The sequence below is a fragment of the Grampus griseus genome, assembly GCF_964374135.1.
Source record: "Grampus griseus genome assembly, chromosome: 3".
Taxonomy (NCBI): Eukaryota; Metazoa; Chordata; class Mammalia; order Artiodactyla; family Delphinidae; genus Grampus; species Grampus griseus.
This window is the reverse complement of record NC_139019.1, coordinates 169,693,353-169,951,286: the sequence shown is the minus strand read 5'-3', so window position 1 is coordinate 169,951,286 and position 257,934 is coordinate 169,693,353. Positions and strand designations below refer to the sequence as shown.

Here is a 257,934-nt window from a genome sequence, read left to right as displayed (position 1 = left end):
TAATCAAATTGACAAAAATTAAGGACAAAGAACAGTTATTAAAAGCAACAAGGGAAAAAGGACAAATAACATACGAGGGAACTCCTGTAAGGTTAACAGCTGATTTCTCAGCAGAAACTCTACAAGCCAGAAGGGAGTGGCATGACATATTTAAAGTGATGAAAGGGAATAACCTACAACCAAGATTACTCTATCCAGCAAGGATCTCATTCAGATTTGACAGAGAAATCAAAAGCTTTACAGACAAGCAAAAGCTAAGAGAATTCAGCACCACCAAACCAGCTCTACAACAAATGCTAAGAGAACTTCTCTTAAGTGGGAAACACAAGAGAAGAAAAGGACCTACCAAACAAACCCAAAATAATTAAGAAAATGGTAATAGGAACATACATATTGATAAGTACCTTAAATGTGAATAGATTAAATGCTCCAACCAAAAGACACAGATTGGCTGAACAGATACAAAAACAACACCCATATATATGCTGCCTATAAGAAACACACTTCAGAACTAGGGACACATACAGACTGAAAGTGAGGGGGCGGAAAAAGATATTCCATGCAAATGGAAATCAAAAGAAAGCTGGAGTAGCAATACTCATAGCAGATAATAGACTTTAAAATAAAGACTGTTACAAGAGACAAGGAGGGACACTACATAATGATCAAGGGATCAATCCAAGAAGAAGGTATAATAATTATAAACATATATGCAGCCAACATAGGAGCACCTCAATACATAAGGCAAATGCTAACATCTATAAAAGAGAAAATTGACAGTAACACAAAATTAGGGGGGGACATTAACACCTCACTTACACCAATAGACAAATCATCCAGACAGAAAATTAATAAGGAAACACAAGCTTTAAATGACACAACAGACCAGACAGATTTAATTGATATCATAGGACATTCCAACTGAAAACAGAAGATTACACTTTCTTCTCAAGTGCACATGGAATATTCTCCAGGATAGATCACATCTTGGGTCACAAATCACGCCTTGGTAAATTTAATAAAACTGAAGTCGTCATCAAGCATCTTTTCCAACAACAAAGCTATGAGATTAGAAATAAATTACAAGAAAAAAAACCGTAAAAAACACAAACACATGGAAGCTAAAACAATACGCTACTAAATAACCAAGAGATCACTGAAGAAATCAAAGAGGAAGTCAAAAAATAGGTAGAGACAAATGACAATGAAAAAACGATGATCCAAAACCTATGGGATGCAGCAAAAGCAATTCTAAGAAGGAAGTTTACAGCAATACAATCCTACCTCAAGGAACAAGAAAAATCTCAAATAAACAATCTAACCTTACACCTAAAGTAACTAGAGAAAGAACAAACAAAACGCAAAGTTAGTGGAAGGAAAGAAATCCTAAAGATAAGAACAGAAATAAATGAAATAGAAACAAAGAAAACAATAGCAAAGATCAATAAAACTAAAAGCTGGTTCTTTGAGAAGATAAACAAAATTGATAAACCTTTAGCCAGACTCATGAAGAAAAAGAGGGAGAGGATTCATATCAATAAAATTAGAAATGAAAAAGAAGTTACAACAGACACCACAGAAACACAAAGCATCATAACAGACTGCTACAAGCAAGTCTATGACAATAAAATGGATAGCCTGGAAGAAATGGACAAATTCTTAGAAAGAGGGGCTTCCCTAGTGGTGCAGTGGTTGAGAATCCGCCTGCCAATGCAGGGGACACGGGTTTGAGCCCTGGTCCGGGAAGATCCCACATGCCGCAGAGCAACTAAGCCCGTGCGCCACAACTACTGAGCCCGCATGCCGCAACTACTGAAGCCCGTGGGCCTAGAGCCTGTGCTCCACGAGAGAAGCCACCACAATGAGAAGCCCGCGCACCGCAATGAAGAGTAGCCCCCGCTTGCTGCAACTAGAGAAAGGCCACATGCAGCAAAGAAGCCCCAACACAGCCAAAAAAAAAAAAATTCTTAGAAAGATATAACCTTCCAAGACTGAACCAAGAAGAAATAGAAAATATGACAGACAAATCACAAGTAATGAAATTGAAACTGTGATTAAATATCTTCCAACAAACAAAAGTCCAGGACCAGATGGCTTCACAGGTGAATTCTATCAAACATTTAGAGAGGAGCTAACACCCATCGTTCTCAAACTCTTCCAAAAAACTGCAGAGGAAGGAACACTCCCAAATTCATTCTACAAGGCCGCCATCACCCTGATACCAAAACCAGACAGAGATACTACACAAAAAGAAAATTACAGACCAACATCACTGATGAATACACATGCAAAAATCCTCAAGAAAATACTAGCAAACAGAGTCCAACAACACATTAAAAGGATCATACATCATGATCAAGTGGGATTTATCCCAGGGATGCAAGTATTCTTCAATATATGCAAATCAATCAATGTGATACACTATATTAACAAATTGAAGAATAAAATCCATATGACCATCTCAATAGATGCAGAAAAAGCTTCTGACAGAATTCAACACCCACTTACGATAAAAACTCTCCAGACAATGGGCATAGAGGGAACCTACCTCAACATAATAAAGGCGATATACGACAAACCCACAGCAAACATCATCCTCAATGGTGAAAAACTGAAAGCATTTCCTCTAAGATCAGGAACAAGACAAGGTTGCCCACTCTCGCCACTATTATTCAACACAGTTTTGGAAGTCCTAGCCATGGCAATCAGAGAACCAAAAGGAATAAAAGGAATTCAAATTGGAAAAGAAGAAGTAAAAGTGTCACTGTTCACAGATCACATGATACTATACATAGAAAATCCTAAAGATGCCACCAGAAAACTACTAGAGCTAATCAGTGAATTTGGTAAAGTTGTAGGATACAAAATTAATGCACAGAAATCTCTTGCTTTCCTATACACTAACAATGAAAGATCGGAAAGAAAAATTAAGGAAACAATCCCATTCACTACTGCAAAAAAAGAAAAAATAACTAGAAATAAACCTACCTAAGAAGGTAAAAGACCTGTACTCAGAAAACTATAAAAAGAAATCAAAGATGACACAAACAGATGGAGAGATATACCATGTTCTTGGATTGGGAGAATCAGTACTGTGAAAATGACTATACTACTCAAAGCAATCTACAGATTCAATGCAATCCCTATCAAATTACCAATGGCATTTTTTACAGAACTAGAACAAAAAAATCTTAAGATTTGTATGGAGACACAAAAGACCCCAAATAGCCACAGCAAACTTGAAGGAGAAAAACAGAGCTGGAGGAATCAGACTTCCTGACTTCAGACTATACTACAAAGCTACAGTAATCCAAACAATACGGTATTGGCACCAAAACAGAAATACAGATCAATGGAACAGGATAGAAAGCCCAGAGATAAACCCATGCACATATGGTCACCTTATCTTTGATAAAGGAGGCAAGAATATACAATGGAGAAAAGACAGCCTCTTCAATAAGTGGTGCTGGCAAAACTGAACAGCTGCATGTAAAAGAATGAAATTAGAACACTCCCTAATGCCAAACTCAAAAATAAACTTAAAATGGAATTAGAGACCTAAATATAAGGCCAGACACTATAAAACTCTTAGAGGAAAACATAGACAGAACACTCTATGACATAAATCACAGCAAGATCCTTTTTGACCCACCTCCTAGAGAAATGGAAATAAAAATAAACAAATGGGACCTAATTAAACTTCAAAGCTTTTGCACAGTAAAGGAAATCATAAACAAGATGAAAAGACAACCCTCAGAATGGGAGAAAATATTTGCAAATGAAGCAACTGACAAAGGATTAATCTCCAAAATATACAAGCAGCTCATGCAGCTCAATATCAGAAAAACAAACCAACCAATCCAAAAATGGGCAAAAGACCTAAATAGACATTTCTCCAAAGAAGATATACAGATGGCCAACAAACACATGAAAGGATGCTCAACATCACTAATCATTAGAGAAATGCAAATCAAGACTACAATGAGGTATCACCTCACACTGGTTAGAATGGACATTATCAGAAAATCTACAAACAACAAATGCTGGGGAGAGTATAGAGAAAATGGAACCTTCTTGCACTGTTGGTGGGAATGTAAATTGATACAGCCATTATGGAGAACAGTATGGAGGTTCCTTAAAAAACTGAAAAAAGAATTACCATATGACCCAGCAATCCCACTACTGGGCATATACATGCACTCCAGTGTTCACTGCAGCACTATTTACAATAGCCAGGTCATGGAAGCAACCTAAATGCCCACTGACAGATGAATGAATACAGAAGATATGGTACATATATACAGTGGAATATTATTCAGCCATAAAAAGGAACGAAATTGAGTCATTTGTGGAGACGTGGATGGAACTAGAGACTGTCATACAGAGTGAGGTAAGTCAGAAAGAGAAAAGCAAATAGCGTATATTAACACATATATGTCGAATCTAGAAAAATGGTACAGATGAACCCGTTTGCAAGGCACAAATAGAGAAACAAATAGAGAACAAACGTATGGACACCAAGGGGGGAAGTGTTGGGCAGGGGGTGATGGTGAGATGAACTGGGAGACTGGGATTGAAATATATACACTGATTTGTATAAGATAGATAACTAATAAGAACCTGCTGTATAAAAAATAAAATTAAAAAAAATTAACAAATTGAACAAAAAAGAATGACTCACATTCTGGGGAGATTTTAAATTTTTTTTTAAATGAAATATCAGTTAGAGAGAAAAAAATCATTAAAAAAAGAAAACACACAAAGTGGCTGAATGGATACAAAACCAAGACCCATATATATGCTGCCCATAGGGACTCACTTCAGATCTAAAGATACACAGATTAAAAGTGAGGAAATGGAAAAAGGGATTCCAAACAAATGGAAACAGAAAGAAAGCTGGAATAGCAATACTTAGACAAAACAAACTTTAAAACAAAGATTGTAACAAGAGACAAAGAAGGACATTATTTCATGAAAAAAGTATCAATCCAACAAGAAGATATAACACTTGTAATTATATATGCACTCAACATAGGAGCACCTAAATATATGATGCAAATATTAACAAACATAAAGAATGAAACTGACAGTAACACAATAGCAGGGGACTTTAACACCCCACATACATCAATGGACAGATCATCCAGACAGAAAATCAGTACTGAAACACTGGCTTTAAACAACACATTAGGTCAGATGGACTTTAAATTACACACACACACACTAGAGTTTTTATATATAAAACATTCCATCCAAGAGCAGCAGAATACACATTCTTTTCAAGTATACATGGTACATCCTCCAGGATGCATCACATGCTAGACTACGAGTCTCAATACATTTAAGAAGAATGAAATTGTATCAAGCATCTTTCCCAACCACAACAGTATGAGAAATATATTCTTATATATATACATATAAGAAAAGAACAGCAAAAACCCCACAAAAATGTGGAGGGTAAACAACATGCCATTAAACAACTAATGGTTTATTGAAAAAATCAAAGAGGAAATAAAAAGATACCTGGAGATAAGTGAAAATAGAAACACAATGTTTCAAAAATCTATGGGATGCAGCAAAAGCAGTTCTAAGAGAGAAGTTCATGGTGACACATCCTACCTCAGGAAACAAGAAAAACCTCAAATAAACAATCTAACCTTACACCTAAAGAAACTAGAAAAAGAATAACAACCAAAATCCAAAGTTAGTAAAAGGAAAGATATAATAAAGATCAGGGCAGAAATAAATGAAATAGAAACTAAAGAAAAACAACAAAAAAGATCAATGAAATGAAGAGCTGCTTCTTTTAAAAGATAAACAAAATTGATAAACCTTTGGCCCACTCATCAAGAAAAAAAAAAGAGAGCCCAAATAAATAAAATCAAAAAAGAAAGAGGAAAAATTATAACCAAAACTACAGAAATACTAAGGATCATAAGAGATTACGCCAAACAATTACTCACTAATAAAAAAATGGATAAATTCCTAGATGTGCAATCTTTCAAGACTGAATCAGAAAGAAATATAAGAGGGACTTCCCTGGTAGTCCAGTGGCTAAGAGTCCTTGATCCCAGTGCAAGGGGCCTGGATTCAATCCCTGGTCAGGGAAATAGATCCCACATGCTGCAACTAAAGACCCTGCATGCCACAACTAAAAGATCCCACATGCTGCAACTAAAGATCCCACATGCCACAACAAAGATCCTGCATGATGCAACTAAGACCTGGGGCAGCCAAATAAATAAATATTTTTTAAAAAAAGAAAAGAAAAAGAAACATAAGACATGAGTGGACCAGTTACTAGTAATGAAATTGAATCAGTAATTTAAAAACAAAAAAAAACCTCCTGACAAACGAAAGTCCAGGACCAGATACCTTCACAGATGAATTCTACCAAACAATTAAAGAAGAGTTAATCCCTATCTTTTTCAAACTATACCAACAAATTGAAGAGGAATGCTTCCCAGATCGTTATATGAGGCCAGCATCACCCTAATACCAAAATCAGACAGATACTACACACAAAAAGAAAACTACATGCCCATATCACTAATGAACATAGACACAAAAATCCTCAACAAAACACTAGGAAACAAAAATCAACAATACGTTAAAAGGATCATTCACTATGATCAAGTGGGGTTTATCCCAAAGATGCAAGGATAGTTCCACATCTGCAAATCAGTCAACATGATAGAACTCATTAACAAATTGAAGATTAAAAATCATATGATCACCTCAGTAGATTCACAAAAAGCTTTTGACAAAATTCAACATCTGTGTATGATGAAAACTCTCAACAAAGTGGGTATAGAGGGAACATACCTCAACACAATAAAGGTATATATGACAAACCTAGAGCCAATATCATATTCAATGGTGAAAAGCTGAAAACATTTCCTTGAAGATCAGGAGCAAGACAAGGATGCCCACTCTCGCCACTTTTAATCAACACAGTATTGGAAGTCACAGCCCCAGCAATCAGACAATAAAAATAAATAAAAGGAATCCAAATTGGAAAGAAAGAAGTAAAACTGTCACTGTTTGCAGATGACATGATACTATACGAAAATATCCTAAAGATGCCACACACACAAAAAAAACTGTTAGGGGCTTCCCTGGTGGCACAGTGGTTGAGAATCTGCCTGCCAATGCAGGGGACACGGGTTCAAGCCCTGGTCCGGGAAGATCCCACATGCCACGGAGCAACTAAGCCCGGGCGCCACAACTACTGAGCCTGTGCTCTAGAGCTCGTGTGCTACAACTACTGAAGCCCATGTGCCTAGAGCCCATGCTCCACAAAAAGAGAAGCCACCGCATTGAGAAGCCCGCACACTTCAACGAAGAGTAACCCCCGCTCGCCACAACTAGAGAAAGCCCGCACGCAGCAATGAAGACCCAACACAGCCAAAACTAAATAACTAAATAAATAAACTGTTAGATTAAATGAATTCAGTAAAGTTGCAGGATATAAAATGAGTATACAGAAATCTGTTCAGTATCTAAACACTAACAACAAACTATCAAAAAGAGAAATTAAGAATAATTCCACTTACAACTGCATCAAAAAATAAAGTACCTGGGAATAAATCTGAGGAGGTAAAAGAACAGTACATAGAAAACTATAAAACACTGATGAAACTGAAGATGACACAAAGAAATGGAAAGTTTTATTGTTCTCATTGATTAGAAGAATAAATATTGTTAAAATGACCATACTACTGAAAGCAATCTACAGAGTCAAGGCAATCCCTACTAAAATACAAATGGCATTTCCCACAGAACTAGAATGAACACTTCCAAAATTTGTATGGGAACACAAAAAACCTCAAATAGCCAAAACAATTTTCAGAATGAAGAATGAAGCTGGAGGTATCATATTCTCTGATTTGAAACTATACAACAAAGCTACAGGAATGAAAACAGTATGGCAGTGGCACAAAAACAAACACATCAATGGAACAGAATAGAAAGCCCAGAAATTAACACACATTTATTTGGTCAATTAATATATGACAAAGACGGCAAGAATATACAACGGGGGCGGGGAGGAAGATAGCCTCTTTAATAAGTAGAAAACTGGACAGCTACATGCAAAAAAAACAAAAAAACAAAACCAGACTACTTTCTCACACCATACACAAAAGCAAACTCAAAATGGGTTAAAGTCTTAAATATAAGACCTGAAGTCATAAAGCTTCTAGAAGAAAACATAGACTTGATGCTCTTGGACATGTCTTAGCAATATTTTTTGGATATGTCTCCTCAGGCAAGGGAAACAAAAGCAAAAATAAACAAATGGGACTACATCAAACTAAAAAGCTTTTGCACAGTGAAGGAAACCACCAATAAAATGAAAAGGCAACCTACTGACTGGGAAAATGACATATCATTTGCAAATGATATGTCTAGTAAGGGATTGATATCTAAAACATATAAAGAACTCACACAACTCAGACAAAAACAAACAACTCAATTGAAAAATAAGCAGAGGACCTTAACAGCCATTTTTCCAAAGAAGACACACAGAAGGCCCAAAGGCACATGAAAAGGTGCTCAACATCACTAATCATCAGAGAAATGCTCATCAAAACCACAAGGAGATATCACCTCACAACTGTCAAATGGCTATTATCAAAAAGAAAACAAGTGGGGCTTCCCTGGTGGCACAGTGGTTGAGAGTCCACCTGCCGATGCAGGGGACACAGGTTCGTGCCCCGGTCCGGGAAGATCCCACATGCTGCGGAGTGGCTAGGCCCGTGGGCCATGGCTGCTGAGCCTGTGCGTCTGGAGCCTGTGCTCCGCAACGGGAGAGGCCACAACAGTGAGAGGCCTGCATACCGCAAAAAGAAAAAAAAAGAAAACAGGTAACAAGTGTTGGTGAAGATGTGGAGAAAAGGGAACCCTTGTGCACTATTGGTGGGCATGCAAATTCATGTAGCTGCTACGGAAAACAGTATGGAGTTTCCTCAAAAAATTAAAAATATACTCTATAGTACAGGGAACTCTACTCAATACTCTGTAATGGCCTCTACGGGAAAAGAACTTTTTTAAAAAGTGGACATATGTATATTTATAACTGATTCATTTTCTGTATACCTGAAACTAACACAACATTGCAAATCAACTATACTCCAATTAAAAAAATGTTTTTTAATTAAAAATAGAACTACCTCACAATCCAGCAGTTCCACTTCTGGGTATTTTTCCAAAGAAAACAAAAGCACAACTTGAAAAGATACAGGTACCTCTATATTCATTGAAGCATTATTTAGAATAGCCAAGATATGGAAGCCACCTAAGTGTCCACTGATAGATGAATGGATATGGATATATATATATATGTATATATACATATATATATATATATATAAAATGGAATATTACTCAGCCATATAAAATAAAGAAATCTTGCCATTTGTGACATAAACCATATGATTTCACTTATATGTGGAATCTAAAAAACAAAACAAATGCACAAAGATAACAAAACAGAGTCAGAGATGCACAGACAAATAGCAGTTGCCAGAGGGGAAGGGGTTGAGAGGATGACTGAAATAGTTGAGGAAGATTAAGAAGTAACAGCTTCCAGGCTTCCCTGGTGGCACAGTGGTTAAGAATCTGCCTGCCAATGCAGGGGACATGGGTTCGAGCCCTGGTCCGGGAAGATCCCACATGCCTCGGACCAACTAAGCCCATGCGCCACAACTACCGAGCCTGCACTCTAGAGCCCACGAGCCACAACTACTGAAGCCCGCGCACCTAGAGCCCATGCTCCGCAACAAGAGAAGCCACCACAATGAGAAGCTTGCGCACTGCAATGAAGAGTAGCCCCCGCTCGCCACAACTAGAGAAAGCCCGCACTACAACGAAGACACAATGCAGCTAAAAATAAATAAATAAATAAATTTAATTTAAAAAAGGTAACAACTTCCTTTATAAGTTATAAAATAATAAGTCACTGGGATAAAATGTACAGTGTAGGGAATATAATCAATAATATCTTTGCATGGTGACAGTTGGTAACTAGACTTACAGTGGTGATCATTTTGTAATGAACAGAAATAGTGAATCACTATTTTGTGCACTGGCACTAACATAGTTCTGTAGGTCAATTATACTTCAAGAAACAAAGAAACTCATAGAAAAAGAGATCAGATTTGTGGTTACCAGAGGCAAGGGGTTGGGGGAGTGGAAAGTGGATAAGGTGGTCAAAAGGTACAAACTTCCAGTTACAAGTTAAATAAGCACCAGGACGTAATGTACAACATGATTAATATAATTAACACTGCTGTATGTTATACATGAAAGCTAACAGAGTAAATCCTGAGAGTTCTTGTCACAAGGGAAAAAAAATTTTTTTCTTTTTAGAATTTTTTTAAAATTATTTATTTTTGGCTGTGTTGGGTCTTCGTTTCTGTGCGAGGGCTTTCTCTAGTAGCGGCGAGCGGGGTCCACTGTTCATCGCGGTGCACAGGCCTCTCACTATTGCGGCCTCTCTTGTTGCGGAGCACAGGCTCCAGACATGCAGGCTCAGTAGTTGTGGCTCACGGGCTCAGTTGCTCCACGGCATGTGGGATCTTCCCAGACCAGGGCTCGAACCCATGTCCCCTACATTGGCAGGCAGATTCTCAACCACTGCACCACCAGGGAAGCCCTCTTTTTAAAATTTTGATTGGAGTGTAGTTGATTTACACTGTTGTGTTAGTTTCAGGTGTACAGAAAAGTGAATCAGTTATACATAAACATATATCCACTCTTTATTTTTTAGATTCTTTTCCCATATAGGCCATTACTGAGGATTGAGTAGAGTTCCCTGTGCTATACAGTAGGCCCTTATTAGTTAATTTTATCTATAGTAGTGTGTATATGTCAATCCCAGTCTCCCAATTTATCCCTCCTTCCCCTTACCTCCTGGTAACCATAAGTTTGTTTTCTACATCTGTAACTCTGTTTTTTTTTTTAAATAAATTTATTTATTTTATTTATTTTTGGCTGCGTTGGGTCTTCGTTGCTGCGTGTGGGCTTCCTCTAGCTGTGGCGAGTGGGGGCTACTCTTCATTGTGGTGCACGGGCTTCTCACTGCGGTGGCTTCTCTTGTTGCGGAGCACAGGCTCTAGGCACGTGGGCTTCAGTAATTGTGGCATGTGGGCTCAGTAGTTGTGGCTCGTGGGCTCTAGAGCGCAGGCTGAGTAGTTGTGGCCCACAGGCTTAGTTGCTCCACGGCATATGGGATCTTCCTGGCCCAGGGCCCGAACCCATGTCCCCTGCATTGGCAGGTGGATTCTTAACCACTGTGCCAACCAGGGAAGTCCCTGGTCTCCTTTCAATACAACAGAGTGAAAATGGTGATCCCAAAGCTACCTTAATAATAGAGGCTTCCTGAATAGAAACATGGCCCCAGACTCCTCCATGTGCCAGCTTAAAGCAGAGCAGGTCAGCCAGGCTCATTTAGGAACCGTCACCACCTAGGTATTGTCTGTATCTGCCAAGGACAGTTCCTGGAGAAGAGTCCGCCCATTACCCTGCACCATCCATAAGCCTTACCATCATTGTTGAAACTCCTATCGCAGCTGCATCAAGTAAGAAAAAAGACAAAAAGAACCACTTTCAAAAGCCCAGAATCGAGAGCTGGCAGATACACGGAGTCAGCCAGGAGAACCTCCCTGAGGACGGGCTGGGTTGATGATGTGGTGAAGCCTCATAGAGGGAAAAGTAGTTTTTCCTTCTTCTGTGCTGGGGGAAAAAAAACAGTTTTCCCTACTGTGTGTTTCTTCCCTGTGTGTCTCTTTTCCTTCACAGAGAACACTTCACTTCAGACGCTTCTGGTCTCCAGTGTGTGGCGGTTTCTCCCCACACCAGGCAATTCTCTGTGACTCCAACTGGGTTTCCCATGCTTTCACTCAGTGCTGATACACTCTACCTGGAGAGATCCCACAGGTTAAGGGCTCAGTCCCTCAAGACTGACCCCAACCCCCAAACACACACACATTTCAGACGCCAGTCTCAAGACCAGGCTGTCACCTGTGCTTCTTCTGACCTACCAGCTATAGATCACAGGTTCCCACGACCCCTTCTCCTGGGGTTCCATTAATTTGCCAGAGTGGCTCACAAAACTCAGGGAAGCACTTACCCACGTTCACCAATTTAATAAAGGATGCAATAAAGGATACAGACGAACATCCTGATGAAGGGACAAGTAGGGTGAGGAATGTGGGAAGCGGCACAGAGCTTCCATGCCCTCTCTGGGCATCACCCTCCCCACACCTACCCCTGGTCACCAACCCAAAAGCTCTCTGAACTCCAAACAACTGGGATTTTGTGGGGGTTTCATCACAGAGGCAGGAATGGTCATTAAGTCCATTTTCAGCCCTCTCCCTTAAGCGAATGTGGGGCTGACAGTTCCAAGCTTCTTATTATGGCTTGTCTTTCCAGTGACCTGACCTCATCCAGGAGGCATCCATGAGCCCAGAGTCATCTCATTAGAACAAAAGGCACTTCTATGACCCAGGAGATTAGAGGGGTGTCAGGAGCCAGGGGCAGAGACCAACATATATCTTCTATAATCTCGTAAGTCTTTAAACACAACTGGCCCTAAATGTGATGATTTGCCCTCAGACTTGAAAGCAAGGAAAGAGCGTCCTTTCAAAAGGAAACGGGGGATTTTCCCTGGTGGTCCAGTGGTAAAGAATCCACCTTACAATGCAGGGGACACGGGTTCAATCTCTGGCCAGGGAACTAAGATCCCACGTGCCACGGGGCAACTAAGCCCACGCACCACGACTACTGAGCCTGCGCTCTAGAGCCCACGAGCCACAACTACTAAGCTCATGCGCCTCAACTAGAGCCCACGTGCCACAAACTACAGAGCCCATGTGCCCTAGAGCCTGTGCGTCACAACTAGAGAGGAGCCCGAGCACCACAACGAACAGCCCGAGAGCCACAACGAAAGATCCCGCATGCCGCAACTAAGACCTGACGCAGCCAAAAATAAATAAAATAAGTAAGTAAGTAATAAGTCTTTAAAAGAAAAAAGGAAACTGGGTTCAAAATACTTCATGAGGGACTTCCCTGGTGGCGCAGTGCTTAAGAATCCGCCTGCCAAAGCAGGAGACATGGGTTCGAGCCCTTGTCTGGGAAGATCCCACATGCTGCGGAGCAGCTAAGCCCGTGGGCCACAACTACTGAGCCTGCTCTCTAGAGCCCGCGAGTCACAACTGCTGAGCCCGTGTGCCACAACTCCTGAAGCCCGCGCACCTAGAGCCCATGCTCCGCAACAAGAGAAGCCACTGCAGTGGTCCGGGAAGATCCCACATGCCATGGAGCAACTAAGCGCATGTTCCACAACTACTGAGCCTACTCTCTAGAGCCCGTGAGCCACAACTACTGAAGCCCACGTGCCTAGAGCCCATGCTCCGCAACAAGTGAAGCCACTGCAGTGAGAAGCCCGTGCACCACAATGAAGAGTAGCCCCCGCTCGCCGCAACTAGAGAAAGACCGTGCGCAGCAACGAAGACCCAATGCAGCCATAAATAAATAAATAAATAAATAAATAAATAAATAAATAAATAAATAAATAAATAAATGTTGCAAGCTGACAGTTCATGAAAGATGTAGTTCTAGTACACTATTTTCACACACCTGCCTTAATAACAGGTGAACATGGGCTTCCCTGGTGGCGCAGTGGTTGAGAGTCCGCCTGCCGATGCAGGGGACGCGGGTTCATGCCCCGGTCCGGGAAGATCCCACATGCCACGGAGCGGCTAGGCCCATGAGCCATGGCCGCTGAGCCTGCGCGTCCGGAGCCTGTGCTCCGCAAGGGGAGAGGCCACAACAGTGAGAGGTCCGCGTACCACAAAAAACAAACAACAACAACAACAAAAACAAAACAAAAAAAACAGGTGAACAGGTCACTCTTCTATGTACTTTATGGAGCCTGTTGAGCTTTGAAAATGGTCAAATACGGGAAATAATAAATAATCAGTATTAAGTTAAATGATCTTTTTCTAGTGGATGTGATTTTTGCTTTTTAAGGAGTATGAAGTGCTTTTCAAACTCTCATCCCAATGCAGCAAAATACCAATGAACAATTCTTCCCCAGGAGGATCCAAGTTAATGGAACCTCATCGTCAATCAAGTCTTCATCTCGTCTATCTCCTTATCACTGAAGCATAAATTTCTTGAGAGCAACTGAAATACCAGTCTTGGAACTTTTTTACATAATCTTCTTTTCCTTCCTTCCTACTGTTCAACGGGGAACTGCTCCTCTTTACTAAACAGATATCTGTGTACACCACTGTGTTGCTCTGGGTCAAGATGTGCTTCATCACGAAAGCTTTCAGGGTGTGTGGAATGTGAGAATATAAAAAACAAATCTGCCCAATGCATTTGAGCAGAAGTGCTGGTTCTTATTTAAAGCCTGTCTCTTAACCTGCATATACCAGGATGGGAGCAAAAGATGACTTAATATGTCACATGTCATGTGCTGGAGACAATGAGGTTGGTGAATGCCTGTTTATCTTCTGTTCTGTGTTTTTATTTTTTTTTTTACTTTTAATTAATTAATTTATTTTGGCTGCACCGCGTGGTGTGTGGGATCTTAGTTCCCCGACCAGGGATTGAACCCGTGTCCCCAGCATTGGAAGCGCAGAGTGTTAACTGCTGGACCACCAAGGAAATCTGTGTTCTGTGTTTTTAGTTGTTTAATAACTGAGGTCTTCTAAATGGTTTGTCATAAAACCACATTTCAAGTTTTGTTTCTTTTCAGAGAATCTTTTCAAGTATTCAAATGTATTTATCACCCTGATCTCTCAATAATAATAGACACAGAAATCTCTCTAATGCTGACCTGTAGTACATGCTTGCTTTTAAAAAACTGTTAATAGGGGACACTAATAGAGTAAGTTTCACCAGGAAAAAAATATTGTAATAGAAGAAAACATTTACCTTTATTCATTGCTCAAATGTTTGTGTATGTCACACCCCAAAAGAATATGAAAATAATCACAGAATGAGATTTTTAGTAAGTTTCCAGTATATAAACTCATAAAAATAAATCTTGGTGTATTTTGAATCACTAGAAACAAGCAATTGAAAAGTAAAAATTTTCAGGACTTCCATGGCAGTCCAGTGGTTAAGACTCCATGCTTCCAATGCAGGGGGTGAGGGTTCGACCCCTGGTTGGGGAACTATGATCCCACATGTTGCACGGTACGGCCAAAAAAAAAAAAAAAAAGTAAAAAATTTAAATATTAGACCTTTAAAACTAATTGCTACAAAACTAATTTTCTTTAAGTCCTAAATTATGTCTAATAAAGGATATAAGCTGATTTGTGGATAAAGTCCAAAATGTTATCAAACGACCCCACAGTAAAATGAAATAAATGGAGAGATGGGCACATTCTCAGTAAGGGGACTTGATGTCACCATGACGTCAGCTTCTCCCAAACAGGTCAAGAGTTTAAGAAAATTCCACTGGATCTTCAATTCCATTGAAGGTTTGCTTCGGGTTTTGGTCTGGGGGTTGTTTCTGTTTTGTGTGAACTTAAGAAAAACTACTTTTAAAAACTGAAATGGAAGACAAACTTCTAAAACAGCCAAGACTTTCTACAGAACAAGGTGGTGGGATTTTCCCTAACAGACATTGAAACTTCTTAAGCTGCAGTGATTAGGACAGGATGGTGTTAACAGAGGGATGGACAAATACACCAATGGAAAAAAACCACAACACATTGAAAGAGACCCACATGTTTTCAGCATGTGGATCTACGCCAGAGCACTTGATGCTGGGCAGGGGCCAGATGATGACACTTTGATGGGGCAGTGACCACTGGATATCTACAGGGGAATAAGAAATCTTTTTCCTTATAAGTGCATATACAATAACCAATTCACTGTGGGCTTAACTATGAGAGACAAAAGTAGAACACATTGAGAAGTTACAGGTAAATGCATTATGACTCGACAATCGGGGGAGTTTTCTTATAGAGGAAAAATAGAGTAAGCTACAAAGGAAGATGGAGAATGGCAAGTCTATTAAAGTTAAGACGTGTCCATCAAATAGAATAGAGAGAACTGATGAACCACAATCTGAGAGAACATATTTGCCATACCGAGAAATGAAAAAGGTTGGATGTCCAGAGTATGTAAAGAAAGTATAATAAATCAGTAAATATACAAATGAATTACAGGTGAGAAAATGACTGAAAACTATTTCACCGAAGACGAACACCATTTATAAGAAGTGCTCAACCCCAATGGTTAACAGTAAAAACCAATATACAATCACAAGGAGATCCCACTTCGCATATTATGATGGACAAAATTAAGCTGGATACTCCTGAGCCAGGCTGGAACCTGGAAGCTTTGCTGCAGTGCCTGCAACTGGACAACCATCTCCTCCAGCAACAAGATGCAAAGAGACTATAAGGGACTAAAAAAACTGTACAGCAGGCTTGGGGCAAATTAGGAACAAGAAGATACAAAAAGACCAAATAATCCAACTGCCACTTCTGAGGAGTCCGGAGCAAAAGCAGGGTATTGCCCATGCACCTGGCACACAGCACCACCAAGGGGGTGGGCACACCACCCAAGCCACCCCTCCGGCACAGCTGCTGGACTAGAGCCCCCCCACCCAATATGAGAGATCGCAGCTCACCCCCACCCCGTCCTCAGAGAGTGAGCAAGGAAACCTGTTGCTTGTTTTCGCTCCCTCCTGCTGCCGCAGGAGCCCCAATAAAGCCTTGATTGGAATTTCTTGTCTGGCCTCTTATCAACTTCTGTTGATTCAAGTCCAAGAACCCTGGTCAGTAATACTCCAAGTGCTGGAAATGGCGTAGAATCAACACTAGACTCCAGCCCTCCATCCACACTTCCTAGTATTTTGAAAATATCCATAATCTACAGTCCTTCAATTTTCCTTCCACGTGTAAAAATTTATATTGCACTGGCATTTGGAGACAAAATCAAGGAGTATAAATAATAGCACGGCTGATAAATCAAAACTAACCATGAGACAACCCAATCCCCACAGAACTGGATGGAGGATACCACCTGGTGACTCCCTTCCTCTGAAACCAGCACATGTGAAACAGACTGGGGCCAAGAACCACGTAGAAGCATTCTGTGTGCCATTACTGGTGTGGTACGGGTTATATTCACTTATTGCAGATTCAGCAGAAGCAAAATCAAAACGCTGCTCGGTGATGAGGAACAGGTGTAAAGCTGCAAAGAATACCAAAAAGACCAGGATGATGGGCACCCTGGGGGCCGCTCACTGGGAAGTGCTACCAACTGACCAAGGGAATAAATATCTACACCTTCAAGTAATGGAACAAAAGTCTTCAGTACTCACACTGAGTCACATGACACAAGATTCCATCAAAGAAACAAAAGGGAAGAGCAGCCAAGTGTGAGCCGCTCAGATCAGCGGCCTGCTGCCCACGGTGCACAAGGAAACCCCAAGTCAGAAGGTCAAAGCCATCCGAGCTGGGGGGCTGGGATCCCCCTGCTGACACACAGCCTGGCTGGGCGCCCCCAGGGCAGGGGGAGGGACTGAGCGCCTGAGATCAGTGTGGAAATGCCCCCTCCTGAGGACCTCAATTCTCACCCAAGAGGAAACACTCAAGTTGAAGTTCTGACCCAGAGAAGCTCTCCAATTCATCAACCTTCTCAGCGGCAGTTGACCCCAAGGAGCCTTCCCTAAGTCTGACCTTCACAGACTCACTCAGGGTGCACACATCACACTCAATTCACCAACTCCTTGGATGAGGCCAAAAGCAAAGGTCAGGAAACAGCTGAGGACAACAAAACCTCGGCTGACAAACCACCCCCAGCCCTTCTGCAGGTGGATCCCCTACCCCATGCTCATGCCATAAACACCTCCTTCTGTGGTGGTTCTACAGTCTGGAGGCCACAGGTGTGGGGAGGGGTGGCAGCAAGGGCCCAGAGCACCTTCCTTCACCTCCCTCATAGGCTCAGCTTGTCCCCGCCCCAGGGGATGCATCCACATCAAGCACTGTGGGTCATTCACAGGAGACAAAGACCCCTGTCTCAGTGTGTAAATGAGAACCTGCAGGATCACTGCTCCCTCCTGCGTTCACGGATAATGTAGGAGAGGGAAATTCTGGGGCACTTTTATGATTTGAGGAACAGGATACTGCTCATCCCTTTCAGAAGACAGGCATCAGTTCACTAATATCCTCATGATGACGAGCTGTAACTCATCTAAAAAGAAGTGAGCAAGTCTCAGTAGCACTGGTCACATTTCACAGAATTTCCATTCATCTCTGTTGACCAGCTAATAACAGGAAGTAGACAAGAATCAGACAGTGTCAGAACTCTGCACCCTGCATGGAAGAGCCGCTATGATTCCTATGAATCTTTTTAATCAGTATGTCCACCCATTTCACATGAAGGGGTGGGACTGCCTGCATTTCCTGAAATTCTAATGGAAGAGAAAACATTTTCTGTACTGAGACACTTCTCCCCAGAGGCATCTCTGGTTAAGGCCCAAATACCCAGAATAATACAAGTCAGCAGGAAAGGGCAAAGACCTGAGACGCTTACTACCCTCACTAAGGAGAAGAAACCAGGCAGAAAGAATACGGAATTTTACACTTGCTGAAACCGGAAGCTGGATCAGGGGAAGCTATTAGTGCTGAGCTGGACCCAGAGGAGGCTGCTCACAGGTGTCAGGGGACAATGCTGAACCCTCCCTGAGCCCTGTGCTCCTGGAAACTTCGATGGAAGGTGAAAGGACCCCCCACCCTTTGTTCTTCTGGAAAATGGCAGGCTGCAAGAAACCACCCCCGTGCCCCACCTGACTCAGATAAGACTCACACGGAGGCCCCTTGTTTATCCAGGACAAGGCCAGACGCAGTCCCCTCAGAGCCCCATCTCCACCTCATCAGTGATTAGCAGAACTGTTCCCCCCACTGACCAAGCAGAACAAATGCTTGTTGGCCAAACTTTGGTTCAGCTCCTCTCCTTCTCCCTGACCTGGCCTCACCGCAGCCAGCTGACAGACCCCTAAGGACAGGCTGGCCTCAGGGATCTGCTATCCAAGCATCACACCTGGTCCCTCCTGGTGTTGTTTAAGCCTCTGTGTAAAAGAAACTCTTTGCCCAACTCTTGAGACGCTTGCAGATCTTGGGGTCAGATGTCCCCCTTCCTGCAAAGCCCCCTGTGCCTCATGCAGCAGACCCTTCTCCCCTGCAGGAAATCATTTGAATGAAAGTCTGCCTTTAGGAAATTTGGATTTTTATTTGACACTGGCTTGACCCAGTGTTCACAATTACCCATTTCTTACTCAAACACTACTTAGGCTCCTGTCTACCCACAGGCCCCTGACTTTGAGTCACCACTCCCTCCCCCCGGCCCCCACTGAGAAGCACTGAGCTGCAGAGCAAACCCTCCCCTCGGCCCCCCTCCCCGACCCCGGGCTGAGAATGCGCTGACCACAGGGACGCCCCATTCTGTCAAACAGCCTTGCTCTCACCCTCCTCACCCATAGCCCTTTTCTGTTTAGTCTGAGACCCTGTAACATTTGTGGTATCCGAGCCCTGTCCCTATTCCAAGTCTTTGGAATATTAAAAACAAGACCACAGCCCCAAACGGAATCGGTTATTCTAAGTCCCAAATCACCAAACAGAGACTTAATTACAGTTTCAGCCTCTCCCAGAAACGGAATCTGAAACCAGTCAGTCAGGAATTACCTGGTCAGCACAGTGAAGTGATCTGCCTGACAGACCCCTGCCCTCCGTAGAGTAACCTGGCCACAGACAATCCACTTTTCGCCACTTTCTTTGTCCCGCTCCCTCTGCCTACGGAAGACTTTCATTCCGTACAGCTCCTGGCAGCGCCCTTATAGATATGCTGGATGGGAGCTGCCAGATTCATGAATTGTTGCATACAGACGTAAGAGCTTCAAAATGTACTCAGTTGGATTCTGTTTTTTAACGGGAATAAAGTTTCTCCTTACCCAATAAGGGTTTGACTTTGTCAGGTCACGGCGCGTTCCCTCACCCCCGCCCCTGACCACTGCCCGGGTCACCTGGTCCTCCCTGGGACCCCCAAGGGACGCATACTCAGGTCGGGACTCCCCCGCCCCCCACGAGAGGACGGGAAAGACAGGACGCCGGGACCCCACCCCGCGGCCGAGGGGGAGACTCGGGTCGGAATCCAGGGGAGCGGGCGCGGAAGACCCGGGCCTGCCTCAGCTCCCAGGCGGTCCTAATCAGCCCCTTCCGTCTCTGGCCCCGGCCCGCGCACTCACCATCTCCGCCCAGGTCCTGGGTGTCCAGGGCGTCCTCCCGCGGCCCCGCAATCTGGGCCGGTGACAGCCACAGACACTGGACACCTGGGTCCGCGCCCCTCAGGTGCGCAGGCGCGCCGAGATGCGCCGAGAGCGACGCCTGCGCGGGCTGGGAGGGCTGGGAGGGCTGGGAGGGCTGGGAGGGCTGGGAGGGCTGGGAGGGCTGGGAGGGCTGGGAGGGCTGGGAGGGCTGGGAGGGCACCCACCCCCGACCCTGATTGGACGGAGCTCCGGGCTTCCGCCCTCTGATTGGACGGTGCTCCAAGCACTCCCCTCCCCGGGGCTTATGAGTGTACGCTACTCCGTGACCCGCCCCCGGCGCCTTTTAGAAAAGGACTCCAGAACCGGCCCCCGCAATCCTTGATTGGATTGTTCTCCGGGAACCGGCGCTCTGATTGGACGGTACTCCAGGCGCTCACCCTATTGAGGACTCTGAATGTATAGTGCGCGGACAAGCTTCCGGGTTCTGATTCGACAATTGTTCAGACCCTCCCCGTCCCTCCGCCCAGTTTCACGGGCTCCACCCTAGCGCTTCTGATTATTTCCCGGGCCCCGCCCCCGTCTCCCTTGATTGGACAGTGTTATAGTCCTTAAGGCCTCACTGATAAGCTGGGACGTTGGTCAGATCCCTAAGCCGGGCAGAAGTGCTGTTTTCGAGCGCGGGGTCGTGGGCTCCCAGCAGAACTTGTTCCCGGGCAGGCGGACCCGGACCGGGACGTCCTGACTCAGTTTCCCCGCGGAGAGACCCCTGTCCAGAGTCGGGACTGGACAAGATGGGCCGGGAGAGGCTGGTGACCTCCAGGGTCAATGGTCGACCCGGGATCAAAGGTCACCATGTGTCTGTGTCCTTTAAGAACAAAGAAACGTTCGCCTGTAAGGCAGGATCCGGCCGGGTTTGACGTGTGACCTTTGACACCTACCGCCCTCCTGACCCGCCCGCATATCTGGGCTTGACCAAGTTCTCTGTGTCCCATTTCTTACCCCACAGCATCAGGCTCCCTCCCCACAGGAGGGGGGTACCGTTGGGTCGCCCCCACGTCTGAGCAACCCTGAGGTTCAGAGCAAGTCCTTGGTCAGCTTCTCCAGAGAATAGGCCACCCAGGGAGCCCTGTCCAGTCCAGCCACACTGACCCGCAGTCCACGCACCGCCCTCACTCGCCCAATTTCCCTCCTCCCTTTCTCACATAGACGAGAAAAGCCCTTTTCTTTGTGGCTGGAGAGGCTGACACATCGCTGAGATCCGAGCCTCAGCCCTGTTGCAACAATCTTTGTGAATAAAATTTCTCTTTAAGTATAGATTAGTTTTTTATTAGACATACTTTTATTTTTTCGGCCGCACCATGGGGCATGTGGGATATTACTTTCCCTACCAGGGATCGAACCCGTGTCACCTGCAGTGGAAGCATGGAGCCCTAACCACTGGACCTCCAGAGAAATCCCATAAACATACTTTTAAAATGATGAATCCTGCAGCTTCCTGAGAGCTTGGTTCTAGGGCCATGTTGCCCAGGGTGATATGGCAGTGGGATATCCTTTCCCAGTGGATACCCATTTGGGTTGACATGCATCCAATTTTTGTGGCTCTATGGTAGAGCCATAGTGGCTGAGCCACTTGCAGAATTCAATGGCAATTGTGGGCCTGGGAGCTTGACTTGCAAATACCTTTCAAATCAAGGTGCACAGCTAGCAAGGGTGATGGCAGCCTCTCTGAATCTGCCATCATTGGACTTAACCGGCACAATTAAAGCCTCAGTTATGGGTGGCTGAATCTAGAAGCTCCCAACAGTCCAAGGTGTTGCCCAGAAGGATGATGAGATGGTTCTGCTGCAAATAGGTTTTAAATCATATGACCAGATTTGGGTGTATGTGGTTCATAAGGTATCAGGTTGTTTGCCAATTAAAATACATATGGTTGTATTTTGAGGTTGGAACTCCAGCACTAGCCTGCATGGACTTTAGTCAATAATAATGTATCAGTGATAAAATAAACAAGGTCCTACTGTCTAGCACAGGGAACTGTATTCAACATCCTGTGATGAACCGTAATGGAAAAGAATATGAAAAAGAATGTATATATATATAACTGAATCACTTTGTTGTACAGCAGAAATTAACACATTGTAAATCAACTATACTTCAATAAAATTAAAAACCTTAAAAAAAAAGATTGTGATATTCCAAACTCAACCTCCATAGCTTTTATAACAACCATTCAAATTAAAGAAAAGGTAGTTAAAGAAACAGTCCCTGCATCTCTCAGTATATTGATGGCAGTACTAATTTCTGAAATTCCTCCATGAGTGAGGTGTTGCTTCAGGCTTACTATCTTTTTTTTTTTTTTTTTTTTTTTTTTTGTGGTACGCGGGCCTCTCACTATTGTGGCCTCTCCCGTTGCGGGGCACAGGCTCCGGACGTGCAGGCTCAGCGGCCATGGCTCACGGGCCCAGCCGCTCCGCGGCATGTGGGATCCTCCCGGAACGGGGCGCGAACCCGTGTCCCCTGCATCGGCAGGCGGACTCTCAACCACTGCGCCACCAGGGAAGCCCCAGGCTTACTATCTTAAGGAACAGTTCTAGAAGCATCTCTTTGACCTTTCCCCAACAATATGCCTCAAGGAAACCAAAATGGTAATTTTAGTGGTTAGCAAGTGTATCTATTTCTACAATCCATCCTGAGCCTGAGGAACTAATCTATTTTCGTTATTTTTATAGGGCATTTTGTAGTTTATGATTTTGTAAGTTTCTGTGCACAGGCTTTGCACATTTTTCTTGGACTTCAACATTTTGCTTCTGATTTATAAGCGCTTTTAAAACTATCAATTAGGGTTTCTCTGGCGGCGCAGTGGTTAAGAGTCCGCCTGCCAATGCAGGGGACATGGGTTCAAGCCCTGGCCCAGGAGGATCCTACATTCCACGGAGCAACTAAGCCCGTGCACCACGACTATTGAGCCTGCGCTGTAGAGCCCACCAGCCACAACTGCTGAGGCCCTTGTGCCTAGAGCCCGTGGTCCGCAACAAAAGCCACCACAATGAGAGGCCCGTGCACTGCAAGAAGAGTGGCCCACGCTCGCCCCAAATGCAGAGCCCCCTGCCCAGCAACGAAGACCCAATGCAGCCAAAAAAAAAAAAAAATTATTAATGATATTGCATTTTTTGCTATGACAGCATTGAAAACATTTCCAAGTTATTATATCTTTCATCTTATCATTTATGACGTTTTTACTTTATTTTTTTCAAATCTTGTCATCATTCTATTTATAGTTTTTCTTTGGATGTCGTGACTTTCACTCCCTAAGTATACAGAAATACTTACTGATGTTTTCTTTTAGGTTTTGGGGGTTTTTTTTAGCTGCATTGGGTCTTCGTTGCGGCACGTGGGACCTTCCTTGTGGCATGCGGGATCTTTCATTGCAGCACCCAGACTCTTTGTTGAAGCATGGGCTTCTCTCTAGTTGTGGCGCATGGGCTCCAGAGCATGCAAGCTCAGTACTTGTGGCACACAAGCTCTCTAGTTGCAGCGCACGGGCTTTAGAGCACAAAGGCTTAGATGTCCTGCAGCATGTGGGATCTTAGTTCCCCAACCAGGGATAGAACCCGTGCCCCTGCAGAGGAAGCGTGGAGTCTTAACCACTGGACTGCCAGAGAAGTCCCTCTTTTTTTAAGTTTAAATCTTTATCTCATCTGGAATTTATGTGGATGTAAGTAGAAAGAGGGCTGAGATTGAATCATCTCTTGCAATAAATCATCATATACAGTATTTTATTATATCCTTGTGTCTGTTTATAGACTCTCAAGGGTGCATATGTTCATTCCAAGATTTCTCAACAATGGCACTACTGTTATTTTGAGTCAGATAATTCCTTGTTTCTGAGGGCCATTTCAATTATTTGTACTCATTTGTTATTTTAACTGGTGATCTGATCAGAAGTTCTTCCTCATTCTTCATTTACATTTGACTACCTACTCCTTGCACTATTTTCAGAAATTCTTTTATAATTATCTTATTATGAGGCATAAAGTACTTCTTGATGCAAATTTGGTTGGAAATTTCTCTAAATTTTATGGCTAGGTTTAGAGAGACCTGCATCTTTGAACTGAGGAGTCTTCAATCCAACAATGTTATTTATATATCCATGAAGGTGACACCTTTGTCACTTCATCAGGAAACATTTTAAATGTTCTTATATGGATCCAGCACATGGCATTAAGCCTATCCTGCAATATCTAATATATAGTTTCCCAGAAAATGCAATTTTAGTCCAATAATGTATTTTATTATGTAAATCATATATATTTAATCAGTAACTAGTAAACTGCCAATAGTTCTAACAGTTTTATAGTTGTTTCATCTTTAGTTTCTCAAGAAAGCAATGTTATCACCTCCAATCACAATATTTATTCCTATCCTTTATACAGCTCATTGTCTATTCTGACATGATCTTATTACAGATTAAAGCAATGATAAATAATTGAGGTGAAAATAGACATATTGTTTGATTGTTCCTTTCAGTCGGAAGTCCTACTGATATCAGTTCCTCTTTACTTCCGGCTCTCAAACACCTTCAGTGAGTCGCAGCCTGGCCCGGCAGTCATTGCCTAAAATCGATCAGAGAAAATTTAGTAATAATAATAATAATAATAATGGCAGTGTCTCTAGCAGCTAAGATTGTGAAATAAGGCCACAGACTTCTTTCCAATAGTGCTGAAATTACGTCGGGGAGACAGGCAATAAGCGCCAAATAAGCTCACAGAAAATGGGGAGTATAAATGCAAGAGAGACTCCTATTACAGCAATTAACAAAAGGAGAGATAATGCTTCCGGGGGGACTCCTCAAAAAGTCACGTGAGAGAGAGACCTTTACACTGAGACCAAGGAGTAGAACACGAGGTGTCCGACTGTGGGGAGAGAGAGGAGGGGATGTTTTCTTACAGGGAAAATGTCACTGATTTTTTAATTGATGGATTAGATCTGCAGAATGGAGAGAGGGTGGTGTTGGACCCCTGCAGACCTATGGCAACAGAAGTTGGAGGAGTAGGGGTGCCTCCGCACAGATTTTAAACAAAATAACGGAGGGAAGGGAATTCCCTGTCAGTCCAGTGGTTAGGACAGGGCGCTTCCACTGCAGGGGGCATGGGTTCCATCCCTGGTCCGGGAACTAATATCCTTCAAGCCGCGCGGCGAAACAAAGGAAAAATAATAGAGAAAATAACGGAGGGAAGAACAAAGAATATAAATGGGAACACTGACAAGAAAAATCCTGATCATACGCTAAAATGATAGAAATGAAATCTTATAGAAGCAAACCAGAATCAGATCTAAGTGCATTAAAAAAAAAATCAGATTTCGAGACCAAAGTGGAAAAAATACGGTTTCCCAGAAAACTCAGACACAATGATATCAATTTTCAGTATAGGTGCTGATATACTAGAGGTCGTGGTCCCTAAAGCCCCAAGTCCACCCCTGACCCTGGAAGTCACCAGTCTCCCGCGTCCTGTCCAGTCCCGCCTCCAGACACGGGGTGCTCCGCGTGGAAACTGGATCAGGACATCCAAGACCAGAAAGGAGGACGAAGAGGGGCCGTCGAGCTGCGGGCTGACGCCAAGTCCGACCTGCCCGGAGCGAGTTCTGCTCGGAGGCCACATCCCGGGAAGGCAGTTCCGCGTCCAGGGTAGAAGACCGGACAAAGACAGGGCAGAAGCTGAGAATCCACGTTTCCGCCCGGCTTTTCCACGTGATTCCTGCCCCCGTCCATCTCCCAGGCAGGGTCGGTGCAGACACTCAGATTGCCCAATCAGGAGCACCGAGGCCTGTAGCACTATCCTCAGAGGCTCCAAAAGTGGTGCCCGAAGCGCTGTGCAATCAGGCTGCGTGCCTCGGGAAAGTACCCAATCAGAGTCCCCACGGGGAGGGATTACCTGGAGAACCGTCCAATCAGAGTGCGGGGAATCCCAATTCTATCCAATCAGGGCGCAGGGCCCGGAACACTGTCCAATCAGGGCCGGGGGGCGGGCACGCTCCCAGCCCATGTAGGGGGTCGTTCTCGGCAGGCAGTGGTGCTGGTGCGCTGCTCCGCGCAGCCCGAGGTTAATCTTCCCCATCGCTCTCTCCTGCCCAGGTCGCGGGGCCGCGAGACCGCGGGAAGGACTTCCGGCAGAGTCCGGAGCGGGGCGGAGATGGTGAGTGCGCTGACCGGGTCGGAGACTGCGAGGGGCTGGTTCGAACCGGCAGGAACCAGCTGGAAGCTGACGCGGGCCGGGGTCTCCACGCCCCTCCCCCAGGGTCCCGGCCAGAGTCCCCGCCCTTGGTCGCGGGGTGGGGGGGTCCCCCTGTATCCCCTGCTTTTTCTTTAGTGACTCACCAAGCTTCCTAAACTATGAGGCTTTAAATGAGGGGATCTTTTAATTTCTCATTCGTTTATCGCAACCACAGGGGGGAGGGTATATAGCACTTATTAGACATTCAAGGTATTTTTCATTAAATGGATGGATTCTGGTGCCCATGGGATTGAGTTTCTCGCATGTAAAAACCTAGGATTAGTCAGCATTTCAAGTACAAAGAATGAGTTGCAATTACATTGAACCTGTAGATGAATTCGAGGGTGGATCTACACCTTTTACGGTATTGAACTTTGCGATCCACGGTCTTGGTATGTCTCTCCATTAATTTCCTTTAATAATGTTTTACTGTTTTCGTCATGTTTTACAAAACCTTTGTTAGACTTGTTCTGCATGTAATGTCGATGCTGATTTAAATGGTATCTTAAAAAAAATACTGTTCCTGGTACATAGAAGTAAACTCATTTTTGAGCATTTTTCTTAGTGTCTTTGTTAGGTGCAAGCATAGATTTTAATTATTGATCTGTAAAATCTTTGAATCTTTACTTACAAAATCTTACCTGCAAATAATTATACTTCAGCTTTTTTCTTGTCCTGTCATTTTACCTTTTTCTTTTCTTTTTAAATGATTCCCAGGACCTCCTGTCCAGTGTAGAATAAGGTACTCTGTGTGTCTTGTCTTCTTGACAAGAGAGCTGTTTTACTATTTCAGATTTTTCATTTAACATTGCAGTGTTTTTATGCACCATCTTCCCCAGGTAGCCATGTTCCTTCTAGTTCTGATGTATTAAATTTTTATGTCCATTAATGATAGTCATTGTTTTGGATTTGAGGACAACGAATTATGATTTTTCTGCATTTCTATTATATAGTAAAATGGATTAACTTTTGTATACTGAAAACTACAAAAAAATCTATTTAATTTTTATTGTAGTATTGTTGCTTTACAATGTTGTGTTAGTTCCTGCTGTCCAGCAAAATGAATCAGTTATACGTGTACATATATCCCCTCTTCTTTAGATTTCCTTCCCATTAACGTCACCACAGAGCACTGAGTAGAGTTCCTGGTTTTATAAAATGGATTAATTTTTAAACATTATTGCATTCCTAGAGTAAAATGTGCTTGGTTGTGGGACTTCCCTGGCGGTCCAGTGGTTAGGACTCCATGCTTCCACTGCAGGGGGCACGGGTTCGATCCCTGGTCTGGGAACTAGGATCCTACATGCCCCATGGCTCGGCAAAAAAAAAAAAAAAAAAGCTTGGTTGTGCTTGATTATGCACATTACTCATTATTTAGGGAACTAATTTTTAATAGAACTTTGCACCTGTGTTAATGATAGTTTATTTTTTTCGTTTGTACTATTCTGTTCATGGCATGTCTCTGAAAAAGGAATTGTTTTCTGCACACAGAATTATTGATCTCGTTAATATTTAATAAAACTAGCCTGTAAAACAATTTGGGATTTCTGTTTCCTTTTTGTGAATGTTTGAAAATACCCTTTTATTATCTTTAAATTACTTTCGACTACTGAGTAGTATGGAAGTACTCATATTTTAAAATTTTATTTTAGACCATTCCCTTCCTCTCGTGTTTAATCCCTAGAACATCCCTAATTATGCCTGCTTTTTCATTTGTAACTTTATTTGCCCATGCTTTGTTTTTCTTGAAAAAAACTGTCAGAGGTTGCAATCTGATCAGTTCTAAGAGATGTGGTTTGTACGGTTTTTTGTTTTGGACTCACCGCACAGCTTGTGGGATCCTGGTTCCCCAACCAGGAGTTGAACCCAGGCTCTTGGCAGTGAAACCACAGAGTCCTAACCACTGGACCACCAGGGAATTCCCAAGAGATGTGTTTTTAGCCTCCCTTTTATATAGTTCATTTTGCCCTTCACATTTCATTCTGTGCTTTCTTCTTTTATTCTGCTTCTCTTTTTCCAGATTCTTGAGTTCATTTTTAGCCCATTGGTACTGTTAGTTCTTTCTTTCTTTTTCTGGGAGTAGATGGTGCTTCTGCTCTTGGCTGGGGACACTTTGATTCTAGTCTCTCTCCAGTGGGACATGGTGAAGTTAACAAGCACTTGAAACCTTTCCAGAGATTTTGTGAAATCACAACATTCTGTTTCTAATCCCTATAGTTTAAAAACGCAGTGGCATTAAAAACAAACAAAAAACCAAGCCACGGTATCCATTTCCAATGTTACCCAGATGGTTATGTCACTGTTATGATTTCATTCTGCCCCAGTCCCTTTGCTCATGTTCCTAGTTCCAAATGCCTTCATTGTCCTGTATTTTACCTACAGCACTTACCCCTTCATCTAGATAATATTCAATTTACTTATTGTCTTCCACTGTGAGATTTTAAGATCCATGTGGTTCAGAATTTTTCTCAAGTGCTGTATCTCTATAACTGCATGTAGTAGGAATTATCACCTAAATAGATTTTCAGCAAATGAATGAGTCAGAGCTACAGCTGTATAGAGAAGCAACTCGCCTGAGACAGAGGGCTTTGCCAGTAGAAAGAGCCCAAGGATGTCTGATGTGAAGAGAATGTTCCAGTTTTCTAGTCTCCACTGTCCTCTCCAGGAGACAGGCAGAGTCTAGATCTGCACTGTCCACTAGAGCACCCCTGGCCACACATGGCTGTTGAGCTCTTGTACAGCTATCAAAATTGAGTTGGGTGCATGTGTGAGATCCATACCAGATTTCTAGCATTAAGTATGACAAAAATAACATAGGCTATCTCAGTAATTATGTTGGTTATGTACTGAAACGATCTGTATACTTGTATTTAGTGGGCAAAATGAAAATTATTAAAATTTCAATACAGGGACTTCTCTGGTGGTCCAGTGGTTAAGACTCCATGCTCCCAATGCAGGGGGCCCAGGTTCGATCCCTAGTTGGGGAACTAGATCCCACATGTCACAAGTGAAGATCCCGCATGCTGCAATGAAATCCCACGTACCACAACTAAGACCTAGCATAGCCAAATAAATAAATAGGTAAATAAATATTAAAAATTTCAATACAACATTTTTATAAGGTAGCAACAAGAAAATTCAAATTTGGATATGTTGTCTGTATTGTCTTCCTATTTAATGGCACTGCTGTAGATCAGGGGTTGGCAAACTACAGCCCACAGGCCAAACCCAGCCTGCCACCTACTTGCATAAATAAAGTTTTATTGGCACACCACCACATCCATTCTTTGACGTGTTGTCTCTGGCTACTTCTGTGTGACAAAGGCATACCTGAGCAGTTGTAACAGAGACCACATGGCTAGAAAAGCCTAACAATGTACTCTCTGACATTTGCAGACAAAGTCTGCTGATCTCTGCTCTAGGTCATTGTACACATTTTGAGGAATAATGGGCATAATCATCCTGTAACATGTATGTACAGAAATGCAGCTGCTAGACATTTAGGCTTTTAAAGCAGTCAGACCTACATACAAGGTTCTAATTGGGTAACATTGAGCATATTATTAATTGATTCTGTCCTTTTGAGTTTCCTCTGCTACATACTGATTGTAATGATATCTACTGTGAGATTTATTATGAGACATAAATGAACTCAGGTGTGCAAAATATTTCACACATCATGGTTGCTCAAATAGCACATTTTCTTATTAATGCTGTTGTGAGACTGTTACAGGTTTTGATGGCTTTTAAATGTCACCTGATACACAGTGGTGGAAGAGTTAGTTGAATTTTATCTGTGGATAAGTTTGTCTTGAGACAGTGCTACATACCAGAGTACCTTGGTAATTAGTAATTAGGGATGCCCAAAGCAGCTGACTTTACTTACCAGCCTCATGAGAGAGTGTTCCCATTCTGAAGCATTCTCATTCTGCTGCTGTTTATTGAACAGGTAAATTGTATCCCCTGCATTGGAGTGTGGCAGCCTATGTTCACACCTCTGTGTGTGGAAGCTGATGGAGTGATGCACTTCCTCAAAAGCCAGGCTATTGGGGGACCCTGCAAGCCATCAGATTCCATGCTCAGGGGTTGGGCAGTTATGCCTGTCTGCATCCACGGGGTGCAGAAATGACTGCTGTTTGTAGTGCCCCTAGGAGGCTGGTGTATAAGTCAGTGCCTCTGGCTTTTCAGTGGGAGCAGATGTCCTTTGGGAGGAAGATGCCACCTGATCCCTTTATACCTTTTATGATCTGGGCAGATTCACAGCCAAACCCTTCTGGACTTCAATTAATTCATTTCCACAGTGGGCTCAGAACTGCCTCTTCACAGGCAGGAAGGACCAGGGCACTCTTTTCTGGGGAAGGCAAGGCTGTTCTGGTGTCTTGTGACATCAGTGACATCAGTTGAGGAAGAGCCACCACCCATAATTTTGACATCACTCATAATTATCAGCACTCAGGCCCCTGAATGCAGGCACTGTCATGAGGTCTGAAGTCTTAGGCTTCCCTTCTCTTGGCTGGGCTCCAACTTGTCAATACACTGACTGCCTCCTGGAGAGCATGGAGAGAAAGGAAAAGGTGCTGTTTTATAAAAGAACAGGAGACAGATAAGTAAATATTAATGCTTCGCATAAAGGTGGACCTGCCAGTTTATGATGGATTGGAATTTTCCAAGGAACTATATCCATCTCAGGGCCTGGGTTGAAGGTTGGGCATAATCAGGCCTCTTGAGAATCAAATTGTTGGTGAGGGGACAAGCAAGAAATGCCCCTGGACCCTCACTGTGTTTTAATTCATTAAAACCTCATCCAGGCCTGACTTGGTTTCATATCACGCTTTGGCCTGTATTGGACCATGAAGAAGGAGATGAAATCATTTTCATTACAAGGAACTGATGTTTTTAAAGATAAAATAATTGTTTTATTTGTACAGTATTTCTTCCATATCTCCAATGTATTGTGGACTGTTCTGGATCCTTCAGATGGAGGGGAAGAGTGGAAGGAGCCAGAGTCAAACTAGAGAGATGGGTGTTAAATCTATGAGGCAGGCTGGCATCTCAGAGGAAGTCAGCGCTGAAGAGAGGGGAAGAGATGATGACAGAACCCTAGAGTTGATGGGAGACCACAGAACCATGGATGAACTTGCTGTGAATTGAGTCCTGGTTCCCCAATGCTGTCAGCCTCCCCCTTCCTTCTGCACACACAGGTGGAGAGTGGTACCTCGTTAAACCAGAATTTGTTGGATGTTTTAGGAGTCAGTGGTCTTTGAGGATGTAGCTGTGGACTTCACCCCAGAGGAGTGGGCTTTGTTGGATCCGGCTCAGAGGAACCTCTACAGAGATGTGATGCTGGAGACCTTCAGGAACCTGGCCTCAGTGGGTAAGGATGACATCATTCCTTTACTGACTCTGTAGAGGACAGGTATCCCCAAGCTATTGAGCTTGCTCTAGAACTTGGGCTGAACAGTGGGAATTTATTGCTAAGTAAGACAGACATGGTCACATTACTATGGAGCATATAGTCTAACAGCTTTCTCATGTATGTATGAAACCTACTACTTTCTCATTAAATGTTTTTAGCCTCTGTAAGGGTTATAACTGTTCCTTAAGAGGAGCAGCCCTTGTTGGGGAACATTACATTTGGAAATATTAATTAGAAAAAGAAATTACTTCTTTCTGTGGAAGTTGAATTTTGCAGATACGTTAGCTTCCCTTTTTTTGACTTTTCATCCATCCTCATGAATAGCCTTGCCCACATTGAAAGACCTTCCATATTTCCTCTTTGAAAGTTTATATTTGGGCATATGCATTTTGTCCAATTCCGTCCTATGTTGCTTCCTGACAATAGGGCATTTATGTCACCAGAAGTCTCAGTCTTCATGGAAGTATTTCCAGTAAATTGCCCACCATTTTGTCTTCTTGTCCTTATTATTGTCAAAGTCCTCAAGTAGCCAGAACTCCTCCAATTCTTTTTTTACTCAAAAATGCATTTTTCCTTATAAAATTTCTCTTGGGTTGCTCTTGGAAAGAAATGTACATGTTTCCTACTTATTTTCTTGCCTTAATCCCATGAGTTCATTCCAAAGAAAGTAAACTTGTTACTATTTTTCATATTATGGCACTCAAATTAAAATCAATGGGTTAAGTCCTCTACAGTGAATGTTTGGGGAAGTATGAAATGAACAGAATATAGTTAAGTTTCAGAAGAAATGATTCCTGGTTCTCCATTTTAGGAGAAAACTGGAAATGCCATAGCATTGAAGATAAGCACAAGAACCAGGGAACACATTTGAGGTGAGTGACACATACATTAGAGAAAGTAGGTCTCAGGAGAGAGTGCCATGATATTAATAAGTGTGTAGATATATGTCAGATCTTAAGTGTTCACAGAGAATTTTCACAAGACAGTTTTATAAACATGATACAGATGTTGGCTGATTGAGACGTAGTTCAGTTGTAAACAATTGTCAGGAAACAAAATCCCATATATAAAGAACAGTGAAAATGGTACCTCAGGTTGAGCCCCCTGTCAGAGCACTCAGCTTATATCACTTTGAAACAATTCTAACAGGGCAAGAAACATATACATTCACTGAAAATGGTAAAAGTGTAATCATATTAATCATTAAAAACCATAATGAATTGTTAACAAATCATTAGTAATATGATTCCTATTTTTAACAGATGGCATGTGGTGGAGATACCCTCAGAAAATAATGAAAGTAATCAATGTGGAGAAACCAACCAGATTTCCAATCTTATTGTACATAAGAGACTTTCTACTGGAGTAAAATCCTATGAATACAATAAGTTTGAAAAACCCATCATGGATTCTTCAACCCTCAAGAGTCCCATAGCATCATCTCAACATGGACAAAAACCCTATCAGTGTAAGGAATGTGGGAGAACTTTTATTTCTTACTCATCCTTTGGGGCACACATAAGAGCTCACACTGAAGAGAAACCCTACGCATGTAAAGAATGTGGAAAAGCCTTTATATATTTCTCCAAACTTAGAGTCCATATAAGAACTCACACTGGAGAGAAGCCTTATGAATGTGAAAAATGTGGGAAAACCTTCAGATCTCCCTCAAACCTTTGGACACATAGAGAAACTCATACTGTTGAGAAACCCTATGCTTGTAAAGAATGTGAGAAATCCTTCTCTTCTCCCTCTTCTCTTAGAAAACATGTGAAGGTTCACAGTGCAGAAAAAGCCTATGAATGTAAGGAATGTGGAAAAGCCTTCCTTCATTCTTTTTACCTGATCATACATGCAAGGATGCACACTGGAGAGAAAGCCTATAGATGTGTGGAATGTGGGAAAGCCTACAGCTGGCCCTCAGACCTTAGGATTCACATGAGGACACACTCTGGAGAAAAGCCTTATGAATGTAAACGGTGTGGAAAATCTTTCAGTTCTCCTTCATCCTTTAAGGGACATTTGCGAACTCACACTGGAGAGAAACCTTACGCGTGTAACAAATGTGGAAAAGCCTTCAGTAGTCCTTCATACTTTAGAACACATGTGCGAATTCACACTGGAGTAAAACCCTATGTGTGTAAGCAATGTGGGAAAGCTTTCAGTTGGTCATCATCTTTTCGAGGACATTTGAGAACTCACAGTAGAGAGAAACCGTATGAATGTAAGGAATGTGGTAAAGCCTTCAGTAGGCTTTCATCCTTACAAAGACGTGAGAATTCACACTGGGGAGAAACTCTGAATGTCAGCAGTGTGGGAAAGCCTTCTATACTCCCCTATCCTTAAAGAAAACACATGGAAACTCAGGAAGGAAGGAAACTCCATGCCAGTTCCAATGATGGAAGGCCTGCATGCAGTTTACATGTATTGTGCACCACAAACTGCATAGCATTGGAAAATATTTACAAAGGTCTTGGATATACTGTTGGCTTTATTAGTACCTTATTCTTAAAGTAGATCCCTATCACATTATTTCCAGTTCTTTATGAGGATAACAGCTAGGAGATAATAATTCTTTAAGTATTACTTTGCCAGGGCTGCCCTAACAGATTGCCACAAAGTTGGTGGCTTAAAGAAACAAATGTATCCTCTTTCAGTTCTGGGTACTAGAAATTGGAAATCAGGCGTTATTAGGGTTGGTTCCTCATGAGGGTTCTGAAGAAGAATCAGATCCACGTGCTCTACAAACTTCCAGTGGCTACAGCAATCCCTGGTGTTCTTGGCTTGTGGACGCCATCATTTATTTATTTATTTATTTTTTGGGCCACACTGTGAGACATGCAGGATCTTAGTTCCCTGACCAGGCATTGAAACTGCGCCCCCTGCAGTGGAAGCACAGAGTCCCAACCACTGGACTGCCAGGAAGTCCCAGTAGGCACAAGCATGCATCATTCCAATTTCTGTCTTAATTTTTTTTAATTAATTTAATTTTGGCTGCATTGGGTCTTCATTGCTGCGCACAGGCCTTCGCTAGTTGTGGCGAGCAGGGGCCACTCCTCGTTGAGGCGCACAGGCTTCTCACTGTGGTGGCCTCTCTTGTTGTGGAGCACGGGCTCTAAGTGCACGGGCTTCAGTAGTTGTAGCGCACGGGCTTAGCTGCTCTGCGGCATGTGGGATCTTCCCAGACCAGGGCTCGAACCCATGTCCCCTGCATTGGCAGGCGGATTCTTAACCACTGTGCCACCAGGGAGGTCCCTGACTGGGAATTTTAATATTTCTTGTTTAGAAGGCAAAAAAGAGGGCTTCCCTGGTGGCGTAGGGAAGAGAGGCCACAACAAGAGAGGCCGCGATAGTGAGAGGCCCGCGAACCGCGATGAAGAGTGGGCCCCGCTCGCCGCAACTAGAGAAAGCCTGCACGCAGCAACGAAGACCCAACACAGCCAATAAATTAATAAATTAATTTAAAATAAAAGAAGGCAAAACGAAGGGACTGGGGCTAAAATTAACTTGTAAGGAAACAAGTCAGTTTTGTTAGCTAGACTAGGAGAAAATTTCATCATTTTTGTGATTTGCATAATTCTTTTGATCCTGTGTGACGACATGATCACGGAGTGCTCTTGCTTGTGCCTTACTCTATAACATAACACCCAGTGGCCTTGTCTGATGACAGTGTTGTTTAAAATGGTTTCTGTTTAAGGGACCTGCCTGGTGGTCCAGTGGTTAAGATTCTGCACTTCCACTGCAGGAGGCGCAGTTTCGATCCCTGGTCAGGGAACTAGGATCCTGTTTGCCACCACGTGGCATGGCCAAGAAATTAAAAAAAAAAAAAAAAGGTTTCTGTTCAGCAGAACACCACAGCCTAGGAGTGAAGACCAGGCCAGGTAGATCCCTGTCTCAAGGGCTGATTCTTTTTTCTCACTATGTGAACATTTTAGTATGTTTACTATATATCTGCCACTGTTTTGTTTCCCATAAATTAGTTCAGTTAATGTAAGTTGAGGTAATCCTCCAAAACTATAATGTAGATACTCTAATCTCCTTTTGTGAGTTAACTGGGGCCTACAGATTACAAAGCTAGCAAGTGGTAAAGACAGGATCAGGATTCAAAACAAAACCTTCTAGCCCTGAGACCATGCTCTTCACTGCATGTTAGTCTTTGAACCTCCTTAATACACCAGCCATTCTAAGCTCAAAACAAAATTAGGCCCAATCATGGCACACATGGTAGACTCTCAATGCAGAAGCAGGAAACAAGTGCTTGCAGTTCTGATTTGGCATCAAAGATGGAAATATGTGTCTTGGAGGAAAATAATCCATGATAAGAGAGATAATAGGGAAAGCAGGAGGGTGTAGTCTGTATTTTTTTTCCTCTGAAAGGCAGGGGGGCATCAGTGAGTGAGGATGTGTTCATTAACTTATAATTTCATCATCTAGTGTCTTAAGTAAATACTACTAAAGGAAATGCTCAAGGGAAGTAGAATAATGAGTCTCCATAAAAATAAAATCCTTGTGGTTGCCAAGGGGGAGGGGGTGGGGAAGGGAAGGATGGGGAGTTTGGGATTAGCAGGTGCAAACTATTATATATAGGATGGATAAACAAGGTCCTACTGTATAGCACAGAGAATTATATTCAATATCCTGTGATAAACCACAATAGAAAATAATATGAAAAAGAATATATATATATATGACTGAATCACTTTGCTGTACAGCAGTAATACAATATTGTAAATCAAGTATACTTCAATAAAATTTGAAAAATAAAATTCTACTCATGGTTCAATTTGCAGTAATTAAAAGCTCTAGCTCATGTGACATGTACTTAGGAATTGGAAAGGGTTTCTGTCATCAGTGTCCCATCATTTATTTGGGCCACATAGTGTGGCTGTTTATAATCCTTTTGAAAGAACTGTAAATTGGATTATATATTTGGCATTATCATTTTGCTATTATAGTATAGTCCAATGAGTTTTGTATCCTGGAAATCAGAGTTGCCCCCTCGTTTGCAAAAGGAATATGGTCATTTGCACAGCTATACCCTAGCATGTGCCTTTTCCTATGAGCAGAATGATACCTATACAAGCTCTCGGAAATGCCCCGGTAGATGCAAGGAAAAGTGCGGTCAGTGACAGGATTTTTCCACATCATAAATCCATTTCAGCTCTCAAATTCCTTTCCCAAGCCCATTTCTATGTCTTTGCTGAGAGACCTCATTAAGGGATCCACACCTGTCTCCATTTGGGGAATATTTCCCCTAAGCAATGCCATGTGGCAGTGAGTGGGAACAGAAAACAAGGGCAACCAGGGCCCAGGACAGTTACTAACAAACTTTGGGCCAAGGGCAGAGGAACCAGCTCTTGATCATCTTCAGCTCTGCAGCAAGTACCAGGGTCACCACGCCTACCTCAGTCTCACCACCACCTCGACGCTGGACCCACAGATGCCGCATACGCAATCACAGCCCCTGTGTCGCAGTCGACCACCATGCGTCAGGAGCAATCGGGGCTGGGGCTCAGGGCTGCACATGCGCAGTCCACACCTAGAGCCACCTGGACTCTGGCTCCCTAGTCATTCGCAGGCTCCAGACTGGCTTTAAAGAGCCCTCCCCTTTGTCCTCCAAGTTCACTCACTTCCTGGGACACCACCCCAGGGAACCTGAGCCCCTTGAAAAATGCAGCTGGAAGAAAGACAGCCCACAGAGACTAGATTCCAGGCCCTCATTGCTTCCAGCACACAACGCGGCCTCCATGCCCCACCAGCTGCCCCCAGAGGCTGCTGGCCGTTCTGACCTTTGTCGACTGCCCAGGTTCAAGTGGATTATCCTTCCCGTGTTGGTAGCTGTGGCCTCTGGTTTTCCGGAAAAGCCCGAAAGGATGCCAGGCAGGGCCGAAGGTAGCAGAAATCTCTGCCTTCTACTCCGGCCTCACTGGACCTCACTTCCGCCTCCAGCCAATAACCAGGTACTGAGGCCAGGCGAGGGGTTGGGAGGTTTCCTGAGGCTTCAACCTCCCTTCCTTCCCCGACCATGGCTGCCACTGGGAAGGCAACTAGGTGCTAAGGAAACCACAGCAGATGCTGAGAGACTTAGTAGAGGATACGACAGCTAAAGAGGGATTGCACACCTTGGCAGCCCCAATACAGTTCCTCCCTGAAATCAAAGGGACAACCAAAACCCTCTGTATTGTCAGGTAGTGAGGGGCCTGTTCTTGGAAGAGACCTAAAGCAGAGTGGCTGGCTGGAGCATCCTTGACAAGGGATGTTGGCCATTGACTCTCAGGGCCTCAGGCTCTTATCATGTGGTGGTGCTGTCCCCTTGGCAGTTTCTTACGGTGAGTGCCTTCGAATGTTATGCACGGTGAGGGCTCATCATTGTGAGGTCCCCTCCCTCACCAGGTCGGCTGAAAGACCCTCCTTTGGGATTTGTTTTGAGTGCCAAGGGACATCACTCTGCCACATGGGAAGGGGGTGAGAACTGTATGGGTCTGTTATGAGCTTTGAACAAAACCCTCATTGTTTGTGTGTGAATATATAAGTATCTAAACCTGGTGATTCAACTAGCGTTTATTGATCACCTATGTACCAGGTCCTGTTCTACATGCTGGAGATGCAGCAATGAATAGACACACATACTCACACACACACACACAAAGTCATGGGGATGTAATGAACAGCAAGGTGACTATAGTTAATAATACTGTACTGTGTATTTAAAAGTTCCTAAGAGAGCAGATCTCAAAAACTTCAGTACACACACTGGGGGAAAACCCAGAGACAGAGAAACACTACAGTCATCCATGCAGTGAGATGCATAGACAATCGGCACTCCTGTCAGGACACAGGAACCACTACTCAAACATCTGAAACTTCCCAGACAAATGCATGTGGTGGCATGACAAAATCACACAAACTTTGTCACTGGGACATACACGTGGACACACTCAGACACAGACACATAAATTCAGACACACTGGCAAAGATGATGCCTCCAGAGAAACTAATACACTCCCAGAGATACACAGCCTACAGTGTCTGCGACTCCCCCACTCCCCAACAGCTCTCTTTACTTAGAACTAACCAACATCAGATACGTCATCTATTTCACTTGTTCTCTCTCCTCCTGGAACAGGAACTTCACACTTCCTGAACCTGCACAGTACAAAACGCCTCTCTCCCTAAGAACCACAAGAACCCAACCTGTGGAAGAAGTGTCAGGGGCCCAACGTGGCTTGGGTTATGATGTTCCAGCCCCCCACACTGCTGAGGATTCTACCAGCAACACACTCATCACTACCTTTACCCGTTGTCACTCTGCTTTCCAATTGGAAACTCAATGCGGGCAGCAATGGTGTCTGTCTTGTCGACTGGCAGCCATGTGTCCTGCACTGTGGTCCCCTCGGCAGCGCTCTCTGCTGGTCTCATGTGCCCGTAGACTCCACTCCGTCCACCCTGGGTGGCCCCAATGTCCTCCCGGAGACTCCGAGGATGGGCGCTTAGGGAGCATGGACCACACATCTCCAGGCCACAGAGGTAAGTCTTGCTGATGCGCAAGACGTGGTGACCCGACTTCCATCTTTCCCTGGGCGGCCTCTCAGTCGCCCCACCCACGAGCACCTGCGCACTTCTGCGAAGTCTGCGATCCCTAGTGTCCAGCGGTGTTTAAGAGGCAGTCGCATGCCGGGAGGAGTCTGGGGGCGGGGCTCTGGGCGTCTGCTTCTGAGATCTTCATTTCCCACAGGCCACAGCGGCTGAGACTACGCTCAGGGCAGGCGTTGGTAGAAGTGCGCATGCACCGCAGTGGGGCACGACCCAGAGGGGAGGTGCGGAGGAGGCGCGACTGGAAGTGATAAGTTTGAGCGGGATTGGTGCACCTGCAACCTAAATCCTCCGGTGGTGGATGATCGTGGGGCAGTGGGTGTATGCGCGTGGGCGCCAACGGGCGGGCCATGGCTGGATGTCCCTTTGACGTCCCTGGAGGTTTTGAGATTGGTGTGCGCCTTGGAGCTTGTGGGCACTGAGCTGATGCTCCTGAGGAAGCGGGGGTTGCTGTGGCCACAGGCCGTCTGTCGCTTTGTCGCAGGTTCTGCTACTGCTGTGTTTCCGTCATCTCCCAGACCCATGCGGCTGCCGCAACGTTCCACATGTGGGAGTGTAGAACCCTCATGACGTCTCCCAGCAAGAAGTCACAGGACCCGGCCTGATGCAATTTTAGAGCTGAATGGCCTCCAGACAGGCCCAGGAAAGGCATGACGCTGATGCCCAAAGATTAAGATGCCCCCAGGCAGGTCTCTTGGAGAGAACTGTAGGGGCACTTTTATGGTTCAGACCAGAGCATTCCCAGAGATCTCACTGGAGGAAGCTAGCATAAACTCGGAGAAAGATTCCAGGAGCCCTTTCACTTCTCTCCTGTTGTGTGAGGCTAAGGACAGACATGGTCCTTGCGGGTGTTTCCTAACTTTAGACCGAGTTCCAATAATCTGTTTGGCCCCAAGTCCTTCTCCCGGCCCCCTCCAGGTCCTTCAGCATTTATTGAGGATCCCAAGATGGAGGTGGGCTGGGTGTCAAGGTTCAGGAGTATTAAAATTCCCTTAGCAAACGAAGGCTTTGTTTTTCTATTATTTTTAATATACATGCAGTAAAATTCACTATTTTAAGTGAAGCGCCATGAGTTCTTATAAGTGCAGAGATAACACCAACAGTCAAAATGAACACGCCATCACCCTGAAAAGAACAGGTGCCCATTTGTTCTCAAATGCCCCATCCATAATCACTGACCTGTTTGTTTCCTATACTCTTGTCCTATCCACATCTCATAAAAGGAAAGCCTTCCTTTGTTAGGAGTCTTTTTGTAAAACTTGATGCCATTTTTCTAAAATTCAGAAATCACACTTGCCTTCCAGTGTTAAATGTCCAACACTTCCCAATAAAGATTAAGCAAAACTAAAACCTTCAAACGTGACATTCCATTTTTATGAGCTACATGAGTTTGGGCAACTCTGTGCTCCCCGTGCTTGTCATCATCTGAATGATAGGAGGGAAGGAGGTACAGATGATTGTCAAATCACATCAAACTATGGAGTGCTATGAAAACCTAAGTTAGCACAGAAAAAAAAATTAGAGATTAGACATCAACTGCTCTTTAATAAAAATAACTGACTGCTTCTGTTCTACCAATTAGTTTTAGACAACCTCAACTACTTATGCTTTCTACACTCACCAAGCACCAGCCCAAATCGGAAAATATATTCTTCCAAACAACCTCTGACTGGTACATCCCACTGTCTGTGCACTCATTCAAATTGCTTTAACTCAATACATCCATTTTCTTTGGTCAAACCAATGTGGTCCTTGTGGCTTTTGGCTAGAGACCATTGACAAAACCATTATTTAAGCTTTTATTATTAACAAAGAATAAGCAATCCATTTAATGACAGATGTTGAAGTATGTAACAATAAAAATGTTTATATGACAAAAACCACCTTAACTTGTATATGCCAGCTAATATTGTCTCAGACTGTATAATGCTTAAATTAACAATATTAGTTGATTTAAATCCATAATTGCAATGGAATACTTTAACATATTCTCAGTACATGAAAAATAATAACATTTGTATTACGGATTGAACTGTGTTCCCCCCAAAATTCATATGTTAAAAGTTCCAGTATCTCAGAATGTGACCTTATTTGAAAATATGGTTGTTGCAGATATAAGTAGTTAAGATGAGGTCATACTAGAATAGGATGGGCCCTAACCCAATATGTATGGTGTCCTTATAAAAAGAATGCCGCCATATGAAGAGACAGGCATGCACAAGTAGAATGCCATGTGATTTTTTTTTTGGGGGGGGGAGCTGCGTTGGGTCTTCGTTGCTGAACGTGGGCTTTCTCTAGTTGCAGCGAGCGGGGGCTACTCTTCGTTGCAGTGCGCAGGTTTCTCTTGTGAAGCACTGGCTCTAGGTGCATGGGCTCCAGCAGCTGTGGCATGTGGGCTCAGTAGTTGTGGCACACAGGCTTAGTTGCTCTGTAGCATGTGGGATCTTCCTGGACCAGGGCTCGTGTCCCCTGCATTGGTAGGTGGATTCTTAACCACTGTGCCACGAGGGAAGCCCCCATGAGAAGATTAGTTATGCTTGTTGCAAGCCAATGAGCTAACAGAAGCTAGGAGAGTGCTGGAACACATCCTTCCTTAGCACTTTCAGAGGAAGCATGGTCCTTCCAACATCTTAACTTTGGACTTCTGCTTCCAGAACTGTGAGACAAAAATTTCTGTTGCCCTAGCCACCCAGCTGTGTGGTGCTTTGTTACAGAAGCCCTAGGAAACTAATACAGTTTGTATACAAGTGATTTGGAAACACAGTAAACAAGATATTTCTAAGACATACCTACAGAAGATTTTTCTTGAAAATAAACACTGTTTTTAGTGACTTAGAATCAAACATAATAATTAAACCCATATCAAGGAACTGCATTCAGCTCTAACAGACATCTCCCCAAATTCACGAGGAGTATGTTTGTTCTCATGTAGGACTGAGTCAGCGCATTTAAAAATACAGTAGGACTTCCCTGGTGATGCAGTGGTTAAGACTCTGCACTTCCACTGCAGAGGGCACAGGTTTGATCCCTGGTCAGGGAAGTTCTGCGTGCCACATGATGCAGCCGGAAAAAAAAAAAAGAAAAAAGGAAAAAAATACAATACCTTAACAAAGTCCCACAGGTTGTTTTGTTTTCCTACAACATTGTAGCTTTTGTGGTAGAATCACGATCAGAGAGTCACTAAAAGTTTTGAGAACAAAGAGTCTGCTATACAAATTAGACCTTGTAAAATATGTTAACATCTAGAGAAGAGTGGAATCACAGCATCAGAGATCACTAAACATGAGTCTGAATTAGTGGTCTGCAGGACATGTTAGGGTTTGTAGGAAAATCCAAATTGTGAGTGCCTGACCACATGACTGAATCCCTGACACCAAGCTCTTGGAGGTATTTATGGAAGCCTATAACTCTGAGAAAAATAGAAATCAAGTACTTGGCATTTCTTTTGATGATACTCTTGATTGGTAAGGCCAACAATCAGGAAAACGGGCTGAAAGCTGGTTTCCAAGTAGCCCCTATGCATCTCTCTCTCATACTTTAATGTGGCTGCAAAAACTTAGTAATGGCTTTATTTCTGCCTTCCAAATCTCATGCCAATAGGCTACTGGTAAATTCGAACACAGAATCATAAAAGGAAGGGATTCTGGGAACTGTAGCTCCTAACATTACCCATGCTGACGTAACACAATCCAGAACTCTGTATCTCATGATCACATCACAAGCATCTCTTAAGTAAAAACCCACTGTTTAATTCGCTATCACAAGCAAGGACAAAGCGAAGGGCAAAAGCTGAAAGTAACAATTCACATGAGACTGTACACTTGGAAGAACTCTGCATAATTAAAAATTTCTGCCAAATATTTAGAAGAAAAACAGAATAAGATTCCACTGGCCTAAATAAACAAATATTCTCTCAATCCATGGTGGAAAACATATAATGGTTGATTATCCAGTATCTGCCACACTAAGCCAGTAGGAAAATACAAACAAATACCACACTGTCATTGTTCCAATAACCCCTTTAAGGACAATTTAAAGAACTAACATATTAAAACTACTTATATATTAAAAATACACTTCAAATCACCCATGAGTCCAACAAACTGTAAAGATGATTTATTTCCTAAAACATAAGAAAAAACACTTCCTGCAAAATTTATGTACTGTAGCCAAAAGAGTACTTCAACAGTTAATTTTCATCTAAATGTTTATTTGCAAAAGAACTGGAAATACACTCCCTATGGGTCCACTTTAGTGATGAAGGACTCATAAAGGCAATACCAGGTTTACAACTTTTGTAAGATTTCTCTCCTGATGTGAATTTTCTGAAGCACTGTGCATGAATTCATTTGCAGGAGGATTTCCCGAGTTTCATATGTAGTGTTTCTTAGTAGTATGTATCCTCACATGTCTTCTTAAGGATGAGGAACAACTGAAGGCCTTCCCACACTGCTTACATTCATATGGTTTCTCTCCAGTGTGCATTCTCATATGTATTGGTAAAGATGAGGGCCATTTGAAGACTTTACCACATTCCTTACATTTGTAAGGTTTCTCTGCAGTGTGCGTCCTCACGTGCTGTTGCAAAAGTTCAGGCCAGCTGAAGGCTTTCCCACATTGCTTGCATTCATAAAGCTTCTCAGCAGTGTGCCTTCTCATGTGTCTTTGTAACGAGATGTGGCAACTGAAAGCTTTCCCACAGAGCTTGCATTCATATGATTTGTCTCCAGGATGCATTCTCACATGCTCTTGATAGCAAGCGGACAAACTGAAGGCTTTCCCACATTGCTTACATTCGTAGGGTTTCTCTTTAGTGTGTGTTCTTGTATGTTTTCGCAAGGATATGGGCCAGTTGAAAGTTTTTCCACACTGCCTGCACTCGTAAGGTTTCTCTCCAGTGTGCACTCTCATGTGTCCTCGAAAGGATGAGGGGTGGCTGAAAGCCTTACCACACTGGTTACATTCATAGGGTTTTTCTCCACCATGTGTCCTTTCATGCCTTCGAAATGACTGGGGATAAATGAAGGCTTTTCCACATTGCTTGCATTCATAGGGCTTCTCTCCAGTGTGAATCCTTTCATGGCTTCGAAAGGATTGGAGATAAATGAAGGTTTTCCCACACTGTTTACATTCATAGGGCTTCTCCCCCGTGTGTGTTATCATGTGCCTTCGAAAAGCCGAGGAATAACTGAAGGCTTCCCCACATTCCTTACATTTATGTGGTGTCTCCCCAGTGTGTGATATCATGTGTCTTCGAAAAGTTGAGGAGTAACTGAAGGCTTCCCCACATTCCATACATTTATAGGGCTTCTCTCCAGTGTGTGTTATCATGTGTCTTCGAAAAGTTGAGGAATAACTGAAAGCTTTCCCACATTCCTCACATTTATATGGCTTCTCTCCAGTATGCGTTCTCACATGACTAGTAAGACTTGAAAAATCAATGAAGGCTTTCCCACATTGCTGACACTCATAGCTTTTCTCCGCAGTATGAATCCTTATATGCCGGTTGAGGGAAGAAGTACGAGGAAAAGTTTTTCCACATAATTTACACACATAGGGTCTCTCTCCACTGTGGGTCCTCACATGCGTCCTTAGGTGTGAACGACAACTGTAGGCCTGCCCACATTCCTGACATTGATACGGTTTGTGTCCAGTGCAAACAGCGATGTGACTCTTGAGGGATGAATGATGTGTGAAGACTTTTCCACGTGTACTGCATTCATACCTTTTTACTCCAGTAAGAGTTTTCTGGTACAGGTTAAGATTTGGAGTCTGGCTGAAGCCATCCCCACATTGATCATTACTTTCATGGAGTCTCTCCACCATGTGATTTCTGTTAAAAATGAGAAGCATGTTATCAATGGCTTGATTAATAATGATTTATTAGTAAGTACGAGAATTACATTTTCACCAATTTCAGTGGATGGATAGATTTTCTCCCCGACTTTTTTTTAAAAATAAATTTATTTTATTTATTTATTTTTGGCTGCATTGGGTCTTCATTGCTGTGCGAGGGCTTTTCTCTAGTTGAGGTGAGCAGGGGCTACTCTTCGACACGGTGCACAGGCTTCTCATTGCGGTGGCTTCTCTTGCTGCAGAGCACAGGCTCTAGGTGCACGGGCTTCAGTAGTTGTGGCACACAGGCTCAGTAGTTGTGGCTCACAGGCTCTAGAGTGCAGGCTCAGTAGTTGTGGCACACAGGCTTAGTTGCTCCACAGCATGTGGGACCTTCCCCAACCAGGGCTTGAACCCACGTCCCCTGCACTGGCAGGAAGATTCCCAACCACTGTGCTACAAGGGAAGCCCTATCTGACTACTTTTAAAGTGGAATGAACTCAATGCCACAGAAGGGGGCTCAACCACAACGATTACAAAAACAATGTTTCTTAAACATGGGCTCTTCTGTTGATTGTTTTCAGCTGTTTCTATCACTCAACATCAATGTCTCATTTAAGAAAAAAATCATCGTGAAAATCTCTATGAATAAACAAATTTGATCTAGGCTTACAAGTGTTTTGTTTGCTTTTTAAACTTTATGACATACTAAGATTCCCTCCTGAAATACTGCTTTCTCTCAAGAGTGCAACTCACCTCAGATGTCTCCCTTGATCTATGTGCTGATCTTCAAGGCTGAGTTCTTCCCAAATTTTTCCTAAGACGGAGGCCAAGGAATCATTTCCAGTGAACTTTGATATTTTATGCTCCTTGGATATTTTATTCCCATAAATATCCTGCTGAGAAACTGACCCATTGGCCTTAAATTGAGTCTCATCCTCTGAAAGCAAAAAGGTAACAAATCTTACAAGAAAGGAGGTACCTGTTAGCCAAAAAGGACACGGAGGAGTTTAGCTATGTCAAGACTTCATCAATAACAAGTATAAGGGGTCAAAATGGTAAGCACTTTAACAAACACAGTAAAATTCTCATATGGTTCAAAAACAGACCTCACTGGGCCCCTTAAGGCCCCATGAAATCTATATCCACCAATGATGCTAAGGGAGCTTTCTTTACAGAAAGAAGAACTCAGTTTAATACAGATTCTCAGTCTCATGGGGAGAAACTATTAGATTCTAAGTCTCTGATGGTTATGACCATGTCTGTCTTCTTAGTTAACATATTCCCTTTCCACGGTCCAATTCTTGGAACAGTGATGTGCCAGAAATGCTTGTCTCTAAATGACTAAGTGAAGGAATAATGTCATTCTTACCCACTGAGGCCAGGTTTCTGAAGTTTTCCAGCATCACATCTCTGTAGAGCTCCCTCTGAGCAGAATCCAGCAAAGCCCACTCCTCCAGATTGAAGTCCACGGCCACATCCTCAAAGACCACCGAGTTCTGAAACACCCAAGATATGTGCAGGTGCATGGGTGAGACTCACAGCATTGAACAACTGGACTCAAGTCACAGGAAGTTCAAATAAGATTCCATGGTCATCTAACATCTACTCTGTGAGCCAGTCATCACACCTGCTACTTTATGTCCACAATCATAGATTATCCTCATAGATAACAGCATAGATAACAGCACTAACAGTGCTGTTAGTTAACAGCACTAACACACTGAACTTATCTCTACACTTTTACTGTGACCATTCAAGGCTTATTCTTCTCCAACCAAAGGGTTTAGACCACATTGGAGAAACGAAAAAAAATGCTATACAAATGAAATAATATTTGCATTTTAAGACCCATCAATCCCTTGTGACACAAGTGACTTTAGCTCCTTCCTACTGTACAACATCCATAAGCACATGAAGCCCAAGGTCAACCTGGATGAGGTTTAAGGAATACAAACACAATGAAGGACTGGGAACTTTTCCTTCTCTTTCCACCACCAAATATGAGAGGCCCATGGGCCTGTGGGAACCCAACTTGCTGCAAGGGCCTGCTAGCCATATTGTCTTTTTTTTTTTTTTTAACATCTTTATTGGAGTATAATTGCTTTACAGTGGTGTGTTAGTTTCTGCTGTATAACAAAGTGAATCGGCTATATGTATACATATATCCCCATATCTCCTCCCTCTTGCGTCTCCCTCCCACCCTCCCTAACCCACCCCTCTAGGTGGTCACAAAGCACCGAGCTGATCTCCCTGTGCTATACGGCTGCTTCCCACTAGCTATCTATTTTACATTTAGTAGTGTATATATGTCCATGCTACTCTCTCACTTCGTCCCAGCTTACCATTCCCCCTCCCCGTGTACTCAAGTCCATTCTCTACATCCGCATCTTTATTCCTGTCCTGCTCCTAGGTTCTTCAGAGCCTTTTTTTTTTAGATTCCATATACATATATGTGTGTGTGTGTGTGTGTGTGTGTGTGTGTGTGTGTGTGTCAGCGTATGGTATTTGTTTTTCTCTTTCTGATTTACTTCACTCTGTATGACAGACTCTAGGTCCATCCAAGCCATACTGTCTTAAAGAACTCCAGGCCATCAGGACAGTCCAACTGGCTGAATGAAATATTTCTTTTGAAGAAGTATTTATTTTAACATTTTTGTGTAATAGTTATCACCAGCTCAGTTTCTACTCTTTTCCTCTGTGTATTTTCATGAAAATAGGAAGTCAGAACTGCATATGTTCCCTACACTCCTGAGCCAGTGCTGCTGCCCACCAGTTCTGAGTTCACACACACACACACATTACATGATGCCAAAACAGCTCTTCTACCAGACCCATAAAAGAGTACTCTTGCTGACCTTGAGGATAAGGTTAAGAGCCGTACTTTGCAAAGGACTTTAACATCAAAAACATCTGACAGTGGGCTTCACTAGTGGTGCAGTGGTTGAGAATCCACCTGCCAATGCAAGGGACACAGGTTCGAGCCCTGGTTTGGGAAGATCCCACGTGCCGCGGAGCAACTAAGCCCGTGCGCCACAACTACTGAGTCCGCGTGCCTAGAGCCCGTGCTCCACAACAAAAGAAGCCACCACAATGAGAAGCCCACGCACCACAACGAAGAGTAGCCCCCGGTCACCACAACTAAAGAAAAGCCCACGTGCAGCAACGAAGACCAAATACAGACAAAAAGAAATTAATTAATTAATTTAAAAAAGAAAACATCTGACAGCAAATTTAGCCTTGAGTATAAAATATATAGAGGATTCAGCAGTGCTTTCCTACAAAGGAAACATTCCCTTGCCTCAAATTCCAGGAGACAGTGATTCCACACAAACCATCCTAGAGGCTGCACTCTCAATTTCTCTCACGTCCGTGTCCCTCCCCTGGTGGGCACATGAGCGTGTCAGGCCAACCCCTAAGCACAGGGACCACTGAGCTGCATGCCTCCCTTAAGCCATGGTTTTTTAAAAAGTTCATCAACCCGCTGACATCCATGAGCATGGGAAAGAAAACACTCTCATATAATAATCCTGATGCCAGTATTTAGTACATATTCAACAGAGTAGCAGCATAACAGGAATATCTCTACTGTACAGGGAACAACAGGAGCTTCTGGAGCTTCTGGAGGTGAGATGCTCTCTGTACAGTTATCTGTAGTGTTTCCTCTACTTAGTGTGCAGGAAAGGAGTTGACATTGCAAACCTTAACTTTATCCTTGGCAGTGACTGCTAGCAAGGTTGGCCTTGGCCAGTGTGTGGGAAATTTAATTTCTGAAGGTTTCACATCACCCTAATTATTACTCCCTGTCTCTGACTGTGCAGACAACACTGTTAGTGCTGAGCACCTGCTTTTCGCCTGGGAGTCTGGGCTTTGGGTCCTTGTTGCGCAGAGGATGCTCACATGATCAGCTGTGAGCTGATAAAAACCCCCGGTGAACTGAGTCCCCAGTGAGCCTCCGGTAGATGGTATTTCACATGCTGTCACAACTCATCGCTGGGGCTATCAGGTGTGTTATGTGCGACTCCACTGGGAAAGGACTCTTAAAAGCCTGCACCTGGTTTCCTTCAGATTTCTCCTCATGCGCCTTTTCCCTTTGCTGATTCTGCTGTGCTCTTTTGTTGTAACAATTCATAGTCATGACTCCAACGATACGCTGTCACGTGAGTCCTACCTGCAGGACCTAGGGGCGGTTTTGGGGACACCAGACACATTAGAACTGGGATTTGCTAGAGCAACCCTGATTCACTAAAATACGGCAAAAGCACTGTCTGGGAAGTGGGAGAGTGAAGGAGGAGGGGATGGCAAACCTTTGCAGCAGGGTAGCTATGGAGTCATCCAGGGTATGAAAGGGCAGCTGTCTGGTGTGAGGCTAAAAGTTGACTGAGGTGTGGGAATTCCCTGGCTGTCCAGTGGTTAGGACTCGGCGCTTTCACTGCTGGGGCCTGGGTTCCATCCCTGGTCGGGGAACTAAGATCCCCCAAGCTGTGCCGGGGCAAAAAAAAAAAAAAAGTTGACTGAGGTAGAAATAAGCAATCCAACTCCAGGAGGTCTGGCTCACTGGATATACCAGCTGCCTGTGGCCATGGAGGCCAAGTGAGAAGAAAATCAAAGTTCAGCACAGGTGACACCTGTGATTTTTGCTCTCTCTTCCAGGCAGGAGGAGAAAGGGCTGGCAAGTTCCCAAAAGTGAGCTTTGGATAGGCAAAAAATATTAAAAGATTGTACTGCATCAGGAGAAAAAAAGTTAAATCAGTTCCTAGAGCTGAAACAAAATTTTAGACAAACCAAAGGGGAAGGGACAGCCAGCCTTTCTTCAGCCTAGCTGCTGGGCCTCCTGGTCCACCCACATGTGCCAGCCAGTATCTTCCCAGCTGTAACGCTATCCCTGTAAACGCTAAATACGTTTACAGAGATAGGCTGAAATCCTAACCCCTGATACCTATAAATGTGACCTTACTTGGAAACAGGGTCTTTGCAAATGTAATCAAACTAAGATGAGGTCATTAGGATGGGCCCTAATCCAATGACTGGTGTCCATAGGAGACAGGGAAAATGCCATGTGAAGACAGAGCCACACAGAGAAGGCAGCAGAGGAAGAAGATGGACGCAGAGACTGGAATCATGCTGCCACAACCAATGGAACGCCTGGGGATACAGAAGGTATAAGAGACAGGAAATGACCCCAGGACCCTAGAGAATTCTGAGGGAGCATGACCCTGCCAACACCTTCATTTCGGACTTCAGCCTCCAGAAATGTGAGAGAACACCCACATTGTGGTAATTTGTTATGGCAGCCCTCGGAAATGAACACAAGGTTTGACTGCAATGAGGGAAAAAAAAGGGGGGGGGGATTTTTTTTTTTAATATACTTAATATGGTTTTGTTTTGTGGCTACTGCACCTGCTTGGATGGTAAAAATGGATACTAATGGTATCTGCTTGTAATTTTATAAATGCTAGAGAGATCATCCCCATCAGTGCTAAGAAAAATGAGACACAGCTTCCTTGCTGTTTCCAACTGGTGCCTGGATTGGAATTGGAACCCTAAGTATCAGAAACAAGATTAGGTCTCCATAAATGATTTTTTACTATGACTTTTACCCACTGGAGGTTCAAAAAGAGGTAAACAGGGACTTCCCTGGTGGTGCAGTGGTTAAGAATCTGCCTGCCAATGCAGGGGATACGGGTTCAAGCCCTGATCCAGGAAGATCCCACATGCCATGGAGCAACTAAACCCATGTGCCACAACTACCGAGCCTGCACTCTAGAGCCCATGAGCCACAACTACTGAGCCCACACGCCTAGAGCCTGTGCTCTGCTACAAGAGAAGCCACCACAATGAGAAACCCGTGCACCGCAATGAAGAGTAGTCCCCACTCACTGCAACTAGAGAAAGCCCGCATGAAGCGACGAAGACCCAACACAGCCAAAAATTAATTAATTAATTAATTATTTTAAAAAAGAGGTAAACAAAATGAAAAAACAGGCAATCTTTAAGTAAAGATATACTTTTGGAATTTTAGGTAGAAGTTTTCAGTTTGCTAAAAAGCTCTTTTGAAAACCTATTTCGGATGACCTTCAGAGGCTGATTGCCCAGCAGGGGCTTAGCTGGGACTCTAAGGCAGACAAGACAAGAAGGGATTAGGACAGTCTCAATGCAGGGAGAAAGGTACCCAATCTTGTTGACTTTGCTTTATTCTTGCAGTCAGAAATCACAGCCATGAGCAGACTATACACCGAAGCCTGGGAGGCCTCCTAGTGAATCTCTGAACCTAGAGTGGTCATGGGGACTGCTACAAACTGAAGGTTTGTGTCCCCCCAAAATTCATGTCAAAACCTAATCCCCAATGTGATGGTGTTTGGAGGTGGGCCTTTTGGAGGTGGCCAGGAATGGGATTTGCCCTTATAAAAAGGACCCCAGAGAGCTCCTTGGACCCTTCTGCTGTGTGAGGACATAGTGAGAAGACGGCCACCTACAAACCAGGAAGCAGACTCTCACCAGACACCGAATCTTCTGGTGCCTTGATCTTGGACTTCCAGAACTGTGAGAAACAAAGGTCTGCTGTGTATAAGCCACCCAGCTTACAGGTGCCCCAGCTGACTAAGACAGGGACTCCCAACACACCTAGCTTGAAACCATCAAATATTTAACACTTTACAATATTAATTTTTTTCTTTTTTTTTTGTTTTTGTGAGATTTTCTTCGTTCTTTTTTAAAAAAATTTTTTGTTATATTACAATACTAATTTTTAAAATGTGCCATTGAGCACACATTATATGAGAAAGACAAATATATTTATAATAACTCTGTAAAGCAGACATGATTAAAACGAGTTCACAGCAGAGGAAATGCAGAACAGTGAATTAATAACATCATGCCAGCTTGGCACACTTGCCCTTCTTTCACACACACCTCACAGTTGTTTTGCTAGTGTGACTGTTACTTCCCACTGTGATGAGGAGATAAACTAGCTTCTGCCGGGCGCTGTGGAGAGCAGCCAACAGAAACATCCTATTCCATCCTTACATCTCACACTGTTTCTCCTGCCAAAGCCCCGTGCCCATGCAAAAACGCTTTGTTTGAAGACCTGACCTCTGGCTCTTTCATTTAGTAAAATTTGTTTAGGTTACAGTACTTGCAGGCACTAGGGCTACAGCACTAACAAAACAAAAATTCTGAACCACGTGGATCTTAAATTCTTTTGGAGGAAAGCAGTAAATAAGCAAATCAAACATAATTACTGAGGAAAATGTGGCAGAGCAAGGGGATTTGGAGGGGTACATATATATGGGGGGGGCAGAGATTTTCACGTGTGTGTATATACACGTTGATATCGATACACATATATATGAATGAATGGCTGCAGGGCAGAGTAAGGGAGAACAGTAAAATAACCATTTGAGATAAGACTGCAAACTGGCACCTAAAAATCTAAATAACAAATATATACATATATATACACACATAATTACATATAATTATATATATCTTCACGTAATTCAACATATTGGTCATATTTGGAGAATGGCAGAGGGGCCTGCCACTGGGGTTCATTTCAAGCCTTTTAAGAAAGCTTGTTCTACATTTAGGGCTGAGTTTCATTTAACAGAGGATTACTTTTTTTAAACATTTCTGTCAACTGTACATATGTCACATGCACTTTCCTGCACTGATGTTATATGATACAACAGAAAACTCTAAAATCAATTCACAGGATTTACCTGTAATCATCTTAGAGCTGCTGAAAGCCATTTTATAATATTCAACAGTCATACATAAAAAAACACTCTTACCAATGGGGAATAGATGGTAATGTGCATGACTGGATAAAGGAAAATGGACAAAGGAATATTCAAACGAGACCAAAGAACATATAAATGGTATGAAATTCACTGTTTTCTCCAAGACAATCAGGTACAAATGAAGTGTGGACAGATGACCTGACTCTCAGTCAACATTACATTAGCAATCCAATCTGGAAAATGCACAAATGTGCAATGCCAGGAGACACTTGTCTTAATGCCTAACTCAACAGCTGCACATGTATGACACCAACAGAACACAAAGATAATCGTACAATAAGATTCTGAACAATCCTGATCTCAGGATAAAAATTCAACATAAAAATAAATTTCATTACCTTTCTAATTAACAGCAACAGCAAGTTGGAAAGTTCACTTTAAAAAGATAACACATACATAAACAAATGGGACCTAATGAAACTTAAAAGCTTTGCACAGCAAAGGAACCCATAAACAAGATGAAAAGACAATCCTCAGAATGGGAGAAAATATTTGCAAACGAAGCAACGGACAAAGGATTAATCTCCAAAATATACAAACAGCTCATGCAGCTCAATATCAAAAAAACAAACATTGCAATCAAAAAATGGGCAGAAGACCTAAATAGACATTTCTCCAAAGAAGACATACAGATGGCCAACAAACACATGAAAAGATGCTCAACATCACTATCAGGGAAATGCAAATCAAAACTACAATGAGGTATCACCTCACACCGGCCAGAATGGCCATCATCAAAAAATCTACAAACAGGGTTTCCCTGGTGGCCCAGTGGTTAAGAATCCGCCTGCCAATGCAGGGGACACAGATTCAAACCCTGGTCTGGGAAGATCCCACATGCCGCAGAGCAACTAAGCCCATGTGCCACAACTACTGAGCCTGTGCTCTAGGGCCCGTGAGCCCCAACTACTGAGCCCACGCACCACAATGACTGAGCCCGCGAGCCCCAACTACTGAAGCCCATGCGCCTAGAGCCCGTGCTCTGCAACAAGAGAAGCAACCACAATGAGAAGCCCGCGCACTGCAACAAAGAGTAGCCCCCGCTCACCACAATTAGAGAAAGCCCACGCGCAGCAACTAAGACCCAATGCAGCCAAAAATAAATAAATTAATTTTTTAAAAAAATCTACAAACAGGACTTCCCTGGTGGCACAGTGGTTAAGAATCGCCTACCAATGCAGGGGACACAGATTCGAACCCTGGTCTGGGAAGATCCCACATGCCGTGAACCAACTAAGCCCATGCGCCACAACTACTGACCCTGCCCTCTAGAGCCTGCGAGCCACAACTATTGAGCCTGCAAGCCACAACTACTGAAGCTCACACACCTAGAGCCTGTGCTCTGCAACAAGAGAAGCCACTGCAATGAGAAGCCCATGCACCGCAACAAAGAGCAGCCCCCGCTCGCCGCAACTAGAGAAAGCCCACACACAGCAACGAAGACCCAATGCAGCCAAAAAACTTAATTAATTTTAAAAACACTTAACTTAAAAAAAAAGTCTACAAACAATAAATGTAGAGAAAAGGGAACCCTCATGCACTGTTGGTGGGAATAAATTGATACAGCCACTGTAAATTGATACAGCCACTATGCAGAACAGTATGGAGGTTCCTTAGAAAACTAAAAACAGAAGTACCAAATGACCCAGCAACCCCATTACTGGGCATACACCCAGAGAAAATCATAATTCAAAAACACACATGCATCCCAATGTTCATTGCAGCACTATTTATAATAGCCAGGACATGGAAGCAACCTAAATGTAGAACATGTGGTACATATATACAATGGAATATTACTCAGCCACAAAAAAGAATGAAATTGGGTCATTTGTAGAGATGTGGATGGACCTAGAGACTGTCATACAAAGTGAAGTTAAGTCAGAAAGAGAAAAACAAATATTGTATATTAACGCACATATATTTGGAATCTAGAAAAATGGTACAGATGATCTTATTTGCAAAGCAGAAGTAGAGACACAGACAAAGAGAACAAACGTATGGATACCAAGGGAGAGGTGGGGGGGGAAAATTGGGATAATGGGATTGACATATATACACTATTGATACTATGTATAAAATAGATAACTAGGGCTTCCCTGGTGGCGCAGTGGTTGAGAGTCCGCCTGCCGATGCAAGGGACACAGGTTTGTGCCCCGGTCCGGGAAGATCCCACATGCCACAGAGCGGCTAGGCCCGTGAGCCATGGCTGCTGAGCCTGTGTGTCCGGAGCCTGTGCTCCGCAACGGGAGAGGCCACAACAGTGAGAGGCCCACATACCGCAAAAAATAAATAAATAAATAACGATAACTAATGAGAACCTACTGTATAGCACAGGGGACTCTACTCAGTGTTCCGCTGTGACCTAAATGGGAAGGAAATCCAAAAAAGAGGGGATATATATATATGTATAGCTGATTCAGTCTGCTGTACAGTAGAAACTAACATAACATCGTAAAGCAACTATACTCCAATAAAAATTAATTTTAAAAAAGGTAAAAAAGATAACACATACAGCAGAAACTAACACATTGTTAATCAACTATACTCCAATAAAAATTATTACTCAAAAAAAAAAAAGATAACACATACCATGGTAAAAACCAAATTGAAGTAGTACAACATCAGTTTAATGAAGGCTATAAAAAGAACCTAACAAAAATTTTAAAACATGAAGGATAATAACAAAGCAAAATGAAATAAATGACAAGATGGCACATGTTCTTAAAAAGAAATCAGTGTTACCAAGATATCAACCCTCCCAAGACAGAGTCTTTATAAAATTCCATAAAATTGCCAAACCAGATGTTTTTTAGGATTTGACAAATACTAACTTTACACACAAATGCCCCCAAACAGCCAAAATATTCTGAAGTACCAGGCAGGAACCCATCTATCACACTGCAAGGGTTTTAAAGCAGCAGCAACTCCTGACAGGACGGAATTGGCAAACGAATGGACGACTAAATCTACAGAAAGGAACAGAGCCCCAGGCAGGCCTGTGGCTATGGGGAGGGGGAGACCTGATTCACCACAGGGTACCCACGGGGAGCCAAGCAGAAATGACAGACACTTCCACACATGGGACAGGACAAACTGATATCTAAGTAACATCCATGTATTCCCACCTCTTCCATGGGCAATAACTAATTTACTGCAGATTTAAGCAAAGTGTGTTGCAGATAATAAAAAACAACAGTATCATCTACCGTCACAAATTAAATAACTGGTATTTTTGGTGAAACTTCACCTACCACACTATGTGGTACTGTATTCACTTCTCTGCAGCTGTTCAGGAAGGGACAGACCTGACAAACTTACTACAGACAGGAGGAGATTTTAAAAGAATGTTTAACAAACGTAATGTATGACATTTTCTTTTTTTTTTACCTGAAACTCACCCCTTTGAAAGTATTTTATGTTATATTTCCTGCTGTACTAATTCAATGTATTTTACACTTGCTGAAAATCTGAGGTTCCAGTAAGTGAATACATCTTTTCAAGGTGAAAAACCCACGGAGGGCTTGTGCTGAACTGGTACCCAGACACAGATGACTCAGGGTCAAGTGCAACCACGCTACCACGAGGGGCACCACTGCTAACGTGCTCCCTGAACAAAGGACACCGGCTGTGTCCCCGCTGTGTCGCCAGTGCATTTGACTTGGGGGGTGGGAGGGGGTGAGGGGTGCTGCCCCACCTCACAGTGGGCTTTCCTTGACCTTTGCGTTAGTTTTTCTCCCTTGTGTGGTTCTTGTGAGAACCCAGGGGGCAGGAATCATTTCCGCCTTTTCCCCTCAGGCGTCCAGTCAGCTGACAAATAGTGTCCCTCCATGGAATGAGAACTGAGGCTGGGGTCATTTAGGACGGAGGACCTACCGGGAGACGCCCTCCCAGCCCAGGGCCCCCAAGCAGGTCACCCCAGGCTCCCCGCCCGCCCCCGCAGGCTGTCGGCTGGGAGGAGCCGACCAGGGACTGATGTTCCCGGACCCCCGAGAGGAGAGCAGTTGTGCACATCTAGGTCACCCAGATAGTCCTGAGACACCGGCCCCACAAGCGGGGGCCGGACAGGACGCCGGGACCCCACCCCGCGACCGCTTCCAGCCGGTTCCGGACGGTTCGTAACAGCCCCTCCCGGTCTCGGGCCCCGGTCCCGCGGACTCACCATCTCTGCCGGGCTCCCGGCTCTCCCAGGCGTCCTTGCCGCAGCCCGCGCAGATGAGAGGTACGAGGAACCGACACCTGGGCCCACGCGGCGCAGGTGCGCAGGAGCGGCACGGCTGGCCGAGAACTACCCGCTCACGGACTGGGAGTGTGCTCTGACTGGACGGTGCTCCTGGCACTCTCTTCCATCTGGCTGTTGATTGGGAGATGCTTCGCGCCCCACCGTCCTGACTGGACAGTGCTTCGGGCATTGCTACTGCCCGGGCCCCTGACTGGACGGTTTCCCGAGGCCCGCCCCCTGACTGGACGGTTTCCCGAGACCCGCCCCTGGAGCCCCTGATTGGACAGTTCTCTGGGCCCGGCCCGCGAGCGCCTGCTTGTTCTCCGGGCACCGCCCCGTCGCATCTGATTGGACATTCCTCCCAGGCCCGCCCTCTGGTTATTGAGTGACAGGCCCTCGTAACACATTGTGGACCGACCCGCCCGCGCGGGACGTGGGCCCCGAGCAGAACTTGCTCTCGGGCGGTCGAACCCGGCGTCCTCCCGCAGTTCGGCGGCCCCTCCTTGTCCTCCTTCTGGACCGGGAAGTCCTGATTCAGTTTCCACGCGGAGCGTCCCTTGTCCGGAGCCGGGACTGGACAGGATGGGACGGGGGAGGAGAGGGTCTAGTGACTTCCGGGGTCAGCAGTCGGCCCGAGGGCGAGGTCACCGTGGAAACATATATTTGTTTAAGCCCCGTAGCGCGCGGGCTTCTCATTGCAGTGGTTTCTCTTGTTGCAGAGCACGTGCTGTAGGTGCGCAGCCTTCAGTAGCTGTGGCGTGCGGGCTCTAGAGCACAGGCTCAGTAGTTGTGGCGCGTGGGCTTAGATGCTCCGCGGCCTGTAGGATCTTCCCCTTCCAGTGATGGAACACGTGTCCCCTGCATTGGCAGGGGGATTCTCAACCACTGCGCCACCAGGAAAGTCCCTGAATTCCTATTTTAACTTATATAAAACAACAACAAAAAAAGCTTATATAAATTTAGGATGGACCTAAGAACTCTTAGTACACTTACTAGATGGGGGCTAAACACCGACTGCATTTAATATGCCTGCTTCTTTTAGAAAACATTCTCTCATTTGACATTAAGTGGATGCCCAAATTCTGATATCGTTTGTCATTCTATTTACAGACAGAACTTTAAAAATTCCTTTTTTAGGAATTCCCTGGCAGTCCAGTGGTTAGGACTCCGAGCTCTCACTGCCGAGGGCCCGGGTTCAATCCCCGGTCGGAGAACTAAAAATCCCACAAACCGTGGGGCATAGCCAAAAAACTAAATAAATAAAATAAAATTTTATTTTTTACGGTTTTCAAAAAGGTTTTAGATGTTTTCATAAAAATGAGTGTTCAGAGAATTAACATATAAAAAGCTTCAAGGCAAAAATAAGTTACTCATTGGATTTATAAACTATTAAAGATAAAATATATACTTTTAAAAATATGGGTTAATAATGCATGCCGAGTTTCAATAAATCAGCATGGAATTTAGAAGTCTGCCTTAAGATCGGGTCCTGGCATGGCCCTCAAGCACTCCTGTCTGTTTGCCATAATGTGCTCAGAGATCTATCCTGTGAGCCTCACACATAAAGAACACGTCATTTCATGTATTAAGGTGAAAAATGAGGCTGGTTTCTGAATTCTTCACCAAACACCCATTGCCACAAGAGAGCAGAGTAACACGTGTAGCCATCTGAGGGAAAGGAGGGGCGATGCAAGATATTTAGGCCACGCTGGGATATTATTCATGCACAGAGGTAACAAAGACATCCTCAACCACGCAAGGAATGAGAGGGGCCAATCCCTCTCCCTCCTCCAGATTCCGTCCCCCCTCCAGTTGGCAGAAGCTGCTGGCAAAGCAGAAATGCGGTTTGCAGCGTTTTCACCCACATCACAAAGCAAAAGGTTTGTGGGTTGGTTCAGCCCATAGAATTAAAGGTCCCCAAAGATGTCCACATCCTAATCACTGGAACTTGTGACTGTCACCTTAGGTGGCAAAAGGGACATTGCGGGTGGGATTAAGGCCCCTGAGACAGGGATGACCCTGGATTCCCCGGGGGGCCCAGTGTCATCACAGGGTTCTTATAAGAGGGAGGCGGGAGGGTCAGAGGCAGAGAGAGACGGGGGATGCTGCGCTGCTGGCTGTGAGGATGCAGGAGGGGCCGCAAACCAGGGATGCGGCGCCTCTAGAAGCTGGAAAAGGCGGGAACCTATGCTCCCCTGGAGCCTCCGGAAGGACCGGCCCTGCCCACACCTTGAATTTGGACTTCTGCCCTGCAGAACTGTAATAAGAATAAACTGGCTACGGGCTTCCCTGGTGGCGCAGTGGTTGGGACTCGGCGCTTTCACTGCCAAGGGCCTGGGTTCGATCCCTGGTGGGGGAACTGAGATGCCGCATGCAGCGGGGCACGGCCAAAAGGAAAAAAAGGGGGAGTTCCCAACCAACGTCCAGAGGAGGGAGTTCAGACGCAGCAGAACCAGAAGTCAGACTCCACTAGTGCCTGGTGGGTTCCTGTCTGGCTTACAGCTCAGGGACCGACAGACGCTGGGCCCGCAGTAAATGCAGCACGGACCACCAGCACGCGGGCCGCCGGGAATGCTTTCCCCATTTCTTGCTGAACTGGTGATTCTAACTTCTGGATCCGTGAGTATGACCTTCCCACTTGAGAAGCTGCTCCTGCTTCTTCGTGATCGATCTGCTCTAGGGTCATGCGATGGAGGGTCTATTACTGACTCTTCCTGGACAACCTCACAGGGCGGTCATGAGGGCTCATGAGTTCACATGGGTCGTGGCCTCTGCTGCCCACAGAGCCAGAGAGCCTAGAAGCCACACCGAGCAATCTGTCTGACCAGGGAGACCCTCACCCCAAACCTGAGGTCCGTAGATACTGGTTCTTTGGTGCCATGAGTTGGAGTTCCACGTCACAAAGCACAGAGGGGAAGGAGTGGGGTTTGCTACCTGCCCCAGACTCACCTGCTCCCTGAAATACTCGGGGAGAGCCGAGTTTGGGGAAGGGAGGATGAAGGGGTGGGGGGTGACAGATGCATGGTACCTGGCTGGCTGGGCTGCTGGCTGTCCTGAGAAGGAAAACTACCTGTGGAATTGGACAGTGACAGACCCGACCTCAGGAAAGTGGGTGTGCTGGAGTGCTGGATCCCCTGGCAGGTTTGGGCCATTCGGGCTAAAATGAGGGGATTTTTAATTAAAAAAAAAAGAAAAGAAAAAAAAAAAAGCAAGTACTGGTGATGCCTTTGGTCTTTTCCCTCTTCCAGGAGGAGCAAGGGCTCAGACATTCCCAAAGAGGGTGGCGTGGAAGTGGACAAAACATATTCAGTGTCCATGTTGCCTATTCCTCCTAGCAGAAAAAAACAGCCTTTTTCCCCCAGTGGCTGCAGCTGCTACAACCTCCCCCAGGGCCCCCTGCATTCCAGCTGGTGGCTTTAATGTTAACCCTGCAATTGCTAAATCACTGAAAGGGTTGAGTGAATTTGCAAGGAAAAAAATGTCAATGGCTCTGTATTGAATGGCTCTTAACATAGGATGCATAATAAAAAATTAGTGTGAAATGTTATTGGTTTGCATTTATTAAATACAATAATATATTTAGATTATAATAATTATAAGCATTATAGTATTATTATAATCCATTATTCTATTATAATAAATGATATAAATATATTATTATAATTTCATAACAGAGAGATTATTCCAATCAGGGAAAGGTGGGAAAAAAAGTCTTAGTGGGACACAACTTCTTTGCTTTTTGCAAAGCTCCGCGCTGAAACCTGACCGTGTCCGTGTGGGCTGTTTCAGCCAGGCTGACCTGAGAGCGGGTCCAGGCGCAAAAACCAGGACTTCGACTCAAGGACCAAAGCAGATCCAGGACACCTGACCAAGGTTTCTACCTATGAGAATCTCACGGATGCTGCGGGGACCATCTGGGAGACTTGCAAATGTCCACGAGAAAGGGCTTGTTTCCTTAGGGGACCTGAAACCGAACTGTGGATCAGCCCTGTTTTTCTGATGTGGAGAATAATTATGCTCAGTGAAATAAGCCAGACACAGAAGGACAAATACTGTCTGATTCCACTCACAAGAGGTCCCTAGAGGAGTCACATCCACAGAGACAGGAAGTAGATGGTGGGGGCCAGGGGCTGGGGGAGGGGTGGGGAGTCAGGGTTTCATGGGGACAGAGTTTCAGTTTGGGAAGATGAGAAAGTTCTGGAGATGGATGGTGGGGTTGGCTGCACGACAGTGTGAATGTACTTAAAGCCACTGAGCTGTGCACTTAAAAATGGTTAAAATGGTAAACTTTATATGTATTTAACCACAATAAAATTTTTTTTGAAAGAGGAAAAATGGTTAAGATGATAAATTTAATGTTATGTGTATTTCACCACAATTTTTAAAAATATAAATGTTTTAAAGAGGATGGCACCTTGCGGGGGGGGGCCCTCCCTGCCCTATGGGGGAAACTGCAGGGTCTTCAGGTGGTACAGAGATGTTCCAGACCCTGGGAAGGAAGCACAGCCCTCCTCTGGGGATACAGTGCACCTATCCCTACACTTAGGAGGAGCCTGAGTGCCTGGACCTAGACACTCATGGTGAATTCTCCCACCTTTCCCACAAAGCAAGGGCACTCCGCTTCTGACAGGTGTGTTCCCTCTTGACATGCTGGGTGCCTTTCGGGGGAAGAGGAAACCCCACTGGGGCCAGGGGAGCAGGCACCCAGCAGCCATCCTCTCCACCCTCCTGGGCAAAAGCAGCTTCCTGGGCAGGAAGGGCTGCAGGAGAGGAAAGGCAGAGTGAAGACCAGACCCAGCCTGTCCCCAGACCCCAGAATCCCCTCCACCACTTGAGATGACCGCCGCCACAGAGGATGGTCATGGAAGCCAGGACAGGCCAGGGGCCTTAATGGCTCCATTTTCTGGATGAAGATACAGAAGGTCTTGGAAGCACACAAGTTCTACTGTGAAGCGCTCTGTATTAGCATCCCAGGGCAGCTGTAACAAATGACCACACACTAGGGGGCTTAAAACCTCAGAAATTTATTTTCTCTCAGTTCTGGAGGCCGGAAGCCTGAGATGCAGGTGTGGCAGAGCCGTGCCCCCTCTGAAGGCTCCAGGGCAGGGTCCTTCCTGCCTCTTCCAGCTTCTGGGGGCTCCAGGCATCCTTGACTTGTGGCCCCATCACTCCAGTCTCTGCCTCCCCTTCTCTCTGTCTCTGTGCATCTCTCTCCTCTTCTTATAAGGACACCAGCCACTGGCTTAGGGACTCCACCCCCACCCCACTCCAGGATGACCTCATCTTAACTAATGACATCTACAAAGACTGTTTCCAAAAAAGGTCACATTCTGAGTTTCTGGGTGGACGTGAATTTGGGGGCGCGGGACACAATTCAAACCAGTAGGACCTCCCAGGCCCACGTTTTGTAAGGCTCAGTTCAGACCCCCCATCCCCAGGCTCTGCATCAATCAGATTCACCTCTCCCTCCCCACAGCCGAATCCCTCTCCGCCCTCCTTTCTTAGGCCAAACTGCCCAAACTGCTCCATGCTGTAGCAGGAAGGATCTAGATGGGCCTGCCCCGCCTTATGAGAAAGAGGAGCACGTGGCCCTGAATGCCCGCGGGGAATTCTGAGCTCCCCACATACCCAGGGGACCCCCTGCCTTCCAGCGGGAGAGCTCCAGGTGGATCTGGGCTGTGCTGATTCTGGAATTCTCCACAGTGACAGGACTCTGTCCTTGACCAAACGTTAGGCCCCTCTGATCCCTCGTCCCAACTAGGCTTCGACCTTTGGGCTCCCGAGTTTGTCTCTGCATTGCACAGTTTTGGCAAAAACCCTGCTAAGTGACTTCAGCGAAAACCCCTGCCCTCTGTTTCTATAGTTATATGAGCTGCCACCGAGGGGGAGGCTGGGCGGTGGCTATATGGGACTCTGCCCTGTCTTTGCAACTTCTTATGAGTCCGTAATTTGTTTAAAATTTAAAGTTTTAAAAAATAGTAGTCTCCCCCCCCAAAAGAAGAATTTCATGGGAAAGGTTGATTAGGGAAAAAATGCCTAAAAAGGGGGTGATAATTTTTTTTAAAGGCTAAGAACACTGCCCAAGGGGAAGCTGTGTGAAGGTACATGGGAACTCTCCGTACCATCCTGGCAATAGACACTTCCAAAAAAAAAAAAAGAAGGGAATTCCCTGGTGGTCCAGTGGTTAGGACTCTGCGCTCTAACTGCGAGGGCCTGAGTTTGATCCCTGGTTAGGGAACTAGGATCCCGCAAGCCATAGGGCGAAGTCAAAAAAAAAAAAAAAAAGAATTGACACTTCTCTAAAGACAACATACAAATGGCTAATAAGCACATGAAAAGATGCTCAGGGGTCACCAGCCATCACGGAAATGCAAATCAAACCCACACTGAGATAGCACCTCATCTCCCCAACAGGATGATTAGGATCAAAAAGACAGACAAGGGCTTCCCTGGTGGCGCAGTGGTTGAGAGTCCACCTGCCGATGCAGGGAACACGGGTTCGTGTCCCGGTCCGGGAGGATCCCACATGCCGCGGAGTGGCCATGGCCGCTGACCCTGTGCTCCGCAACGGGAGAGGCCACAACAGTGACAGGCCCGCGTACCGCAAAAAAAAAAAAAAAAAGACAAATAAAGCAACTAGACTCCAATAAAAATAAATAAATAAATAAAGAGAGGTGTAATAAAATGTAAAGAGCTCACGCACAAAGAAATAAAACTGCACTATAATAAAATTTTAATAGCACATTACCCCTTTGTCTAAAACAACAACAACAAAAAGCCCCAAAAGACAGACAATAATGAGTGTTGCCAAGGGCACCCTCACCCATTGCTAGTGAGAATGTAAAATGGTGCAGCCACTGTGGAAAACAGTCTGGCAGTTCCTCAAATGGTTAGAGTTGCCATAAGACCCAGTTCCACTCCTAGGTATCTACTCAAAAGAAAAGAAAAAAAAACACATCCACACAAAAACCTGTACATCCATGTTCACAGCAGCATAACCCACAACAGGTGAAAGGTGGAAACAACCCAAATGTCCATCAAGTGAGGAATGGATAATCCCCTTAAGGCACATCCACACAATGAAAGATTATTCGGCCATAAGGAGAGAAGCCCTGACACTCGCTACAACGTGGATGGACCTTGAGAACACGACGCTCTGTGAGAGAAGCCAGACACAGAAGGACACAGTGTGTGATTCCATCGATGGGAAATGTCCAGTACAAGCCAATCCACAGACACAGAGAGTGGGTTCCTGGTTGTCAGGGGCTGGGGAGGGGGAGGGGAATGACTGTTGATGGGGACGGGGTTTCTTTTTGGGGTGATGGAATGTTCCAGAGTTAGACATAATCTAACTACACACACACACACACACACACACACACACACACGTGTAAATATACAGCAAAAAGCCAGCAAGGATAGACACCAAACGATATCACGGTTACCTCCAGCAAGGACCTGGAATTATGAAAAGTATCAAGGAAAACGTGATGTGCAGTCAGCTTCTCGAAATAAAATCGAGATAAAATAGAAAAGTTTAAAAATCTAAAAATGACGGCAGCTTTCGCTAAGCTTCCGAGGGACCAGAGGGGATTTGATGCAAATTCTCTTCCCGAGAGCTGGCTCTGACTCATTCCACGTGGGTGGTGGGAACTGTGGGCGCACAATGCTGTGCCGAGCCATGCCCCCAAACTGTACCAGATGCACCCCGAGGACACAGAACACTTTACCCAGGGGGAACATCTGCTGCTAAGACTGTCATGCGCTGAATCACGTCCCCTAAAAGATACGTTCCAGTCCTGACCCTATTACTATTGGAACTTATTTGCAAACAGGCTGTTTGCAGATGTAATTAGTTAAGATGAGGTCATACTGGGGCAGAGAGTGTCCTAATGCGATATATGACTGGTGTCCTTAAAAGAGAGACAGACACACAGGGAGAAGGCCATGTGACTACAGAGGCAGAGACTGGAGTGATGCATGACGGCCACCACCAGAGGCTGGAAGAGGCAGGAAGGACCCTCCCCTGGAGCCTTCAGAGGGAGCAGAGCCCTGGGACACCCTGATCTCTCTGCTCTTGGGACTTTAAATTGCAGCTGATGGCAATGGGTCCAGGACCCCCGTCCTTTCCTAGCTCTTCCAGACCAATCCTCTCCCACCCTTGGGTGGTTCGCAGGACCCTCCGTCCCTCGTGGTTGATGTCAGTGATCCCGTTGGACCCTCATTCACCCAGGCCTGTGGCACCTGGTTCAGGGTCTTCCCTTTCAGTTTTCAAACCACTGAAACTCATCCTTTCTCCACAAGAAAGGGCTGATGAGGACTTCCTGGCAGGGAAAAGTGCAATCAACCCCAGGGAAGGGGAGAGGTCGGTGAGCTTGTTGCTGGGACATTGGCAGAATGGTCAGCTTATTCCTGAGCAGGTGTGTCAGGAATCAATGGAGTGGACTTTTGATACCTTATCACTAGAATCACAACGCTAAGGTGTAAGACCCCTTGGCACGGGCGACCTGGGTCTGGATCGTTCTCTGAGGGTCCATCCTGGGCGCTGTAGGGTGTTGAGCAGCATCCCTGGCCCCCACCCACTCAATGTCAGGAGAACCCCCCAGTCATGATGACCACAGATGTCACCAGACACCGCCCGGTGTCCGCCGGGGGGCAGAGCCACCCCAGGTGAGAACCCCTGGGTTAGCCCAAGTGCCCAATAAGTCTACACCCCGGATTCCGGGCGTTCGGTTTACCTCGTTTCCCTGTAACGTCCGGCCTCTGGAAACTCCGTTTACTTCACGACAGAGTTTGCCCCATGGACCTGTCATCCAGGGGCACTTCCACAGGGCAGGGCTCGGACTTTGCCATTCTGGGTGCTGGGCGGCCTCGGGCAAGCTGCTCGACCTCTCTGCCTCTCTTTTGCCGCCTGCAGAGTGACGGGTGGAGCAAACCCAAGGGGAACACCCCAGGCCACCCCTCCCGCCCGGGACCCCGCCCCAGATCCCGTCCAAACCCCCGCCCGCCTAACTACCCGCACAGGAGCGGGGGCCAGGCTCGGGGTCTGCATCCCAGCGCGGCTGCGCGGCTCGGACAAACGCTGCCCGGGTGCTGCGGCCCCAGGTGTGGGGGAGCGCTCCGGCTCCGCCGGGTCCTGCCCGGGTCCCGCCGCGGCGGAGGCCCTCGGTGCAGCGCGTCCCGGATACCCGTCAGCACCCCGTCCGCCCGCCCGCGCCCCGCGTTGGCGCCCCAGTTAACTCACGCCGCTGCCGCCGCCCCCGGACGCACGCCCAGGACGGACCCGGCAGTGCGCCTGCGCGCCACGAGGCCGTGAATTACAAGTCCCAGAAGGCTCCGGGCGCGACCCAGGGTCCCCGTCCCTCCGGGGGCAGCGAGTTGAGTCACAGCGCTCTCTGAGGGCGGGCGGTGTCTCCTCAGGACTGAGATGCCTCCTGCAGCTGAGCACTTCCTCCGGTCCCAGGCGCACACGCGCGCTCCCTGAGAAGCTCAGGCGCATGAGTGTAGTGGAATAACTGAGGACATGGAAAGGAGACGTGACCCATGAGCCCCCCCCCCCACGCCCAGCAAACTGGGGGCCGGCGAATAAGCCAGAACTGCAAACAGTCCTGATTGCTTTGAGCGCCCCCGGCAAACCGGGGACCTGCGAATAAGCATTGAGTGCTTTGGGCACTGATCCATGAGATGTCCTCAGTATAATCAGAATGGTGGGAACACAAGGCAATGTCCTTGTGCTGCTTTGGCGCTCAAGGACGAAGCACGGCATGTTTTCAAGAAAGCCCATTATTGCTTGTATAATCAATAAAAGCATATGTTGCTGCTTTGGCACCTCTGGAATGTTAAGAAAACAAGTCTTAAAATGTAAACATAGATAATGCTTAAATAAAAGCTACCACAGCAGGACAGACGGCGCTGTTTTGCCTGAGCGAGCGGCAGCCCTCTACTGCTGTGTTTCGGCACAATTCATCTCGTGTGATGAGCCGACTTTCGGCCCTGTCCTAAGAAAAACTACAACACATGAGCGGCCTTTTCTTAAATAAGGGAGGAAATACGGTATATTCAGCGCCACGCCCAAAACATAGCTTTGCCAATAAAACAATAATAATAACCAGTATTATTTATTAACACATTAATAAGTGTATAATCCATTATATATCTAGTAAAATTGTTTTAATGATAATGTGTATTTATTAGTAATATTAATATATTGATTTATGTTAATAATATTCTGTTAAATAATAAAACTACCATAATTAATATAGTATAGGTTGGTAATATATTCTTAAAATAATATAATATATTATTAAATTATATATTATATAATATAGTAAATGTTATCATTCACTGATAAAACAATAGCTATTTATTAATAAATTATATAAATATTTTTATGTATTTAAATTATTATTATTGTTACTATTGGACCAAGCCATAATGTGTTATCTCTCTTCCCTGATACTACTTCTCTCACTCTTTTTCTCTCTATGTGATGCTGTCTCTGCAATATCCCAAGTCCTCTCCCCTACAGCATGTTTTTGTTGTTTTATTTGGCTGCATTGGTTCTTCGTTGCTGCGCGCGGGCTTTCTCTAGTTTCAGTGAGCGGGGGCTACTCTTCGTTGCGGTGGCTTCTCTTGTTGCAGAGTACGGGCCCTAGAGCGCGCAGGCTTCAGTAGTTGTGGCTCGCGGGCTCTAGAGTTCAGGCTCCGTAGTTGTGGCACACGGGCTTAGTTGCTCCGCAGCATGTGGGATCTTCCCAGACCAGGGCTCGAACCCATGTCCCCTGCTTTGGCAGGCGGATTCTTAACCACTGCGCCACCAGGGAAGTCCCTACAGCATGTTTTATGTTAGAGAAGAAATGAAGTCCCCAGAAAGTGCAGAGAAGTTGACAATGCTTCCTCCGTTACAACTGATGACCACTGGCACTTGATGGTGTTTATGTGCTATGTAATTATAAACGTTCTCATTGTGACTTTGCCATATGATCAACCGGTTCTTGGGCAAAATGGATTAGGATCCTTTCTCTAAAGTTACATTTTACTTGTTTCAAGCTTTGGTTTAGATAGAATAAACATCAGGTTAGCTAAACATCAGGTTAGAAAGCTCTGACGTTTGTATGAATTTGTGTGACATATGGCCCAAGCCAACTCAATAATAAACATGATGTGTGTGACAGATTGAATGTTTGTGACCCCACAACATTTGTAAGTTGAAATCAAATCCCCAATGTGATAGGTTAGGAGGCAGGGCCTTTGGGAGGCGATTAGGTCATGAGGGTAGAGCCCTCACTAGTCAGATTAACGCCTTTATAAAGGGACCCCAGAAAGCTCCCTCTCCCCTTCTACCACGTGAGGACACAGGAGAAGTCAGCTGTTTGAAACCTGGAGGAGGTTCCTCATCAGAACTTGACCATGGTGGCACCCTGACCTCAGACTTCCAGCCTCCAGAACTGTGAAAAGCAAATTGGTGGTTAAGCCACCCAGTCCGTGGTAATCGTTAGAGCATCCCCAATGGTATAGGACGATGTGTTGAACAATTTTCCAACCCAGCTTTTTCAGACTGACTTTACTGGTATAAATACCTCAATTAGGGCTTCCCTGGTGGCGCAGTGGTTGGGAGTCCGCCCGCCGATGCGGGGAACGCGGGTTCGTGCCCCGGTCTGGGAGGATCCCGCGTGCCGCGGAGCGGCTGGGCCCATGAGCCATGGCCGCTGAGCCTGCGCGTCCGGAGCCTGTGCTCCGCAGCGGGAGAGGCCACAGCAGTGAGAGGCCTGCGTACCGCAAAAAAAAAAAAAAAAAAAAAAATCATAGCAGTGGGCTTCTCTGGTGGCGCAGTGGTTGAGAGTCCACCTGCCGATGCAGGGGACATGGGTTCGTGCCCCGGTCCGGGAAGATCCCACATGCCGCGGATCAGCTGGGCCTGTGAGCCATGACCGCTGAACCTGCGCGTCCGGAGCCTGTGCTCCGCAACGGAAGAGGCCACAACAGTGAGAGGCCCGCGTACCGCAAAAAAGACCAAACCAAAACCAAACCAAAACAAAACAAAAAAATAGCCTAAAGGCAGGAAAGGGAGAAATGGAAACGTATAACACTATTGTGAGGTTCTTATACTACACATAAAGTCCTATAATATCAAGTGAAGATAGACTGTAACAAGTTAGACATGTACTCTAAGTCCTAAAGTAGCTGACAAACAAAATGTCAAAACACACTTACAGGGACTTCCCTGGTGGTGCAGTGGTTAAGAATCCACCTGCCAAAAAAAAAAAAAGAAAAAGAAAAAGAATCTGCCTGCCAATGCAGGGGACATGGGTTCAATCCCTGGTCAGGGAACTGACCCACATGCATGCTACAACTAAGAGTTCACATGCCACAACTAAGGAGCCAGAAAGCCGCAACTAAGACCAGGCACAACCAAATAAATAAATAAATAAAATACTCAATTACTCCAAAAGAAGGCAGGAAAAGAGAGAAAAGGGTAAGATGGAGTGAGTAACATATAAATAGCAAGATGATAGACTCAAATATCACCATATTAAAAATAACATTAAATAAAACATAAATAAAATAAAAATTTAGAAAGGGAGAAAAAAAGTAAAAATTACATTAAATGTTAATGGTATAAATACCTCAATTAAAAGTCGGAGATTGTTGGGCTTCCCTGGTGGTCCAGTGGTTACAACTCTATGCTCTCACTGCCAAGGGCCTGGGTTTGATAACTGGTTGGTGGGAAACTAAGATCCCACTTACTGTGTGGTGGCACAGCCAAAAAAAATAAGTCACAGAATGTCAGAGAAAAAAGTTGACCCAAAACTATGCTGGCTTCAAGAAATGTGCTTTAAGTATGAAGACCAAATACAGGAAATGGAAAGATATAGCATGTCAATACTAGTCAAAAGAAGGTATATTTGGGGACTTCCCTTGTGGTTCAGTGGTTAGGATTCCACACTCTCACTGCTGAGGGTCTGGGTTCAATCACTGGTCGGGGAACTAAGATTCCCACAAGCCAAGGGGTGTGGACCCCCCCAAAAAATTGCAAAAGAACAAAAAGAATGTAGAATTGGCTGTATTATTATCAAAGTCAATTTAAGAGCAAGGAATGTTACGAGGGATAAATGTCACTTCATAATGATAAAAGGTTTGAATTAATCAAGAAGACATAACAATCCAAAACATTTATGCACCTAATAACAGAGCTTCAAAATACATGAAGCACAAATGGATAGAACTTCATGGAGAAATTGATAAATCCACAATTATAGTTGGAGAATATTTCAGTACTCCTTGTATCAGTCAAGGTTTCCAGAGATAAAAAGAGGGAATGATTTTAAGGAATTGGCTCACATGATTGTGGGAGCTGGCAAGTCTTCAGGGCAGGCAGGCAGCCTGGAGACCCAGGGAAGAGTTGATATTGCAGATGAAGACCCAAAGGCAGTCCGGAGGCAGAGTTCCTTCTTCCTTCGAGGACATCAGCCTGTTTTCTCCTCAAGTCCTTTAGCTGATTGGATGAGGCCCGCCCACGGTATGGAGGGCAATCAGCTTCACTCAAAGTCAACTTACTTAAATGTTAATCACATCTAAAAATGACCTCAGCAACGTCTAGACTGATGTTTGACCTAGCAACTGGGTACCATAACCTAGCCAAGGAGACACAAAAAAGTAACCAGCACACCCTTCTCTCAATAATTAATAGGACAAGTAGGCAGAACATCAGCAAAGATATAGACTTGGAAAACACTACCAACCACTTTGGCCTGACTGATGTGTATAGAACACTAGACCCAACAACAGTGGGATACACTTGCTTCCCGATTGTGCACAGAGCAGAGATAGACTATTCTGGACCATGAAAGAAACAAACCTCAATACCCTCAGAAGGATCCAAGTTATACAAGATGTTTTCTGATCACAAAGGAATTAAATTTAAAATCAATAACAAAAAGATCTCTGGAAAACCCACAAATATTTGGAAACTAAATACCAGACATCCAAATAAACCAGGAGCCAAAGAAGACACAAGAACGGAAATTAGAGGGCTTCCCTGGTGGCGCAGTGGTTGAGAGTCCCCGCCTGCCGATGCAGGGGACACGGGTTCGTGCCCCGGTCCGGGAAGATCCCACGTGCCGCGGAGCGGCTAGGCCCGTGAGCCATGGCCGCTGAGCCTGCGCGTCCGGAGCCTGTGCTCCGCAACGGGAGAGGCCGCAGCGGTGAGAGGCCCGTGTACCGCAGAAAAAAAAAAAATCAAAAAAACCCGGAAATTAGAAAGTACTTTGAACTCAATGAAATATCATTCTAAGTGCAAAGATTAAGAGCCACTATCATTCTCCTTGTGATCCATGGATACTTCACCTGCTGCTAATAAGACATTTTTATTGTCAGAACTTCTCTTGTTCTGATTCCCCACTCTGTGTGCAGCTAGGGCTGTGGTCCTGGGTTCATGAAAACCCCTCAGGAGGGGAAGCCTATCTGCTGTGTTGATTGCACCACTCACCCACATGGGGAGCTTTCCAGTCAGACTGGCTTTGTAAGATTTGACTTTCTCCAAACACAGGAAGGTTAATCCCAAATTTATGTCCAGCCGCCAGTATAATGTATACAATACACTTTCACTCACTGAGAATCTCCTCAGTCACGTAAGTCATTTTAAAGAAACTTTTGCTGTCTAGTCCTCACAACAGCCCCACGGGGTGAGTCCTATCATGACCAGCATTTTACTCGAAGAATTGGAAGTACGTCTAAAAGCAAAGCCTTTGTAAGCGGCAGAGTGCAGAATTCATTCTGAGTCTATAGAATTCAAAATCTCCTCTTTCAACTACATCACACGGTCTTTGAAATTTTATAGTCTAATGAATGAAGCATGGCAAATACACAAATTCTTTCACCACCGTGCAAAAGGCTGGATGAGAAGAAGCTTGCACAAGAAACTTGAACATGACAGTCTTCAAAGATCTGGGAATGATTCCCAAAGGAGATGTAGTTTGAGCTGAGTTTTTGAAGCCAAGTAGAAAACTTTTGCTCTGCCAGACCTACCGTACACGTGTTTCTGCCCCACCCTCTACCCTGGGAAACTGACTTCTACGGATCACACCAACCAAGGTCATTTGCCTCCTGACTTCCATTTGGCTTTGACCAACTGGGATCGGCAGCACAAGATCGGCAGGGAGGGGAAATAATTAAGAGATATGTCTTCCTGTCTCCCTCCATGCTGGGTCATGGTTTGGCCATGGCTCTTGGTCTAGTGAAAGCTTCAGCTGCTGTCATGTTGAGCTCTTGCTGGGTTCCATGATTTAGTCCCTTTTTCCCCTTGAGGTCAAAGGTAGTAACCGCTCCCACTCTTGCCCACTGCAGAATGCCACAGAATCCTTTGTTGGCTTTCTTTAAACGTATCCACGTATTTGCACATAGTCTTTTCAGGGAACGTTCTTCCATCACTCTCTTGAAGGGTGCCATCTGTTTTCTAGTGACACCCTTATGAACAGAGAGGGAGACTCGAGTCAGAGAAAAACATGTGCCAGGGCACAGGGGAGGGAATGAGCCAGGAGCATTTCAAGCTTGGAGGATTTCAAGTAGATAAAATGCATCTCCTGCTATAGGCTAAAGAGTGTGAACTCTACCCAGAAGCACATAGGATCAGTTTTAAACAATTGCATCATCAGATTTGCATGCTTAAGCAGTCACTTCATGAGTGGTGCACTCGTAGGAGGGAATTAGAACTGAAGACTGGAAATTCATTGCAAGTGAAGGGGAGGGATACAGTGACTATCCCTGTATATGCATTTTTGCACACTTGGGCCAATAGTGTATAAACAACATTTTGGAAAGACAAATATCATATGACATCACTTATATGTGGAATCTTTAAAAAGGGTACAAATGAACTTATCTACAAAACAGAAATAGAGTCACAGATGTAGAAAACAAACTTATGGTTACCAAGGGCTAAGGGGGGAGGGATAAATTGAGAGATTGGGATTGACATATACACACTACTATGTATGAAATAGATAACTAATAAGGACCTACTGTATAGCACAGGGAAGTCTGCTCAGTATCTTGTAATAACGTATAATGGAAAAGAATCTTAAGAAGAGTGGATATATGTATAACTGATTCACTTTGCTGTACATCTGAAACTAACACAATATTGTAAATCAACTATACACCAATAAAAAGTTTAAAAAAAACACATTTTGATTTTCTGTAGGATAAATGCCTATAAATGCAATTGCTGAGTCATTTGCACATGTACATACTCATCATTTTAAGGCCCTATGATACATTTTACCAAATTGCTTTCTCAAATGCTTTGTACCTATTTACCAAAAACCTCATCCCTTTACCACTAGGGTTTGCAACTGTAAACAGCTTTTGCTAATAAAATGGTATGCCGTCATTTTATAGCACATTCCTGGATTATCAGTGAGGCTGAATATCTTTTCCTATATGTATTAGCTAAATTCCCCAACCCATGCTTCATGTTTTATCAGAGTATTGTCATCTTCTTGTTGATTTTAACAACTCTTTATAAATACCATCCTCCCCACTATATAAGCTGAAAATATTGTTTCATTTTATTCTTTTACCTGTGTATGGTGACATTTGCCAAATTAAAGCTTTGAATATTTATGTAGTTGGCAATGAAAATTCAATTAACAATCAAGTTAAGAAGAAAAAAGAATTTAATTCGAGCCAAACTAAGGATTATAACCCAGGAGACAGGCTCTCAGAAGCTCTGAGGATTGTTCCACCTGTTAAAGTGGAAGGCACGGTCACACAACGTTTTCAAGACAAAAGATCGTACATCAAAATGACATAATGACATTTTATACAAAGTTCACCAAAGACACATAGTCTAGGTAAGCACATATAAAGTGAGTAGTAAGTCATCATGACCTTCTACAAAGTTGGGAAAGAACACTATTCTTTTAAGAAGTTACATTGAGAGTGACAGAAGCAAGAAAAAAATTGATCTTTGAGGCTGAGCAGGTGTTTCCATCTTTGAGGAGGTCTGGTTCATGTGTAATGCAGATGGAAGGGAGGGAGGAGGCCCAAATGGACACAGAGAGAATTTTATAAGTTTTCTCATCCTGCCTTAAAATATAAATTTTATTTCATCATACTTAAAGAACAAACTTGCGATTCCAAATTTGGGCAAATGTAAAATTATGCAGTGATTCAAAGTTAATTGAATATGTTGAATTTTTAAATCAAAGGTGATGTGCAGAGATTCACTGAAGGAATCCAATGCTCTCTGCCTAAGAAACGTATTGTTTTGGTAATGACCATATCAATTGTCTTTTCATCCTTTCATTCAGCAGATAAATAGGGTTCCAAGCAGCTTTTAGCAAACGTGATTTCTTCTAACCCTCTCTGGATGCGTCATTCTGGGTCCATTCCTTTCGGTGACTGATAAAATATGCAATAGTGTTGGGTTGTAGTTTGCAGCTATGAGAAACACAATGCCCAACTCAAACTATCCTTTTAAGGAGGAAATTTGTTATATCCCTTAACAGGACATGGAGAGAGCCATGGTCCTGGGGTTAATTATTTCAAGCGCTCATCGGGACTTCCCTGGCTGTCCAGTGGTTAGGACTCCGCCCTTCCACTTCAGGGGGCGAGGGTTTGATCTCTGGTCAGGGAACTAAGATCCCACTAGACAAGCAGCGCGGCCAAAAAAAAAAAAAAATAAGTTCTCATCAACATCATCCATGAGACAAGTTCACCCTATCGTCCATTTCAGTGACTTGGTGAGGTCACCCATGGGGGACATCACCACCCACCAAAGTGGGTCATATCATCAGGGACCTCTTCAACACATTGGGTTTGAGACACAGGCATTACAGGCAGATCCACATTACAACACAGGGGAAGCAGGGCACAGGGAGAGACAAAGCAGCGTTCCCTCCGAGCCGTGGCTCGCCCCAGTATCTGCAGAGACAGCCTTCAAGCCTGAGGTTTCATCTGCCATCTTTTTTTCCAGTAATGCGCTGTCCACTACAGCCGGCACTATTGAGTCTTGAAATGTGGCTATTCCAGGGGCTTCCTTGGCACTCTGGTGGTTAAGACTCTGCACTCCCAATGCAGGAGGTGTGGGTTTGATCCCTGGTCAGGGAACTAAGATCCCCACATGACGCACAGTGCAGCCCAAAAAAAAAAAAAAAAATGTGGCTATTCTGTGCTGAGCTATGCTGTGAGTGTTATAAAATAGATACCAGATTCTGAGGCCTTTGTTCAGGAACAAAAAAGAATACAAAATATCTCATTACCACAAGTAAGGAGCCCACCTGCTGCAACTAAGACCCGGCACAACTAACTAACTAACTATTTAAAAAAATCTCATTAGTAGCTTTTTAATATGATTTTTATTTATTTATTTATTATTTATTTTTGGTTGCATTGGGTCTTTGTTGCTGGTACACGGGCTTTCTCCAGTTGTGGCGAGCAGGGGCTACTCTTTTTTTAAAATTTTATTTATTTTTGGCTGCGTTGAGTCTTCGTTGCTGCACACGGGCTTTCTCTAGTTGTGAGCGGGAGCTACTCTTCGTTGCGGAGCATGGGCTTCTTATTGCAGTGGCTTCTCTTGTTGTGGAGCACGGGCTCTAGGCGCGCGGGCTTCAGTAGTTGTGGCACGCGGGCTCAGCAGCTGTGGCTCATGGGCTCTAGAGCGCAGGCTCAGTAGTTGTGGTGCACGGGCTTACTTGCTCCACGGCATGTGGGATCTTCCTGGACCAGGGCTTGAACCCGCGTCCCCTGCATTGGCAGGCGGGTTCTTAACCACTGCACCACCAGGGAAGCCCCCAATAGCTTTTTATAGTGACGACACATTGAAATGATGTTTGGGATAAGCTGGGTTCAATAAAATACATTGTCAACGTTGATGTCACCTGTTTCCATCCACTTGGCTACTAGATTTAGACTGACACATAGTCCATGTTGTATTTCTCTGGCACTGGTCCAGGAGATCAGGACACCTGTCCTACATCGTAGGATGACTTTCATCCAGGTACCTTCTGGATGAGCCTGGAAGGGCGACCTGTGGTGAGGCCTTGCCACCTGCTGGACACATCCAGTATTGCAGCCTGCCTTCTCAGTTCACTGATTTTGCAAATATTCATTGAGTAACCCCTATGCACTGACAACAGGCTCAGTGCCAGGGGGGGATGCAGCACTGAACCCACTAAGACCACATATGAGGTGAGGCAGGTGGGGCTGGAGGTTCACAGGATACAGATAAATGCATGAGTGAATATGTCATAGGTTCAGGGGTGATACGTGTGTGGAGGGATAGAAAGGAGAATACGGGACCTACAGAGAGAAGAGCTGCACCTGTAGCCAGGGATGTTTGGGAAGATCTATCTGAGGATTTGACATCTGAGTGGGGGCATGAAGAAAGGGAGGGAGGGGACCATGAACACGCATGTGCAAAGCAAAGCAGGTGCAAATGTTCCCTGGGGTATTTCCAAGCACTTTCCTCTTCACTTTCCTGCTGGGGCCAGACAGCTTCTGAAGCCGCATTTGACAGTTGAGGAAACTGAAGCCCAGGAAGGTGACAGCCGAGGTTACTCATCCCTCATCCCCTCCCCTTCCTTGTCTTGAGCTAACCCTGCTTCCCACTGCACACAGGCTTCCCTATGTCTTGTGGATACTGGGGACAACAACTCTGTCACTGCATCACCCTCATGGACACACCCCACAGCTGAGGGGCCAACGCTGAGTTAGCAGATGCCCCACGGGTGGTGCTTCTGGGAAAGCAATTGTTTTCCACATTAAAAAAAAAAAAAGACAAAGCTGGCACGTGCATTTTGCCTCTGTCTTTCCATCTTCCCCCTCTCTGGAATACAGCTGCAATATCTGAATGAGCAGAAGCTACCTTGCAACCATGAGGACAAATGCCACCAAGAATGGGGCACCAGCACCCGCAGCCCTGAATTGCCCATCTCGAGATTTCTTGTTGTTTGAGGGGGAAAATGCTTTCAGTTCTTTGGAGTGTATATTTGGATGTGGAGTTGCTAGTTCGTATGGGAATTCTATGTTTAGCTTTGTGAAGAGCCTATAGGTGAGGTCTTTGCCTGTTCTTGAATTTCACAGACGTCTAAGCTTACGGTACGTCCTCTTTTTGTTCTGGTTTCATTCGCTTAGCAACGTTGCTGAGATTCCTCCCTGTTGGCAGCCCAGCTCTGTATATGGTCCTTGTCTGTCCTTGTCGTGTAGTCTTGTGTTGTACAAACAGAACAACATCTTGGGTGGATGCGGCCGAAGTTTTGTGAAGTGTAAATTGTTCCATTAGCACAAAATACTGTCTAATTTTAGACCTTCTGATGGGCATATAGGGCATATTTTGTTGTGGTTTTAATTTGCATTTCTCTAATAACAATTGACATTGAATACCATTTCATAAGGTTGTGACTATTTGGATTGACTCTTTACCGAAGTGTCTTTTGCCCATTAAACCAAAAAATGGTTGTCTTTTTCTTATTGGTGTGTCTGTCCTTTTTCTAATTGCCAAGGCTATGGTTCCTTTGCTGGTCAATGTTTCAAATCTCTTCTCCCCCTCTGTGGTTTGCCTATGCTCTCTCTTAATGGTATATTTTGATGTACATAAGTTCTTAACTTTTACAACGTCCAGTCTTTCTGCTGATGTATAATATTCCTTACTTTCCATTTATAATATATTTGCCAAGTGCCAAGGTCTTGAAGACATTCCCCTACAGTTTTTTCCTAAAAGCTTTAGTGTTCTGCCTTTCACACTTAGATTGATGATCCATTTAATGTTTGTGTATGGTGTGGGGCAGGGATCAAGGTTCAGTATTTTCCATATACAGGTCCCTTTGCTGGAGAGGTAATCCTTCTCCAATGTGCAGGGATGCCTTTGGTGTGAATCAAGCAACCGTTCACATGTGGGTCTGTTTCTTTGGTTCCATCAGTCAACTTGCCTGTCCATCCTTGGGCCAAAACCACACTCCCTTAATTACTGCGGCTTTCTAAAAGTCTCGATATCTAATAGTGTAAGTCCTCCAAATGCATCGTTCTTCTTCTAGATTGCCTTGGCTATTCTAGGTTCTTTGTATTTTAATATAAATTTTAGAATCATTTAGTCAGTTTCTACCAAAAAAAAAAAAAAGGTCTGTTGGGATTTTAATTGGGATTGCGTTGACTCTGTAGATCCATTTGGGGAAGATCTGACATCTTGTGAACCTTCCAACTCCATGGGTATATCGTATCCCTTCATTCACTCACGTTTTCTTTTGTTTCCCTCAACCATATTTTGAGTTTCAGTGTCAAGCAGCTGTACGTCTTTTGTCCAACTTATTCCAAGGTGTTTGATGGTTTTGATACTATTTTAAATGGTATCTTAAACATGTAAATAGTTCCTTTTCCAAGTGCTTACTGTTAGTATATAGAAATGGATAAGAGATTCGGACATTTCACCAAAGATGCACAGATGGCAAACGAGCACATGGAAAGGTGCTCAGCACCACGTGTCAAGAGGGAAAAGCAAAGTAAACCCACAGCGGGATGCCGTGTCACACCTGAGAACGGCTAAAATCCATACACAGGGATTTCCCCAAGAAAGATGAAGGTGTAGGTCATGTACACAAATGTCCACCACAGTTTAATTCATAATTGTCCCAAGCTGGAACCCACCCCAGAGCAAACCAGAGGAGTGAATAAACAGATGTGTATCCCCTACTACGGAATAGGGCTCACCAAGAAAAGGGGGTCCGCCTGGACGTCTCTCAAAATAATTGTCCTCGGCATGAGAAACCAGACAAAACCTAGTAAAGAAGACATCCTGTGTGGTTTCCTTTCTATAAAACCTTAGGAAACTCAAGTGAATGTCCAGGGACAGAAGCAGACGAATGGTCGTGTGGGGAGGGGCGGGCGGGGTGGAGAGGACTGGGGAGGCACGCAGCAGCTGAAGGTGCTCATGTCATGTGACCGTGGCAAGGCTTCCAGGAATGTACACAGACGGCAAGGCTTACCAAGTGGTATGCTTTAAGCACGTGTAATTAACTTTACGGAAATCTTACCTCAGTAAAGCTGTTACTATATATATACACACACGGAACCCCTTCCAGACGTGGTGGTTGTTCTGAGACTCTTCAACAGAGGCCTGGGTGAGGGTCAGGAGCCCGGTTCTCAACCCAGTCCAGACCCGGACAGTCTTGGGCGGGTCCTGCCCTGTATCCCCTGGCTGAAGGGAGGTGAGGACCGCCACGTGGGAGACATGGGTTGGACAGAACAAATGCTGGCCTTGTCACCAGGGCCCCGACCCCCCCCACCCACACAGTGGGCTGGGAGACACGATGGGGGCTGTGGCCAGTGGGGACATAAGCCACACCGTGGCAACTGGGAGGAGCAGGGACAGACAGTATTCGCCCAGCCTCAGCAGAGAGTCCCCTGTTAGCGCCCAGCCTGGGTCCGGCATGGGGCCTGGGGTGATGGAGTCAGGCAATGAGTTTAAAAAGAGCTCCGCCCCCTACTGGCTGTGTGGCCTCAAGAAACTGGCTTCCCCTCTCTGGGCCTCAGTTTCCTCCCCTGAAAGATGAGGCTGGTGGCCATGCCCACCTCGTGGGGTAAAGCAATGGGCACATGGGGAGCACACAGTGAAAGGGGGTGGGTTGAACATGAGCTGCTACTGCTGTTACTTGTTACTTCTTAGAGAGAGGGCGGCAGGCGGAGGGACTTAGACTCATCAACTCAGAATTCACACCCCAGTGGCTCCTGATTGCAGTCTAAGAACCTCAGAATCCAGCCCACCCACGCCAACTTGACAGATGGGGAGACTGAGGCCCCACACTCCCTTGAGACCAGGCCAGGGACCCATCCCCCTGGCCGGGGATCCTCTGGCCACCTCTTTCTTGAAACCGGGTGCCAGTTACCCTGCAAGGCAGGGTAAGGAGGTGGTGGTGGGGTGGGGGACCCGGCATGGGTGGCCACAGACAGGCTGAGGAGGGAGGGCTGGGCAGGCACCAGGTTCAGGCCGATGGCCAGGCCCTGTCCAGAGCCTGCACGTGCTCCTTGGCCAGAAGCCGCAAGGACGCCTCCTCCAGGGTGAAACTGTCCGTGAAGCCTGGACCAAAGGTGTGGGGCCCGAAGGACCCCTGCAGCCCCGGACCCGGGCCCAGGAGGCACGGGAGTCCCGGCACGGCTGGGGGCCCAGGGCCCAGCCAGGGCTCCAGGGGCAGTGGCATGGCGGGAGGGCGGGCAAAGGGCAGTACTGGGGCCTCGGGGAGCCTCGGGGCTGCCACGGCCCCGGAGCCTGACTCCAGACGCTCCTGGCGGCGCCACTTAGCCCGGCGGTTCTGGAACCACACCTGGAAGCAACAAGAGAGGTGCTCCTGGGTCAGGGCTGGTGGGGTGAGGCGAGGCTACTCTTTCCTGCTCTGGGCCTCCCAGCCTCTCCGGGTTCTGCCTGCTGTCTAACCTGACCCCCACCTGTTGCAGTGCCAACATATGGTGTTACCTACCACAAGGGGATGGCTGTTTTGAGAGCAGGATCTCTGCCTCTTGGCCCCCATCAAATCAGCCCCAAAGTCTTCTGAATCCAGGCTCTCCTTGCCTTTTGCTTTGCCCAGGGCCCCTCAGGCTTCCTGGCCTCCCTCCTGGTCTCTCTTGGCCCTTGGCATGAAGTTCCAGCCGCTAAGTTCGGCGTTTGAGTCCCTTCCCAAGCTCCTTCTCTGCCTCCACCTCTGCCTGCCTCCACACCCAGCTCTGTGGAAATGCCTCCTATTTCACCCCTCCACACCTTCGCACACATTGCTCTGGAGGGCTAGAAAAATGCCCTTTCTCCTTTCTAGACGGCAAATTCAAACATCGAGGCCCCAGTCCCATGTCCCCTCCTCCGGGAAGCCTTCCCATACACTGGGAGGGTTCATACCTGGCACCGGCTCCCTCCTCGGGTTGTTAGGGGGTCCCCTCACCTGCACTCGCACCTCGGGCAGGTGCACCTTGGCGGCCAGCTCCTCGCGGCTGTAAACGTCGGGGTAGTGGGAGGTCTCGAACGCCCGCTCCAGCTGGTGCAGCTGGTACGTGGTGAAGGTCGTGCGGTTCCTCCGGTGCTTCTTCTTGGGGGCCTCCTCGCCAGGCCCTGGCCGCCCACCCTCAGCTGGCCCCTCGCCCGGGCTCAGGAACATGGCTGCTCCTCGCCCTCACCTGGCGGGGCGGTGGCAGGACAGACGGCGGGTGAGACATGGGAGGGACTGAGGTTGGGGAGGGCGGGGGAGCCCCCGGCCCCTGCTGGGTCTGGGGTAAGATATGGAGGGGCTTCTCCCTCCACTGGGTCCTGCATTCCTTCTGCCTCCCCAGCCTCTCTGTCCATGTCGGATCACCTGACTCTGTCTCCACTTCTTTCTCTCTGATCATTTTTCTCTGTGTCTCTGTCCGCCCCCCCCACCCCCGCCGCCTCTATTTCTCTTTCCCTCTGGAGCTCTCCCTGACTGCCTCTGTCTCCCTTTATCTCTGTCTCTGTGTCTAGGACCCCCAGGAAGGCAGAAACTGGGACACTGCCTTAAGGAACACTTCCTTACCCCCCAGTCTTCTGCCCTAGGGGGTTCTCTGTGCCCCCAGCTCCCACCCAGGCCCACCTGTGCCCACCTGCCCAGTGCTCACAGCTACCAGCGGGCCCTCTGACAGCCCCTGCCGGCCCAGCTCTGTCTGCTGCTGGCCTGGCCCAGCCAGACTCGAGGGGGTTGGGGTCGGGTGGAAGGAGGATTAGCAAGGTGATTAATTGAGGGGGCCCCTCCCGCCCAGGTGCTGGTTGCTCTGAGCCACACAGGGAGGGCTGGGTTCCAGGGGTTGGAGGGACACCATTAGCCGCGGTCTGCCACCCCTCGCTGTAGGATATAAACAAGAGCCTCCCCCATTCTGGGCCTCAGTTTCCCTAGCTGTAAGACGTCGACAACAGGACTTACCCCATGGGGCTCTCACAGGGACTTAATGAGCTGATGAAAGGAAAGAGCATCGTACAGTGACTGGCATACAGGGAGTGCTTAATGAATGTCCACTGTTACGGCTTTTTTTTTTTTTATCATCTGGTGTGAGAAAAAGAACCTCTCAGATTCACAGATGTCAATGGGGGTTGGGGAAGCTGAGGTCCCCAGAGGTGAAGGCAATTCCAGTTGGCCCCCTGGGCACTGTGCGGGGCAAAGGAGTATGGGGCATTTTAGCTGGGTTTTGAGGTATGAATAGAAGTTCACTTTTCAGTCACTCAGTAAACACTTATTGAGCTTACTGTATACCAGGTACTGTTCACAGCAGTGAACAAAACAGACACATATCTTGGAACTGGCATCCTAGTGGAGGAGACAGACAGACAGATAATCTGTAACTATATAAGTAAAATATAGCATGTCAGGTGGTCAGAAGCCTGGTGAGAAAACTCAAGCAGGGGAGGGAAGGTTGCTCTTTCAATGAAGGTGATCAGAGTGGGAGATGGAGTACAAGGCTGTAAATTCTGGACAAGACTGGGTGTGAAGGGGCGGGTACTGGGGAGCCATGGGAGGTTGTGGAGCATGGGAGGGGCACAGATGGCATTTTGGATGAGTAGCTATTGTGTGCAAGATGGGAGGCCAGGAGGATGCTAGAGGCCTGGTCAGAGCAAGGTTGGGGGAGAGGCAGGAGAGAAATCTGGGGGGAGAAGGTCTGAGGAGGAGGGAAGAGGACCGGTATACCCGGACCCTGTTTTTGGGACAGGTGGATGATGGGACTGTCCCTCAGGCAGTGGCCTGAGAGCTGGAGCAGGATCTTGGGAAGCCCCTGAGACTGGTTTGCCAACCCCCTCCCCAGTCCAAGGAGCCTGGGGGCTTGGGAGGGGGGGGGGGTGCCCTTAAAACAGTGAGGAGGGGCACTGGGGTTGAGAGGGGGCAGGATGAGACCCAGGAGGAGGACAGAGGGAGTTTGTCCCAGCGGCGGAGCGAGGCGGGAGACCCAGGCCCGTGGATGGACTAGGGAGTGAGTGCAGAGGAAGCAGAGATAAGTCCTTATCTCATCTCTGCTGGCTTTGTATAGATAAGGGAATGTAGGGAATGTTGGTTTTGTAGGGGAAAGGCACACACGGAGAAAGAGAAAGAGTTGGAGACAGGCACTCACACACGGCAAGAGTGCACACGCTCAGACACACTCACATGCAGCAAAGGGTTGCAGGCCCTGGAGAAGTCGGGGTCAGGGGCGAGCAGCCTTGGACGAGGAGGGATGGCCCGGTGGGCAGGGGGCTTGATACCCAAGGGGTTGGCCAGGCAGGGAGGCCCCAGAAGCCCTGAGCCCAGGCCGGAGGGCCGGCGAGTGCTTCCAGAGGCTCCTGGGGCCCCTCCAGGCCTCAGCTGCCCCGCCTGTACGGTGGGCTGGGGCCCTGTGGGGTGGGGGCAGGTAATTCCCCTAACGCTTCATCACTTGGAAACGCTAAAGAGCTGCTCTGTTCACAGGCCCCATTTAGCTAATTGGCTCCGGGTGGGTTAAGAGGCGCAGGAGGGATTTGGGTGTTAGGCCCAGGGGGCTTTGGCGATTTAGCAGGATGCGGCTGAAGGTCCAGACGCTGTGTCAGCTTAGAGCACCGGATTAGGGGCAGGCCAGGGCAGTGCGGGGCCACCTTCCATCTGGATTAGGCGGGGGCCAGGCCACGCTCAGCCCCTCCAGCCTCCCACCCTTCATTTCTCCCCCAGGAAGAATCGCTAAACCCCTTCAGGTGCTGGTGGGGAAACTGAGGCCAGAGGGTGGGCGGGGCTCAGGGGGGAACTGCAGGAGGTCAGCGTGACCTTGAGACATTTCTCAGGCTCCGCTCAGGCAGGGGTGGGGCAGTCAAGGTGGGAGGCCGCGCTGTGGCCTGGTGTCCCCTTACCAGCTCAGGGGGTCCTGGGGAGGGGCCCACACCGAGCTGGCCAGAAACCCCCTCTCCAGGCAACCTAGAGGCTGGCTGTCTGGGAGCGTCATCAGAGAGAGGGTGGCTGACAGTCACAGGTAATAGCTGAGCACTAGCTGTGTGCTCTCAGTCCTTCACTGGTGTGAGCCCTCAGGGTCCTCATGTCTCCCCCGGAAGAGACGCCTGATCATAGAGGAGGCTTTGGGGTCCCATGGAGGAGGGCCACCCCTCTAGTTTGCCCAGGACACCCCGAGTTTAGCACTAACACCCCCCATCCCAGACATGCCCTCAGTTTGACGCAGTGGCTCACGGCAAGCCCGGGCCACACAGCTACGGGTCGAGTCAGGATTTGAAGCTGGGGGTGCAAGCCCGGAGCCCCAGCCCCTGCTCGAGAGTGGACGGGAGGGTCAGGGCCTTGGGACAGGCCGTGTGGCTGGCTTTTTTTCAGCGAGTGTTCCCTGGAGTCACCGGGTGAGGCTGTTAGGTCGTGACAGGTGGAGGATGTAGCCACACTGGAGCACCCCAGGAGGGGACGAGGGGCAAGGCTGAGGAAAAGAGGATGCCAGGACAGGGGACTCGGATGTCCGCAGCCGCTGGCACTCTCCCAGTGTCCTTTGCACCTGGGACCCTGAAGGCTACGGTGGGGTCTTTGCCACCAAAGGAGGTGGCGGACCCGTGGGTGATGGCAAGTGGCTCTACGGGTGGCTGTGATCCCTGGCCTGGGGGGGTCTCCTGGCCCCATCCCAGGGGAAATATATGCCCCTCTGGGCTGCAAGGTCCTAGCCTGGTGAACCCCTCAGTGGGCAGACAACTGGGCAGGCAGATCACCCCCAGTAAGTGATGGGGTCCCCAGAGTGGTAGCAGAGAGAGACTCAGACACCCAGTCCTTGGAACCAGTCTTTATCCAGGCGCTAATCCTTCACTTCCCTGGGGCCGTGGTGCCCACGGGCTGCCCAGAGCCCCCCCCCAACCCCGACGCAGCCTGCCCCTGTGATGTGAGCCGGGCGGGCAGCTTGCTGGCCCTGCCGCTCCTCAGGCCTGGCCCGAGTCCCCACCCTGTGCCCCCCACTGTCTCAGTTCTCTGGGGCCCGAGGCCCCGCGGGCAGGGTCAGGGCTCCTGGCTGCGGGGCAAGGTGGGACCGTCTGCATCCTGCCCCCCGTTGGGGGCCGAGGCGCCCACGCTGCGCAGCTCCCGGGCCAGCTTCTCAGCCAGTTTGCGGAAGGGCGGCCGGCGAGCGGGCTCAGCCTCCCAGCAGCTGCCCATGAGGGCGTGGATGGGACCCGGGCAGCCCTCGGGGGGCTCCATGCGGTACCCCTTCTCCACGGCCTCTGACACCTCCTTCAGCGACTATGGGCAGAGGGCACGCCGGTGCGGGCTGGGGGTCAGGATCACGACCCCTAGACCTGCGGGGGACCCAGTGCCGCCCCCCCACCCCTGCTCACCATCTTGGGGTATGGAGCCCGGCCGTATGAGAAGACCTCCCACAGCAGCACCCCGAAACTCCAGACGTCCGACTTGCTGGAGAACTTCTGTGGGGCCGGAGATCAGGGGGAGAGGGACCCCTCAGGGCTTCTGCCCCAGACCCTGCTTCCTCCAGGAAGTCCCCCTGGGTTGACCTTTAGTCCCAGGTCTCCTCCCAATAGGCTCCTGCCTCTGAATCCGTCCCACCCCCCAACCCAGACTCAGTGTAAGAACGAGGTTATTCTTGCTCTCACTTGCTGAGCCCAAGACTGTTTCAGAAATGAGGAGACCAAGGCCCAGACTGGGGCTAAAAGGAACAATTATGGGCCAAGGGCTTACCAGGGAGGCGGAGTCAGTCCCTTGGAGGTTCAGAGAGGCAAGAGACAGGCCCAGGGTCGCACAGTGGAGCTAGGGTTCCAAGGGCCCTGGGGGGTAAGGGGGGCTCACCCCGTGTTTGAGAGCCTCGGGTGCCGTCCACTTGACTGGAAGCCGGCTGGAGTCCAGCCCCTTCCGCTCGGCTTTGGCCAGGCCAAAGTCGCTGACCTTGGCCACCAGGTCCTCGGACACGAGGATGTTCCGGGCGGCCAGGTCTCGGTGCACCAGCTTCTTGCTCTCCAGGTATTCCATGCCCTCGGCCACGTGCCTGGAGTGGAGGGGTGGCGGGCACGGGGCTCGGGTGCCTGGACCACAGACTCCCAAGGCCAGGCTCCTCCCTGCTCCGTGCCTCGGTCTCCCTGCCCCCGGGAGCCCCACTCACAGGGAAAACTGCAGGAGCTGGGGGGTGTTCACAAGGGCCCGGCCCCGCGTTCGTAGAAAATTCACCAGGTTACCCTGTGTGGGAGACACGGGTGGGGTGAGGGCTGCTGGAGGCTGCTCGGCCGCCGCACCCCGCCCGACCCTCGGGCCCTGCCCCCACCTTGCTCACGTGCTCCATGACGATGTAGAGGCCCTGGTGCAGGATCACACCCAGCAGACGCACCAGGTTCTTATGCTGCATCTTCCTGGGGGCAGGCGGGTGTGCGGTGAAGGTGGCTTGGACCCCCACCCCAGCATGCCCTCCCCTCACCAGGACTCACGTCATGACCGCCGTCTCGTCCAGGAAGGCCTGGGCTGTCACGTCGCACTTGATGTTCTTCACGGCCACCTTCTGTCCCAGGTACTCACCCTGCAGGACGGCTGGGGGCCGGTGGGGGAGGAGATCAGGACCCCACAGAGACTGGACAGACACGGGGACATACCCACTCACACTGACCCCCAAGGATGCCAATGCAGCGGTGGGTCCCCAGGCCTGGAAACCGCTCCCCTACAAGTTCCAGATCCCTGAGCAAAGAGAATCACCTAAACCAGTCTGCAAACTCCAGCCCTCGGGCCCAATCCAGTCCCAACGTGGGTTTCTGCGAGGCTCGCAAGCTCAGAATGGGATTTTACATTTTTAAATGGTTGAAAAAAGATCAAGAGAAGAATATTTTATGACATGAAAATTGCACAGAATTCAATTTCAGTGTCCATAAATAAAGTTTTATTGGCACACGGCCATGCCTGTTCATCTCCCTGCGGCCTGTGGCTGCTTTCCTGCTACAAGGACAGAGCTGAGCAGATGTGACAGATGGAAAATACACACACTCCAGCCCTTTCCAGAGAAGGTCTGTGAGCCCTGATCTAGGCCCCGGGGTCTTCCAGGATAATAACTTCAGGCAACGGCATCAAAAGAGAGGGAACAGAGACTTCCCCGGCAATCTGGTGGTTAAGAATAAGCGTTCCACTGCAGGCGGCGGGGGTTCCATCCCGGTTGGGGACTAAGATCCTGCATGCCATGCAGTGCGGCCGGGAAAAACAACAACAACAAAACAAAAGAGGGACCAGAGGGACCAGAGGGACCAGTGTGAGCCAGAGCCCGGGGTTGTGAAGGGCTCACACCCGCTGGGCGCCTGCCTGAACTACCTTTCTCCTGGCACCGGCTGTCGTGAACCTCCTTTCACAGAGAGGAGCCCTTGGGTTCTCAGCCGCACAGCAAGTAGGTATCAAATGTGGATGTGAATTCATCTCTGGGACCCCACCCACCCTCCTTCAGCCCCTGCCAAACCCCCCGCTCACCTCCAAACTCTCCTTCTCCGATCTGCGCTCCCAACGTCAAATGCTGCAGGTTCAGTAACCAGCCGGCTGTCGGGGGGAGACCCGGTCAGAGGGCTGCCAGGTGCCAGCCCCTCCCACGGCAGCTCCACCTGGCGGGAGACCAGGCCGTGTGGCATGCGTCCCCACAGTGGCCCAAGGGCGTGTCTGAGGCTCCGCACTCCTGGTACCAGTTATCGGGCGGCCAAAAGCAACAGAGTCCTTCTCTGTTCCACCTGGAGACTGTGTCCTTCCAAGGACCCTGTAGGCTCTTCCTTTACGATCCTTTATCCCTGACCACCCAGGAACACACACACGCGCCAAAAAATACAACAGAGATTGGTAAAGCTTCCAGAACCTTCTGGTAAAGGTTCTGGAACCTTCCAGAATCTTCCAGCGCTCTAAGTCATCATCTGTGTTCCAGCTTCCCTGATCTTTCTCTCAAGCACCCCTGTGTTCTTCCCCCCCCGCTCCCAGCAGGTTCTGTAGGTCTCCTCCTCCACCTCCCCAAAGCCCCTCTCCAAATCACGAGCCCCTGAGTACAATCAGGCACGGTGACACCAGCCTCCACCCAGATGCCATCCCCAAGACACTTCCAAGGAGACAGCCACGATCACCAGGTTCAAAAGGGGTGGCCACGGTAGGGCACATTGGCTCTGAGCATGGAGGATTTCACTCCTCAAGGGCTGGAAAAGCATTTCACGTGAGGGGAATAGAAGACACAACAGTACAGACGCATGAGAGGAAACGAGGAGTCACACAACCCCAGGGGCTTGTGGAATAGAGGAAGGGCTTTGTAGATGAAGCAGGAAAGATAGCTCGGCCACAGGGGAGGGTTTGGGAAGAAGGAGGACACTCCCTCAGGGAAGAGGTGGTCCGACTGGACTGTCTGAGGCTGGGCTAGGGCAGGGGCAGCCAGGCAGGGAGGGGCCGGATTTTTTTTTTTTTTGGCGGCGCCAGGTGGCTGTGGGATCTTAGTTCCCCGACCAGGGAGTGAACCCTTGCCACCCCCTGCAGTGGAAGCGCAGAGTCCTAACCACTGGAAGTCCTGGGGAGGGGTCAGGTTTAACAGGTGTTAGAACTTGGCCATGGAGGGGGTGTGGGAGGGTGGGGGACGTCGAGGATCTGCCCAGGGTTTCTGGCTCAGGGATGATGGGAACAGAGGCAGGGGTTGGGGTGGGGGGAAGCAGCAGGTGTGAGAACCAGATCAATATTGTGCCCCGCCCGGCCTAAGGGCAGCCCAGGTCTTCTGCCTGCAGAGGCAGGCACAGCGACCTGCTCAGGTGATGTGGCCTTGGCCCTGTGCCCAGGCCCCAGGGCCCTGCCTCTCCAGTCCAGGCTAACACTGAGCAGAAGGGCGGGGGCCCCTACCCTTGGCCAGCTCCTCCTCCGCTGACTTGGTGCCCTGCTTTCTCTTGGGTTTCACCAGCTTCGTGCAGATGGCCCCCTTGTCCTTGCTGTAATGCTGCAGGGTGGGGCAGGGCAGAGGCAGCCATGAGCCCACCCCGTGGGTGAGGGAACCCCTGCATCCCATCCCCTTCCTAGGGGGGAACCTCTGGATGGGGTGGGTGGGAGCTGGGGAAGAGGAGAGGGGGTTCGTTCCCACAGGACTCTTTAGGCTGGTTTCCATGGGAACAGGAAAGGATGCAGACTAGCAGGAAACAGGAGGATGGGGAGTGTCTTGGCATTGGTGTCAAATTGGAGGTTCCTAGGTGTCCCCAGAGGAGTCACCCCAGTCTCTGGAGGTGGGACCTGGAGGACTCAGACCAACTGTAGGGTTTGGTGGCCCATGGAGACCAGCCCCTCCTTCCCCCCATTGGGGAGCAGACACCTCTTGGGTCCCATGTCCAGCCAGCTGTCGGGATAGGGCGGAGCCTGGCATCCCTCCATCTCCGCAATGGGGGGGCATGGGCTCTGGGGTCCCGGGCCTGTGGCCAGCCGCACCTCCACCATATCCATGAGGTTGCAGAAGCAGACCGCCTCGTCGATGGTGAGGTGGCCGTCGCGGTGCAGCACACGGTAGTGGATGACGTCACGGCCGAAGCTCACGCACAGCACGTAGTCGCCCGGGTGCCGCGCGGACTCTCGCACCAGGAACAGCCCGTCCTCGGGCGGCTGCAGCTGCTGCACAGCCTCCTGGCCCGAGATCTTCCCGTGGAACCACCTGCGGCCGGCGGGAAGGCGCGCTGGGCATGGCTGGCCGGGCCCCGCTGACCCCGACCCGGTCCCGGTCTCTTCCCCACGACTCACGGCATGAGGCTGAGCTTGGGGTCCGCAGAGAGGGCCTCGCGCTCCCGCAGTGCGCCCGCCGCCAGCAGCCCCTCCTGCCCGCTGGCGTGGTGCTTGGCGCGGTACCAGCTCTTGTTCTGCGGGAAGGGAGCCAGGTGGGGTCGGTGGGATGGTTTCCTGGCGGAGTCCCCTCTCCCCAGGCACACACCCCCTCCCCACTCACCTCGCAGGCCTCCAGGATGGTGACCACGTCACCCTTGCGGAAGGCCAGCTCCCCGGGCTTGGGGCGCGTGTGCTCACACTTGGTGATGCATTGGGTGCCTGGGGCCCAGCGCCTCTAGCGGGGGGGTGCCGAGAGGGGGAAAGGGGTCATGAGAGAGATGCGGGGTGAGGGGAGAGAGAGGCCCAGAGGAGAGAGAAAGACTGGATTGAGGCAGAGACCACAAACAGCACACAGGGAGAGAGGAGAGGAGAGAGGGCGAGGGAGCGAGCAGTGGACATATCAGAGTCACAGAGCAGGGGCCCAGGGCAGGAGGGCAGGAGGAAAGGGTGAAAGAAGAGCAAGAGCAAGTGATAGAGGAAGATTGGCACACACCGCCAAGGGGCCACGGGTCAGACAGTAAACCTCCCGCTCCCCATGGAGTGGAGCTCCTGTGGACTGAGCAGAGGAAGGGCCGGGGCACAGGCACCCAGGTTGGGGGTACTCACCGTTGGCATCCTGGCTGAGATGGGTGAGGGGTGCCAGGCGTGGAGGAAGCGAGGGCTCCCCTGGGGAGGGGGCAGAGACCAGCTGGAGAGCCCAGATTCAAGCGAGGCTGGGGCCCCAGGGGCCATGACTACCACTTCCAGCTCAGGCCAGGTGGAGGTGACAGCCAGCCGGCCTCCCCAGGCTTGTAGGGGCTCCCCAAGCCCCTCTGGGGAGGTGGTCTTTCCCTGGAAGAGTTCCTTAGCATGGAGCCTGACCCCGCCATCATCCCCAAAGGGAAACTGAGGCACAAGGCAGGCACAGAGCAAGTGGCCAGGGGCTGACTCAGGCCCCAGCAGCCCACACAGTGCGTGGGGAGCTTGCAGCCACCTAATGGAGCCTGGTTCTTCCTCTTTTCTGGTAAGTAGGCAGGGACAGGACAAGGAAACGGGATGATTCAAGGTCATTCCTAAGAATCTCTGACCCTGAAGGGGGTGGGGGCCGGAGCAGTGCAGCCCTGCTGGGCTCCTGTGGCCGCCAGCTGAGCCTCTCCCCTCTCCCACCCCACGCCAACCCAGGACGGACACACAAAGTCCCTCGCTGCTGCTGGGGCTGGGGCATTTCCGCCCCCTGCTTCCCCCATGGACCCCACCAGGTGGCTGGGCAGTGGGACAGGTTGGGAGGGGTGAGTCTCTGCTCCTCGAATATGTGCCCCCAGAAATCCCCAGCCCTACGTGTACTCACACGCATACTGATCCATGTACACACAGAAACACACAGGTGGACACAGGTACCCACAGGCACGCGGGTATGCAAGCAAAAGCAGGTTCTCCTAGAGACAGTTGTGCACACACGTCTACACGTGTGAACACGCACAGACTCTCGGACATTTGGAACCGTGTGTACCGGCCCCCCCCACCACCACACACAAACCCACACTTGAACACCTGGGCGCCAGACGCTGGGCCACTTGGGCACGCAGAGCTACACGCAGGGCCGCGCACACGCAGCTCGGAGACACGCGCACATCCCTCCACGTGGACCCGCGGATACACACACCCAGGGGCTTGCAGACGCGCACACCCGCACCCACAAAAATACCACCCCACCCCACCCCGCTCCTGGTCGCATCTAACCACCCCCGCCCCAGCCGCGTACCGGACGCGCGCCCCGGACGCGCACGCTCGCGCTCGCACACCGGCCCCTCCCGCGCTCGCCCGGCATACCTCCACCCGCGAGCCCTTGGGGTCCCCCCACTGTCCCACCGTCTCTCCCCACCATCCCCACCGGCGCGCTCACCTGTTCAGGGGTCGCCCCTGGGCCGCACCCCGCGCCCGCCCCCAGGAGGGCCCCCGCGCGCCGGCTGCGCACCCCGAGGCGGCCCCGGCTGCACAACTTGGAGCAAGTTGCTCCGCTTCTTCATTTTGGGGGGGAAGGCTGGGATTGAGGAGGTGGGGAGCGGGAGGCGCGGCGGCCTGGGAGGCCCCCGCGGGTCCTAGCGCCGGCCGTACTGCGGTCTGCTTAGCGCGCCGCCGCCGCCGGCGGCCCCTCCCCGCCCCGCCTCCGAGGCCCCAGGCGCCTCCTGCGAGGCCCGGGCGGGGGCCAGCGGCGTTCTCGGGCTCCACGCCGCTCCCCGGCCCGGCGCTGCGGGGCGCGCACCCCTGCCCATTCCGGGAACCCACACCTTGGAGCGTGGAGCTAGTGCCAAGCGAGCACAGGGAGGGGAAGGAGAGTGAGCTTCCCGTCCGGGGAGGTAAGCAAGCCACAGAGCGCAGACAACACGGTGGACCCTTCTGACTGGGATTCCAACGCCCTCAGTCAACTCCTCTAACAACAAGGATCTCATTTCAGTACCTGGCCCCTGGAGAGGGCTGCTGGTGCCTGGAGCAAAGAAAGCCCTCAAAATGTCAACCACTATGAATATCCTTATCATCATCAACGACATTAAGGGAAAATTGGGGCCACAGGAAAAAAATCATCTGGAACTGGAGGCCTCCTGGCAGAGCAGCCGTAAGAGTGGGGCCTCCACAGCGCCAACGCAGCTGTGCCAGAGGCAGGTGCTGCCTCCTCCCAGCCTCAGTTTCCTCCTCTGTAGGGCCAGGCAGCACCAGCTTCCAGCTCAGAGGACAACCTGATGAGCATTTGATGGCCTGGGGGCCTGGCTTCCAGCTGTCGCTCTGCGATCTCCCTTACAATTCTTTCTATGAGTGGAGGACTCCGCTTGGACAAGGATGAAGCTGATCTCAGCAGGGTGATGAAGCAAGATGCCCAGAATTTAATTTTCTGGTACCCCAAAAGGCTGTCTCTGCCTCTAAGGTGTCATGTGACTTCTGGCAATAGAGGCCCAGTTACAAGAATTATAGATATTCAATATCATGCAATATTATGCAACAAAAACTAGGAAACTATGTGTATGAAAATGCTAAAATCTCTGATTGTCAAAAACAACCACCACCTACCAGAATGTGATACAAAACAAAATGCACGATCCCATTCACATTACACAGGAGACAGTAAGTCCAAGGGGAGCATTCCGGAAGGGGACCCTCCAACCAGCAAAGGGTTATTCTCAGTGAAGGAAGCAGGTAGGAAGCGAGCAAGGGGGAGGACGTCTTTCTCTGTGGTGGTGTAATTTACTAATGCTGGCAGCATTTGCAGGGAGGTTTCCTGCTCGTCAGTCTCCCTGTGCTCCATGGATCTGGCTGTGGGATCATCCAAGGGTGTGCCCCAGCCCCCCCTTCCCAGCCACGGGAACTGCTTTGGACCAAGGGGCTGGGGACCCTGCAGCCGGCATTTAGCGGGGTCACTGGAGGCCAACCATATATGGCAAACCATCAACACTTGCCCAAAATAGAAATGCAACGTCAAAGTAGCCACAGCGGAAACCCAGCAGCACTATTAGAGTCACACCAGCCACTTCAGCGGCCCCAGGCCCACGATGGAAGTCTGCCTGCTCTGCTCAGCAAGGCCATGAGCCTGTGCTTAAGACACCCCAACACCCTGGCACCCCATGGAGACTTTCTCCTTGATGCAGCCAGAGAGATGGGAGGAGGTCGAAGGGGTCTGCTTTCTCTCCCTGCAAAACCATGATACTTGGTGTCTGAGAAACATCGACATCCTCCCCAGGACCCCCAGGGGTCCTTGTCCCACAAGGGTCCTTGTCCCACAAGAGGCTCTGGGAGGCTCTTCCCTGGAATGAATAACCAGAGAAACCAGAGGTGTTGAGACTGGAGGACAGTCTTTTTTAAAAAATTTAATTGATTAATTAATTTTTGGCTGTGTCGGGTCTTCGTTGCTGCGCACGGGCTTTCTTTAGTTGCGGCGAGCAGGGGCTACTCTTCATTGTGGCACGTGGACTTCTCACTGCAGTGGCTTCTCTTGTTGCGGAGCACAGGCTCTAGGCGTGCGGGCTTCAGTAGTTGTGGCACGCGGGCTCAGTAGTAGTGGCTCGCAGGCTCTAGAGCGCAGGCTCAGTAATTGTGGCACATGGACTTAGTTGCTCCGTGGCATGTGGGATCTTCCCGGACCAGGGCTCGAACCCATGTCCCCTGCATTGGCAGGCGGATTCTTAACCACTGTGCACCAGGGAAGCTCTGGACGACAGTCTTAAAAGGAGACAGTGTCAGGTGCCCAAAGCAACAAGGGCTGGCCTGGGTGAGGGAGGCCCCCATGGTGTGGGCATGGGGCATGGAGCTGTGCCTGACCCTAGGGGGATAGATTTGAGTCCATGGTTTATTTGGGTCATAAGGGGTGAGCTCCCCATCTCTGGAGGCATCCAAGAACCAGCCACTTTGAATCACAAAGACGCGATGGCTCTTCCAGTCCCTGGAGGTGGCAATACCAGTTTCTCCTGTCTCTTGCCTTCTACCAGCCTGAAGCCAGTTGGTAGCCACACCATGGATCAGTCTCCCAGACTTCCCCAGTGCCAGGCTCCTCACCCTCCACATTTCAGTCCTGTTGACTTGATTCCAGAAATTCTCTGACCCCACCCCGCCCCAGGCAAGCCATGTGGTGCAGGCTGGTGACACAGAAGCCCCCTCCCTGCTCTCCTGGTTGCCTCCAGTTTTCTGCCTTGCTATCATACACCTTCCACTGCACCAACACGGGATGAAAACGTGGTTGTGTCCCCCCCACTCCACACTCTATACCCTTGCATAGCTCCCCACTGCCCGAGGATAGAGCCTCAGATGCTCAGTCCGGCACTCAGGGCTCTTCCGTGTTCAGCCTCCAGCTGACCCCCGGGCCTCGTCTCCTGCTCCTACCAAGTATCTCCCAGTCTGGCAGCGCTGAACTGCAGGAGTTTGCCTGGCTGTCCCCTCTGCCTGGGATGTCTCCTACCCCCTTGTCCAGCGGGCATCCCCAGCTCTCGCCATCTTTCTGAAGCCTTCCCCACCCTTCTCAGAGTAAGACCCCACTTCTATGCCCTGAAAGGACAAAACAGTAGCCCTCTCATCTTGCTGTGTGAGGGGCGTGGACCTGGCCTTAGTGACTAAGCCCATCAGCCTGCCTGAGAAGGAACCAGCCCAAGGGAAGCAGAGAGACTGAACCCCTCGGGGAGAATTCAAATGCTTGGATCCAGCCATGCCTGGAGTTCATGCTCTGCCTAGTGTTGGAAGCTGGTCTTTGCTTTTTGGTGGCTTCGGGAGGGGGTTTCTACCACTTGCAACCAAAGGGATTCTTAATACTGAAAATGGGACCAGGAGTTGGGTGTTGAAATGAACGGAATCGGGGCTTCCCTGGCAGTCCAGTGGTCAAGACTCCGCGATTCCAATGCAGGAGGTGTGGGTTCGATTCCTGGTAGGGGAACTAAGATCCCACATTCCGAGTGGCCAAAAAAAAAAAAAGAAAAGAAATGAACGGACTCTATGATGTGGAACTGGTGAGTCAGATTAGGTTGCCCTAAACCCAGCTAGGAAGAGGGAACTCCTGGGTGTCCCCTTCCACAGGCTGATAAATCCGCCGTCCACCCACCGGGTCAGGTGGCGCTGGCAACAGAGGAGCCCTGATGGACCTACCCCACCCCCCTCCCAAAGACCTTTCTTTTGCTCGTCCAAATCTCACTGTTCATCACCTTTCTCATCTTTCTCCTGTTTTCACTGTTGCAGTTTGCCCAACCCTCCCTTCTCCAAACTCCTGGAGATTATTGGGGCCAATCCTCTCTCTTTGGAATTGGAGCAGCTGAGACAGAGAGGCGAGGCTGCTTGCCCTTGGTCACACAGCTGGCTGGGGCTGAGAGTCAGGCCCGTGGACTCCCCCACTGGGGTTCTAAACTTCTTAAGGGCGGGGCACATTTCTTATTCTCCTTTACTAATACAGAGGAAAATCGTAGTAGGCATGAACAAAGGGCATCATGTGACAGGCACTTTACGTAATGCATCAGTTGGAATTAGGATTGGCTACATGGAGTGGAAGACCCCCAGTGCTAGAGGTTTGAATTAGATAGGAATTAATCCTCTCTGAGGGAGGCAATCCAGGGCTGTGACGGGGACCCAGGCTCCTGCGTCTTCTGGCTCTGCCCTTCTCAGCACTTGAATTTCCACCTCTTGATACAAGATGACTGCTCAAGCTCCATCTATCCCATCTGCATTCCAGCCAATAGGAAGCAGGAAGTTTCAGAGAACAATGGTGCACCTCTTCCCTTTAAGGACTTTTCCTGCAAGATGCACATGAGATCTTCCCTTCTTCCCATTGGGTACAATTTAGCTACAAGGCCAAACCCAGGAGCAGGGGAAGCTGGGAAATATGGACTTTACACTAGGGGCCAAGGAAGAGGGGGAGGCAGGAGCATTGGCCTCCTCTTCTTCAAAGCTCCCAGGTTCACTCCCACCTCAGGGCCTTTGCATTCCTGTTCCTCCTGCCTGGGACACTTCCCCAGACACACCCAACATTCCAGAAACCCCACAGAATATTTCAACCCGCTGACACTTCACACCCCTTTCCTTTGAAGCTCTGTAGAACTACCACATTCAGACCGAACATATATTTTACTTTATCTTGTTTACTGGCTGCGTCTTCTCTAGAACGTCAGCTCCCTGAAGGCAGGGATTTTGGACGGTGTCATTCACTGCCGTGGCCTCAGTACCTGGCACACAGCACGTGCTCAGAACATACTTTTTAAGCCAGTGAATGTTGGGGAGAGAAGAGGTAATGAGCAGTGCCTGTCACTTGTGAGGTGAGTGCTCTCATTAGACCCATTTTGCAGATGAGAAAGCTGAGGCTCAGAGGGTGCCATGCTCCAGGACATGGGGAGTGGTGGGCTGGGCTTTAAGCTCAGGCCTGTCTGGCTCCAGGGCCCACATACCGGCTGCCCGGCAAGGTGTGGGGCACCCGGTCGACCTCCCAAAGAGAATGTGCCAGTAACAGCTTTCTGGATGTGGAGGGGCAGGTGAGGCAGGGCAGCTGCTGCCAGGTGTGGGGACAGCTGAACTGCGGGGCCCCAGTGGATCTTCGGCTGAAGCACGCTGGATCAGACTCGGCTGGATCAGACTGCCCCAGTTAACACACCTTTAAATTTAGCTTTCTCTCCCTGACAGGGGACGCAGGGGATTCAGCGCAGGAATACTCCCCTCTTTCGAGGAAAAATGCTTTGCAACCAGAGTGCGGTCTGCTGGGCCATTCTTGACTTGTCCAAGGAAGGGCCTCTTGGACGACCCGCTTTGGGTGCCAAGGGTGAGCTTCAGGCGGATCTGCCTTTGATGGGAGAGGGTGCCTGCTCTTCCCCCATGTCACTTGGGCCCATCCTCCTTGTACCAAAGGTGGAGCTGGGCACCTCACTTCCCAGGCACGCTCAAGGGTTCAATATATGTAACCTGGGTCTGTGTCACCTCCTGGCTTGGAACCTTCCCCTGGTGCCTGCTGTGCTCGCGAAACCCAGCTCCCCGCTGTGGCTTGGCAGGCCGCTGTCACCTCTCTGCTCCCAGCTCTCTCCTATTCCTCAAATGCTCCAGGCACCGTCCAGCCTCAGGGCCTTTGCACGTGCTGTTTTTGGCCTCCTAGTGTGTGCTCCTCTCAGCTCTTCGCAAGGCAGCCTCCTTCTTATCATCTCCAACTCCTCCAAGAGACGGTGCCTGACCACTCAGAGGGGCCACCCACCATCAAAGCCCGAATCACTGCTGGTTACCCTGTCTTACTCGCTCCTGTTGATTGCCTTTGACTCACCTTGCTCCCCTTGACAGAGTGTAGGCTCCGTGAGCGAGGGCAGGGACTGGCTCTGGCCTGGGCAAGCATTTATCTCTGGAGGGTGGCACGCAGTAGGCCCTCCCAGAAAAAATGAACGCAGACTTGTGTGAGAGGGTAAAGTCAGAGGGACAGCGGGCGATCCACAAGGTACCGGAAGACTTGCCCCTGTGCCCCTGCTCCAGGATCCCACCTTGATCCTCCCCATCCTGTCCCCCACACCCTCATCCTCTAACGTAGGAGTCAGCAAACTCTCTGTCAAGGGCCACATGTCTTGACTACTCAGCTCTGCCGTTGTAGCTCGAAAGCCACCAGAGAGAACACAAGGGAAAGAGAAGAGGTACGGCTGCATTCCAATAAAACATTACTTATGGATGCTGAAATTTCAACTTCATGTACTACTCACATGTCATGCAATATTGTGACTCTTTTTTCCCCGCCATTTAAAAATGTAAAGAACCGGGCTTCCCTGGTGGCGCAGTGGTTAAGAATCTGCCTGCCAATGCAGGGGACACGGGTTTGAGCCCTGGTCCAGGAAGATCCGACATGCTGCGGAGCAACTAACCCCGTGCGCCACAACTACTACGCCTGTGCTCTAGAGCCCTCGAGCCACAACTACTGAGCCCGAGTGCCACAACTACTGAAGCCCACGGGCCTAGAGCCCATGCTCCGTGACGAGAGAAGCCACCGCAATGAGAAGCCTGAGCACCTCAACAAAGAGTAGCCCCCGCTCACCGCAGCTACAGAAAGCCCGCGTGCAGAAACGAAGACCCAACACAGCAAAAAATTAATTTTTTTAAATATTTTTTAAAAAATGTAAATAACCATTTTTAGCTCACTGGATGCACAAAATCAGATGGTGTGCGCTAGATGGTGGGTAAATGGGCTGTAGTTTGCTGACCTCAGGTCTCTCTGTGTCTTTATTTTCTTATAAGTAGGCACATTTTCTAATCTATTTGATCCTGTAAGTGCACTTCTCATCTATTAAATTAAATGTGTCGCTATTCATGGCACATAGTAAGCTCTCAAGTGTTCTCCAAACTACCTAAAGCTCCCCGGCTCAGCGATGAGCCCCTCGAAGGTATGGATGTTTTCTTCTTGTCAAAATTAATAGTAGCAATACTTGTAGAGTGTTTGGCTGTGTGCTGAAGACTGTGCGAAGCTTAAAAAAAACTGTTTTAAACAAAGCACTGTGTCTCACTCCCCGAGGGCAGCCACTGCTGTTGCTATTGGCTGTTTCTCTGGCATTTGCTTCCATCTTCCCAAATAATGGTTTACACATCTCTGGATTTACCAGTTGAACATTGTCCATTGATTTCCTACTCCTGAAAGTATAGATTTAGCTCTATTAGGCATATTGCTCTCCCAAAAGTTATATCACAACTTTTGTTTAAATGAATATTCAGTGCTTATGTTATTATATGAAAATATTGTTCACAGTGCAACAGTGTGCACTAAGGAACACTTCTATTTTCTAGGACTTGTTTTTTGATTTTCCTGGAGTTAGTGATTGCCTTTGTTTTTTTGTGTGTCTGTGACTCTCTCTCTCCCCAGGCCCCTCAGGTGGAACTAACTTCTCCACACAGGGGCAGTTTTTGCCCGGCTGTGATTCTGGCTCCTCTTCTTCAGCTCCTGGGATTCCTGGGATGTAGCTCCAGTTTCTTGGGGTAAGGTCTCCTGTTTCTTGGTTTGTGTCCTTATTTTGGGAAGGTATACTCCCTGGGCATTTCCAGAGAAAGTGTTTTCCTTCAGCTCTCCTGTGTGATTGGTGGTTTGGCTGAGGACAAGTGTTCTGAGTAGTGGATATATTCCCTTGCCTTAGGTCTTCCAGCTTCCAGTCTTGGGCATTTGAACAATCTGAACCGTTCTGCTTCCTCATTTTCTGCTTGTCACTCCCTTTCTCTCTGGAAGCTTGTAGAAACTGCTCCATCTTCTCTTTATTCTCCACATCTTGCATTTTCACAGTGTGGGTTTGGTATGGGTCTATTTTTCACCTGTGGTGCTGTACGTTCAGTGGGCTCTATCATATCTTCCATTCCTGGCAAACTTTCTTGGATGATGTCACTGGTGATTTTTCCACTTTTAATTTCTCTGGCCTCTCTCTGTGGAACTCTTCTTTGTCATATGTTGGGCTTCCTGGATCAATCTAATTTTCTTGTCTACATTTTTTTTCTTTTTATCTTCTCATTCTGTTTTTTTTTTCTTCCAACACTTCTGTTGCCATTTGAATTTTGATCCTCAGGTTTTTCATTTCCAAGAGCTTCTTCTGGTTCTTTGAATGTTCTTTTTCAAAAGGCAAATTTAAACTTGTTTCCTGGCTAGTGAACTTTCTATTCGCTCTCTGAGGATAATATATATGCATAAGGTTTTTTTCTAGAATTGCTTTCTTCTGTTCTCATTCTCTCTTTCCTCCAAGTTACTTTCCCCCCCTCTCTTTGGGTTTTGGCCTCTTCGCTGGCTAACGTTTATGAGGGGAGGGCTACAGAGCTGACAGGAAGCCCCTCGCCATGGGAGTGGCTTCACTCTGGGGGTAATTGTGGGGGGACTGGCCACTGTTGGGGAGTCCCCAAACATCAGCAGCACCTACAGGGCTTTTCTCACACATGGAACATGCGTGACTTCCCTTTTAATCACTGGTTTTCACTCTCACCCATGCCCTCCATCATGCCCGTGTCCCTGAGGCTATACCATTCTGGGCAGCAAGTGTTTAAAAAAATGCATTTTATTACTGAGTTCTCCCCACAGCTCTACAAGTTTGCTGCTATGAGTTTTAATCCAATTTTATAAGAGGCTTAGGAGGTGAAGTGAGCACCTGACACCCCATGGCTAATATGATAAAGGGCCACGGAGTCACCCTCACTGCAGGAAGTGACAACTCTGGTTCATCTTTGGGTTCTCCCAAGAAAGTGGTGTTTGCTGATTGAAATTGAATAAATTTCAACATTCTCAATGGGAGACACAGGGAAGCCCTATGAGTGATGGCCCATGGCACATAATAGGTGTTCAATCAACATGTGTTGAATGAATGAGATAATGAAAGAACAGCATAATGAGGATACAAGATGTGGCAGAATGAAACCTAACTGTTAAACGTATGTGCAGGAAAGAATTTTGGAAAATAAGAGGGCACAGTCCTGACTTGGGGACCGTGAATGAGGCTCCTTTGTCTGCAGTGGGGGGGGAGGTGTGCGGGGGGAACTCGCAAACCTCTGGTGGAATGCGGTCTTCTACATGGAAGTTTCAAATGCCTTAAAATGTTCATGCCTTTCAATCTTGGGCATCTGTGGAAGGGAGAGAATCCCAAATGTTCAGGAACGTGTTTGCAGAGGTATAATTTACAATTTGAAAACAATCTAAATGTCCAACAGTAGGGGAACAGTTAAGCAAATTAGGGTATGTTCATTTGGTGGAATGTTATGCAGCTATTAAAAATTACATCTCTTCATAGTAGCCAAAAAGTGGAAATGACCCACATGTCCATCAACTGGTGAATGGATAAAATGTGGTCCACCCACACACTGGAATATTATCATCCATAAAAAAAGAGTGAAACACTGACATACACGGCAACATGGACGGACTTTGGGAGCATGATGCTCAGTGAGAGAAGCCAGACACAGAAGGACACACAGGGTGTGATTCCACTTGTGTGAAATATGCAGAACAGGCAAATCCACAGAGACAGAAAGTGGATTCATGATTGCCAGGGGCTGGGGAGGGGGATGGGGAGTGACTGCTAATGGGGATGGGGCTTCTTTGGGGGATGATGGAATGTTCTGGAATTAAATATTGGTGATGGTTACACAATGCTGTGAAAATACCAAAAACCACTTAGTCATACACTTTGAAATAGAGGGGTGAATTTTATATTATGTGTATATTAGCACCATAATAATAATGAAACAGATGTGTCTCCAAAGGTCTCCAGAAGAATTAAATTAGAAAAGTATATCTAAGCACCTCGAAAACACAGTTGAGAAATCAAAGTTGTTATAATGTCAACTGAAGAAAAGGAGGAATCAAAGTGGTATCAACAGCCCATCTGTAACCAAGAGTGTAGAAAATGAGAAAACTGGAAGGAAACACAGAGTATTAACAGTGGTTGACTTTGTTTCCCTTCTTCCACTCTTCTGAAACTTCCAAGATTTTTGTAATTGGAAAACCCAATACATTAAAAAAATTTTTAATGTGTTAAAATAGACATAAAATTAACCATTGTAACTATTTTTAAGTGCACAGTTCAGTGGCATTAAGTATCTTCACATTGTTGGGCAACCATCCCCACCATCATCTCCAGAACTTTTCCATCTGCCCAAACTGAAACTCTGTCCCCATGAAACACTGACTCCCCCTCCCCCTCCCCCAGCCCCTGCCCCCACCATCTACTTCCTGTCTCTGTGGATTTGACTCCTCTAGGGACCTGCTATGAGTGGAATCGGACAGTATTTGTCCTTCTGTGTCTGGTTTCTCTCACTGAGCATCCTGTCCTCAAGGTTCATCTACGTTATTTGTAGCAGGTGTCAGAATCTCTTTCCTTTTTAAGGCTGAGTAATATTCCACTGTATGGATGGACCACATTTGTTTATCATCTGTTAATGGATACTTGGCTTTTGGCTTTTTCCCACATTTTGGCTGCTGTGAATCATGCTGCGGTGAACATGGGTGTGCAAGTATCTGTTTCCCAGTACACTTATTTTTCAGAACTTTGGCAGATATAAACAGGGTGATACCCCCACACACACACCCCTCACCCCGGGCAGCCCTCTCCGTCTTAAGGAGAAACATGGGTCCTCTGGCTTGTCCACTCAGCAGAGCCTTAATCCGCTTACCTGAAACATCTTCTCATTCCGGAAGCCAAACTAACGGGTGACCAGGGAGAAGATGGAGCCAACATTTCCCCAAAGAAGCCTCGGACTGGCTGAGCCTTGGAGATGCTCCCTCTACCACCGAGTGCAACTTATTTGGACCAGGAGACGCCGTGCGTTTTCGTGGCTCTCTTTCTGTGTTATTGGTGACTTTGCAGGTGGAGTTGGCAGATCTGCACTTTCACGTCTGTCTCTCCTGGACTGCCTGCCAGGTCTGGCTCCAGCCCTGCCCACACGGCCCCACGTCATCCCTCCTACACTCACCACCATCTCCTAGCAACCAGGCTGGCCCACCAGCATCCCGAAGCCTGAGGTCCTGCGTCGCTGTCTTGGGCTGCTTGTCCCCGCTCAGCGGTCCGAATTCTCAAGTGCCTGGTCCCATGTCACCCGGCCAGCTGCCAGCCTGCTCTGGGGTCCTCTGCCTGGTGGGGAGAGGGCTGGAGAGGAAAGATGAGAAGCAACCGCTCTTCAGGCCTGCAGCGAGCACCATAGCCCAGGTGTCCCATCCATCTGGACCGAGTACATCGCTAACCAGCTGTCTATTTTGTGGCTGCATCGCCTAAACTCGGTGTTCTGGAGTTGCTGAGGCGGGGGGCAGATTTAACTCTCTGTCAACTGGATTGGTTTTACACCCCCTGGAGAAGATCACATCCATCTTCCCTAGGAGGCAGGGATGGGATGGTGAGCAGTGGGTCGTGAGATTTCCCTGAGCTGCTACTGCCAGGATGTGAGGAAGGCTCATGGTAGCGGGACAGGGGCTTTCCACAAAAGTGCAGCGGTGATGGCCACCCCTGAATGCCAACCCGTTCTCCCTTCCCTTCATCCTCTTGCCACCGCCTTAGCCAAAGGCTGTCATCCTGATCGGTACAGTAATCTCCTGGGATGACACCGAAACAAACGGTGTCTTCTTATCTGCTAGGAGGTGAATTCCTCCAACACAGACACCCATCCTTGAGGGTCAGAGCATGGTTGCAAGCGTTAACATATTTACTAAACTTGGTCTATTCTAGACCTGGGGTGCCGTGGTAAGGCAGATATACTTGCTGCCCGCAGTTCACAGCGTGGGAGCAAGGCAGATAACAAAGGATTTTAATCAGTGGCGTGTGGCATAAAGGAAATGAATAGGGTTATGTGACAGGTTGGGGTGTTAAAGGAGGCCTCTCTGAGACCCAAAGGAGGAGAGGAGCAGCTGGCCATACAGGCCAGGGGAAGAGCTTAACAGGCAGTGGGAAAAGCATGTGCAAAGGCCCTGGGGCAGGAAGAAGTTTGGCTGGTTCACTGAGGACCAGCAGAGACTAGGAGGTCTGAAGTGGAGTTACTGAGGCAGAGGGTGGCAGTTGGGTTCTCTGGGGGGGTTTGTCGGGATTTGGGGTTTTATCTTGAGTGTAATCCTGAGTTTTATCCTGAGGCCCCAGTTGCTGGAGGGTTGAAGCTGCAGAGTGCTAGAGGCTGTGAATGGAGAGCAACAGAAGTGGGACCAATAGGACTTCCAGATGGCTCAGCCCCGAGCACAAAGGAACCCAGAAGGACTCCTCAGTGGTGGTGGTGGTCATCCTGGGCAGCTGGATGAATAGCAGAGCTGTCGACAGAGATGCAGAGGGAGAGGGTGTGTGCGGGTGAAGCCTCCCCCACATGAGGTGGAGAATGTCCCCCGTGCCCGGTGTACAGCTGTAGCCAAGGGGCTGCTGTGCCTTCACTCGTGCTGTTGGGGTGCTGCTCCCTCAGGAAGGGCCCAGAGGCAGAGGAGAGCGGCCTGCCCTTCCAGGGAGGTCGGAGTGGTCACGCACCAGCTGGCTGCTTCTTGTTTCCGGTAGATAATGTGTCTGGTAGAACTAGGCTAAGCTTTGCCTGCATGGGGGGCCGACACTCCCTTGGCCCAGCTCTGAGAAGGGGGTCCTGGCTATCTCCCTGCCCTGGTCTGTGCCCACGGGCATGTGCCACTTCCGCTACGGGCCACTGCAACCTCGCCCGCCTCCTCCCCTCTCTGCCCTCCAACCTGCCCTCTCCCTGTCTGGACCCCCGCCACCCCCTGAGGTTTGCAATGAGAATTTGGGGAAACCGCGGGGGAACTCTTGGTAGAGGGCCTGCAGGCGGAGAGCCACCCCTCCCAACTCAGCTTGGCTGCCCCCTCCTCCAGGAAGCCTTCCGGGTCCCCAACCCTGCCGCTGATGGTCCCGCTGTGTATCTCCTGGACCAGGCCAGGGTGGGTTCCTTGAGTGGCTGTGGGATGTGTGTGAGATGAGTGCTTCCTGGGCTGGATCCCCGGGATTGGGGGTGGGGTCTGCAGAGCCTGGCTCCTCTGCATTCCCAGGGGACCTCAGTGTGGAGATGGCCTGAGAGGCCCACACCTGGGCAGCACCAGCCCCTTGGACCTCCTCCCCATCCACACTCCCAGCCTCAGAGCCTCGGGGAGAAGTTCTGGCTGGTCAGGGCCCCAGGCAGGGGCCCAGCAGGGTCACTGCACCCCGAGGAAGGACTGCGCAGTCCACACCAAGAGACAGGCATATCTCGTTTATTCCCCACCCCCCAAACTTCCAGGTAGTTCTACGAAGACATTAGATGTGAAGCCACACACAGGCTGTCCCTTAAACACAGAAATGAGCTTGAAACAATCAAGTGACCAGAAAAGATCGTGTCAGCCCAAAGATGGACTTATCTCCTTTAGTGCCACAGGGCAGCCGGACAAGAGAAGTTGTCGCAAAGAGGGAAGTTTGGACAGATCGGGGTGGGGGCTGGGCAAGGGTGCCTTCATGTCCACCAGTGCCAGGAGGCGCCTGATTCTGTGCCCCGCACCAGGCAGAGCCCCCAGACTCCACTTTCAAGGGGCGGGCCCTGGACCCACATTGGCTGCACCTATGCAAGGAGGACGGGAGAAAGACAAGGCAAACCCAGCTCGAATGAGGCATACAGAGCTGTTCCTCGTAGTGCAGAAGGCCCGAAGTGGCACGGGGTGCAGTGCCATGGGTGCCACAGATGCTCCGGGGGTCAGGGGCGTGCCCAGCCTGCATACTCACCACCCTTCGGCTCTGTGGCCCTCCCATGGCGGGCTGGGGGATGAGCCCAGCTCAGGCCCTGCAGACCTCTGGCCGCGGGGCCGTCTCCAGGCTGGGGAGCTGGAGGGGGCAGCGTGTTTGGAGACTGGGCTTGGGGACTGAGGACCCCGGCCTGGGCACACTCTCAGGCTTGGCCACCACCCCAGATCCTCCCAACCTACCTTCCGGGGACAGGCTTCCTGATGTGGGACCCCCAGGGGGCTTGCCCGTGAGATTTCAAATCCACGCACGGCTGGTGTGTCCTCACAAAGCCATTTAAAAACCCACACCCTTCGTAGGCCACAGGGTGAGTTTAAAGCTAGCAAGAAATGCCAGAGTTTAAAATTGTGCTGCACCTTCTCGCCCGGGTGAAGGCAGGCCTTGGGGCGCTGTGCCCCAAATCCTGCAGCTGAAATCGCCAGATGAAGAGATTTTGCTAATGATTAAGCACAAGTGTCTTTAAAGAAATCTATGGAACATTACTGCAAAGGAAAACAGGACTGCCCAGCGTCAGGGGTGAAGCAGCCATTCGGTGGGGCATCAGGTCCCGTTGGGGAGGCGAGGCTGCTCACACGGGCCCCTCTCTGCCCCGCTGGCCCGCTTCCTTTGGCCGGCGCCCTCCTCGGCCTCGGCCTCGCTTGCCTCCCGTGGCCTCTTCCGGAAGCGCGCCCCAGGCCTGCTTTTGGGGGGCGGCAGAGGGTCGATGCCCAGGATCTTGTGGATCTGCCGGAACGCCAACATGCGCAGGGCGTGCTGGGGGCAAACGACCCGTCAGGACCCTTCTGCCCGCGGCCTCCTGGCCCGACTCTCAGGGCCCCGTGAGGACTTGGGGGCTTGCTGGGCATCCTCGACACCCTTCTAGCAACTGCAGAGCTCACGTCACCCTTGGGCGTGAAGAACTGTACTGGGAGTTGCTTGCGCCAGCTGGTGGCGAGTACTGTGCCAGGAAGCCCCTTGGAATTTCAGCTCTTTCTCTCCTCGCTACAGGGACCTTAGATCCTGCCTCTCCAGGTTTGGCTCTGATCAAGAGCAATTTGACTCTTTCCACTGAAGGCCATTCATAAATGTCAGGCCCAGTGCGATTTCTGTACTGCTGGGAGACTTGCTTATAAGTAAAAATTTGCAAACAAAAGGGAAGCCACAGATAGGGTCTCTGCTTTGGGGCCTGAAGCTGTTTAGGCCCAGCAGGAGGCCTTGGCTGGGTATTTGCAGACCACAGGGCAGGGCTGGGGAGGACAGTACCGGCCAAGGAGGCCCCAAGTCTGCGCCTCATCACGGGAGTAGCTTTGTTTCTGGGCCAGGCTGGCCCTGCTCCCGGAAGCAGTCCTGTCACCCACAAGCCAACTGTCTCTGTAAGGGAGAGGGTGGGAAGGGGAGTCCCAGACCATTTCCTGGGATGCACCACAGATGCGAATGGGGGCTGGGACCTGGGCCGTCCACAGCCAGGTCGAGCTGGCCTGAGTCGGGGAGCCCCGTGGGCTGGCCTCCTACCTGGGCACTGGCCGTGATGTCCTCTCGCTCCTGGAGGGTCATGGACCCGAGGGCGTCCATCTGGTCTCTCTCGCAAGGATCCTGGAGCCCTGGCCCATCTTTGAGAGGGGAGGTGGGAGTGGCAGAGAAGGAGAGTGCACCCTTACGAAGGCGCCACTGCGGCTCTGCAGTGCTGGGGGGTCTGCACCTGGCCGCCTCGCGCCCACGGGCCACACCGGGCCTCTCCCCTGCCAGTCCTCCCTCCAGCCCCACACGCGTTCAGCAGACCTCCTCACCGCCTGCGTGTGTGTGTGTGTGTGTGTGTGCACACGTGGGCGAGCATGTAGTTACAGAAAAGGCTCACACCACGGGCCAGTGTATCATCCTCTTCTTCCACTTAAAATGCTATCGTCCCATGTCACTGAAATGACTGGAAAACACCGTTTTGCATCTAACATGTCACGCGGGCCACATGCGTGCTCTCCTCCTTCTGCTACCGTGAAGGACATCGTGGTGAACATCTTTGTACAAAGCCCATCATGGAATTCCTGTTGTTTCCTTCGGAAATGTCCCCCGGGCTGTCCCTGGCTCCCCAGAGAGGGTGGGTGTGCCATCAGAGGAGCGTGAGAGAAGGCACGGACCCCTCCCCTCCAGCCTCCACCCCGCCTCTCCTTCCGGCTGGTCCACACCTCCGCGCGGCTCCCTTGAGTGGTGACATGTGTGTGCACGTCTGTGTCTGCTGTCCTGCCTGTGCTGGACGTGGTTCTTGAGTGTTCCTAAGAGGCTCCTCTGCGCTCCCCCGTCCCCCCGCCCCCGCCATGGCCCTTGGTCTCTGCCACGTGCTCCAGGGTCTGGGCTCCCAGCCGACAGGGACTGACCTGTCAGGAGCGTCCCCGAGGCCACGCACTCCAGGACCCGTCTCACGGCGTTCCCGGGGCTCAGGGGCCCCTTCGTGCTGCTCAGAGCCTTCTCCACCAGCAGCTCCATGGCCTGGGCCGGGTGGAGACAGAGAAGGAGACCCGGGCCTTTGAGGACGGCGCGGCTGTGCGGCCTCGGCCAGGTCTCCAGGGGACCGGGGATGTGAGGCCCCCCTCCCAGCTCTTCCCCTCACACCCACCCACCCCTGAACTTCTACAAGGAGGGGGTCACCGGGGCCTTGCCACCCTGGTGTGGCCTTGGGCGGGTTTCTCTCAGTTCTCTAGGGAACTCTCTCGCCTAGTTTTGACATCAGCAAAATCCCATAGATGGTAACATTGCAAACCAGTGTCAAGAGGGTTAAAAGAAACTCATTCTCCATGACCCGAGGTTCAGACAGTGAGGGCCATGAGGGTCACAAGGACTTGGGGACTCGCGCAGGCTTGTCCCCACCTCCAAGGAGCCACCTGCCCGGGTCCCAGGGCAGGGCCGGAGCTGTGACCGTCATGGGGGTTGCATCTATACTTACAGGGAAATGGGCTCCGGGGAATGCAGGGTCCTCCCAGCGTCTGAGTGAACCCCTCTTGTCACTCAGCACAGAGCCACCCACTGTGCCATCCACCAGGGGTGGTGCTGAGAGTGGATATCTCCCCGGTCCATGGGCAGGAAGCCGAGGTCCGGGTGGGCACCAGAGCCCTCATGAGCAAGGCCAAGGGTAGCTTGGGCTCAGGTGGGAAGGGTCCAAGAACCTGGCTTTGGGTGTGGGAGCCGATGAACTGGCAGCAGAAGGCTGCACATGAGATGCACGCATACCTCCAAGTTCAGGGCACTCGGCCTCCTTCCCAAGGATAATGTCGAAGGTGAAAGGCTTAAAAACCTACACATCTGCGCTCGCTGGGGGATCAGTGGGTGTGTGACGGGAGAGGGACACTCAGAGACAGGCCTGCCGAGGGGCGCACAGATGAGATGAGATCCTGAAAGACGGGGCAGGGGTGCCCACGGAGGGCAGGAGCTGGGGGTCTCACAACACAGCAGCTTGGGGATTTGGGGGACAGGGGGCCTTCGCATCCTCTCCCCGCAGAAGGGCTCGGGGCCTGCTGACCGGGGGTGTCAGGGCCGCAGGGGACCACCCCTTCAGAGGAGGTGGGTCTGCACCAGGCTGCCTGCCCTCACGGGGGCCTCTGCACTGACACCTGCAGGTCTAGGCAAACACCCCACCTCTTGCTGGGGCGCCCTTGTATTTGCATGCTTCCTGATTCTGCCCGCAAGTTTGTGGGTTCCAGATGATGCAGTCAAATGAGACTGTGTCTGTAGCAAGCCTCACCCTGGGGCCAAGGGACCCCGATATGCCCCACCGCGATCCACCTCTCCCGGCGCTCAGACGGACACCAGCTCTTTGTTGGAAAGCTGAGCGCTGAACCAGGAAATGAGGCTCGGCCTCCCAGGGCTGTGGCCTATCAGGGGTTGGGGGCTTCCTAAAGCAGGGCCAGCCCCCTGGCACTGCCTTACCCAGTCCGGCAGGGCCCCCCAGGTGGGCACGCGCTGGCAGAGGTCCCGAAGGACCCTGATGACGATCACACAGGGCTGCAGGCCGCTGGCTCTCGCCTTCGGGGAAAGAAGCACATGGTTAGCTCCAGGGAGCTGTAAGCACGTGGCCAAGGGGGGCATGTGCACAGGGCCGAGGGAACAAGGGCTGATCCAGGGGCAGCGAGCCCAGCCGGGGGTGGAGGCAGTGAGGGACTCCGGGAGGCATGGGCCGGCCGGCCTCACAGCTGGCGACTGGAAGCAGACTCCATTCCCAAACGGCCCACGGCTGAGCCCTAGTGCCGGCCGTTGCGGCCCCCCACCCCCAGAGTGGTGGTCCCTCCTTTCAGGTTCCCGACCCAATCAGCCAGGATGCAACCTCCATCAGGTTAGCGCTGGGCGTGGACACGTGGGTCGAGCAGCCGGCCAAGGAACCGCCCCACCCACGTCTGTCCCTCATTTGTACTGGGAGCCCGCTCTGGGCCCGACCCCTGACCTGGAACCACTTGGCATGGCGGAGGGCAGCCAGCGACTGGAGGCACTTCTCTGAGCTCAGGACATCTCCCGGGTCAGGCGGAGGCGCCGCTGTTCCTTCTAGAAGAGAAAGGCACATGGGCCAGGCGCCCCTCTCCCTGCTCCCGCTGCCCGGGCCACTTGGCCAGGCCCTCAGGTCCCTAGGTCTCTTTGCATTTATCCAGAAGACACATGGTTCCGCTCGCTGGCCCTTTCTCCGGGATGCTGCAAGGACCACGGACATCCTCTCCATGAAGATCCCATCTCCTCCGGGTTCTGCGCTCTCAGGAGGAGAGAGCTCCACGCTTGTCACCCGGTGCCATCAGCGCTGACTCCCTTGGTTAGCAAATCACGGTTCAGATGGAAAACTATGAATGAAGCTGGATTTCCAGAAACTTCCGCATGCATAATTAAGAGGGAGACAGCGGGTCAGGTTTGAGCACACGCCATCATGGGTGACCAGGGCCCCGTGTCTGGGGGAAATTCTGGCCTGTTTTTGATTCCTTCTTCTTCTCGCTTCAGGAAAATTCTTCTCCCCTTATTCTGCGAGGTCCGGGTGTTTTAGGTCACAGGAGGGAGCAGAGGTTTCTCTTTCACCCATAAACCCCCCAACCCCCAGGCCTGGGTCTGCTCCTCTGGGGCTGAGAGCAAGCAACAGAGGAAGCTGAAAGCTCCCCTCCCAGCAGCAACCAGCAGGGTGGGGACATCGCAGCTCTTGGGGGCCCGGGGCTCCCTCGGAGGGGTTTCCGGTTCTCTAGCCCCCTCCAGTCCACCTCTTTCCGTGGCCTTGGACCTTGAACCCTTTCCGACATTCCCAATCCCCGCCTCGGAGCAAGCTGGAGCAGGGCCTCCACCTGGAACTGAAGGGCATCACTTTTTCTTCCCACTGTATTTATTTTCAGATGACACTCTCTTTATGACAACTGGTAACGGCTTTCCACTTACGGTTCAAAGGCTCTCCTCTTTAAAAATTTAAGAGTCAAAAAGGAATTGATTCAGAGGAAAGCATCAGTGGTTCGTGGCCCTCAGATCTGACAACAATCATGAAGGGGGTCCAAGAAAGACTGGAGTTTGGGAAACAGTCTCCAGGGCTGTTCCAGGAGGTTCCACGGCTGGATGAGACTCGGGTGCATCCCCATTGGCTTGGCCTGCACCCTCCCTGTTGGCTGCCCTCTGGCCTCACCCCCACCCCCTCCCACTGCCTCAGGCAACGCACATCTGTCTCAGGTCCCCGGGTCCCTGTCTTGCTGGGGGATGGGGCACAGCTGGTCTCCTCTGGGCGGGGCAGCCAGGAGGGATGGGAGGAAGTGCTCCCCGCGCACATGCCCCACAGCTGAGTACTGAGCCACTTGACACTCTGCCCCAGCTCTCTACCTCCCTTCCTCTGCAGCCCCAAGGCCCAGCTCTTATCTCACCAGGGCATCCGGGCTGACGGAAGTGCCGGAAACTGGCTGTGGCAACCCCCCCACCTCCTGCCCAGAGCAGAGGCGGATGCTGCCCTAGGCCACCGGGTGTGTGGAGAGGAGGGCTGGACGGAAGGGCCCTGACGCACCTCGGTCTGCAGAGGGGTCCTCCCGCATCAGAGGCGAGGTGATGGACACAGTGACCTGTATCCTGGGCTCCTCGCAGGAAGAGATGATGATGTTGGCTTCAGGGTCGGAGGAGACCTCGTACTTGTCCTCTGTCACCATCTACGAGGTGCAAATACAACACAAGGCCTCATTACTCCAGCTGAGAGGCAGGACGCGGTTGGGTACCAGGCCCCATGCCAGGTGTTCTGGAACCTCCTAGGGACACAGACACAGCCCCAGCCTCCAGAAGTGCACACGTAGAAATGCATACAGACAGCAGACCCAGCATCAAGGTGCCTTCATATGTAAAAACACCCAAAGCTCAATAACAACAAGATCAGCAACCCAACGGCAAAATCAGCAAGTGGGGACTTCCCTGGTGGTCCAGTGGTAAAGAATCTGCCTTCCAGTGCAGGGGACTCGGGTTCAATCTCTGGTCGGGGAGCTAAGATCTCACATGCCGCGTGCCACAACTACTGAGCTTGCGCCCCTCAACTGGAGAGCCCACGTGCCCTGGAGCCTGCCTGCCACAACTAGTGAAGAGAAAACCCACATGCCACAACTAGAGAGAAGCCCGCATGCCGCAACAGAGATCCCGCATGCCTCAGTGAAGATCCCGTGTGCCATAACTAAGACCCGACACAGCCACAAAAATTAAATAATAAATCTTAAAAAAAAAAAAAACTGGCAAGTGATAGATAGTTTGCAGAAAGAGAAACCAAAGTGACCCTTTCTACATAATGACAAAAAAAACCCTCCCATGGCAAGGGAGAATCACGTTAAAACTAGAATGGGGTACCATGGTCAGCTGTAGGAAGGACAAAACTCAAGAGTCTGAGGAGGCGCTGGGCTGGCAAATCCATGCGTCTCTAAACTGCTGGTGGAGGCTGACCTGGCCACACTCAGCAGAAGCCTCCAGGCTCATGCCTCAGACCCCGTGACTCTGCCCCGGGACGTGCTCCCACGTGTGTGGAGCAGTGTGTGTACAAGGTTCTTCATCTGCTGCAGCCTCACTGGTAACACAGAACACTGGACACAACCTAAATGTCCAACTACATGGAAGGACCCAGCTAGTTATGGACAAGTGGCAACAGAATACTCTTTGGCCACAAAAAAGAATGAAGCTCCCTAAGTAAGAACATGGAATGTGACCCAAGAGATGCTATTGAGTGAAAAATGCAAAATCCTTCAGTTGGTCCAGCAGGCTACTGTTTGGGTAATGAGGGCAGAACGATGGTTTCTCAGGACACTGGACAGGGGCTGCCTCCAGGCAAGATCTGAGGCCCCTAGGTCCCGGTACCCACCCCATGGTTGCCCAGGGTTCAGTTCTGCCCCAGCACACACATCCTTAGGACCCAGCCTGCGCGGGCTGCATCACTGGGGGATACCCTGAGGGTCAGCCCCGCTGCAAGCAGAGCCTCCAGACAAGCCCCGCCCTCTCGGCAGATCTCTCTCCCCTCCATTTACACCCTCTCCGGCTTGTCACTCTCAGGGGCTCAGGAAGAAGGGACCCGTTGCGCACAGTCATCAGAACTCCGACTGCCGTCCCCGATTACCAGCCTCCCGGGGAGACTGCACAACGAAGGCGGGTTTGGTGCAGTGACCCGGTGCCTGCATAGAAAAGCTTTACTGTGTCCCTCATCTTGCTTTGGGGTCCCCCGAGACACTCAGCCAGGTATGGCTAGGAGGGTCTGTCTACACAGCTGGGAGTGGGGGGCACTGCCAGATCTCCCGTGGCCTTAGCCATCTTCCCCATGGCCTCATCCATCTTCATGGGGCTTAGGGCTTTGTCTTAGCCACTGGGCTGCAAGGTTCCGGACAACAGGGCTTGCATCTGAGCCATCTTTGCAACCCCTACGGTATTGAGCAGAAAACTGTCATGTCGTGGGTGTTCAGGAAACGAGTGATTAAATTGGTGAAGTCGGAGCATGTCACTCCCCTGCTTAAAACCCTCTAGTCTCCCCATTTCCCCGAGGAGGCAAACTTACCTCCCCACATGGCCTTCAGGCCCAGCTTGATCTAGGCCTTTGTCCATTCGGGCACGCATCTCCCTGGGCCTCCTGCCTCTTGGCCTCTGCAGGTGCAGGTCCTTCTATGTGGAACACTGCCCACCCCCACATCTTTCAAGGCCTCTCCTCATCTCTCAGCTCTCACCTCACCTGCTCCATCTTCTGTCAGGACACACACCTCCCATGGTCCTGTCTGAAGTGGCCCCCACTCTCCCCAGGTGCTCGCTACTTGACATCAGGTTTTAATTTCTCTACAGAAGATAAACTGGAAGTTAGCTTGCTCTATGTTTGTTTATTGCATTTCCTGACCAGACTGGGAGTCCCAGAGGCGAGCCCCCAGTGCTCACTACATGAGTCGGAGGAACGATGCTGAATTCTCTCGGGAAGGGCAGCAGACACATCAGGAAGAAGAAACCGCCCTGGGAATTGAGTATTTTAATGGAAGATGATCAATTTAAATCATGACATGATTTCACTCTTCTCCCGGTTACCATCTCGCTTGAGAAAAGCTTTATGACAGGGACTTCCCTGGTGGCACAGTGGTTAAGAATCTGCCTGCCAGTTCAGGGGACACGGGTTCAAGCCCCAGTCCGGGAAGATCCCACATGCCACGGAGCAACTAAGCCTGTGTGCCACAACTACTGAGCCTGCGCTCTAGAGCCTGTGAGCCACAACTATTGAGCCCGTGAGCCACAACTACTGAAGCCCGCGCGCCTAGAGCCTGTGCTCCGCAGTAAGAGAAGCCACCACAATGAGAAACCCACACACCACAACAAAGGGTAGCCCCCGCTCTCCGCAACTGGAGAAAGCCGCGCGCAGCAACGAAGGCCCAACTCAGCCAAAAATAAATAAATAGATTTATTTAAAAAAAAAAAAAAAAGGCTCTATGACAACAACAGGAACTGCTCTAGAGGAGAAAGTCCGGCCGACCCCCAGCCCTGTGCCTCTCTAGTCTCATGAGCCTGAGTGCCTGTCCTGTGGATTTCGTCCTGTTTGTGCTCCGTCCCGGCTGGCTGGGCTCTGCTGTGGATGTGACGGAAGTAACCGTCCTCAGTGACCGGACGTTTAGAGCGTTTCCAGGCTCTACCCTCAACCCCTCTGTAAAGGAACCCTCAAGTTCCACCACTCTCTCCTTGCGCCAGTTTCTAAAAACAAACCGGTTTGTGTCCAAGCCGCATAGAAGCCACGCGATGCACGGCCGGGCGCCTCACCGGGAGCTGGAGGGGCAGCTGCTCCGTGACTCTGCGCAGCAGCGCGCGGCTGGGCTTCTGGGAGCAGAGCAGGATCAGCTGCACGGCCCTGTCTCCCCGCAGGAGGAGGCCCTTCGCCAGCAGGCCGACCCGCATCACGCCTTTCAGGATCCGAGCAGAGGGGCCTGGGCGGCTGCCGAGACAAACCCGCAAACGCGTGGGCAGAGAGTGGGGAGGAAGGGTCCTTGCTCCTGCACGCGGGGCTGCTTCCTCATCTGTAAAACGGGAGCACGGCCCTCCCCAGGGGCATCTGATCAAAGAGCCACAAGGAGACAGATCTGGGAGAAGTGCTTGGAACCGCCGCTAGGAAGTTGTGTTGCTCAGCAGGGCTGGTAGCCGTCACCGTTTCCTAATAAACTGCATTCTGGAAGAGGCCACCCGTGGCCACCCCCAGCGGCGCCCTGGTCCTCAGCCAGCAGGGCCCCCTCGTTGGTCCTTTTGGCTTCGTGCTGCTGAGCCGCCTCTGCGGCCGCTTCGCCCCCAGCTGGACTCCCCCAAGGCCGCCGGCCAGACGCTCCCTGCCTCTCCCCGAGTCGTGTCCCCACCTGCACTGCACCGGCCTGGTCACTTTCTGCAGGTGACTGCCACCACCGCGTCCGCCCAGCAGCCACCCTCCCAGTGCTGCCCCTCTGCAGGCTGGGGACACCGAGCTTCCTCCTGGGGTCCGAGGTCCCCAGCCTGACCCCTGGGCCGCCTCGTCACCGCCCTCTCCTTCCACTCCCTCCCCAGGAGGCTCATCCCACCTGGACCACTGCCTGGGGTGCCCTCACGTGGTGGCCCTCCCCACGGCTGTCACAACACAAATGTCCGCCCCTTGGCTCTCGAAGCTGCCACCTGATCCTGCCACTCCCTGATCCCCACTTTGCTGTTTTCTTTGTGACACTTCTCAGGATACGAGATAACCTAATTCTGTAATGCATTTGTGTATTTCTCTGTGGTCTGTCTTGGGACTGCAAGTGCTAGAGCCTGGGATGGTCCGAGGGGACCTGGCCACACCTGGGACTCTACGGGACCAGGACCAGACTCTTCAGGGGAAGACAAAGCAGAGAGGCGGGGAACCTGCAGATAAAGAGACTGACAGGTTGTCAATCAATTTGGACCCTGATTCAACACCAACTGCAAAACAAAAAAAAACCCTAAACAAAAAACTGGAAATTTCAGCACTGACTGGATATTTGATGGGGTTGAAGAATTATTGTTCATTTTTTTCAAGTATGATAATGGTGTTCTGGTTTTGTTAAATGAAAAAGAGTCTTGTTTAGAGACACATACTCCACCCTCAGGCTGATGCCTGGTATCGTCTTTAACCGCAGCGGTCTGTCCAGGAGTGGGGTGGGTAGAGAGCAAGTGAGTCTTCCCTGGTTTAGGGATGGTCACTTGGGCCTCGTCACCTTTTGTGTGTGTTAGAGAATTTCCATAATAAAATAGGAAAAAAAAAAAACCAAATACTAACACACTCTTTGCGATAGTTAAGTAAATAATGGAACATCCACGACTTCCCTGGTGGTCCAGTTAAGACTTTGCGCTTCCACTGCAGGGAGCACCAGTTCAATCTCTGGTCAGGGAACTAAGATCCCACATGCCACAGGGCTACGGAACCCATGCACCACAACTAGAGAGTCCTCGCGCCGCAACTAATGAGCCTGCACACCACGACTACAGAGAAGCCCGCGCACGGCAACAAAGAGCCCACACGCCGCAACAAAAGATCCCACATACTGCAACCAAGACCCCGCATGCTGCAACTAAGACCCAAAGCAGCCATAAATAAATAAATAAATAAATAAAATATTTTCAAACAAACAAACAACAACAAACCCAAAACACGAGTACAGGGAGAAAACGGGAGCAAAACTGCAAAGCACTGTGAGGGGCCTTTTCCTTCAGAATACATCGGGGTGGAGGTTAAGGGAGGGCCCCCCTTTCTGCCCGAGGGGCCGTGCCTGCTTCCCCTTCCAGGCGGTGAGGAAGGCCCCGTCCCGGGGAGGCAGCTGCGTTCACGCTGAGGGGTGAGTGCATTTCGTTATGACACCTGGTGACCCACGAGTGGCTCGCATGTTCTTGTCGGGGAGCAAACACTGTGGCAGGAAGAAGCTACTGGTTCGAATCAGCCAGACACAAAAGGACAGATGCTGCATGATTCCACTGGCGTGAAACGTCCAGAACAGGCCAAGCCGTGGAGACAGGGAGTGGAAAGGTGGGTGCCAGGGGCAGGGGCAGTGGGTGGCCTGGGGAATTTCACGGGACGGATTTCTGTTTTGGATCATGAAAAAGTTCTGGAAATGGACAGCGGTGATGGTTGCACAACCTTGTGAATGTACTTAGTGCTGCCGTAGTGTACACGTAAAAATGGTCACAATGGCAAATTTTGTGTTATGAGTATTTTACCACCAAAAAACCCCACAAAAAACCTTAAAAAAGTAAATGATGGCATTCCCTGGCGGTCCAGTGGTTAGGACTCCGCGCTCTCACTGCTGAGGACCCGGGTTCAATCCCTGGTCGGGGAACTAAGATCCCACAAGCTGTGTGGCGCGGCCAGAAAAGTAAATGGATACAAGGCATCGGGACTTTCCACCTTGCAACACTCCCGGCAGCTGGAAAGATGATTCATGTGGACGCTCGGCGGCACCTCCTGCTCCAGGAGAATCACACTTATGTCCGCATTATGGGTGAGGAAACAGAGGGGCTAATCCCCTGCGAACTACATTTCTATGCACGCCTTCGACAGGAAAAGTAACTTCTGGTGTTAGAACAACGGCTCTCTCCAGTTGGGACTACAATTCCCTATGAGCCTCGGGGCTCCGGCTCTGAGCCTCTCTTGGGGAGTTTTCTGGAAAGCCCTGGGTGTCCAAGGGCTCGAAGCCACCTGGCAGTGGAGCCGCCTCTGTCACCCCGGGCCCCCCCAAACAGGAGGGTGATGCCCATTACCTGCACTCCCCGCCCTCTGGCTCTGGGCGTGCGGAATCCTCCTCGGCCATTGTGTCGGACACCAGCTTGAGGGCGCGCTCTGAGTGGGAGACGGCCTTCTGGATGGCCAGGAGCTCCTCCTCTGTGGGGTAGATGGCGGTGTGCTTGCACATGACGTGCCGGTCATCGCTGGACTCCGGCCGCCTCATGGGCTTCGGGGAAAGGCACACGTGTCACGTCATGGGCGGGTTGAGAGGCCCCGGTGGCCAGGGGGATGCGGGGAGCCCGGAGTCAGGCTGGCTTTGACAGGCAAGCGGTGGCCGGAGAGCCAGGCAGAGGAATGAGAGAGTCCACAGGGGAGGTGGACCAGTGAGGACCCCAGGACCCCGATGGCTGTGGGGAACTTGGGCCGACTGGGGGGTCCAGTGGGCTCCCTGGACAACACTGTCGAATTTCCGAGCCAGAGGCCCCGAGGCAGCTGGTGACCCCCGCCGTCAGCGGGGTGCAATCCACAGTTCCCATCCGACCCAGCCCGCCCCCTCAGATGGACAGACACCCAAAGGCTCCAGAGGGATGTGACCACTGGGGCCTCAGGAAGCTTTAAGGAATCGCTGTGGCTGGAGGTAAGGCCCTCAGCCCCCTCCAGTCCCCAGCCCCTGAGGCATTCGGATATCAAGATGAGACCACCACCCACCAGAGGCTTGGCTGTGGACAACCCGGGCCTGCTCCTGAGGGGAGGTAAATGCTGGTCGGGCAGTGAGCGTCCCAAGCGTGCCTCCTGCGCCTGTGGCTCCTCTTCCAGCCACCTCTTGCACAAGCCGTAGCGCCTGCTGGGGTGGCAGGGACAAGGAGCCGTGAGCAGCGGTGGGACCCTGGGCCGGTCACGCGGGAGAGCGTGGGGAGCCCCAGAAGCGGCTCCGCGTGCCGCCTGGTCTGGCCCGGGCTGAGCGCGGCTGGCGGGGGAGGGCCCTGAGGCCCCGCACCTCATCTCCTCATGCTGGCGCCGCAGCTCCCCCAGACGCTGCTTGCTCAGCTGCCGCTGCTTCCTCAGCCTCTCCTCCAGCAGCTTCCGAACTCTCGTGCTGGGCTTGTCCGCAATCGGAAAATCGGGGTTCACTTTTTTCTGGGAAAATGGGGGACCTTCGTTCAGATGAGAATGCTGGGGGTGCCATCTCCTGCCAGGTTTATTTTATTTTTTTTTATTGTTTGGCCATGCCCCACGGCACGCGGGATCTTAGTTCCCCAACCAGGGATCAAACCCGTACCCCCTGCAGTGGAAGCGCAGTCTTACCCGCTGGACCGCCAGGGAAGTCCCTCCTGCCAGGTTTAGACAACAGTGAGTTTCAATCCCCAAAGTGTCAACACTCCTCGTCCCCAAAGGCCATGGCAGGAAAGGGAACCACCGCGGGGAACAAAACTACGACCGACTTGCAAAGCGGCAGACGTGACGTCTGCCACTGCGCAAGCCAACCGTCCACGCATCTGACAGAGGAGCCGAGGGAGAAGGCACCGCAACACAGAGGAGCACCCGCGGTCAGTGGTCACGCATGCCGACGGACGACTGAACGGAAATGCTCATCCCGATCAGAGTAACCCAGGGAAACTCCGTTTGTGTGGGATCCAGATCTATATATTCTAAATAGCATTGCCAATTCGCTCACTGGGCTTTCTCCTTAGTACTTAATTCTATCACTCAAAGAGTGTAGTGTTGTTTAAGGATTGGTCACTGGTGGAAACAACACAAGTGTGCTTCAGCGGGTGAAACACACACAACGTGTCCCTCCACACACGGGAGCATCTCTCAGCCAGGAAAAGGGGTGAAGCACTGACACTCGCTACACCGTGGACGGACCCTGAGAACACGATGCTCAGTGAGAGAAGCCAGACACAGGACACCCAGTGTGTGATTCCACTGATGGGAAACGTCCAGAACAGGCAGATCCATAGACACAGAGAGTGGGCTCCTGGTTGTCAGGGCCTGGGGTAGGGGCTGGGGGTGCTGCCAATGGGAACGGGGCTCCTGACGGACTGTTCTGGAACTAGATGGAGCTGCTGGTTGCACACTCTGTGAATGTAGTAAAAGCCACTTTACATGGGCGAGCTGTGTGGTGTGTGAATGATATCTCAACAAGGCTGCTGAAAAGAGAGGAAATATCCAGAAGCCATTGTTTGTCACGAGGAGAGTCACAGTGTGTGCTGTGCACAAGTGTACATGGGGCCCGACAGTCAAGTGTGTCTAAACACACGTGTGCATGCGTGCCCCGGCAAACCTGTGACAAGAAGGCATCATGAAAGCAGCCAAGGGTCCCTCTGGCTGAGCCCGGGGTGATGAAGGGCCCAGGGGCTCCGACTCATGGGGGCAAAATGTGTGTTTTGAGACGTGAGCCAAGATGTCAAGAGCACAGACGCTCACCCCCAGCCAGGCCCACCAGACGCCCCCTGCAGGCACACCTTATACTGCAGCCGGTGCCGCCGCCCCCTCACGTGCATGTCCCGGGCATTGGGGTCATTGAAGCTGCACTCGCACAGCTTGCAGTGGAATCGGATCACTCTGCCCTCCTCGTTGCACACCTGAGACACAAGGCACGGCTGAGCGCTGCCCACGGCCCCCACGCGTCGGGTCTGGGCTCCAGCAGGGCACCTCCTTCCCCCAGGGCCATCCAGGCTGGGTGCTGGTTTCCTGCCTGCCCAGCGGTTTACGCTTTCAAAGGAGTGGCTCTTCACCAGCGCGCCCTCCCAGGCCCGGCTCCCCTCTGCCACCACCGTCCTGTCCTCCCTTCCCCTGTCCCCCCATCCCGGGGCTGCCACCAGACTGGCAGGAAGCCTGACTGGTGTGGCTATTTTGCAGGGGACAAAACAGAAGGTGCTGAGTTGGGTGAACAAAAGCACGAACACGAGCACGGAAGAAATGCCCACATGCACGGCCCAGGAGGCACCCGGGAGGCTGGGACTGTGGGCTCGTAGGGAGGGGCTCAGAACCTGAGCTCCACAAAGCCCCGGGCGTGCAGGTGGTGCTGTGTGGGGCGCACACTGGCTCCTGTGCCCGAGGATCACGTGCCCGTGGGTTTCCAGGACACAGATCCCTCCTGCCACCTTCCTTGCCGCAGGAAGAGGGGCTGCCCGGTGGCAGGAAACACCTCTGCCTGTCTCGGGCCTTCCTTCTAAGATCTGAAGCCCAGCACCCGGGCCTTCCAGTGAGATCCAAGGGATGCTGGCTCACTGAGGTCTTCCCAGGGCGGGTGTGCAAGTCTCAGGGGGAGAACTGGGACGAGGCCTCGAGGCCCGGCTCCACAAGGTCCTTCTCCACAGGAGCCCAGGGTGGAGCAGGGTGAGCCGATGGCCGGACGCCCAGCACTTACCTCCTCCACGTAGCCTGGGCCCACCGGCTGTGCGTCACAGCACGTTCCAGAAGCTTCCACAGAGCCTCCTTGGGCGGGCGGTTCTCCGGGCCGCTCTGATCTGGGGTGTGCTGGTTTCGCCTGGGGGGATCTGCTGTCTGCCCCTGGCAGCGCAGGAGGCCCTGGAAGGAAGAACCGCGTGACTTATAATCTGCTCCAGCCAGCAACCAGGGTCGGCTTCTGGTCCGCCAGCATGAAGGGTACAACTCGATGCCACCGGGTCTCCCACTGCCCCCCTCCCCCTTCCGTGACGTCAGCCAATGGGATCCAGAGTCCCACGAGACCCCTTCCCACCAGCCTGGGTCACGACTGGGAGAGCGAGGCCCTCACGGCGTTTGGTGCCAAGGTGGATGGGTCCACAGGGAGGCGCAGGTCGTAGGTCCCTCTCTAAGGACAACCGCCACTGCTGCACAAGTCTGCAGCCCTTAGTTAACCGACAGTGGAACATCAAGCAGACGAGGGTTTACTGAGCCTCAGAAGGGAGACATTTCTTTGTCACCAAAACCGCTTTACATTTTGATCTTCAACATCACGTGATGGTTCAAATCTCAGGCCTGCTGAGGCTCAAAATAAAATAGGCCCCGCCTCCCACACAAAGCGTGGTGGTGGAGAGCAGAGACTGGGTTGGAATCCCACCTCCACCACTCACTGGGTGGTCCAGAGCCAAGCGTTTTTCCTCCCCTCCCCTCGGTTCTTCCATCTGTAAAGTGGGACTAATGACAAACCTAGAGCCGTGGAGGGTGAATCAGGCACGTGGAGTGAGTGCCTGACATGTAAGCCTATTTACCCTTGAAATGCATGTCCCTCGGCAGCCGTGACTGCCCAGGGGTCATAGCAGGTGCGGGTGACACACGCTCGAGGGAAGGCAGGGTTGGAGGTGGGGCTGCGAGGAACCTGCCTGGATTTCCCGGGGCCCACCTCACTTATCAGAGTGCCCGGTGTGAAGGGGGCTGCTTCCAGCACGTGGAAGGCGGCAGCCCAGGGGATTCTCCAGGCCTAGGGCCGGCTTCGCGAGTGTGGCCAGCACGTGGCTCAGTCCCAAGCTCCACGGGAAGAAATGGAAGCTGCACTGGTTCTGCCCACGCTTCCCCAGGGTGGGCCAAAGGCAGCAGAAGGCACCCCGCCTGCGGGGATCTGGGAGAGAACCACCCCCTTCATAGGTCCTGCCTCCCCAGAAGTGATGGCCGCACGCACACCGTTGACCGGACCATCCTGTCTCTGAGGCTCGAGCTTGTTGAGGCAGGGCAGGGGCTGTGAAGCGCAGAGACACGTACCCATGTGCGAGGCCTTCGAGGCGTCCGGTCTCCTGGCTGGCGCTGGCCTGCTTGGGGCACACATGCTGGGGCTGGCAGGGGCCGCAGGGGGGCTCTCTGCAGTGAGGGAGGTGGAGGCCGGCTGGCTGGTGCTGGTGGCCTGGGCCGAATTCGCTGGCGCCGGGTCCATGCTGGGAATGGGCTTCCCCAATTTGGTGTGCAGCTTGAAGACCTGGAACAGACCCAGCCCCCTCTAAGGGCTGCTCAGGCCTGGCCAACCTTCCTCAGGGGTAGGAAGAGCACCTCACCGGGCATGGGGGAGCTGGCAGACTGTGGAAGTGAGGGCGGTGGTCCACCCTGTCCCCGGGGACCCTGCCCCTTCCCCCTGCTCCCACTTAAATGCCTTGGGAAGGGCCTTCCTGAGCTGTCTCCTGCTTCTAGGCCCCCACTACTCCTGCATATGGGGGACCTATGACTTTGACACCCCTGCTGGCTTACACAGACCCCCTTCCTCCAAACTCCACTGCCTGCGCTGAGAAGCACGGCTGTTTTCTGCTTGCCAAGCACCAGCCCAGTGCCAGCCCCAGGTACAGACACAATGTGTGTAGAGCGCCTGCTAAGGTGGACACATGTACATGTCCACGACACAGATCCATGCTCGGTATACGTGGGTGTACACGTCCATAGACACACCTCCACATTCTGCAGGAACTCACATACACGTCCAGGGACACAGATCCACCTAGGATACAGTCACCTGCCCTGTCCTCGGCATGCCCCGCCGCCAACAAAGGCACTTAATTGCAAAAGTTCCCATTGGAAAGGACTGTTCCACCACCCCCAGAGTCTGCACTGATGACCGTCTCAGACACCTTCTCTGGCTCTAAGTCTCTGACACTCACGGCTCAAATCTGCCCCCCACCCCGGGGCTGGCTGCAGGGCCTCCTGACCCCAGAACGAGTCCCAGCCTGCGAGCTGTGACACCCGCAGCCCACCCCGCCTGGGCCCAGCTCTCCCGCCTGCACCCCTGCTACCACCAGGCCGGCACGTCCCCTTTTCCACGCCTCACTGCTCCTTCCTTGGTGGGTTTTGTGGGTTCACGCAGGCATTCGAGAGCCTGTCCCAGCTGGGCTGGGGAACGAGGCCCTTGATGAGCAGGGGGAGAAGACAGATCCTCAGGCAGGCGCTCGGGGAGGCCCAGCCTGCAGCGGGGGCTGGAAGGGGGCTGCCGAAGGCAGGGTGTGAGCAAAGGCCCGGGGGCAGGAGGGAGCATGGCCGGTGAGCTGGGGCAGCTGGAGGGGGTTCTGTGGACGGGGCAGAGAGAGGCAGCCACGGGACAGGGGCCTTCCTAACCCTCTCACTCTAAACCTCGTGGTGCAGCTCAAAGCAGGCGTCCAGCCAGGAATTCTCCCTCCTCCTGTCCTCAGCGCATACTTGAAAGGTGAGCATCACCTTGCAGGTTCATGATGCCATTTGGGGAAGGTTTGCTGATTTCCAAAAAGCACCTCTGGACCATAGAAAGAGGGCATAGGGAGAGGGGCCCTACCTTCTCTCGGGTGGAGGAGCCCATTCATTTCCTCATAATATGACATACTACAGGCATTTTTAAGCCCACAGGAAAACGTTGATATTAAAATAGTAATAAATATGACAAATGCTGATATTAAATAATTTAGTATCAATGAAAACTTTGATATTAAAATATTAAACCTTACTACTTTAATTTGATTTTTAATAAATAAGGACCCCAAATGGAATATACCATTTGATCTCATCAACATACAAACTCTGGTTCATATATACATGCAGACACACCCAAGGCCAAGAACAGTTTCCTCTGGGGTCTGGGTACGAGCTGCCCTGCTCCATGCTTCTGTCCAGGGGCAGATGTGACTTTTATAACTGGGAGAAGGCGTTTGGCTTTGGAGGAAGGAGGACGCGTGGGCCTGCAGGGAAAGCCGCTTCTCGTGGGTGGCTGCCCACCCCCCACGTCATGGGATGCCCCTCTGGGTCCCGAGTGGGCCAGGGCCTGTGAGGGGCTCCTACCTTCTGGTGCTTGGACCCCCGGATGTGGGCGGCATAGGCCTCCGCCCCGGTGCAGGACACGGCACACAGGTCGCAGTGCAGCTGCGCCTGCACCCCTCGTGGGCTGCTGCTGGGCTGGATGCCCATATTCTGAGCCGCCTCTTTCTTTTTGTGCTTCTGCCCTTCCAGGTGCTCACGGTAGGTCTGCCGGCAGAGAGCGAGGGCGGCCTGAGGGGGGTGTGTGCCCACCTGGCACCGCGCCTTCCCCGTCGCCGCAGTTCACGGGAGGCCTGATGTCCCCACCCCTCTGTTCAGGGCCTCCTTTTAAAGCCCAGTCAACAGAGAGAAGACTCAGAAGCTCGGACTGAAAGACATAAGGTTGTCTTCTCTTTTGTTTTTTCTAAAAATCAATGAGTTTCTTCAGCAAGCATCCTCAAAGGAGCACACATTTACTTTCAGGGGCTGCTTGAAAGAATATTCCAGCTTTTCAGAATCTGACCTCAGAAGCCAAGCAACGATGCGTGCTACCGGAACAATGGGGGACACACTTCACTGTTAGAGCACTGCTCCCAAACCGCGGGGTCCACCTGGGGGAGGTGGCCACGAGGCACAGACCCACGCTTCCCGCACCGCGTGCCCGAGATGTCTGACAGTGTCTGGCACACGACTGAGCTCTCATGGGGCAGCCCTGACTTGTCTCTGGGAAGCCTTAAGATGAGGCAAAGTGGGGCTGCTAACCCAATGCCCTCTAACCATGCCAAAAGTCAACATTCCGCGCAATAGAAATGCCTCTGGAAAATACCAAAGGCACTGGTGACGTTGGCTGGCTCTGGGGGCAGGGACAGGAGTGGGAAGGGTGCTCTCGGAATGTAGAAATCTGTGGGTTTTTTTTTTTTGGCTGTGCCTCGTGGCATGTGGGATCTTAGTTCCCTGACCAGGGATTGAACCCATGCCCCCTGCAGTGGAAGCGCAGAGTCTTAACCACTGGACCGCCAGGGAAGTCCCAGGAATCTGTGTTTTTACCTAAGCCACAGAACACACACACACACACGCACGCACGCACGGACATGACGTAAAAGCCTGTGGGCCGGAGACAAGCCTGGAAGGATATACACCAAGGCGCCAACAGTAAACTACTTCAGAACACACTTCGCAGTCTGAGCCCGTAGAAAGAACAAATGTTCGCAGTTTATGCCATCCCGATGCCTGACTCTCCATCACAGACACGGACCGGATGTGGAATGAGAAAAAACCCAGAGGAGCATTAGAAGGAGGCCTGCCGGGCGCCCCGCGGCTCCTGAAGCCCACAGCTGCCCTGGCGGCCCCTCGCTTGGCCGGGACGGAGACCGCACCACCAACTGTGCCGTCCTGGACTCAAAGACAGGTGCCCGGAAAAGAGGCAGAAGTGCTGCCCTCGCTGCGAGGAGGCCACACCAACCAAGTCCTTCCGATGCAGATGGAGGCCGTGTGTGGCTGCTTCCACGTTAACCGTGTCTCAAGTGGCGCTGGGTGGGCGCGGGAGGGGTGAGCAGGAAAGGGCAGCACGGGGACTCCGCAGAAGCACCTGGCATCTCGGTGGTGGAGGCGGATGTGCGAGCCTGGGCAGGTGATGAGCTCGCACAGAGCAGACCACACGCATGCACACGCACGTGCACACAGGCATACACAGGTGCAAGTGAGACCAGTAAAACCTGGGACCTCTGACTCAGTGGACGGGTTCAAGGCCAACATGCCAGCTGTGATAGTGACTGTAGTTTGGCAAAACGTCAGCACTCGGGGTGCTGGGTGAGGGCACGTGGGCCTCTCCGCGGTGTTTCTTACAACCACCTGTGAAACCACCACTACCTCAATGAAAAGTCCAACGAACAAGCGCTGTTAACATTACAAAAAGCTGGGAACAACTGGAGCTGACATGTCTGCGTGCCAGATGCTATGCCGAGTGGTGACACGCTTGGGGAAACCCGGTCCCACGGGGAGACGAGGCTCAGAGAGGCCTCGACACCCACTCGGGTGATGCTCACGTGCCCACGCTCCGTCACACCCCACGGCCATGGGGAGTATCACACCCTTGCTCAACGTGATGCCACGAAGAGTCTAGAATCACAGGAGCAGACCTTGTATTGGACTAGTGAGAGGAACCAAGAATCCTCACGATGCAGCCCTGAGTGCGGGCCGCCCGGCCCTCGTCCCTCTGCCAGGGAAGTCTGGGCTGAATGAGGGTTCTGGGCTCCTCCCACACCTCTATAGCCTGCGATTTGGAGTTTCTGCATGCCTCCACGGTGCCAGCTTTCTCTCAGAGTACTAAGAACAAGACAAAGTCCACACGGGGTGTTTTGTGAGGACCAGCCCTAGCGTCTGATGATCTTTGCAGGGAGCGAGGTGGGTCACTTGCGAGCGTGGTTGGGGAGGTCCTTTGCTTAGACAGCAGTCCACTCGCCCGCACACGCGCACGAACATGCTGCTTTTACCCGCCTGCGGCCCTGCCTACACGGCCCTGTCTGCACGGCCCTGCCTACACGGCCCTGTCTGCACGGCCCTGCCTACACGGCCCTGTCTGCACGGCCCTGCCTACACGGCCCTGCCTGCACGGCCCTGTCTGCACGGCCCTGCCTGCACGGCCCTGTCTGCACGGCTCTGCCTACACGGCCCTGTCTGCACGGCCCTGCCTGCACGGCCCTGTCTGCACGGCTCTGCCTGCACGGTCCTGTCTGCACGGCTCTGCCTACACGGCCCTGCCTGCACGGCTCTGCCTACACGGCCCTGCAGCAAAGGTGCACTGTGACCAGCCGCGCCTACCGGCCCTCGTGTCCAGGAGGGTGCGCTGAGGGCCTCCCTGCTGCAGATGGCCTCAGGGTGCAAGGCCACGCTTCTGCGGCCAACAACCAGCGCTGGGCCCGCTCTCGTGTCTTTCACAAGAACACCAGGCAGTTTTAAGGTTATGCTGATGCGCACTTGGCATTGCAAATTAATAACAGATCTCTTTTGAGCAGGCAACGACCCTGACCTCTGGCCGGTCATAGGGGGCAAGGGAGGGCTCTCCCACCTGTCGGGGCAGGAAGGTCTGGGGCCTGCCCAGCGTGGGGCGGGGGCGGCTGACCTGGGGACCAGCACAGCTGATCTTGCAGATGTCACAATAGTGAAGCGGGAGCTGCTTGGGGCCACCCCTGGGTTTCGGCAGCTTGGTGGCAACTGGTAGCTTCTTGGCAAAGCTGTCGGTGCAATGGGCACTGGGACTGCTTCCCGAGCCGCCCCACAGGGACGAGTCCACGGGCTTTGGGAGCGGGGGCGGCCGCATCTGTGGGAGGAGCAGCGGGGGGTAGTAAGGACTGACTGCTGAGTACAGGGATGTGTCATAGCCTGGGCAGCTTGGTCCTAAGAAGCGGAGAGAAAAATGAGAGGGGGAGATGGGTTGGTTTTGAGGAAAGGACCACATTTATTTCGGCTGCAAATAAAAGGAACAGCCTGCACTTGCATGCCTGCAGGGGAAACCACCATCTTACCAGTGTACGGGGCGGAGGCCGGGCCGAACGAGGATGAGGAAGGCAGCGTGGAGAGGGAGGAGGCCGCGGGCAGGGTGCTGCTCGCAGTGGGGTAGGTGGAGGTGGAGGGCGAAGTGCTGGCCAGCTGCCCCGCCTCGGCGGTGGGCACCTGCGGCAGGGGCTGAGCTTGGTTGTACCCAATGCCACCGTAGGCTCCTTGGGGCCCTGGAGAGCAAGCACAGCCTCTGCAGAGCCACTCCTGTGACACCGGGCCCAGGGAGCAGAGAAAGTGTGACCAACACGATGGCCCAGCTGCCAGGAGCTGGCACGGCCTGGGCGCAACTGGCTGTGAAGCCCGGGTGTCTGAGCCGCGCTGGAGGCCGGAGCCCCGGGCTCTCCCAATCTCTAAACTCCAAGTCTTCAGCAGAACCCACCTCCTTGGAAAACACTTCCAGCCCCACCTTCATCTCTCCCCCATCTCTCTGTCTGGGTCTCCCCGCCCCTCTCTCTCGCACACACAGGCCCATTGACTAGTGGAGACTTCGGGGCGTATCTGAGGGGACAGCCCTGAGACCCACGCTACCGCTGCACCTCCTGTGAACCTGACGTGCTTGAAACCTGACTTTCCTGGGGTCCCTCCCATGTAAGCGAGGCCCGTTTGCCCCCGCCCAGACCCTGCAGAGACCCACCCACCTGGTGGACAGAGCGTGGCCGTGGCCATGGCTGGGAGCTGAGGCTGGCCAGCAGCAGGTGGCGGGTCCCGTTTGTTCTCGTAGCCACCAGCGGCTGTCGATGGTCCATAGCTGTAACTGTCCTGCAAGAGGGTTTCCATGGGGAACACAGAGCAGGAAAAAGGTGCTCAGGGTGGGGCAAAGCCCCCTCCTTGCCCCCTGCAAGGCCTGCATCCATGTGGTTCCCGAGCTCCTGCTCTGTACCAGCCTCTGTTTTGGGACCTGGGGACGCAGCGACCAGGGAGAGGGATGTGGCCTGCTCCCTCAAAACTGATGCTAATGTCTGAGAGAAAAAGTGCTCTGAGGAACATGCAACGGGACAAGGGCTGCCAGGGATGGCTCGGAGGAGGAGGCAAGCGTGTGGAGACTGGGGACAAGGCTCCTGGCCAGGTTGGCAGGGAGCAGAGGCCCTGGTGGGGGTCAACGGGTGGGCTCGCAGGAGGCCCGGAAGCTGTTTGGAGCAGAGGACTGCGAGCACCAGGGAAGGGGTTGCGGGGGCAGGCGGGGCCGGGGGCGCTGGGAGGGGCTGGGGCAACAGGGAGCACGGCTGGATTCTGGTTCACAGGGAGATATGAGCTGTTGCGTGGACCAGGGACTAACTGCATGGAGGTGAGGACGGAACCAAGAGGCCAGGAGGAGGCCCTGGGAGCAGGACAGGAACTCAGGATGGGAGGTTGGGAGAAGTCCCAGAGGTCCTGGGGAAGCAAAGGGGAGTAAAGGAGGGAGGGGACGGAGCCAAGTGGGTATGGCTTGGCCGAGCAAATCAGGAACAAACTGTGGGTGACAGAGGCTCAGGGGGTTGGGCCACATGGAGCGTGGGACGCCTTGGCGATTCCACGTGGAAACACAGCTGCCAGATCTGCGGTCCTAGAGCTTGGGGTCAGGAAGAGGGCATCGTCAGCACCGGAAAGGCCTGGGAAAGAGGGGAAAGTTCCATCCCCTCTAAGGGCAGGGATGGGAGCATCAGGAGGGTGATGGCCCGTCTGGATTGCGTTTTCAAGGAAGGACTGGTGCTGGGCAGAGAAAAGTCGGGCTGATACCTGGTAGGAGGGAGCCGTGGTGGCCGCCGGCACAGGCTCCTGGGGCTGGCCACCGTAACCGAGGTCCTGGCCGGGGTGGGGCTGGTACCCGCCATACCCCGCTGGAGTGATGGGCCTGGGTGGCTGGGCGGCCTCGGGAAACGGGATCAAGGCAGGGCCCAGTCCAGGAGCAGGCTGCACGGCCAAGCTGGTTCCAGCAGCTGGGACGGGAAAAGTCATCGGAGGCTGGGCGCTAGAACCACAGATAAACAGACAACCCAGCAGCGTTAGACCCTGGCATTCGAGAACCTGCACTGAGCACAAAAATGCCATCTGACACTAGACATCAGCCACTTGGATGCCTCCAGTCCAAGACCTTTCTTCTGTGAGCGCAGGCGCCATTGGAAGCGCTTTTCATGAATTAACACAATCTCACAGCAACCCTGAGTGCTCGGAGCCAGCCTGGTCTTCATTTTCACAGTTGAGAAAAATCATGGAAGGTCGATTAACGCTAAACTAAGAACTCTTTACCTATAAGAACCAGCTCTTGCTTGTGGTTCGTTCTGCAGGAAGCCCAGAGCTGAGGCCTTTTGTCTGCCTCACGTCATCCCTACCTTCCTGCCCTTAGAGAAGGCACTGCCAGCTGCCTGTATGTCCATCTGTTGGTCTGTCCCCACTGTCTGGAGGATGAAACTCTGAGGACAGGTGACAAGTGCCGGATTCAGACCCAGATCTTTCTGATCCCCGCGCTCCTCACTCCGCTAAATATCAGTCACCCAGTAGACAGTCCTCAAATGTAAAAGCCCGTCTGTCGCGGAAGGGTATCGGCAAAGAGTTTAGCCCAGTACCAGTAAGAATCATATAAGAAAGTTCCTACAACCCTCCTACGCTGTTGTTGGGAATGTACATTGGTGTAGCCACTATGGAAAACAGTATGGAAGTTCCTTAAAAAATAAAAATAGGTGGGAATTCCCTGGTGGTCAAGTGGTTAGGACTCAGCACTTTCACTGCCAAGGGCCAGGGTTCAACCCTTGGTCGGGGAACTAAGATCCCACAAGCCACATGGAACGGCCAAAAACTTCAAAAATTAAAATAAATAAATAAAATAGAGCAACCGTACGATCCAGCAATCCCAATCCTGGATACATATCCAGAAAAGATGAAAACTCTAATTCAGAAAGATGTATGCACCCCAATGTTCACTGCAGCACTATTTACAATAACCAAGACATGGAAGCAACCTAAGCACCCATCGACAGAGGAATGGATAAAGAAGATGTGGTACATATATACAATGGAATATTACTCAGCCATAAAATAGAATGAAATATTGCCACTTGCAGCAACATGGATGGACCTAGAGATTCTCATACTAAGTGAAGTGAGTTAAAGACAAATATTATATCACTTATATGTCAAATCTGAAAATAATACAAATGAACTTATTTACAAAACAGAAACAGACACACAGACATAGTAAACAATCTTACGGTTACCAAAGGGGAGGGGAGGGAGGAATAAATTAGGAATATGGGATTAACAGGTACACACTACTATATGGAAAACAGATAAACAAGGGCCTACTGTAGAGCACAGGGAACCATATTTAGTATCTTATAATAACCTATAACGGAAAAGATCTTTAAAGAAAATACTGAATCACTTTGCTGTACACCTGAAACTAATACAATATTGTATATCAACTCTACTTCAATTTTTAAAAGAAGGAAGTTCCCGCAAACCCTGTAGGGCAGGGGTCCCCAACCCCCGGGCCACAGCCCAGTACTGGTCTGCGGGCTGTTGGGAACTGAGCCGCACAGCAGGGGGTGCACAGCGGGCAGGAGAGCGAGTGAAGCTTCATCTGCTACTCCCCGTCACTTGCATTATTGCCTGAACCATCCCCTCCACTCTGGCCATGGGAAATTTGTCTTCCACGAAACCGATCCCTGGTGCCAAAAAGGCTGGGGACCGCTGCCGCAGGGGATGAGGCAAGGCGTGTGCGCAGCTCAGAGGCAGGCAGACCTGAGTATAGAGGGACGACGGCTGGCAGCACTTGTCCACTGGCACCTTCGCACACATTCTGGGCCGATGCTAGACTCACATGTGATGCTTGCAGTGTCATTCCTGCCCCCCAAAGTGGCTCACTGCCCAGTGGGGAGGGCCATGGAGAAATGGGGACAACTTGGGGGGGGTGTTATCCAGGCCATCCTGGGGGCTGAGGGACCCGCCAGGGAGACAGAAGCGTACTGCTGAGGGTCAAGCAGAGCCCGCTGCATCGGCCCTGCCCATCTCCTAGCCAGCATCTCTTCGTCCTCCTGGCAGCCAGAGGGGTCTGCTCAAAGCACAGACCTGACCACCTCTGCCTCCTGCTCAGAACCCTCCCAAGGCCCTCCGCCTCCATCCCCTCCCACACCTGCTCGCTCCCTTCCTCACCTCCTTCTGCAGCCCTTCCTGAGCCCCTGTTGGAGAGCAGCAGGGCCCTGTAACCCGTCATCCTGCCCCCTCAATCTGCTTGATTTTCCCTCCCAGCACCGCCTGACGCAATCCTTCCACCAACACGAAGCCACAGGAACTGAGGTGGGTCCCAAGCTATTTGCCGGCATGACAGCGGCACCTGGCACATAGCAGGTGCTCAGGAAATATTAGTATGGCCTACAGTCAGGCATTTGGGAAATGGTGGGTGGGAGCAGCCCAATCGCAGGTGGGGTCCTGGCCCGCCGGGGTCCCAGGGATCTTCTCCTCGCATCTTCACATGGTCTCCCTCTATGTGTGTCTATGTCCTAATCTCTTCTTCTTATAAGGACACCAGTCATATTGAATCAGGGCCGCCCTAATACCTCATTTTACCTTAATTATCTCTTTAAAGACCCCATCTCCTACAGTCACATTCTTTAGTTAGCAATGAAGCCCTAATCCCCAATACCTAACACCCAAATATGAATTTTAGGAGGACACAAGTCAGCCCATGACAGGGTCATTATTGTAACAAAACTCAAATGACATGAAAATCTTGATTACACAAACATCATTCATGCTGAACTGAAAGCACCTAGAATACATTTTACAGAATACATAATCATTTATGAATTAGTATGTTTTTATTTTATTTAAGACACCCAAACATCATCAGCCCATCACCTGAATGCCCAGACACGCACAGTAATGATAACCTTTGATGTTCTGACAACTGCAAACCTAGCATCACTCTTTTTTTTCTTCTTGGTCATTAGAAAGGTATATTTGTTAAGGTAGGTGGGACAGAACATACTGTATTTAACTTTTGCCAGTTTGGTCTATAATGCTGAAATATTTAGACATGGCATGCTGGCTTCCATTTGTACTTTTGCCCTGGGCCTCTCAAACTGTGAAGGTTATTCATTTGTTTGGCTGTATTTCATTTGCCTATTTTACTATTGGTAAGTAGTTATATTATATATCAGTTTCTATTGCAGAGTTAAAAATTACTTATGGTTACCAAAGGGGAGGGGAGGGAGGAATAAATTAGGAATATGGGATTAACAGGTACACACTACTATATGGAAAACAGATAAACAAGGACCTACTGTAGAGCACAGGGAACCATATTTAGTATCTTATAATAACCTATAATGGAAAAGATCTTTAAAGAAAATACTGAATCACTTTGCTGTACACCTGAAACTAATACAATATTGTATATCAACTCTACTTCAATTTTTAAAAGAAGGAAGTTCCCGCAAACCCTGTAGGGCAGGGGTCCCCAACCCCCGGGCCACAGCCCAGTACTGGTCTGCGGGCTGTTGGGAACTGAGCCGCACAGCAGGGGGTCCAATAAATGTCAATTGGTACAGCCACTATGGAAAACAATATGAAGCTTCCTCAAAAAATTAAAAATAGAACTAGCATATGATCCAGCAATTCCACTTCTGGGGATTTTTCTGAAGAAAACAAAAACACTAATTCAAAAAGATTATGCACCCCTATGTTCACTGCAGCATTATTTACAAAAGCCAAGATATGGAATCAACCTTAGTGTCCATTGATAGATGAATGGATAAAGAAGATGGATAAAGGAGATATATATCTTTATCCATTTGTCTAACGACGGATACTTAGGTACACACACACACACACACACATACGTTTGCATGCACGTGTACTCGTGCACGATAGAATATTACTCAGCCGTAAAAAAAAAAAGAATGATATCTTGCCATTTGTGACATGGATAGACCTACAGGGTATTATGCCGAGTGAAATAGGTCAGACAGAGAAAGACAAATACCACATGATTCCACTTATGTGAAGAATCTAAAAAATAAAACAAATGAGTAAACATAACAAGACAGAAACAGACTCATAGATACACAGAATAAACTGGTGGTAGCCAGAAGGGAGGGGGTTGGGAGGATGAGTTAAATAGGTGAGGGAGATTAAGAGGTACAAACTTCCAGTCCTTAAGTAAGTAAGTCTGAGGAATGTAATATACAGCACGGGGAATATAGTCAATAATATTGCAATAAATTTGCATGGTAGCAGATGATAACTGGACTTATCATGGTGATCATTTTGTAATGTATAAAAATATCAAATCACTATGTTACATACCTGAAATTAACAGAATGTTGTAAGTGATTATACTTCAATTTAAAAAATTACCCCCAACGATGTGGCTGCAAACAATAATAAATATTTACCATCTTCACAGATTCTGTCGGTCAGAATTTGAGAGTGGCGTGGATGGGCTCTGACTCAGAGTCTTTAAGACGTTGCCAATAAGAAGTCGACTAGGGGAATTCCCTGGCAGTCCAGTGGTTAAGACTCCACGCCCCCAATGCAGGGCACGAATTCAGTCCCTGGTCAGGGAACTAAGGTTCCCCATGCTGCACGGCATGGCCAAAAAAAAAAAAAGAAGAAGAAGTAGTTGGCTAGGACAGCATCATCTGAAGGCTCGACTGGCGTAGTGGGGGTAGTGAGATCTGCTTCCAGGATGGCTCCTTAACATGGTTGGTGCTTTCCCAATGCTGCTTGAGTGTTCTTACAACATGGCGACCAGCTTCCCCCAGAATGAGAGATGCCAGAGAGAGAGAGAGAGGAAGGACCAGGTGGAAGCTATCCTTGTTATGAGCCTCAGACATCACATGGCATAACTTCTGCCACATTCTGCCTTAGAAGTGAACCACTAAATACACCCCACCCTCAAGGGGAGAGGATTAAGCACCATCTTTTGAAGGGAGGAGTGAATTTATTTATGGGAATATGGAATATGAATTCTCTTAATGAATACTGAATATGAGAATTTATGGCAATATTTTTAAACCACCACATGCTATTCCCCATTTTCTACTGTTACACATGTTCTACGTATGTTCTGTATATGCTTTCTTGTGCCAGCTTCCCCTCATGGCTTCTTGTCCAGCCTGGGTCCCACACGACCTGCTCCAAACAGGGCACAGCTGAGGAGAATGGGGTGAGGATGGCTGCCTCAGATCCATAAGGATTTAACCTGGAGCTGGGGCCACCTTCTCCTGAGTCACATGGGAGAGGTGTGGACCAACCCAAACTGGCAAGGAAAACGGATAGGATGGGCTTTGGGAGGACGATAAAAAGCCATGCCGTTGAAGCCACTCAGAAGGCTCGACAAAGGGGTCTGAGCTGCCCAAGCTGCAAGGGCGGGAGTGCTGGAGTCCAAGTGTGAGCGCAGACCTGGAACTCTCTGGACTGAGCCCTGCTGCCTCTGCTGGGTAAGAGGCCATCAGCACTGCAGTGATGCTTTCCTTCTTGCCTGGCTTCCCAGCGTGCCAATGGCCTCCACCTCCAGAAGGGTCTCTGCCCCCAGTCCTGAAGACCCAGCGCACCAAGTGGTGCCAACTGAGGGTGCTGAGGCAAAGTGTCTCCTGCGGTGGAGGGCAAGTCTTGTCCTTTAGCTGAGGGCCTGAGGGAGTAGAGACAAGCTTGGGGCTTTCTTCACCTGCTCCCGCAGTGACCCAGCTCAGGTCAAAAGTTGTGTCTCCATCTGGTGGGGGGCCCACCTAGGGAACCAGTGAGGCGGCCAGTTGTTGACCTTGTTCCAGGCCAGGAGATCAAACAGCCTGTTCTGTCTAGGGCAGGGTTTCTCGATCCTGGCAATGCTGACATTGCAGCCCGATCACTCTCTGTAGGGGACCATCCTGGGCACTTTGGGCTGTGGAACAGCATCCGTGGCCTCCACCCGCCCAATGCCAGAGGTGTCCCCAGTTCAAACAACCACAGATTTCCCCAGACACTGTCCGGGTGAGAACCACTGGTCTAGGACAAGCCCAATCCCAGGGCACCAGCTCTGAGTCCCCAGCTGCAGATGGGCAACGTCATGTGTTGGTTTACAGCTGGTCCAGACCCTACTCCAGAAGGATCACCGGGACACTGCGGGCTACCCTGTGACTCGGGATCAGGCTCGAGACAGCACGTTTGCGGGCGTAAACTAAGAATTCAGGACATGTTTTGGTTGTATACGACCCTGAGTAGTGATGCTTATGCACCCTGAGGTTTGAAGACCACTGAGCTAGACCAAAGTCAAGGACAAAAGGAGAGTCTGCTCACAGATGGCTGGGCGTCCAAGCCGTTTGATCTTGATGTAACTCAGTGGTGGGAGATCTCAGGTGTTCCCGTGCCCTGCAGGGTGACTCCTGTCAGTTTTATTACGAGGGCCTGCAAACGTCACAGCTGTGAGCAGACTGATTGGCTGTGAAGCGTACAGGGTCAGGGTAGATATCAGCTTTGAGTTTTATGTGGGATGCTGAAACGCCCTTGATCTCACCGGAGGTCACCCCTGCCCCCTTCTACTCAGATGACAGGATGAAGCACCTCTCCTGTGCAAACACCTGAGACGCTGGGGGAGGGGCGGGGGAGATAGAGACACACCGTCTGGAAGAAGTATGGATGTGCTGACAGCCCAGCAGGCAGCAGGAGCCTCCCCCTCCAACCCAGAGCCTGAAAAGGCCTCACCTATGAAGAATACTGGGATTCCAGAGAGGGCTCAGATGCAGCCCCCTGCGCTGAGAGAAGGGCCTGGCACACACGTGGGAAAGGGAGAAGAGCACAGGGGCTGACAGGGGAATGGCCCTGTGTGCTGAGGGACAGAGGAGGGGTGGGTGACAGGAGGCTGGATGGTGGGCTCGGGACTCTGGGATGCCAGGCAGAATCCGAGTTTTATCCAGTAAGCAATCCGGAGTCACCACAGTATCTCAGGACAAGATCTGTCCTGTTTTAGGATGCTAAGGTGGTGCTGTGGACTGAGTTGTACCCGCCCCCCCTCAAATTCACATGAAGCCCTAACCCCAATAAGACTGTGTTTGGAGATAGAGCCTTTAAAGAATTAAATGAGGCCATAAGGGTGGGGTCCTAATCCTATAGGACTCGTATCCTTATGAGAAGAGACACCAGGGATGCCCACACAGAGGGAAGACCACACAGGGACACAGGAAGAAGGCAGCCATCTGCAGGCCAAGGAGAGAGGCCTCAGGAGAAACTAACCCTGCCAGCACCTGGATCTTGAATGTCCAGCTTCCAGACTGTGACGAATACGTGCATTGTTTAGGCCACTCAGTCTGTGGTGTTTTGTTATGGCAGCTCGAGCAGACTAGACAGGTGGTGATGGCTGTAGAGGGGAGAAGCTGAGGGCAAAGCTGATAGGAGACACACAGAGGCCACTTCAGGTCACCTATGCAAATTTCAGCCAGGTCAGCTCCCGGTGGTCGAGGGCTTTGCAGACACCCAAAACGGGGCTTGCAAAGCAGTCAAGTAAACGTTTCATGACTATGGTCAAAGTGGTAGCTGTGACCCCAAAGGGAACAGTAGGCCCACCTGAGTAACTGCTCAGGGCAGCACAAAGCTGTTTGTGGTCCGGGAGGATGACGTGTTGCCTGGCTTTCATTTAGCTAAGCAAGCTCTGCGGAAGTGGAGCATGGATGCCCTCAAGCTGGGGAGGGTGCACGTGCCATGGGACTCGTGCCCTTCTCAGGAGAGGGCTCAGCACAGTGGAGCCCAGACGGAAGGGATAAAGGGAGAAATGGAAGGGATTTAAAAGAAGGCTAGGCCAAGTATGGCCACATCTGCCCACTGCCGGTTTTTTGCACAGCCCATGAGCAAAAAATGAATTTTGCATTTTTAAGTGGTTGGAGAAAGTTAAGAGAGTACTATTTCATGACACGTGAAAATTATACAAAACTCACATTTCAGTGTCAAAATATAAGGTTTTGATGGCACATAGCCATGCCCACCTGTTTATGTATTGCTTTCAGCCACTTTTGCCCTATAGTGGCCGAGCTCTGTAGCTGCAACAGACCCAGTGTAGCCCGCTGTTGTGGACTGAATGTTTGTGTCTCCCCAAAATTGTTATGTTGAACCCCTACCCCTCAATGTGATGGTGTTAGGAGGTGGGGCCTTTGGGAGGTAACTAGGATTAGATGAGGTCATGAGGGTGGGGCCCCCCGTGATGGGATGAGTACCCTTATAAAAGTCACAGGAGAGCTTGCCTCCCCACTCCGCTCTCCTCCAGGTGAGGACACAGTGAGAAGTCAGCATTTGCAACCCAAAGAGGGTTCTCACCAGAACCCAACCCTGCCTGCACCCTGATCGCAGACCTCCAGAGGAATAAACTCCTGTTGCTTACAAGCCACCCAGTCTGTGGTACTTTCTCACAGCAGCCTGAACTAAGACACCCCTGGAATGGAAAATATTTACTCTCTGACCTTTTAGGAAAAGGCTTGCTGATCCCCAGCTTAAAACAGCCATGGTTTATTTTGTTCCTAACTCTGTAGGCTGGGCTGGGCTGCATCTGAGGTCAGCAGCAGGCAGCTCCACTTCTGGAGGGCAGCTGGCTGTCCAACGGGCACTGAAGCCCTCCTCCCTGTAGTATCTTCTCCTCCAGTGGTCCAGCTGGGGGCCCTTCATGTGGCAGGGTCCCCCAAGATGGAGAGGACGTGTGCAAAGGCTCTAGAGGTCTACGCTTAGAACAGGCATGAACAGGATTGGCAGCTCGAACAGATGTTACACCAGAATACCACAGATTGGGTGGCTTATAAACAACAGAAATTTCTCAGTTCTGGAGACTGGGAAGTCCAAGATGAAGGAACCAGCACACCAGTATCTGGTGAGAGCCTGCGTCCCGGTTCATAGATAGCCATCTTCTCGCTGTGTCCTCAAATGGCACAAGGGGTGAGGGAGCTCTCTGAGGTCCCTTTCAAAGGGTACTAATCCCATTCATGAGGGACCCCACCCTCATGACCTAATCACCTCCAAAAGGCCCCACCTCCTAATGCCATCAACTTGGGGGTTAGGTTTCAACATACGAATGAGGGGCGGGGGGGTGTATAAACCTTCAGTCTATGGCAGTATCTCTTCCGCTGCAATCTACGGGCCAAGGAGGAGCACAAGGAAGCCCAGGCTCGAGGGCCAGGGAAATGGATGTATTGATAATTTCTAGATGGGAAGAGCTGCATGGTCACAGTGGAAAGGGCGTGGATATAAGAAGGAACAACATAAAGGACAGGGGTGTTTTGGCAACCAATCTACCACATCGAGGTTTTAGGAGCTGAGCTAGCCAAAAAATAGCTCATGGGAGCGACTCCTCAGGCATGGCCCATATGGTTGTCAAAGCCTAGGTAATCTAGAGCAGGGGTTCTCACCTGGGGTGATCCTGCCCCCAGGGGAAAGGGGGTAATATTGAGGACATCTGTGGTTGTCACTTTGGGGGGCTCCTGGCATTGAGTAGGTGGGGGCCAGGGATGCTGCTCCACACCCCACAGTGCCCAGGACGGCCTCACAGAGAACAATCTGAGAAACTCAGACCTGCAAGGTCTGGGTGCCCAGGGTTGGGGATCAGGGATTAGAGCCTAACATTTAAAGGTAGGGGGCAGGAAGGTGAGTCAGCAGCAGAGGCTGTCACTCCCGCCCAGGCTCCCTGCCCCAAGTCTGAAGGGAGAGTCCCCACACCTATTCTCTGGCTCCCTTTGGTAAGAGGTCAATTTCTAATAGCTTTTTTCTGGGTCCTTTTACGAATGAGACGAAAGCTGTGACTTCCGGCCCTCTGTGACTCCCCGGAAATGGCACGGCTTTGCCGGTAATCACCTGGGGCCTCACAGGCCCCAGCTTAAGAATCTCTCCTTGAATGGGAGAGCAAAAAGCATTTGCTGAGACTAAAGGCAAAGTTTACGTGCCCCTGTGTGGCGTGGCGTGTTCCCTTCTCTCGGAAAATGTAATAAATCCTCATTCAATGGCAAGACGGCCCCTGTCGTCAGTCACCTCCATGCATGAAAATCCTGCAGGCACAAATGAGACACTCCCTTAGAGCAAGGTTAAGAGAAGAGGTTGAGGACGCAAGGGTTCTGCACGAGGACCAAGGACCAAGATCAAGATCAAGGAAGAGCTCACAGGGGTTTCAAGCTTAGGAAATGGGAGGAGAGCCACAGTCCAGCAGCTGGCATGGGAACAGGAGCCACACCACCTGGCTTCCAATCCTGGCTCTGGCTCACCGCGGGGCCTTGAGCGAGTCACTTCTTCTTTCCTCGTCTCAGTTTACTCACCTGTAAAATGGGAACACCTACCTCTCGGGATGTCGTGACAAACAAGAACTCATGTGCTACAGTGCCTCGCACAGGAGCTCACAACGCAGCCCAGAGTGGCCAGCTCTTCCCATTTTAAACGATACCAGAAATCTTTGGAAAGTCTCCCAATTTTAAAATACTGGCACCTAACTCAAATATAGCAAGTAAAAAACCCACTGCACGGGCCGAAGAGAGCTGGTGTGATAATCAAACATGGTCTGCAGGCTACCAGTTCTCAGCCCCGACCAAGAGCAAGGAGTTGGGAGTAGTTGTTGAAGAACAGAGTCACACATTTACTCTCGGTGAAGCCTCCCCTCAAGCAAGGGGCCTAAGCTTGTGCTGCTGCTGTCTGAAGTCACGTGCTGCTCACAGGGAGAGGGTGCCGCTGCACCACAAGGCCCAGGGCCGCTGTCCCCATGACAACAAGGGCCCGGTGAGTGCCGCCTGCCTGGCAGGGAGAAGAGCTGAGGCGGGAAGCTGGGGAGAAAGCACCGGCACCTGTTGGCTCAGGAAGAGTGGGACTGAAGCACATCTGTGTGACGCAGACTCACAAGTCCTGGCTGCCATCCTTGTCTTTGGGTCGCAGGATTTTTGGTCTGAATTTTGTTTTGGAGAGTCAGGCTTCTTTGGGTGCATCGTCTAGATAAGATTTGAGAATGCAAGGCTGGCAAGACCCATGGATATGAGCTTGTTCAGTGAGTCACCTAACTGATGGGGACACGGAGGCCCGGAGATGGAAGGGACTCGTCTGGGGAGGCCACATTCCCCGACCCAGGAAACTCTCTGGTACACGCTCTGCTTGCTCCTAAAAGGCCAATCGTAAGGACACATTGCACCTTGAGTGTAGACCTCACTTCAGAAGGGCGCATCTGAGGAATCTACAGGCAGGTGATGGAATGTCACAGGGATGGTCAGGAGGAAAGACAAGTGACTCTGGGTTTGCTGTAACAATGATCTCTGTTGCAGACTGCTTTCAAAGAATCATTCAGTGAGCACACAAACACAATCAAAACATATAGAGTATGAGAAAAAAAAATCAAGCGCAAGAAAGATTTTTGTGGAATCACAGTGCTGAGAAACCTTACATAGTGCTTTCTTTTTAAATCATGGACTCTTCCTTCCAGGGCATAGCTCTTCACCCACTTATCTATCAACCCTCCTCCTAAGGACCCCCACCCCCACCCCAATGGCAGAAACTAAACCAGAAGGAGGGGTTAAACCTGAGTGCCTAGCACTTGGAAATCGCAACCTCAACGATCACCTACTTTGCAGTGCTATGGGGAGAAAACCTCGGCTCTGGCATCCTGACCTAGCTCAGTTTCCCAGGTGCGTCTGTGACTACTCACAGGGTTGAGGAACATTCGGAGCTTAGACGGTGCACTGTGAAGGGCGATACCCAAGGCTAACATGCGCACTCAAGACATTCATCAGGGAGGATATTTTCAAACCCGTTTTATTGGCAGTAAGATCACATTTGTTATTTTGTGGGTACATGCATACATATACACCCAGAGAGATGACTTCATTTGGCACTTCAGTTCACAAGGGTTTTTTTTTTTTTTTTTTGCGGTACGCGGGCCTCTCACTATTGTGGCCTCTCCCGTTGGCGGAGCACAGGCTCCGGACGCGCAGGCTCAGCGGCCATGGCTCACGGGCCCAGCCGCTCCGCGGCATGTGGGATCTTCCCGGACCGGGGCACGAACCCGTGTCCCCTGCATCGGCAGGCGGACTCTCAACCACTGCGCCACCAGGGAAGCCGCACAAGGGTTTTATTATTTTATTTTTATTTTTTGCGGTACACGGGCCTCTCACTGTTGTGGCCTCTCCCGTTGCGGAGCACAGGCTCCGGACGCGCAGGCTCAGCGGCTATGGCTCACGGGCCTAGCCGCTCCGCGGCATGTGGGATCTTCCCGGACCGGGGCACAAACCCGTGTCCCCTGCATCGGCAGGAGGACTCTCAACCACTGAGCCACCAGGGAAGTCCCCCACAAGGGTTTTATATTCAAAACATACAGCATACCATACATTCATTCCCATAACAATTCTGATTTTTCTAACAGAAGTTTTTTTTTTCCACGAAAGCCTTATATGCACTCTCCATGTTAAATATCCATTTCAGACCCAGGTACTCCCGGAAGACATCCTGGAAAGGGATCTGGTGAACTAAATCCTTGGGCTCTTGGGAAGATGATGGAGAATTTCATTCCCTTACGCCCATCCGCAGCCTTCTTTAAAATGTAGTCAGGAGTCTCCAGCTCCCAGTCAGGGCCAGCCTAGCTCCTCAAGACAGAGCCACTGGGCTGCTTGGTGTTCCCGAGGCAGGGATTCCAGAGACTCGTGACGGGAGTTTCCTGAGCGTTGAGGGTGAGCCATGTTCTGTTTGGCAGTGGAACTCCCAGAATTCTCTTCTGTCCTTCTGAAAAGGAACGTGGTGCTCACATGGAAGGTGGCTGCATAGTTAGCCCCGCTGGTCAGATGCTTAAAAATGCCATCTTGTTGATACATGCTGGTTAAGCTAAAGAGAAAGCATTATGTACACTCGCCCTCCCCAGGAGCAGTGCAAGTGAGAGGACGCCCAACCAGGATCAATACGGCCGTGCCTTTTTGCTGCCATGAACCAAATAGGTGAAATGCTGTTCTGGGCACAGAGAGGGCTCATCCGTGGTTCCAGCCCTCTCCTGCTGCTTTAAGGGGCAGAAAAACCTCCACAGCAACATCTATGCTGGTCTAGCACATGGGCCTCTCGTGTCAACAGAGGGAGGTGGGACTAGACAGCCAGTGTGAGTTTCTCATAAGCAAGTACAACAGACGTCGAACCACCAACCCTGATTCAAGCAATGACATTCAAAATTTAAAAGAAGCCACTGGCTTTTTAAAAAACATTCATTCCGGGCTTCCCTGGTGGCACAGTGGTTAAGCATCCGCCTGCTAATGCAGGGGACATGGGTTCCAGCCCTGGTCTGGGAAGATCCCACATGCCGCGGAGCAATTAAGCCCGTGCGCCACAACTACTGAGCCCGTGTGACACAACTACTGAAGCCTGCGTGCCTGGAGCCTGTGCTCTGCAACAAGAGAAGCCACCGCAATGAGAAGCCCTCGGCAACTAGAGAAAGCCCGCGTACAGCCATGGAAGACACAACGCAGCCAATAAATAAATTAAAAAAATCTATTTTAAAAACATTCATTCCAAGAGTCTTAGACATTATAGTTCTTTCTGTTCCCAGAGAGCAAAACTCACAAAGAGTTAACCTCAGTCAACAAAAGTGAGTTTCCAAACTACAAAGTGCTACAGAACCAAAGTGAAGTAATTCTCAATTCTTAGTCAACAGTTAATTTAAATATGCAAGCGGACAGTGATGTGCTGCAAATGCAACTTACCTCTGGGGGGAAAGAAAACCTGCCCAAAGCACAATATGTACCAAAAAAAAAAGTCCCGTTCCCCCAAATATTTACAAATGAAGTTTCTAGCTAGAAAAGTCTGGCAAGCTTAGAAGTACCCTCTAACGCAAGTATAAGAGAAAAGGACAGGCAGAGAATGTCAGTTCCCAGCTGGTGTGCGGATACCACAGTACAAGGGACAGACCAAGGGAACAATTAGCCACCAGTTAGACCTTGGGTGGTACCAAAAGCTTTTCCTACCAAGATTCTAGAATACCCTATGAGTAAAGAGCACACTTCAGATTTAAGGTGTCACAGACATACCAAAAAACAAAAGAAACAAGCAAAAAATCCCTGCGTTTTGTCAAAGCTTCCTAATTTTGTTTTGAATTAGACAGCGTTTCTCACCTTAGATGAATAAGCTATCTGAGCAGCTCAGAGCCGTGATGAAGACAAAAACTGGTATTATCTTCTTAACATACAGGCAAAACCCCACGACCTTCTTAATCGACTAAAACCAGTCAAAAAGGAGGGCTCCTCCTTCTAGCTGGAATACATACTATTCCTTTTAATTATCAAATGTATCTATAATGTCTTCTACATTATCCTTCTGTGATTAAACTTTTAAGAACAGAAAGCAAGGTCATAAAGTGGAAACAGGTGTCATTTGGCTCACAGTCTGACTCTGGTTCTGGCATTTAAAATTTGGGGGATTTCATGTAGGACAGGGAATTGTGGGTTCTCTGGGAAACTGGGAAGACTTGCCACTCTGGGTTCAGTGCCACGTGTCAATGACAGGTGGGAGGGTGGGGTGCGCAGGCTGTTTTGATCCTCCCCTGACAGACCCTCTATCCTCTATCTTAGACGGTATTCACACATGTATGTGTCTGCTCCTTACAAGACCATCTGCAATTCCTGATCTGAAGGTTCACAAACTTTTGATCTACTAATAAAGAATGAATATAAAATAATGAATATAAAATATAGACTATAAAATAAGGAATGAATACGAGGTTTATAAATACCCTTTCTACACGTTTCCCTTACTTTTTAGGACTGCTCAGTTATTCATCCAGATCAATGGTCTTTGTCTCCTTACCTCCAAAACCACATAAGAGAACACCAATTACACTCACATGAAAAAAGAATTTTAAAGGATCATTTGAAAATGCTTTTAAATTTGATGTATTTGTTCTGATCATTCTAAATACACACATTGGTAGATCCAGACAAAAGACAAAATATAAAGTAAAACTTTTAAAAATTCAGAAACAGAATATGTTGAGGAAAAAAATCTCTATTAGGAATTAACTTATGCTCTGATGTTGGTGAGTTGACTTTTAGCTCTAAAATGGATAAAATGAAAATTCAAAATCCATACTTCAAAAATTTTAAATGTACCTAATGTACGTGTGGTTGGAACACAGATAGTATAGTTCTGTCATTTGAAAGGTTTTCCTTAAAATATGCTGAAATCAGGTCTCGCCTGCAGTTGAGAGCCTTCCTGAGATGGGTCTTTAAGAAAACAACAGCAGGCACACTGTAAAAGGAGAACTCCTGTGCCTTGCTTTCCCAGGGTCCACCTCCAGTCAATCCCAACGGGGAGTACGCGGGAAGTGCTGCCGAGGTGCAATCATTGTCAGGACTGCTTCAAACTCAACTACAGGTTCCCACGAGCCCCACTCTCCTGCTTTTGGGTGTGGTGGCAGGTGCACCCAGTCCCTGAGGCAATGACACCAGATTCTCTCTGGCAGCTTGTGTTTCTGGGACCTAAGCTCAGGGGACAGACAGGCCTTGGAGGGTAACGTTCACTCTGGAAGGGCCTGGAGACCAGGGGGTCAGAGATGGGGTGCAGGCAACAGAGGCTGGCCTGGGTATGACCAGGACCATTCTGAATCCGGTCGTAGCCATACCTGACAGGGCAGCGGTCTCCTACCTGGGTGGTGTTAATGGGTGATTTTTCATCTGGCAGCACTGGGGCTGCCTATGCTGCCCCCCATGGCTGACGTGGGCTCTGTTGCCTTTCCCAAGCTATCTGTTGCCTCTGGAAGAGATTATTGAGAGACATGGGTTGGGTTATCATTACCATCCCCATGACACTGGACCAGATACTTCCTCGGCCTCCCCACTCCAGAGCAAGTAATTTTGCAAGTCTGAAGAATGCGGCCCTAAACCACAATCTGACTAGGACCCAAACGAAAGGGGCAGGATCCAGGTGACAGCGTAAAGAATGGCGGAACCCAGTCTCCGCCAGCAGGCCCCACTGCTGAGCGGCTGCATCAGGCTAGGTCTGCCACCACGAGCACCTCCCCAGGCTCGGGCATGCCCTACCATGGGGCAAAGGCACGGCCTGGGAGCCAGGCAGCCCTCATTCCTAGCCAGACACCACCACTCACCACCCTGGGGATCCTACACCAGTTACTGCACCCTGAGCTTCGTTTCCTTATCAGCAAAATGGGTATCATTAATACCTAGCTCACGGGATTACTGTGAGGACTGGACGAGATATCAAGTGCTTGCGACTTATTCAATACAGAGAATCAGTAACCAGCGCTTCACATTGTTATCCACCACTAACAGAGTTCGATGGGGTTCCAATCAGGCTTCCAACTTCCTGATATTCTCCAGATGAAGGAATTCGGCTATTAACATTTATGCCAAAAGCTTATTAAAATAGAACTTCTCCTGATGGGAAATCAAGTATTACACCAAAACCCAGTAGCTGTCTTATTTAGGTTTAACAAGGATGCAAAGGTAGAGGTAGCCAGCTACACTAGATGGGTGGTATTTTGACAGAACTGCTAGAAAAGGGAAATATTACAGTAGATCTGGCCCGCCTGTCACATTCTACCCCTGGGGACATCCACCGTACAGCTCTGAGCTCTCAATGCTTTCATTACCAACTCGACTGAACTCACACAGAACTCTGCTGGATTTCTTGAGCAGCTCTCAGCTTCACACCTGAAAACTGCATTCAGTGCTAATTAAACACACTGTCAGATTCAATTTTCCACATGGGATTAATCCTTAATTCTGAACACGTGCGGCACTAACTCTAAGTCTAAAAAAGCTTTATGAGATTTAAAAGACCACCTAAAGTAAAATAAATGAAAATCATCATTATTTACAAGTAATTACAAACTTTTCTTATAACTTCATGAGTAAGTGTGCATCCGATTCTTACTGAACAACAATTTAAGAACAGTTCCAATTCCAACCCTATTTATGGATGACAATGTAAGGAATATTACTATCCAGGGCTATGGTTACCAATTTTAAAAGCCAAAAAAACCTATGCAAAATTCCTCTAAGAAATAAACTGTCGTCTTTGCTTTGGCAATCCATGAAATGGGCTTTGTAAATACTATTGTCCAGTATTTGTCCATAAAGTTGGTACTCACAAAATCTGTTACCTCATCAGTTTTTCCATGGCACATTATGTAAGAAATATATACTTTAAAAGCAGCTGAAGGTTTCAAGCAAAAGTTGTTTCCCCCAAAAGAGAATGTCTAGTTAACTTAAAACTATTCAGACAATGCAGATTATCTTGTTTCAAGGTTTTCTGAGACTAAAATTGATTTTGCTATGATTCCTGTGGGTTTTTTTTGTTTCTGTTTTTGCGGTACGCGGGCCTCTCACTGCTGTGGCCTCTCCCGTTGCGGAGCACAGGCTCCGGACGCGCAGGCTCAGCGGCCATGGCTCACGGGCCCAGCCGCTTCGCGGCATGTGGGGTCTTCCCGGACCGGAGCACGAACCCGTGTCCCCTGCATCGGCAGACGGACTCTCAACCACTGCGCCACCAGGGAAGCCCGATTCCTATGTTTTTGATTTAGTTAAATCTACTCTTTTCTCAAGGAATAACACACACCCTTGGGGACAATTCTAAAGACACTGACTAATTTGACATTCAGTTCGTGGTAGTTTAACATCCTTAGTCACATGTCTGTTTACTGTATCACCTAAGTCATCAGAATCCAGACAAGAGCTGTGCCAAAGTGTTTAAATACCTTAATTCAGGTAAATGACAAAAACATCTGCTGAAGGCCCGCAATTACCTGTTTTACGAGTTAAGTGCTCAAACTTCTCCTCTGGAAGGTAATCTTAATAGAAAACCTAACATTCAAGTGATTCTCCACATCTCACTAAATAATGCACCGGAGAAAGAGAGAAAAAAAGAGAAAGAGAAAGGAGAGAGAAAGGAAAGAAAGCATTGGCAGCAAGCAGGCAGAGGGGCAGAACATTTCCAAAAGGGTGTGGTCCCTGACAGCCTAGCCTAGTCCTGCTGCTGTAACTAAGCACTGGCAATAAGAATGCTCTACCACCAAGGATGACAGAAACAGGGAAGGATAACATAAAAATGTAACACTCTGTAGCCATTCTTTCCCTGACCAGCCAACACTACACCTTTCAGACCACTCTGGATACAGAAAGCAGGAAGAGCTCTCTCGAATTCCACAACCCCTGGTTCCAAGGCCTGACCGAACTCCTCCTGATTCCACAGGAAAGAACACAGCAGCACCACAACAACTGGGTTGAGGGAGGGGTGGACACTAACTTTCCACTAGTCTTACCTATTTTCAACGTGCTGAATGAGAGCATGAAACAATCCTAACAGGCCCGTGGTGCAGCAGGCACCTGTCGCTCAGTTATCTAAGGGGCAGTTTGAATCCAGTCTGTGAGAAACTGGCCCAGGAGGAGGTTCTGCCAGGCTACCAGTTGGCAAGTGACACCAGGGCAACAAAGGAAAGTGGGTAGGGGAGCACTTTCCCCCAGGGATGCCCGCTCTGCCTGCATCCCCGCCTGGGACCTGGTCTGGTGTGCCAGGTTAAAGGACTGAGACGGCAGACAGGCTCCAAGGAGAAGCCCTGGAGAATGATGTGCGTGTGTACATTTGGGGTACAGACACACCCCATGTGTCTCTACCCACAGAGCCCTCCTTCCCCAGGCTGCTTCCCATCCCTGTCCACCCCCATCCCTGGCTCTTCCCTCGGCCCCTGTCTGCCAGTAGATCTTAAAACATCCAGTCGCCTCCTCCACTGAGTTTCCAGGTCCCTCTACCCTTCCTTACTGTTCTCCCTCCCCAGGAAGCCCCAGGTGCCCACTCTCCTATAGGGTCTCAGGACTTCGCTCAGGTCAAGACCGCTATGCCATCAAGTCTCTGCCCGCCCCTCCAGTCAGGCCTCTATCCCCCTCCCCCATGCCTCTGCCTCTCCCCCCGTCACCCTCCCAGGTCTCCGTGTTCTCTAACACCCCCTCCCCCCATCAGGGTTCTTACCTCCAAACCCCACATCCCCCTGCCTGGCCAGGAACCCCTCCAGGGCTGTCTTCCCTCCCACCTCCACTCCGCTCTCCCTCGCCGAGGTCTCTGCTCCACCCTCTGCCCCGCCAGGTGCACTCCCAGATTTGTCTTCTCCCCACCCCCACCCCAAGTCAGGAAGCTTGACCTCCCCGCCCTCCGTCCTCGGCCCTTGCCCCTCCCCCAGTCCGGCCAGGTACCCTCCCAGGCTGCCCCACCCCTCGTCAGATCTCGGCGCCCCCTAAGGTCCATCCCCGCGACAAGCCCAGAACCCTCTACCACGTCAGGAGCCCCTCTGCTCTCCCCGACAGTTACAACTCGGGGCCGCGGCCTCCCCGGGGCCGGGGCAGCGCGGGCGGCGCGGGGGCCATTACCTGTACTGCGAGCCGGCGCCCTGCGCGAAGCCGTAATAATTACTCGCCGCCATCTTGGCTTCTCCACAGTGCGCCCGCTGACCCGGAGACGCGAAGGGGCGGGGCCGCAGGCGCGTGACGTCATCCGGCCCGCGCCCAGGCCTCGTGCCGCTTGCGCCCCGCCACGCGCCCCAGGCCCCGCCCCCCACGCGAAGCTTGCGCCTTCTTGCTTCCTAGTCTGCGCCTGGGGGCGTGTCTTTGCCTCGAGCCCGCCCCGCCGCAAGCCTCGCCCCTTGCTTGGAGCCCCCACCTTCCCTGTGAGCGCCCAGTATCCGGGGTCTTTGGCTCCACCCCCTCCTTCCCGCCAAGCCCCAGATCCGGCCCTCTCTGTTTCCGTTCAAGCCCCGCCCCTCGCCGCAAGCCCCGCCCCTTATCGGATTCCCCTCCTTCCCTTTAACCTCTCAGCTTGGGGATTTCTAGGCTGGAAGTGATTTTCCTTTTTGTGCCCTTGGGTGGATTTGGTTGCCCCGCTGACCGTTTCTGGCTGGGTAAATGTGGCCCTACCGATACGGCCAAGTCCTGCTTGTCCCTTCAGCAGCCCCCTGGGTGCCAGTCTTTTCGTGGAGCCTTCTAAGGCTCCAGTACCTAAAATTCAGTGCCTCTAAATTAGTGCTTCTCAACTGGAGTGTTTTGCCCCCAGAGGAGAGTGAGCAGTGTCTGGGGACATCTGTGGTTGTCACGACTGGGGGTGCTCCTGGCATCAAGTGGATGGGGACCAGGGATGCTGCTCAATGCCCCACAGTTCCCAGGAGGGCCCCCACGACAGAGAATGACCTGGCACCAACGTCAGCAGTGCCAAGGTGGAGAAACCCTATTCTAAGGGTAATTCATTTTGAGGGCTATTTCTTGACCCACTTACTATAGGCAGGGCCATCTTGGGGGGGGGTGCAACAGTAAGCTGCATGGCACCAGTCCTCAAGAACTTAGATTCAGGGAAGCAGATCATAACCAAACTATTACAATTAAGGTAGTCTTTGGTTAAGAACAGATTTATTGAGATATAATTCATGTACCATACAATTCGCCCAACTAAGGTGTGCAATTCAATGGTTTTTAGTATATTCACAAAGTTGTGCAACCATCACGACTAATTCCAGAACATTTTCATCACCCAAGAATAAACCATGAACTCTTAACAGTCACTTCCCCAACCCCACCCCAGTCCCTGGCCACCATTAGTTTGCTTTCTGTCTCTATGGATTTGCCAGTTCTGGACATTTCCTATAAATGGAATATCAGTCAGCAATAAAAAGGCATAAACTCTTGATACACACCACAACTTGGATAAAGCTCTAGAGAATTATGCTGCATGGGAAAAGTTCCATTTACATAAAATTCTTGAAAGGTCAAAAATCATAGAAATGGAGAACATATTTGTGATTTCTAGGGGTTAAGGACATGGGGAGGGGGTAATGGGGACTGGGGGTAGCTATAAAAGGGCAACATGAGAGATCCTGTGGTGATTGAAATGTTCCGTATCTTGACTATATCAAAAGCAATAGTGCTACTGCATTATACTATAATTTTGCAAGATGTTACCATTGGGTAACATGGTGGAAAAGGGTACATGGGATCTCTCTGTGTGATTTTTTACAACCCCATGTGAATCTACAATTATTTCAAGTTTTTATATTAATTTTTTAAAGGCAAAATAAAAGAGTACATTTACCAACCATGGTGGAGTGGTGTTCTTTTGCCACCCTTTTAAGCAGGCACAGGGCTAGTTAATTCTTGGATGGAAACCATGGCAAGCCCAGGGTGCCAAGGAAAGCCGTATGGGTGATTTAGTGGATGGCATTCTTCCATTTGTGTCTTAATGACCATGTGTGGCCACAAGAAACAATCTAGTGCGTCTGGCAAACGCAGCTCTCCTGCCATGCCCTGGCTAAAGGCCAGCGTGGTAATTACACATGGCCTCCCTCCAATTTCCTGCAGCTCTAACTAGATAACCCAGGCTGCGTGCCTTTTACAATAGCAGGTCTGTTTTGATGTTTTCTCTGGTTGCATAATATCTTTTCTTTCCTGTTATTTGCTATAAGCATTGTGCTAAATGCTTTACATGCATAATCTTATCTAGTCCTCACAATAGCCCACAGAAGTAGGTATAGTTGATTCTCGTTATTGGCAGCAGTTCTGTTCTATAAAGTTGCTGCAAACACTGAAATAGCAAAATACTGACCCATTGCTCCTAGGGGAAATACAGGGTTAGGTTCCTGCGAGCCTCTGGTCACAACATTTTCATCAACTGATCAATACATAACCTCGTGTTATGTGTTTTTTTGTTTGTTTGTTTAAAGGTTTCTTATTTAATATACATTGTAGATTCCTTAACATTGAACTCACATTCCAGAGCACTATAACTCACACCTCAGTGAAGCTTATCTAACATGCTTATTTTCTCCGTAAGGGCACAGCACAGCCTTCTTGTGCTAACAAACACTAGACAGCACTTCAGCACCATGTGTGGGGGCCATTATAAATAGCCAAATCACCAAAAAGATAAAAGCACAAAAATGTTAAAAGCACGGCACTAAATAGACCCAAAAAAGGACAGCTGTTTACAGCCTAGGCTGGAATAAACATCATCTGGTTCAACCTCAGCTGACAGCACATGCACAATCAGCACTCAGATTTTTTCACTTCTCTGTGTTGTCTACAAATGACCCTGGAAGAACCATGAGTATTGATTTTGGGGGTTACAAATAAATTTCAGCCAGTAGGCAAATTTACAAATACTGTGAATAATGAGGATCAAATGTATTTGTATGAATCCCCTTTGCAAATCAGGAAAAGGAGGTTTATTAATTTCATTGCCTCAACAAACTCCCCTGAGAACTAACTTCGTTTCAGGTATTCTTCTAGGGCAGGGTTTCTCAACGACCACACCATTGATATTTCAGACTAGATAATTCTCTTGGGGAAGGGGCTGTCCTGTGCACTGTAGAGTGTTGAGCAGCATCTCTGGTCTTTACCCACTCGATGCCAGAATCACCTCCATCCCCCAAGTCATGATAACCAAAAATGTCCCCAGACATCACCAGATGTCCCATGGGGGGGTAAAATCGCCCACAGGTGAAAACCACTGGTCTAGGGATTAAAGATATAGCAATGACAAAATGAAACATCTCTGATCTCAAGAAACTTACATTCTCGGGGAATGGGGCTGGGGAGTTAGTGTTTCATGGGGACAGAGCTTTGGTTTGGGAAGATGAGAAAGTTCTGGAGATGGATGGTGGGGATGGTTACACATTGTGAATGGAATTAATGCCACTGAACTTTACATTTAAAAATTATTAGAATGGCAAACTTTATGTTATGCGTATATATTAATATATATAACCACCATTAACGATAAACCAGACGACAGCCAATCTTGGTTCACGCAGCGGCTCGGTGGCGGGTTGCAGCACCACGGACAGCTCCCAGCGCGCTCTCAGGGAGGAAGAGCTGCTGCTTTACAAACGTCCTTCTGTTCCAAATGCTTTTCTCCCCTTTCTTCATCCATCCAACTCCTACTCACTCCTCAGCGCCCAACCCACATGGTCACCACCCCTGCCCCACTCTGAGAAATCTCCCCATGTGCCCCCCAAGCCACTCTGCTCCGAAGATCTCAGCCCAGACTCCCTTGCCCATCTGCTTCTCCGAGTGGGAGTTCTACGAAAGCAAAAAGTCTTCCTCACGTTTCGGACCCCAGTGCCCAGTACTAGAACAAACCTGGATTTCTCGCTCAGTGTCTCTTCCCAGAGCGCCACGTCCTCCAGCCAAGAGGTGCAAAGTCCAGATCTTGTGCTGGAGTCTCTGGGCTCTCCTTCTCTGCTGTGGGGCGGTTGCCTTTATGCCTTTGGCTTGGAGGGGGACCGACCCTGATGCAGTGAGTGGGGTAGCCACGTGAATAGAGTGTTGTCTGAGACCCACAAGGGGAGCCAGCGTCCGTGCATTCTACCTGCATTTCCCGAACATCTCCTTTGTGACGCGTGCTACTGCCTTGGCACATTACAGTGTACAAAACCAACCAAGTCTCTTTTGAAATTTCTATTCCAATGGGGGGTGTGTGTGTCCTAGAATAAACAAAGAAACAAGTAAATAATCTCAAATAGTGGTAAGTGTTATGAAAAAAGACTCATCAGGTTCCTCAATACCGTAAACATAGAATTAATGTATGACGCAGCATTGCCACTCCCAGGTATATACCCCAAAGAACTGAAAACAGGGATTCAGATAAAACCATGTACACCCATGTTCATAGCAGCACTATTCACAACAGCCAAAATGTAGAAACGCTTTTTGTTTATCCACTGGTGAATGAATAAACAAAAAGTGGCACATGTATACAATGATATACATGATTCAGCCATAAAAAAGAATGAAGCACTGACACACATCACAATGTGGATGATCCTTGAAAACTGATGCTCGGTGAGAGAAGCCAGACACAAAAGATGGCATAGTAGATTATTCCATTTATATGAAATATCCAGAACAGGTAAATCCACAGAGACAGAAAGTGGATTAGTGGTTGCCAGGGGCTGGGAAGGGAGACGTAAGAGACTGCTTAATGGGTACGGGTTTCCATTTGGGGTGATGAAAAAGTTCTGGAACTAGACAGTGCTGATGGTGGCACAACACTGAATGTACTTAATGTCACTGAACTATATACTTTCAAATGGTTAAAATGGTAAATTTTACATTATGTGTATTTTACCACAGTAAAAGAGAAAAAATTTTTTTAAAAAACTGAAAAACAAATCAGACTAGATAATGGGATGGAAAATGATGGAGTGAGAGGCAAGGTAGGCGGTGAGATTAGGAAAGGCCTCTTTGAGGAGATTACTTCTGAGCTGACACCTGAATAATGCAAACATCTGGGGGAAGAGCATACCTGGCAGAGGGAGCAGCTTGTGCAAAGGCCCTGTGGTGGGAATGAGCCTGATGTGTTCACAGAACAGGCGAAAACCATCACAGTGATTAAGAGGGGCAGGAGGTAACAACAGGCATCCATTCCTACTTAGGATCATGTATTGATATTAGTTTCCTGTGGCTGCCTTAACAAAGTACCACAAACTAGGTGGCTCAAAACAATAGCTTTTTTTTTCTCTCTCTCACAGTTTTGGAGGCCAGAAGTCTGAAATCAAGGTATTGGCAGGGTTGGCTTCTCCTGGGGGCTGTGAGGGAGAATCCATTTGGTGCCTCTCCAGCTTCCGGTGGTCACTGGCAACCCTCCATATTCCTCGGCTGGTCGATGCATCATCCTGACCTCACATGATGTGCCCCCCCCTTCTCTTCTCTTATGAAGTCACTTGTCATGGGATTTAGGGCACATCTTAAATCCAGGATGATCTCATCTGGAGATCCTTAACTTAATTCCATCTGCAAAGACCCTTTTTTCCAAATAAGGTCACAAGCACAAGTTCCAGGGGTTAGGACATGGACATATCTTTGGTGGGGGGGGGGGGACACCATTCAACCTGCTACCAGTCTAAAAATAAAATCAGCAACAGCAAGAAACACGCATAGAACTTTTCTCATGCTGCGGCACCGTGCCAAGCACCCTCCCTGCATCACCTCATTAAATGCCGAAAGGCCAGTACCCTAATGTTTCCATTTCACAGATGAGGAAACTGAGGTCCAGGAAGTGTGATCACTTACCCAACCAAGTCCCCAGCCAGTGGCTGAGCCAGTGTCCCGATCCACTTATGGTTTGATTTCAGAGGGTGCACTCTTAACTCTATACCATTCTATGGTCTTCCAGGGCGGGGCTGACGCACGCACACCTGCAGGGGGCGCCTTTCCCTCGGAGGCCCCGAGCGAATGTGTCTGAGAAGGTTCTGTCTCCCCAGCACCCAGCCCGGTCTTCGGCCCATGGCTCATCGTAAGTGGTCGGCTGAGGGACCCATGAAATGGGTCCATGAGGATATTATTTCCTCCCTCCCTCTTAATCTAAGGAATGAGGCCATCGCTGCCACTTATTTATTTGTTCCTTGTTTTGTTTTTAAATCTGTGATGCGCCATCAGGAAATCATTTCCGCTTCTGCCCCTGGTGAGGCTCTTGGAAATGCTCCCCTCTCAGCCAATGGAGAGCACCGATTCTGGCAGGGGGCTGTGCTTTTTGGTCAGCCCTGCCCCCATCCACCCACCCTGCACACAAAAGCAGCATAATTAACTGTCTTAAGGAAGCCGAGCCTCCGCCAGCTGCGAGCTGGCAAGAAGAAAATACCTCGGAGGCACGAGGACCAGGGACGCAGCCGCAGCCGAGCGAGGGGGAGCCGACCGCTGACTGCAAGCTGTTCCCCACCCGTGGACAAAAGCGCCCATCCGCGCCCGTCGCATTGCCCTGGGTGACCTTCCTTGGATGCGGAGTCCGCGCCAGAGTGCATCTTCCTCGGATGCTCTGAAGGCGAGGGATGCCCGGCTGCATCCGCCCAAGGCTCTTCTTTGTTTGCGCGTAACCGGGAGAGGCCGCGGAGGTAGCCGGGACTCACGCGGAGGTGAATCCACTTTCTTTCTCCCCGCCCTGCCGAGGAAGATTGTCCGCAGGTATCCGCCGCTACAAACCCCCTTCTGGCAGATGGGGCGGGTGGGAGCAGGGTCTTGTGATTCTTGGGATGCTACCAGCTCCATTTTACCCCACGCGGAGAAAAGCATCCGCCCCCCACACACACACCCACAGTTCGCCTCCCATGCCCACCGTTCACCTGGATGGCAGAGGATTGCACCATTTCCGGGACGTGCTTAGAGATTAGGCAGCTCAAACCCTCAGCCCCTCTCTGGGACGCTTCCTGAGAGACCGAAATGTACACGTCCCACCTCTGTGCATTTCCTATTTATAACGCCGTGAGCGGATTTGGAAAAGGATTTGATAGATGTGTACGTAAAAGCTTGCCTATGGGGTGGGGAGGAAGGGAAACGGTTGAAGACAGAGATTCCTCCTCCTCTGCCTGAACTTGTATGTGATGTGCTGATAATTCAGTACCACAGCGGGAAGGCACGCTTCTCAGCTCCCCCTCGCTGCCTTATTTGCCGTCCTCGAACGTGAAGTCGGGATCAGAGGGCGGGAGCGTCCGGGGCCCTGCGGTCACCCACCCACACCCCTCATTTAGAGGATCGTTGGGCCAACATGTGTGGCCCCAGTCTCAGCTGTGGGTGGGGTGGAGGTGGGTGGTCCTTTCTGGGGGTTGAGGTCACACCCAGCTCAGGATAAGGAAAACAGACGCAAAGACCACTCCCTTCAGAAAGGAAATGAATTTCCATTGATGGGAACTTTCCCTTGCAATAAGTTCCTGGGCAGTTGTTGCCCACAGCATCAGGAAGACATCTCTCTCTCTCTGTCCTTTCCGTACTGCGTCTTACTGTCCCTCCTCCATGAATGAATGACGACATTCAGGGCAGTGACAAGAATGGAGTGAGAAACTCTCACTGAAGTGGGGGAGGGTCGAATTTCAGACATCCCGTCCCCCCTGCCTGACCCTCACCTGTCTCCGGCTCCCTCTGAGCCCCAATCCCAAATGCAGACCCTCCATCCACAGGGGCTTAGGTCCAGCGAGGGGCTCTGGAAGACACACCCAAACTAAGAGCCACCCACCAGCTCTAGAGGGGCAGCCGCAGTGAGTGGGGAGGGGGGAGGGGCTGGAGGCGGGACCTTAGGTGCTGGCAAGTGAGGTTGACAACTTCTCAATCTCAGATCTATGGACATTTGGGGCCGGATCATTCTTGGTCATCTGGGGTACCATCTGGGGCACTGTAGGGCACTGAGCGGCATCCCTGGTCTCCACCCACTTGATGTCAGTAGCACACCGCCCCCCCCCACCCCCACCCCCGCACTTGTGACAACCCAAAATGCCTCCAAACATTGCCAGATGTCTGGTGGGGGAAGGCAGAATCACTGCCCGTTGAGAACCACTGGCTTAAAAGCTCAGAACCTGCACTATTAGTTGAGTCATAAGATCCTGGGGGATCCTTTCTAGACCAATTCTTTCATTCACAGGCAGGGAAACTGAGACAGCGGAAGTCTGCCATGCCCCAGGATAGACTCAAATTCAGTCCCGCTCGGCAGTTCTCACCACACTCCCAGACAGCCCAGCACTCAAGCCCCACCTAAAGTGCTGCCTCCACCCCATCCTTGCCCCCAGCTGGTTCCTCGCTACGATAGGATAAAAACAAAACTGGCATTTTGTGGTTGGTACAAATGATGATCCTGATTTCCAGCCCCAGGCACTTTCCGCACTTCCTTTTTCAGTCCTAGGGTCAGTTGTCAGGACTTGCTTCTTCGTTGGGGGAGGGGAGGGGACAGAGGGGCAGGACAGGTGGGCTGCAGCAGATAGAGGTGGGTTGGCGTTAACCAGGTCTTGTCTGAATGTCAATCCCAGCAAGGAAGCTTAATTATATCAGTCATTAACACAGTCATTTAGTGTAAATGACTTTAATTGGATTTATTGCTTCCTAGTTGAAGTCCACGGTAAGGGAGGGATGGTGAACCTTGCAGAGGATGGATTTCAGAGCTTCAAAGGGGGGGGTGCTTTTAGCTGGAGGCTCAACCCCTCCTTTGGTTTCAAACTCCAGACCCACATGGGTGTTCAGCTTTCTATGCCTCTGTTTTCTCACTGGTGAAATGGAGAAGCCTCATGGGGCTGGGCAATGATTCAATAAGACAATGGACACAAGAGCTCTTTGCAGATCCATCTCTGAAGTTCTGTGTGTGAGTGGGGAATTGTCGTTATGACGATTGTCCAGTAAAACCTCCATCCACTGCCCTCCTTCAGGATTCATCCTTGCTTCAAGTCGGTCCTTGCTTCCCAGCTCCCATGGGGACCACTGAAGCCACGCTCCGGATGGAAAACGTGGACGTGAAGGAAGAATGGCAGGACGAAACTCTGCCCAGGTACAGCTCCCTAGGTGTGCGTGTCAGATGTGGAAGGAGCGGGCCCGACACTGCTCCCAGGTGTGAGGCAGAGACACCCCAGTTGACCGGGCCAAGAGCATAATTGATATTTGCTGAATTATTTAAGATTGATTTCCCACCTCCCTACCCTGCCCATCCCTGCCCAAAGTGCCAAAATAGCTCCCATTCCCACACTATTGTAAGAATTCTAAACATTCTTCTAAAGCCATCTCATGGGCGGTTACAATATTCTTACCTGGGTTCCCATGAATTCAGGTAACAGCGTGTTTTTACCTGCAGCAGCCAGAGGGACCCTGTCATACCCCTTAAAAGCCCTGGGGCAGGGACTTCTCTGGCGGTTCAGTGGTTAAGACTCTGTCCTCCTAAGGTAGGGGGCCCGGGTTCTATCCTTGTTCAAGGAACTAGATCCCTCATGCCAAAGCTAAAGATCCCGCACGTGGCAATGAAGATCCCGCGTGCTGCAACTAGGACCCAGCGCAGCCAAAAAAAAACAAAACAAAAGGCACGGGGGCTTCCCTGGTGGCGCAGTGGTTGAGAGTCCGCCTGCCAATGCAGGGAACGTGGGTTCGTGCCCTGGTCCGGGAAGATGCCGCGGAGCGGCTGGGCCTGTGGGCCATGGCCGCTGAGCCTGCGCGTCCGGAGCCTGTGCTCCACAACAGGAGAGGCCACAACAGTGAGAGGCCCACATACCGCAAAAAAAATTAAAAAAGGCACGGAAACAAATTCTACCCCAGAGCCCCCAGGAGGAACCAGCCCTGCCGGTGAAACTGATTTCAGACTTACTTCTTTGTCTAGATTCGTAAGAAAATACATATGTGTCGTGTTGTTGTTGTTTTTATTTTTTATTTACTTATTTTTGGCTGCGTTGGGTCCTCGTTGCTGCGCACGGGCTTTCTCTAGTTGCGGCGAGCCGGGACTGCTCTTCGTTGCGGTGCGCGGGCTTCTCATCGCGGTGGCTTCTCTTGTTGCGGAGCACGGGCTCTAGGCGCCCGGGCTTCATACGATTGAATATGCTGAGTATTTCACATACTTGTTTACAGTCTGTTCCCCACCATGGAACCCACGAGAGCAGGGGCCTTTGGTTTGATCACAGGCGTACAGCTGATGCTCAGTGGATATTGGGTGAATGGATGACGGTGATTGGTACGAGTTCAAAATTGTAGGAAGCAAGATGTGCGTGCCCACATACTTGTCTCTCTGTATTCTCCTCTGGCGAGGCGTTGGGTAAGAGAAAATACAGTCAGCACAGGCTCCCCTTCATTCGTCGGCTGGATGCAACTGCTCATCCCCCTCCCACTTTTTTTTTTTTTTTTTTTTTTTTTGGCCAGCTTGCAGGATCTTAGGATCTTAGTTCCCCAACAAGGGATCGAACCCGTGCCCATGGCAGTGAACGTGCAGAGTCCTAACCACTGGATCGCCAGGGAATTCCCTCTCCCTCCCACTTTAATGCAAGGAGTTTACCCACAGGAGACGATGCCCGAGAGTTAGTTGCATAACCATCCAGGAAGGAAGAGTCAAAGGGACTGGGCATATTCACCCTGGAAAAGACAATTTGGAAAGGATCTCAGTTGGTGAGGGTGCTCAGGGCAGAACAAGGGTGATGGACAGGCATGAAAGGGATGCAGGTTTGAGTCTAAAGTAGACTCTTTGGACTCAAATGGTCCAATCTGTGCATGCTTTGTACGGCCAGCCGGCCCATTCAAAAGCAAAATGGGCTGATGGGGGAGGTCTGGAGCTTCCTGTCCACCTGTCCCAGGAGAAGCTGTGATGTCAAGGGCATCACCCCCTCATTTGAGAATCTTTAGCCCTCTCTCCAGTCTAGTCATTTTCAGTGTCGATGTTTCACGCACATCCTTATGATTCTTAAAGCAATAGATGGGGACTTCCCTGGTGGTGCGGTGGTTAAGAATCCGCCTGCCAATGCCAAGGACACAAGTTCGATCCCTGGTCTGGGAAGATCCCACATGCCGTGGAGCAACTAAACCCAGGTGCCACAACTACTGAGCCAGTGCTCTAGAGCCCACGAGCTCCAACTACTGAGCCCGCGTACTGCAACTACTGAAGCCCATGTGCCTAGAGCCCGTGCTCCACAACAAGAGAAGCCACCGCAATGAGAAGCCTGTGCACCGCAACGAAGAGTAGCCCCCGCTCGCCACAACTGGAGAAAGCCCGCGCGCAGCAACGCAGCCAAAAATAAATAAAATTTAAAAATAAAGTGATAGATCCCCACCTCAGAATAGCCGAGAATCTCTTGTCTGCGCAGTACCGTTGTCTTCAGGAAGACAAGTATTTCGGGAGAGAGATGGCGACTTCATTGGAGCCGACCTCCTGTTCTTTCACTGTTAAAATGTTCTTCGTTCTACATTCCCTCTTATAAGTCTTTCTCTTTAACTCAATACAAGGAGTGCTGATGCCTGGATTTGTAGAAAGGGGTCTGATGACACCCGGACCTGGCAGTTCGGGCGAATTAAGGACTGTTTTTATCAGGGGCTTCTGATGTGGCTAGGAATGCTCCAGAATGGACAAGAGCCGCCTCGGGGAGCTGTCCCTCGTTCCCGGCATGGGAGATCTGTTTCCTCCCATGGAAAAGGTGGAAACAGATGGGATGATCTCTGTGGGTTCCTTCCAGCACCAAACACCCGGGGTTTGGAGGCATCTCCAACCAGTGTCAGCATCATTTACCCTGTGGTCCCGTGAACCCTGGCCCCTGTCCGAGACCAAAGCATCCCTCGGTCTGGACTTTGAGAACCTTCTGATTCAACCCTGCCTGCCCGGGTGGCAAACCCCAACCCTTCCTGGACATAAAAAAAATTCTCTGATGACAGCACAGGACTCACCTTGCTCACTCTGATTTTATTTCAAGCAACACAGCGGAACCAAGAGGGTACGAGCTGTGGAAGCGGACAGCCGTGGGTTCAGATTCCAATTCTCCAGTGGGCTCGCTTGCCCACCTTGGGCAGCTCTTCGAGCATCTTTGTGCCTCAGTTTTCCTATCTGTAAAATAGGGACAATCATTCCTGGCTCACGAAGTTGTCGCGAGAAGTCGATGAGGTATGAGTCGCGAGGCAGCTGAGCCAGGCTGTCTAGATGCAGAGGGCTGCCCACGGGACTTGCTGCCGTCAGCCTCATTCTTATCAGCCTGTACCTTGTTCACTCTGGTTCCTTTTTCCCATTCCCCCATAAAAGAAACCCTCCTCTCCCAAGCCATGTTGAGACAAAGTGGAGCTGACTGCAGCTGCAAATGTGAATTTCAAGTGAGTTTCCCCAGCTGCAGAGGGTTCCTCTCCCTTTTCAGTAGTTCAGTGTTTGCAGGATAGTGGCCTGGCTGTGCAGCCCTGGGGTCAGGGACGTGCCTTCGTCAAGGCTCTGTCCTCCTCGTTCTGGGAGAAATGAGTACAGCTCCTTATACAGCGTCCAGCTGCAGCTCAACATAAGCACCTCTGTCTGATGCCAGACAACCCACAATTCTATTCCTTCGAGCTCAGTGATCCCTTCCTGGGTGGGATCCTCGAGCTGCCCCGGGTGTGTCCGGGTGCTCGCCCTGTGCCCACAGCCCCCTCCTGCTGCCATTGCCTTGCGGCGTCTTCCTGCACCTCCTGCTCTTCTGCAGGTACCTGTGGACCCTAGCTGAGAGAGGGCAGCCTGGAGACGATCCATCTACCTGCCTTGCTTCCACATTCATTCATTCTAGCGATATGCACCGACTGTATGCCAGGCCCTGGGTGAGACGCTGGGGACACGTGGAGAACAGGAGAGCCGCCCTTGTGGGGTGTTCACAGTCTGGCGCAGAGACAGGCAGTCCCTTATAACCTCACAGACCAATGAAAAATTGCAGCTGGGTTCTTGGCACCTGGAGAGCGCCAGGTGGGGTCTGACTGGGTTGGGGACATTGGGGGAGGTGCTGACCCTGAACTCTGAAGGATGAAGAGGTATGAACAGGGGAAAGAGGCTGGGGGTAGGGGTCAAGCATTCCAAGCAGAGAGAGCAGCACGTGCAAAGGCCCTGAAGCCAGCGGAAGCAGATCGAGGGACTGAAGAAAGGTTGGGTGGGGAAACTGAGGACCAGGGTGGGAAAGTGCTTGGCCCGGGTCTCACAGCTAAGGAGAGGCAGGTACAGGGTTAGATGTCTGAACGGTGTCTCAGCCTGCTCTGCCTTCTATAACCAAGTGGTCGTGGGTTTTGCTTGTAACTTTTTATTCTTTTTTTTCCTTTTTTTTTTTTAATTGGAGTGTAGGTGATTTAGAATGTTGTGTTAGTTTCTACTGTACAGCAAAGTGAGTCAGTTATACAGATACATATATCCACTCTTTTTTATTTTATTTTTGGCTGCATTGGGTCTTCCTTGCGGTGCATGGGCTTCTCATTGCGGTGGCTTCTCTTGTTGCGGAGCACGGGCTCTAGGCGCACGGGCTTCAATAGTTGCAGCACGGGGGCTCAGTAGTTGTGGCACATGGGCTTAGTTGCTCCGCGGCATGTGGGATCTTCCCGGACCAGGGATGGAACCCGTGTCCCCTGCATTGGCAGGAGGATTCTTAACCATTGTACCACCAGGGAAATCCCTTCCACTCTTTTTTAGATTCTGTTCCCATATAGATCATTACAGAGTATTGAATAGAGTTCCCTATGCTACACAGTACGTTCTTATTATTTATCTATTTTATATATAGTAGTGTGTATGTATCCATCCCAATCTCTCAATTTTTTTTTTTTTTTTTTTGGTACGCGGGCCTCTCACTGTTGTGGCCTCTCCCATTGCGGAGCACAGGTTCCGGACGTGCAGGCTCAGCGGCCATGGCTCACGGGCCCAGCCGCTCCGCGGCATGTGGGATCTTCCCGGACCGGGGCACGAACCCATGTCCCCTGCATTGGCAGGAGGACTCTCAACCACTGCGCCACCAGGGAAGCCCCCAATCTCTCTTTATCCCTCCCCCTGGAACTTTTTATTCTGACATAGTCCCAAGCTTAGAAAAAAAAACTATAAGAATGGTATAAGGAATATCTGTAAACTCTTACCCAGATTTGCTGATTGTTAAGATTTTACTTCCTTTGCTTTATCATTCTCTCCCCCAACCCTGGTCTTTCTCTTCTGCCCCTGTCTCTCCCTGTGTCTGTCTGTCTGCTGTCTGTCTCTCTATCTATGCTCAATCTGTTTGTATCTGCCCGCCCCTGCACAGGGCAGGCCAGGCAATGTCCCTCCCCCAGCCCAACACACGCGCAGAGGTGATTTCCTGTTGCCCAGCTCAGCAGTCCCTCATGCAGGAGCCGTGGGTTTAGGCCAGGAAGTGATGGCAGGCTCTGAGCAGAGCATCTTCTGCCTTCCTCAACTCCGCCATTCTCTTTCCTGTGCTCCAGCGATGCTGGGCTATCATAGCAGGATACCACACCCCGGGCAGCTTCAACAGCAGACATTTATTCTCTCACAGCTCCAGAGGCTGGATGTCTGAGATCAAGGTGCCAGCAGGGTTGGCTTCTGGGGAGGGCTCTCTTCCTGGCCTTCTCACTGCATCCTCACGTGGTCTTTCCTCTGTGCTTGCATGTGCCGGGGGAGCTTTCTCGTGGCTCTCCCTCTTCTTGTAAGGTCACAGTCCTAGGGGATCAGGGCCCCAACCTTTTGTTTTTTTGGCCATGCTGCGCGTGTACACAAAACGGGCATGGAAGTTGTCTTCAGTCTCAATCTGAAAAAAAGATGCCTCTTTAAAACCTTCTGACTTAATCTGAAGCTTGCTTTTTTTTCTTTTTTAAATGGAGGTGAAATTTACATAACATAAAAATAACCATTTTATTTTATTTTATTCTGTGCCATGAGCATGTGGGATCTTAGTTTCCCAACCAAGAGGTGATGGTGCTGGGGGAGACCAGAGCAAGATGAATGGACAGAGGTGTTGGAAATTGCAGCGAAGGAAAAGGGGCAGATTTATCTGAGTATCTGAAACCACCAAAGTTGCCAATGGATAATTCTTGAATGCCTTTCAGCAGTTCCCTCTCTGGTTCTCCCAACTTAGCTCTGCAGGAGTCCTGCGATAAGCCCCAGTGCTGCTGGCCCCGCATTGAGCCTTGGAAAAGCCTACTTATGCCCAGAAAGAGTTTTTGCTGTTACCCTGCACCAGAGGTGGCCGCCGTCAAACAGAAACAGAGTCTGGAAAGCCCTGGATGGGAGACTGAGGCAGCACAGCTGATCTTAATGCCGTTGAAGCCCTGGGGCACCAGTTGGGAAGCAGGAGGCATGTTCAAAGGTCCTGAGGCCCACAGTTTATTCCCAATTCCCTTCTTTCATACTGTGAGTAACATTAAGCCAGAGGCTAGGATCTGAGGGTAGAATTCGGTCCAGGAGCCACCTCTGAAGCCAGAACTATTGCAATAACAGCTGATTCCGGGTGACAGGTGTTTCTAGATTTTGGCCTTTCCCTGCCACTTACATAATGTGCCCTCACTTGCTCCTTCCTTCAAAACCCTTGCTGAGGGCTGCTTCTCCCAGGTCCAGGCCCATGACTCACCAAAGCAAGAGGGGAAGAGGCACTTCCTCCCCTTCAAGGGCTCACAGTCTGCCCAGGAAACAAGGAATTAGCACACAGTACCACAGATTCAGTGCTAAAGGAGGCTTCTGAGGCAGGATGCAGGAGCGGGGTGGATGTCAGATTCAGATGGGGCCTCCTGGAGGACGCTGACCTAGCCTGAAAGGCTGAGCAAGTTCACCAAAGAAAGCAGGAAGTGGCCCTCTAGGCAGAGGGGGTGGGATGTGCAAAGGCACTGGGGCAGAGAGGACCTTGGCATGGTAGGGGATGCAGTAGGAGAGAAATTTGGATTTCACGCTGAGAGGGCGTGTGAGTTTCCCAGAGCTGCCATAACAAAGTACCAGGAACTTGCTTAAAACAGAAAAAATGTTTTCTCTCACAGTTCTGGAGGCTAAAAATCCAACATCAAGGTGTCTGCAGGGCCATACTCCCTATGAAGGCTCTAGGGAAGGATGCTTCCAGCCTCCTCCAGCTTCAGATGGTGGCCAGCAATCCTCGGCCTGCCTTGGCTTGTAGATGCATCCCTCCAGTCTCTGCCTTCCTCCATCTTTTTTTTTTAAGCTTGTGTTTTATTTTTTATTTTTAAAATTTTTATTGGAGCACAGTTGATTTACAATGTGTGTTAGTTTCAGGTGTACAGCAGAGTGAATCTGCTATACATATATCCACTCCTTTTCTTTTTTTTGGCTGCGTTGGGTCCTCATTGCTGCGCGCAGGCTTTCTCTAGTTGCAGCAAGTGGGGGCTACTCTCCATTGCGGTGCGCGGGCTTCTCATTGTGGTGGCTTCTTGTGCTGTGGAACACGGGCTCTAGGCACGTGGGCTTCAGTAGTTGCAGCACACAGGCTCAGTAGTTGCGGTGCATGAGCTCAGTAGTTGTGGCTCACGGGCTTGCTCCATGGCATGTGGGCTTCCCAGACCAGGGCTCAAGCCCGTGTCCCCTGCATTGGCAGGCGGATTCTTAACCTCTGTGCCACCAGGGAGGTTCTGCATTCTTTTTTAGATTCTTTTCCCATACAGGCCATTAAAGAGTATTGAGTAGAGTTCCCTGTGCTGTATAGTAGGTCCTTATTAGCTATCTCTTCTGTATATAGTAGTGTGTATATGTCAATCCCAATCTCCCAGTTTATCCCTCCCCTGACCCCCTGGTAACCATAAGTTTATTTTCTACATCTGCGACTCTATTTCTGTTTTGTAGATAAGTTCATTTGTACGCTTTTTGTAGATTCCACATATACGCGATATCATATGTTTGTCTTTCTCTGCCTTACTTCCCTCAGTATGACAATCTGTAGGTGCATCCATGTTGCTGCTAATGGCATTATTTTGTTCTTTTTTATGGCTGAGTAGTATTCCATTTTATATATATATATATGAGATTTATTTATTTATTTATTTATCCATCCATTCCTCTGTTGATGGACATTTAGGTTGCTTCCATGTCCTGGCTATTGTAAATAGTGCTGCAGTGAACACTGGGGTGCATGTATCTTTTCGAATTATGGTTTTCTCCAGATATACGCCCAGGAGTGGGATTGCTGGATCATATGGTAGCTCTATTTTTAGTTTTTTGAGGAACCTCCATACTGTTCTCCATAGTGGCTGTACAAATTTACATTCCCACCAACTGTGTAGGAGGGTTCCCTTTTCTCCACACCCTCTCCAGCATTTATTGTTTGTAGATTTTTTGATGATGGCCATTCTGCCTGATATGAGGTGATACCTCATTGTAGTTTTTTTTTTTAATAAATTTATTTATTTGTTTGTTTTTATTTTTGGCTGAGTTGGGTCTTCGTTGCTGTGTGCGGGCTTTCTCTAGTTGCAGCGAGTGGGGGCTACTCTTCGTTGCGGTGTGCGGGCTTCTTATTGTGGTGGCTTCTCTTGTTGCAGAACACGGGCTCCAGGCACGTGGGCTTCAGTAGTTGTGGCACGTGGGCTTCAGTAGTTGTGGCACGTGGGCTCTAGAGCGCAGGCTCAGTAGTTGTGGTGCACGGGCTTAGTTGCTTCACGGCATGTGGGATCTTCCCGGGCCAGGGCTCAAACCCGTGTGCCCTGAATTGGCAGGTGGATTCTTAACCACTGCGCCCCAGGGAAGCCCTTCATTGTAGTTTTGATCTGAATCTGCCTCCATCTTCACACAGCCTTCTCCTCTGTGTCTCTGTGTCCAAACTTGCCTCTTCTTACAATCACACCACTGATTGGCTGTAGGGCCCACCTTGCTCCAGTATGATGTCATCTCAACTTAATGCTGTCTACAACAACCTTATTTCCAAACAGGTCACATTCCCAGGTTCTGGGAGTTAACACCTGAATTATGTTTTGGGGGGGATGCAAGTCAACCCACATCAGAAGAATAAAGCCACACTGTACACCTGGTGGATTAGGGGGAACCCCACTTTTTACATGGGTTTCCCAGTACAGACTGAAAGCAAGTGCTGCAGGGAGCCCTCTGGATCCACTTTGAGTTCGTGAAGGGGCTTCAGCTCTGCATTAGCTGAGGTCTTCCTGGGGCTTGTGGAAATAACCAGGTCTCACCTGACCTTGAAAGCTGCAGCCCTGTGGACCTGTGGGGTTTGTTCACATGAGCCGACTGGACACAAGGGGGCAGTAGAGGGCAATGACCGGATTCAGCTCTACCTCTGTGAGTGGTTCGCTCTGCCCTTGGGCATCTTCTGGTTTAGCCTCCGTTTCCTCCTCTGTGAAATGGGCTGCTACCTGCCTCATAGGAATACTGTGAGGAGGAAACAAGATGATGATGCCGTCAACATTCCAACAGAGTGAGTGCCCTGTCCGTGGGGGTAAAGTACGGTTCTAGCTGATTCTAGAACAACAGGGATTACAGCCTCAGACTGATGGAAACAGGGAAGGCAGAGTAAATGAGGGGAAGGAGCCGGAAGGAAATCCTGACACCCAGGTGAGCAGGGGTGGCGGACAGTCAGCTCCTGGTGGCGGTTACCATGCACGAAGCGCAGATCTGATTCAAGAAAAGACTGATATCTAGACATATCTCTGATTTGACAGCAAATTTAAAATGTTGTGAAATGCTGTGTGGGCAGGATAAAACTAGGGGTGGTGCATCAGCTGTCAGCCTGCAATTTCAGAGCATGATTTTGGGTAACCTTGCAAGTAGGTGGTGTGCCTCCTGTACTCCCGGATCCCGGACTTATTTGTGACTTACCAGCTGCCCTCCCCATGTTGAGAGCAGGGGTGTCAGCTACAGAACAGAGGGACCAGAGCAACGTGTACACGAAATGGGTGTGTGAGTAGTCTTCAGTCTCAAACTGAAAAAAAGATCCCTCTTTAAAACCTTCTGACTTGGGGCTTCCCTGGTGGCGCAGTGGATGAGAGTCTGCCTGCCAATGCAGCGGACACGGGTTCGAGCCCTGGTCTGGGAAGATCCCACGTGCCACGGAGCAACGGGCCCGTGAGCCACAAATACTGAGCTCTGTGCGTCTGGAGCCTGTGCTCCGCAGCAAGAGAGGCCGCGACAGTGAGAGGCCCACGCACCGTGATGAAGAGTGGCCCCCGCTTGCCACAACTAGAGAAAGCCCTCGCACAGAAACGAAGACCCAACACAGCCAAAAATAAATAAATGAATAAATAAATTTATTAAAAAAAAAAAAAACCTTCTGACTTAATCTGAAGCTTTCTTTCTTTCTTTTTTAAATGGAGGTGAAATTTACATAACATAAAAAGAACCATTTTATTTCATTTTATTTTATTTTTGGCCATGCGGTGGGCATGTGAGATCTTAGTTCCCCAACCAGGGATCGAACCTGTGCCCCCTGCATTGGAAGCACGGAATCTTAACCACTCAACCGCGAGGGAAGTCCCCAAAATAACCATTTTAGGGTGGGCCCTAATTTTTTTTTTTTTTTTTTTTTTTGCGGTACGCGGGCCTCTCACTGTTGTGCCCTCTCCTGTTGCGGAACACAGGCTCTGGACGTGCAGGCTCAGCAGCCATGGCTCACGGGCCTAGCCGCTCCGTGGCATGTGGGACCTTCCCGGACTGGGGCACGAACTCATGTCCCCTGCATCGGCAGGCGGACTCTCAACCACTGCGTCACCAGGGAAGCCCTGGGCCCTAATTTTTTAAATTATTTATTTATTTATTTATTTGGCTGCACCAGGTCTTAGTTGTGGCATGTGGGATCTTTAGTTGAGGCATGTGGGATCTAGTTCCCTGATCAAGGATGGAACCCGGGCCCCCTGCATCGGGAACGTGGAGTCTTAGCCACTGGACCACCAGGGATGTCCCAAAATAACCATTTTAAATGAACAGCTCACATGTTGTACAGCCGTCACCTCTATCTAGTTGTAAAACATTCCATCACCCCGAAATGAAACCCTATCCCTGTGGCAACCACAAATGCACCACCTGTCTCTGTGGATTTGCCTGTTTTGGACGTTTCATATAAATGGAATCACACATTATGTGGCCTTTTTTGTCTGGCTTCTCTCACTGAGCATCATGTTCTCAAGGTCCATCCACATTGTAGCAGGTGTCAGCGCTTCACTCCTTTTCATGGCTGAATAATATTCCATTGTACTTTTGTTTATCCGTTCATCACTTGGTAGACATTTGGGTTGTTTCCAATGTGATCATGCTGCTGTGAGCATTCAGGTATGACCTTTTGCATGGATATGTGTCTTCATTTCCTTTGTCATTTTTTAAAAATAAATTTATTAATTTATTTATGTCTGTGTTGGGTCTTCGTTGCTGCGTGCAGGCTTTTTCCAGTTGCAGCGAGCAGGGGCTACTCTTTGTTGTGGTGCGTGGGCTTCTCATTGTGGTGGCTTCTCTTGTTGCAGAGCACAGGATCTAGGCGACCGGGCTTCAGTAGTTGTGGCACATGGGCTTAGTTGTTCTGCGGCATGTGGGATCCTCCCAGACCAGGGCTTGAACCCGTGTCCCCTGCATTGGCAGGAGGATTCTTAACCACTGCACCACCAGGGAAGCCCTTCATTTCCTTTGGACCTCTGCTCTATTTTGACTTTTGACCTCTATGAGAGCAGGGCAACATCTGATTCATTCTTTACCGCCAAGACCCTCCAAGACCTCCAATGCACCTGGAAGGTAGTGGTTACTCAAAGAACATTCGAAGCATGGTGAATGGGAGAAAGATGGGCGGGGTGGCGGGTGCGGAGGAAGAAGCATGGATAGATCTCACCCTACAGAGGGTGCCAGCTCATGCCCTACAAGGAACAGAGGTGATGGAATGAATGGTTTTGTTAAAGGAAAAGAAAAAGCATTCTACTGTCCTTCCCCATCTAACCAGCTCCCATTCCAGCTGAGCTGGCACTGCTGAGTTGCAGAGATGAATTAACGCTGCAGTGCTTCCCTGAGCCAGCACACCCTGCAGCTAGAGCCTGTGACAGCCCCATGCACTCTGAAAAATTATTTCCCTAGGGAGCAAAGGAGCCAGAGCACGTGGGTCAAAGTCAGGAGGCATGAGCTGTGGTCCAAAAAAAAAACCAGTCTGGGCATGGCCAGAGAAACAGGTTTTATTTTGCAAATTCGTGCTCCACTAAGCATTAAAGGGGCACAGACGTATAGCTGGCTGCCTTTCTTTTTTTTAAAAAATTTACTTTTTAGAAGATTTAGGTTTACAGAAAAGTTGCAAGAATATTACAGAAAATTTCCATACACCTCCCCACACACTCAGCTTCTCCTAAATTAACATTTTACATTAGGCTGATACATTTGTTACAATTAATAGACTGATATTGATACACTGTTGTTAACTGAAGTCCAGAATTTATTCAGATTTCCATAGTCCTTTTCTCCTGATATCCTTTTTCTTTCCTAGGATCCCACCCAAGTTCCCATGTAACATCCAGGCATCATGTCTCCTCAGGCTCCTCTGGGCTGTGACAGTTTCTCAGACTTTCCTTGTTCTCGATGCCCTTGACGGGTTTGAGGAGGACTGTGGCCAGAGATTTTGTAGAATCTCCCTCAGTAGGAACTTGTCTGGTGTTTTTCTCACGGTTACACTGGGACGCTGGGTGCTGGGAGGAGGACCACCTGTGAAGGGCCGTCTCATCCTTCATCTCAGGGTGGCTGCCATCAACATGACTCATCTCTGCTGGTGTTGACCTCAGTCCCCTGGCTGAGTTCATGCTGGTTGGGTGTCTCCACTGTAAAGTCACACCTCCCCCCTTCCCATACTGTCCTCTTTGGAAGGAAGTCACTGTGCCCAGCCCACACTTACAGAGAAGGGTGTTACTTTCCATCTCCTTGAGGGCAGAATATCTACAGACATTATATGAAATTCTTCTCTGCAGGAAAAATTTGTCTCCTCCCTGTATTTATTTATTCAATCATTTATTTGTATCTGTATGGACTCATGGACATTTTATTTTAAACACTGGCTCACAATCCAATATTTCATGATATATTTTGTTGGTCAGACCAGTCCAGCATTGGCCAGAGAGAGCTCTTTCAGTTGTCTGCTATGTCCATTGGACAACTTCTGGCTGCGTTAATAGCAACAATTCATCGGAGACCAAACCCTGCGGGGTCAGCCCATGAAGAATGCTGCTTATATTCCAAATATAATATAGATGAGACCCTTTTTCTCACTGGGCCTCAGCTTTCCCCGTCCCCACCCCCCCACAAAAAAGGCTTAATATTTATTAGATGATCCAATGGGAGCCCTCCAGCGCTGATTGTTTATGATTTTCTGTGCTCGCGAGCAGATGTATTTTGTTCCAACAGTTTCTCAAAGCTAAACAGATTTTGTTGGTGTCATTTTGTCTGAACTCCACGCTCCTGTGGCTGGACTTGTGGGGCCTGGTGGCTGATGTCCGCTCCCGGCTGGGTCTGCAGGCCACTCTCGGAAGAGACGGGGATGGACTTGCTTGGCAGTGCCACAGAAGACACATCCTGTAAGTTTCCATGCATGCAGAAATGGGCACACGGTCTGGGCTGTGCCCAGCACTATAACTGTAGAAATGTCAGAGGTCATGCTTCCTGGGTGGAATGTCAGGGAAGGGGGTTGCTCTGCTCCAAGTCCTGCAGGGAAAGCAGTGTGGTTGTGGGCCAGAGACGTGTGTGGGCGCCATCATGAAGTCAGTTGCTGTGTGTCCTTGAACTAGTTGCTTAGCTTCTCTGTGCCTCCAATTCCTCATCTACTAAATACAGGTAGTGAGCCTCCCACAGAAGGGGCATGCAAGGATTAAACAAGATGATTTGTGTAAAGTGCCCAGGGGATGCCAGGCACAAAGTCAGCCCTGCGAGGGCTTTGCTGCCCTGAGCACTCAGGAGGGCTCATGGCTCTGAGGATCCAAAGCCCCAGACTTTGAGGACAGGGGGACCTGGGGCAGCCAGAGAAGCTGCCTCAAACATGTGTTCTCCTCGATGACACCTCCTGGCAGAGTTCTGCTGAGGGTCCCCGCTCTGCCTGCATTTCCCCCATGCAGCCCATCACAGAGCCCACCCTACAGGGGAAAGACTGCCCAGAGAGGGTCAGCCACATCCCTGAGGTCACACAGCAGTGAGAGCCATCTCTGCCTACCCCTGTACCACACTATGCCCATGAGCCAGGTAGGGGGACCAATTTGTTCCAGGTTTCTGGGGCCAATCTGGGTAGTTGGTCACCCTGGAATACCAGCCCTTCTTCCTGCCTGAGCACATGGGCTCTGCCTGGTGTTGTCACATTCCCACAGGGTAACCTTGGGCAAATCCTTTCACCCCTCTGGGCCTCCATTTCCTACTTCTGTAAAACGAGGAGTGTGTAGTAACAGTACCCGACTTCCTAGGTGTCACTGGCTGAATGATGACCCCCAAAGATATCTAGATTCTAATTCCAGGAACCCCTGAATGTTCCCTCACATGGCAAAAGGGATTTTGCAGATAGGATTAAGTTAAGGCACTTGAGATGGGGAGATGTGATCACTAATTTTATGTATTCACTTGCCTGGCCCATGGTACCCAGCTATGTGGTCAAACATAATTCTAGATGTTTCTGTTGAGGGTGTTTTTTTAGATGTGATTTACATTTAAATTCATGGACTTTGAGTAAGGCAGATTGCCTTCCATTGTGTGGGTGGGCCGTGTCTAATCAGTCGAAGGGCTCAGGAGGCAGGAGGAAAAAAAACCTCAGGTGTGATTCATCCCAGGGCAAAATTCCTCTCCAGCTGTGGACCTATGAAATCAGGCAATGTCTCTGCTTCCAAAATACGATGGCGGGATGGACATAGAATAGATATTCTCATTCCAAATGGGAGAAATTGGAAGGAAGAAAGGGGTCACGGGTCCCAGCAAGTCTGAAACTTGTTCCAATAGGTTTTAAGCCTGGAGAACCATCTTCTTTGGCTCAATGCCCTATCCTCCAGGTCCATGTGGTGGCATACTGCCGCCGTGCTTCCTTGTACCTTTAGTCTTACTGCCACCATGCTGTGACCCACAGCTTGACCCCATCAGGAAGAGTAGCAGTATTTTAAATCAAGCACTCCTGATTCACTGCTCCTAACACACTTCCCGTGAAAAAGGCAGAGTGAGTTGAGAAGCCTGGGGTCGGATCCTTGGGCAAGTCTCTGCCTCTATGTCCGCGTCTGTAAAATGGGTAACACTTCCCACCACACAAGGTCATGGTGAGAGCTAGAAATCATGCCAGTGCCCCGCACATAGCAGGCACTTGATAAATGTGACTGCTGTGTTTTTATCATTTTCTGCCAAAGCGAATGTTTCTATCCCAGTGTCTCCTGAAGCAGTTACCTCTGACCTGCTTAGGGACCAAGAGATTCAAAGTGAAAAAAAGTGAGATTCAAACTGAAAAAAAAAATGTGGTCCATTTAATTATGGATCAATGGGGGCTTCTTTGGTGGCGCAGTGGTTAAGAATCCACCTGCCAGTGCAGGGGACACGGGTTCGAGCCCTGGTCCGGGAAGATTCCACATGCCACGGGGCAACTAAGCCCATGCGCCACAACTACTGAGCCTGCACTCTAGAGCCCACAAGCAACTACTGAGCCCACATGCCACAACTACTGAAGCCCGCGCGCCTAGAGTCCATGCTCCGCCACAAGAGAAGCACCGCAATGAGAAGCCCGTGCACCGCAACGAAGAGTAGCCCCCGCTCGCCATAACTAGAGAAAGCCCATGCGCAGCAACAAAGACCCAACGCAGCCAAAAAAATTAATTAATTAATTAATTAAAAAAAGTATGGATCAATGAATGTCTTCATCCAATAAAAGAGGGGTAGGAGTCTCCTACTAGTTTATTTATTTTGTCCTCAAAGGCCGTGTAATGAAACAGGGTAAACCTGAGGGGCTGGCTCTGCTCCGCAGGCTGTCAGATGGGGGGCAGCCCAGGAGGAGAAACCACCTTTTACAAGGAGACCAGAGTCCAGGCTAAGAGTCTTTAGGAGGAAGCGGTCTAAACCATGGGGAATATCCATCCCAACAGGCTTCAGAGTGACATGGGAGGATCCTGCCCTTCTGTGCCTCAGTTTGCTCATCTGTTAAAGGGGGCAATAGCAAAGTTGGAACGTGAAAACGCAGGGGAGAGCTTTGCAGAGTGTCTGGCTTACATTACACGATCACTAAAAGTTAGTTGTTAGAGTTGAGCATCACAGAGAGGCCAAAAGCAGAACGTGAACATTCTCTGCCAGCCTTAGCCGGAAGAAACAAGACTCGCAGATATTGGTAGGTCCAGAGCACACCATCTGGAACCCAGGCTGCCCGGGGTCTAATCCCCACATCATTGTTCAACCCTGACTCGACTCACCTGTGAGTCCCATTTTGCAGATGGTAAAAGTGAGTCAAGCTCAGAGCAACATGGCACTGCAGGGTCACGGAGCTGGTGAGTAGCGAGGTCAGGCTCTGAACCCAGGTCTGCCCTACGTCCAAGCGTCCGCCCTTGACCTCCACGCTAGATGGTTATATTAACCGCTGCCGCTGCCGTGAAAGGATGTCCTCTGACTTCTAACCACTCCCCTCAACAGGGCGGAGTGGATCTCCACTGGGTTGGGAACAGGAGAGGGGGAAGAAGAAAGAAAACAGCAAAAGTGACTGATCTTGTTTCGCTTTTGTTTTTTTCTGTTTTCCTGTTCCCCCACAGCCCCTCCCAACACTCTGAACTTCAACGCGGCTCATCGTAAGCGGAAGACGCTGGTGGCCCCCGAGATCAACATCTCCCTGGACCAGAGCGAGGGCTCCCTGCTGTCCGATGACTTCCTGGACACCCCCGATGACCTGGATATCAACGTGGATGACATCGAGACCCCAGATGAGACCGACTCCCTGGAATTCCTGGGGAACGGCAATGAATTGGAGTGGGAAGGTGAGGTCGCTCATCGCACCTGCCCAGCCCCCAAATCGGACCCCAGCGCTCCCTTTGGCTTGGGGACCAGCTGACCAGAGCCCCCCTCCTCCATCCCCGTAGGCTCAAGGGGGACAGGTCTTCCAACCCGGGGCTCCCAGGACAGCTCCTGGGACTCCACGCACATTTTCTCATGGACTTGTAGACTTTGCTGGGAGATGTGTCTTTCACCCGATTCTCAAAGGGGACTGAGACCAGAGGAAGGGCCTCCCCCTGATTCCACAGGTGTTTGTGGAGGAGGTCTTGATTGCTGTGTAGGGGGCGGCAGGGAGATCGGGCGGGGGCGTGTCAGGAATAGACATCGCCTGCCTGCTCGCGTGGCCATCGGAAAGCCAGGCTCTGGGTAACGGAAAAAATGTACACAAGATAATTGCACCTGGTCGTCGGTGCTGTGAGGGAAACGAGGTGATGGGAGAGGGCAGGGGGTTCTCACTGGGGCAATTCAGCCCCCTGCCCCCAGGGGACACTGGGCCATATTTGGGGACACCTGTGGTTGTCATGACTGGGGGAATCCTGGCATCAAGTAGGTGGGGTCAGGGAGGTGGCTCCACACCCCACAGCGCCTGGGATGGAGGAGGGGGCTCCACAGAGAATGACCGGCCCTCAAAGGTCAAAAGTGCCCAGGCCGAGACTCCTTGAACCAGGCTACCTGGGGGTGGGGAGGCCTCTTTGCAGGGTTGCCGGGACAGGCCTCCCTGGATGCGTGTTATTTGAGCTGACATGCCAAGGCAAGAGCACAGGTCAGAAAGGTGGCGGTGGCAGTGGCCATGGGGACAGAAGCAGAGCCACAGCACTTGCTGGGTGGATGTGGAATATGAAGGGGAAGAGGGCATTGAAGGTGACACCTGGGTGTGGGGTCTGAGCAGCTGGGAGAACGGCCAGGCTATTTTCTGAGGCGGGAAGATCGCAGGATGACGGGTGGGAAAGAGGCAGATATTTCAAGCATGGTTAAGAATCCTGAGAAGCCCAGAGAGGGAAAGAATGTGTGCAAGGTCACACAGCAAGAGACGGGCTCTACCCAGGCCAACCACCTGACTGAGCACTTTCCTGTGTTCCACGGCTTGGGGAAAGAAAAATTATTATTTAGGCGTGACTTTGGGACTCCCAGGTCCTCCATCTCGTCCAGCAGCCCCAATCTAACACCGTCTGTCAGCAAAGGGTAGGATGAGTGGTTTCGCCTCTGGCCTGGGGAGAGAGGAGAGGGCTCCGTGGCCACAGGCGGCAAAGGTAGCCCAGAGAGGGAAGCTGGGATGAGGTGTCCAGACTCAGGTGTCCCTTCCGCTCACCTTCCACCCCCCCTGCCGCTTCCAGATGACACCCCCGTGGCCGCCGCCAAGAATATGCCTGGGGATAGTGCAGACCTGTTTGGGGATGGCTCGGCCGAGGACGGCAGTGCCGCCAACGGGCGTCTGTGGAGGACAGTGATCATTGGGGAACAGGAACACCGGATTGACCTGCACATGATCCGGCCCTACATGAGGGTGGTGACCCACGGAGGTAAGGCCACACCCCTTGGGCCCCCTCCCGGCTCCAGCAACTGGAGGCCCATCAGTGGTCCTCTCTGGACCTCAGTCTCTTCTTCTGACCCAGGGGGATGTTAAATTAAGCCCTAGTGTCCGGGTGTGCAGGGGTGAAACTCGCAGGGGGGCAAGGCATAGACGTGCCGGATGCACACCGGAGATGTCTACGAGGGTGGCTGGCGTCCCCCACCAAAGGCGGAGACAGGTCAAGCGTTGGCTGGCTTCTCCAGCCAGGCTGCTGTGACTCAGAGCTGTACCCTCTGAGCGTGCGCAGTGGGTGGGAAGGGGCTGGCCAGCGACGAGGCCGCTGCATGGGGCAGAGCAGGGGACGGCTCAGAGCTGGGAGACGGCTCTACCCATCTCTGGTTGGGGCTGCTCACTCACTGGCCGCCTCTCCCCAGGGTACTACGGGGAAGGTCTCAACGCCATCATCGTCTTTGCCGCCTGCTTCCTCCCAGACAGCAGCTCCCCCGACTACCACTACGTCATGGAGAACCTCTTCCTGTAAGTGGCCCACCCGCTCCGTCCCAGCTGCCCACAGTTCTGAGGGTCCCACCCGGTGGGCAGGACCATGCTGCAAGAACCACGTTGGGTGGGGGGCTCTGCCCGGCACCAGGGAAGGGCTGGGCCGCCAGCAGACCTGCATCTGAGTCCCCTGCTCGCCCGCTGGGCCTCACGGGTGCAACTGTCATCATCCCTAGCAGTTATGGAGCATTTACTACGTGGCAGCCACGAAGTGAAGGGCTTGGTGTGTGATAACGAATTCCACCCTCGACAGGACCCTGTGGATTAGTTATGTTGCCTCCCATTCTGTGGCTGCAGAGCCTGAGGCACAGAGAGGTTAAGTCACTTGCCCAAGGACACACAGGTACAGTTTTATTATGATGGAGACAGATAATATGGATAAAGTGCCTGGCAGATGACAGTAGGAACTCAGCAAATTGTTATCACCCTTATTATCATCATTACGAAGATTTCCTTCTTACACAGCGGGGCGCGGGGCTTGGATGCCAGGTGGGGCCAGAGGACAAGGAGGTAGCCATGGAAGGTCAGATCGGAAAGTGGCCTGAGATACCAGGGAGCCCAGTCTCCCCAATCTACAGATGGGGAATTAGAGGCTGAAAAAGAGGAAAGGATTCTTCTGGGACTTCCCTGGTGGTGCAGTGGGTAAGACTCACGCTCCCAATGCAGGGGGCTTGGGTTCGATCCGTGGTCAGGGAACTACAACCCACATGCATGCTGCAACTAAGAGTTTGCATACCACAACTAAGGAGCCGGCGAGCTGCAACTAAGGAGCCTGACTGCCACAACTAAGACCTGGTGCAACCAAATACATAACTAAATATTAAAAAAAAAGAAAAAGGGGCTTCCCTGGTGGCACAGGGTTAAGAATCCGCCTGCCAATTCAGGGGACATGGGTTTGAGCCCTGGTCCAGGAAGATCCCACATGCCGCGGAGCAGCTAAGCCCGTGCGCCACAACTACTGAAGCCCGCACACCTAGAGCCCATGCTCCGCAACAAGAGAAGCCACCGCAATGAGAAGCCCGCACACTGCAACAAAGAGTAGCCCCGACTCGCCACAACTAGAGAAAGCGCATGCACAGCAACGAAGACCCAACGCGGCCAAAAATAAATATATAAAATTTTTAAAGAATGTTGTTTGAAAAAAAAAGAAAGGATTCTTCTGAAATCACTTAGGGGGAGACAGGGCTGGGACAGACCCCAGGTCCCTAATGTCTGGTGCAATGGACTGTTGGCTGTGGGTGCCTGTTCCCCAGGTGTATCTGGGGCTATTGAAGCCCACCTCCCAGAATTATTGGAGACCATGCATATAAATCGCTTAGCATCTAGTAAGTGCTCAATAAAATAGTAACTACTACAATCACTGTGCCCACTGACACAATTTGGGGTGGGCTGGGGTCATCCCCCACCCTCCGCTCGGGCCGAGTATGCCAGGACAGCCAACAACACCTGAACAGGTGTGGCTGGCAGAGCCAGGGCAGGCGGAGGCAGAAAGGGCAGGTGCCCCAGGGGTTCAGTCCCGGGAACTGGGCTTCCTGACTCTGAGCCCCTCCGTCGGGTCCTCTGTCGTCTGCGTCCCGTGACCAGGTACGTCATCAGCAGTCTGGAACTCCTTGTGGCCGAGGATTACATGATCGTGTACCTGAATGGTGCCACGCCTCGGCGGAGGATGCCCGGCATCGGCTGGCTGAAGAAGTGTTACCAGATGATTGATAGGAGGTGAGTGGGTGGGGCTGGGGGACCTCCTCGGGATGCAAGGGGTCCTGAGGTCCCTCTGAAAGGTGTGTAGTGGTCAGCTGGGGCAGCTGTAACAGAGCACCAGACTGGGTGGCTTAAACAATAGATACGTGTTGTCTCCTAGTTCTGGGGGCTAGAAGTCCGAGATCAAGGTGTCTGCAGGGTTGGTTCTTTCTGGGGCCGTGAGGGAGCATCTCCCCTGTGGACACTTGTGTGCAAATGTCCCCTTTTTATAAGGACACCAGTCATAGTGGATTAGGAGCCCACCCTACTCCTATATGACCTCACCTTAACTAATTTCTCCTACAATGACCCTCTTCCCAAATGAGGGGGCTGCAATTCAACATGCCCATAATAGGTACTCAGAACCATGGGACCCCAGAAAAATCTTTCAGAAATGGGAGACGGTGTGGCCACGAAGTCAAACGCTCAGACTCTAAATTAAGAGAGACTGGAGACCAGACATCAGCTCTGCCACCTGCATACTCTGCGAGGGGGCTTAGCTTTACCGAGATTCCACCTCCTCCCTGCCAATGGAGATAAGCATAGCGCCTCCTAGGCACAGAGAGAAGGTAACACCGGTTAACTGCTCCCTCCCCGGGGCTTTCCCAAGGAGCCCATCTTGCTTCCTCTGTCTCCCCACGCAGATTGCGGAAAAACCTGAAGTCCTTAATCATAGTCCACCCATCCTGGTTCATCCGCACCGTGCTGGCCATCTCCCGCCCTTTCATCAGGTAAGATCATGACCTGTGCCCGGATAGCCACCTGGGTTTTTGTGTGTCTTATTTTTTAATCTGCATTTTCCAGCTCCTCTCTGATGAAACTATATTGTTGCGTTAAACAGTTTAAAATCATATGTATTGTTATTTAGTGTCGAATATACATCACGGGGTGGGGGGGTAGGGAGGTGGGAATAAGTAACAACCAGCTCTCCCATATTGAATGTTGGATCCCTTTTAAAGTTTACAACCACAGCCCTGAAAGGTTGACTTGGCCGTGCCCGTTTCATGGATGAGCAAACTGAGGCTCCGAATATTCCAGGGAATCACCCAGAGTCACACAGCAAGGTCACCAGCCCACCACACGCCCTCAGAAGGAAGCCCGGCTCCATCCACTCTGGAATCTGTGAGGGAGGGGCATTAGGACGGCAGGAGGGTCTGACCCACTCCTGCACCATGATGTGGTAAAACGATACATGTGTGTTTTGGGGGTGCCCGAGACTACCCTCACGTTTGATGATTTACCAAGAGGACTCACAGAACCCAGAAAAGCTGTTGTGCTCAGGGTTATAGCTAATTACAGAGAAAGGATGAACACTGAGATCAGCAGAGGAAACAGGTGCATATGGGAGTCCGGGAGAAGCCAGAGGGAGCTTCTGATTGCCCTGTCCCAGTGGAGTTGTACCCAAAGCCCTTCGTTCTCCCTGCAATGACGTGTGACCACGTGTAGGAAGTACTGCCAACAGAGAAGCTGACCTTGGTGTCCAGGGTTTCCACCAAGGCATGGCCACACGGGGATGGAGTGCCCACGCAGCTCCCTTAGTTCCTCAGTAACTGATATGATGGCCCAAGACCCCACCAGGAAGCACATCTTTGGCACAGACTATGGGCCCCGGGTAAATGAAGACGCTTACCAGACGGGACATTCCTAGGGCTTAACAGGTGACCTCCTGTGAGTCTCAGGGGCTGGTTCTTTCTTTGGAATGTGCAGGAGATAGAAGCACCTGGACACACAGAGCAAGTGAAACAAAATTAGTCATGTTAAACGCCCTCATCAATCACATAAAAGTAAATGCACATTTAATGTAATATAATTCAAAACATTGAATTAAATGAAGACCCTTCATTTCCACGTTCCCAGTGAAGGATCTGTGATGAGTTTAATAGACGGGGTCAAACTTTGACTTGAGAGCATCACAGCGCTGAGGCAAGGAGGCAACTTCAGATGCTCTGTTCAGTGACTCCCAAGCACTCTCAGACATTTGCACATTAGTGAAATCAGGCCTTTAATACACTAATTATGGGTCATTTGTGCTAATGATGATAATTACCGGGCAAAACGGTAGACACACACTTCAGCCTAACAGAATTGCCTTCTGTCCTCGACATCCCGTAATTTGGGAACCGAAATTTGCCTTGAATGCAGATAATTCTCTCACTTTAGGTTGCTTTTCCTAGTTTTATTTTATTTTATTATTTTTTTGCCATGCTGCACAGCTTGTGGGATCTTAGTTCCCCAAGTGGGGATCAAACCCGTGCCCTCAGCAGTGAAAGCGTGGAGTCCTAACCACAGGACCGCCTGGGAATTCCCTGGGTTGCTTTTCCTGTGGTGAATTTCAAAGGTCTCATTTTGAGCTTTCAGGGAAATAGGAGGGGAAAGTGGAGTAAAGTAAGCTTCCCTGTTTAAAAGCCGAGGGAAGTGGAGACAGATTCTGAGCTGCCACCTGGCCCTAGCCATGAGGTTCTGTGATTGTATCTCAAAAAGAACTCCTGTTTATTCCCCGATGATCTAAACATGGGCATGTGCCTCGCCCTGGACTGGAATTCTCCCTCCCGAGAGCCCTGCTTCCCAAGACAGAGCTCAGCTCACAGGCAGACAGCATCGTCACGTGGAAACCGGGTACCCATTTCCAACAACGGACATGGCAGCTTTACCATGGCGTCCTCACGATGTGATCTCGCCTGTATTTATAGCCCACTGCTCAGACCACAGGTGTCGCCCCTGTGCCCCCTAAAAAAACCTTTGCAGCCAATCAGATCATCCATCCTCAGAGCCTCCCAGACCCGGGGTATTCAGGTAGAGTCGGTCTGAGACTCACTCCCTGTCCCTGGGCCCTTTACTTTTCTGTCACACCAACTGGAGGAAGAACTCATGTTCCAAGAATAATTTTTTTTTAATTAAGAAAATAAATTCCGGGACTTCCCTGGTGGAGCAGTGGTTAAGAATCCACCTGCCGGTGCGGGGGACACAGGTTCGAGCCCTGGTCCGGGAGGATCCCACATGCCACAGAGCAACTAAGCCCGTGCGCCACAACTACTGAGCCTGTGCTCTAGAGCCCGTGAGCCACAACTACTGAGCACGTGCTCTAGAGCCCGTGAGCCACAACTATTGAGCACGTGTGCCACTGAAGCCCACACTCCTAGAGCCCGTGCTCCGCAATGAGAAGCCCACGCACCGCAACGAAGAGTAGCCCCCACTCGCCGCAACTAGAGAAAGCCCACGTGCAGCAACGAAGACCCAACGCAGCCAAAAATAAATTTTTTTAAAAAGAGATGATTCTTTAAAAAAGGAAAAAGAAAATAAATTTCAGGGACTTCCCTGGCGGTCCAATGATTAGGACTCTGCTCTTTCACTGTTGAGGGCCCGGCTTCAATCCCTGGTGGGAGAAATAAGATCCTGCAAGCTTTGTAGCTCAGGGAAGGAAGGAAGGGAGGGAAGGAGGGAGGGAGGGAGGGAGGGAGGGAGAGAGAGGGAGAGAGAAAGAGAGAAAGAAAGAGAGAAAGGAAGGAAGGAAGGAAGGAAGAAAGAAAAAAGAAATTTCAACTGCACAAAAGCGGTGGGGTTTATTTATTCCGGTACACATGGCCGCTTTGTGACTCTCTGTGGGAAAACCGTCTATCATTCCCTGATCAGTTACCAGTGGCCTCTGCTGATTAACCCGTGTATTTTTCTCTTATGGACACTGCGAACTGTAACATTCCTCATGGGTCTCCGTTTTTGCCGGGTGCCGGAAAGTTTGAGCCGAATTCTTATCTAATCTCTAAAATTAGATGTAAAACTTCTTGACACAGTTTTGTAACTATGTGACTCTATCTTACTTTTTTTCTTTTCTTTATTGTTATTTGATTGTTTTATGACTTAGCGTCCTGTTACATTCTCTTGGCCTTATATTTCTCATCGTTAGAAAAACTGACGTGAGGGACTTCCCTGGTGGTGCGGTGGATAAGACTACGCACTCCCAGCGCGGGGGGCCCGGGTTCCATCCCTGGTCAGGGAACTAGATCCCACATGCATGCCACAACTAAGAGTTTGCATGCCACAACTAAGGAGCTTGTGTGCTGCAACTAAGGGGCCCACCTGCCGCAACTAACACCCAGCGCAACTAAATAAATAATTTTTTTTAAAGGGAAAAAAAAACTGATTTGACCTTGAAAAAAGTTTATTGGACATTTTACCAAAATTAGGTTTAAGGTAAATTTAAAAAAAATAATCACGAGTTCAAAGCAATGCGCTGGTGACAAAGCACCTCAGTGGGTAGCAGACAGCCAGAGCTGGGGTTTGGACCGGAACAAGCCATTCATCCCGAAAGAATGTGGAATGAATCAGCAGTCCCCATGTGCATCTGTCTCGTGACCAGATGACTACTGCTGCCATCCAGGCAGTGGCGATTGTGCCAGAAAAGCATTCTTGGGAAGATTCACACAGAGGAGCAACTCCTGGGGAGGATGGGGCCTGGAGTCTAGCAGCATCTCTTTCCCCTCTGCTTCCTTCGAAGAATTTCCTCAGCTCAGCAAGGACTGGTGTCCAACACGTGGTTCAGGACACTTCTCTTCTTGCAAGGGGAGACCCCGGGTTCTGCTCTGTTCCCCCACTAGGGGCCAGGGGTGGAGGCTGGCACAGGTGGGGAGGGAAGCTTGGGCGAAGGTGCCTGGGGCATCCCGGAATACTGCTGCGTGTGCAACCCTGTCTGCCATCGCTCCTTCTGGCCCTGAGGGGCCACCCTGAGGGCTGGCTTTCAGATGTCTCCCTGCTTCTTCTCCCACCAGCGTCAAGTTCATCAACAAGATCCAGTATGTGCACAGCTTGGAAGATCTGGAGCAGCTCATCCCCATGGAGCACGTGCAGATCCCAGACTGCGTGCTACAGTGAGTGTCCCTGGGCCATGGGAACACCACCGCCCCCCGCACCTCCATCCCCATTGCCCCCGGGCTGCTCGCCTCTCAGCCACCTCTGATCAGCTCAACCGAGCTGCCAGGGAACCAGACTTGTGTGGGAAAGCAGAAAAGAAGGAAATACAGGGAAACAAGCTCCTGTGGAATTACAGAACACAGCGGGCCTGGCTATCTAGTGCAGGCCGTGGGCCAGTGAGCCCTGTCCCCCTGGCTTGTCTTTATAAATAAAGTTTTATTGGCACACGGCTACATGCATCCATTTACAAACCATCCACGGCTGCTTTCGAGCTACAACAGAATCGAGAGGTTGCCACAGAGACTGGCCTGCAAAGCCAAAAATACTGATTCTCTGGCCCTTTACAGGAAAACTTTGCCCTGACGGAGGGGCCTGTAGACCAAACCCACGTCAATGAAGGGGTCGCTTTATACTGGCTGTGTTCGGGGCTGATGCAAAAAATGTCCGCTGAGCCACATCTACTCCAGATGGTGAAATATACCCACAAAACAGATATCCCCTGCCCTGGGGTGGGGTGGGCATGGGCAGGCTTGCAGGAAACATAAAAAAGACCAGTAGACCCGTCAGCTCCGGCTGTCCTTTCTGCTCTATGACCTGGCGTGTATTCAGATGTGACAGTGAGATTGCTTCCCTGTTCCCAGAGGGAAGGGGATTCCCAGGCTGCATCTCATGTGCTTTCCTTTCTCTCTCTTCCAGGTACGAAGAGGAAAGGCTCAAGGCCAGGAGAGAAAGGTCTGTGCGGGGTGGCCTGTGCCCGGGCCAGGTTAGGGCTGGCGCTGAGCCGGGCCCACAGCTGGGGGGAAATTGGTGGCTTCCGCTCAGTGGGGACCCATGTCATGCATGCATGTAGCTCAAGGTCCTGCCCTTCTCTCGAGGGCTTGGAGTCAGATCCAGGCTCAAATCCAGACTCCCTCACTTAGTCACAGAGTGACATTAGGCAAGTGAAAAGTTCACAGCCACCCTGAGGAGTATTGTGAGAAATCAGGACCAATGTAACCCACCGGACAAAAATAGTAGACTCCATAGAGAGTCCTCCTAGTAATCCTGATGACAGTGGGGGGAACACAACCCACTCCATGCTTGCCCCTGCCAGACTTACCCCAGAATCGCCCCTTCACTGACTTATTGGCTAATTTTCGAAAGTGGCAGTGCTCACAAAACTTCAGGACTATTTCGGTCCCACCCAGTTATGGAGCCCTTATACCATTCCTGTATCCTTTCTCATTCCCCCCATCCCCACCCCTCCGCCCCAAGAGGAGGGCAGGGCCAGGATTCCTAAAAGCGTCTGACAGGCTGGGAATCCGAGGCTCAGAGAGGGCAAGGCACCTGCTCAAGGCCACACAGCAAGTCTGAGAAAGAGTTGGGGCTTTCAGTGAGTCGAAAGCATGCCAGCCCTGTGCCAGCCTGGGAGAGACTGAGGCAATTAAGACTGAGTCCTGGTCCAGAAGTTTCCTCAAAGGGCAAAGGGGAGGGTTGCCTCACCGAGTGAGGAAAGCAGATCCTGGGGCAGGACAGGTGATGTCGGCAGATGAGACACATAATGAGAAAAATTACGGCGGCTTCACACAGCGTCGTTTAATAGTGATGAGTGTGAGCGGAGTGGAAGGGGGCGTGGAGGGCAGCAGGACCCGCCATCCCACGCCTTCCAGGGAGTTCTCCTCCTTCCCCTCCTCTCTCTTCTCTACTCCCTCCCTCCCTCCCCTTCCTCTTTCCTTCCTTCCTGTCTTTTTTTTTTTTCAATACCTTTAGTTGCAATAAAATACACAGGACATACAATTCACCATCTTAACCATTTTTAAGTGCACAGCCCGGTGGCATTAAGCACATTCACATTGTTGTGCAACCATCCCCACCATCATCTCCAGAACTTTCTCATCTTCCCAAACTGAAACTCTGTCCCCATGAAACACTGACTCCCAGCCCCTGGCCCCCACCATCTACTTCCTATCTCTGTGGATCTGACTCTCTAGGACCTCGTGTGAGTGCAATCAGACAGTATTTGTCCTTCTGCGTCTGGTTTATCCAACTGAGCATAAGGTTCCCAAGGTTCATCCACATTGTAGCAAGTGTCAGAATCTCCTTCCTTTTTCAGGCTGAGTAATATTCCAGTGTGCAGATAGACCACATTTTGTTCATCCATCAACTCTCGATGGACACTGGGAGTTTCCACCTCTTGGCTGTTGTGAATTGTGCTGCTGTGAACACGGGTGTACAGTTATCTATTCAAGGGCTTGCTTTCACTTCTTTGGGGTGTATATAGACCCAGGAGTGGAGTTGCTGGATCTTATGGTAACTCGATGTTTCATCTTTCAAGGAGCAGCTAGAATCGTTGCCACAGCGGCTGCCCCATTTGACATTCTCACCCCACCAGCCATGCGCAGTTCCAATTTCTCCATATCCTCGCCAACATAGTAACATAACACATGTTCTACATTTAAGGTAGTAGCCATCCTGCGAACTTCCCTGGCAGTCCAGTGGTTAAGACTCTGTGCTTCCACTGCAGGGGCTGTGGGTTCGATCCCCGGTTGGGGAACGGAGATCCCACACAACACGTGGTGTGGCCAAAAAAAAATTTTTTTTTTTAATTTTAAAGGTAGTAACCATCCTGATGGGTGTGAGGTAGTCATGTCTGTCGGTCTGGCTTCTTTCTTTTCCTCCCTTTCTCCCCACCCCCAGGTCCCCCTCTCCTCTGTCTCCCTGTCTGAGTTACGCTCCCCCCGCCTCCTGAGCCTTAGCTATGGATGCGAGTAGAGAGATGACAGGACAAGCAGGGCGCCCACCTTCCAGAATCACAGCACATGGGCTGCAGCGTCCAGGGAGCAAGTGCATGAGGCCCCTGCGGCGGCAATAAGCTGAGATAAGCGCCCCCAAGGAATGGCCCACAGCCCCTCCCCCTCCCCCCCACCAACCATCTGCGTCCATCTTCATGAACCCCTGGCCATCCCATCACGCAGTCCACCCTCTGGGCCCCCGCGTTTCCCCGGGCGCAGCCAAACCCTCTCCTGATCGCTGTCAGGCCATGGTGGGTCCAGACAGAGGGGCCAGTGGGAGCCGAGAGCCCCTGGGCCCACTCGGCTGGCTGGTCATCCCTCGTCACCTCTTTCTGTCCCCAGCGCAAGGCCGCAGCCAGAGTGCGTCCTGCCCAGGTCTGAAGAGAAGGCGGAGGCGGGGCTGGCGGAGGACAGGTAAGTGTGTGCAGGTGGCCACAGGGCCAGAGCCCACACCCGCGGGGGGCTGCTGAGCCCAGGGAACCTCAGTGAAGGTGATCTGACATTACCATGGTGCTGAAGTAAGACCACCACTGTGAATCGGCCAGCATGAGGCCCATTCCGTCGAGCAATTTTAATGTAAATTTAGTGCATCTGTAGTTTTGGGCAACCAGCACCTTCTCCAGTTCCAGAACATTCCACAGCCCAGAGGGAGACCCTGTACCCTGTTAAGCAGTTGTTCCCATTCCTATACTCCTCCTTTTTTTTTTTCCCCCCAGCTGGGCCGCGGTATGAGAGATCTTAGTTCCCCAACCAGGGATAGAACCTGTACCCCCTGCAGTGGAAGCACGGAGCCCTAACAACTGGACCGCCAGGGAATCCCTCCTTTTTTTTTTAAATCCAGCAACTCTCTACTGAAAGTCCTTTAGTGCCTCACCCTGGGATGTGTGGACAGATGGCACGACCCCCTCCCTGGCCTCTAGAGGCCCCTCCCACCTTTCCTGTCTCTTTCTTCAGGTCTGCCTCCTGCATTTGACACTTGTCGTACCCTCCTTCTCCTGTCCTTGAGCTCCTTGAGGGCAGTGGTTGCATCTTGGGACCACTGCCCCCTCCTCCTCCCACCCTGCATCCAGCACAGGCCAAGCATGGGGACCAGGGGCAGCTGATGTGCCCGAGAGACCAAGATCTGCTCTCAGATGAAGGTTCCAGCTGGTGACCTTTGTGCAGGTCCCGGTGGATGGGTTCAGCCTTCTCAGTGAGTGGACCTGGAGCAGCAATAGTGATTTCATTTTGTGGCAGCGAAGGGGCTCAGCCATTCTCACGACTGCCTGTCCTGGCTCATTTGTTACACAGCTGACACGTGCTGACACTTGCTTTGTGCCAGATCAGGGTGAAGCCATATTGGCCCTCATGGGGCTCATGGCCAAATGCCAAGGCTCCCCAGACAGGCGACTAATGCTGAGACTCCTTCCTTTTCCCACAGGTCTGCTCTGGCCACAGAAGATCAGGAAACAAGGTGGGTGGGAAGCGGGGCAATCTTGGCACCTTTTTTTGGAAACATTCTCTGTGGAACCTACCCTGGGATGAGTGCCTCATGACTTATTGTTGATGGGGGGAGGATGCTGCACCAGGGAGGCAGGGAGACCGTGGTTACCATGACAACAGGGCCTCCTCTGGGGCCAGGCAGCCGGTCCCTGGTCCACTCCAGCGGGGCGTCATTAACAGGAGGCCCCAGAGCTGAGCCACACAGCGGCCCTGACTGAGATGTCCACCCAGAGCCAGGCCCCCTGAAGCCCAGGATTTTACTCAGCCAGAGGGTGCACTGTCTGCCCACAACCTATCTCAGTGTGTCTGCCTGACTATAGATGCCAGGAAAAGCCTCCCTGTGTGTCACGGGTCCTGGAGACCACCCTCGGGGGCAGTGGTTTGCTAGAAGGACTCACAGGACTCAGCAAAGCTGATCTGCTGACAGTTATGGTTTATTAAGGTGGAAGTGTGGGTACAGCTCAAAGTCAGCAATGGGAAAAAGAGCGTGGGGTGGGGTGAGGGGAGACAGGTGCATGCTTCCAGTTGTTGTCTCCCAGGGGAGTTGTTTGGGGACAGCCCTTAATTCTCCCAGCAGCCAGGCGTGGTGATGCACACCAAGTGTCACCAACCACGTGTGCTCATTTGAGCCCTGGTGTCCAGGGTATTTACTGGGGGTCAGTCATATGCACGGCGGACCACCCACGTGGCTGACCTTAGTCTCTAGCCCCTCCAGAGGTTGAACTGATACCACATGGTCCATGGCTCCTGCCTTAAATCACATTGTCAGCATAGACTATCCAGGGTGACCCCAGGTCCCAGGCAAACAAAGATACTCTTATCAGGAAGGACGTTCCAAGGGCTTAGAGGTGACCTCCCAGAAGCCAGGCAAGGGCCAGACCTTCCTTTGGAACCTGCAGGGTTAATCCTTGACCACACACTCTGCTATAAATATGTTACATGGCCCGGCCACATGCCTTAATACTACCCATGTGACCCAAGAAGCCCCAGGCTGAGAAATAAACATCAAAAGTCGTCTTAGAACAGTACTGCCCTGGGCACACTGAATAGAAGCAAGTTCTCAATGCATTTCTGACAAGACCATCTCAGTCCTTCTGGAGCTGAGTTCCCAACCACAGACACAAAACATGCGAGGAAATCATTCACCATGAGAAAAAGTCGGCGGTACAACAGATAGCAGCATTAGACCTCCTCCTGGGAATCCTCAGGTAGAGGTGATAAAAACAAGCATGTCTAAAATGATTAAATACATAAAAGAAGGAATGGTTGGGAGCAATAGATGGATGGACAGATGGACAGACGGATGGACAGGTGGGTAGGTGGGAGGGTGGATAGATGGATGGATGGATAGGGAGATGGACAGGTATATGGGTGGATGGGTGGATAAACGGATAGATAGATAGGTGGATGGGTGATGGATAAGTGAATGAATAATGGATGGTTGGATAGGTGGATGGACGGATGGATGGATGGATGGATGGACGGGTGGGTGGGTGGATGGATGGATGGGTGGATGGATGGATGGATGGGTGGGTGGGTGGACGGATGGACAGATGGGTTGGTGAGTAGATGGGTGAGATGAAGCCTGCCTCCAGTCTGATCGAGGGCACCAGCCCTGGGGCCTTGTTCTTTGGCTGGGGCACCAAGGGAGAAGTCCCCTTCAGAACCATACCTAGAAAGGTGGGTGACAGGTGGCAGACCTTGAAAGGCAGGTGCCACTCTTGCTGCTGAGGGCACACTGAAGCCGATTAGATCATTCTTTTGGATTCCCCACACATGGAACATTTTCCACTTTCTTTACATACAATAATAATAACTTGACTGTGTTTCTGCCTCTCCAGCATGTCCTGAGGTGACGTGAGCACAGAGGAGGACACAAAAGAAGATCCCAGATGCCAGGAAACCTCTGTTGGACGCCCTCTGACCCTGGATCTTGTCCCCACCTCATCCTGAGTCACAGTCTCCAGGGGGTGTCCGTCTCCTCCATCCATGTCTGAAACCCAACATCCTTTCCAGCTGCTTGAAAACTTTTTTTTTTAATGATGCAGTATTAGTGCGTTCTGGAAAAGGACCCAGTTCTCCACCCTCCCACACTCATGAGCTCATGGCCAAGAAGAGCAAGAAGCGTTGAGCATGGCCTGTGCGTCCTTGGTGGCCTCAGAGACCCCCCCCCACCACCACCACACCACTGCACAGAATCCTGGTCAGGACCCTTCTCTTGCTTGTCACCTGGTTCAGGTTGGAGCCACAGATGCCCATCGACTCCCTGGCCGGGTCTGGATTCCTTCTTGTGCCTTTCCTGCCAGAACGGCCCCCGCAGCCCTGGGCATCTGGCCTGGAAACTCAACCCCCACCCCCAGCAGCGCCGTGCCCCCTGGGCACTGCCCAGCCTTTGAACTCACAGCTTTTCCTTTGAACAGCCCTCCCCTTGCCTCTTATAACTTCCACCTTCTTAGGGAGCATCGGAGCCCACAGCGCCAGTGAGGGCCGCTGATAATCATCCTTGTTCTACAGTTGTGAACCTACATCCCCCTCAATCTAGAACATTCTCAAGCCCCTTGAACGCAGAGGCCACGCCACAGGGCAATCCCGATCAATACCTCCTACCGAGGGAATGAGCCTCCCCACTTCCCTAATCTCCCCGACAACATGGGGTTGGGATGCGCCCCCTTGGGCTCCCACCAGGAACAGAGGCCGAGAAACCAGTGCTGAAATAAGCTCATCCCAGAAATGCAGATCGAGAAAAAGGAAGATACAGGGTACTGAACGTTCGAGTGTTACAAAGGTCACTGGGGAGAATTAAAACCAGTGGCCTGGATGCTACGACCACCTGCATTCAAAGGAAGCAGATATCCTTAGGACAAAAAAAAACATTTTTCTAATGCGGTTGAAACGCCAGTCAGCTCGGAACTAAAAGGAGTGAGTTCCCCATCTGTAGAGGCATTCAAGAAAAGGCTGGACAGTACTTGCACAAAGTGGCCCTCTGCGGTCCCCTCCAACCCTGAGAGTCTCTGTTTCTATGAATCTGAGCAAAAGTCGAGCAGGTGCATCGTCCGGCCCCACTTGCTGGCTCTGCAGCTGGCTTCTTAGCGGGTGTCATCCAGGTTTGGTTGACCCTCCCTCCCCCAATAATTTCCCAGTAGGAGATTCTTGGCCTCAAAGGAGATGTTGAATCCTTCTCCACCTGGGATATCAAGGGGGTGCGTTTGGGGTTATCCCAATGGCAGGAGGGAGCCAGTGGCATTCAGTGCTGAGCGAAAGGGACAGCAGTGCTTCCTGCATGTCAAGGAATTGTCCCACCCCAAATGCCAGTGGCTCCTGCCTTGGAAAATTCGGGGTTTCTAAGCAGCCTTGGACCTGCATCTTCTGGAACCCAGCACTGCTCCAGTGAGGCCAGGGCATTTGGGCGTCTGGTGGGGTTTTTAAATTTGTGTTTCTGCTCTGTTTCCCAAATGTCTAATAAAGGACCGGGACCATGTTCCAGGCGCAGATGAGTTACCTGGAGGCTGAGACAGGAGAGGCTGGTGGATGGGCCTCTGCAGGCTGCCCTCCGAAAGGCCACTCCATCCTGGGCCAGCTTGTCCCCCACCCCTACCCAGAGCGCCTCCTTTTCTAAAAGGTGCCTGGGCATCTGCCAGGTCACCTCGAACTCCAGGTTCAGGTGGCTGGCCCTGCTCAGCTGAGAGGGACACGTGACCCGCGAGGCCTGCAAGTCCACAGTAGATGCAATAACTCCTGGAAAGCCAGTGTTCCACTGGAAGAGAAAAAGGAGCCCGAGACAGGAACAGATGCATTCCACCTAACCCGACAATTACTGAGCGGCTGCAGAGGCGACAGAAGGACGAAAGAGGCAGACCCATCCCGCCCTCAAGGAGCCTGCAGCATAACAAGAAATTCCAGCACGGACCCCCTGGTTCACCGTGGCCCACCGACCACCCCCTCTGGACCACCAGCAGCCATAGACAACGGGCAAGTGGAACCAAGGACCCCAACCCAACCTCACAGCCCCTCCAGAATAGAGAGAGACCCCCGGGGTGGCTGTCTCCAGGTCAGCCACCTGTCCACAGGTGTGTGAAGTTCTGAGGCACAGCTCCGTCCATACGGGGCCACTGTGTCCTCGGTAGCACCTAGGGCTGCTACCCACACCCTCTGAAATCGGCTTTGAGAAAGATTTGTATCTGCGGGGCAGTTTTTGGCTGAAATGCAACGGATGTCGAGCCCTCCTTGTAAAGGAACATTGAGTTTTCCTCTTGTGACACATGGGATGCATCATAAGTCCCTCCCCCAAGTCGTAGTTCACACACCCATCCTTCCGACGGCGCGAGTTTTGTGGTTTTTAAAAACAAAAACAATTCATTCTGATTACTGTCGTGATATGAAGGCATCATTTCCATGAGCTTTGGGGGATTTTTATGTGAAATAAATAAACTATCACTGAGAAGGGAGGTTTGTGACTTTTGTCCACGTCCAAGGGACATGGCACTGGTCTTGGTCGCGGTGCAGAGGAAGGAGCTTTCACGGAATGGGAGGGGGCACAGCTCAATGCCAAGCGACCTTGGGCAACGTTGGGTGACTTTGGGCCATGGCCTATATCCCCTTGCTTCTATCTCCCATCTGCAGCATGGGAGCCCCGGCTGGGTTTTTCCCGAGGCCCCTTTTGGCTCTGCCTGTCTGTGATTCAGGTTCCTTTCCTGTCCCCATTCTTCTCTGGAATCAAACTTAGTCAACAGTTAATAATATTAATTACTAGTCTTAAGCAATTCTCCAATCCCCGGCAGACATGAGCTGGGTATCCTACAATTTATCTTAGTCCTAACACTACCGGTTCGGGCAGACCTTACAGGCTAAGGGTTCAGCCCCACAAGATGGCCCCGACTTCAGACACCAGTCAATCTCAGGTCCTAGAATAGGGTACAATTCAGCAATAGTCAGATGGAAGAGATGCACAAGGCGAGGTGTGGGGAAGGGGGCGGAGCTTCCACGCCCCCTCTGGGCACCACCCTCCCAGCACCTCCCTGTGTCCACCTAGTGGACGCTCTACAAAAAATGTTTAGGGATTTTCATAGAGGCATGATGGATTACACCACTGGCCATTGATGAAAGTTCCCTCCCTCTAATCCCAGGGTCAGTGGGGTCCCCTGGCCACCAGCCCCGATCCTGTGGTTATAGGGCGTTTCCAAAAGTCACCTCGTAGCATAAACTCAGGTGTGATTGAAAGAGCTTGTTATGAAAGCAAAGGATGCTTCCTTCATCTTTACTATCTGGAGCCATTTCAGGCACAGAGGACATAAGACCAAATATTATCATAAAAGGGACTTCCCTGGTAGGCCAGTGGTTAGAACTCCACACTTCCACGGCAGGGGGCACGGGTTAGATCCCTGGTCGGGGAAGTTCCACATGCTGTGCAGTGTGACAAAGAAAAGAAATTTCCAAAAAAAAATGTATATATTATAAGAAAAGATGTTCCCTCTTCTGATGTAAGAAATTACAAGGGTTTTAGGGGCTGTGTGCCGGGAACTGGGAACTAAGTCCAACTATGTTTCTTATTATAAATCATAATATCACAATAATAATAACAGTAGCAGTAATAATAATAGTCTGAGTCCAACCTAGCACAGGCCCCATGTTACTGAGAGGGGGGTCTGAGGCAGAGAGAGGGTATGTGGCTCACCTGGGGTCAGCCGGACCCTGAGTGATTGGTCTGAGGTCTGATTCTGTGCCACCCCCGGCCACCCCATTGCTCGGCTGGAGACCCACAACCCTCTGCCAGCTGCAGGACATTGGGGGCTGTGCCCCTCAAAGGGTCAGAGTGGACCCTCCCATGTCAGGTACAAGAGGAGTCCTCCCGTTGTCCCCGCCCAGGATTTTGGGACCTGCTGGTGGCAGGGATGCCAGGACAGGCGTGAGGTCCACACAAAGTCACCATCAGGTTGATGGCGGGAGCTGGCAGGTGCCAGCCCACCTGCCTCTGCCATCCTGCCCCTCTGATGTCCAGTGAGGTGCCCTTCACAGAGAAGGTCGCTTCACGGGGGCTGGGAGGGGGCCTCAAGCAGAGGGGGCGAGCTGGCACGAAGGCGGCGAGGAAGGGGTGTTGAAGATGGCAGAGCTGGCTCTGGGATCAGGGGATGCCCTCTTTGGAGGGGATGGACCCGCCCCTCTTTCCCACCCCACCAAGTCTCTGATTATCCTAAGGAGGGTCTTGCGAACCTCATTCATCCATTCGTTCATCCATTTGCTGAGCACTGGGGATCCCACAGGGCCCAAGCACCCCTTATGTTGCTCCCAGTCCAGTGGAGGAGTTTGACACAGGGAATCAGGGCCTCACTGGGGACCAGGAGGAAAGTCCAGGAAGGGTCCCTGGAGGGAGGGTCCTCGGTGACTGGAGACCAGAGAGAGAAGTAGCAGTTAGCTAGGCCAACGGGCGGGCGGAGAGGTGTCCCCGGCGGAGGGCTCGGCAAGGGCAAAGTCCTGGAGGCCAGACAGAGCTGGGTGAACCAGAAGCAGGAGAATGAAGGGCGGCGGGAGTGCAGGGTGGGCACTGGGGGGAGATTTTTACTATCAGTGGCATTCAGCACATTCACAGTGTTGTGCAGCCATTACCTCCGGTCCAGAGCTTTTCCATCCCCACAAAAGGAGACCCCATCCCCATTAGCAATCACCCCCCCCACCCCTCCCCTAGCCCCTGACAACCAAGAATCCACTCTCTGTCTCTGTGGATTTGCCTGTTCTGGACGTTTCATACTATGGGACAGGATGGTCACTTTTTTTTTTTTTTTTTGTGGTACGCGGGCCTCTCACTGCTGTGGCCTCTCCCGTTGCGGAGCACAGGCTCCAGACGCGCAGGCGCAGCGGCCATGGCTCACGGGCCCAGCTGCTCCGCGGCATGTGGGATCTTCCCGGACCGGGGCACGAACCCGTGTCCCCTGCATCGGTAGGCGGACCCTCAACCACTGCACCACCAGGGAAGCCCAGGATGGTCACTTTTAATAACCTTGGACCAGTGGGCTGTTTGAGGATCAGCAGGTCTGCACTGGGAGCCCATGTGCCAGGGTGCGCCGACCAGGAGGCCTCCCAGCAGTGCCCTGCCAGGGCCTCTATCTGGGCATGTCACCATCACCCATGGCTTGGGCCACATGCCCCACAAGGGGGCTCCCAGGAAATTCTTGCCACTGAAACTGAGCCGGAGGTCACACCCAGAGCTGGCTTTCCCCTGCCTACGGGGCAGCTGATGGAGCTCAGTGGAGGTCACACCCAGAGCTGGCTTTCCCCTGCCTACGGGGCAGCTGATGGAGCTCAGTGGCACAGGTCCGGCCACGCTGAGTTGCCAAGAGAGGCAACTGAGACCCAGAAGGGGCTGGACGGGGGAGAAGGGGGTGGGAGCCAGTGGACAAGACCCCTGTCTTGGCCATTTGCTCACTCTGCCCCTGGTGGCCACCTTTGAAGTGAGGGTCACTGCTCCCAGTGACCTCTCCTGACTTCTGTGCCAGGTGAGTCCTGCCTGAGGCCACTAGGTGAGTCCATTAACCAGTTATCAACAAGGTCCATCATTTTCTGTCTCCACCGCTGGTTGGTCCTCAGCAGCTATCTTGGCCACAGCGGGCCCTGCCGGTGGAATCGGGGCGGGGGGGGGGGGTGGGTAAGGGAAGTCATGGCGGTCCAGACAGGGCAGGGCCTGGGCATGAGGACAGTGGGCTTCTTTTCTTTTCTTTTCTTTATTTATTTTTAGTTGTGGCACGCAGGATCTTTTTCTTTAGTTGCAGCATGCAGGATCTAGTTCCCTGACCAGGGATTGAACGCGGGGGGCCCCCTGCATTGAAAGCGTGGAGTCTTAACCACTGGACCACCAGGGAAGTCCCTGTGCTTCTTTTAAATGCAAATAAGAATGGGGAGGCATGTGGCAAAGGAGAGTTGAAACAGAGGAAAGACAGCCCCTGGTCTGGGTTTTTACAAAGCTCCTCCCTCTGGCCATCATACAGAGGTAGTTGGTTTAAAGAAAAACCAGTGCCAGACAGTTCAATCTGTAAAACCGGATTGTACTCAGGAGCTACTGCAATGGCTCCACTCCTAACAGCACAGGCAAGCAGGTTCACAGCGAAGGAGCCGGTGGGGTCGGTGGACAGAGAATCACTAGGAGGAGATGTGAGGGGTAAGGGGGGGATTCTGGCTATACTGACTTAGCAGATTCTTGCTGAAACACCCTCGTGTTTCACCTGGCGGCTGGATTCAAAGATCTCCTGCCCCTCCCTGTTTCATTCATTCCCTGTGCTACCATTTAGGGAGCCTCTGCCTTTTGTGGACCCACCCTTGTTAGGCACCCGGGACACATCAGAGAACAAGACACATCTGGCCCTGCCTGCCCCGGAGGGAACTCACAGTGTGGAGGGAGGGAATGGGGATCCAGAAAGGCTTCCTGGAGGAGGGGACTGATGTCCAAGGTGACACAGGATGGCTTAGTCAAAGTTAGCCCAGGGGAGGACGATTGGGTAAGAGGAGAGGGGTTCCTGGAAGAGAGAACAGCATGTACAAAGGCCCTGTGGCAGCAGCTCTGGGTGCTGAGGGACAGGTAAGTGATGGGTAGGGCAGGGCATCCTCCCTTCATAAAGACTCCTGGAGGTGGAAGCCCAAAGCCAAAGAGAGCCTCCCTCCCTTGGTTGGGGCCAGCAGCCTCCCTTTATAAAGATAAGAACAGGTGAGGCACAGAGATGCAAGGGTGGGGCCCGAGCTCCCCCAGGTGGCAAGTGGCAGAACCAAGATTCACATGCAGGATTCTTAACCAGGGCTTCTTAAAGTGTGTCCAGTTTGGGTGAGGGTGGTGGTTGCTGAGACCCTTTCAGGGGGTCTTCAAGGTCAAAATCACACATGAGCAAAAGATCCATTCAAAGTGCAAAGACAGGGACTTCCCTGGCGGACCAATGGTTAAGACTCTGTGCTCCCAATGCAGGGGAGCACGGGTTGGATCCCTGGTCGGGGAACTAAGATTCCACATGCCGCACGGTGTGGCCAAAAATTAAAATTAAAATAAAATAAAACAAAGTGCAAAGATAGACGAATGGCCTTTAATGGAGCAGAGAATGAAAGAGAACAGGCCACCTTCATAAACCTCTACCTGTCCAGTTCGGGTGTAGGACAAAGAAGACTACCCATGATGTCCTAAAAAGGCTAAAAATCCTCCTCTCTCTGTGTGAAGCTGGGTTTTCTTCCTATATATCAACCAAGACAACTATGGAAGTGGGCTGAATGACAAGCAGATGTGAGAATCCTTCTAAACCAGATATTAAAGAGACTTGCAAAAATGTAGAATATCACTCTTTTACCTAAAAATTTTTTTTAAATTTCAACAAGATGAATTTATTCTCTGACAGTTCTGGAGGTGAGGAGTCTGACACGGGTCTCACGGGGCTAAGATCAAGATGTGGGCAGGTGGGCTTCCCTGGTGGCGCAGTGGTTGAGAGTCCGCCTGCCGATGCAGGGGACACGGGTTTGTGCCCCGGTCCGGGAGGATCCCACATGCCGCGGAGCAGCTGGGCCCGTGAGCCATGGCCGCTGAGCCTGCGCGTCCGTAGCCCGTGCTCCGCAACGGGAGAGGCCACAACAGTGAGAGGCCCGCGTACCGCAAAAAAAAAAAAAAAAAAAAAAAAAAAAAAAGATGTGGGCAGGGCTGGTTCCTTCCAGAGGCTGCACGGGAGCATCAGTTCCCGCCTTTTCCAGCTTCTAGAGGTGCCGCATCCTTGGCTCACAGCCCCATCCTCCATCCTCACAGGCAGCAGCAGGGTATCTTTCTGAACCTTCTGCTGTAGCTACATGTCCCTTCCCTGTGATTGTAGCTGGAAAGGTTCTCAGTTTTTTTTGTTGTTAATTGAGGTGAAATTCACATAATACACAACTAGCCATTATTGTAAAGTATACGATTCAGTGACATTTAGTGCGTTCACAATGCTGTGCAACCATCACCTCTAATTCCAGAACATTCTCATCACCCCAGAAGAACACCATATAAGTAATCACTCCCTATTTTCCCACTCCCAGCCCCTGACAACCAGGAACCCACTCTCTGTGTCTGTGGATCTGCCTGTTCTGAACGTTTCCCGTCAATGGATCCACACACTGTGTGTCCTTCTGTGTCTGGCTTCTCTCACTGAGCATCGTGTTCTCAAGGTCCATCCATGTTGCAGCGACTGTCAGTGCTTCACCCTTTTCATGGCTGAATAATATTCCATGTGCGGATGGAACACAGTTTGTGTATCCATCATCTGTGGATGGACACTTGAGTTGTTTCTACCTTTTGGCGCCTGTGAATTATGCTGCTGTAAACATTCACGTACAAGCTTCTGTGGGCACATATGTTTTCATTTCTCTTGGGTAGACACTTTGAAGTGAAATTGGGTCATAAAACCGCCAACTGTTTTCCACAGCGACTGTCCCATTTTCCATCCCCACCAGCAACACACAGGGTCGCCGTATCTCCCCATTCTCACCAACACTCTTTATCGTCCATCTCTTTGACTATGGCTACCCTAGTAGGCGTGAGTGTTCTCTCACTGTGGTTTTGATTTGCATTTCCCTGATAATCAGTGATGCTGAGCATCTTTTCATGTGTTTGTTGGCCATGAGTATATCTTCTTTGGAGAAATGTCGATTCAGATTCTTTGCCCATTTTTAAATTGGGTCGTTTGTCTTTTTGTTGTTGACTTGTAAGAGTTCTTTATATATTCTGGCTAGTAACCCCTTACCATATATCAATATATGACTTGTAAAAATTTTCTCCCACACCCTGCTTTGTCTTTTCACTTCCTTAATAACGTCGTTCAATGCACAAGACATTTTTAATTTGATCAAGCCCACTCCCTTTTTTTTAATTTAAAAAATGTTATTATTTTTCATTAAAAATATTATATTTGGGGCTTCCCTGGTGGCACAGTGGTTAAGAATCCGCCTGCCAATGCAGGGGACACAGGTTCGATCCCTGGTCCGTGAAGATCCCACACGCCGTGGAGCAACTAAGCCCGTGCGCCACAACTACTGAGCCCTTGTGCCACAACTACTGAAGTCTGCGCGCCTACAGCCCATGCTCTACAACAAGAGAAGCCACCGCAATAAGAAGCACGTGCACTGCAACAAAGAGTAGCCCCCGCTCCGTGCAACTAGAGAAAGCCCGTGTGCAGCAACGAAGACGCAACACAGCCGAACATAAATAAATTAAAAATATATGTATTATGTTTATGTGACCATGTAGTGATCAGTTGTCCTTTTTTTTTTTAGTTGCAGCATGTGAACTCTTAGTTGCAGCATGCGGGATCTAGTTCCCCCACCAGGGATGGAACCCAGGCCCCCTGCATTGGGAATGTGGAGTCTTACCCACTGGACCACGAGGGAAGACACTGGTTGTCATTTTTTAAAGTTAACAAACCTTTAATTTTTCTCAGTTTTAATGTATAACGTGGTAAATATTATCCATGACGATAATCTATTTAAAGAAAAGCTCCCCGGGGCCTCAGTCCTTTTCAAGAGTGGAAAAGGGGTCCTGAAACCAAAAGGTCTCCTCTGGTGGGGAGGCGGGGTGGGGCATGTGGTCCCATCCGGTCAGTAAGGGGGCGGGGATCAGCAGGGCCCTGCCTACCCCACCCCCTAGCTGCTGAGAGGCCTGAAGCCAAACGCAGTGACGCTAGCCCTCACGTGGGCGCCCGCTGAACAGCCACTGGTGTCACGCTGAGATTTCCTGGCGGCCAGGGTCACGAGAACAAAGCTTAAGTTCATCTTGGCATCAACCCCCTTGGAAAAGGAAGTCCCCTGTCGTGTGGTACCTCTGGGACTGGCCCGCTGTTGTCGCTGGAGACGGGGAAGGGGGGGTGAGTTCCTTTTTTCAGCCCCCAGAACCGGCCTTAATGTCAGGGTCAGGCGAGGGTACACACCGGGCTGGATATTTTTAGGGAGGGAGGAGGTGTGGCTGGTTATCTGCCCCGTGGGCAGTCTGGCTAGGAGGGGGCAGGCGGGGAGGAGGGGGGAAGAGGCAGCGGGGTGACTTCCACCCGCACCCCCCTGCCCGGCCGACCCGTGACTAATTTAGGCAAAAGACAGCGTGGAGCTATTTCCATCCAGTGGGAACAGGTGCGGCGTCCCCAGCGCTCCCCGCCCAACACTTCATCGCGCCGCCGGCCGCGCTCCCCATAGGCCGTGGGCCGCCTCCCTGGGGGCGGCCTCCGGGCTGCTCCAGCCTATAAAGGCGCAGGGTTTTCTCAATGAAGCCGGGACGCACTGCGGGGTCGGGCCCAGCCGGGTACCAGGGAGTCGGGAGTTGGCCTGCCAACAGCGGTCCCCGCCGCCCCTCCGCGCGGAGATGAAGTACATTGTGGGCATCGGAGGGTGAGCGTCCAGGGCCCCGGGCGGACCGCCCCGCGGGGGCAAAGGCGCCGAGCTCTCGGGAGAGGCCGGCCGGGTGCTCTCCTGTGCGGGCCGAGGTGGCCTGGGCAGGAGGCCGGGGAATGAATGGAGGGCTGCCTGGCGACTGGTGTCGCAGGGACCCGATGCCCAAGGTCGGAGTGCGGGGAGGGGTCTCTGCCCTCTGTTCGGCACAGGGCCGGGTGCGGGGCCCAATTAAAAAATTCCAAATGTAAGTCACTTCCCCATGCCGCACCCCTGACTAGATTCAGAGGGGGAATAGAAGACTTTATAAAGCCCAGGCCGACCTTCCTTAAGGCGCGCGGGGGGGTGGGGGGCGAAGGGGAGGAAGGTGGGGAAACTCCGACCCCAGGGAGGCACGTGGGCAGGTGCTGCGGAGTCCCCAGAATGGCACTCCCCTGGCTGTGTGGCACCTGCCTTTGCAGCCACTTCTGCTGACCCCAGGCAGGGGCCTTGCCTTCCCGGAGATTTATTACCAGTAACCAGGCCTTTTTAAGATGATGCTCGAGAAGCATTTAGCATAAGCAGGGCTGGCTTGGCGCTCCCACCCGGGAGGTCGCCCTGGGTCCTCCCCCTCTTGGTTTAATGCTCCATCACCCTCTTTAAATTCCTAATAGAGACCAGGGCCCTCCATTTCTGCACGTTCTGTAGCCGGCCCTGAGAGCACCGTGTGTCTTTCAGCAGCAAGTCAAATTAACATCAGGCATGTTCTAACCTGCTCCCCTTAATGTATGGGGGTCACCTTTCCCATTGGCCCTTTTAAACGGCTGCAGGTCCCCCCCCTTCCACACCCAGCTTTCCACCCCTGATTCCTAGGAGAGGGACAACCAGGTCAAGGGGACACTCATTCCCAGAAAGGCCTGACAGCCAGCCTTCTCTGTCCTTCAGCGGCCCCAGTCCAGAGTCCTTAGGGTGACCATCCGTCCTGCTCTTCCTGGGACTGAAGGGTCCCCAGGATTTGTGACTTTGAGCACTAAAACCAGAGACATCCCGGGCACACCAGGATGAGGTGGTCACCCGGCTTTGCCCATTACTTTTTTTAATAATCCTTTCCCTTTGTCATAAGGTGATTATCTCTTCCCGGTTTTGCAGTGAACTGCCGGTTTTCCTATCACAAATATCTTTTTCTCCCCCAGTTTGCACTTGCTTTAACAATTTGGCTTTTTTTAAAGCCCTGCTGAGGCTAAGTCACACGTGGGCCTCAGTTTCCTCGAGCTCCGGGCACCACCTCCTGGGTTTGCAGTAACACTGGACGAGTCTGAACACAGAAAACAGTGCTTCCATGACCCCAGCCAAGGCTGTGTTCACTTTTTTGGTTGTTTGTTTTCATACCCTCTGCCCCCTTTCTCTGTTTCGTCAGGCAGGTGAGCACAGGCCTGTGCCTGGCCCCAGCGGGCAGTGGGCAGTAGTGGGCCAGGCAGTCCAGATCGGCTGATTAGAAAGCCTCCTCTGACCTAACATGAATAGAAATACCCTCTTAGCTCTACTGTTTTACAGGCCTGTGTTTGTTTTGCTTTGTTTTGTTTTTGGCCACGCAGCTTGGCTTGCGGGATCTTAGTTCCCAACCAGGGATCGAATCACGCCCCCTGCAGTGGAAGCGCAGCGTCCTAACCACTGGACCACCAGGAAAGTCCCTACAGGCCTGTGTTTTAGATTTGAGTCTGATCCTGGGGGCCCCTCAGACCCAGAGAGGTCCAGAGAGGGGACCCAGGCAGCCTCACGTGTATGCTCTCTCCACAGCATGACCAACGGCGGCAAGACCACACTGACCAACAGCCTCCTTAAGTCACTGCCCAACTGCTGTGTGATCCACCAGGATGACTTCTTCAAGGTAGCTGCCCTGGCTGGGGACGGGGGGTGGCAGCCCCGAGGAGACTCAGGGGAGCAGACCCCTCCCGGGGCACCCTGGGCTAACCCGAGTCGGGAGATCGAGGGACCGGCGATCTCGGTTACTGAGCACCTACTGCGTGCCTGGCACGTTCTCACGGCACACCCGTTCCCCATGGGACAGATGGGGAAACTGCAGTTCCCAGAGGGTGCGTGCCACCTGGGTGGTACCCTTTATCCTCTGCAACTCCACTTTCCCATCTGCAAAATGGGCTCTGAGCCCGCCCTTGATGCTTTGTGGAGGGTGAGGGGGTAACTAGATCATAGATGCAAAATCACCCCGCCCCTGGTCCCAACAGTCACAAGGTTGGGGAGGGGTTCTGAATGCCAGCCTGGAGCCCCCCACCCCCGCCTGGGACCTCGAAGCCTATGACTATCAGCTGCAGGGGGCCGAGGCAGGCAGGGGCACCCAGACCCTCACTGGGGGCTCTCCAGGCGCTGTCACCCCAGGGTGGGGTAAGGTGGGAAGGCGGGCACTGAGCCCGCGGCTTGGGCTCCTCTGTTTCAGCCCCAAGACCAAATAGCAGTTGGGGAGGACGGCTTCAAACAGTGGGACGGTAAGGACGGACGGCAGCCCCGCGCCCCCTGCCCTCACTGCCCCACGGCCCCCACCCCACCAACACTCGCTTTCCCGCCCCCAGTGCTGGAGTCCCTGGACATGGAGGCCATGCTGAGCACCGTGCAGGCCTGGATGAGCAGCCCCCAGAAGTTCGCCCGTGCCCACGGGGTCAGTGTCCAGCTAGACGCCTCAGACACCCACATCCTCATCCTGGAAGGCTTCCTTCTCTACAGCTACAAGTGAGCATCTCCAGGTCTGGGCCCCGGACAATCTGGGCCCTCCCAGGTCACCAAGTCTCTATTTTGACAGACAACCTTGCTGGGTGACCCTGGGCAGGACATCGTACCTCTTTGGGCCCATCCAAATTGGGAGAGAGGGAGGATTCCATCCTCAGGGTGGGGGGCTAATGCGGGCATAGTAGGAGGCTGGCCGATGCTGGTCCCCTCACTCATCCCTAACCGAATCAGCCCAGACAAACCGCCCCCCCCACAACCAGTCCTCATCACCCAGGAATGTCCCTGGAGGCCAAGGCCATGGGGGGTTGTGTACTTTGACCCACGGGCGCTGACCGGGTCCCCTACCCCTGCCAGGCCCCTGGTGGACTTGTATAGCCGACGGTACTTCCTGACCGTCCCGTACGAAGAGTGCAAGTGGAGGAGAAGGTGAGCTTGGGGGCCCTGTCTGCATTCCCAGGTGGGACCAGGAAACTGGGTAATGCCTGCTGGACATGGCCACCCTGAAGCTGCAGGCTGACGGGCAGCAGGCACCTGGGTGGTCAGTGCTGGGTTCCAGAGGCCCATAGCCTGCGGCCTGGAGAGCGTGGCCCACCCATGCCCTACCCTGGGCATCTCCCAGGCCCACCGGGGAAAATGCTGGAAGTTGGGGCACCCAGGCCCCAGCACGGGGCCCCTGAATCAGTGGGGTCCCCGTTCTCAGTGGTGCCACCCCGATCTAGTTCCCTCACCCCAGGCTCTGCTTGTGGCATCACCCTTGGGCGACATGGGTGTTGCTCATTCTTGCCCATCTCCCTCCCCAGTACTCGACGCTACATGGTCCCCGACCCCCCCGGCCTCTTCGACGGCCACGTGTGGCCTATGTACCAGAAGTATAAGCGGGAGATGGAGGCCAATGGCGTGGAAGTGGGTAAGTCCCTGAGTAAGATGAGGCCAGCTCCTCCCCACTGGGACCATTTGGGAAACCTGAAAGTCCCTCCTCGGGTCTCACCACCAGTCTCTCTCGCTTTGGGCCCCAGAGGCTGGTCTGTTCCCGCAGGCTGACTCTGCAGGCCAGCTTCCTCCTGACCTGCAGTCCTCTAGTCCTCTGTGAGCTGGCCCCCCGCCTCCTGGCAGCAGCCCCAGTGACCCGGGCCACGGTTGGGCCCCCAGGGCCCCTGACTGTGGCCTTTCTGATTTCAGTGTACCTGGACGGCATGAAGTCCCGTGAGGAGCTCTTCCACCAAGTCCTGGAAGACATTCAGAACTCGCTTCTGAACCGCTCCTAGGTGTGGCTGGAGAGGAGGGGCCCAGCCCCCAATGCAGGGACCCAGACACAATTCCGGCCACAGTACGGCCAGGCTGGTGGCATCCCAGCCAGACACTGCGTGACCATTTCCCTTTGGGGAAGTCTGTACATATGAGAGTGGAGGCCCCACTCACAGCCCAGCATCTCAGGGCCCAGGCATTCTGTCCCGTGATGCTTCTGTAACCTCGATGGCGGCTTACGTACTAAACCTGATCCTGTTTTTTAATCGTTGGGGTCCAGCCTGTTGTGTTCGACGTGCTGAGAGGGACCCTCCTGCCCCATCTCCTTGGTGCATTGGTGGCATCGGGGGGGGTGACACCGAGGGCTCTGGGCAGTTACAGTCTCCACCCGTTGGATCCATGGCAATGTGACCCTGGGTGGCTGCTTGAGGGTCTTTGGGTCTAGCTTCCTCAAAAGGGAGATCTCCTGCCAGCTTTCAGAAAACAGCGCAGCATGGCCCAGAGCAGGGGCTGGGAGGTCAGCCAAGCCTGAGGGTGCCCCTGACTCTTAGCTGAGCCCCGCTGTCACTGTACCCCGGCGCCTCCTCCGTGACTGGAGCTGACACCTACTTCTCATGACCCAGGATGCTCGTAAGGACACACTCCCTGTCCCAGGAACCACATCTCCCTGAGCCTTCCCTAGAATGTTGGTGAGGCAGTTTATCATATATACCCATTTCACAGATGGGAAAACTGAGGCTCAGATATGGTCAGTGGCTTGGGAGCTGGTATTTGAACTCAGGTCTCCTCAGACCCTGTTCTTTTTGCCCAAGGGAGTTTGGAAGGCTCCCGTGGAGCCTGAAGACAGGGCGGGGAGGGGGAGGGTGGACGGAGTAGGGGCAGACAGGAGGAGGACAGGGTACCCCTTGACCTGAGGGTGATACCCCAGGGCCAGCCGTGGAACTGTAGCCACCCACCCCACTCAGTCCAGAAGGGCAGGAAAAACCTGAAGTGTAGACAGTTTTGGACAAAGCCATTGAACATTTGGAAATTATGGGGGAAAAAAAAAAAACAATTACCAATTAGCAATTCCACTCCTACAGAAGATAACCAAAAGGATTGAAAACAGGTGTTCAAACAAAAACTTGTACATGAATGATTCAAAGTAGCACTATTCACAGTAGCCAAAAGGTGAGAGCAACCTAAAAAGTCCATCAAATGATGGATGGATAAACAAAACGTGGTCCATCCACACACGGCCTTAGGAAGAAGGAAAGTCTGACACTCAGTACAACATGGATGAACCTTGAGGACATGATGCTCAGTAAAATAAGCCAGACACAGAAGGACAAATACTGTCTGATTCCACGTATATGAAATGTCCAGAACCGGCAAATCCACAGAGATAGAAAGTAGACTCATGGTTGCCAGGGGCTGGGCTTCGGGGGAAGGCGGGGTGCGGGAGTGACTGATGATAGGGACAAGGTTTCTTTTTGGGGTGATGGAATGTTCTGGAATTAGAGGTGATGGATGGTTGCACAACGTTGTGAATGCACCAACTGTCACTGAATTGTTCACTTAAAATGATTAATTGTATGTTATGGAAATTTCACCTCAATAAAAAGAAAAGGAAGGGATGCGGGGAGGGAGGATCAGGGCACAGGGGCAGTGAGGGTTCCGTGTGCTTTCATGTTTGTCGGTGGCAAGAAGGCTGTGGGGCGAGGAGTGTGGGCGTCCAGAGCCCTGCCCCCCACTTGCCACACAACACTCCCACTGTCCTCTGAGCTTCCGGCAGTGGCATCCATGGAGTGGGGTCTCCGTGTGCCCCAAGGCTCCCTGCCCTTCACCACAGAACGGGCTGGGCAGCAGGTCGGCGCTACACGTCCTGTCCTGCCCTGGACTCGGGGTCCCAGGCTCCTGGGAAACTGCTCACTTCCTGTGCCCCAGCTGCGGGGAGCCTCCTACTCAGCTGCTGTCCCTTCTAAACACAGCCTTCCTGCCAACAGAAATCACCTAGCGGTGCAATCACCACTGCCCTTTGCCCCTGTGGCCTCACAATACAGCACAGAGCAAAACACAAAGGAGAGAGTGGTAAGCAGATGGACAGACGGACGGCAGCAGAGCCGGGAGGCCCCGCTGGGCCTGGGGCTCATCCCTGGCACTAGCTTCAGCTAAAGCCTCATGCAGCCCCTTCCCCACCAACCTGAAGACCCAGTGCAGATCACTAGTAGGGTGACCAACTGTCCCTATTTTCCAAATACTTTCCCTTTACTTTTTTTTTTTTTTTTTTTAATACGTTGCGTGCCTTGCGGTATCTTAGCTCCCCGACCAGGAATTTGAACCTGCGCCCTTGGCAGGGAAAGCGCGGAGTCCTAACCACTGGACTGCCAGGGAATTCCCATCCCTTTACTTTAGCATGGAAAGTCCTGCTTCCCCAGAAATCCCTCAGAACCAACCAACCGAGATGGTTGGTCACCGTATCTGCTAGTCTGCTGGGGGCTGCAGAACAGAGGTGAAAGTGCCCACAGGCCGAGAGTCAGGAGGGGCTGGGTTCCCATCCCAGGCCATTTACAAGCTGTGTACCTTATGGCTCAGAACACCATGTCCTGGTATGTTTGAGCAGGATTTGAATCTGTTAAGACTCTCCTTGCTTCAAACAAACAAAACCAAAAAGCAAACGACACTATTATGGGCTGAATTGTGTACACTTAAATTCGTATGTTGAAGCCCCTGACCCTTAGGACCTCAGAGTATGACTGCATTTGGAGGTCACTAAGTTAAAGTGGGGTCATGAGGGTGGGCCTTAATCCAGTATGACTGGTGTCCATATAAGAAGAAGTTGGGACACACCGAGGGAAGACCATGTGAGGACACAGGGAGAAGATGCCCACCTGTAAGCCGGGGGGAAAAGAGGCCTCGGGAGGACGAACCTTGCAAATCCAGAGAGACAGAAAGCAGACTCGTGGTTGCCAGGGGCTGGGGAGGGGTGGGGGGTGGCTCCTAGTGGGGATAAAACATTCTCAAGTTTTTTTTTTCTTTTTTCGGCCATGCCACGCGGTTTGTGGGATCTTAGTTCCCGGACCAGGGGTTGAACCTGCCCCCTCGGCAGTGACAGTGCAGAGACCTAACCACTGGACCGCCAGGGAATTCCCAAAATATTCTCAAGCTTATCGTAGTTGATGGTTGTACAACCCTGTGAATACACCCCAAAAACTGAAGTTTACACATTAAATGGATAAATTGAACGGTATGTTAATTCTATGTCAATAAAGCTGTTTTTTAAAGTCCTCTGGGCCGGGAATTCCCTGGTAGTCCAGAAGGACTCAATGTTTTCTCTGCCAAGGGCCTGGGTTCAATCCCTGGTTGGGGAACTAAGATCCCACAAGCCTCGAAGCCCCCCCCCCCAAAAAAAAATCACCCAATGTGACTTTTATTTTATTTGGTGGCATTTCCAACACTTGTGACTTTAATAAAAAATGTACAAAAAAAATGTACAAATGACCATATACTCACTAACAGCACGTAACTGTCACGCTAATAAATTAGTGCCTGCTTTAACGGGGCACTAAACATTATTCACTCAACAAATGTTTATTGGGTGTGTAGTACTTGGGGCAGCAAAGTATGGCCCATGGGCTAAATCCAGCCCACTGCATGTTTTGGTATAGCCCTCGAGCTAAGAATGGCTTCACATTTTTAAATGGTCATGGGAAAAAATAACAAGAAGAATTAAATTTCGTGACAGATGCAAGTTACATGGAATTCAAATTTCAGCATCTATAAATAAAGTTGTCTTGGCTGGCAGCCACACCTACTTGAGTACGTGTCAGCTGTGGCTGCTTTCAAGCTACACGGCTGAGCTGGGGGGCTGGGGTAGAGACCCTCATGTCTGCACGGCTGAAATCACTCATTTCCTGCAGCGTCTGCTGATGGCTGCAGTGTATGCAAGGTCTGGGGTGGAGGGTGGCGGGAAGAGCCCACTGTGTGTCCTGGAGGGCAGGTGGGAGCTGGTGCAGGGCGTGGAGGGAGCCTCGGACAGCCTGCCAAGGCCTGCCCTTTGTCACAGTCACGGAGCACGGTGAGGCTGATCCTCTGGTCACCAGGCCCGAAATAGTCCAGGATGGGATAGGGACACGGGAGAGGTGGCTCCGGGGCAGCCAGAGCCCTGCCTGGCCACCAGACACCTCGGTCACTATAAGAACAGTAGCGGGATGGGGGACCACCGCATCCTGATTGCACAGCACTTTCCCAGTTTCAGCACTGAAAGTTCCCCAACCTGGGAAAGGCCGGGCCCAGGCAAACTGAGACAGTTTGTCACCCTGATCGGGGCTGACCACCTTGAGTGGTCGGATTATTCTATGACCCGCTTCTCTAGGGCTCAGAGAGGAAAGGGACCTGCCCAAGGTCACTCAGCGGAGCTGAGATCTGAACACGTCTGTCAAATGCTGACCCAGGACCGTCTCCAGCCAAGGAGGTGTGCCAGGCGGCTCACCCTCGCCCCATCCGCCTTCAGTACCCGTATCCCGGGAAGATTCTCTCACTCCTCCCACAGCCACCTGATGGGCCCAGTGAATCCAGCCCCACCTGCCCCTGGCTGGGCAGCTCTGGGCACAGTGTGGACTCCAGCTGGGCTAACCTGTGCGTTTCCAGCCCCTGCCCTCCCCAGACAGAACCCCAAGACTAACCTGACGTGCCCCTGTCACATCCACCAAGCACCCCCTAGGTCAGTGCCTGGCGGTCTTCCCAGGCCCCAGGACGGGACACCCTAAGACCGGGCAGCCTAGAGCGTAAGTGGGTGGCTCCAGAAGCCGGCCGCCTCAGCCCCTTCCTAGAGAGAGATCCCGGGGCAGGTAACGTGCCACCTGCGCCTCAGCGTCCTCCCCTGGGCTTCGGATGCCCATTGCTGCTGGGTTTTTGTGGCAGGTGTTGCCACTCACTGGGACAAGGAGCCCAAGGCCCGCCCCCCCCCGCTCCAGGCCGGCCCCCAACCCCGGGGAGGGCACTCACACCTGCTGGACCCCTGTCCGGTGTTCGGGATGGGGGCTGGGAATTGTCTCCCATGCTCCTGTGACCAGTACAACCTACTCCTTTTCCGCAGATGAGGAAACTGAGGCTCCCGGAGGTGGAGTCCCTTAGCTGCAGGCCACAAAGGAAGGAAACAGGGTTCCAGGCCAGGCTGGTGCGCCTGGGACGCAGCTGTGCCCACTGTCCTGCCTGGGCTGGCGGCAGGACCAGTCACTGCCAGGCTCCCCTGCGACCCCGGGCCCGGTGGAGGCCCCCCAGCTCCCGATGCCCCCAGCGCCTCCCTCCGAGGTTCCTTCTGAGGCCATTCGTTCTCCTCCCACCCTCGTGACAGGGCTGGGGCCGCAGACTCCCCCATAACTGCTATGGTATTTATTAGTTTTCTTTATGAGTCTCGCTCATTTTATTGATTTTAACTAAATTCGTTGGAAGAGGAAACTTCATGGCCTTGCTGTGGATGGGAAACCTTGAATTTCCTGAAAGCACGTCGCTACAAACACTAAGAATGCCTGCCCCCCATCCCTCCCCTAAAATCATCCCGGGGAGGCCCAGGGATAAGCACTCCACCTTCCCGGAACGCTGAAGGCTAAGAACAACCTCAGGTCAGTGCTTCTCAACTGGGGGCGACTCTGCCCCCCACCCAGGGGACACTGGGCAACGTCTGGGGACAACTGTGGTTGTCACACTGGGGGACTCCTGGCATCAAGGGGGTGGGGGCCAGGGATGCTGCTCCACACTCCGCAGCGCCCAGGACAGGCCCACAGCCAAGAACAATCCAGCCCGAATGTCAGCGGTGCCGAGGGGAGACAGCCTGGACTAAGGGCAGAGAATTGGCTCAAACCCCCATCCCCCTGGGACTCCCCTGGTGGCGCAGTGGTTAAGAATCTTGCAGGGGACACGGGTTCGAGCCCTGGTCCGGGAAGATCCCACATGCTGCAGAGCAACTAAGCCCGTGAGCCACAACTATTGAGCCCTCGTGCCACAACTACTGAGGCCTGCGTGCTTAGAGCCCGTGCTCTGCAACAAGAGAAGTCACCACAAAGAGAAGCCCGCGCACCACAACGAAGAGGAGCCTCCACTCACCACAACTAGAGAAAGCCCACGTGAAGCAATGAAGACCTAAGGCAGACAAAAACAAATTAAACAACAAATTTAAAAAAAAAACGCCCCCTGGAGGCGCCCCGAGAGGGACTCGATGTGCAGAGAAGGCTGAGAGCCCAGGATTGGACAGACCCTGACACAAACCCACGTGACACACACACACTCACGTGCCAGTCATCCTGTGGCTGACACCTTGCTGGGCCAAGTCATTCCCCACCCCCGGGAAGTGGGCCTGGCCTGCCCGCACCAGGGAGCTCACTCCGTGGGGGAGGAGGTGTGGCCTCGGGACTGCTGGGGGCCCAGGCAGGTAGGCGGGACCCCACGGGCCTCTCGCTGGAACCTGGCTCCTCTGAGGCCACCCCAATTCGGAAGCCTTGCCAGGGAGACCCTACCCCACCCCAGCTCACCGCATACAGACAGGCGACCTTCCATGCGAAGCGTCCTCACATGGGCCCCTGGACAGTCCCCCCACCAGAGATCGGCCCTGGGGCCCTTCCCCAAATGTCCTAACAGCCATCGGGGGAGAAAGATGGAGGGAGAGGCTCCAGGAGGTGGGGCAAGGCTGCAGAGCCGGCTCCCGGGGCCCTTCTTTCCTCATTCTATTTCAGGACCCCCCCAACCCCAAGCACTTGCCACTCATGTCAAGTAGCACTCAGGGGCCATCTTAATCAGCAGTTACTCTGCCTGCCCTACCCACGTCCCAACAGGGCCAGGGCGGTCACCTCCAAAGGCTGCCTCCACCTCAGGTGCCGTCTGCCAGGCCCCCGAGGGGGCATCGTTGGGGCAGACTAGGGGGCCAGCCAGTGCCTGGGGGAGGAGCAGGCTGACCGGCACAGACAGGGGCAGCCATATGCCCTCCGCTGCCACTCAGGAGCCCCCCCTGCCAAGTCCTCCCAGCACATTCTGGAGGGAGCCTGGGGCACCCAAGAAATGTCCTCATCACCTCCCCGTTCCCTTTAAGTTTCTCTTCAACAAGCCCGGGAGGGGAGGGGGCGCAGAGGCAACTTTCAATCATGCAAACAGGGCTCACTTCCGCAGGGGTCTGGAAGTCCTCCCATACAGGGACCCTCAAAAATGCAAAACCCCGAGGGGTGGGGTGGGGGACACCGGGGGAGTCGGGGTGGCAGGGGGAGGAAGCCGCGCACTCCCCGAGGGGAGCCGGCACCACGGCCATCACTGCAAGACACACATGCATCCTGGGGTCACCTGGCCAGGGCAGGGGTCCCCGGCTCTCTCCCCTCCAGGACAAGGAGAATCAGGGAGGAGAAGTCCCAGCCCCCTCCTCCTCCTCCCCGCCCCTCACTGCCCTCCTCCCACCTGGGCCGGTTAAGTGCCCCCTAGGCTGTGTTTCAGACGTCCTTTGCATGGGGTATGTCTTTCACCACTGTTCTGTGTCTCACTTTTCAGGCCACAGAGTGGGGCCAGACAGAGGGACAAGGGGATGGTTTCGGTACTTACTTTTCTTTTTCTCTCTGTACAACAGGGGGGCTAAAGGTCTCGGGGGCTGAAGGAGCCTCTCAGGGCTGGTGGGTCTGGCTTTATAGACCACCCCGTGCCCTGGCAGCCCCGCTGGTTATTAATAGCGGCCACCGCCTCTTGCCCAAATATGGTCAGGAGCACAGCAGCTGTGGGTGCGCAGCCCCTGGGCAGGACAGGTGGCGCGAGGACAGCCCTCTGCCCTACGAGAGGCGGGCAGCGCTGCAGGGGACCGAGCATGGCCTGGTGACTCCTGCGCCCGAGCCCCCGAATCTAACAAGACACGCTTAGTGAGGGGGCGCCCAGAGTGTGCTAGACCCTGACACACCCTTGCCTCCAACCCTCGCTGTCACCTTAGAAACCACTGTCCCCAAGGACAAAGCTGGCACACACAGAGGTGCCGTGTCTGCCGAGAGCCAGGAGCCCAACTGGGCTGCACCGAACCCAGGCCTGTCTGACTCATTTTGCAAACGGCGTGTGACTAATGTGAGCTGTGGTGAAGGCCTCGATTGAGGGTGAATCTCACATGCTAGGAAAACACGGAGGGTCCCCCACAGCTGCCGCCGATGACGTCGGAGAGCCCAAGGCCCTCCTTCTCGAGGGACCGAGGGACCGGCTGGGCTCCTGCTGTCACTGCCCTGCCAGCCAGCAGAATGATTCAAGCAAGTCAGCGACATCCTCCCACAGAACTGGAGGCCACCTCATCCTCTTGTCACTAAAGGCTGCCTGCACACTCTGCTCCTGACTGCGCCCCAAGTGCCCTGCAGGGCCTGCGGCGTCCTTCTCCCCGGGGCTGTCGGTCCTTGTGCCTAATAAAGAGCTGTCTACTCATCTGTCCGTGTCAGACGTCCTGCATCCAGCCACCCCTTTCCCCGCAGTGGGACTCCCGCCCTCTCTAACTGGTGACAAGGAGGCAGTTGAAACACAAGTCACTGGGAATCCTCGGGTGGACCAGTGGTTAGGACTCGGCACTTTCACTGCTGTGGCCCGGGTTCGATCCCTGGTCGAGGAACTAAGATCTCGCATGCCATGCAGTGAGGCCAAAAAAAAAAGAATACAAGTCACTGACCCAAGAGCCTCTGGCTCAGCAGCCCAACCATGACCAGCAGGTCTGTCCCTGCCCAGCCCGGGAGGGCATTTTGCCACAGCCCCAGGCTGCCTCACCAGTGATGCACCCCGGCCTGAGGGAGGGGATGTAAGCAGATATGGTACGGGTCCGAGAAACAGAATCAGACGCGGCTTTCTTGACATCAGAGAAGCCATTTTTTGGCCTAAGCCATTTTGGGATCTAAGCCTGGCCACAGTGTTTGTCCTTGAACAGATCTTAATAACTAGTGAGCTTAAGGAAACAAAAGAATGCAGGGATGAAAGACTGTTATCAGACAAGAAAAGGAACAACAGCGAAGATAATAAATCAGTTGTAAAGACTCGCCAGAAGCACTTTCTTGAGCTCTTCTGCCAAATTTATTTATTTACTGCCTGCCGCAGCATGCGGGGATCTCAGTTCCCCGACCTGGGATGGAACCCGTGCCCCCTGCATTGACAGCATGAAGTCTTAAGCACTGGACCGCCAGGGAAGTCCCTGTTTTGCCAAATTTAAGCCCCCTCAAGAGCTCAGCCACCAGATCAAGCTGGAACCTAAGCGATAATGATGTTGACCTTCTCTGACCCTTGTGATTTCAATCTAATAAAGCTTGGACTCTGCCGACCGCCCAAAATCTGAGCCCTCCCAGACCCTCTCCCCTCCCCAGCGGCGGGGGTGTAGGGCTGAGTGTGTCTAGAGGCACGATCGTGACCCCTGTGCCCGCTGCTGTCTCTCTCTGCAGCTGGTGTCACAATGTCCACTTGGAGAACTTGACCTACCCGGGGACACGAGCTCTGCTGGTCTGAGGTCTCATCCCTCTGACCTGATCAGCTTCCACAGTGCTCTCCAGGTTCCCGGTTACTCCTCATAGCGTCTCGGGGGGGGCGGGGGGGACAGGCGGGGGAGCACCACCACTGTGCGGCAGGCAGGGAGGGGTATCACCGCAGTTTCGGGGCGGAGCCGGCGGTGATAGCTCAGCCTCCCTCACTCGCCATCCTCTGCGCAAGCTTTGCTCTGAGATAAACACGGGCTTTCAACACCTTCCTTGCAACGAGCTTCATGCACATGGCAGCCAAACCCTAAGCGAACCTCGGGGCAGGTCCAGCCTGACTCTCGCCAGCTGCAGGGACAGGGTTCACGGCTCCCCCAGCATCCGTCTCAAGAAGCAGGCAAGAAGACATTTCCACTTTGCATAAGAGCAAAACCAGATGCAGGGGGGACTTCCCTGGTGGTGCAGTGGATAGGACTCCGTCCTCCCAATCCAGGGGGCCCGGGTTCAACCCTGGTCAGGGAACTAGATCCCACATGCATGCTGCAACTAAGAGTTCGCATGCCACAACTAAGGAGCCCGTGTGCTGCAACTGAGCCCACGTGCTGCAACTAAGACCTGGTGCAACCAAATAAATATTTAAAAAACAAACAAACAAAAAAGAGATGTGGGGAGCCTTCGCTCTGCAGACCTGCTGGGAGCCCTCTCTCCTCAGAGCAGAAGGTGCTAACATGCAGCCCCCCCAATCACACCCCTGAAAGAAAAGGGGCAGAGGGCGTGGCAGAGGGACAGGGTACCAAAAGAGGGGAAGCGAGAGTTGAATTGCTTGGTGAACCTGTAAGTGGATGCAGCACACCTTCATCAGCATGACTCAGCTACTGCTGTGTAACAAAGCACCACAAACCTAGTGCCTTAAAGCAATACGCGTTATCATCTCACAGTTGTGGGTCAGGAGTCTTGATTGGCTTACCTGGGTCCTGTGCTCAGGGTCCCTCAGGAGGCTGCAATCCAGGTTGTCAGTCCAGGCTGGGTTTTATCCAAAGGCTCGACTAGGGAGGGGCCCACTGTTAGGACCCCTCACGTGGTCGGTGGGCTTCGCTGCTTGCTGGCTGTTCCTTGCCACGTGGGCCTGTCCAACATGACGGCTCACTGCATCAAAGCCAGCAAGGGAGTCAGCTGGCAAGATGGAAATCATAGGCTGTGCAGCCTAACCACGGAAGCGACTCCATCACTTTCCCAGAGTTCTGTTGGTCAGAACCTGCCACGAGGCCAGCCTGCTCTCCAGGGGGTGGGGAGCAGGAGGCGGGGCTACATGGGGGCCACTCTGGGGCCTGCCTGCCACAGACAACATTAATAACAGCACGTCAGCCCCAGGGGCTCTACAAAGAGACAGCACTATTTGTAAGTGCTTGCATGGGCCAGATACACTGGGAGGTGCTTTATGACCACAAAGTGTGGTTCCCTGTGCCCTTAACTGACAGATTGAGGATGCCGAGGCTGCACTGAGCAAGATAACCCGGGTCAGGGGGCAGAGGTAATCTCCAAAACAAAGACACCTGCTCATGTTACCCACTGAAGACTCTGGGGAATTTGCCCTCAGCACAGAGGTGCTTTGGATACTGAAAGGGCAGGTGTGAGTCCAAAGGGAAACGTGGTTTCTACCCAGAAGTCTCCATCAGAAAGGCTGGATGGGTGAGGGCCCCGCCCCTGCCCCTATCGGGACAGACCATCGTATCCACCTCCTACCGCCATCTCCCAGGGCCTGACGTGGGGCCCACAGAACTGGCATGACTGGGGAAATGACGGTTGGATGAATGCTATTCACTGGTCCCCTGAGGCCTTCAGGGAGCCTCCGGCTCACCCCCCTCGGGGTCTGGAGACCCTCTAGCACTGCACGGAAGCTCCTCCCTTCCCATCAGAGGCACCCAGACCACAGCCTACTGATGTTATACAACTATCCATGCTGGGTGCCCCTTTCCTGCCGTGGGCCGACCGCGCTTTGCAACGCACCATCAGGGGATCTGCTGCTCAGAGCCCTGCCTTGAAGGCCTAATAACCAGGTGACAGCTGTGGAGGAATCACAGACCAACTGGAGAAACCTGAGTGGGTCCAACCATTCGACAAACTGAAATTTACTGAGATTTTAAAAGTGGAAGTTGTTGGTCAAAAACAGACAAATGAAAAGGGATGAATTGTACAGTAAGCCTTATCTCAATTTTTCTAAATTTAGTTTTAAAAAACCGGTGCGGGGAGGGATGCATGGAACGAGGCAACAGAAGGTCGAGCAGGCCGCTGGGAAGGAGGAAGAGGGTCAGAAGGGCCCTCTTTGGAACCACGTTCCAGACCCAGAGGCCGAGGCGAGTGGGAGCAGGAGCGGCAAGGACATCTCCTCCGGGCGGGCCCAGCGCGGTGCAGGGCAGCCCACATGTGATCCAGCAGCGTCTCAGGAGGAGCCAAGGGACAGGAAACCCCTCCAAACTCACTCTAGCTGCCTGAACGCCTCCACCTCACGGCAACAACAAGAGGCCCAGTCCACCTGAGCCCCAAGGTTGGAGCAGCCTCCAAGGTCCCCCAGGGCTGTGGGAGCAGGCAGTGACAGAGAGGGGGAGACACAAGAGGGCGGAGAGGCCGTGGCACCAGGTGACTGCCAAGGCTGGCCGCCCCTGCCCGGGCCCAAGCAGAGACGAGCAGGACGCCAGGGAAGCCACGCTTCACTTCCTCTAAGCTGACACACACGCCTCCGAGCAGCACACATACGCTTAGAGGTGTGTGTGTCATGCAGTGGAGCTCACGAGGGGCGTACAGCGGGCCCACCCCCACCCACGCCAAGCCCACATCTAGGTCCCAAGGCCTCCTCGGCCCCGCAGGGTCCTGGGCCTGAGCCCCAGCCAGGGCCACAGGTGGAGTACCTGCCCGCCTGCCCAGCTCCTCCCTGCACTCAGCCTGGGCTGGCCTCTGTCCTGAGGATTCCTCTCGGGCCAAGGGGGGCTGCACAGGGGTCCCTCAATTAACACAACCAGCAGCAGAGAACTCCGAGCTCAGAGTGGCCACCAGCCGGAGACCCACGTTCCACTGAAGCCTGGCTCTCAGGGCACTCTCTCTGGGGCGCAAGAACCCGCTCCAGGGCAGCACCTAGTGGCGCACAGCGGCACTGCCCGCTGAAACCCTCTTAACCCTGCGGTCCAGGCCAGCACTCGCCAAGGCTCCACCTCCAAGGCTCCACCTCCACCGGAGAGGGAGTCCCTGAAAACACCAGGCCAGCAGAGGCAGTCAAATAGGCGGCACAGAGCATGGGGTGGGGCGTTTGTAAGGGGCCCTGGGGCTCTCCAGGGAGGGGACGCTGGGAACACGGGCCTCCAGCAGCTACTCCGTGGGGCCCACCCGAGAGGTGCTGTCCTGAAGGCAGCACTGGGGGAGGGAGTGACACGGGGCAGGGCAGTGGGTGGGACCCCCGCCGAAGAGTCAGCGCTGTGCGTTGACAGGGAGCTGGAGAGGAGGGGATGGTTCCACAGCCTGCCGCTGCAGGAGGCTCCAGGCGGCCACAGCTCTTCCCCCCTTCCCGGCCCCCAGCGGGCCTGCCTCAGGGAGAGAGTAGAGACTCAGCTTTGCAGATGTTTCCTTTACTGCATCCAGGCGCTGTGCCCTGCCACACACTGCCCCCAGTACAACCCCCAGACCCACACCTCCTCGAGGGCTGCGTCATCTCCTCAGCTCTGGCCCTGGTGCCCAGCCCCAGGCTGGGGGCCCTGCGAGGGGCTGGGGTATCTGAAGAACTGGGCTCAGAGACCACCTCCACCACGGACCCTGGAGGAGCAGCCATCCGTCTCCAGAACAGGAGGAGCCGGGGTGTCGAGCAGAGGCCCCTCCAAGTCTGAGCCCCAGGGGCGAGCCCAGGGCACTCAGACACCCCCGTCCCCACACCAAGGCTCCAAGCACTCAGACCACATGGAGGTCCTGCAGCCGCTGACCCAGGCCCTGCACATGGAGGCTGCCACCCCTACACCCTGCCACGTGTGAGGCATCTGTGTCCACCACGGCCAGAGCTGCCTTGGTGGTGTCAACCTCTTGCAGAGTTCCTGTGGTGATGCTGTCCCAGAAGCCCCCAGAGTCGAGATGCAGGAGGGAGGGGCTGAGCTGGGGCCTGTGGGGGGAAGACTCGGGTTGCACAGAGAAGGCCCACATCAGCCACATCCTCCTGGTGCAGAGCCGGGCCAAAGCCCTCCCCTCAGCCGTGGACTCCTGGGCCATGTGGAGCGCATCCAGGGCCACACCAGGGTGACGGGGGGCTCCCCCCGGGGTGCAGGACACTGTGCCCCAAGCGGCCCTAGCGGAGGCTGCACTCCCCCCCCTGCAGCTTCTCCTGCTCCATGGCACGCACCAAATCCTGCACAAATAGCATCTCGGAGGCCACCTGCTTGGCCAGCGCCTCGTAGCGGTTCTCGAGGCGGCTGAAGCGGCGCCTGAGCCCGCTGGCCCCCAGCAGGGCGCCCTTGGCCTCCTCCTGGGCCTGCCGCTGGAGCGCCTCCGTCTTGTGCAGCTCCTGGCGCAGCCGCCGCAGGTCCTGGCCGATGCTCTCGTTCTCCTCGCGGTACCAGGCCTCCTTCTCCTCGTAGATTGCCGTCAGCGCCTCGATGTCCTCGTGGAACAGGCGCCGGCTGTGCTCGAGCCCACGCAGGCCCTCCTCGGCCACTGCCACCTCCTCCAGCACCTTGGAGAAGCGCTCGAAGTTGACGTAGGTGTTGTTGGGGGGCATGCTCGAGTGCGACTTGATGGTGTACTCCTTGAGGCGGGCCGTCTTCAGGCGCCGCCGCTCCGGCTTGCGGCCACTGTCCTCCCGCCGCACGTTCCGCCGCCGAATCGCCTGCAGCGGGAGGGGAGGGTGCCTTGGACTGGGGGGCCGGCAGGGGGAGACCCCCCCGGCCCACGCCCGGCCCTCCGCTCGCTTTTCGTCGGCACTCAGCCCTGCCCATTCACGTACACATGCTCCTGGTGCTTCCACGCTCTGACAGCCGAGCCGAGAATGGATGGCAGACTACCTGGCCGTGCCACAGACCACAGAGCCAAAAGCATTTACTCTCTGGCTCTTTACAGAGGTTGCCAACCCTAACCCGGGCCTGGAGGTGACCCCTTTCTGGGAAGTTCTGGGGAGGGAGCTCTGCTACGTGCAGAGGGGCCGTGGACTCCAGCCGGCGCCTCCGTGAGATGGCTCCAACACCACGTCCATGCACACCCCGCACCCCACACCGTCCGGGTCCGCTCCCCTGGGGACCCTCCCCCATGCCAGGGGCTGCTCACACCTGCCATGCCTACGTGGGGGCAGCCCCACCGCCTCACCTTGATCCAGGAATGCTCCAGGCTCTGGGCAATGGTCATTCTCCTCCTGGAAGAGCCCCCAACCTTAGTTAGTTGCACGTGGGCCACTTTACCATCCTCCCCAACGCAGACAGCAGGAAGGGGTGAGCCATACTCTCCCTGCTGCAGCTCTGGCTCTCAGCCCCACCTGTGGCTGACTCAGGCACCCACCCCTGGGGACCCTCCCAAGTCCCTAAAGTCACCCTCCAGCCCAGCAGCAAGTCCCTGAAATGACCGTGAAAATACAGGCACCATGAAGAGCTTCCACTCTGCTTGGCCAACCACAAGGAGCCCATCAAGGGGACTGGGGGTGCGGACTCCAGGGTCTCCATGTTTTCTGAGGGGTTTCATTCACAGTGTTGACACCTAACACTGGGGTCTCACAACTCAGGCACCTATAGGAGGAGGCTGGGGAGGACTGTGGCCCACGGGAGCACCTCTGTGTGAATGAAGGCTCCGTGCTGCCAGCACAATTAGATTTTTTTTCTAGGGAAAAAAACAAATAGTAATCTGGAATCTTATAAAAAACCTCCTATCTCAAACGTTGGCCACAGATTCAAAGCTTAAGGACAGCTTCTTAAGAGGGCCGACCGGGCTTCCCTGGTGGTGCAGTGGTTGGGAGTCCGCCTGCCGATGCAGGGGACAAGGGTTCGTGCCCCGGTCCGGGAAGATCCCACGTGCCGTGGAGCGGCTGGGCCCGTGAGCCGTGGCCGCTGGGCCTGCACGTCCAGAGCCTGTGCTCTGCAACTGGAGAGGCCACAACAGAGAGAGGCCCACGTACCCGCAAAAAAAAAAAAAAAGGGCCGACCTAACTCCTCTGTGCTATCTTCAGCCCAAAGCAGAAGCCGCGCCCAATTCCCAATAACAGGAAGGTGGCGGCTCGGACGGATGTGTTACTTGTCCTCGGCCAGAGCACCCATCCTGGGGGCCTTGCCAGGCCCTCCCTGCCCAGCCCAGCGCTCCTACTTGGGGTCTTTGACGAGCAGCCGGCGGATGAAGTCCTTGGCCAGCTCGCTGGTGTTGCTGAAGTACTCCTCGTCAAAGTCGTAGTTCACGGCCGAGATGTTGGTCAGGGTCTCCTGCTTGGTCTCTCCCAGGAATGGTGACGCGCCACTCAAACTGGAAGGCGGACACCGGGCTCAGTGGGGCCGGACATCCCTGCAGTCACCCCACAACAAGGCCACTGCCCAGGCCACCACCCGACTCCGCCATGCCCATAAAGGGGGCAGACGTGGAGGAAGGGCGATGCCGGGCCCCGGGCCACCAACCACAACTGTGCCCAGCCTCCAACCAGAGGCAGTGAAACTCCACTGCCCAGCCAGTGAGGGGTGCTGAAACGAGTGGGCAAAATCTCTGCAGAATCTCAAGGCAGCTACGTAGACGCACAGCCTCGAAGCACTTCCCTGAAGCGTGTAGTAGTTAGAGGGAAAACGGCTAACTTTGGGGGGAGGTGGCGGGGAGTCCTGGCCGACACTGCAGACGTCATGTGTCTTCCAGACATGCTGCACTGAGGCCACAGCACCACACTGTGAGGTTATGGGTACGTGATGCTGTGACTTAGGGTGACAAATGTGTATGTGGTCTTCACTCCAATCCTCAGTACACAGATCCAAAAACCCTTGTCATTTCCTAAAACCCAAGGTGGCAGCATCTTCTGTTATAATATTTGGTCTTTGTTCCCTTTCCTAAAACAGCTCGGGGTTTGAGATGAAAGGAGTGTTTTTGTTGTTCACAACAAGCCCCCTCCAACCACACCTGAGTTGATGCCACTGAGGTGACTGTGGAACGGCCCTAAGGAGGGGGCCGGTGGCCAGGGAACCAGCAAGTGGGGTTACAGTGATGGAACTTTCATCCTCACCCCTGACCTCCAGGAAGGGGAGGGGCTGGAGGCTGAGTTACCCTCCAACAGGCCCGTGACTGAGTCCACCATGCCTAGGAGCTGCCAGCCGGAGGATGACGGGGACATGCCGTCCCGGCCCAGGGCCTTGCACGGTTGTTTCACACGATGAGGCCCTGCCTTCTGAACTCTCCTGAACACACCTCTCTCTCCTGCACAAATTCATTCATTCACTCATGCATTCGTCCATCCATCCAGAGTTCCCAAGTGCCGCGACACGTCAGAGAACTGAGGGTGCTGCCTTCCACTTGCTGTCCCCACACAGAAGCCTCCCTACCCTCCTCTTGACCCAGCAGGGCCCCGGGAGGGGGCAGGAAGTGCCGAGCAGGTACTCACAGGATGTAGGTGATGACGCCAATGCTCCTGGAAGAGAACACACAGAAGAGATGGGGGTCAGCTCAGCCAGGGGCACAGCACCCCAACCCCAGAGCCCCAAGGGGGCTGGGGGGCCCAGAGCCCGGTCGGCAGCAGGCCCATCAGCCCCAGGGACCCTCTCCCTCCAGGGGCTGCACAGCCCCCAGCAAGGCCCTCGCTCTGCTCAGAGGGTCTCAGGACTGGACACGGAAGCGCCTTTGACCACACCTGCCTGTTCAGGCTCAAACTGGCCGGGGTCGGGGCGGTGTGGACAGAGCCCAAAGGCACCACAGACGTGGGGCCCTCGACGGGGCTGCTGTGGCCGAGGGTAGGGCTGGCAAACTCCTTCTCTAAAGGGCGAGACGCTGAGCGGGGCTTTGGGGGCCACAGATGGTCTCTGCCACACGTTTGTGTGTTTTTAACACCCTCCAGAAACGTGAGAACCATTCCGAGCTCATGGGCCTGGGTCGTCGGCCAACCCTGTTCTAAGGCAGCAGTCTGTCCTGCCCCTGCCCCACAGCTCCAAGACCAGGAAAACAGGCTACACCCCGGCCTGCGGCTGTGACCGGCAGCTCCTGGGGACAGATGGGGGATGCCCTGAGGAGAAGCAACGAGGGCAGCCCTGGGCCCGCCACCCCCCACTCACCACATGTCCGCCTCCAGACCCAGGGGCTCGTAGTTGACAATCTCGGGAGCTGCAGAGACAGGGAGATAGGGTCAGGTGCCGGGTATGGCTAAGGGGGAACCAGCGGACAGTGCCCACTCAGGCAAGGCTGGCCCTCGGCAGGGAAAGCCGGGACGGTGACAGCACCAACGCCAGGCCTTAAGTTCCCCGTGTCCAGCGCCAGGGCCAGGAAGGGAAACCTGAGGCCAGTGGGCGTGCCTCACCCCATGCCAGCTAGAAATCCTCCAGTGCCCCCAAGGCCCACACCGGGCCTTACCCACGAACTCCGGGGTGCCAAAGATGTTCTTGAACTCGTTCCCTGCTTCGATTTTGTGGGCGATGCCAAAGTCGATGAGCTTGATCCGCGGGTTGGGCACATTTTTGTCCAGGAGCATGATGTTCTCTGGCTGGAGGCAGGGCGGGAAGGCAGGGTGCTGGGCAGGAGGCAGTGCTGCTGCTGGCCCGCCACCTCAGGGAACAGCACCAGGTTGTCCCTGAGCACCTCCCAATCCCAGCATGCGGGGTTTGTGCAGGCTGACCCCGCACAGGTCCAGGCCTGAGCCAGTCCGTCTCCCCAGTGCCCCGGGCAAGGACATCCTGTGCCGAGGGGAGGTGGACCCTCTCGGCCCCCATCCTCACCCTCCCTGGTCAGGCTGGTCCCCAGCTTTGTCCTGAGGGCCCAGCGGGGCTACCTTGAGGTCGAAGTGGGCGATACGCTTGGAGTGCAGGTAATGGACGCCGTCCAGGATCTGCTTGAGGAACTGGGTGGCCTCGTCCTCTGTCAGCGACTCCTTCTCCGCCAGGAAATCGAAGAGCTCCCCGCCCGAGACCAGCTCCAGGATGAGCACCACGTCGGTCTTGTTCTCAAAGATGTCGTGCAGCGTGATGATGTTGGGGTGCCGGATCTCCCGCAGGATGTTCACCTCCCGCTCGATCTCCTCCCGGCTGACCCCCCGGCGGCTGGACGACAAGCGGCGCTTCTTGATGAACTTGGCCGCGTACTCCTTCCCGGTGCCCTTCTGCCGGCATTTCCGCACAATCGCAAACTGGCCGCTGCAGGGACAGAGGGGGAGGGGAGAGTGGGGAGTGGGCGCCGAGAGGGACACAGGACTCTTGGGACCAGGCCGCGCTCGGATGACGCAACCTCCTGGGACAGTTCGTCCCAGCTCCTGGCGCCATGCTGAGGTGCACCCCACCAGCTGGAGAATGCACCCCACCCAGCAGGGGTGCTCCCACGCGAGTGCAAATTGGTGCATAATACAGTGGCTACCTGGCGTTTCTGCAGCAGTGAAAGAACAGAAACAGCTCCACGTTTATCAAAAGGGAGCTGGACTCCCATCATGGTAAGTCAGGCAGAATTTTCGCAGTCTTGGAAAAGAACGACTCTCCACGTGCTGACCAGAAAGACACCCATGGACTTCCTGGGTGGTGCAGTGGTTAAGAATCCACCTGCCAATGCAGGGGGCATGGGTTCAAGCCCTGGTCTGGGAAGATCCCAAATGCCGCACAGCAACTACGCCCGTGCGCCACAACTACTAAGCCTGCGCTCTAGAGCCCGCGAGCCACAACTACTGAGCCCGTGTGCCACAACTACTGAAGTCCGCGTGCCTAGAGCCCGTGCTCTGCAACAAGAAGAGCCATGGCAATGTGAAGGCTGTGCACCGCAACGAAGAGTAGCCCCTGCTCACTGCAACTAGAGAAAGCCCATGCGCAGCAACGAAGACCCAACGCAGCCAAAGATAAATAGTTAAAATAATAAAATAATTTTAAAAAAAGAAAAGAAAAGACAGATACCCGTGAAGACCGGCTCAGTGAAGACAACTGCAGGATAACACAAGGAACAAGATTTTTCTGGGTAAAAAAGGTACATGCTGTACCCACCTATACAGGTATGTTTATGTGTATAGATGCCGGAAAAGAGGTCTGAAGGACACACACCAAGCTGTGAGCAAGAGACATCTCTGAGGAGCGCGACTGAGGGCAGTGAAAAGGGGTTTTTACTTTTTATTTGATATGACTCTATAAGATTCAACTTCTCACAGCGTTATTTCATCATTGTTTAAAATCTAAGAAAAGATAAAAAACCACTGAGTTCAAAAGAGCTTCTTATTCAGGGACTTCCCTGGAGTGCAAGTGTTTAAGACTCCATGCTCCCAGTGCAGGGGGCACGGGGCCAATCCCTAGTCGGGGAACTAAGATCCCGCATGCCATGTGGCTCTGCCAAAAAATAAATAAATAAAAGGATGTCTATCACTTTAAAAAAAAAGAGCTTCTTATTCAATAGGCAGAGTGAAAGAAGTACACACATTTTCACAACAAGAGAGAAGAGTGAGGATGTGGAGAAACCAGAACCCAGGTGCATGGCTGGTAGGAGTGTGAGACGGGGCAGCCACAGTGGAAAACAGTCTGGCGGTTCCTCAAAAGGTGAAACATGGAGTTACCATCGGACCCAGGAACATCGCTCCACAGAAACTTGCACACAAATGTGCACAGCACCATTATTCACAGTAGCCATAAGATGGAAATAACCCAAATGTCCCTCAACGGATGACGGATACACAAAATGTGGTCCCTCCACACACGGGCACATCACTCAGCCATGAAGAGGAGAGAGGCACTGACACTCGCTGCAACGTGGATGGACCCTGAGAACACTGCTCAGTGAGAGAAACCAGACACAGAAGGACACACAGGGTGTGATTCCATTGGTGGGAAACGTCCAGAACAGGCAAATCCACAGACACAGGGGGTGGATTCCTGGTTGTTGGGCTGGGGGAGGGAATGGGGGTGTGCCTGCTCATGGGGATTAGGTTTCCTTTTGGAGTGATGGAAACGTTCTGAAAGTATTTAATGGTGATGGTTGTAAGACCCTGTGAATGTACGAAAGATCATTAAATTGTACACTTTAAATGAGTAAATTGTATGGTGTGTGACTTGTATCTCAAGACCCCTGGTATCTGAAGAGAAAGAGAAACTCTCTTTACTGCACTCCAGGGAGCTGTCCAATGTCCGTATTCTTTCGTTATCTAGGAACTTACGTTAACTTGCTTTCACTCAAGAATTGAGTGAAAAAGGCCAGAGGGTAAATATTTTAAGCTTTACGGGCTATGTGGTCTCTGTCACAATTCTTGTGTGTTTTTATAACCCTTTGAACAAGGAAAAAACCATCCTACGTTTGTGGGCGGGCCATACTGAACTAGGTGAGGGCCGGATGTGGCCCAAAGGCCATGGGTCGTGCACCCCAGCCTCCAGAGGATACATGAACACACACGTGAGCAGAGAAATTAATTCTAAGACAGAAGGCACACATTCCAGACAAGAAACATCAACCAGGCGCCACTGGGGGTCAAGGGAAAGGAGACTAGGTGACTACGTGACATCTTGTGGAAATGGGGGACGAGCACGCAGAGGAAGGAATTGTGCAGACGGGCCTTGGGGACAGGAGGGGTCTCTTAAGTTGGTGACAGCACAGGGAGGACAGGCCAGACAGAACGAGAAACGAGTGAGGGGCGCCTCTGCCAAGCCAGCAGGGCCCTCAGAAAAGCCAAGGGACCCAACTGGGTGTGTCCCAGTAAGTGGACCTCACTGGGATGCCCAGGACCACCTGCAGCCAGCAAACACCTGAAGCGCTGCCCTCGTGAGCATCAAGACACAAAGGCGCCCACGGCAAACCACTGCAGACATGCTCCGAGCACACTCAGGCAGGTGAGGATCAAGGTGGGGAGTGCAAATTATTACCAACCAAGGTAGGCTAAGTAAGGGTCCACATCCGAATCCCCAGAACCTGTGGACACGTCATCTCATGGGGCAGAGGGCCTTTACAGACAGAATTAAGTTAAGGCCCCTGAGATGGGGATGACCTTGGATTCCCTGGGGGGCCCAGTGTCATCACAGGGTCCTTGTAAGAGGGAGGCGGGAGGATCAGAGGCAGAGCGAGATGGGAGATGCTGCGCTGCTGGCTGTGAGGATGCAGGAGAGGTTGCGAGCCAGGGATGCGGCGCCTCTAGAAGCTGGAAAAGGCAGGAACCAATGCTGCCCTGGAGCCTCCGGAAGGACCAGCCCTGCAGGTCCATTTTAGACTCCTGACTCCCAGACCTTTATGATAATAAATGGGTGTTCTTCTAAGCCACTAAGTTCTGGTAATTTGTTACAGCAGCAACAAGACACTCAAACACTAGTATAAAAGCCAAGAGCACAGGTCAGACGAGAAGTGTCAAGTGTCCCTGATCAAGCCTCGCCCCCCGCTCAGAAATCCACGCTATGCTCTTGCCCCCACCTCCACATCTTAGCTAACATTCCCCACACCTGAAAGGCCTTTCCCCCTCCCCTCTGCCGACATCAACCAAGCAAGTTCTTCCAGGTCCACCTTCCATCCCACGATGACGCCTGACGGTAATAACTTCGAGGGCTGAGTGTTCGCCACGTGCCAGGAACGCTGCTAAGCACTGGACGTGTGGCCTAATTCTCAAATACAAGGATTTTTCTCCCCTCTAGCTTTATTCCAAGCTGAACTAACAAAAAAACTAACAAAGAAAGAGTTCATGGGAAGAGGGACAAAGACACTGTTAGGTGCTGAATTGTGTCCCCCAAAATCCTAACCCCCAGAACCTCAAAATGTGAGGTAATTAAGTACAAATGAGATCACTGGCGTGGGTCCTAATCCAGTATGACTGGTGTCCTTATAAGGAGATTATAATAAGGACAGGAGATTAGGATACAGACATGCACAGAGGAAGAAAATGTGAGGACATGGGGAGAAGGCAGCCGTCTACACACCAAGGAGAGAGGCCTCAGAGGGAACCAAGCCTGCTGACACCTCGACCTTGGACGTCCAGCCTTCAGCACCGTGAGAGAATCAACCTCCACTGTTCAGGCCCTCCAGTCTGAGGCACTTTGCTACAGCAGCCCGAGCTGACGAATACAGACACACACAGCTCTCCATGACGTGGAAGCCAGGCTGGAGGTCTACAATGACCAACAACAGATTCATTTATTTCCCAAGACTGTCCAGGTGACTTGAATTAGGAGGAAAGAACCCTCCATACACATCTGCACAGGCGCACAAAGAAACTCACTCCCAGTTCATTCAGCCCGTGACTCTTGGGACAAGGAAACATGACCGTGCTTTGCTCGAGACAGGCAGAAGAAGCTGGACGCCCACCTCTGGTTCCAGCACTGGCTCCAGCACGCCTGGGCTTTGCAGCCGGCAGGGCGTGGCCTCAAGGTCTGAATCCTGCCTGGCCACTTTTAGTCTGTATAGCCTTGGGCAAGACGCTTCCCTGCTCTCAGCCTCAGTTTCTTTATCTATAAAATGAGGATAATAACAGTACCTGCCTGGCAGGGCCTTTCACAGATGAATGGAAATGTAACAAAAAAACAGCCCAGGACTCAGATGTCCAAACATCTGTAATTTATACAAATTGCAGCACAGTATGCACAGTGTTCTGTGGCATTAATCCTTCACCTCATGTGTCTCCAAGAATGTTCCGGATCATTACATAGGGCAGCGCTGTCCAAGATGGCAGCTACTGGCCACATGGAGCTGTCCAGCCCATTCGAATTGACATGTGCTGTGAGTGTACAAGACACACCAGATTTCAAAGGTGCACATCAATAAAAGGCAGTAAACTATTTCATTAGTAATTTCTATAATGATCACAAGCAAAATGATAACAGTTTGACATATTGGGTTAAATAAAATACATTATTAAAATCATTAAAATTAGGACTTCCCTGGCGGTCCAGTGGCTAAGACTCCACGCTCCCAATGTAGGGGGCCTGGGTTCGATCTCCAGTCAGGCAACTAGATCCCTCATGCATGCCACAACTAAGAAGTCCGCAAGCCACAACTGAAGACCCCGCATGCCGCAACAAAGATCCCACGTGCCGCAACCAAGACCCAGTGCAGCCAAATAAATAAATTTTTAAAATTTAATTTAAAAAAGGTTAATTATTTAAAAAATTATTAAAATTGACACAGCTACTAGAAAATTTCAATAAACTCCCTACAAGGCTTGCATTATACAAGTTGCTGGGCTCTTTTTTTTATTTAACATTTTCATTGGAGTATAATTGCTTTACAATGGTGTGTTAGTTTCTACTGTATAATAAAGTGAATCAGCTATACATATACATATATCCCCATATCCCCTCCCTCTTGCGTCTCCCTCCCACCCTCCCTATCCCACCGTTCTAGGTGGTCACAAAGCACCAAGCTGATCTCCCTGTGCTATGCGGCTGCTTCCCACTAGCTATCTATTTTACATTCAGTAGTATATATAAGGCCATGCTACTCTCTCACTTCGTCCCAGCTTCCCCTTCCCCTCCCCGTGTCCTCAAGTCCATTCTCTATGTCTGCGTCTTTATTCCTGTCCTGCCCCTAGGTTCTTCAGAACCATTTTTTTTTTTTTTTAGATTCCATATATCTGTGTTAGCATACAGCATTTGTTTTTCTCTTTCTTACTTCACTCTATGACAGACTCTAGGTCCATCCACCTCACTACAGATAACTCAATTTTGTTTCTTTTCAGGCTCTTTCTAATGGCTGCGTAATATTCCATCGATGAGGCTATGGTGCTGTGACAGGCACTGAAGAGGCTTCCTGTCTTTTGCTCACAGAAAGTCCTTATAGCAACTCTCCCTGTCCCTAGATCCTTAGGTCCATGTACGTACTACTTCCACGGAATTAACTCCTAGCAGCAGAATCAGTGGGTTAAAGGGAACATACATGGTATTTTTGCTGACTTTTGCCAAACTACTCTCAGCAGCAGGTCCTAATACATTTTCAACAACAGAGTCTGAGACTTTTTTGGGGGTGGGGAGACGGCCTGCATTCTCTACCACTCTATCGGAGGAAATTCCTAAAGGAGGGACTTCAGAATCCTAAATGAGCCCCATACACTCTCTCAGCAAAGGCCTGATGAACAGCTCAGTTATGGCTCAGTTATTTACATTCCATTCTGGTGACATCATGGGGCTGGCCAGCAACAAACTCACCAAATAAGGTCTGAAGCTCTGTGGGGTGGGGGGGAGGATGGTGCCTGGCAGGTCTGAGGGGAGTGGGGGGAGGGGGCACTCCCAGGGGACGCTCCAAGGCCCAGCCCAGCAGGAAATCAGCTGCTGGCTGGATCGGGAAACCTCCGCTCTTTCCCACAAGAATGCCAACCATTGGCAAGGGTGTAGGCCCAGACGGGAGGCCTTCCCTGGAAACGTACGAGAGCCGGGGAGACTCAACTGCCCTCCCACAAGAGAGGATTAAAGAGAGGGACAGACCCTCACCAACAAAACCTGCCAACATCTACTGCTCTCACGCCAATTCCAAGCACCGTATTAGGTGCCATTTGTGCTCAGTTATGTTTCTCCCCAAAGGAAATGCACAGAGGATGTCAGAGCAAGAATTCCAGGCCCAGACTGACTGACTCCAAAGCCCAAACTCGTTCCACAGCACATGATATCGACTCATCCCTTCTTGGAGAGTGGGATAAAGGACAGGAGAGGAGATACACCCAGAAAACCCCACAGCGGGTCTCTCCCCTGGTCGGAGCCCCATCAGAGGGGAGAACTCACCTGCCCAGCTCCTCCCCCATCTCATAGTGGTCTTCCACATCTTCCTGCCTGAATGTGGACATAGCGGCCGGTCTGCCTTCCAGCACCTTCCACTCCAGTGCAAACCCAGTCACAGTGGCCCGGGGGACAGGACCTCAGGGAGTCCTCTAGCCGTGACCCTGGAGGAGGAGACAGGGAAATAAGAAAGGAGTGAGATGCCAGCCATTATTTCTAGGTCAATGGAGTGACCTGCTCCCCCAAAAGAGGTTTCACATCACACCATGCTGAAATTCCACGGTCATTGTAGAAAGCACTTGCAACTGGTGGGCGGGTCAATTCCATGTGTCGGCTCATTTAGATACCACACCGCCCCGAGGTCAGTGTTAGCCCAGCTGTGCCACCTCCACCCCCATAGCTCCCAGCCACAGATCTCTGCTTCCGCACACAGCACCGCAGTCTTCTTCTGCCTCTCCCTCCTAGGCTTCTCCCAACCTGCTTGTCCAGAGCCCCACACACTCCTGCAAGTTCCCCACACTCTTCACACCCCCAAACGCTGGGGCTCCCTGATTCCCTGCCAGACCTCCAACACGCTTCCATCTCCCTACCCATCAGCGGCCTCAACCCCTCTTTCCCTTACCCACTAACCCCTCCTCCTCGGCTGGTCTCTTAACACCCTCTGCAGCGCTGTGGGTAATCTCTTGCTCCCCGCAATCCTGAATTCCCCAGGAACTGGACAATAGTTTCCAAGCTCCTCCAAAGGCCCCGACCCGCTCTTGCTTCCCCTGACCTCCACCGTTCTAGCAAAGCTAACTTCTTCCTCCCCCCGTCCCCGAAGGCACCCCTCCAGGTTTCAAAGGCCCCACCCCGGTCTCCACACTCCCAACGGGCCTCCTCAAAGGGCCACAGCTGAGAGTCTCCTCCATCGTCCTTCTCCCCCGACCTTCTCCCAAGCTCCAAGGCAGACCCCGACGGCTTCCTTCAGAGACGCCTCAAAGATCTCCCCAGCCCCTGACGTCCCTGCTCCAGCGTCCCAGAGACCGCCACGCCCCTCACAGGCCCCGGCCCAGCTTCTTCTCCCGCCCAGTCATCCCACGGGTCCCCAAACGTACCCCCCCGCTAAGATCCCCAAGGGCCCCCCCAACCCGCCAGCCTCGGACCGAGCGCGCTCCGCACCCTCCTCGGCCCCGCGCCGCGAACCGGCCCCTCAGCCGCGCTGCCCGCCGCCGCGTCCTCAGGCCCCGCAGCCTTGGCTGCCTCGACGCGCCGACCCGTGCGACGTCACCGCGCCCTCCAGGGCCCGCCCCCAAGAGGTGGAGCCCACCACCCATTGGTCAGTGCGACCGCCGCTCGTGAAGCCCGCCCACCGCCGCCTTCCAGGCCCAGGCCCTCGCGCGTCCCGCCCTCCTCACCAAAATGCTGCCTCGCCTTTGGCACAGGCTAGGCTTCCCGCAGGTGATTGGCTGTAATGAACGCCTGTCAAACTTACGGAAGTCGGCTTTCCGACTTCCGGCCCCTGGACCGCCCCGCCCGTTCTCCTCTGACCGGGGTCCTGAAGCTGGGAGACGGGATGCTGAAATCCTGCATCCCTATTCCTGCCTACCTTGGGCATGAGATAACACGAATCCAAGGCCCAGCTCCGGCATGACAGCCGTGAGGTGAACCCTTGGCCTGCTTTAGTCCCTGAGTGGCAGTTTACTTCTCTGTAAAATGCTAACCATATTCCAAATACATAAAGATGCAAATTAGGAGATTGGTCTGGTGTTGCCATTAATGCTTGAGATTTTTTTTTTAATTTTTATTTATGTATTTATTTTTGGCTGTGTTGGGTCTTCGTTGCTAAGTGCGGACTTTCTCTAGTGGTGGCGAGCAGGGGCTACTCTTCGTTGCGGTGCGCGGGCTTCTCATTGCGGTGGCTTCTCTTGTTGCGGAGCACAGGCTCTAAGCGCGCGGGCTTCAGTAGTTGTGGCACGCAGGCTCAGTAGTTGTGGCGCAAGAGCTTAGTTGCTCCGCGGCATGTGGGATCTTCCCAGACCAGGGCTCGAACCCGTGTCCTCTGCATTGGCAGGCGGATTCTTTTTTGTTTTGTCTTTTTGCGGTACGCAGGCCTCTCACTGTCGTGGCCTCTCCCGTTGCGGAGCACAGACTCCGGACGCGCAGGCTCAGCGGCCATGGCTCACAGGCCCAGCCGCTCCGCGGCATGTGGGATCTTCCCAGACCGGGGCACAAACCCGTGTCCCCTGCATCAGCAGGCAGACTCTCAACCACTGCACCACCAGGGAAGCCCTGGCAGGTGGATTTTTAACCACTGAGCCAACCAGGGAAGCCCCTTGAGGATTGTTTTGTGACTCCTTTTAAGCTCAAGATACATGGTAACAGCTAGCATTGATTGAGCCTTACTGCTTACCAATCAACAACCCGAGGAGGTAAAATACATTAATATTTTACCCATTCTATAGTTAGGGAAACAAGACCCCAGAGAGGTTAGGTAACCCACCCGGAGTCACACAGCTGGCAAAGGCGTAACTGAGATTCATTCCCAGAGAGGCCCGAACCCAAAGCCCACGCTGAACTAGCTCAGATACCATCTGACACGGACCTGTGTCTTTTGGTCCTTGCTGGCCACCCTAACCTCGTGCAACCCCCCCCCTCACCCTTTTTCACTCCAACACCATTTGCCTTCTCGCCTCAAGCATCTCATTGAGATGGCACCAGCTCTTTCTTCCTCCTACCTGGGAACCGCCTTCCTCCACTCTTAACTCCTAAGCACACTTAAGTGCACAGCTAAAGCAGCACTTTCTCCCATATCCAGTTTCCCCTATTACATCTTGTATTTGTCACCATTAATGAACCAAGAGTGATACGTTATTAACCAGTCTGTACTTTATTCAGAGTTCCTTGTTTTTCCCTAATGTCCTTCTCCTGTTCGAGGATCCCGCGTCACATTTAGTTACGTCTCCTTAGGTTCCTCTGAGCTTTGAGCTTCTCACACTTCCCAGTTTTTGATGACTTAGACAGTTTTGAGGATTGGTCTACTTCCTCAATTGGGATTTGTCTTTCTTGTGGTTAAAGAGGGGTGACGGGTTTTAGGAAGACCATACAGTGCCATTTTCATCACTCCTTATCAAGGGTCCATAGTATCATCCTGACTTATCACTGATGTTGACCTTGGTCATCTGGCTCTAGGCAACGTTCATCAGGTTTCTACAGCTCTTTTCCTCCCCTTTCCATACCTTAACAAGACACATATTAGTGGAGGTATAGGTCTGGGCAGCCTGGGAGCACAATGGCCACCCTCCTGGCCTGGAACCCCACACCAGCACCTCATTGTCCCCATCCGCCTTCCTGAGGACAGGCATGTAGAGTGATAACCCACGCGTAACGTTACAAATCTTTAGGGTAAAGTTTGAATAGCCAAATCCAGAGAATCCTACAAAGGAATCCTTGCTGTTTGTTCAAAGAGCGGCTCCTAGCATGAAAGTTAGACTGAGGCTCCTCCCACAACCCAGGCACAAGTCAGCCCCCAGGGTGCTAGTCAGCACTGCAGTAACCACAGGGAAGTTTTGATGGGACAAAGCTGAGCACATGGGCAATTTTCCCAGCCTGCACTGACTGCTAAGACAGCACCAGCGTCATCAGACTATGGAAATATGTTTACAGCTAAAAGTAACGGTCCTGGGCTTGCACTACCCCCATTTCAAATGCTCAGTAGACACATGAGGCCAGTGGCTGCCCCTGCAAACAGCACAGATGTAGGACAGTTCCACCAGCTGGCCCCACGTGACAGGTGGACAACTGGACTCGCCTGGATCACGTGAAGTCTCACGGACCTCTGCCTCAGCCCTGGACATTTGGAGGTGATACTGAACACTGTGTATTGGAGCGTAAACAATGGCCTTGCTCACCGGCACAGGGAGTCCATTCTAGCCTGAGCGGATGGAGAAAGACCATGGACACGCATGCACAATCACCACCATATCAAATTTATTATTCCAATGGCACTAATACAGCTGGAGGTGCTCATGGTGACACTGCACAGGATTTCCTGCCTTCTACTAGCTTCTGTCCAAAGAGAACATCTACCCGCCTGTTCCTTCCCCCTTTCCGGAGGAAAATCCACTGCAGGCCATTTACCCAAATAAACCTCTTAATGCGTTTATTTTTAACTTTTTTTGGACATGTGAATTTCCCTCTTAACAAAAAAGCTTTGGGTGTCCCATCTCCTCCCCCATCCCTACCGGCCAGATAAGTCCATGCCGTGAGGGCACTTCTGTTGCGTCTGAAATCTAGAAATAAATATCGAAAGAAACGGCATCAAGTGTTCATGTTGAGCGATGGCACGGAGTGGGCCCCAGAAACTTGTCAGGCAGAGCGTTACTGGGTCTGGACAGCCTCAAGGTGTCGTGGAGAATGTGGGGCTGTTGCTGTGGTCACCTGTCCCTGGGTGCAGGGGCTGCGCCCGAGTCCCACCAGGCAGCGGGCTGCGGGGAGGCTGCCTACAACTTGTCCAGGAAGTTGTCCAGGGCCGGGATGCCTTCCTTCAGGCCTTTGCGCTTGCGCGTCTCTGCCACCACCTGGCTGGGGCGGCTGGTGCTGTCGAAGGGGTCACCGGGCAGGATCTGCCAGTGGTCGAACACACACTGGGGAAAGGCCTGGCCGCCCGTGTTGGACCTCAGGTCAGCGGTGAAGCCTGTAGGAGGCACAGAAACGGCGCTCACCGGGCAGCCCAGGCAGCCTCACGGCTCCCTGGCGGAGGCCAGGAGGGGAAGGTGGGAACACAGGCCCACACCACACCAGAAGATCACTGAGTCTGGACTACCTGGCTCATGTCAGATGTCAGGCCCATTATCCTATCCCTCACCCAAAGGCTCCCTCAAAGGCTACTGATTAATAAGTGGGGCAAGGCTGGCCCTTCCTGGGCCTCTGGTCTCCACCTGCTCCTTCTCAGGATGAACCAGGGGCTCCAGCACAGCTTCTCTGCAGGCTTTGCTCTTAGATTTACAGGCCCAAGGACCTTCCCCCTAATTCAACAGTCCAGAGGCCCAAATGAGAAACAGGCACCTCCTCCTCCACAACTGCGATGCAGAAAGCAACAGCTCCCATCAGACCCACCCTGTGCCATGCACAACAAGAAAGAACTGGGCCCCTGGGACTTCCCTTGGTGGCGCAGTGGTTAAGACTCTGCACTCCCAATGCAGCGGGCCCAGGTTCAATCCCTGGTCAGGGAACTAGAGAGCCCACATGAATGCCACAACTACGAGTTCGCATGCCACAACTAAGGAGCCCGTGAGCTACAACTAAGGAGCAAGCCTACCGCAACTAAGATCCAGCACGACCAAATAAATAATAAAAAAAAAAGAAAAGAAATGCATCCCGTCCTAGACCAGATAGGCTGAATGTCTGCTGGGCTCCACCCCAAAGGCAGCAGGCATCTGAGGACCACACCAGACTGGCACTTACCAAAGGACTCATTGACAGGCAGGTAGGCCTTCACAACAAACATGGGGGTGCCGGCCACCTGGGTCTCCTCAAAGACGTGGCCCCGCTTCCTGTTCAGCACACCGTAGATACCACCAACCACTTGTTCTGGACACTGTCAGGCAAAGAAGGGCTATTAGCAGCTGTTGGGCAGGGTGGGACCGGGAGCAGCAGCTGGGGGGGCCAGGCCTCCCCACCTGGATCTCCACAAGGTAGATGGGCTCCATGAGCCGGGGCTGGGCAGTCAGCACGCTGGCGTACAGGCAGCGCCGGGCCGTGGGGATGATCTGGCCGCCACCGCGGTGAATGGCGTCCGCGTGCAGTGTCACATCGTGGACGTCGAAGCGCACGCCCCGCATGTTCTCCTCACACAGCGCCCCCTATGGAGGAAGGGGAACACCATCAAGAAACCGCTTCTATTGCAGCTCCTGAGAACAGGTCAGCCAGAAGTGTCTGTGCCAGCTCCTCTAGGTCTCACCGACAGGGACCATCTCAGCCTCCCTAGGGTCCCCTTCCCAGGAGGCAGGACCACAGCCCCACCCTGCCAACAGGGCAACAAGGACAGGAGGACGCCCCAGTGACAAACCCACCAGAGCTGTGCCTGAGCAGCCCCTCACCTCCTTGGTGGCCCACTGGAAGCCGGCCACCACACTGTCCTTGATCTCGTTGAGGTACTGCACGCCCTTGGTGATGTCAGTGAGGATGTTGGGGCCGGTGCCATCAGGGCCAAAGCACCAGATCTTGCGGGCCTCGGCCACGTCCCACTCGTACTTCTCAGCTAGGTAGCGGGCCCGCTGCTTGAGCTCCTGGCGGGAAGACACCTCGCCCTTGTCGATGTCCTCGGCCAGGCCGTCGGGGAAGGGCCGTGCCTTCATGTACAGCCTGTTGTGCTTATTGGGGGACTTGGACAGGCAGAGCACGTTAGACTCCTCACTGACGGTCTCTCGGTACGAGACAACTGGGTCGGATTTCTGCAAAAGGAGCATGCAGGTCAGGTCAGGTCTGCCACAGGAACCAGACACCTGAGAGGCATCTTAACAGACGGTCTTCCTAATAACGAGGCCCACTTAACAGTGGCAGTGGCACAGAAAACAGAGCGAGTTTGATCTGGCGGCACAGAGCCATGCACGTCTTCTGTGTAAACATGAGGTGTGCAGGTACTCCCTTGTAGAAGGAAGCCCGCTGCCAAGAGGGCTGGTGAAACAGTGAAACTCCACATATGCGGTATTAACTGGGAAAAAAAATCTCAAAAGATACAAGTGCTAGGCCTAACCCCACACCCCAGCATATTAGTTTTCTAATATAGAGAATAATGGGGAAAAGCCGTCACCGTACCTGAAAAAAGAAAATTTCATTCCTATAAGTAGAGAAACAAAAAGACAGAAGCTTAACAAAGAGAACCACACGTAAAGAAACCCAAATCCACGTCTGAGACCAGACACAGATCTGCGCTCAGTTCTGTGGGGAAAAAAAAGGAGAATGGAAACCAGAACGCACCAGCTGGGCGTGGGGCCGGCTACATAAGCCTCAGTGTCTGCACTTCCCAAGAGCTTTTTAAAAAATTTGTTAAGAAGCAGACCGCTCACACTCCAGCCTTGCCAACGCATCTAAGCTGGTGTCACGACAGCACATATCAGCTGGCAGTAACAGATGGAAAGACAGAGAATTGAGTGGCCCAGTCAATGGGCCCCTCAGAGCCCAGCCTGGACCCAGGGCCCTGCCTTGCCCTCCGTCCTGAGGACAGCGGGCCTCCAGCCACCAGAGCAGCGCCAGGCCTCACCTTGATAGGAATGCAGGCGTGGTCCTCCTCCAGGTCCTTGAGGCAGATCTCCAGATGCAGCTCCCCGGCACCCGCAATAATGTGCTCCCCGGACTCCTCAATGATGCACTGAAAAGGGCCACGTGTCAGCCTGAGCACAGAGCCCGGGACAAATGCGGGAAACCCAAGGGATTCTAGGGACAGGTAGAAAGCGGGCTCCAAGCTTTCCTCCAGATGGAAAAGGCAGACTCCCAAAATGGGGTTTTGGGGGGAAGACAGCAGGATCCTCTTTACTTGTTTTCAACATTAACCTTCTGTAAGGACCCTCCGTGCACAACCAGCCTGTAAAGACCCAAGCAGCCTACGAAAGAAATCGGGTTCCTGGGTGGAAAACCACCATTTAAATTAAGGGCAGCACCTCTACCAGGGCAGGTGTAGCCAGCACAGCTGGTTTTCTCAACACGGAATCTCTACTTGTGTGAGAAGCCAGCGGAATCTTTCGGCTCAGCCACACGACATAAGCCAACAAACCACCACTGCCGCAGGTATCCGCCTCCAGCCGGGGCCCACCCACCTGCACCATGGGGTCCGACTTGGCCAGCCGCTTCAGGCCTTCCACCAGCTTGGGCAGGTCGGCCGGGTTCTTGGCCTCCACAGCCACCCTGACGACAGGGCTCACGCTGAACTTCATCACCCGCATGTTGTGGGCATGCTCGAAGGTGGTGATGGTGCCTGTCTTCACCAGGAACTGGTCCACGCCCACCAGGCCCACGATGTTGCCACAAGGCACGTCCTCGATGGGCTCGACGTAGCGGCCCATCATCAGGATTGTCCTGGGGGAGACATAAAAGGCCACAATGCATCGGCACTGGGGTGGCAGATCCCCAAATGACCAAAGACAAGCCTCCTTTGTCTTGAAGCCTGCGGCTGTCTTCCTGTCTGAAGGGGCAGTGCCATCCCACCCTGGGCCAAGCTCTGAATTTATCTTGCGACCCAGGTCTCAATGACAGTTTTGGCTCCTGCACACCAGGACAGAGCCACCTGCTCACTAACACGTGCACTGTGCAGGACTCTGCACCCTGACCCAGGCCAGACATGCGTGCCACAGGGAAACCGGCGGCACTCGCAGGTCGCAATACAGTCAGGGCCCCAAGGAACTAGCAGGAATGGAGGCTCTTCCCACTACCCACACCTGGACTGGGTGGCCACCCGCCACATGACATCTCTAGGGTCAGAGCCTATTCTCTGGGTATTTTAAAATGTATGCTGCCGCCATAATTTCAGCCTAACTGCTTCCCAACTCCGGGCTGTGTCTCACTGTGAATCCCTAGTGGGGAGAAGGAGACACTATTTCCTGGTGGGCCTCCCCTGGCCAAGTCTACATTCAGATAACCCTCACCCTTCCCCCTTCACTGGCTTGAGGGACGAAAGGGAGGCTGCTAGGCACCCTCTGCCTCACGGAGCACCTCACCTCTGGATTGGCTTCAGGTATAGGTCTTCCTTCTTCCCAGGCGTATAGTTGGGCCCCATGATCCTGACCTTCAGGCCGGTGGACACCAGCCCTGAGAAGACCCGGCCGAAGGCATAGAACCGACCTTTGTCAGAGGTCGGCACCATTTTGGAAATGTACATCATAAGAGGGCCTTTGGGGTCACAGCTTTTAATGCCTGAGGAGAGAGAAAGGAACCCCCCACAGGGGAAACTGATTCCCTGGCAGCTCAGCTTTCCAGAATTCTGCAGCTCTGCCCAGCGTTCTAATCCCAAGATGCAGGCACACCCCACGTACCCATGGCGGCCTCGTCGTCTGGGGGCCCCTCGTACAGGAGCTCACAGCGGTACTTCTGGGCCGTCACAGGGGAGGGCAGGTGGATGGTAATCATCTGCAGCAGGGCATCCCCGGCAGGTAGCCAGCGGCGCATCACTGCCTAAAGTAGGGGATGTGAAAGAGGGACAAAAAAAATGACTTGAGAAAGAATCTAGAAGAACAGTGTAAAACAGCTGATGTCTCCTACCCATCCCTGCTGGTGACAGAGCTCCTGCTGGTGATACTTCTAATATAAGCCTGGGCCCAGCATGGAGCCCTGACTGAGACCCTTACAGCCAGCTGTCTGATTACCTGAGAAAATGGCACTCAAGCTGGGATGGGGACTCACAGGATGGCCGCTCCACTCACCTTCAGAAGTGGTTTGCCTTCTTTGTCTTTATCTTCACTGTCCAACTTGATGTCCAGTTTTTCAATCAGTTTTGCCGTCTCCTCTTTCTTGAAATTCATGATTGCATCAAACACCTGACACCCAAGAGACATGGCAAAGTGGGTTTGGGAACATACTGGAAGCCTGAAGCTACCTGCTTCCTGCTCTGGAGCTTTAAAGGCCATCTTCACTTACCGCCAAAGGCCTGACCCAATTAAGCAAATCACGGGGACACTTCTCGACAGATTGTTAAAAGAAAAAAAAAACCCTTCCTATTTTCAGATATTGAGCATACACTCACTAAACTCACAGGCTTGCAAACCCTAGACCCTCCTACCTCATCTCACCTGCTGCCCAGTCAGGGAGGCTGATGGTCCCCCTGATGATGAAGCCCAGGGGGCAGGGAGACTTCCCTGTCAGGGTGGAACCCTGAGGGCGTTCTGACCTCATGCTGCCTCATCCTTGTCCCAGGAGCTGCCTCTGCAGCCTGGCCCTGCCTTGCCCCACGGCATCTTGCTACTGGCTGCAGCAGGTTGGGTACCAGATTCTCAGGGAACCCAAGGACAGCCCTAGGGACGCCTACCTATATCAAGCACACGCCAGCTCACCTTAAAGATGGGGTCCAGGATGAGCTGGCAGAATGTCCGTGGCAGCTTCTTGCCATCTGGGCTGTTGGCTGACTTGCTGAATTTGCCGTTGGCTGGATCAAAGTACCTGTCAGACAAGACTCAACCCAAGTTAGGGGAATCTGGGGGGATGCAGGTGTGAAGGACCCCACAGACACTTGGGCTGTGTCTCCAGCACTCACCGGTCTCCCCATAGCTTCTTCATCATGTCCTCCACCTTCTTGGCCCGCTCGGCAGGCCCCAGCTGACCCTCACCCTTGGCAGCAAACTTGGCCACGTACATCTCTGCAAACTGCTTCAGAGTGAAGGCCCAGCCGTGGAGACCAGACCCGAAGCCAACAGTACCGAGGACAGGGTCAATCTGAGAGAGCAGGAGAAAGCTGTGAGTTGGGACAGTTGGACACAAACCACATCAATGAAGCCCCCAAGCACCCCGGCCCTCAGACACTGGATTTCTTCAACAGTCGTCAGGTCAAAGTGAAGAAATTTTAGTCATCATGTACAGGGTGCCCAGCTCTGCCCCCATCACGACAGGGTGTGCGATGATGCCACAGGCACTGCCCCATGCCCCTCTGTTAGCAGGCTGAGCTGCTACCCCACAGCCTCCACCGAAGTCCAGCCTTCTTGCCATTCCAAGGTTCCTGGCAACCTCACCTTCCAACCTCCCAAGAATCCCCAGGAGGCCATGGCTTCACAACAGTGGTTTCCCAAGGGCAGCCCTGAAGGAGAAAACCACAACCCTTCCAATCTGCATGAGGAATGCTGCCCACCCAGTGGGAGAAGCGGGAGGGGGTACTAGGAACACAGCAGGAGACGGCGATCCGCCAAGGGACCCCGACTTCAGCAGTCAGGCAATCTTACCATGATGTTGCCCATGGGGCCGCTCTCGCCCTCCCCGTAGGTGGAAATGATGACGTTGACATTCTCCACGATGCGCTGGAAGGTCTGGTAGAGCTCCTCGGGCTCCAGCTGCAGCTCAAGCAGGGCCCGGTCCATCTTGTTCATCATCAGCACAGGCTTGATGCGCTCGGCAATGGCCTGGCGCAGCACCGTCTCTGTCTGCACGCACACGCCTGTGGACCAGCAGGGGATGAGGCGTCTCCGTCGGCCAAAGAGGGGACAGCCCCAGGTTCCCCGCCATCCGTGGGGAAGCCTGCTGCTTACCCGACACGCAGTCCACCACCACCAAGGCACCATCGGTGACACGGAGGGCGGCTGTCACCTCTGAGGAGAAGTCCACGTGCCCAGGGGAGTCAATGAGGTTGATGAGGAAGCCAGAGCCATCCTTGCTCTGCTTGATGAAGTTCAAGTCATTCTCTGAGAGCTCGTAGAAGAGGGAAATGGCCCTGAGAGATTGCGACAGGTTACCCGGATGGAGGCACACCTCAGCCTGGCTCCTAACCTGTTTCCCACTAGCCCTGTGGTCCACCAGGTTCCTGCCCACGGGAGTCAGGGTGGATGCTCTTGATCCTGAAGTGAGGCTGTAATCCAGTAAAAAGCCAGACAGATGCTGCAACCTGTCTCCTCCCCCTGCATTACTCATCCCTAGAGATGAACTGCAGACTTCCCACACAAGAGCTATCCTATCCAGGGACATTTACCTCTGCAGCACCCTCTGCCGGGAACCACCACCTCCCTGGTACAGGTGCAATGGTACCAGAGTCCACCTGGTTCCTCTCAGGCTCAACACACCTGATTCCAAAGAGCTGCTACACAATCAGGCAAGATCCAGAAACCCCAAAGACTACCTTTCACCCTTCCCTCCCCAGCTGAAACGAGTCTCAGAGCCAATGACCAAGGAGATGTTACCAGATGAAAACAACTGTTGTTACAGCCTCTTTTTTTTCTTTTTTTTTGCGGGGGAGGGGAGTTTTCTCACCCTCTTAACATCTGGGGCCAGAAAACTCACAGGGAGCCACCATAGGTAAGGCAAGACCTTTACCAGCATCCTTGGATGCCAGCAGCACCCACCCAGACTTCTCCAGACAATGCCAAGAGCCCCTCGGCCCCCCTCCTCTCCAAATCCCCTTAATACCACCCATCACTGTGCCTCTCCCACAGGAGACAAAGCTTCCCATCTCACTAGCTGAAGCCCCATTGTCTCTCACAGTCCAAAAACCCAGCCCCAATGTGCTCATCTCCCCAGAAACCTGTCAGGAAAGGGTTGGCTACTGTCTGTCCTCCCTACCCACCGCCCAAGGACTCAGAGTAAGCACCTCCCCCCTCCCTGTCCAGAGGGTGCCAAGGCTTTGCTCACGTCGACTTGATGGTGATGCAACGCTCCTGCTCGTCCTTCCGGGTGTCAGTGAAGCGGGTCTCCCCAGCCCGGGCGGAGGCTATGATACCCGCCTTGCACACCAGGGAATCCGTCAGAGTGGACTTGCCATGGTCCACGTGGGCGATGACGGACATGTTTCGGATGTTGGCCTTCTTGTCCATGATGGCCCGGATCTGGTCTACTGTGAAGTTCACCTGGGCGGGGGGGAGCGGGGGGACGACTCAGGATGGCCCGGCACTCCAGGAATGAGGCTTGGCACTGAGACCTTGATCAATAGAGACTGCTAGGCCATGGCCAGAGGGAGCTGGTCCTGGCGCTGCCTCAACTCCCACCCAGATCCCCCTTTCTCTGTTGACACCCCTTTAAAAGTGCAATTCACCCCGTCCCTGAAAAGCCAGACGCTGGTTGTCACAACCCAGAATGAGTACTGGGGAGTAAGTCTCAAAGAATGACAGCAGATTTCCTTTATAGTATATTGACGTATCTAGAGTCCAGCTGAAGTTCCCCCCACTGTGTTGCCACTGGTTATACCCCCAGCCTTCCCCCAACCAAAGGGCCTCTTTAAAATCCAAGGTCACCTCTCGCTGTGCAGGGTGGGGGTCAATCAGGTAGAGCCACACACCCTGCCCCTGATTCTTAAATATGCCACCCCCGGTCGGGTGGGAGGCTTGCGCAGCCCTAACAGGCACGAGCCTCCACCTCGTAGTTCTGGAATCAGGTGTTCACAACTGGGAGGTACAAGGAGGACCAAGGTTACACAACGTCAGAAGACGAGACGCTTCTAAAGGTCTTACTCTTCTCTCCTTTTGCCATTTCCTTGCCTCCCCCGGCTCCCGACAAAAAATCGGACTCAAACTCCCAGCCCACGGGTTACATAAGGCGGCTCCCCTCTCCCCGCTCGCACCGCGGCGCCCGCCATTACAGCGTCTGCCACATCATCATACCCCCCGCCCCGCCTCCGCCCCAGCTCCAGCCGGGCCCGGGGTCCTGGAGGCGGCGGCGCCCCCGGAAGCGGAGCTCGGCTAGCAGTGCATCGCGCAGACATGGCGGCAGCCGCTTCCCCAGCCCCGAGCCCGCCGGATCCGCCGCCGCCGCCATGTCTCCTCTCAGTCAGGGAGGCCACAGTTCTCCAGGCCTGGTAGGGCCGGCCCTACGGAGGCCCCGCCGCCGATTCAGGCCGCCCGTTGAACAGCGCTGCTCACCATGGTGGCGGATGGCGGTGGATTCTCCCAGGCAGATCCGAGTGTGACTAGCCGCGCCGAGGATGGCGGCGACGACGGCGGAAGAGAACGCTGACGTCAACACCCGAGCTTTTATAGGCCGACGCCGGTTGGGCGGGTCATCTGACCCCGCTTCTGGGGCGGGGCGAAGCGACGCCCCGCGCAGGCGCATGGACGGCCTCCCACAGGGTAACCCTTGTGCGTCGGCGCCGCTGCTCTAATATAGAGGGTCTGCGTTCCATACTTGGATTTTCCCTGGGGCGTGGTCCGCCCGGTGCAGGGTGCACGCCTCCCGGATGCAATGCTTAGGTGCAAAAAGCGAAGAGCCGTTTTAGCTGAGAATATTAACCATATCATAGCAACTACATCAGTCTGCAAACTGCCAAGCACTCCTATTAAAAGCAGATTACAATATTAATAGGGTCTGTAGATTGCACCAAGGTTAATTTCCTCGGTTTGATGTTAGGTAAGATGACAGTACAGGGGTAAGAGTACTAAGGACCTCTCAGTACCATTTTTGCAACTACCTATTTACAAGAAAAAAAAAGCTTTTTTAAAGGCAGGTATTAATCACTCATTTATTCCACAAAGACAGATCGAGCGTCTACGATACCAGGCACTGCTATAGGTGTTGTGGATATAGCAGTGAACAAAACACCTTATTAGCTCCACCACTTTAAGTGTTCTTACAGTAGATACTCGTATTTTTCTATTCTTCAGTTTCCTTATCTGCACAATGGGGTCATCAGTACGACCTCACTGGGGGAGAGTAAAATTCACTAAGTATATGTACAGGGATTAGCGCCGTGCCTGACACAGTTCTCAATACACGTCAGCTATTTTTAATTAGCTATCATTACTATTAATAAAACACATTTCAGGTACTGGTTTGCCCTGTCGCAAGCACGGGGCTAAGCGCTTTTCTACATGCGCAATCTCATTTTCTACTTCATTTTCTCTCCAGGGGGAGGCGCAGGAAGACTATTTTGCATTTGTGTCCTAATATGACCCTAAGAAACAGCTGTATTTCAGATCTCTGGCTCAAGAGAACGAATTGGCATTCAATTCAGTATTTTTATTCTTGGTAAAGAGCCCAGCTCAATGCCTGGTACACAGTAGGCGCTCATAAGTATTTCTTGCACCAATTAATGATATTCTCATTAGCGTAAATAAACCCCTTTCTGTAAATCTTCCCCTAAATTCACTCTGTCAAAAAGAGGGGGACTGCAGTGCTTTCCCTGCGCTGGGAGAAGAGGAGATGTGCGTCTGTAAAAAGCCATGCAAGTTCGGATCTGGACTCTAAGCCTATGCACTCCTCTCTCCGCAAAGGCTTTGCGCGTTTTGCTTTGTAAAGCGCTATCACAGCCCTGATTTCGTTTAATCGAAGACTGCCGTCACTATCCCGCGTTTAACCCAGGGAGAAACTGAGGCAGGAAGGAGCTGCTCCAGAAATATCTACCGAACGACCGAGGATCGGAGCCGCAGAGTGGCAGGCAGCAGACGTCAATGCCCGAGCTCAATCCCGTATCTTTAACCTGCGCCTGTGTTCCTGACACGTTATGTTAATTTTACATGGCAAGCGCATGCGCCGTTGGGGGGACGCGATTTCAGCAGATGGGTATCCAGTTTCCCATTCTTAATAAATGATTTATCTTAATTTTTTTTTTTTTTGCGGTACGCGGGCCTCTCACTGTTGTGGGCTCTCCCGTTGCGGAGCACAGGCTCCGGACGCGCAGGCTCAGCGGCCATGGCTCACGGGCCCAGCCGCTCCGCGGCATGTGGGATCTTCCCGGACCGGGGCACGAACTCGCGTCCCCTGCATCGGCAGGCGGACTCTCAACCACTGCGCCACCAGGGAAGCCCCTATCTTAATTTTTTTAAAATGTTTAAGTGCACTCAGCACTAACTGTGTGCTGGGTTCCGTCTTAGGCACTTCACAGCACTTCCTTGCAAATTGGAACATTTCAGAGATTAAAAGCAAAAGTTTTCTCGTTAAGAGGGTTGAATTTGCTCCCAAGTGAATAGATTGCTTATTGAGAAATTTTAACTTAATGTAAATTAAAGAGGCCGGGGAGAGTTTAAGGGGAATGGGGAAATTTAAGACATTCCCTCCCCTCTGTAACCCTCCATGCAGAGGTGTTCCACCCCCAGCTGCAGAGATGGGGCCAGATGTTGGCAGGGGACAACTCCCCACCGCCATCCCCAGACCCAGAAGCCTGGGGAGGAGCAGGGCTTCAGCACAGCAAAAGCAGACAGCCAGGCTCAGGGTCTGCAGTAATAAATACAGCTGAGGGTAAAGGGCGGGGAAGAAGCACGAAGAAAAGCAACCGCTGCAGGAAAGCTCTGCTGCGCGTGCGCTCGCTGCGGCGCGGGGCGGACACGGAGGTACCGGCAGCGGCTCCTGCTGACCAGAGGCCGCCACTGCACGCCCCTTGCATCTGCCTTTTGATGCTGTTGAGCGTGTATTGGATACCCATCACTACCCTTTAAATCAATTAATTCACGAGACTTCCCCGGTGGCCCAGTGGGTTGGACTCCGTGCTCCCAATGCAGGGGAGCCGGGTTCGACCCCTGGTCACGGAGCTGGATCCCGCATGCACGCCACAACTAAGAGTCCACATGCTGCAACTAAAGATCCTGCATGCTGCAATGACGATCCCATGGGCCGCAACTAAGACCCAGTGCAGCCTAAATATCAAAATATAATAATAATAAACCAATTAATTCACGTAATCCTCCCCACACCCTGGGCTTTGTGTGGGCTCATTTATGCAGGAGCAAATTGAGGCTCAGAGAAGTTAAGTGATTTCCCCAAGGTCACACAGCTAATAAGGGCAGAACCAAGTGACTTAAAAAGGCATAGTTTAGTGGTCCACCCATACGCTGGAATATTACTCAGCCTTAAAAAGGAAGGAAATTCTTCTCTCTTTTTTTGGCACTTTTATTATTATTTTTTGAATTTTATTGTATTTATTTTTTTATACAACAGGTTCTTATTAGTTATCCATTTTATACATATTAGTGTATACATGTCAACCCCAATCTCCCAATTCATCCCACCCCCACCCCCACCCCCACCACTTTCCCCCGTTGGTGTCCATATGTTCGTTCTCTACATCTGTGTCACTATTTCTGCCCTGCAAACCAGTTCATCTGTACCATTTTTCTAGGTTCCACATATATGCGTTAATATACGGTATTTGTTTTTCTCTTTCTTAGTTCACTCTGTATGACAGTCTCTAGATCCATCCACGTCTCTACAAATAACCTAATTTCGTTCCAAAAAGGAAGGAAATTCTGACACAGGCTACAACATGGATAAAATGGTATGCTCAGTGAAATAAGCTGGACACAGAAGCACAAATATTGAGGAATTCCCTTGCGGTCCAGTGGTTAGGACTCTGTGCTTTCACCACTGAGGGCCCAGGTTTCATCCTTGGTCAGGGAACTAAGATCCCACAAGCTGCATGGTGTAGCCAAAAAAAAAAAGGACAAATATTGTATAATTCTACCTATATAAGGTCCCTACAGGAGTCAAAAGGGACAGAAAGTAAAGTGGTGGAGGCCAGGGTCAGGGGGAGCGGGAGTCAGTGTTTCATGGGGACAGAGTTTCCGTTTGGAAAAATGGAAAAGTCCTGGAGACAGATGGTGGGGATGGCTGCACAACAATGTGAGTGTACTTAATACAGTAAACTGTACACTCAAAAATGATTTAAAAGGTCAATTTTATGTTATGTATATTTTACCACAATTTAAAAGAAAAAATGCATGGTTTAGTCAGGGAGCAACTCTGCTCCACTATTACTTCCTAGATGGATTCCAGATTTGGTTGATCTGAAACCAAAAATCATGAGTTTAGATTCTGCCCTCGCTGCCTGTGTGAACTTGGGCAAGTTACATAATCTCTCTGAGCCTCAGGATCCTTCATGTAAAATGTTGAATAATAACAGAACCTATTCTATTATGGGACTCTTGCGAGACTTAAAGAAGTTAATATAAAGTACCTAGCACAGTGCCTGGCATACATTAAGCCCCGTTGAAGAGTTTGCTCCTGTTATGGGCTAAATTGTGCCCCTCCCTCAAACATATATATTAAAGTCTTAACCCCCCAGTACCTCAGAATGTAACTTTATTTAGAGACAGAGTTTTTATGTTTGTTTGGGGGGTTTTTTTGGCAGTACGCAGGCCTCTCACTGCTGTGGCCTCTCCCGTTGCAGAGCACAGGATCCGGACGCGCAGGCTCAGCGGCCATGGCTCACAGGCCCCACCACTCCTCAGCATGTAAAATCTTTCCGCACCGGGGCACGAACCCGCGTCCCCTGCATCGGCAGGCGCACTCTCATCCACTGCGCCACCAGGGAAGCCCTAGAGACAGGGTTTGAAAGCAGCAATTAAGTTAAAGTGAGGTCTTTAGGGTGGGCCCTAATTTAATATGACACCAGTCATATTGGTGAGATTGGGAAAAGACAGGCCCAGAGGGGAGACCACACAGGGACACAGGAAGAAGGCAGCCATCTGCAGGCCAAGGAGAGAGGCCTCAGCAGAAATCAAGCCTGCCGACACCTGGATCTGGGGCTTCTGACCTCCAGAACTGTGAGACAATAAATTTGATGTTTATTTACCCATTCTGTGGCATTTTGTTGTGGCCTCCCCAGCAAATTAAAACAGCCCCCATTGTGAGATAGAAACACCAGATTTTATATATTGCAACCATTCCTTCTAGGAGCATTTATTAGCACTTACTACCTGCTGCATTGAGGAGAGCGAGGTACTCTCCTCGGGCACAAAATTTAAGGGGGGGGAGCTCCAAAAAACTCAGTCCTGATGGTTTTTGTTTTTTTTTTTTTGACTGCACCACGAGGTATGTGGGGTCTTAGTTCCCCAACCAGGATAGAACGTGTGCTCCCTGTAGTGGAAGTGCAGAGTCTTAACCACTGGACTGACAGGGAAGTCCCCGATGATTATATTTTAGTATCACTTTTTAAACTTCAAATAAATGCAAAAAAAGTCCATGATGAGCAAAGCATCCAAATTTTAAAGAAAGATAGGACCAGGGACTTCCCTGGTGGCACAGTGGTTAAGAATCCGCCTGCCAATACAGGGGACACGGGTTCGAGCCCTGGTCTGGGAAGATATCACATGCCATGGAGCAACTAAACCTGTGCGCCTAGAGCCCATGCACCGCAACAAGAGAAGCCACCGCAATGAGAAGCCCACCCACCACGTTCGCGGCAACTAGAGAAAGCCCACGCAGCTACAAGGACCCCAAAAATAATTAATAATTATTAAAATAATTAATTAATTAATTAAAATAATTAATTAATTTTAAAAAGAAAGATAGGACCAGTATTATTGATTTCTCCTTTTCTCTCAGGGTCCAGGATAACTGCACACAGCTCAGGGTTAGGTAGTCCCACTACATGCTCTAGGGATGTTCTGTAGCATGGAATGTTCTGGAATAGCCTTAGGAAGGGGTGTACTGCTTCTCTGGATGGTTGAACAGCTGAGTTTAGGGAGGTCTGGTGGGGCTGCATGGTGGGAATGGGTGGGCCAGTGTTGGTTCCTAAGATCACTGAACTGTGCAGAGGTCTCACGGAGGAGACGGATTTGCTGGCCCTTTCAGAAGGTTCTCACTGTTCAGATCCAGTTTACAGAGGCTAAAACTGAGACTCTTAGAAGGTAAGTGAAGGTGGATCTGTTCCCGACTCCGCCTCCTGTGAGGGCTCCCAGCAGGTCCACAGGGACTCACTGAGAACCCTAGGCAAACTGTTTTGCATTTCTTTGCAAATCTGCCCCTGGGACCTCAGGCTGAGGGACTTTCCACCCGCCCCGCCCTTCCCCGCCTGCAAACACACCCATCAGTTTTGCAGTCCAGCTCAACCTTTTTGCTTGGAATTCCTCACATCCCTCCAGTCTCGGCACTCATTCGTCTAGCAAATGTTTTCCTGGGAGCCTGTCAGAGGAAAAAAAGAATCCCTGCCCTCGAGGAGCTGAACCTCTGGTGAAGGAAATAGTCAATCAAATATCTGCACAAATGGAAGCTTTCAAATTGTGCCAGGAAGGAGAAAGAGAAGAGGCAAAGGAGAGGATAGACTAGGGAGGGCTATGATCTAGCCTGGGGGATCCCAGAGGGCTGCCTGGAGGAGGTGATTCCTTAACTGTTACCTGAAAGATGACCAAAGTGGAGATGGCATTCCAGGGAGAGGGAGCAGCAGATACAAAGACCCTGAGGTGGGAGGCACAGTGAAGAAACAGTGTGACTCTGAGTGTAAACAGAGCAGAAGGGGTACTTCCCTGATGGTCCAGTGGTTAAGAGTCTGTGCTTCCACTACAGGGGGTGCGGGTTAGATCCCTGATCAGGGAACTAAGATCTGGCTTGCCGTGCAGCACCATCAGAAAAAAAAAAAAAAAAAAAAGCAGAGCGGGCAGCTTTAGCTGGACCAGTCAAGGCATGACTCTGAGACAAATGTTGGCTCATTTTTTCTAAAAGGGCCAAGTAGAAAACATTTTGGCTTTTCCGGCCACACGGTTTCGATCACAGCTACACAACTCTGCACGTAAGCAGCCAGAGATGACACATACTCAAATGGGCATGGCTGTGCTCCAATAAAACTTTATTTATGGGCTCTAAAATTTGAATTTCATACAATTTTCACATGACATGAACTATGATTCTTCTTTTGATTCCCCTCTGGGACTTCCCTGGTGGTGCAGTGGTTAAGAATCCGCCTGCCAATGCAGGGGACAGGGGTTCGATCCCTGCTCCGGGAAGATCCCACATGCCGCGGAGCAACTAAGCCTGTGCGCCGCAACTACTGAGCCTGCACTCTAGAGCCCGCGTGCCACAACTACTGAGCCCGTGTGCCACAACTACTGAAGCCCGCACGCCTAGAGCCTGTGCTCCACAGCAAGAGAAGCCACCGCAATGAGAAGCCCGCGCACCGCAACAGAGTAACCCCTGCTTGCCGCAACTAGAGAAAGCCTGCGCGCAGCAATGAAGACCCAACGCAGCCAAAAAAATAAATAAATAACAAATAACAAATAAATAATTTTTTTGAAAATGTAAAAACCATTCTTAGCTCACTGGGGCACACAAACAGGCAGTAGAGGGGGATACGGCCCCTGGGCCTTAGTTTCAGACCACCCCACCACCCTGTCCAGCTCTAGGAGAAGGGTGGCTCTATAATTTATCATCTAAATAAGAACACTTTACATTTGCAAAGTTGCGATTGAATTTTTTATATATATATATACATATGTATATATGTATGTATTCTTTTTCAGATTCTTTTCCACTACAGGTTATTATAAGATATTGCATATAATTCCCTGTGCTCTACAATAGGTCCTTATTGTTCATCTCTTTCGTATATAGTACTGTGTAACTGTTAATCTCAAACTCCTAATTTATCCCTCCCCTCCCCCTTTCCCCTTTGGTAACCATAAATTTGTTTTCTCAGTCTGAAGCTGTGATTGAAGTTTAACCAAAATACAGAAACGGCATAAATCAAACGTATAAAATCTGATGCCTTTCACAAAGTAAACACATGCCAGTAGCCAATATGAAAATCAAGATACAGAACGACCAGCCCTCAGAAACCCCAGAAATCCCCTGTGTCTCTTCCAGTCACTACCCAAAGATACCCAGCATCCTGTCTTCCAACAACACAAACTGGGGGGGGGGGGCTATTTTTGAATTTCATACACCTTGAATCATGCAGCATGGCCTTTTCTTGTTTTTAACTCTTATTCCTTATTTTTTTGGCTGTGTTGGGTCTTAGTTGCGGCATGCGGGATCTTTCATTGCAGCATGTGGGCTTCTCTCTAGTTGTGGTGTGTGGGCTCAGTAGTTACTGCACACGGGGCTTAGTTGCTCTGCGGCATGTGGGATCTTAGTTCCCTGACCAGGGATTGAACCCGTGTCCCCTGCATTGCAAGATGGATTCTTAACCACTGGACCACCAGGGAAGTCACAGCAGCATGGTCTCTTTTCAATCCAGCTTCTTGCAGTCAACATTCATACGAAGGTTTACCCATGTTGGGGATGACTGAACTTCACCTGTTCTCACTGCTCCATTCTCTTTCTGAGACCCTGGCACAATTTACTTATCCGTTTCACTGTTGGTGCGCATTTGGGTTGTTTCCAGCTGGGTCTGTTATGACTAATGCGGCTATGGAACATTCTAGCACGTGTCCTGGCAGCATTTCTGTTGGGTACATACATAGGAGTGGGAATGCTGAGTCATACACTGTGCCTGATTCCAGCTTGAGTGGATGTAGGCATTCACCAAACTGCAAATCAGGACGGGTTTGAAAGCAAAAGGGACACTAATTGATTTACACCAGAATGATGGTTGTAAACCAGGCTTATCCCAGGCCCCTGGGATGTGTGGTCCCCCAGGGTATAGGGGAGCATATGAGTGAAGAACCCCAATGAGCAGAACTCTGATACCTCCTGTGCCTGATGTAAGCCTCATTTGTAAAATGGAACGGGTAATCCTCACCCTCCAGCACAGGGTCACACCCAGGAGTGATTTTGCCCTCAGGGTACGCTGGGCCATGTCTGGGGACCTTGGTAATTATCACAGCTTGGGGGGGGGGCTCCTGGCATCAAGTGGGTGGGGGCCAGGGAGGCTGCTTCATACCACACAGTGCCCAGGACGGCCCCCCAGACAATGATCTGGCCACAATGTCCACAGTGCCAAGGTTGAGAAAAACCCTATATGTGATTATTTACAACATGGTCTAAATTTTTCGAGTGCAGATAGTATTCATTCATCCAACACATACTTAGCACCTCCTGTCTTCCTGACATTGAGTGAGGTTCTGGGGACACAGAACAAGCATCCCTGTCCTGGGGGGCTTATAGTTTAGTGAGAGATGGCAGGGAGGACAGTAAATAAGTATGTGATATGTCAGATGGTGAGAAGTGCCATGGAGAGAAGTGAAATAGCATTAGGGAACGCTGTACTGGGGGCGGATGGTAGCAAACACTTTACATGCATAAGGAGATATCAGAGCAGAGCCCTGAAGAAGATCAGGGAGGGGGCAATTGTGGGTGTCTGGGGGAAGGGCATTCCAGGTGGGAGAAACAGCTTGCGCAAAGGCCCTGGGGCAGCACCATGCTTGGCATATTGAAGGAACAGCTAGGAGTTGACTGAAGCAGAGTGAGTGAAGGGGAGAGAGAGAGGAGAGAGGTGAAGATGGGGGGTAGGCAGGGCCTTGTGGTTCACAGGGAAGATTTGGGCTTTTACCCTGAGGGAAGTAGGATCCCAGAAAGGCTGGAGGGCTGTGGGCAGAGGAGGGGCAGGACCTGACTCAGGTACTTGGGGGCGCCCTCTAGTGGCTTCTGTGGGGAGGACAGACCACGGTGGGGGAGGGGCTGCATGGGGGAGGCATGGCCTTGGGGATTGTGCTGCTCCAGGAGAAAGATGGTGGGGGCGGGCTTCCCTGGTGGCGCAGTGGTTGAGAATCTGCCTGCCAATGCAGGGGACATGGGTTCGAGCCCTGGTCTGGGAAGACCCCCACATGCAGCAGAGCAACTAGGCCCATGAGCCACAACTACTGAGCCTGCGATGAAGAGTGGCCCCCGCTCGCACAGAAAGGAAGACCAACACAGCCAAAAAAAAAAAATATATATATATATATATATATATATACATAAATAAAAAAAGATGGTGGGGGTGGGAGGGAGGGAGACGCAAGAGGGAAGAGATATGGGAACATGTGTATATGTATAACTAATTCACTTTGTTATAAAAAGAAACTAACACACCATTGTAAAGCAATTATACCCCAATAAAGATGTTAAAATAAATAAAATAAAAAAAAGATGGTGGGGGCTGAGGAATGGAAAAATAAAATGTGGTCCATTCACACAGTGGGATATTATTAAGCCATAAAGAGGAGTGAAGCACTGACACACGCTACAATGTGGATGACCCGAGAGAAGCCAGACACAAAGAGCCACGTAGTGTGTGACTCCATTTATATGAAATGTCCAGAACAGGCCAATCCACAGAGACAGAAAGTGGGTTAGTGGTTGTCAGGGCCTAGGGGACAGGGGAGTGACTGCTAATGGGGACGGGGTTTCTTTTTGGGGTGATAGAAATGCTTTACAATTAGAGCACAGCGATATTAAAACTCATTAAATTCTACATTTAAAACAAACCCGGTGGACTTCCCTGGTGGCGCAGTAGTTAAGAATCCGCCTGCCAATGCAGGGGACACGTGTTCGAGCCCTGGTCCAGGAAGATCCCACATGCTGCAGAGCAACTAAGCCTGTGCACCATAACTACTGAGCCTGTGCGCCACAACTACTGAAGCCCATGCGCCCTAGAGCCCGTGCTCGGCAACAAGAGAAACCACCGCAATGAGAAGTCTGCGTACCGCAAAGAAGAGTAGCCCTCACTCGCCACAACTAGAGAAAGCCCGGGCAGCAATGAAGACCCAACGCAACCAAAAAATAAATAAATAAATTTATGAAATAAATAAATAAAATTTGTTTATTAAAATAAATAAAATAAAACAAACCTGTTGACTCTGTCCATTTCACCCCATCCACCCTGGTCCCCACCCTGGTCCAGGACCCCATCATCAGTTGCCTGGGTGACTGCACCAGCCTCCTCCCTGGCCTCCTGCCTCTGTTATGATTCCCCACCAGCCATTTTCCACAGCTGCCAGGGGAATCTTTGTAAATACAAATCATATCTTACCCTGGGTTAATTAATTTTAATTTGGTTAATTTTATTTTTTTTTTTTGGCCGTGCTGCATGGCATGCGGGATCTTAGTTCCCCAACCACGGATTTAACCTGTGCCCCCTGTGGTGGAAGCATGGAGCCTTAACCACTGGACCACCAGGGAAGTCCCACTGGTTAATTTTATGTGTCTGCTTGGTTGAGCCATGGTGCCCAGATATTTGGTCAAACATTATTCTGGCTGTTTCTGTGAGGTGTTTTCAGATGAGATTGATATTTTAAATCAGTGGACTATTAAGTAAAGCAGATTCCCCTCCCTAATGTGGGTAGGCCTTATCCAATCAGTTGAAGGCCTGACTAGCACAAAAAGACTGATCTTACTAAGCAGGAATTCTGCCAGGAGACAGCCTTCAGACTTGAGCTGTGACTTCAGCTCTTCCCTGGGTCTGAATATTCAAAGGCAATTTCAATGTACTTGTTTCCCTAGTTGACACTGGCAAGTCACATAACCACTCAAGACCTCAGTTTTCTCATCTATAAATTAGACCTAATAATGGTACCTATTTCATGGGGTTGGTGTGAGGATGAAATGGTAGCACATGTTAAGTGCTTAAAACAAGGCTTGGGACTCCTCTGGCAGTCCAGTGGTTAAGACCCATGCTTCCAATGCAAGGGATCGAACCCTGGTCGGGGAACGCGGCCAAGAAAACACAACAACAACAACAAAAAACACGAGGCTTGACAGCAAGTATTAACTGGTATTGTTACCATCAGCAGATTACAGTGATTTCTGTGGAAAGTGGAATTGGTGGGTCAAAGGTTAATTGACCTCCTTTTTCTGAAAGGCAGTCAACCCAGCCATTTTCCACACTGGCTGTTTTAAATATTCTCAGCTTCTCTTCCTCCTCATATTTTGAAAAATAAAATACTAATCACCTTGTAGAAAGGCCTCAGGTAAAGCAATCAAAAATATCAATTTGGGGGCTTCCCTGGTGGCTCAGTGGTTGAGAGTCTGCCTGCCGATGCAGGGGACATGGGTTCGTGCCCCGGTCAGGGAAGATCCCACATGCCGCAGAGCAGCTAGGCCCGTGAGCCATGGCCACTGAGCCTGCGCGTCCGGAGCCTGTGCTCCACAACAGCAGAGGCCACAACAGTGAGAGGCCCGTGTACAGCCAAAAAAAAAAAAAAAAAAAGCAGGTTGGAAGGAAAGAGGAAAGGGAGGGAGGAAGGAAGGAAGGGCCAAATCTAGCCTGACAACTGTTTCTGTACAGCCTTTGAGCTAAAAATGTTTCTTTTTCTCTTTTCACTGTTTGAAGCAAAGAATAATATTTCATAATATGTAAAAATTATATAAAACTCAAATTCAATGTTTAGAAATGAAGTTTTACTGGCACACAGCCATGCCCATTGAGTTAAGTCGTTGCTACAGATGCTGTAGCCCACAAAGCTGAAAATATTTATTATCTGGACCTTCACAGAAAATGTTTTCCCATCTCTAATTCAAAACAGTGTCTAGGGCTTCCCTGGTGGTGCAGTGGTTGAGAGTCCGCCTGCCGATGCGGGGGACACAGGTTCGTGCCCTGGTCTGGGAAGATCCCACATGCCGCGGAGCGGCTAGGCCTGTGAGCTATGGCCGCTGAGCCTGCGCGTCCGGAGCCCGTGCTCCGCAACGGGAGAGGCCACAGCAGTGAGAGGCCCGCGTACCACAAAATAAATAAATAAAAAAAAACAAAAAAACGAAAAAAACAGTGTCTAGCATGTAGTAAGTGTTTGGTATTTGGAGAAATTATTACTGAATATCTGATGGAAGAATCTGATGCAGTTTACCACTTGACTCTGCTCTTCGGAGAGGGTCAGGCCTGGATTAAGATTCTGGCTCTGGGGGACTTCCCTGGTGGTCCAGAGGTAAAGAATCTGCCTTACAATGCAGGGGACACGGGTTTGATCCCTGGTTAAGGAACTAAGATCCCACATGCCCCGGGGCAACTAAGCTGGTACGCCTCAACTAGAGCCCAAGTCCTGCAATCTACAGAGCCCACGCACCCTGGAGCCTGCGCACCGCAACTAGAGAAGAGAAAACCCTCACGCCACAACGAAGAGCCTGTGTGCCACAACGAAAGATCCTGCATGCCTCAACAAAAGATCCCCCATGCGGCATCTAAGACCCGATGCAGCCAAAAATAAATAAATTAATTAATTAATTAAATCTTAAAAAAATAAAAAGATTCTGGCTCTGCCTATGTCTGGGCAGGTTGCTTCCCATGTCTGAGCCTGGGTTTCATCATCAAAAAACAGGGGTCAACAAGAATGCTGATCACACGGAAAGAGCTTGATCTGGTAGTTCTGTGAGAGCTCAGCAGCCTTAGCTACTGAATATCATGACTCCCTCATGAGTCCATAACCCTGGCCTCAACGATAAACAACTTACAGTCCATTTTGTTTCATCCACCTTTCCCCATGCCCTCCTCATTCTTTTTTTCTTTCTTTCTTTCTTTTTTTTTTTCCTGGCCAGGCCACACAGCCTGTGGCTTGTGGGATCTTAGTTCCCCGACCCGGACCCTCAGCAGTGAAAGCAGAGTCCTAACTACTGGACTGCCAGGGAATTCCCTCCTCCTTAGTTTAAAGCAAATCCTATATCATTTCTTCTGTACATATGCCCTCATGTATTCTTTATTTTTTATTTTTTTTATTTTTATTTTTTTTTTGCAGTATGCGGGCCTCTCACTGTTGTGGCCTCTCCCGCTGCGGAGCACAGGCTCCGGACGCGCAGGCTCAGCGGCCATGGGTCATGGGCCCAGCAGCTCCGCGGCATGTGGGATCTTCCCGGACTGGGGCACGAACCCGCGTCCCCTGCATCGGCAGGCGGACACTCAACCACTGCGCCACCAGGGAAGCCCTGCCCTCATGTATTCTTCACAAAGACTCTTTTTATTGTTTTCTCTTGTATTTTATTTATTTATTTAATTTTGTACTGAAGTATAGTTGATTTACAGTGTTGTGTTAATTTCTGGTGTACAGCAAAGTGACTCAGTTACACATATATACATACGTATATTCTTTTCCAGATTCTTTTCCATTACGGTTTATTACAGGATATTGAATATAGTTCCCTGTGTTATACAGCAGGACCTTGTTCTGTATCTATTTTACATATGGTAGTGTGTATCCGTTCATCCCAAACTCCTAATTTATCCTCCCCACCCTCCCAACCAGTGCCTTTCCCCTTTGGTAACCATAAATTTGTTTTCTATGTCTGTGAATCTATTTGTTTTGCAAATAAGTTCATTTGTATCATATTTTAGATTCCACATATAAGTGATATCATAGGTATTTCCCTTTCTCTTTGTGACTTACTTCACTTAGTGTGATAACCTCTAGATCCATCCATGTTGCTGCAAATGGCATTATTTCATTCTTTTTTTAATAGCTGAGTAATACTCCATTGTATGTATAAACCACATCTTCTTTATCCATTCATCTGACAAATGCTCTTTCCATAACATAGCCGTAGCACCATTATCACACCTTCAGCTGTTCCAACCGTGATGGTTGCAAGAATCTATAAGTGATCAAAGTTCATAAAACTATACATGACCACCACCACCAGCAACGAAAACATGCATGTAAAAACCGGTGAAATCGGGCTTCCCTGGTGGCGCAGTGGTTAAGAATCTGCCTGCCAATGCAGGGGACACAGGTTCGAGCCCTGGTCCGGTACGATCCCACATGCCGCGGAGCAACTAAGCCCGTGCACCACAACTACTGAGCCTACGCTCTAGAGCCCGCAAGCCACAACTACTGAAGCCCGCACACCTAGAGCCTGTGCTCCGCAACAAGAAGAGCCACCTCAATGAGAAGCCCGCGCACCGCAACGAAGAGCAGCCCCTGTTC

At 51.1% G+C, this 257,934-nt stretch overlaps 7 protein-coding genes and 2 long non-coding RNA genes across 16 annotated transcripts in view; 2 read left to right on the top strand and 7 right to left on the bottom strand.

Moving 5' to 3' along the window:
- Positions 1-20,406, bottom strand: part of LOC309821258 — a 27,510-nt gene extending 7,104 nt beyond the window's left edge. Inside the window, exon 1 of the long non-coding RNA XR_014296580.1 lies at positions 20,276-20,406. This is a non-coding gene — a long non-coding RNA (uncharacterized lncRNA). The remainder of the gene's footprint in view (positions 1-20,275) is intronic.
- A 60,006-nt stretch (positions 20,407-80,412) lies between these two features.
- Positions 80,413-81,570, bottom strand: RAX2 (retina and anterior neural fold homeobox 2; the record flags this gene model as incomplete). Its single annotated transcript, XM_082652564.1, has 2 exons — positions 80,413-80,751; positions 81,358-81,570. The coding sequence occupies 2 exons, from the start codon at positions 81,568-81,570 to the stop codon at positions 80,413-80,415; spliced, it is 552 nt and encodes a 183-aa protein (XP_082508690.1).
- Positions 81,571-85,258: 3,688 nt separating this feature from the next.
- Positions 85,259-92,147, bottom strand: MATK (megakaryocyte-associated tyrosine kinase). Its single transcript, XM_082650095.1, is given in 15 exon segments — positions 85,259-85,638; positions 85,734-85,820; positions 86,200-86,395; positions 86,510-86,583; positions 86,669-86,753; positions 86,829-86,928; positions 87,847-87,912; positions 89,233-89,326; positions 89,806-90,025; positions 90,112-90,227; positions 90,314-90,427; positions 90,799-90,822; positions 90,824-90,858; positions 91,520-91,607; positions 92,075-92,147. Coding segments are annotated over 14 exon segments (1,467 nt in total). The 5' UTR covers positions 91,536-91,607; positions 92,075-92,147; the 3' UTR covers positions 85,259-85,398.
- Positions 92,148-106,302: 14,155 nt separating this feature from the next.
- On the bottom strand, positions 106,303-149,575 carry ZFR2 (zinc finger RNA binding protein 2; the record flags this gene model as incomplete). The annotated part of the gene is made up of 19 exons (XM_082651170.1): positions 106,303-106,601; positions 107,340-107,437; positions 108,197-108,308; positions 109,743-109,838; positions 110,254-110,351; positions 111,823-111,961; positions 115,062-115,233; positions 118,029-118,219; positions 118,702-118,837; positions 118,991-119,130; positions 120,459-120,578; positions 121,367-121,527; positions 122,680-122,890; positions 124,705-124,887; positions 127,781-128,055; positions 128,184-128,387; positions 128,856-128,976; positions 129,934-130,165; positions 149,523-149,575. The coding sequence occupies 19 exons, from the start codon at positions 149,573-149,575 to the stop codon at positions 106,389-106,391; spliced, it is 2,955 nt and encodes a 984-aa protein (XP_082507296.1). The 3' UTR covers positions 106,303-106,388.
- A 968-nt stretch (positions 149,576-150,543) lies between these two features.
- LOC309820425 lies at positions 150,544-212,191 on the bottom strand. Of its 5 annotated transcripts, none has more exons than XR_014296511.1 (7): positions 212,113-212,191; positions 210,637-210,672; positions 180,702-180,791; positions 174,696-174,929; positions 161,295-161,451; positions 160,688-160,871; positions 150,544-153,619 (listed from the first exon to the last, which is right to left on the bottom strand). It is a non-coding gene; the product is annotated as an uncharacterized lncRNA (long non-coding RNA). The 5 variants fall into 5 exon arrangements; XR_014296513.1 differs by lacking the exon at positions 150,544-153,619 and adding an exon at positions 158,556-159,666; XR_014296514.1 differs by lacking the exon at positions 150,544-153,619 and adding an exon at positions 158,556-159,666 and having other exon boundaries at positions 160,688-160,796.
- ATCAY (ATCAY kinesin light chain interacting caytaxin) lies at positions 158,003-187,165 on the top strand (the record flags this gene model as incomplete). The annotated part of the gene is made up of 10 exons (XM_082651171.1): positions 158,003-158,436; positions 171,796-171,854; positions 175,029-175,250; positions 176,601-176,786; positions 177,211-177,313; positions 178,919-179,050; positions 179,716-179,802; positions 183,835-183,933; positions 184,673-184,708; positions 187,090-187,165. Exons 1-10 carry the CDS (start codon positions 158,360-158,362, stop codon positions 187,163-187,165), a joined length of 1,077 nt encoding a protein of 358 aa, XP_082507297.1. The 5' UTR covers positions 158,003-158,359.
- NMRK2 (nicotinamide riboside kinase 2) lies at positions 199,952-204,800 on the top strand. Of its 3 annotated transcripts, none has more exons than XM_082652350.1 (7): positions 199,952-200,075; positions 202,366-202,456; positions 203,021-203,069; positions 203,154-203,310; positions 203,662-203,733; positions 204,108-204,214; positions 204,487-204,800. In XM_082652350.1, the coding sequence occupies exons 2-7, from the start codon at positions 202,367-202,369 to the stop codon at positions 204,570-204,572; spliced, it is 561 nt and encodes a 186-aa protein (XP_082508476.1). In that variant the 5' UTR covers positions 199,952-200,075; position 202,366; the 3' UTR covers positions 204,573-204,800. The 3 variants fall into 3 exon arrangements, with proteins under 3 accessions (XP_082508476.1, XP_082508474.1, XP_082508475.1); XM_082652348.1 differs by lacking the exon at positions 199,952-200,075 and adding an exon at positions 200,438-200,589; XM_082652349.1 differs by lacking the exon at positions 199,952-200,075 and adding an exon at positions 200,488-200,568.
- Positions 212,192-217,138: 4,947 nt separating the features above from the next.
- Positions 217,139-231,082, bottom strand: DAPK3 (death associated protein kinase 3). Of its 2 annotated transcripts, none has more exons than XM_082651628.1 (9): positions 230,969-231,082; positions 229,817-229,974; positions 222,943-223,303; positions 222,528-222,657; positions 222,233-222,281; positions 221,569-221,595; positions 220,302-220,454; positions 219,318-219,363; positions 217,139-218,844 (listed from the first exon to the last, which is right to left on the bottom strand). In XM_082651628.1, the coding sequence occupies exons 2-9, from the start codon at positions 229,876-229,878 to the stop codon at positions 218,308-218,310; spliced, it is 1,365 nt and encodes a 454-aa protein (XP_082507754.1). In that variant the 5' UTR covers positions 229,879-229,974; positions 230,969-231,082; the 3' UTR covers positions 217,139-218,307. The 2 variants fall into 2 exon arrangements, with proteins under 2 accessions (XP_082507754.1, XP_082507755.1); XM_082651629.1 differs by having other exon boundaries at positions 230,953-231,055.
- Positions 231,083-233,754: 2,672 nt separating this feature from the next.
- Positions 233,755-243,409, bottom strand: EEF2 (eukaryotic translation elongation factor 2). Its single transcript, XM_082652279.1, has 15 exons — positions 243,328-243,409; positions 242,105-242,319; positions 241,012-241,193; positions 240,709-240,920; positions 240,030-240,208; positions 239,830-239,935; positions 239,203-239,316; positions 238,816-238,954; positions 238,501-238,696; positions 237,604-237,862; positions 237,051-237,158; positions 235,888-236,241; positions 235,468-235,650; positions 235,253-235,385; positions 233,755-234,482 (listed from the first exon to the last, which is right to left on the bottom strand). The coding sequence occupies exons 1-15, from the start codon at positions 243,328-243,330 to the stop codon at positions 234,289-234,291; spliced, it is 2,577 nt and encodes an 858-aa protein (XP_082508405.1). The 5' UTR covers positions 243,331-243,409; the 3' UTR covers positions 233,755-234,288.
- Positions 243,410-257,934: the final 14,525 nt, after the last annotated feature.

What these genes read in the sequence shown, in the direction of transcription:
- EEF2 (XM_082652279.1), bottom strand. An exon ending in GCCCCATGGGCAACATCATG is followed by an intron (nt 240,209 to 240,708) that starts GTAAGATTGCCT and finishes CTGCTCTCTCAG; the next exon opens with ATTGACCCTGTCCTCGGTAC. An exon ending in GCCTGTCAATGAGTCCTTTG is followed by an intron (nt 234,483 to 235,252) that starts GTAAGTGCCAGT and finishes TGCCTCCTACAG; the next exon opens with GCTTCACCGCTGACCTGAGG.
- DAPK3 (XM_082651628.1), bottom strand. Translation starts at nt 229,878, where the DNA reads ATGTCCACATTCAGGCAGGAAGATGTGGAAGACCACTATGAGATGGGG. An exon ending in ATGGGGGAGGAGCTGGGCAG is followed by an intron (nt 223,304 to 229,816) that starts GTGAGTTCTCCC and finishes CTGTCCCTGCAG; the next exon opens with CGGCCAGTTTGCGATTGTGC. An exon ending in TGGAGCATTCCTGGATCAAG is followed by an intron (nt 218,845 to 219,317) that starts GTGAGGCGGTGG and finishes CTCCCGCTGCAG; the next exon opens with GCGATTCGGCGGCGGAACGT.
- NMRK2 (XM_082652348.1), top strand. Translation starts at nt 200,564, where the DNA reads ATGAAGTACATTGTGGGCATCGGAGG. An exon ending in TACATTGTGGGCATCGGAGG is followed by an intron (nt 200,590 to 202,365) that starts GTGAGCGTCCAG and finishes CTCTCTCCACAG; the next exon opens with CATGACCAACGGCGGCAAGA. An exon ending in ACCAGGATGACTTCTTCAAG is followed by an intron (nt 202,457 to 203,020) that starts GTAGCTGCCCTG and finishes CCTCTGTTTCAG; the next exon opens with CCCCAAGACCAAATAGCAGT.